The 218,388-nt window shown below is 38.2% G+C and overlaps 8 protein-coding genes across 13 annotated transcripts; 6 read left to right on the plus strand and 2 right to left on the minus strand.

Moving 5' to 3' along the window:
- Positions 1-5,341: 5,341 nt before the first annotated feature.
- wt1b (WT1 transcription factor b) lies at positions 5,342-14,650 on the minus strand. Of its 4 annotated transcripts, none has more exons than XM_032559745.1 (9): positions 13,892-14,650; positions 12,256-12,378; positions 10,351-10,450; positions 9,150-9,230; positions 8,519-8,621; positions 8,276-8,423; positions 8,086-8,175; positions 7,340-7,423; positions 5,342-7,178 (listed from the first exon to the last, which is right to left on the minus strand). In XM_032559745.1, the coding sequence occupies exons 1-9, from the start codon at positions 14,298-14,300 to the stop codon at positions 7,057-7,059; spliced, it is 1,260 nt and encodes a 419-aa protein (XP_032415636.1). In that variant the 5' UTR covers positions 14,301-14,650; the 3' UTR covers positions 5,342-7,056. The 4 variants fall into 4 exon arrangements, with proteins under 4 accessions (XP_032415636.1, XP_032415634.1, XP_032415635.1 ...); XM_032559743.1 differs by having other exon boundaries at positions 7,331-7,423; XM_032559744.1 differs by having other exon boundaries at positions 8,519-8,624.
- A 12,709-nt stretch (positions 14,651-27,359) lies between these two features.
- eif3m (eukaryotic translation initiation factor 3, subunit M) lies at positions 27,360-33,781 on the plus strand. The gene is made up of 11 exons (XM_032559933.1): positions 27,360-27,506; positions 28,858-28,990; positions 29,131-29,269; positions 29,352-29,475; positions 29,559-29,653; positions 30,122-30,205; positions 30,286-30,385; positions 30,724-30,805; positions 31,185-31,328; positions 32,545-32,605; positions 33,553-33,781. The coding sequence occupies exons 1-11, from the start codon at positions 27,465-27,467 to the stop codon at positions 33,674-33,676; spliced, it is 1,128 nt and encodes a 375-aa protein (XP_032415824.1). The 5' UTR covers positions 27,360-27,464; the 3' UTR covers positions 33,677-33,781.
- A 5,044-nt stretch (positions 33,782-38,825) lies between these two features.
- On the plus strand, positions 38,826-43,883 carry prrg4 (proline rich Gla (G-carboxyglutamic acid) 4 (transmembrane)). Its single transcript, XM_032559934.1, has 6 exons — positions 38,826-39,389; positions 39,483-39,646; positions 39,724-39,751; positions 40,853-40,991; positions 41,782-41,976; positions 42,072-43,883. The coding sequence occupies exons 1-6, from the start codon at positions 39,290-39,292 to the stop codon at positions 42,097-42,099; spliced, it is 654 nt and encodes a 217-aa protein (XP_032415825.1). The 5' UTR covers positions 38,826-39,289; the 3' UTR covers positions 42,100-43,883.
- Positions 43,884-44,409: 526 nt separating this feature from the next.
- qser1 (glutamine and serine rich 1) lies at positions 44,410-55,879 on the plus strand. The gene is made up of 13 exons (XM_032559932.1): positions 44,410-44,840; positions 47,136-47,245; positions 47,376-47,513; positions 47,671-50,958; positions 51,167-51,480; positions 52,215-52,331; positions 52,417-52,550; positions 52,645-52,817; positions 52,953-53,084; positions 53,163-53,260; positions 53,380-53,526; positions 54,195-54,290; positions 54,427-55,879. Exons 1-13 carry the CDS (start codon positions 44,731-44,733, stop codon positions 54,565-54,567), a joined length of 4,998 nt encoding a protein of 1,665 aa, XP_032415823.1. The 5' UTR covers positions 44,410-44,730; the 3' UTR covers positions 54,568-55,879.
- Positions 55,880-61,065: 5,186 nt separating this feature from the next.
- Positions 61,066-69,015, plus strand: depdc7a (DEP domain containing 7, paralog a). Its single transcript, XM_032561643.1, has 9 exons — positions 61,066-61,164; positions 64,831-65,287; positions 66,007-66,137; positions 66,269-66,461; positions 66,915-67,135; positions 67,426-67,568; positions 67,645-67,770; positions 67,886-67,964; positions 68,052-69,015. Exons 1-9 carry the CDS (start codon positions 61,134-61,136, stop codon positions 68,273-68,275), a joined length of 1,605 nt encoding a protein of 534 aa, XP_032417534.1. The 5' UTR covers positions 61,066-61,133; the 3' UTR covers positions 68,276-69,015.
- A 404-nt stretch (positions 69,016-69,419) lies between these two features.
- Positions 69,420-80,530, minus strand: cstf3 (cleavage stimulation factor, 3' pre-RNA, subunit 3). The gene is made up of 20 exons (XM_032561054.1): positions 80,286-80,530; positions 79,623-79,727; positions 79,347-79,442; positions 75,316-75,348; positions 74,707-74,804; positions 74,570-74,636; positions 74,452-74,486; positions 74,220-74,346; positions 73,109-73,186; positions 72,860-73,022; positions 72,555-72,664; positions 72,327-72,443; positions 72,020-72,238; positions 71,829-71,931; positions 71,672-71,741; positions 71,383-71,578; positions 71,116-71,266; positions 70,868-70,962; positions 70,717-70,777; positions 69,420-69,976 (listed from the first exon to the last, which is right to left on the minus strand). The coding sequence occupies exons 1-20, from the start codon at positions 80,310-80,312 to the stop codon at positions 69,777-69,779; spliced, it is 2,151 nt and encodes a 716-aa protein (XP_032416945.1). The 5' UTR covers positions 80,313-80,530; the 3' UTR covers positions 69,420-69,776.
- Positions 80,531-81,348: 818 nt separating this feature from the next.
- Positions 81,349-118,990, plus strand: hipk3b (homeodomain interacting protein kinase 3b). Of its 2 annotated transcripts, XM_032559922.1 has the most exons (17): positions 81,624-81,696; positions 91,341-92,655; positions 102,324-102,447; positions 107,526-107,645; positions 108,068-108,154; positions 108,915-109,099; positions 109,179-109,338; positions 110,542-110,665; positions 110,762-110,883; positions 111,994-112,118; positions 112,375-112,542; positions 112,629-112,961; positions 113,046-113,192; positions 113,284-113,543; positions 114,762-114,813; positions 115,649-115,782; positions 117,177-118,990. In XM_032559922.1, exons 1-17 carry the CDS (start codon positions 81,624-81,626, stop codon positions 117,683-117,685), a joined length of 4,038 nt encoding a protein of 1,345 aa, XP_032415813.1. In that variant the 3' UTR covers positions 117,686-118,990. The 2 variants fall into 2 exon arrangements, with proteins under 2 accessions (XP_032415814.1, XP_032415813.1); XM_032559923.1 differs by lacking the exon at positions 114,762-114,813 and having other exon boundaries at positions 81,349-81,696.
- A 5,109-nt stretch (positions 118,991-124,099) lies between these two features.
- Positions 124,100-193,771, plus strand: kiaa1549lb (KIAA1549-like b). 2 transcript variants are annotated; one of them, XM_032561143.1, is made up of 22 exons: positions 124,100-124,763; positions 152,613-152,972; positions 155,860-156,342; positions 156,422-156,537; positions 161,698-161,917; positions 162,164-162,297; positions 162,718-162,886; positions 168,297-168,356; positions 170,090-170,241; positions 170,629-170,800; positions 171,827-171,990; positions 173,083-173,118; positions 174,602-174,792; positions 178,381-178,511; positions 179,423-179,547; positions 181,277-181,512; positions 183,188-183,320; positions 188,791-189,162; positions 189,267-189,343; positions 189,855-190,003; positions 190,117-190,268; positions 191,076-193,771. In XM_032561143.1, exons 1-22 carry the CDS (start codon positions 124,532-124,534, stop codon positions 191,337-191,339), a joined length of 4,128 nt encoding a protein of 1,375 aa, XP_032417034.1. In that variant the 5' UTR covers positions 124,100-124,531; the 3' UTR covers positions 191,340-193,771. The 2 variants fall into 2 exon arrangements, with proteins under 2 accessions (XP_032417034.1, XP_032417033.1); XM_032561142.1 differs by having other exon boundaries at positions 124,101-124,763; positions 189,249-189,343.
- Positions 193,772-218,388: the final 24,617 nt, after the last annotated feature.

Here is a 218,388-nt window from a genome sequence, read left to right on the forward strand (position 1 = left end):
AAAGCAGATTCAAGGTGTTTCACAGTATCAACATTTCAGTCTCATGTAGATTATATATTGGCTTCTCCATTGGTTGACTTAAGCATGTTGGGTTGTTCCAGTTTCATGCATCTGAATAATTGGGAGGCCTGAAACTCCAAAGTTCCTCAATGCACTTCCTCCAGACGGCATATGAGGTATGTCATGTGTCATATTGGATCTGTGTGTCAGAACCAATGTGTGATTGAAGGTGGATGAGTATTAGTGGTGTGCAGAGATGTAAATGAACCAAATGTGTGTTCTCTTGAAGATGTGGCGGGAGGGCGCACAGGCTAGCTGCCTCGCGGCCATGTTTAACAGTCTGCCCCTCCTGTTTACACCAGGGTACTAATCATGCACACTGGGTTGGGGGGGGCAGGCGGAGTGTGCGCATAGTAATGCCTTCAGACGGGTCTCATATGAGTGTCTGCGTAGATCAGCCCTTTTTCTCTGATAATAATGAGCCCTCTGGGTGAGGATCAGGCTGGAGACACTCAGAGAAGACGGTCACAAAGTGCACCACTCAGCAACCTCAAAGAATCATTCTCGCTTGGGCTTGTCCACCAACTGTCTTCTTCTCATTTTCTACCTCCATTTCCTTATCACAAATTAACAGCAGCGAACTCCAAACAGCCACAACAATTAAACAGCCTGCATAACAAACTAAACAATCCATCCAATCTGCTGTCAGTTCCCCTTACCTCCTTTCAGTCTCATACAATCATCATGATACTCTATTTTTTGTTTGAGTCTTTCTCCACTCACTCATATTAGTCATTTTAATTTTAGTGTTTGTGCCCCTTGTGGATTTACTTTCCATGTTGTTATTTCCAATGATCTTTGGGACAAATAAAACCCACCTGTTCAAGACTGCCTACTCCTTGTGATTCACCGTTACGTTTGATGTTTCTTGCTGCTGTTTTTACTTTTTTTTTTAAAGTGACCTTGAGAGTTATGAAGGATGCTTCAAAATAAAATGAATTATTATTATTATTGTCGCCACCTTGCACTGAGGCTTTTATATAATAGTATGCAGAGTTAAAAAAGTATTTTATTCATTATTTTGATGTTTTGACAATGATATTGCGCCTTAACGTAACAGCTGAAGGCAGAGGCTGTGGATTTGCTTTTCCTTGGAGGACAAATTAGATTTCCTGCAGAAACCACAGTATAAAGGTCAAATAACGCTGAACTACAACTGTTTTCCTTCTGTCATATAACTTTAGAATATTATTATGGTTCTTATAGTAGGAAGAGTTGCACAGAAGGACATGTAGAAAGAGAAAAGATCATGTTTACACTGCACCTAAACTGGAGGACTCTGCAGTTTTTTCCTCAGGGGAATAAGTTCTTAAAAAAAGCAGCTTTTGTTCTGTAGTACAGGGATCCTCACATCATTTTCTCAAGCAGAGCTCCAGACTCCGAGTATATACAAAACTGAAATCAGATATTTACGTAATTGCACATAAAGATTCTTTACCATTATTTCTCACTGCCAGACATTAAATCAGAGTGAGCCTTTTCCCGGCTAGGTAAGTTACGATTTCCAAAGTTATTTGTATTAGAAAGGCTGCTCTGTGGTTGGTTGAGCTGTTGCCTTGCAACAGGACAGTCCTGGGTTTGACTCTTTGCCTGGGGTGTTTCTGCACTGAGTTTGCATTTTCTCCCTGCATATGTATAGGTTCTCTCCTGGTACTCCGGACTTTGTCTGCAAACATGAAACTGTTTGCAGACAATTTATTGGAAAAAAAAATGTTATTGAAATTCTTTGAAATTCAATGGGAAATCATAGTCACATGAAACTATTATTTGGTAGACCAATCAGTAAATATATGTGAAAAATCAAGCTTGCCCTGCAGCAATAAAAATGGGGCATTTGGGTAAAAGCAGTCCCTGATGATGCACAGGCCTCCCCCTGCGTTTATGCAAGGTGTGCGGTTGTATGTGCATGTCGCATATGTAGGCTAATTCAGCGCCTTGCATGTTTCTACTCCTGCACAATGAAGCTTGAAGGAGGGCATCAATCTTTTACATTATCCCTGGGAAAGTGATTTTCCCCTCTCCTTTGGCAGCACAGGGCTTTACTCCTCCTAGTGGTGGTTACACTGCACTAGGAGATAGAAATCTCTTTCCTTTCAAGAACTACACTTTGTGCTCATCTATCATCATGACTTTTTATGCACCATCAACACGGTGTAGATAAGGAATCGTCCATTAATGACTACACAATTAGAGAGAAGGCTTTAAAGAGCGGTAGGTTTCAATTTAGGAACCATAAACCTAGTGAGTTGGGAACTAATTGTAACTGCCTCTTGAGAAATGGAGGGCCCTTTCAGATGAGGTCAGAGTGACTCAAAATCAGTTTCAAACAGCTTTTACAAGGCTGTTTCAGTCATCCACTTCTGACAGGCTTATGCATATTTCATGTGATTTACTCTCAGAGAAACTTTTCAAGTTTTAATTAAAAGACAAGCCTCTCCAAACCTTTTGGAGTCCGCAAAACAGAAGGTGGAGACAGACCTGTCCCAGAGAGACTACATATCTTTGGACAAAACGACTCTCTCGCTCCATTTGTCATCGTTTGTCTCCCTGTTTCTCGGGTTCTTTCTCCCCATGTTCCAGCATCTGAATACCTTTGGGGCAGAGGTGGAAAGTGAGGAGATGACGCCGTTCCCATCCCGCTGCTCTCTCGGGAGCTTGGGTTGGTTTGTGATCTTTTTTCTCACATGATAGAGACACATCTAATCCTGTTAGGATTTAATATCTTCCTGTGGTAAAGAGGAGGCAACAGGAAGGGTGGAGGGGGTGGGGATGAAAGCCGCAACGTTTGAGGAGGGAGCGGAATGTTTTTCTTTATTTGCTGGCCCACATATTTCTTTTAGTTTGGAGTGTACATATGCACGTGTTTGTGTTCCTTTGCCTGCGTACCCTCGTGGGATTGTCCCGGCTGCTGCCTGCATGTCTGACAGCCTCCTCTCAAGGTGTTTTCCTCTCGCTGCCTTTCTGTATCTGCTCCATCTTTGCTCCCTCAGTGAGAAAGTTTCCCCTCAAGGCCCCATCTGAGCTCCAGGCCCCCCAAGACCTCCGCATTCCCAAAGCCCCCTACACACAGGAGCCCCTCAGGCTCCACGCTGGACCACAGGGAATACCCCCCCCCAAGAAGCCCAAGGCCTCTCAGACGGCAAAGCAGCAGCTCTGCACAAGAGCGCTATAGCCCGAGGGGAGGGTAAAAGCTGTCTGGGAATACAACTAAGAACATGCTTCACTTAGCAGTCAAACAGCCCCTGACAGCGCCTCCTGGTGGTGTAGCTTTGTTTTCGCACACAGGCCTCCTTGTAACTCAGTGAAGTTTTGTCCCTTGGGCCTTGACCTTGTTAACAGTCCCCTTGGGATCAGAGGGGCCAGTGTGGGCTACATGTGCACTGACCTTTCCAGCTCCCAGAGGTTGGAGAACAGCTTTTTAACCCGGAGAATCTCAACAGGAGACAGATGTTGATGCAGGATATACATGGGTTTAACTAAACCCAGATATAAAAACACAATTCCCTTTGATTTGCTGCACTGCAAAGAAAAGAAAAGTTTAAACTTGTCGAATAAGCTTTGTCAGTTCTCCTGGTGATTTGTGCAGGACGTAAAACAATGTGCTTGCCTTGAAAAGGAAAAGCTTCAAGATGCTTTGATTGCGGAGTGTGTGAAGCTAGCAGGCCTGCTGTCCTACAGATGTCTTGGATGGTGCATTACCAGGTGTACGTCACCTGAGATTACCCACGCCGACACCCCTCAAAGGCAAACAGCCAGCAGTACAGCTGAGGGGGCATCTGGTGGCGTGTGTGCATGTAAGTTCGAGTGTGTTCATGCATTCAGATCGGAGCTAACATTTCACAGGAGGAGATAGAATCGTGGTGCACATTTGCTGTGTTGGTGGAGAGTAGAAATCTACCACAGCGTTCGGTCAGAAACCTCATTCATGAGGAATGCAGTGAATCAGGTAGATCAGCGCTGGGGTCGAGGTCAGCGTCTCTCCAAAAGCATGTGATAATGATGGTAGTAATGACTGAGGATGTTTAAAGCATTTGGCTCTCGTCTGCAGTCTCTGCTAAGAGGGAACTGGAGTGAGTAAAATGTTCAGCTCGGCGATTCCTGTGATCTCCCCCATGATTCACAACGCCCCTGCCGAGCCAGAACAAAGAGCAGCCCTTCCTAATCAAAGTGCATGGGATTAAGAAACAGGAAAGAAAACCGAACATCACAGAGATAGTGCCTCACAGCCATTATGTGGATTGGAAAACAACCTGAAGGACGGCTAAAATGAACCGAGTCTGACCCTGAAGCAGGAGGAAAGCATTTTAATCTTTGTTAGCTCTGCAACTGTAAGGTTCTGCCTCAGGAATTAACCACTGCTGGTGCAAGAATGGGAGACACTGTAGTAAAAATGTACTTTTGTTCACTCTTCAATAGATAAAGTTGATGACTGAGAGTCTGACACCACTGCAGAAAAGTAGAGTGAAAGAGAAGCCAGTAAAACAAATTATATATCTAGATAATCGCATCATTAGATGTCTTGGAGAAGAGAAATTACCTGAATGTACATAATCCAAACTTTCTGAAATACATGACTCTGCAGATGAGTCATAATTCAGGACAAGCCACCCTGATCCAGAAGCAGCAAGATAGTTTGTTACATTTCAAATGTCAGACAAATGAAAGAAGAAGCAGATGAAAAAAATGCTTGAAGTTGTCTTGAATTCTTTGGTTCTTGACAGCAAGTGCAGATAGTGACAGTGGTCTGAATGTCCTCTATTTGCATGTCTGTTTCTAGGTTGTGTTTGTATGTATTGAAGGATCAAATATGTTAATCCACTTCTAAATGTACCCATCCTGCATGTGCGTGTTTACATTGATTTTCCGGTTATATGACAAAAGTTTCCCTGATAGCTGGGCAGCAGCTCTTTCTGCCCACATTCAGTCATGTTTTATTAACATACCTGCTGTGGCTGAATCATCTTATCTCTTGCACACAAGCTGACACACAACTCCATCCACAACATTTATATTTAATGATGCCCAGCTCACTGTGAATGGGCCCCCTTGTTTCTCCCTTTCACTGACATCACCAAAAGTGTTGTGGATTTTCAGTGCCAAGAAGGCCTAGAGCAGAGCGGACATGTACAGTCTGAATTCTGAGGTGGAGAGAAGTAAATCCCATTTGGACTGAACATGCTGACACTGCCACCATGTGGTTCAAATGTGGTAGAAATCAAACTGTGGACAGATCAGCTTGAAGGACAAGCTTATTTGTTCTTCAAATGAGCTTGACAAAATGCAGTTTTGACAAATTTATTTTGTCAAAAAGTTAGAATATCATCTAAAAGTTTATTTTGTTAGTATTTTTATTCAAAATAGAAAAGCCTGTCAACATTTCATTGACTTTGTACAAACATCGTGATATATTTTAAGTTTTTATTCCTGGTAAGTTTGGTCATTATGGCCTGCAGCTGATGAAACCCCAAAATCAATTTCAGAAAATTCGATTTAAAAAGACCAATTACAAGCTTTTTATGATAGAAATTTCAGCAGCGTACTGACAAGTGTATCTATGTATTCTATAGTACATGAACTCAGTACTTGGTTGGGGCTCCCTCGCCTAAATAGCACATCAATGTGGCATCGCAGGAAGGCAATTGTTCTGTGCCAAAGTACCTTGAGTTTAGAAGAGGTTTAGCACAAGGAACATGTCTATTGTAGCCCCTGTCCTTACCTCAAACTGCTGTCCATGGGGAAATTCTTCTGAATTTTCCCATGGACAGCCCTTCACTGGACTTTGATTTACACTCAATTCAATGTTGCTGTTTTCTAGCGCACTCTTTCCTTCCACTTAACTTTCCATTGATATACTTGGATAGGGAACTGTCTGAACAGCTACCTTCTATAGCAACAGTCTTTCATTCTATTTTCTGTATGTGTTTTATTTGGTTTTATGTAATATTGAAATTTTGCTATAAAAAAGTGTTTCATTAGCTGGTAGCCAAAATCTTAACACTGAAAGAAATAAGCACCTAACATTATTATGTGTGTAATCAATATATATGAGTTTCTGATTTTGAATTGAATTCCTGAAATAAATTGACTGTTCAATGATATAATTTATTGAGATGGACCTGTTCTGATTATGATGATTGTCTTGTGTAGATGGGGAGTGTAGCTTAAGTCTAGTAGACCTGAACCATACCTCCATGTTCTCTAATGAGATTTAATGGGCCACAGATGTTACTGGTTATGAAGATGTGTGTCAGAGATTTAAGAGGGTCAGACCTGCATCTTGTCAGAGTCACAGAGGGGCACCATTTTACTGTCTTTCACCGCCATCGCACACCAGCACTGCTCATAGGTGGCCTCTCTTATTCTGACAACACCCAGTACTCTGTGTCTTTCACACACAGTCTTTCACACAGAACACTGATGTCAAATCAGTTTTATGAAACAGCACAGATAATGCCTAAGGAATGTCTGGAGTGTTACACAAAAAGGCACCACATACGATATATACAAAGCACTTTGGTGAGTAATACCTACTTTAAGGCATATAAAAATGTAGACAAAAACGTGGGAATAAAAGTCCGTTTTCGTGATCTTAATGCAAAATCCATAACATTTTCAAAGTCAATCAAAAATCAAACAAAAATAAAACAGTGCAAGTACATGACAATAGAATAGTGTATTAATGTTTTCCTCATCGCCCATAAACAGCAAAAAATATTCTTGGCTCAGAATTTGTGTGGCACTCTATCCTCTCAAGGTCTGAGATTTAATGTGATACAACCTTAACGAGCAGCGGTTGAGGAGTATCCTGATGATTTTAGTCAGTCTGTTCTTCTGGCATCAGATGTCTGACTGATGCCGCCGTCAGCTGTGCTCACCGCTTCACCAAGTCTGGCAGTCCACCCTAAACTGCTGACCAGGCTCCAGGCATGTTTCTCTGTGAGCTGGCACAACATATTGTCACCTTCTTCTTCATGTTACTCCCCAGCCTCTCGCTGCTCAGATGGCAGGCTGCAGCTTGGTCAGGTTCCTCTGGTGCATGCTGTTGTGGCGCACCAGCTCGTCAGAGCGGGCAAACTTCTTCTGACAGTTGGGCCAGCGGCAAGTAAACGGCTTCTCACCTGACAAAAAGTGGACAAACGAAGAAAAAAAAAAAAAACAGAAGAAGATAGTGCTTTAGAATAACAGGCGATGCAATAAAGTGCATGAATTGAAATTGTTGACAAATTGAATTGGGAACAATTGAGAGGAAGAAAATAAAAGGTATACGCACTTGTTTTACCTGTATGAGTCCGAGTGTGAGTCTTAAGGTGATCTGACCGTGAGAACTTTCTCTGACAGGTCTCACACTCAAAGGGCTTCACTCCTGCAGACGTGAGGGTCACAGTCACAGTGGAAAAATGTCAAAAGGAAGGGTGGGGAGTCAGAGGATGAATGTACAATTAGATGGAGCAATCACTGTCGAACACTGGCTGTGGTGCAAACAGCATGTATTAGAGAGGTTACGATTTCAAAACAATGTCCTTGTATTTTATGACTTGAAGGGATTTCTGTTGTTTTTGTAGATAGATAGATAGATAGATAGATAGATAGATAGATAGATAGATAGATAGATAGATAGATAGATAGATAGATAGATAGATAGATAGATAGATAGATAGATAGATAGATAGATAGATAGATAGATAGATAGATAGATAGATAGATAGATAGATAGATAGATAGATAGATAGATAGATATGAATATATTCATAGAAATATATTCAGATTTATTTCTTGTGTATTGTTCATATTTAATTATATAATGTTCAAACTTATGCAATACATTGCCATCCTAATATTAATAGTAGTAATTCATGATAGAAATCTCACAGTAATTAGCAACAATAGGGTTTTATTTATCACAAAGTGGAGAGACCTTATTATTATGTACTGTATGTATGTAGAAACTTCTTATCTTAACAGGTTTCTGTCTCCAATCATGATGCAGATTGGAGGCAATATGAAAAACAGGTTAAGTGAATCTACCTGTGTGTCTGCGTTGATGTCTCTTTAACTGATCTGAGCGAGAGAACCTGCGGCCACAATCCGTGAAATCACACCGGTAAGGCCTTTCTCCTGCAAAATAACCCCCAACGCCACTGACATTAACATTTCTTTATCCCTTTTGGGGGCCCAAATGTGCAAGAATCAACTTAAATATTGTTGTAGCTCTTACCTGAATGTTTTCGGCCATGCATCTGCAGATGCGACTGCTTGAAGTATCTCTTGTTGCAGCCGGGATGAGTGCACACAAAAGGGCGCTTCTCGTTGGCCTCTGCAGACTTTGCCGCTGGAGGAGCAATGCCAGGTACCCGTCTGACATCCTTGGAAAGACAGAAAAATACAGCAGAGGTACTTGTTAAGTAATTTACTTATTTACTACAAGTGTACATGTATGCATTTCAGTTATCTGTCTGACCTGGAGTCCTTTGAAAACGCCATGTGCGTGAATGTGGTACTGGGCGCTGACGAGCATGGGCGGGGCTGGAGCCGGAGGGTCGCTGTCATAACTGATCGCATGACTGCTGGCAAGAGCAGATTAATAAAATGCAAGTAAGTGAGCTGGATGTGAGGTTTCAGAACAAACTACAACAAAGCAAAAAAAAAGCTTCTTAACTGTAACATAAACTGCAACAAACTTATCTTGCAGCTTTTAAATAGATTTCTGTTACATGAAACAGAAACATGTTATATCATGTCATGTGAGCTACACTTGACTAAACCACATCTGAGTCAGAAATGATTGTGTTTGATCATCATATAATCATTTATTCATAAAGATACATTTGACTAAAAAGACAAATGTATCTTTTGGTCAAAATAATACCTGAAACATTCAAAGGTAAAACTCATCAAATATAAAATATACAGATAAAGACACTAAGTATATATTGAAACTTTTCTTTATGCCCTGTTTTTATTATTGGCATTAGCTCTGTAGCTAAAACCCTCTTCCTCCTCCTTTGTAGAGCTCCACAGAACCTGGTCCAAGGATTAATGAAGATGTCATTTTAAAAAATATACTGTTAAAACACAAAAAGTGATCTCACCCCTTCATTGTTGATGTCAGTGAGTTCATTTGGTTCCATGTGACGCATTCCAGCTGAGATGCCATTTGGTACAGGTTATCACTGACATTAAAAGAAAATAGTATCATAAGACGATATGAAGGTGATCAGATGATGATCTTGTGTTTAAAGGAACTGCTGATAGTTTGCTCATTAACTCTTTCCATCCACCCACCAAACTATAGTACTCTCATTATAAAACACATTGAGTCTGTTTTTACCTTGGCAGAACCCACTGCCAACACACGCACACACACCCCCCCACACACACAGGCATGCACACTTTTAAAGATGCGATTGCACTCTCTGTGGGAGTGAACGCCTCCGTGCCTAGTACACCCTGGACCAGAGCATGACATCACTCTGTCCTCAGCATCATTAGTGGCGGGAAACAGTTTTGGGGGAATTCTGGACGGCATTCCTTGAGAAGTCCTTGAGGGAAGGATCGCGATGGCTCGCTAATCAGTCCTCAGCTATGGTAAACTATGGAAAGACTCATTGATATCTGACATGTACTTGCTGTGTGTGTGAGTCTGTGCACGCATGTGCATGCCTGCGTGCTCGCTTGAGGGTTTCCAGTTCCTGCCATGAGCTCTAACAGCAGCACACTCTTCCTCCTGCTTATCTGCTGCTGTCCCAATATTTGGGTTGCACATGTTCCTTTTCTCCAACAACATCTCCAGTCGGCATCTAAAGAATGTCCTCCTAATTTACTGCTTGAGATGCTTTACATCAAAACGAACATAAGCTGAAGACACATTTAGTGTCTGAAACAGGCAGATTTCCCTTTACCCCCCCAACCAAGTCTCACACTTTCACTGAACTTGTCTGTTGTACTTTCTTCCTTGTTTTTTTTTTTTTTTCTTTTTTCCTCAATGAGGACTCGGACACATCAGCGGTAGGTCACACTGTGTTTGTTTTGGCCTGCTGAGCACCAGTGGGCAGCACTTAACCTCAGTACAAATGAGGATTCATGATACAGACAACGCAGAAGCCAACGCAGAGCCAGTTCACACTTCTAAAAATTACCAAGAAATCGTCAAGCAAGTGGAAACAATCTGACGTTGACAGATGAGCGAGGAGTCTAAAAACGTTGGTGTAAGAGGGAAAATTTTGTTCAAGGGTGATTGGAGACAGAGTGAGAAGTAGGAGCAATAAATGCATGAAGAGGGGATAGTTGTACCTGTTGTAGTTTCTCAGCAGAAGAGCTTGATTGCTTGGACAGGATTCTGGAGGACTGTGGCAGCCAAACATGGGATTTGGTGTGGAATACTGCTGGTCAACTGAAAAAACGAGATGTAAAAAGTTATTTTAAAATAGGTCAGCAATGCGTGACCTGTAAAAAAGACAGGCTGAGATCCCTGTTTGCCTTTCTCACCCCTTCACCCTACTTTTTCTATTGTGCAGAAATAGAATAAGGACGAGGGCTTTCTAGCCCTTACAATAATATTTTTTGGGCTCACTTGGAATCAGTAGTATACATGCTTCCAAATACACTCAAAAATATAAAGCTGCTGTCAGACTGTTAAATATTTTGCCATGTGTGTTGCAAATCCTTCCATGTCTTTGAAGTGTGTGTCTCACTTTTGATGCACTCCTGGTTTGAATAGTGTGTATGTATTGAAAGCAAGTAAACAAAATTAAGTTATTTTATTTACTATTCATGTGAGGTAGGCAGTAGAAACATTATGCTGAGACCAAACATTTACCCACCTATGCCCAAACTAACTACTAATAGTGTGACCCAAGTTCAAATGTCAGTTCTCAGTTGAATTTTTACAATAGATTACATGTTTAGTTGTGATGTTTAAATATTGTCCAGCACAAAAAATCCGAAAAGACAACAAAAAAATTACAACCATTACAATGTGTTGTTTTGTTAATAACAGTATTATTTTACTTTTCAGGTCTATTAAAAAAGGAGAAAATAAAAATAAAACCCACACGTTTTTCTGTTTAAGATATAGAAAAGAAAAACAGGGAATCCTGGAAATCAGTTTGATTTAAAAAAAAATTAAAATAAAGTAAAATAGCAACAATGTTGTGTATTTTTGTTAGCATGTTGGCAATACAGTAATGAAAACCTAAATACAGTCTAAATACATTAAAGTAGATTCATACTGTGCTAATTTCTGGATAGTATTACCTTTTTGTTACTTATAATCAAGCATAAAAAAACATAATAATGGCATCTGTTTACACGACAGCTGCAGACATGTTAGTTCACATGACTATGCACAAGAAGCCATTGATAACTTATAATGTATTCACTTCTCGGTAGAGTATCCCATTTCTCCAATGTAACCCCCACCAGAATGAAGTACCAAGTGAAGGGAGAGAGAGAGCGTTTGGGGCAGGAACAACACTGTGAAATAGGATTTAGCCTTAGTCTTTAGTTGCCATCTCTTAGTAGTTTCTAAAGATCAGAACAAATAGACAACAAAGCAAAAACTAACTTTAGTTTTCCTCCAAACTACAAACGTTAGTTTTGTAGCACAAAACTAACCTTTGCTTTGTTGGTTTTGTAGCACAGAAAACTAACTTTTGTGCCACATAAGTTAGTTTGTTGGGGCATTTTTGGTAGAAAAGGTTGAAGTTAAAGCTTGAGTATTAAGAACGTGCACTGTATAATTTGCGTATTATAAAACACTGTAAGATCCAATAAAAACCAGATGAACATCATTCATTCTGGGAGAACCCAGAAATATTATTGTACCTGCATGCACTTTCATAATATATTTGTAAAACAAATAATAGTTAATTTAAATGGCTTGCACATCTCCTCTTTTCAAGAAGTTTGATGAGAAACTGTGGTAGTTTTCAGGTTCATATAGTATACTACTCCCCAGACAGTTTCTGACATTCCAACAGAGTCTGAGAAAAGTTATTCGCTTTAAGTTATGATTTCCAAAGTCATTAAGGGAAACTGTATTTATGTGTGCCAGAAATGGAGACACTTGAATGAAAGTGGGTATTAGCGAAGGTGTTTGTGATCTGAGAAATGATGGGTTACTTCTTATATAACCTTGATGATGAGACACGACAGTTTTCCAGTCTGGTGAAGACACGTCACGGCGCAGACATTTACCTATGCTGTTCGGCGGTGACAGCGTGTCCTCGTGTTTGAAGGACAGGCTGGAGAGCTGGGGAGTGTGATGGGAGGGTGTGTGACCGTAACTGGGGTTGCTGTCTAAACCGACTGCTCCATAACCTGAGAGGAAAAACAAATGAAGATGGCGATGGAAATAGGAAAAAAAAAGAAAAAGATGTTATTTTTCCTGCTCGAGCCATTAAAGGTCACAATCTGACAAATGACTTGTGATGTCTTAAAGGTTGTGAAGTTGTTAGGTCAGTTATCTGTACTCTGCTGGTAGTAGCTCTTAGTCCCTGGCAGGGTTACCGCCGAGAGACATTCATCACACAACTAAATCCTCTTTCCTCAGAAACATATTCGTTTTCCCCTCATCTATCTCTGGCCTTGTGGTTGTAAAATTTATGGCAGGTGGAAAAAGAAATCTGGCAAAAACACAAGAGACAGTCTGAGAATGAGCTACTGTTGGATAAGCTTAGCAGAAGAAATGAACAATATCAATCCCAACTCATGCTGTTGGTAACAGTCTTAAACAGCAGCAGTTTCACATTTAATACAGAGCACTTTTAAAACATAATGTCAACTTTAAGTGGAGGCTTAATTTTGTTTTATAAATTCTTAAAATGTTTATTTGACACACACACACACACTCACGCCCCCACACACACCAATGAGGGACATCCTGAGTCAGGCCCAAGCTGGAAGTTAAATACTTTCTTAGAAAAATGACTCATTAAGTCCTTAAATCCCTTAAGCATCTTGAAAATAGTTTTCTGTTTTATTGCTGTATCAGAAACCACTTTCCACTGTAAACTGTATCGGCAAACAGCCTACCTTAATTTAAAACTGTGGATTCTGATAGCAGAGTCATAAAATGAAGAATATGAGATTTTAAGAAGTTTCTAAAACAAGCATATGAGTTGGAGTTTGTGAACTAGATATGTTTTTTCCCCCCCTCCAGATTTCATTCAATGATTTGTGAAGTCTAAATGCAGTCTTGTTTTGACCGTGCTTGTCAAAAGACGTGATAGCATGTTTTTCCGTTTGACATTTAAATTTTGACCAAGGAAGATATCCTGTCGCTAAATGAGGCAGTAAAAATCGAGAGTTATTTTTCTCATACACAGTAAAATTTAACACCTAATTTAAAATGTTTCCACGCTGCTTAGCCGGTGTTTTTGTTTTTGCTTCAAACTAAATAACCAGAGTGAAATATGTGCTGTAAGACCTTGTACAACTAAAGTTAAATTTAAAGTCTTTTAAAACTTAAATTCGTTTGTGTGTTAGAATCCTGTACTTGGCAAAGATTGTCCTGTATTTTCAGCCATGCTTTCAACTGGTTACTTTTTAGTCACTTCATAAAAACAACTCAGGCCTCAGCTGATACTTGAGTCATAATATCCTGTTTAAGACATTTTTCCCGCAAGTGTTGACTGAGTCCAGAACTGAGAAATCTACTACAGACCCTGTCACAGCTGTTATGGTTCATAATAATCTTGTTGAGACTCTGCTCTAAAACATTTACCCATGAAGGTGAATAAAAATCTGTATGCTGCTTTAGTCAGTAATAAAATAATTATATGTTTGTCTTTAACGGATTCTGTTAAAGACAGATTTGTGACGGGTTCCTTACCCTGATTCCTGGTCGGAGGTGGGCTGTCCACACAGCCGGGCAGGTAGGCCCCAGTGGGAAACATCCTTTGACTCGCGGGTGTCTCCCCAAAGGTGCCGACCCGACAAGGGCCCGAGCCTGTGAACTGGCCGGAGAAGTGAACGGTAAAGGCCCCGTGTCCACAGTGCGGGTCCTCATTTAGGTCAGCTGCCCCCCAGCTGGGCTCCTGCTTTATCAGGGAGTGGTGGGAGTTCAGGGTGCTGTAGGGAGAGCCAGGGTGAAGGTCAAGCAGCTGGGTCCATTGGCCGCCGCCAACAGGTATCCCTCCTGCTCCTGGTAGGGATGGCACAGGGGGTGCTGGTGGTAACAGGGTCAGATCGCAGACATCTGACCCCACAGACATACCTCCGAAGTTCAGCTCAGTCAGCATCGCTGAATGCAGTTTAAAGCAGTCCAAACAAAAATGGATGATACTCCAGGAAAAAGGAATCAATAAATAAAAAGACTCAGGTTATCCTAAGAGGTTATCAGTAAGAGTACGTGAAAAAACAAAGTGTTTGGAGCCAAAACGTCTTCAGAAACAAACATAAGTTCTCGCAGTGCGCTTCCAAAGTCATTTTTTCAGCCTGTTATGATGGAGGAAAAAATAACACTTAATTGAAAATTAAAAACCTGGATGACAAACTTGGAGTCCTGCAGAAGAATTAAGATTAAGAATTAAGACTGCTGAGTTAATGGTGTCTGGATGCCGTGTCTCTACATTGTCTGGCTTTCCTTATTCTCCTGAAGCCTGAAATACTGCATAACTCTGAACAGGGGGAGGAGCCAGATGACTCCTCTGCTTTGGCCCACCAGCTACAGGCTGCATCCATCTGAGTAGATTCTGACAAATGTCACCCTTGCTTTAGAGGGTGTTGCTCTCTGAGCTTTATCCAAGCTGAAGTGTTGAGGGTTTGAGTGAGTTAATTAGATGTTTAGTATTTCTTCTTGTGATCGCAGGCAATCGATTGTCTTTAGCTGTAAAACTTTAAAATGAAATGAAAATGTTTGAATTAAAATATACTTAAAATTATGTCCCCGAAAAAACTTACTAGTTTTTCTGGAAGTTTTTGAGTATATGGCCCTTTTTGTCAAATGAGCGTCATCGGACATCATGTTCAAGTTCATGTCGTTTTTTAAAAATATATTCTATTTTCAATAAGTATGTACTATAATTAAGTACAGTAGGAAAACAGTGTGAAGAAAATATGATTTAATAAAACATAATAATCAGTCAGAAGATACAGAAAAGATCTGTTTTGTTGAGGTGAGTATTTGCTTGCTGATGCAACAACGTGGAAAAAAAACCTGTTTATTGTATCATCTAAAAGTGTAATATAAACGCTAAAAGTCAAAGTGTTTTTGTGTGAATTTTCCCCCTTTGGACTCCTTTGCTAAAAGCATTTCACATAAAGTGCACGGCCTTGGAGCAAAGCCACATCACACAAAAGGATAATTATTTATTAGCAGAGGAGAGAGGGAGTTCAGTGTGGGTGTGTGTCAGACACAGAGGTTCCAGCTTCGACTCTAACTTTACTCAAAGTGGAGCTATACGCAGGAATGCAGGAGCTTCAATAGGCCTGCAAAAAGTAGCCAGCTGCTGTGGATCTTTTAACATTGTGGTATTTTTCAAATCAACACATGGGCTCCTCCTTTCCCTCAAAGCCGAGAACAATCAAAAAGCGATACAAATCAAAGTTTTTGCTGTTTATTTATTTAATTTAAAGCAAGAAAGTTTGCTACATTAATTGTAACAAACTGGCTACCCTTTTTTATATTCCCACAATAACAATACATTTAAAATGAGTTTGCAGGCACATTGAAACATGATTAAATGATTACTTTTTTTAGTGCTGTTTAGAAACTTACTGGAAAAGGATTTTGTACATCTATCCATTGCAAAGTTAGCAAAAAAAAACAAACATATAGTGACATGTCCTGTGACTTAATGAAACAAGAATATCAGTTCTGTCTGGAGAAATGGGCCAAAATTCAGCAACCTTTTAACCCAGGTCTTACAGATACTGCTTCCAAATGATAATGCTTACCTGAATTTGATGCAAGAAAATCACCAAAATCCTGGTATTTCTAAAATAGAAACCTATCCATCATCTAAACCCCCTTGTCCTTGAAGGGTCACAGTGGGACTGGTGCCAATCTCCAGAGGTCACTGGGCGAGAGGTCAGGAAAATCCTGGACAGGTCGCCAGTCCATCACAGGGCAAGGATAAACAGGAATAGGAGACATTTCTTTTGTAATCACTGCTTTTATAAAGCTGGCAGTGACTTTGTCCACCCACTTTTTAATGATTACAGAACCTCAATCAATTGTTTAAACTGACAAAGCAAAAAATAATTGTTTTTACATTTTATCTGCATTTGAATGCATCAGAACTGAGTTTGTGTCTTCTCAGAGTCCTCTTTCCTGACTTGGGTAACATTAGAGAATTTTAATTCCCTCAGGAATAGTTGGCAAACGCAACAGCTGCACACACACTAAGGTAAACAGTTATTCCCACAGTGCCTTAATTCAAAGCTAATTTATTAATTCATATTGTTTGTGCCTCAGCATGGAAACTGTTTTGTAACCTTTCTGCAAATTAATCATCAAGATTTTGCTGTTTTTATGTGGCTGCTTATGAATGCAAGATTAACCTTGGTTCCAATCTCCTCTTTAGCATGTTATAAACTAACATACTACATTTATTCTGAGTCAAATAACTTGTTGCTGAATATGTCCTATTTGTAAAAGTAGTTAAAGCAATGTATTAAATATTACATTGTTGCCTTATGGCCCTTTTCCCTCAGTGTTGAAGGTTGGACAAAACTAGGACAATCCAGTGTGATCATTTTACCTATGTTATATTATGAAGTTATGAAAGTTTCATAGGAAACTGTGGACATTAAGTGTTAAAAAGCTGAATAGACGGACCTCCACATGAAATTGTAGTGTTTCATAAAACCTCTGCGGTTTAATTCAAAATGAGTTAGAAAGGTTTTCGATATCTTAATTCAAAACAGTATTAATAAGGCTTTTTGAGAGTTAGAAAAGTTGCTTAAAAGTAGAAATCTACTGATCTACCTTTTCACTTCCAGTACTGATACAAATATCTGACTTTTAATATTGACCGATACCGATCCGATACAGAAAAACAGAAAAGAAAGGTTAGTTAGTAGCACTGAACTGAGAAAGGGAAAAAAATCAAAGTGGAGTTTTTTGGACATGCAATATTTTTTTCTTTTTAAGTGGCAATGATAAGACTATTCAGGTGTTTCATAAAATGTTTGCTCTTTCATGATTGTTCTTCATCACAACTGAAGGTATTTTGAGAAGCACTTATAAATTAATCCAAGATATTCTGAGCCTAAATATCTTGGATTATTAGGCTCCAAGATTTTTAGCCTTAGACATTTGCTAGAACATGACATTTGTTCTGGAATCAGAAACTCAATTGCATCCCATTTTAACACATCATTCAATCTCTAATATTCACTCACAGTTAAAAGGTGTTAAGATACTGAACTTCATAAAAATTATGTGTTTTCGAAGTTCAGGGTTCAAGCTTTTTTTTTCCAAATCACACAAGATTTAGTTTGAACCTAATAAAAATAGACATTTAATTAATTCCATGCTTGACTGAGTTCAAACTACTAAAACGGCCATCAGATTTGATGCAGGAGACTAGAGTTTGGTATTGGAGAGGTGAACAGTATTAACCAGTGTCTGTCATCACCATCTGGAACATGGCTTAGGGTTCCAGTGAACATCGCTGGCCCCGGTATCAACTTAAAAACACTGCTGTGTGACGGAAGAGGGGGAAACAAAGTGTCTGGGAAGAGAAGTCACTTTTAAAGTGATGAAATCAGCAGACAAACTGCTGAGCTGGCTTCACATAGACAATTTTTGGTCACGATTGCAAAATTTTAACCATGTAACCTTCAATATTTTTGCACAGCCAATGCCAAATCTGACTTTTTTGGAAATTTATTAAACAGTTTTTGTCTCAGTATTTTAATGTTTTAGTATTTCTAATTTTTGTAAAATTGTAGGAATTGTCTTAGTGTAGCATTAGCTTAAAAATTCAGTCCAATAGACTTAACTTAACAAACTGAGTTGGAAACTTTCCAGCAATTCTTCTGTACGGTTTTGTGACCACATGGAAAAGTAAGTGATCCCTGACTTTTTTTTTTTTAATCAGAAATAAACAAGTGCAAAAGGCAAAACTGTCATCCCCAAGGAGAACGTTTTCACATAGCGAACTTGAAAATAGTTACAAACAAAATTAATTTCTCCCAGAACAATTATTAAAAGCCCTCTGTGGTCCACTCATCACAAACAAACACAAAGTAATGTACTGTATGGATTAAAGGTTGTGGTACAGTTCAAAGTGTGTTGCCAAAAATCAGAGGGAGAGACAAAATGCGAGAGGCCTCTCAGCCAACGCAAATGCTGGCCTTGCCTTAAGCAGAGGAGTCTTTAGTGAGGATTCATCAAAGGTGACAGGGTTGGGGGAGAAAACGACCCTTTCAGGCCATATGACGAATGGCAGTCCCCAAATACATCCATTCTTCAGATCAATCTCTGGTTAACTCAGGGTTTAAAACAACATCTCAGTGGAGGAAAAAGGGAAACGGTCAACACCGCCTCCGACCCTTAACAAGAAATAGACAAGCCTTTCAGCACAATGAGTAAGAGGAAATTTGAGAAGGTTATGGCTCAGCCAAGAAGAAGCATGATAAACTACACAAAATGGGATCGGGCAGAGGCAAAAGAGGGGAATTACTTTTTCCATTTCAATCTGTATTCATGCTACTGCATTTGAAGATAGGTTGTTTACTGCTTTTTTAAAACTGTTTACTGAATCCAAAAAAAGAGAGAAAAAGCAGGATTAACTTACAATTAAAAAAACATAATACAACTGACAACTTGTGGTGCAGGAGAGTGCTACAATAGAGCAACAGGTGGTGTTTGGATGTGCTGAGAGTAGCATTAATAAAAGCTCAGACCTTCACTTCTCTTTGTGGGCATGGAAACAAGTTGATAACAAACCCAACAACATGGTGTTGAAATGTTTCATCATTTCCTTCTATCTGTCTTAATCTCTGGGAAATGGATAAGACTGAACACACGTTGGGAAGAACATTTCTATTTTCCTTAGGCTGTACTTACATTTCATTTACTAACAAAATACTATCCACAAAATGCCCTAACCTTGTGTAAATAAATAAATCACCCTCTAATCAAAATAACTGGCTTTTCCACTCCTGAGATGAAAGTTACCTTTAAGGTTTTTGTTGATAGAGAGCAGAATTTGTGGTCCAATCAGTCCTGACCTATGGATGCCATATTTACTCATTCCCTTTCTTAACATTGGATCATGAACACAAACTTAACAGAGATCATTGAGGTCTGCCATGCTTGAGATGTTATTCTGGGTTCTTTTGTCAGATCACTCTTGAAATAATTATGATTGGTTGGCCAGTCCAGGGAAAATTCACCACTCTTCCATGTTTTCTCTTTTTGTTTACAATTGCTGTCATTGCAGCTGTAGCCCCAAAGTCAAGCAGGGCATAAGGTGTTGCTTTTTGAGCTCCATCAGTCAGATATGCTCTATTTAAATAATCAATTTGTTTTACTAGTAAAAATAACAGGGCCATGGTTGTGAAACTGTACAAAAAAAGAGTAGTTAATCACACATTTTTCATCATTTACCAATGGTGGGACTTTCCACATTGAGCCATATTGACTTTGTAGTTTCTATGCTGATTTTTGGTTAACTGAAAACATCTAAGAGTTATGACAGAATCAAAACAAATCTCAGCTGTTTGGGATTTTGGTTATATGCTCTTATGTGAGTGTTAGTCTTTCCCCCCTTGGTTTGCAAATCTAATTTCATTTTGTGTTGTAGTTCCACTCCATATGTGTTATTTAATCTCCTTCCCTGTTTGCTCTTTGCCTCAGCTGTTCCACATTTCCCCGAGTAGCTGTATCCAGCATCAATCTTCACTCTTTTCTGATTTTACTAGCTTACTGATTTTCATAGTTCTTTGTTGGTTTCTCATTATTTTTGTTGTGCTCCATGTCCTGCTCGTCTTGCAATTTCTCCAGTACGTTTCTGTGTTGTTGTTAAAAAAAAACCTTTTTGCCAAAGTCAATTTCTGTACGAGTGTCCTTATTTTACACATGACAGTAAATTTTCTTTACAGCTGTCACTGATTACACATCGTCAGCACCTTTTGTCTAAACACGAAAAGGAGCACTTGAAGTTCCTATAATTTCCATGTAAAATTAATCTTTCTCAAAATCCCTTTTGACAAGCACCTTGCTATGGAACCCTTCATTCACAACACACCAGTGCAGTTGTTTACATCTTGTGTGTCCTTATGAAGCTTTGAACCATCCGTGGTGCAATGCATAATCACAAAACTGCATATCAAAGGTTTTGTTTTTGTTTTGTCTTAGTTGTGCCATTCTGAGCATCCCTCAAGGTGTGGCATATCAGACTTGATGGAAAAAGTATTGAAAATCACAATACGTGAGAGAGCAAACGTTTATGGTGAGAACTGCTCTCTTGATGAGTCATCCTCACTAATTTATTTCAAGTGAAATCTTAAATAGGAAATAAAAGGTAAATAAAACTTCAATCGCAAAATCTTCTGAAAACATGAAAACAATTATTAACGTGTCAAACTTTTTAACTCCTGCTTAAAGCAGAAATCCAAGTTTTATCTGTCAATTTGTGAACTTCTTTATTTTAGTTGCCATCAATAAACTTTTTTTTCTGCCAAACAGTGCTACTGATTCAGACTATAGTCTCAAAACTGACACGTAAGTTCCTCTTTCTTTCATATTTTCTGGTAGTTTTATTGCTTCATGTTACAGCTCTTCTCATTTGGAGTGAATTTAAATGGAACATTTTCCAAAGAGCTAAATAAGTAGCTAAAATAGCCAAACTTGTTACCATAAGACTCCTTCCAATTAAGTTTAAGTTGTGAATTAACTTATAGTCCTTCTTTCCTCAGGAGTAAATAAGAACAACAAGTTGCTAGGATAATATGTGTGCAATAACTTACTGTAACAGTGACGGCTATGTTCATTGCAACAGCTATTCCTAACTGGAACTGTCACTAACAGGATGTCCATAGCCTAACAACAAAAGGTTCAGGTCATCACCAAGATGTCATCACCAAGTGTTTTGGACATTTAAAGACTAAATTTACCCTGACTGCCATCTGATAAAGGACAGAAAATTATTTGGACAAAAATCTTTGGACAGCATTTATGACATAAAACCATGTGTTTTGTTTAAACATGGAAGACAGGTTCTTGGAAAACCCTTTTATTTGACATAAATTAATTCATAAACAAGATGACCAGTTATTTGGTGATTAGTTCTCTAAATAGGTCAGGGAAGAATTAATTAATGTGTATTGATTACAAATTTTAAACAGATCTAGAACGTGTGATTTTATGGATAAGTCCTCTTCTCTTCTAGTGGATGTCCAAATTCAGATGCCGTGACTCATAGCTATATTATTTCTGAGCAGTGATTACTTTGCTTAAGCAAAGGCTTGTTTTCATTATTATCGGAGGTGTGTGACACACTGTCATCATCAAACTTGCGTTGACCAAATGTGTTGAACACAAAAATTGCATTCTTGGGAGTGGTTCATTTACTATGTGTCATGTAACATATTTGATTGTTGCTGAATAATCTTTTTCTCATCCCAGCAGGTGGCTTTATGTCGGGATCAAGGCCGGCCCTTATCAGGTCTTTACAGTAAACCGCAGCCTCTTCCTCATCGTCACACCCTGACAGCTGTGGCCGGGGCGTAAACAGTCATCAGAAAACATTTCAGATATCTCTAGTGGTTAATATCTGTTGTCATACCCTTGAGCCTCATTTTGAGGCTAGGCGAGCAAAAGTTACCGGTATGACTCGGAGGTACGTGCACAGTGTTGGGAAAATATGAAAATCACCACAATCAGTACAGAATGTAACCATAACATCTGACGCTACATTTAAGGGAAAGTGTTGCTTTACCAACCCTCATCCTCAGGATTAATGCAGCGAGACATTTCAGTCTTAAGTAAATTGTAAACACAGATTTTCTGGATGGCAAAATAGTTTTATGCAACAAACCTGGTCTTATTGTTAAATACTGATCCCAGATTGTTAGGGGTTGTTTTCTTGAAATGAAGTTGTCTAAAAAAATGTAAAAGTTTAACAATCAAAGCTTTTATATTATCAAGTTCAGGATGAGCAAGTGATAGCTGTTCAGCTAACAGCTATTACTATCACATTTCCTTCATATTATTATTTAAAAAATATCTGTTTTCAGATCATTGAAAATTTCAATCTGGATTTAATCGGTGTATATATTGGATTCTTTACGGTCATTACAATCTAAGGTGACCTAAACTGACATAAGACACTGAGCAAGCTCTTTTTTGAGAGTTTTTTCTAATACAAAGAAGGTTTCAGAAATCTAAAACAGCATTTTGACAAATCTCTGCACAGTTTTAGATATTAAACTATAGATTGTTCTCATGTTGTCCTGGTTTGATGCTACCCTGAGCAGTGAGCTATATCTTCCAGATTAATTTCTGCCCCAGAGATGGTGGGTTGTTCAAAAAACTCAATGCAACAAACTTGTTCTAATTTGGTGACAACAGAATAAAGCTAATTTTGGCGACCTTGCTTTAGAATTTTGATAATTGATTCAGATGTGTTGATAACAAGCACCTAATCACTTAATCATTTAATAACTTCTCTAAGTCAAGACATCTGACTTGAACTCCACTGTATTATCACTTGGTGTAGAAGGTCACCACAGGAACCGAAGAGCTATTAGAATAGTCCATAGATTATAAGCTTGCACACGCACAGTACTACCCCATTTAATAGGGAATTTTAACTGATTGTATCTGGAATGAGTTTTTGAATTATTAAAATTGTATGAACAAATATCTTGCCAGTAGGGGGCAGAAAAACAGTGCTTACTAACAATAAATAATGATATATACACCTTTAACTGGAATGCCATAAATTATCACAAATCATCACAAGCTCCAAAGCCTAGATTGAAGGAACCAAACTTGGAAAAAATATCTTTAGACAACTTGATTTTTCAGTTCAATAACAGTTTATCATTTTCTGATTGCTAAAAAAGTACAAAATTAATCCATTTCTTTGTAGATGTTGACCATGATAGTACATTAGAAGTGTCCCCATGGGATGTGGAAGGTTCTGGACACATTTTTGTTGGCTTTATTTGTTTATTTGTTAATTAGATTACATCTTGGGGGGGTGAGTGGTGCTAAAGGGGGGTTAGCTTATAAGTAATTAACAAGTAATTTGCTCCATCTAGAGAAATGGGGAAGTTACTCATGCATTGCACCCTGACAAGGTCACCGACTGATAGATGAGCTAGAGCGAGGGGATTTTTCAGAGATTGTGAAGGCAGCCAGAACTGTGGGAACCAGACAATTAGTCGGAGGAAGGGTAGGCAGCCGTGCTGGATGACGACCATGAGACTAGTTTACATGAATACTCACCACTTGGCTGACTGGAAGGGAGAGAGCCCAACACCTGGGTTCAAGCAGCTCCTAACACACTGTCATTTATCTTTGAGGAGGCTGATCGGGCAGTTTGCCAGCATTTGAGGAAGAGCATGTGCTCATTCCCATCAAGCAGAGATGAGTCGATGAAGCCCAACTGACCAAAACATTGATATCTGGAATGTTCACACCAGAAAATATATAAGGGAACGGTAGCTATTGGTTAATATATAAACAATGCATGTGTAAATATATATTGAGCATCTAATATGTTATACTAGAGCTGCAGTTTTTACAATGAGGAGAAAATATACAGTATTCTGGTTCTCAGAATGCTGAATCCCAGAGAAAAAAGAGGCAAAGAAAAAAAAAGTTGGATCATAAATTAGAAACATAAAATTCTGCTGCTTAGATGATATGAGTTATATCTAGAAAGATCTGTCAATATTTTGCTGTCTCAATGAAACCAGAGCAGTGCCAAGATTTTACATAAAAACCACTTCACTAACTGCTACATTTTCTAATTACCAACATGTTATCTTTATAATAGTGCTACAACTGGAGTTGGGCTCTTTCTTTTTTCTTTCCCCCCACCCAGAAACATCCCTTTGCAAAGCAGTTTTAGTACATAAAATGCATAGACATGCAGTGCTATGAGAAAAGTTTTGCCCATATTTTAATTTCTTTGTTTTTGTGCTGTTATTTATTAGATTTTTTTTACAGTTACATATGTCAGATCACCAAAAGATAAGCAGCATATAAACTGAGTACATGTGAAATGTTGCTTTCAAATCATAAATGCAGTTACTAAGTGAGAAATAACAGTTAGAGGTGGATTGCTGACCTTTTTTAGCTTCTTGTCTTGCTACATAATCCAAGAGCTTTTTTGTACTTTAAGGATTTCTGGTAGAGAGCAAAATTCATGATTCCATCAATAACAACATGTTGTTCAAATACTGTCGCTGCTAACCAGCCACAGATGATCATACCACCATCATGTATGAAGTTATTTTTCTGAAATGTGGATGGAACAGAATGCTCATCTTTTAAACAGTTCCACTCGATTTCATCAGTCTGCAGCACATTTTTCTAAGAGTTGTTGAGATCATCAAAACATTCTTTCGGAAAGTACAAATTGTTCTTTTTATTTTCATCTTTTTAATGAATGAAAGCAAGATTTGAAAAATGAATTTTACATTTTATCAGGCTCTATTTCTCTAGTATAAAATTTGCTTTAATGATCCAATAATTTAAGTTTGATGCTAACCAAAAATAGAGGGATATCTAAGGGAACACAGGAGTTTTGCCATCACTCTAAATTAGTACTAGCTTGTCTTATTAATAGTAATTAACTGACAATAACATTTGAGTTTAAAACCTGAAAAAGTTGGGTTTGATAATATTACCAAATTCTAACTTAAGAAGTAAACATAACGCAGCATAAGATACTATCAGCATGCCCTGGTTCGCTGTCATATTGTATCAGTTTCCCCTGCAGGATCCTCAAAATATTTTCCAGTGCAGCTAACTGTTGGCTTATACATATTCGCTTTTTTCTGTTAGATTGTATGTATTTTCAAGAGACAGTTTATATTGTTAGACATGGGTTCACATGCTTGAACAACTCCGTCTGAGTGTTTGGGGCTTTTATGCTGCCTTCTACAGCTAATTTGCTTTATTTTAACCTTGTAAACAGTTGTCAGCAAAAATTTTCTGTTAGTGTTACTGATGGCACAACATGTAATCTCAGTATTTCTTGCACAGCAGTTTGAAAATCTTGAACCTAGATAAAAAGGAAAATTCCAAATGATATAACATGTCTAATGAAACAGAATAAAAACAAACACATCCAACCCTTTCATAAGCCTTCATCAAATAACTGCATTTCTATTTTTTAAGCATACGTTGACGCTCAACATAAAAAGATCAGTGTACCGCAATGCTTTGTGACTTTTTGAACTCTTATTTTAATAAACAACGACCAATGTCTCATAGGCACCTGGTGCTTCAAAGTCTGCAAAACCCTTATTTGGGACTTGAAATACACCAGACACTTGACAACAGCTGTTAATCAGATAATAGAAGCCTCAGATTTACACAAGCACTCTTGTGGAGAAACACCCATAAATTCTTTGACATGACAGTGTACAAGGGCGGGGAGAGAGTGAAGGTGGGATTTGGTACCAGGCGCCTTCCTTCCTAACACAATGACGCATCAAATGAGCTCTGTGGTGAAACACTCAATCAGCCATTTCCCCTCAGCACACTATTTTCAGGCAGTGGATGATCTGATGAATGTAGCAGAGTTAAGTTCCCTTTCTGTAACTGCTAAAAGAAATATGTGACAAGAGGACTTTCAAGAAATTATGACATGGCATGAGGTGTCTCCATAGCCCATGAATCCCCAAAATACACATATTTTCCTGACAGATGAACTGTGAGCAGTGAGGCAGGGAAATGAAAAACACCCCACAGTATCCTTACCCCTGGATGAGCCTCCTCACCACCCAAACATCAGTAACCCGACTCCATAGTTTTAAGATGACCTCTTGCTTCACTTGCCCTGCTCACCTTAATCATTGAGTGCCCTGCCATTGCAACAATACACAGGATCCCCTTTGGTGCAGGGGCCCAACACATGTTCACATAGCGGGTATGTAGTGGGGGAGACGTGCCCTCTGACACTGACAGTATGTCCACATTGGCCGTCTCTGGGTCACAGTTTCTGTGTTAATCTGCAAAAATGAACTATAGTTTAATATGATAACCTCAACACAGAATGACTCTCTACTTGAATCCATAACATTTAACGTTGATCTTCCAAAGAGGAGACATTTCCTGAAAGAAGAATAAAAACTGAAAAAAAATTAAGAAAGTTCGAGGTTTTTTTGTTTTCAAGTGATAAAGAGCAAAAGGGAATTTTTACACACATTTAACCTTATGCTGAGTTAAGGGAGCCAAATTCTCACCTTTATAGTGGGCACTTAGTTTTTCAGTATCATACCTCAGAATATCTGGTGTTCTGAAGCTATGACACATCTTTCTGTTGTGCTCAATAAGAGTCAGGTGCTGTAAATAGTTACGGATTGTGCAAATCAGTTCCATTGTAAACTGTATATTCATATTTGCAATAAATACCTTTAGTTTGGTAAGTCACACAGTTATAACATTAGCTTCTATAAGTAGCAGGTGCTATGCTGTGCTTTTTTAGAATGGCGCCTGGACAAAAATGAATAAGGATTCAAAAATCATTGGAACAAGGGTTTAGAGACCATGCACAAAATTAACATGTCTAACTGCAATATTTACCAAACTCAGAGGGGATACTGATTGTGATTATAAAAAAAATATATCAGACATTTGTGGCAAACTTCACCTTTTTTCCCCAAAGATATTGATAACAATCATTATGGTCAAACATTTCAGGTATAGGATTTGTCTCCAAAAATTAAGGTCACTGTCCCTGAATGCAATCTGTAATCTTGGGTTTTATGTTGCTTTTAGAATAATGGCTTCTTCCTCCTTTTACACATCAGTAATGAGTACAGCAACTCTCTTCACTCAGCTCGAATAGGGGCAAAATGGCTCTTTGGTCTACAAAGGTTGCAGACCACTGCTACTAATGAACTCGATTCTTGTTTCACAAAATAAATACAATGCAATAAACTTTCCAGGATAGTTGATGAGTCTTTTTGAGAGCTAGGGCCTTTTTATTGATTTATTTTTACTTTTTACTCAACACTTTTTCACATACACCAGTGTTATTTAACCAAGTTAAAGTTCGACTTATTTGTAGCATGATTAAAGTCTCCAAAACGACGGAGACAAAACGGTGAATAAATACAGACTCAGGTGTACTTGGGCTGCTGGGGCTTTAAGAAAATGACCCGGATGAGCATCAGTCTGCCCGGCGATGCTGGACTTTCTTTTCCGCTCTGATCTCGGAGTTGGTGAGAGCGTGGATTTCATCATCTAGGCTCACCGTATCACCAAAATGAGCGTCCCAGCGTTTATCGACATAACAGAAGAAGACCAGGTGTGACCTACGTTTTCTGAGGACATTAAAACTGCGTTGTTTAGATTAACTGTAGAATTAAAGCTAAGCATTTAAATAAGTTAGCATGCGCTAGCTACCTGCAATGCTAGCTCCGTACTTAGCATGTAATGGTAAAGATGTGTATGTTGGCAAATTCAGAAATAATTAGTAATTATTTAAATTTTGGATTAGTAACATAGAATTTCGTTGAGATATGTCGATCTTAGTTTATTCTAGATCAAAATATTTGCAGTCGGAAAAGTAACGCTTGACTAGCAAACGCTAGCCACCTACATACATGGCGACATAAACAAAGTTGCAAAAAATAAATGAAACAAGCAAAGCATTAAAATTATTCATTCAGTTTCCCTTTAGCTTATGTCACTAAATTCAAACTATAATTTTTGTGGTGGAGATTAAGCGGGCGTTTACATATTTCTTTAAACTAATACTTTTAGGCGCTGTAGTTTCAATGCTTTAGCAGGGCTTTTTCTAACTCTGCGTGTTTTTACATGTTGTACAATGTATGTGATCTAACTTTCAAACAGGTTGGATATCGGCACAAATGATTGGCGTTTGACTTAGTTGAAATGTTTTAAATTATACAAATGATATAACATGTAGAGATGTCCACAGTGCAGCACTCTTTTCTCAAGAATGACACAGATTAGGGCCACCAGCACGGGTGGTTGATGCAGATAAAGACATTTTGTTTTTAATTGGGGCAAATTTATTACATACAATTTAAAATCTTGTTACAACAGAAAATACTGGTAGCATAGCGTTTTGCTTTTAATAACCAGGCTTTATTTGTATTCTCTTTAATTTCCTAGTAAATGAGACAATATCTACCTAGTAAATTTTATTTAAAAGGAGATTTTTTTGTTTTATCCAAGTCTGCTCTTAATTAATCTATTAGACATGGCTAAATTCATTTAGCATTTCCAGACAGAGAGAGAATGACACCAAATCATATCCCTATTGTTGGCATTAGACAAATTGTTTGGCTTTATTTTTTATTTTAAATCAAACCTAAAAGGAACAATTTATACTTCTCTCGCCTTCTCCCCAAAAAACTTTTTAATTAACATATTGCATGCTTAGTTTATTGTTGAGCAGGTAAAAAAAAGAAAACAACCCTTTTTTTTTTTAAATAATTTTTTTGTTTGGACACTCCTGAACTAGACTAAGTAAGAAGGTTCCAGCATTTTGATATTTCAGAGCATAGATAGACAAACAGGATGTTTATTAAATTCTTAACTAAAATACAGCTTGCTCTTGTTGGACCTATAGTTCAATATTCTGCAGTGGAAGCATCCTTGACATTAACAATGTCACTGTAATATTTCAGGCTTCGGAGCTGAGGTCCTACATCAAGGCTAAAGGAGCTGATATCTCAGAGGAGAATGCTGAAGGTGGACTTCATGTTGATTTGGCTCAGATCATTGAGGCCTGTGATGTCTGTCTGAAGGATGATGATAAAGGTGGGTGAGGAAGAACGCTTCTATGTCTCACACACTGACTCTTTTTACCTTTTAGCAAGAAAGTGAAATTGGTTTCATTTTAATAGGAGGAGAAAAAAAACTCAAGTTCAGTTGTTTGTCTGCTTTCTGTGTCTTTGTAGATGTTGAGAGCGTAATGAACAGCATCGTGTCTCTGCTGTTAATCCTGGAGCCAGAGAAGCAAGAAGCTCTGATTGAAAGTTTGTGTGAGAAGCTGGTAAAGTTCCGTGAGGGAGAGCGACCCTCCCTCCGCCTGCAGCTGTGAGTCCTGTCAAAAAAAACATGTCGATTTCCAATAATTAAAAGAGAAAGATCCGTGTCAACGTTTGAGTTGCTTTTTCAGGCTGAGCAACTTGTTCCATGGCATGGACGAGAACACTCCGGTGAGGTACACAGTGTTCTGCAGCCTCGTCAAGGTGGCTGCAACCTGTAATGCCATTTCTTTCATCCCCACCGACCTTGATCAGGTATCTCCATTCTCGATCTTAAAAGCGGTGTCGGTTTAAAGGTGTGTTTCTTTGGCTTGATTCGCGTTGGTGTCGCTGAATAGGTACGCAAGTGGATTGTTGACTGGAACCTGAACACAGAGAAGAAGCACACAATGCTGAGGCTGGTGTATGAAGCATTGGTGGACTGCAAAAAAAGGTAACTGTACACAGTATTTGGTGTTTCTTGTGACTATTTCAAAATCAGCAGATGCAGAAATACAAATTGTCAAATGCATTCTACTTTACTGGAGCAATGCAGGATATTACTGTGACATTACTGCTGGACATGACAATATTCATTTTGACTAGCTTTTTGGCTGCTAAAAGTATATATTAAGAGAGCAGTGGTGAAATTTGAATGCATTGAAGATTGATATGAAATCCTACCAAGTACTGCACCCAAGAAGATTTTGCTTTTCAAGTATTGCACACATTTATTTTGAGATGAGGATTGTAATTTGACACATTGTGCCACTCAGAAATGTTGCAATGTAACAATGTTGCAGTGCAGTGTGTGCTTTATTACTCAGTGGGTTGATGGTGTGTTTTAGCGCATCGCTCGTCTGTGTGAATTAGTACATGCATGTTAAAAGGACTTTAACCTTTTTAATTTTCGACTTTGCAGTGAACCTGCAGCGAAAGTGATGGTTGAGCTGCTGGGAAGTTACACAGAGGACAATGCTTCACAAGCACGCGTTGATGCTCACAGGTGCATTATTAAAACTGGTTTCACGCTTGTTGAAATTTGAAACGGTGTCCCTCTTTCCAACCCATTTCCATCGTTTTCAGATGTATTGTTCGTGCTCTCAAAGACCCCAACACCTTCCTGTTTGACCACCTGCTCACCCTGAAACCTGTTCGCTTTTTGGAGGGAGAGCTCATCCATGATGTAAGTGCTTAAAGATAATCTACCAGGATGTAGATTATTTTTAATAAGACAGATTCGTCCAATATCTCTCATTAGTTGCATTTTAAGGATTTGGGGGATTACATCTCTTCTTTCCTTTTTAAATCTTATCGAAAAAATATTTTGTCATGCTTTATCAGCAGGAGCTAAATTAAGCTTAAAATTGTTTGCTGAATTGTGCCTTTTGTGATTTCACAGTTTACAAGAGCTTTGATAGCTTAAGTGCATGATGTCAGTCCAGAAACTTAATGACCTTAGTTTGTATAAATCCATCTGACTCATTATTCATTGGCGTTTTTTCTTCCCATCTGTCTTCTCAGCTTTTAACCATCTTTGTGAGTGCAAAACTAGCATCATATGTCAAATTCTACCAGAGTAACAAAGACTTTATTGATTCTCTTGGTAAGTACTTGTATTTTATAATGTGAATAAGAATATTATTTATTCCAAGTTTTTTTTTTCTGTTTGTGGCAAGACAATGAACTCTTGAGGGGTATTTTATTCCCCAAGAGTGTCTGCTTGTGTTGATGCAGACCAAGAATGTTTGTGTCAGCAGTACTTTCTTTTTTCTCCCCCCCAACTACATTATGAATGAAATTCAATTAAAACATGTGTAGGATGGGCTCTCAAAACAGCCAACACAGAGAGATGTTTTTGTTAATGAGTAGAATCCCTGACTGGTCCTAAACGTCCTGAGCTTTATTACAGGGAAACTCCCTGAGCGGAGAGTAATTGCCTGTGACTGTTTTGTGCTTAATGATCCCTGCGTTTTGGTCCTCAGGCCTCTCTCACGAGCAGAACATGGCCAAGATGCGCCTGCTGACGTTCATGGGCATGGCGGTGGAATTCAAAGAGATCTCCTTTGATACCATACAGCAGGAACTGCAGATCGGAGCTGATGACGTCGAGGCTTTTGTCATTGATGGTATAAATTCAAATGAACCTTGTCCATCCACGTCCTTCAAACACTCAGCGCAGTTCAGAGAAATATATACTCAAGACTATTTAAATGTAGTTAGGGTGTCTTAGATCCGTGTCTCCAGTCTGCTTGCAATATGACCCCATTTTAAAACATTGTGTTTTCTGCTGTCTGACACCCAAATACATGGATGTTGTTAGAGCTGCCCACAGCTGCAGCCTGTTGGCATCCTGCCTGTTCCCGTTTGCTCTGTGCATCAGTCAAGTTTGACTGCACTAATGGGTGAGCTCCATCCAAACTGTACTTTAAAAACAATCATAGCGTCAGTATGTGTGACGAATTATTCATTCAACCTTTAAAAGCTTTCTAAAGGGGAGCTACAGTTTGGGGCTGCTTCAGGTTCGAAGGTGATGTATGGGGTTTAGATGCTCCGAAAGGTTTGTAGGTTTAACACAGAATCACAGTGCGACGCTTGAATGAGACGTAATGATTGACTGACAGAAAAAGACAAGACCGCTAGGATCTTTAAGCTGCTAAATGCATGCTACGATGTTAAGACGCATCATCTTTCTGCTGCTTCTCAATGAATAATGTTACAGGAAATTTTGAACAAGATTTTGTGCTTAACTTTGGTTAACTTTGTGCCAGTTTGTGGTAATGTACAGACTTTATCTAGCTCAACTTATCGGTGTAAGCACTGATTAAAATAAACCAGAAAGAAAATCAAAGACAAAAGTTTGTTGGGAATGCAAGTAACACGAATGATAAACCAGGCTGTGATAGTTGGATACAATAAAATAATCTACAGTAGACGATACTGTTGGGCACATCCAACGATACTAAAGATGTCTCTAGCTCAGGGGTCCCCAAAGTCGGTCCTTGAGGGGCGGCATCCTGCAGGTTTTAGTTCTCTCCCTGGTTTAACCCACCTGGATCAAATGATGGCTCGTTAGAAGGCCTAAGTAGAACACTGACATGCTGAAAAGGTTGTTGGTGCCACCAGGGAGAGAACTAAAACGTGCAGGATCCCGGCCCCCAAGGACCGACTTTGGGCACCCCTGCGAATAGCTGACAGAATAAAAAATAATATTTCCATCCCGATCAGTTAATCTACATGGACTTGACGATTCCTTTTGTGACTTTCTTATATCCTGTTGATTTTTGTTGAAGCTCTTGCTCTCTCATCACCTTTCTTCTCGTCTTGCCTTTTTTTCCCCCCCAGCTGTTCGGACCAAAATGGTCTACTGCAAAATTGACCAGACGCAAAGAAAAGTTGTCGTGAGGTAAGTTCTTTCAATATTGTGCCATACATAAGTTAACATGAGTATGTAGCTAGTGAAGAAAAAGGTTATTTTAAGCTGTCTACAGTTAAGCGTATTTGTTTTAAGCAATAACTGGGGAAAAAATGTGGAATTAAAATGGCAATATGCTGCAGTTTGCTTTGTGAAAAAGATGTTTGGTCTCTGATAACCAAGAGAGCAAGTAATATTCTTGGCAGTCTGGAAAAGTATGGAATTTGATTTAGGTATTTTTTCTGGCCTGGATAGATATAGGGGAAAAAATAAAGTTTTTATTTTCATCTAAATGGATGAAACCATCATCCATTTAGATGATGGATCAGGAAATCCATCATCTAAATGGATGATGGATTCATCAATTCAGTGATTCTTGAGAAGAGGGACAAAACATGTCCTATGGATAAAGTACAAAATTTGAATGAAATATACACAAAATATAATTTTTTCAAATATCTGACTAAACTAACATGGCCCATGTGAGCACAACAATGTACGTTTTCCTGGTGTTTGCTGAATATTTTTTATTTTAAACATTGTAGTAGGTGGATGGTGTCTGTAAAATCCCCTGTCCTGGAGCAGAACTCAATACATTATAATCGTTTAAAACAAATAAAGAAATACTAAGATAATATATTATGACAATTAAGTATAAGTATTCAAATAAATAATTATAAAAGTATCAATAAATTGAGTAAAAATAATTTTTATATGTTTTCCAACTCCATTGAAATTTGTTCCAAGTTTTTGTCAACACCGTCATACATAAAAAGAATGCAAAAATCAGGCATTATTGGGGGGCATCAGAACTTGATTATGCCCCTAAATGATCTCAGGTCTGTGTACAGAAACGGTCTTGCATGTTTTTCATAGCTGAACCTGCTTTTGCCATGAAGTGTGACCTTGGCCTTGCTTTCCTGTCTCCATTCTCTCAGCCACAGCACACACCGCACCTTTGGCAAGCAGCAGTGGCAGCAGCTGTATGACACCCTGAGCTCCTGGAAGGGTAACCTAGCAACCGTCAAGACCAGTCTGCAGACCTTGTCCCCTTCTGCATAACTCCAACATGGACCTGACTCTCAGATCTTCACTGCTTCACCGAATCTCTGACTGAAAAGATCAGTTTTTATATTCATCAAATAAAAAAGTGAAGGTGACCAATGAGGGCTTTTGTGTTGATATATATTTGTTTTATTTCTTAATTTCAATGAATAATAATATAGTGTTCATCGTTTTAACAAAAACATTCAGGGTCCCCAATTGGAACTTCTCCTCTAGCAGCTCTTAACATCTGCTTCCAGTTACAAGACAGCTTGCCAGTGTAGTAGATGAGCTGTGACTGGGGGTGAGAAATAACCTTCAGCATGCGGGTCAGTTTGTCATCTATACAGATATAACAATTTTCATGTGAACTTAAGATGACCCTCCATGTTCCGGTCAAAGCTGCATTGTGCTGACGGCTCCTTCCCTGCTGTTGCAACCATGAAACGTTCAGCTGGGTTGATACAGTGTCTGCTCAGCTGCAGTCAGCATGATTCACTGTCTGCAATCCCCCTAAAACTGAAATGAAGAACTACAAATGTTTGGGGATTTTTTTGAAGCAGAAATGTAGGATTAAGTTACTAATGATCTGTGGCAAAAACAGTCTAGCAATAATTCTACAACAAACTTTAAAGTCTGGGACAGCAGTTTAAAGAAATGCCATGAGTTGTTATATTCCTAAAATATAGATGGTTCAGTTGTTGCTGTTGGGCAAAACCTTTTGTTTCCATTTTTATTGACTTTTGTTTTTTGGGGTTTTTTTTAAAAATCATCTATTGATCACGCTTCATCTGTCTATGATCAATAGTTACTGATGAATTGACATTTAAAAAGTATCAAAAACACTATGTGACTTTGACCAAACTGTACAAATTACTATCTAGGTGATACTTTTTAATAGATATTAAAAAGTATCTTTTTCTTTCATTGAAAATTCTGTTCTGGAAATCCGAAGGGTTTTGCATGACAGCTGATATATTTATTTTTTTATGCAATTTCTAGTAAAAAAAACAAACAAAAAAACAACTATAAAGGCATACAAGTTTGACCATAATTAAAGAATTGGTAACAAAAAAAAACAGTTGAATCATTGACTTTGACATTGTTCATATACTTCAGCCCTTTATAGTTTCTGAGGAATATAGCAATACAGGTTTCAAGCAAATAAGCTGCTGCTCTAATTCTAGAGGATTGGAAAAACGGTTCCATTCAAAATAAAAGAAATGTACTTAAAAATACCGAGTGAAGTTTATACTTAAACCATGCATTATTGGTGAACATTGTTGTCGAAATCAAAACACAAGAATGTATGTTTTGATTAGGACACTAATCCCTCTGTGGAAGTTGAGGAAAATCAAAGTTCATCTGTAAAATAAAAATAAAGTGTCTTCATTTCTCTACAAACTCAAGCATTTTCTGTAAACCTGAAACATGCTTCCAGATATAGTCTTCCTATGAGTCATCATGCTATTAATAAGTTTCTTTCTGACGAACAGCAGTTTGTGTCGAGTCATCCAAGTTCTTTCCCCTGTGAACATGTATTCCTGCCCAGAACTATTGGAATAATTCCTCTCCATTTATTAGTTTTGCCAGAAACCGTACTCTTGATGTCATGTTACTAACGTTCTGTTGGATTAAGGTCCGGAGGGGCTGGGCTGATCCGCCATGTTAATCACAATGTTAGGAGATGTCATAAACACTCGAGGGTATTTCCTTCTCGGCATAAGGCAACATGACCTCTTCAAATATTTCAAACTGATCCAAAATCTGTGGAGTATGAGAAACATATCATGCCTGACCTGTCTTAACAGTCAGGCTTGAATGAAGTATATGGAGGTCATTTGACAAACTAAGAACTAGACTGTACTGTGTGGAAAGTGTTTGCCTTCGCCTCTAACCACATGGTTTTAACAAAATGTCTGACCTCACTGCTATCAGTTTGATCAGGCCCTTTCGGTTAATGATTCAGTCACACACAACCAGCAGCATGTTGGTTCTGTCACTGTAGTAAACCTAATTTCTTCCTAACACAGTGATCTGGTCAGAAAAGTTGGACTGGCTTTACTTCGACCTCAACCATAGATGTTGTTCTATGCAGCACTTTAATTCAGAAGTGAGCCACTTGACAAATGCAGCAGAGAAATAATTTGTAGAGCCACAGGGAAGCACAGTGTGATCAGATCACCTCTCTGAGTACTTCTGGCTTTAGAAAGATTAAGGAACAGTAGAGATCAGTTTGCTTGTTTGGGGAGGAAAATGGTGTCAGGAAAGATGTTGCTACTTTTATTTCAAGCCGTTTCTTCATGTTGCTGCCAAGTTTGGCCCTGAGAGTTTTGGGTTTTTTGGACTGATGGAGATAAAAAAAAACAAAAAAACTGGACTAGATACTATACAGGTTTCGTCAGTAAGAGGTCATTCAAGCAAATGTCTCTTCAATATGTTTAATGTCAGTGAAATGGGAAAAATATATTGGAGCTGTTTCACATTTTTGTAAATTAAATACTAATTTCTTAAGAACTATAATCCATTTTCAGGTGGCCCCTAGCATATTATGATGTTAATCTCATGATTTATGTCATAGAGATTAGGTGTAAAAGGGATTTGTTTCAGTTTTTTTCCTCCGGGTCAGTGATGAAATCAGCAGTGACCGACAAAGTGCAGATTATTGGCGTTGCACTCTGGCACTCCTCAGCTCTCATCCGTCGTGCTTATTTCCTTGACAGCTAAACTTTCCGTTTAATTGATGTAGACCAATGTTGGACGTCTCCGATGCCACTGATTTGCAGTTTTAGTATTTTAGTCCAGACACTGAAGTATTTCTTTTAGATTAATTAGACCATTGGAGTGCCATTCACTACTACAATCTGTTAGTAAATTTTTCTGTCATTTCAGGGGTCTGCTTAATCTCACTGCACACTTGTGTCCAGTTTTCCACAGCAGACCAGCACCCACTATCAGGGTGTAAATCACAAAACACATTCTCTGGAGCACAATCTCATCATAGTGACCTGCAAGGAAGAGAGCAGAGCAGATGGAAACTACTTTTGACTCAAGCTCAAGTTTAGATTTGGTTTCAGTTTCTATATTTTTTTTTCAGCTTTGATTCAGATGACTTCTGCAGTTTTTCCTACTTGTGTTTTAGGTGTGTTTTGGTGGATGATCTGTTCTCTCCCACCAAAACATATAAATACATTTCTGGTTAACCGACCCCTGTTTGCTCAAAGCTGAGGTCATTTACAGTAAGTGAGTGGTGTGGTCATAATCTAATAAAGCCAAACTTGCAGTCTTTAAGAATGAAACATTGGTAGATTTAATTTATTGCAGATGATTATAACACCAATAAGCACAGACATTTCTCTCCCATCAACTAGTATTTACCATTAATTATTATGCATTAAGACAATATCATTCGAAACTTATTGCAGCTCATCTTACAGTAACATATTATTTTGCAATACCACATAAATAAACAATCTTTCAGTACTTAAGAGATGCAGACAACTACAGAAGTGGGACTCCAACTGAACTTCAATTAGCACCAACCAGAAGACAGTTAGATAACATAGATATGTAAACAAAAACCAAAAGCCCCACAAACCCCAAATATCTCCATAGTTACCAAACCAAATTTAAGCATAGAGAAACATAGAGACTATTACTCAAGATGCATTTCTTTTAATCAACTTAGGGGAGGATTGCCCTAAATCCTGCCAACTATTTCAGCTTAATTTACAGTTTTCTGTATAGAGAGCATTGCTATAGAAGCTGTTAACAGTGCAGCATTCAGCCAAACAGCTATGAAAATGCTGACTGAAGTAGATTAAGTGCTTTGACTTGAAGGATCTCAAAAGATGCTACAGTATACTGTATAAAAGGCATAAAACTGTTATGTTGTTTGGGGAAAGTTAATGCATGTACTCATTAGAATGTTCACACAACAAGATGAATTGCACTGCATAAAATTGAGCCACATGTTCAAAGATAACTCATGAGAATGTTATATATTTATACTGTATATACTGTATTTAAAAAAAATCAGGTACAAGAAGAGGGGGAATTAATCGGTAACAACAGATTCTGGACTCAAAGTTGTCACTGCATTTAAAGTTCAATTGAACAATGATACATCTTTGCATAATGTTTTTCTTCAGTGCTTTACATGCTATATTGGCACACCTGGAAAAGATGTGTAAAAATGTTAACCTAGTATATAGGTTTGTGGAACTGAGACTTTTACTGGAACTGTATGCTTTGGTTGGATGAGAACAAGATTGTGCTTTTTCAGCCAAAAACACCACAGGTGGATCTGATTTGGAAAAAATATATAAATATGTGGAAAAGCACACCATGCCCTCTGTTAAGCATGGTGGAGGATCTTAGGTCCACAGCTGTGGGTCTGTTTTTCTACTAAAGGTGCTGTGAACCTTGTTAAATAGGTTTACACAAATGAAAGATTTGAAGATTCCAAAATGTTTGTTTGAACCTGCTACTGGAACGATAAAAATAAAAAATATATATATTTTATTTTAAGGCTTTTACACAGCTCTGCTAGGGATGCCAATGGTTCCAAAGTGCTACCAAACCACAGCAGTCCAAAACATCCTTCGGATGTCCATGTTGGTGTCAGGTTACAGTAAACACCAGGGCATGATTCACATTGAATCATATGCTATTTGAATTCACACTTTTTAGAAAACAACGCAATGATCCTTCACGAGACCATGCTGAACAGGCTTAACAACTTTCTAATAACTTGAGTGAAAACTTACCTTGAGGCAACTTTCTCAATGTAATCTCATGGCAGAGTTTCTTAGAAAGCACCTTTTACATTTTAAAATTGAGAAACTGTGTATTATTTTATACACTACACCAACTCATTTAGATCTCTAACTTTGTGCATTTCTATACCAGAGGTATTTATTTTGGCATATGTTTTCTTTTCTTTTACAAAAACAATAGTTTTTAGGATGCCAGACATTTAATGGCTCGATTACATAAGATTACAACAGAAATGTGTGATTAAAGCCAAAAATATGATTTGTCCCTGGGTGGGGCGATAGCTTAAAAGTATCATAAGGTTCTTAGTCAGAGGACATATTTTAATCCCACGTATTTAATATATTAGCGGTGTGGTGTGTTCGGTGTGTTTCTCCTGCCATCTAGCGTTCACCTTGATGAAATGTAGTCAAGGTAAAGGTAAAGCCTTGCTCTACAGTTTCGGAGTAGCTACAGAACCGTACCTGCTGGGAAGTAACACAAGTCGTTTCTTGTTAAGTCTTTGGAGCTGGTTTCATCTTTAACCTCAGTTTTGGCTACTCAGTTTAGGAGTTGAAGTTCGTTATAGGGAAGAGACACAGAATGGAGTTTTAATGAGTGAAATCGGACGTTTCCATTTTCGCCTTTATCAGCGTCACGAACGACAGCTTCGGCCACCTACCGCTCCCTCCGATAACTTTCATTTTGTTGTTACTGAACTCTGGACATTAATATGTGCTGCGTTTTTTGTTATTATTTTACTTTAGAATGAATAACTTTGATTGTGATTACTATTTTTCGCTGTAAACGTTTGGGAGCAGTGTTTGTGGTGTGAAAGGACAGACAGTTTACGGACAGTTCGTACGTGGATTCATCATGTTATTCGGTCTGTTCGTGTTCCTTCAGCTGTTGAGCGCTGGAAACCCGGCCTCTGCGAGGAAGTTAATGTCCCAAAATGAAGTGTCAGAAGATCAAGGTGAGACATACTTTAGGCTACTAACAGCTTTATTTGTGGCCTGGCTCTTGTTCCAAATATGTCCTTTCTTAACTTGTTTGTATCTGGTCAAAGTGTTTGTAGGTGAGTCAGACGCGAAGTTGTTCCTGGGTCGCCATCTGCTGGCCAATCGCTTTGACTTTGAAATGTTTGTTCCTGGCAACCTGGAGAGGGAGTGTAGGGAAGAAGTCTGCAATTATGAGGAAGCAAGGGAAGTCTTTGAAAACATACCACAAACAGTTAAGTGTTGATACTTAGGGCTGTTTATCAAAGTGTCTTTTCTAGTTAGTGTTTCTGATTGCTTGTGTTTTTTTAGGATGCCTTTTGGAAAGAATACACCAAAGGTAAGAAAAAAATAATTAATGTCAATATTTTGGATATTATGTTATTACTGTTTTGGCTTGAGTTAAGATTGGTCATTTGAGTGTAGCACATACAATAGATCTTAAATTGGGTATTAAATATGCATATTAGTTAAATTACTATAGACCATATCGACCACTATATGTCAGCAAAATGTTTCCAGTATGATTCTTGGTATGTGTAATACATGATCCACCTTAGCTTGTGGTGGTTTGAGGCAAATTTGCAACATCAGTCCAAAAGTGGGTATAGCTCACTTAGGTCTTGCATTACAAATAAAGAGTTTTGATGTAAAGCCATGTAGAGTTAAGATAAAAATTTCAGACCCCTTTATAGTTTAAGAATGTTTTAATTATTTCCATTCAGTCAGGAAGTTTGCGTCTGATAGGGAATTAGATAGGAATATTAGATGATGTAAAATGGTGAATTTACATCATTACATTATGTCAATAATCATAATTACCAATAATGCCAATAAAAGATTGGCATTATCTTTCCTATAACTTATCAGCGTTTTTGTATGTTTACACTGGTGTTTTAATCATTTATCTTTGGTAATGTGCTTTAACCCCTTAATGTCTGATGGGTATCCAGTTGTGCAAAAAAAATATTACTTGTGTTTATGCTGTCAAACATATTGAATGAACTAGAGGTTGTACATTTGAACATTACACCTACCATTAGAGGATATTTAGGTAGGATCCCAATAAGATCTACTAGACTTGACTTACAGCTCTCTTCCTGGCAACTATGTTTCCTGTTGGTCAGCGTAGTGTCACTGCGCTAGTCTGTCAGCAGCCTTTTAACCGGCAGAATGTTTTGCATATTTTGATGTGCGTGTTATTTGTTTTGTCAGTGCAGATCACAAGCTGATTTCACATGTTTTTCTCATGACTAATCAATCCTATAATTACCTTCGTTACTTGATCTGGGGGATAAATGCTAATAACTTTCAGTTGTACATAAAGACAAGTTAGATGAGTTCTCCAAGCTAGAACAATGTCCTGTTCAGCTTTTAAGTTATATAGTTGTTATATATATATATATATATTCTTACTTTCTGTGGTTTTGTCAATACACAGTGGGGACTTCCTCAAGGGTGGATGTAACTGGACTTCTAGTGGGACTCATCTGTGCTGGAGTGGTGGTTGTTATTCTTGGTATCTTGATCTGGTATTTGTGTCGATCCACTTTTAAGAGTGGCTTCAGCCGTCGTCCAAGGTAAGTCAGCTTCATCCACACTTGGTAAGGTCAAGTAGTTAGAAATTTAACCGGTCTTTAGATACAATATCCACTTTATGCACCAGTAAAATTGGCAATGAGACAGCTCCACAGCATAATGCTACCACCACTGCTATGTTGGTAGTTGATACAGTTTGGGGCCTTGTCTTTGTTTTTTTGTTTGTTTGTTTTTTTTTAAAAAACATTCTGATCGATTTCTTTTGACATTTGACGCATATTTGGACATGATTCAGTGTTCCAAACAGACACTAATCTCAAACACATCGAACATATTTGAAAAGGAAAAAACAGACTGATATTAAGATTCAAGGAAGATTTTCGCAAATACCAGACCCACAATGGATTTAAACTATGGTTAAATGCTTGGATGTTGAGAGAAAAATTTAAGTGAAGAAGGCTTCTTCTATACGACTGACAAGAAGAAACAAACTTGACTCTTATGTAACACGATCTTCTAATATAAGCACAACACATCTTCACATCTTCAAGTACTTCAGAATAACAGTGTACTTTCTCTGTGTCTCACAGAAAAACATCAAGCAGTCACTTTTTAAAAGCATAAAATTATTGACTTTTGACCTGCAAAGAGAAAAGTTAGACTAGCACATAACTGGGATTTCTGTTTGTTTGAACTCTCCATCTATGCCTCTTGCGAAATCTGCAGCCATAAATGCGTGTTCCGTTATGACCAAGTTTGACACTCAGTTTCTAATTTGTTCTCTTGTTGCGCTAAGTATGCCCTAATGTAAACATTTGCCTCTCCTCACAGTTCCATCCGAGGACATCCTAGGAGGAGCAATGCCTCCCTAATAATGCGAAGGTTGGACGATGTCTCCAGACAGACTGCGCTCTCTCCAACATCCGGGCCAACTTTGGATGTAGAAGACCCTCCTGGCCTACCCTCATACGAGCAGGCGATCTCAGCAAGTGGACAACACGACGCGCCACCTCCTCCGTATCCTGGGTAATCCATGTGAACTGATACTTTTAATAATTTTCTGAACCCATTTCACAAAAACCATGTCATTGTAACTCTTTTTTTTTTTTTTTGGGTTTCAGCTCAAGACCTGGGAGTGTTCGACGATAATCTTTAAAAAAATTATATATACAGTATATATACAGTACATATATATATTGTATATATATATATATAACAATGCAAGATAATGACTGTGAAATTAAAATTTAATTTATAAGTAGCATCTACATCATAATACTGTATCTATTTTTACATCATAAGATTTATAATGGTGGTTTTGTACCTCTTGCTCCATTATGAAGCTGTTTTTCCCTACATAGACAAAATGGAAGTTCAAAAGTGTGCAAAAGCATGAATTTAATTTTGGGTTTTCCTGTTATAATTAACGTAGAAGTAAGAAACATTTTTTTTATTTACTGAAAAGTTAAATTTTTGGAGTTACCAGTTTTCGTCCAGTATGAATGTTTTCTGCAATTATACTTTTCTTTTTGAGGTGGGTTTGCTGAGCATCATGTTCAGTGTCGTCCACAAATCTTCAGTGGGATTTAAAGCCTGACAGAGATGTGGCAAATATGTTTTTAAACTTTAAGACTTTGAAATAGTTCCCAAAGAGTTAGTGTACGGGAGTTAGTGAAGAAAATTGGACGCTTTTCCATATAAAATTGCTGAAAATGAAAACATTGTCACTGTTTAACAGAAAGTTTCAGGAAAGAAAAAATTTCTGTTAAAACATGTCAGTATGGACCAAACCATATTTTTGGGACGGGGAGCGGTTTGTTTGCTTGTTTTCGATAATCTCTTAAAGTAAGTCTTACTCCAGTTATAAAACCTTAGTTTTTGGTTCCTTTCTTGATCTACCCCTCTAGTGTAGGTCTTGGTAGGTCTAGTGTTTGCTTTTAGAGAGAAGTACAGAGGTTATTTTGCTTCTGAGGAACACTGAAATATGTGGATATATTTCGCGACATAAACACAACTGTAGAGTCTAACTTGTTGGGATTTATGAGCCGTGGATAAGCTTTATAATGCAGTTGTTATGGTTTACTGATTTTTATCTGAATGATGGGTGTTTGATTTAAGTTAATGAAAATCTAATTGTTCCTCGAAGGAGCAGAGACAGTATGAAGCAGTGCATAAAAGTGAAATTTCTATGGATCCCATGCCAAGGAACACGGCATATTAATCTGACAGACATGACTTGGCTTGTATGAGTTCCTCACAGTAAAAGTCAGACACTGCTTTAATTTCCTTGATGGTAAAAACTGCGGTCAAAGAAACGGGCTAAGCATTTGTTATGGACTGAACTACCAGCTTGGTACCTAGTGATTCACTGTTTATTTTTTATTTTTTTTGGGTGCTTTTTATAAACTGTGATTTTTTTTCTTTCTTACAATTTGAAGAATGTACACAGCACCAATTATATGCTGATTTCCTATTTTCCTGTCATAGTCTATGCTGAGATAAATGATCACATTTATACCTAATTTATTTAATTATAATAAATCATGTACATTAAATTATGCACATAATTTATTATGTACATTACAAAATTATGTATCTGATGCTCTTTCTTTTAAAATGATTGCAAACAATTTATTCAGTTGAAAAGTACAACAAAACCAATAGTAGTGGATTGTTAAAAAAATGCAACAATTTGCTTCATCAGAACCAAAAGTTGTAGTTTGAGAATCTAGTTGTTTTAAAAGTGCAGATGCAAATAAGTTATGTACTTGTAAATACTTACTGAACTCTTATTTTCAAGACAGATTTATTTTTTCAAAATGCGAGTATTTGCACTTCATTAAGCAACTGTGTTTTTCAAGGTTGTACCAAGCACAGCTGTAATTTGAATTAAAATCTTTTCTGTATTTTTAAATAAAATTCTATTTTAATTATGTTTGTGTAATTGTATTTCAATGCCATATTTTAGGGCTTTCTCAGTCATAAAGAAATACACAATCTTGCAGTCCAATTCTTATTGGACAGATAAATTCACTTTCCATTTGAAGTTTACCAAAAAAAATTATTTTGTTTAACCCCTACGTTTTGCACTACCGTCTTTGTTAGAGCACATTTAAATGATACTTGGACACAATTTACAAATTGCTAAACGTTAGTTGGTTTAATTTGGACTTTGTTTTGGTTCATAAGTAATATTTTTCTAACACAATATTAGTAATAGCTTTTATTTTTTGAGAAACATGTTGGGTTATACCATAACCATCAATATTAGAAAATATAATTACTTTGTTTCATGAATCATTTTGAATACGATTAAATACATTTACCTTAATTATATAAATACACTACCTTTATTTATTTACTTGTTTTTTCAAGCCTGCTCATGGTCACATAGTTTCTTTTTTGGGACATCTGGAGTCGATTTTTCGGATTAAAATTTCCCTGCTGTGTGTTTGTATGTGTTTCTGTCTGCAGTGCAACACAATCCATCCTTAAAAGAAGTTTCATGTAGCCCTCTAGGTGCAGCCATGTGTCCCTGCCTCAAACACTGAAGACTTCTTGTAAACTAACAAACTAACGTGACGGGAAATGAAGGAAAAATAAATCACGTAGAGAGAGGAGACACTTTATCTGGGACACAGGACAGCCTGGCGTCGGGTTTGTTTTCCTCTGCGGACCGTACACCGCTTTTCCCGGGGTCCGGTGGGTACGACCCGGGGCTGCTACGATGTGCTCCCGCTGCTTCACGAAGCTCCTGTGTGGAAGTGAACCTTTCACCGGATGATGGACAGGAACTACCCGAGCTCCAGCTTCGCGGACGCGCTGGCTGTACCACCACAGACCGTAGCTTCATGGGCCTATGAGCGCGGCTCAGTCGCTATCAAACCAAGGTAGGAGTTGAAGGAGAGGGCGGGTCACCTTCCGAAGGAAATATCGGTGATGGAGGGCCTAGTGTTTGCTTTTGGAAAGAAGTACAGAGGTTATTTTGCTTAGGGGGGGACACTGAAATATGTGGATATATTTCGCGACATAAACACAGCTGTAGAGTCTAACTTGTTGGGATTTTTGAGCCGTATGTTGATATGTAACCCCTCGCTAATTTACGTTAGCAAAACAGTCCCCTATCACGTCCGTGGACTGTAGCTAGTTAGAGAATAAAGTGTTTTTGTATCTGTATTATGACCTGACCAGGTGTGTATATTACTTTAATTGTATTAATGTATTTTCTCCACTCGTGGTTAATAGTTGAAACCAAAGCAAATTGGACTGTTAGCAGCCAGAGCTAGTTACTGTATGACAGTTCTGGAAAGTGTTTCGTGTCGCTCTGTGTAGATTCATACCATGGTTTTTGCTGCTTATTCATTGAGAATAAGTCAGTGAAACACTGAAGGGTCTTTTCACCAAACTTGGCGATTAATGGCTTATTTGTTCATTTTGTAGTGCTTTTTTTCTAAGCAAATTTGTTTTTCTAAATATATCAGGCTTGTTTCTTTTAAAAACGATCTAAGTATCATTGGTTTTTGGCTCCCACTGTTTAAACACCCAAGGAAGCCAGGTATATGATTTAGTTATCTACTTTATAGAATTCTGGGTTCTTTGAAGTCAGCTTATCAGCAAACAGTTGCAGGATTTCTGGCACTTTGTATTTGTTAAAGGAATCAGTAAAAAGCCAGAATAACCATAGTTAGGATCTTTCCATTCACAGATGTTTACCTTCTGGCTGAAGGACAGTACTTTAAATCTGGTTGAGTAGTTGATTTAATTATATTTGAGAATAAAGGAGTGTTTCTGTTGACTAACTGATGCAAATTTGTTTTAATCTTTTATTTGTGTAGCACATTTTGAAGCAAATTTGTAGAGTAATTTTTGCAAAAGCAAAAAAGACAAACAAAGGGTGATATTTTTAGAAAGAAACCAGACAAGAACTCAGATCAATCAGGTTCTTTCTCTTGGCAAACGGATAAAAACCTTTTGAAATTAGTACTTCCCACTGTTTGGAAACCTGCAGCAGACTTTGTCATTGGCTGCCAAACACACCAATAATGTCATATCTTGCAGCTATAGTTAGGCCCGTCACAATAACAAATGTTGCTGGCCAATAAATTATGCCAGAAGTTATTGCAATAACTGATAATATTGTTGTTTTAGACCGTATTCAAGTAATATAATGATAGTGGCATAATAACGCAAGGACACATTCTCAGAGATAAATGAACATTAAATTCTATATTTAACACTGTAACTGGAAGACATTTAAAATCTCCAAAATAAATAAGCAAGACAACAGAAACAACAAATAAAATTAATTTTGAAGTCTCTGTAGACAAAATAAACAAGTTGAGACCAATAATGCACAAGACACAAGACTTTTGTCATCCAATTTTTGGTAGAAAGAGAGAGACGAGAAAAACAAAAAATTATGCAAATGGAAATTATTGAGCTCATTTTAATTTATCATGTGATTAATTGATTTATTGCTTAGTGCGACAGGCTTAGCTATAGTAAGGATATTCAGTAGCTAGTTTTAATTATTTGTCGACAGAGACAAGTTGTAGATAAATTGTTTAACCCAGTTTGAAGAAAGCTAAGACGTCTGCATGTTTTCCTAAAATCTCAGTATTTTTGCAATGGGGCTCATCTTTATTCTGAAACTTATTTGAGAGTAAATGGAGAAACAGTAATTTATCTGATATAGGTGTAGACAGATATCTGCTACTCTTTACCAGTTGTGACTAAAGTCAGCCTTCAGAGGCTTGTGTCCTACATTAATTAGGTGATTCTAAACATACCTTAGTTAGAGAAATGTGTCATTAGCAGTATACGGCAAAACGTGACAGCAGGCTAAAGAGATAATTTGGTCATTTGAATCGGTGTTAGTGCATGGATGTATGCAGAACATCAACCCTTGAGGGCCGGAGTTGGGCATCCCTGTCTTGTGACGTGACCAAGAAATTATCTATATTACTGAAGTCTTGAGACGGAGCCAGAAATAAAACTTCAGCACTAAATTAATCAGACCTATTACGCTCCTGACTTAAAACTTTCCTAAAAATTCATTTTTATAGGGTGGCCAATTGAAATTTTGAATTCTCTGTCTGCTCAGCCTTCACAGGGTGGATCTGTGTTGCTTCTGAAAAATAAAAGCAATTGGAAAAATTAACTTTTTGTTTGTTTTGTGCACACAGTCCCAATTATGTTGCACCAAACCTCGATGGGGAGCTTCTCCAACAGCAAAGCTACACTACAACGCAGCAGCTCCCCACTTACACTACAGCACACATCCCAGCAGCTGCACGTGAGTTTTAGATTCTACAAGTTTTGTTCATAAGTGGGACCAGTCAGCTAAATGGCTAACATTATCGAAGGCCTCAATCTTTGAGGATGATTTTAATTTAAGTTAAATTTTTCTTCATTTTGATTGGTAGGCACACTTGAGTCAAGTGGTAATAATCCTGCGACCTCAATCATGAGCTTCCTGTCAGCCATGGAGTCAAGAAGTCTTCAGACTGGTCCTGTTAGTGCCTCTTTGCTTCCTCCTTTTAGACCACCATCTTGGACTACTGGTAAGAACGCAGAAAATGGAGTTTGTGTATAAACAAATCTAATCTGCTTGATGATTTTGGAAGTTGTTCTTTTTTGTAAGCTCACAAATTATGCACAATGTGTCTCTTTGCTTTGTGCATGCTGGGCTTATTACAAACTTTGATTTCTTCTTTGTAGGTGCCAACTCTTCCACCACAGAGCTGTATCTGACTGGTGCTCTGCCTTCCACAGCCAGTTTCCCCTCTCCTGCTGCTCTGTCCTCCTTTCAGCACACAGGTGCCTACCCACCCAGGAGCTATGCTGCCAACACATCCCTTACACTTCCAGATTCTGCCTTCAGCACTTCCACCAATGGGCTGTTTCCTCACCATGACCCACTGCTTAATCTTAAACCCAGCCAAGCTGTGATTCCCACTGCCCTGACCTTCAATCACCTCTCTACACCCTCTCTGGGCTCAGCTCTGCCTGTGCAGTCCTCCACTTACCGCTCAGCCCAGGAGTCAGCCCCCCACCTATTACAGCCCCAGTTTGGTCTTCTTCCTTCTGCTCTGCCCGCCACTCATGGTGCCTCACAGTCCTATGGGGCCACAATTTTCTCTGGCTCTATTGAAAGAGCTCTTCAGCGTGAATGTAGTGTAATAAAGCACCACCAGAGGCCTTCAAGTAGCCACATGCCCTCAGAGCACATGCCCAATTCAGAGGACTCCCTCCAGGGGTATTTTGGCTCTGGCAGTGAAACGGATATGTCTTACCAGCAGGACCCGTCTCGTCACACACCAGTGTCCTGCAGTCCGTCTTCAAGAACAGACTCCACTCAAGGAGTCAATGGGTCTCCACAATCTAAAAGCGACTGTGGAACACAACTGTACTCATCCACTTCTTTGCTGAAAAATAAAGACGCTTCTTCCCGACTGAATTCACATTCTGCTGGAGATGAAGAGAATCACACTCAGAACTTGAGAACAGGGTCTCCGGAGCGTTATTCTTCTCCTACTGAGAAGCAGAACTCTGTCATTGCTAATCAACAAGCGGTCCAGCTGTCTGGCCTAATGTCAGATAGTTTGTCTCAAAATTACATAGCTCCACAAACACAGTCACAGACCTCCCATTCCCCCTCAGAGAAACTCTCCTCACTTTACACTACTTTGCCATCCCACTCGAGTCACTGTGACAACGTGGCTCCCGTTAGTCAAGCTCTTATTTATACAACCACTCCTGGGCTGAACCAAGAGCAGATCCAGTACGGAGCCCAGGTTCAGAGATTCTGTCAAGAAAATTTCTCAGACAGCTTCTCCAGTGCCCACTCTCAGGGGCCCCCAAATCTGACGTTTACCTCTCAGCCGCAGGAGCAAGCTTCAGCAACACATTCTCAAAGTTACAACATGGGACAATCCCTCAATACTGTGTTCCAATCCACATGTGTGCAAAGTCTTCCTACGTCTAATTCTTTGGTGGATTATAGCCACATGCAGGACTCAGTGGCAGGTACAGCACATACCAGTGTGTCCCACCAACAGACACAGCCTCACAGTGTTTTATCCGTATCTTTGCCTACATACTCTTCACCTGCTCAACCCATACAGAATGACATAAGATCCTCCATACAAGAAACAGATCCAACATACGCCAAACAAAAGCTTGAAGAACTTCCATCCCAGGACATCGAGGCTCTACAGCAGGTGTCCATGGTCTCTGTTGCTGATAATGGCATGGCTTCTCACAACAATGTCATCTACGTGGTTTCAAAAATGGATGATCACAAACCACAGAGTGTTATACGAAGCAATTCTCGCTCTGACGAACAATTCTTGGGACTTGGCCATGCAAATTCGGCACAGGCAAAGGATGAACATGTAGGTTGCATGACCCAGCAGCAGGTTTGTTTAGGCAGTGCTGATGGTCATGAAGTTGCTAACTCAGAGGGTTCAAATACCTCTGTTTCATCACATGGACCTCTCAGTTCAGAGCATCTTAACCAACAACTCAGATCTCCTGAACCACACCAACAAAATCAGCAAACCCACTCTCAGTCCCAGGGTCAAATTCCAGCTACCCGCTCTCAGTTTATGTCAGTCCCCAGCTCTCAGGTGCTTCTTGAGCCCAATCAGATGATTCTGGTCCAGCAACCTCTTGTCCACCAAAGCCAGAACTCTTCAAAGCTAGCATCAATGCAGGGTGTCCAACCAGCCCAGTGTTTGGGTCCAGTTCACGTACAGTACCTCCAGATGGATCGAGGCCTGCTTTGCACAAATGTCTCTAATGAAAACCAGAGTCAGCAGACTGTGGTCATGTCTGAACCAAGCTCAGAATGCTCTTCCTCTAAACACCATTACAGCCAGACAGCAAGTCAGCAGCCAAATGATGGCAAGAACCAGTTTGCTCTTAACTCTATTTGCTTTCCAGACTCTATGCTCCTGGCAGATGAAAGAAATATTTTGTCAAATGTTGATGACATCTTGGCTGCCACTGTGGCGGCTTGTGGTGTCACACCTCAAGATTTTGTCAAAGCTGCATCGTCCACTGAGGCTGAAATGACTGCAAGGGCAAGTCCCGTTGATTCCAAAGGTCAGCTCCTGACTGTGGATATAAGCCAGATGTCGCCCAGTTTTTCCTCATCACAACATCCTGCCATCACCAACACTCACTGCCAAACTATCAGCATGACACTAAATGGTGCTCAGATGGCTACAGACAGCCAAGATCAGGTTGCTCGCCACAACAGCAACATTAATCTTGTCATGAATGGAGATGGAATGACCTCTGAGAGTGGCTACCACTCAGCCAGACAGGTGTTTAACTCTCCAGGTGTCCACAATGGAGTTCAAGAGACTACAAAATGTGCAGAAACACAAGGATGTCCAGGTAGTGATGACTCACCAAAAAAGAAAGCACGCTCCAAGTCCTTAACCAAACCGGGGAGTTCTGAGGACAGTGAGGGACTGACTAGACCGGCTAAGCGCAGTGGACCAACTAAGCGTCAAAACTCACGGGGCAGTGATGCCACTCCTCCGTCTGCCTCAAGTAGCACACAGGACAGTTGTCCTCAGCATGAAAGAATCAGGCAGAAGATCCGTGAAGTGGAAGAGAAGCAGCCAGAGGTCAAAACTGGCTTCCTTGGCTCCTTCCTAGACTTTATCAAATCTGGCCCCAAACAGCAGTACTCCCCAAGCTCTACAAGAAGTAGCAGTCGTCCAAGAAAACCATCCTCCTCCTCCAAACCGTGCACTTTGCCTCCTTTGCCACCCAAAGTGCCCACTCTTCCTGGACCGTTGCTTCCCCAGAAGAATCCAGGTTTGAGCTCCCAGCAGAAACGTCTGGAAGAGGATCTACACAAGAACCTGGAGACGTTGCCATCGTTCAGCTCAGACGAAGAGGAGAGTACTGGGAAGAATCAAGCTCTGAGGAACAGCATCAGCTCAGCTCTCTCAGCTCTGGATGAGACTTCAGATCGGAAAACAACTATGGGTAATGGCATCCTACCTAAACTTGACTATTCAGCTTATATTGAAATCTCTCATGCTGTTTTATCTGTAATGGAAAATTGTTTTTTATCACAGACAGGAAAAGCTTTGCACAAATTTGCTAAAACTCTTGATTGACTCATTAATTCAAAAATAAGTTAACTCCTCATTATTATTATTATTATTATTATACCTTTCTGTTCCCTCTTCAGATAACCAAATTCAGGTTACAGTGATGAAGCCTGTCCAGCTTCCCACCATCCCTCTCACAATCACCCAGATTTACCTGCCACCGGTATCCGCCCCTGCTGTGGTGACCCCTGCGCCAACCACAGTCTCAGGAGAGAAGGAGTTTATGACCAAAGAGAAATCAAAAGAGACGACGTCAGGCGAGTTAGCTGTGCAGCTTATGAGCGTGGCCCTGGAGGGGCTGACTGACGATGAGCCGTCTGACAGCGGGGGAGAAGGGATGTATCGAGAGAGAGACGAGTTTGTCATCAGGAATGAGGACATTGAAACCTTTAAGGTATTTGAAGTTTAACAGCGAGAGTCAGAGTTGTGCTTCTGCTCCTTTAGTATTACAAACTATGCATGTGACTCCTGCCTGCCTCTCTGTTTAATAACTCTCATCAGAGATCTGGCATCCAAAAAACTGGTCTCCACAAACTTAAGAGGCATCCAGACACCATGCTGGACCTTTGACCAATCCGGTGCTGACTAAACACCAGCTATATCTGGTGGAATTTATAAAATCATAAACAGAGAATATTTAAGAAAATGTATTACATTCACCTTCTCCCAGTTAATGCATAAACTGCGAAGATTTGTTGTGTTATAGCACATTAGATCACAGCATTGACACACCCCTGATAGCACAGAATAGTTTAGATCATGTGGAAAAAAATTAGGTCATATGATTTCAAAACTTGTTCCACTCTTTTTGTGACAAATATCCAGTATAATTCAACAGAAAAACTAACAAATCTGCTATGGAGAAAAAAATTAAAAGTTACACTAACAAGATTGCGTAAGTGTGTTTAAGCTTCATCTTTTATTGTTGTTTGGTGCGAGTCTATCAGCCACCCACATTTTGGCTAGTCTACCTTGATAAAGTTCTTTTAGTCATCATGGCTTCAGCTACGTGTTCGTACACCAAAAGCTTATCTAAGGTTAATGAGATTCAATTAATTACATGTCATAATTTAATTTGCTGTGAAGTCTTGAAGTCCCTCTTCTTTTACATCTTTTGCACGACTTCAGGCCACAATGAGGGCAGGAGTGGAGCCTCCAGCTATTTGGAAGGTCCAGAAAGCACTGCTGCAGAAATTTGTGCCTGAGCTGAAAGATGGGAAGAGAGTGTTTTCTGCCACAAACAGTGTGAGTTAAATCTGTCTCTGGATGCACGAGGATTCAAATACTCTGTCTCCTCTCAACATGTGACCCTTTTTCCTTGGCATTGCAGTACCTTGGATACTTTGGTGATGCAAAGACGATGTACAAGAGAGTGTATGTGAAATTTCTGGAAACGGTTAACAAAAGGGAGTACGTGAGAGTTTGTAGTCGGAAACCACGCAGCAAGCCTATGAGTTCGCTAAAGTAAGTTGATAAATCTAATATCATACATTTGTTAGAGTGACTTTTCAGTTGTGTAACTTCTCTCTTTCTTTCTCTCTCTCTGTCTGTCTCACAGGGCTATTCAGATGAAAGCTTTGCTGGGCCTGACAGATCCACCTTCAGCAGCTCCCCAGAACCATAAGCCCCGCCCCAAACAAGTGAAGCCACGTGCAGAACCGCCGCCCAAGAAGAGGAAGAAATGGAAGGAGGAGTTTTCACCCACCCTCTCAGGATCATCTGCAGAAGAAGGTACTGAGGAGGATTTGAGAAAATACTTTTGTTTTACAGAAATATTTGGATTTCTCATTTAACTTTAACTTGAATCTGTATTCGTCTACTTCTCTTTGCTGTTTCCTGAATTTTTCTGTCTCTGTTACACTTCAGAGTTAAACCCTCCAGTTGCTTCAAGGCTCCTCAACACACGTACTACGAAAGAGACTTTCAAAAGCTTTGTTGAGCTTCTAATTAGTGTTGCTTTGGATGAAGATGTGATGGCAGCACTGGAGAGGGCAAATGGTTTGTGATCTACATTTCCAATGTCATCTGACTACTCTGAGTTGGGGTTTAGAGCATTGTTCATGTTTTTTACAACAGATGAGTTGCTTCTGCCGCATATGAAGAAAGTAGATGGGATAATCACTGATATCAGGAAACGCTTGCTTAACAAACTGCACATAGGGCAGGTCTTAAAGGTGAGTTTTTCTATTAACCTTACACATCTGCCTTAGTGAACAAAGCTAAAAGGCACATATACAAACCTGTTTTGTTTTTTTAACTTAGCTGAGCTATTTTTTTTATTGTTGTTTTCCAGACAGCTCTAGACAGCTTCCCGGAGATCTCAGTGGTGACTGAGCTGAAGAAGGATGGGGAAACCCCAGCCTTTAAGGTACGTCTCAGTGGGAGGGCTTACAACAAGAAGACGATGAAGTCCTACAAGTTGCCAAACAAAGTGCCTCAGGTATGTTCATCCTTTATCAGAATGTTTTATTACGTGATTTGTCCAGGAGAGGGCGCAGCGTCATCAGTTGTCCTTCTGCATTCCTGTCCTCCAACCCTTCTTCATAATAAGACGCTTTTGACATCTCAGGTGTAAGAGTGGTGTACTAATACTATTGCTTGTGCACCTTTTGTTCTTCCACTCAATTTTCCATTAATATGCATATAAATAACAGTGTGAGTTTTGTTTTTGCCGTCAACGTTTTGATTTATCCTTGTTATGGAAGGTGTTAATAACGCTTTGCCCAAAAGATGGTGCAGGCTAAACACTGTAGTAACATTTGTGTATTAAGAACCCTTTTCCTATTGTTGGTTTATGATATTCTTAATTTCTAAAAAAGTAGAATATCAATGTTTCATTAGCTGCAAGCCAAAGTTATCAAAATTTAAGAAAATTATTGAAATGTGACACACTAAATGTAAGGAACCTCAATGAGTTTCAGTTTTAAACAGATTTTTAAAAAATGGATATGTATTTGATAACTGCTTTTAATAACATTGTAATCATCCAGGAATTCCTAAGTTTTGAGTCGTGAATTTGTTTCTGTTCTAGATTATGTAATACAGAAGCCAATATTTTCCTACTTTTGCTCTGTATTGTTCTCCTTACATCATCTTTTCCCCTTCTAGGAGTATACAGTGGAGCAGCAGAAAACCCAGTGGTTCTCTCTGTACCACTCTTTGCAGCATTACAAATACCACACATACCTCATGTGTAAGGACGAGGTGAGGAATCGCTTACAGTTTCTGCTTGTTGCTAAATTTGTTTATTATTGTGCGATTTTGATCTAACCGATACAAATTGATCTGGAGACATTTCCTGCATGCTGCTCCTCAGAGTCTGTTTGTGTCTGTCGTCTAGATTGCATCGCTGCGGGTGCGGGCTGGCAACCTGGGGCAGGAGGAGACCGTCCAAAAGTGCCTGGAGAACGGAGCCTGGGTGGACGGGCTCTTTGATCGCTTTGGAGAGCTAATCAGTCAAGTGCAGCAGGTCTGCAGATGATTTAGCCTTGGCAGTCTTGACTTAAAAAGAAGTACAAGGGGAAGCTACTGCAAAGTTCGTCGCTTAAACTCAAATGGATGCCTTGAAGTCACAGCAGCAGAGACTGAGTGTGGAGTGGATTCCCCTCTAGCCACAGAGATGTCAGGAGCTATAACTTGATCAACAAAAGACTTTGTTTCGGGAGGCACTTCGGAACAATTCCACGTAGTGCGACTCCTTTTCTTTGTACGTTTTTATAGTTTTAAAAGCCATGTTTTTATGAGCCTTTTTTTTAATAGGTTTCTATTGGCTTTTCTACGCTCCTTTATTTTTGGCTAAATGCCATATGATAACCCTTAATTGTGTTCTAGATAGAAAACAATTGATAGAGGAAGTAGAGTGGGACAAATAAAAGGCAGAAATCTGATTAAGTACCATTTTAACAAGCCTCCATCAATCATTTAAGTAGGCTTACATACAGAGTTGATATATTGTACAAAATTGAGTATATATAAAGTATTACTGTAGTTCATACTGTTAGATAAACATCCATTGTTTAATGGAGTGCCAACTTCTCCATGTCCAATGTACATTTTGTGGAAAGAAAAGCGAGAGGTGAGACCTGCAGCCGTTCTCTTGTGGAGCTGAGCGACTGCAAACGATGCGTGTCTAACTTTAATGCATCGGACGCCTTTTCCCCCTCCTGAGATGCGTTTTAATGGAAACAGCACCAGCTACTGGTTTCCTCTAACAGAAATACCTTGAATTACCTTGAATTATTTCAAGGTAAAATGAAATAACTGGTAGTTGTCTTTATATTGTTTTATATACAAAGCCCACATTTTATGACAAATATATATTTTTCACAGAAGCAATTGTTATTCTTAGGAGACATTGTTTTTTTTTCATTGTCTTTTTTTACATTTCTCCTCACAAATGAATGTGAGGCAGAAATGTTGCTATCACTAATTCTCGTTGCTTGCAGATGCAGTTTATAAATAAAATGGCACATATGCTAAATGTGTTTTGGTGTGTTTCGCACTGTGCAAGCAAGGCTTACTTCTTAAAGTCTAGGGAAAATGTTATATTTGTTACCAGATTACATAACGGAGTACAGCATCTTTCATACAAGGTAAAGATGTGTTAACATATTGAGGTTAAGTAATCTCTCACTACAGTAGCATATTTTCATGTTGAACCGTCTAGAAAAAAATCTGCGTTTGATTTTTTTTTTTTTTTTGATTGTCCTTCCGAAATATTTATGCAAAATCTTTGTCATTCATAACGACCCCTGTACAATAAATGGAACCTAATCATTTTGTAATTCATACTACACCGTTTCTGTTGACAAGAGTGTCTAATAACTTCAATCCTTGACATGTTTGTTTTTCTGGGCTTTAAAAGTTTGTCTTAGTCCCTCTGTAAGATAGAAAGGACCACAAGCCATTTAAGTAAGGCAGAGGTCTGTTTTTTACCTTTACCGGTTGCCACTCATATACTAGTATATACTAGTATCAGTTCTGATTCAAATCAGCGCTGATAAAAATACTAGCATCCCTGAAGACAATTTAGAGCAAACAGTTAATCGAATGTGGATGGTTTTAGATTGTGAGAGGAGGAATCACTCATACACAAGAACACACAAACTCCGTGGAGGAAGATGAAACTAGCAGCTTCTCATTGTCGCCGTCATGTTGCACCATGATCAGGTCAGAGGACAATAATGAAAACAAATCAATGAATCTCAATTTTAGGAAACTGTGACGTCTTGGTGTCGCAAAGTCTTCGTAACAGCTGCTTGTTTGGAGATGATGCCAGTAAAACTTTTTGTTTTCTTTTCTGTAGTCTTTAGGTACTTTTAGAGTGGTTCACTTGAACCCTGGGGTACCAGAAAATGGGTCCTCATTGTGTTTTTCATATGGTGATGATTCAAATTATGACTAAATCAATATAGAAATGTGAAAACAGACTCATCTTTCTCCTGATTCTTTGCAGTACAAAGCTAAAAAAAATCCTCCGAGCTAAAGAGGACGACACATTTGACCGGGGCGCAGACTCTGGACAATCTAGCAACATTGTGCAAAGAGGAACGCTCAAAAATCCAAATCAGTGCTGATAAAAGTGTGAAATGGAATAGGATAAAGAGCATTCTACTAACGAAAGAGCGTCTCTAAAGTTGTTGCAGGTGATTTGTAAAAATAAACAATTTTTATAATCTGGGTGTTTTCTCCACAGGAAACACAGAGTGTCAGTAAATATGTTGTGTTTTATATATATGAATTTATCAGATGATTAAAAGTAAACACAAGATTAGACTACCTTAACAATTGAACAGCAATGAAGTGGTTTTAATTCACATGCAGTAATAAAACTGTCATTCCTCTGTGTCAGCAGGAATATACTAGAAAATTTACACACCACTGATCCTCTTTTGGGAGTGAGAACTCTTGGAAATGGAGATTCTAAGTATAGTCGACTGTGGTGTAAACAATTTCATTAGAACTGTTTTACCCAGAAAATCGTAGTGAGTTGTACTTTTTTTTTTGCAAACGCTTTGGCACTTGGTTTAAAAAACTGTGTCAGCAATACGTTATTCTTGTTTTGCCTTTGTAGCTCAGTCCACAGGGGTCAGTTAAAGTTAAACTTTACCAAATTGTTGAGTGTTTTCATGCAAATGTTGGCTTACATTCTTCAATGGGGCACAGCAAGGAGAGAAAGCAACAGCGACGCTCGCCCACCAAACTCTCATAACCCAACAGCGACCGGCTGGCGGACCAAAAGGGTCTCGGGGCTGTTGAATAAAATGTGACGGAGAAGCAACAATGCAGGGGGGAAAAAATTACTGGCGATCCACAAAACACAAAAGTGCTTCTGTGGTGCAGTTACAGCACTGTCCTCTGTCCATTAGAGCCGGACAGTGGAATGGGGGTGGAGGATAGTCCAGTTAGGCATGCACTTTGGATTCCAGCCGGGGCACAACTGGAAGGGATGGACTCCAAGAGTCTGCTCTCCAGATGAAAATCATATGAATTGCTAATGCCTTGTATCATTCCATATGTGGGAGTCAGACTGAGGGGACTGTGTGACGATGTGAGGAGGGCACAGAAACACGATTGCTCTCTGTTGCATTGGACTGAAAAACATTCTTGGCTTTTAAAATTTCTCTTCATGAGACATTATCTGCTGAGTGATGATGTAGTTTTATGTTTCATCATGTGTGGAAACGCACTGAAAGTTTTACTTCTTCGTAAAACATTCTTTGCTATGCAAGACTTAGACCTGTAGTTACATTGTTATTACATGCCTTTAAATGTCAGATTGGTTTCTACAAATCAGATTCTGCTGATAGCTTCAACATAATATTTTCTTAAATAACATAGGGTACACATACACACACACACACACATATATATATACTCTTTTGATCATGAAGAGAAATTAAATGTTGAAAATAATGTTATTAAAAAGATATTGTAGATGGTGATGGCTGTGGGCAGGAAAGGTCTCCTGTAGCTGTCTGTACTACAACGAATTTGAAGAAGTCTCTGACTGAAGACACCCCTTCAACGTTTCTACACTTTAACACCTTACAAGCACAACATAGCTGAGTTTTTCCACAATGAAACATGGTCTTGAGTCTTGACAGTGTCATGATGTTGGAGTTTCTGGGAATATGGACGGATTATTAGAGGCTTCAAAAGACTGTGGCCTGTTGTTCACCTTGCAACAGGTCAAAGATTTGTTGACTTACAGGGAGCACTACAATAAAATGGCTCAGGTGAAAGCATTTTTATGTGTTAGAAAGGTCCAGTCAAAGTCCAGATATAAGTGCATATCTGTGTAAAGGTTGTGACAAGACTTAAAGACTCTTGTCACAACGAATGCTTTTCATTCGTTCCAAATGAGTTAGATTTATTGTCCTGCGAATGGGCAAAACCAAAATGACAGTCTGAATGTGTAATTACTTTTTAAGGCCTTGCACTTTGCATTTGAATGCCACCTTCTGAAGAACATTCCCCAGGATATTCGTCATCATCTTCGTTTCATGCAGAATTTCATGACTAATAAGCAGGAGAAACAAAAGGAAGGATGCAAAGCCTCCCAGGCACATTGAACGCAGCAGGTGGAGACGCTTTGTGTCAAGTTTACAAAACACCAGCATATCACGCAGCAGCACATTCGGATGAGGAGCCGGCAAACCAGTTCAACCCTCAGCTTGAGATTCCCGGCACTGACTGGGTTACATTTCCTCCAGTATGTGTAAACAATAGAAATATGCAGCAACAGAAAAGGCTGAGGCATCCTACTTGCTCTGTACAGCAACACAGCATATGCAGGTTTTATAGGACTTTACTCTTTACACATCGAGTTAGATGTTTACAACTAACCATTAACAGTTTTTATCTTTACGAGTGTATATATTTCCTCTACTGGCTTTGACAATATCTCTGATGTATTCTGTTGTTCCCTTTGTTTCCATGAGAAAATATGAGAGCTTCTCGCTCCCATAAAATAATGTTTCCGTTTTTCCTGTTCTCATTCTAGATAAAACCTTCTAATCACAGCAACACATTAATTAGAAAAATTCTTCATTTGTAACACATTTGAAATGCAATTTGCGTGATTAGATGCCAGCAGTTTGATCCTCTTCAAAGAGGTAAAAGATTACAAAAAATGGTATAATAGTATTATTAAATCACACTTTAATTGGTAACGCACCTTAAAGTGTTGTGGATAACACTGTAAGGATTGAAAACAGTACCTTCCTCCCTATCTAGGAGACACAAAGACATGTTACCAAGGTCAATATGCGCTACAGGGTCAACTGTGACAAAAAAGTCAGCACAACTGTTGAGGAGAAAACATCGCCGTGGCCCCCATGTTTACAAAAAACAGTGAAGAAGACAAAACATACGGACACAAAATACAATTTGACTTTTCGTAAAACTAATAAAATATTTAGTGGAAAATAAAAATGATAAATAATCCAACAACTAAATAAAAGTATGTCTCATTTATGACAATTAGAATATTTAAAAACCTAATACCAGAAACCTGGTTAATGTTTTTACAGCAGAGTTTTGAAGCAGTTTCAATTGGGATTTTTTTTGTTTTGTTTTTTTAACTAGAGAAAAGAGCATCACAACAATCCAATACAACTGCATTGCTGGCATTAGCTTAGAAAAACCATGTCTGACATTATGTAAATATTTTTCTGATGAATAAATCCAGTTTTTTTTATTTAAAGTGTCTCTTGACCCTGAAGCTGGACCTCAAAATGACTCCTGTTCATTTCCCCGAGCGTCAGGCTTTACTTTCTCTCTGAGTTTCAGAATCCGTCATTGGGATGGAATTATAATCTAGCTTGCGTTTTCAGGACAGGCAGCAATATGAAGCTGTTAGTCATAGGAATGAAGTGGCAAAAGCCTGATTAACAAATTGTCAATTCACTGACAAGGCACGAAGGCAGGCGTATTAAAATCCAACATGTTCAACATGATCATGGAATGAAAGACGGCTCAATGTTCATTCTTCTGTGAAAATGCCTAAAGGATTGTGATCTAACCAGTTTGTCGCTGTTGCATGCCTCACCCTTTACAACTCATTCCCCCCTGATAAGAGCTTCAGTCTCCCTGAGGAACACCGTCCTTACAGCTCCATCTTACTGCTGCGTCTAAAGATTTCCAGGCAATGAAATAAATCCAGATCTTGAGTTTTCTCAGCCCATGTCACCTGAAACATAGAGGGCATCAACACATAGCATTGTCACCTGAGACATCTTCAGTCACATGCTCCAAACCTCTGTGACGCACATACACCTGTAGTTGCTTTGGCTGAAGGAGGAAAGAAAAAAAAAATCCAACATGTCTTGTGTCCATTTTGTGTTTTACAGTTTGAATCTGAAACTGCTTGACTGTGTTTGTTTGTTTATTTATTTTTTTACCTCTGATGGATCCACTGGTTAGGACCTTCTTATTTAAAGGTGTAACCTGGTCAAATGTGTTCCCATAATTGGAGGTGTGACTTTGTGAAAAGCTATGAAAAATCCGACTGGATTTTTTTTTTTTTTTTGTATTTCCTCATTAGTGTTATTCTTTTTTAGCACAATAAAGCCTAAATTATTAGGCTTTATTATTAGGCCTAATAAAGCCTAATAAATAGGCTTTATTTATTAGGCCTATTAGGCCAATATTAGGCTTTATTGTGCCTAATAAATAGGCTTTATTAGGCACAATAAAGCCTGTTAGAAGACAGGGGACGTGATTGTAACTCATCTGTAACAAATAAATACAATTCTTCAAGCTGTTATAGTAGAAATGCCCTCTTTAATTTATTATTATAAATTTTTTACCATAGTTTCAACTCTGATAGAAGACTCCAAAATGAAGAAACAATCGCAGTAATGCTCCTTTTGTTAGATTTCTGGGAGTCAGTGGGACGGCTCATTGCTGGGTCGGGGAGTGAGAGCGACATAAATAATACATGATAGAGTTGAGGGAGGGAGGAGCAACAGTTTCGGCGCTGTCTGCTGGCGGCTCCTTGCGTCACCTTTTGATTTGGAAAGCGCAGGGACATGGTGCGGATGGATGGCTGTCCACACGGCCACAAGAGGACCAGGTAATCGCGATTTATTGATTTTGATTATGAAACATTATTGGGGTTTTTTATTTTATTTTTATTCATTATTTCGTTGGTCTTTTTCTAATGGAACACGGTGACTGATTGTTTAATAAACTGTTGCTGCGTAAAAACGAAGATTTTGTCGAATCATTTTACGCACAATAATCTCAGTCGCTCTTGACTCCTCTCACATAACGTTACTCTGTTTGTAATCAACTTGGACAAATTACTGGTAACTGAGCAGAATAAACGGATTTATCTCAATAAGCATTTTTTTCTTCAGTTTTCAAAAGTTTACATGGGAAAAGTATTTTAGTAAGGCTTTACATCGAATGGAAATATTTATGTGTATTTTTGCGTTTATCTAATAATCAAAACGCCTTTCATAAGTACTCAGTTTTTATAAGTGGTCCGTTTGACATTTGCTCTGTGCAGACTCAGCAGTCTCAGTCTGCGGCGTGTTTGTGTCACAACATGACTACAAAAAGATGATTTAGCATAACACGCCACACAGGATATGAGGGTTTAAATTCATGAGTGCCAATAACCCACCGAGGTTCAAGCTGCGCCCTGAAGCCAGATCGGTTAATCTGACTGGTCTTAACTTGCAGATGGAATGACGATATTATCTTCCACCAGCTGTGATTTGACTGTGCCACGCTGCGTCTTCATCGGCCGGATTTGTCCCTTTCTTATTCTCCGCTTAGTGTTTAACAGTCGCAATGCATCGAGTTAAAGCAACAGCGAAAAAAAGGTCACCCATGTGGGAACGACGCCGCTCCCTGTGCGATTATTTACCTCCGCTGATGTGTGCAAACACATGGCGCGATGTTGTGCATTGGATGAAAGGTTGGGCCATTTTGCCCATCCCAGCTCAGTCTGCTCGGATTTTTCCTGTTTCTTTTTTCTTTTTTTTCCACGGACACAGAAAAGAAGTCATAACTGTGAAGAGAAACTGGTTTCGACTGTGCAAACTGAGCTTAGTCTCAAACTGGAGCAAAAAAACAAAAACAAAAAAAAAACTAGAGGTGACAGAGCTCAGCAGAGTTCCCAGGATTGTTTTGACCAACTTGACCTGCTCCAATGTTTTACTGATAACAACGTGAAAAAGTTTTGCCCTTTCACATATCTCTTTATGTTTTTGTTTATTGTCACACTTAAAAGTTGCAAATGATGAAGTTTATTTTAATATTAATAACCTTGAATGAGTAAAAAAAAAAATACTTTAAATGACTATATTGATTGCATAAAAAGAAATTCAAACCAAAAAAGAAAATGCATCTCCTCTCTATCTTTAATTACTGATTGGCATGACTTACAACACTACAAGAGTGCATCAATAACTGATCCAGCAGGTCACAAAAATAAACTTTTTCACTACAGCAATGTTTAAGGGGCATTTTGTTTTTTGCAATTTTGGTTTTGATCATTTGAATAGCTGTTTTTTTTCCTCTTCTTTTAAACACTAGATACTCACCTCTAAACTGCCTTCTGTATTTTATCAGGTAATGTTTGATGTGAAATCATCTGAAACATTGATGTATGACAAAAAGCACACATTAATGCTTTTTGCTGTAACAGGGTGATTTTTTCCACAGCACTGTGCTTTTTAACAAGCCTTTTCAGGTATTAATAACAACCAGATTTATAACCACGTACTGTAATCTTCAGACCCCCAGTTGGTCTTCCCTTAGAGTCTTTTCTGATTTTCTCCACCACAACCTAGACAGTTCAGTTTGAGTTTCTTTCACTCATCTTAACACCGTTCTGTTGGGTTCAGATTTAGTTTTCTAATGCGAACTGTTGCAAAGTGTCCTCCCTTGAACAGCTGCTGCAGTCCAAAATGTTCTTTCCTAATATGCAAATCCTCAGTCCAGGACCGTTTCCTCTCCCCAGAGGGAGACACAGTTTGATGCAGATTTATCTCATTAATCAGCAGATCACCCACAATCCCCATCCTCTGCACCTTTGATACGGGAACATCTGCTTTTCCTGCTGCACTGTTCCAGGGGTCTTTCTTCTGTCTTCAAGTTTCACAGATGGGTCTGTAATTGCATTTGTCAGGCTGTGTTATCAAAACACACAGTCTGTCAGAGCCTGATTTATGTCCTCGCCGAGCCCCTCACATCCCTCCCTAACATTTGCTCAGTAGGCTTTAAACGCTTCCTGTTGTGAGATGCTAAGATCTCACCGAGGCCTGCCCTGCTTTCTTTTTACAGATCTGAGTCCCGAGGGATGACACGAGTCGCTTTTCCACCACGGCTCACAAATTACATAATACTGAACATATATCTGAATCGTATACTGATTGGTGTTCTTGAGGTAGCAGCAGCGCAGCAACAAGGACACACTCTACTATTTGTTTTTTAAGGCTTTTACCGTGAGGTGAGCGTTTAATCTTGAATGGAACTATGATTTCAATCTCATGTTGACCAAAAAAAAAAAAAAAGGCTATTACACATTAGTGAGATAGACTCTGTTACTTAACTTTCATCCTGATTCTGCACACCCACATGCAGGAACTCAGGGGAAAGGGAGCGTGTAGGGTAGAGACAGAGGAAAACACAGTTCCTGGGTTTTCTGAGAATTTGGCTCAAACAGAGCAGAACAAACTAACTGAGGGATAAAAAGTAAGTCACAAAACAGACTTGACCTCTGGAACGCCAAAGAGAAACTAATTCAGACATTCATTCAATTTGTTCTATTGTTCAGAGATTTTGCACTGAAGTAACTTCATGTTATTTCATCCTCCCTCTAAGAGTCAGAATGTCTTTTTAATATCTTAAAAAGATCTTAATCAGTGGTCTTTTAGAGTTCTCTCTTTGTTGTTTAGCTGATTTCTTCTGTCATTTTCCATCCAGTTATTTTACTTGAGAGAGCCATCATGTTGTCTAACGTGTCCTTTTTAACATCGTTTGACAAATAAAAATCGAAATAGTGCAGCAGGGGGAGGTGGAAATTTGTGGAGATGTTCAAATTAGGGTTAGGTTTTTAAAAAAAAAAATATATATATATATAAGCTTTGAACATTTCACAGAGCTCTGTTCAACCCATCATTTGAAAATTAACAAGCACAGCACAGCCGCAAATCTGCCAACGCACGGTCGCCTTACACTGACTGGAATAAGTGCTTTATTCGGGACCAGTGCAGATAATTCTTACTTTGGAGGAGCTGCAGAGAAACACACATTGGGTGTAAGAATCACTTGTGTAAACATTTTACCAGGAGTAGTTTAGAGTAAATCAACAATAAATTACAAATGGGTGTCTTGTTTTTAAATTCGGTGAAACTTTTTTTGTACAAAGAAGCAGCGTAAGCCTCTGGTAGCTACTTCATCTCATGTCAATGGATTTAACTGTGCTACAGCTGTGATTATTCAACATGATACGTTTTTAGTTATTTTCCGCCATTTTGTCTAACATAAAAGTTTGCTTGTCTCAACTTGCTAGAAATTCAAGGGACTGAGGAAGTTTTGTGGTTGTGTGTGTTTTTATTTAATTTCATGCACACGATAAGCTGTAAAACTTGCAGCACAGAAACATTTTCCAGAGCGTCCAGACTGCTTTCATCCTTCAGCTTTTCACGGCAGGTTTCGCAGCTTATCTTTTTTACATCTCTGGCAGTCCCTCATATTTTCCGTCTTCTTTTGTTTTCCCCATCAGAACAAAGCATGGCTGGGAAGCCTTTTCGGGCCACCTACATCTGGAACAGCATCATTTCCAATCTCCAAAGTCAAGTCGAGGTGAAGCACAGGCGCCACAACCTGAAGTCGTACCATGACTGCTTCCTGGGCTCAGAAGCTGTGGATGTGGTTCTGTCGCACATCACCCTCAGCCGCTTCTTTGGCGATGAGGCGGTGCCTCGACACAAGGCCGTCCGTCTCTGTCAGGTCCTCATGGACTCTAAGGTGTTTGAGCCAGTTGGGGGTAAAGTGTTTGGAAAGGAGAAGAAAAGAGACAAGTTTGAGGACAGCAGCGTCAGTTTGTACAGGTTCCTGGGTCCAGTAACCAGCTCCTCCTTAGCTCTGACCAATACCAACTCTCAGTCCACTGGTGCCATCAAGAGTGGCTATGGCTCGCCGAACATGAACATGAGCAGCTGCTCACTAACAAGCGAAAGGTATGGAATCATATTGTAACATCTTATATGTACAAAAAAGAAAAAAATAAGCTAAAAAACAGTCCAGGACTCAAGCTTTATTTGTAATATAAAATAAAGAAGCTAAATAAAATGACTGGTAAACTACAAAATACCAGCAAGGACAAAACACTGCTCAAATGTGGTACAAAAAAAAAAAACTACAAAAATGTAAAAACACAAAGAAAGAAGATTAATAACACTTTCATGAAACGTCAAAACTCAGTAGGAAAAAAATCTATTACAAAAACAAAGCAAAATCTGTGGTTGTGAGTAATGAGACATTATGAAACATGTTTGGTTTTATCTGGACGTGTAGGAAGGCAATTGGCAGGAAATTAAGAAAGTAAAATAAACAGTGATGGGTGATTTCAACTTACAAAAATATACTTTAAACTATCATCCTGCCTAATGAGTAGTGTGAGATATTCTGCAGTCTCTGCCTCTGGAATGAATGGCCGATAAAACAGATACAGTATTCGTGGAAAAAATCAAGACTTCACGAGACAAAGTTTATTATCCTTTTTATACAAGCAATACATACTTCATTTATTGAAAACCAATTCCTGTAAACCACCATGTGAATGAAAGACAGGTATAAGGAAGCTTTTATTTATTTTTTTGCTGTATTGATTGTGTCTGTTCCTGTAACGAGTCTCTGAATCACGTCCATTGATTGCTCTCTTTATGTAACCTATCAGCCAAGGGGTCCCAAGCTACTCCACCCACTCCCCGGTAAAGAGAGAGAAGCTGCTGGAGGAAGTGCTGGGGAACCTGAACCTCAGCGCCACCATCACCCCACAGATGAGCCACCTCGGCCTCTCGCAGGAGTGTAAGCTTCTGTCCTGACCAACCAGACACCCAAGCGTGTCGTAAAACAGACCAGTCTAAATGTTTTCATCTGTCAACACTGTAAAACTGCTGATTGCTGCTGCTTGTAAAACTGCTGTTTGGCTTTGGCAGGTTTGTATGAAGTGTGGCACCAGCAGGCGGTGTCCAGGCTGCTGCAGCTCATAGAGCTCCCCCTGCTGGAGAGCTTGTTAGAAGGCGAGGTCGCTTCACGATCCTCTCTGCATGGCATGGACAGCGACCCAGATCTGCTGTGTCCAACAAGCTACCTGGACAGAGAAGTTCTGAAAGCTTTCAGTGAAGCACAGTAAGTCCTAACTGTGACTTGTGGAAAGGTCACCCTTTTATTGGAATTTTCTCGACTTATAGTTATAATCTATGAGCTTCTAAAACTACTTCCCAGATCGAAAGCCTAAAATAATTACCCTTTGATGAGAAATCATGTCAAAATCAGAAGAAATTTATTTTTCCTTATTTTTATCATGAGTCACAACTGAACCTATAACTGGCCTGAAATCCTTCACGTCTAAGGCTGTGATTATAGTACAATTACACACAGTGGGATAAGTAGATTAGGAGCCATATGCAAAAACTGCAGTGTCCACAGTTAAACTCTAAGCCACCTGGGCAAGTCGCATCAACTGTCTTTACATCTTGTTTCTATGTCTGGTACTTAAATAAGAAAAAAAAAATTGTGTACTAAAGTACAAGAAATAAAATCAATGTATAAAACTAATTCCTCCCCTTCCCTCTGCCTCAGGGCTGATGAGTGGATGTCAGTGGCGGTGGACTGTCTGGAGTTTCTGCCTGATGAGCTGGTGGTGGAAGTCAGTCGAGGTTTGGCTGCTTGTGCGGATGACCTTGTTCAGTGCAAGAGGTTGCTTTACCAGGTCCTGGTCAGGCATTACGGACAGACGCAGCGGCCACCTCTACTTAACAACTATATCTTTGATATCCACTCGGGGATCTCAGAACTACTTGGTAAGCAGTCTTTTTTTTTCAGTTCCTACCTTTCAAAATCATTTTTAATGTTGTGTCAGAGAAAGTGCCTGATGGTCAACTGGCTAAAAGAAGATTTCTATACTACTTACTTCCTTTACAAGAAAAGCATAATCCATAATAATTGTGTGGAAACTAAAGCAGCTCAGTTCAACAGCAGCAGGAATTATTCCCTGTCTGTTTTTGGATCATCATGGATCATTTCCTAGTGTCGAAGCGATGACTATTTTCAGTCAGTTTAAAGTTTATAATTGTTACTGTTGCGTTGCCAGTTAACGGGAAGCTGGAGCTGGCTTTAGAGGCGCTGCAGCTGAGCCTGAGGCTGCAAGACTCCCACAGCCAGGAGGAACTCCGGAGACTCCTGAGATTCATGGCCACTGCAGCCAAACCGCAGGAGGTGAAGCTGCACAAAGAGGTCAGTGCTCCTGTTCATCCTGGGTGCCGCTCTGTGTTCGTTTTTGCTCCTCATTAACTCTAAATGCTCTTCCCAGATTGAGAACAGGATGGCGGTAAAGAGGGCTTTCTCCCGCTCCATTGTGTACAGCGGAAGGCTCTCGAAGGGCAAGGTGGACTTGATGGTTCTGTTCATGATGGATAACTACTGTGATATGTTCAAAGTAAGTGCTAACGGTTTGTTTCTTAGAAAGGTAATGTCTTTGGTGTTGAGATAACAAATTGGAGTTGATATAAAGGAGTTCAATTGAACTGAATTGAGTTGAATTTTTCTACCAGATTCCCATCTCCTTGCACAAGATGGTGAGTGAAAGATTGAGGAATATCGTCATGGGGAAGGATCCGGATGTGATAACAGGTTTGCAGGTTTATCTGCTGTTGTAGATTAACAGGAACGACTTGCTCTGCAGTAAAGTAATTTCTTTTCTCTGCTCCTCCACTGCAGGCACAACATACTGCTCAAGGGTTAGTGCTAAGGAATATTCAGAAAGTGCACAGAAAGTCACTCAGGAGGAGATCCTTTCTCTACTGAGGACAGTTTATGAGAACCCCAAATTCTCCAGGAAGGAGAAGAGGCGGCTGCTGGGACAGTTTTATAAAGCTCACCCTGAGACTTTTGTTCAGTACTTTGGAACTAAATTGTCTAGTATCAATATGTTGTTGCAGTAATATTTATACAAGTTATATATCAAAGAGTTAAAAAAAAATAAAAAAAACTATGTTCAAATGGAGTTGTGCAGATAGCAACAGATGACTGAGCAAAAATGTAAGCTATAATATTTAATGATCTATTTAACAGTTTTATTTGGTGCGGGTCACTATGGCAAAATGCTCCCTTTGATGTGAAAACCACTGATGCATCCTCTGAAATAGAAAAAAGTCATTTTTTAAGCTCAAATATAGGTCTGATTCAGTCAAAAGCAAACCTGTAGGTTGGCTGTTTCAGTTTTTCTTGTACAACAGCATCAGATAAAAATGTGAAAATTTGACATTGGAAATTTTAGAAGTCCCTTATTCTGCTGTAGTGACAGTGGAGACGTGCTCCTGACTCTGGCTTGTTTTGTTTTCTAAAAAATTAAAACAGATGTTGGAGAGTTTTTTGTTTTTTTAATGGCCCCGTTTTAGTGGTCTCTTCAGGGTCGTTTAAATCAGGTACAAATAACCCTTCTAATTGGCTTATGGGAAATGACTGGAGTGTTTCCTGCTGGTTTGAAACATCTTGTTTGTATTTTATGTCATCTAAGGTAAAATTGAGAAGATTTCATGCATCTTTTGCATCAGCTCTAAGAAGACAATGGCATCTGGTATGCCAGCTATAAACTGATTCAGAGCGGATAATTGTGAAAGACAAAGCAATTCTCTGCATGTAAATTTAAGAAAAATAAACTTGTGAATTTGTTTCTGTGAAATAAGATATGTCTGAGTTTTTTTCCCTTTTTCTAAGTCCATGGTCCTGTTTGTGACGGAAATCCTTTTGTTCCGAGGAGTCAAAACCACAGACTACTTCGTATGCTTCCACTGTGCTCCAGCTGTTACCCGTTACTTCAAACTACCACAGAGACACAGAGAACCATTTCCAGGATGCAAACACACTTACTGCAAGACACGACGGTGCCGTTGGCTTAACTGGTTTAAATATCAAGATGTAAACACTAAAAGGAAGCATGTAAACCGTTTCAATCTCCCATTAGAAACACTCGTAAACAGAGAGAGCCCAGTCTGTTCTCAAATAGGTCCCACTTCTGCTGATTCACTAAAAAGCTAGCATTGAAGCATCAGCAATATTTCATGCTCAAATAAAAACACAAGCTGCCCAAATTGTTTTCCAATTTTATTGAAAGGAACAGTGTTTCCTCCGGATATCTAAAAAAAAAAAGCTTCCACTTTGCTATCCTTGGAACAGCTGAAACATAAGATCAGAACTGAAGTGTATCCCAAAGTCCACAGTAGAATTAAAAACTTTGTACAGTATAATTATCAGTCTTTCAAAATAAAAAAAACTCTTGACAGAACAGAAAAAAAAAACAACACTAAAACACTTTTGTGTGCTAAAGCATCTGTGTGAGCGCGTGTATGGTTATTTGTACAGATGTAAAAACCAGTCCTGTGGACGTGTGTTTTTATTCTCTATGACAGTCTGTTAAGATTACATTCTTCCAGCGGTTTCGGTTTATCGAATCCTCTTCTGCTGGCGCGCGCGGTAGATGTCGTGAATGGGTGGAGCTATGGCTCCCTTGTCGTCCTCCTCATCGGAGTCGGCGTTTGGCCTCTTGAGGGACTTGGCGGTAGCGTGGTTCTCCATGGGGCCGTTGCCCTCCCCTGCCGCCTCAGGCTGTCTGCCGGTGATGAGCTCCACAGCAGCATCAACACCTGAACACAATCAGTCGTATTGTAAGCAGGACAATGAAAAACTAAGAGAATATTTTAATGGGATGATACAACTCAGTGTCTTTTGTTTGGATTTTATGTGAATAAAGCAACAGAGACTAGCTTGGGGAGAAAGAGGCAGTATTTCCAGAAGAATTTAAAATTCTGAACCTGAAAAGTGTGGCTTGCATGTGAATGCAGCCCCTTTTATTTTGATGGCCCTAAATAAAATTAACTGCAAATAGTTGGCTTTCAGACATCACTAGATTAGTAAATAGAGTCCACCTGTGTGCAATTTAATCTCAGTCTAAATCCAAGCTGGAGAACATGTTTTACATTGTTCCAAGACCAAGGAACAATGTAAAACATTATGCCACGTTTTCAACTTTTCAAGGAGGAGTGGTATAAAGAAAATAATTGTTCAAATAAAAATAATGTAATAAGCACTGTAAAGACAGTCGAAGTTCATGTTGGGGGACAGAGAAAACATATGGAAGAAGGTCTTCTGGTCAGATGAGGCAAAAACTGAACTTTTGTCTCATCTGCCTCATTGACTTCCACCTCACTATTATATATTTCTATATGCTTGTAACATAACACACCTTAAACAAAAACGTAAAATTCAAGAGGTCTGAACATTTTTGTGAGGTGCTGAAAGTCTTTTCCTTTAGACTGGAAGTATTCAGCTAATTACTGGACAACATTTCTGTTGCTTCTCGAATAGAGACAACAAACAAACTTACTCTCAGGAAGTGTACATCTCCTAAAAGTTTCCATGAGCTCATCCACTTGAACAAAGGGACCCTGTGGACAGAAACAATTGAAAACTGAACACTGCTGCTGCTGACAACTCATTAAAGATGAGCCTGGTAGCGTTAACCGGCCGTAACTTACAGTGAAACACGTAGGTGGAGGGAGCAGCTTCATTAGGACAACAGCAGCTGGAGGGACTGGGAAAACTCCACCAGGGACCGGGTGTAGACCTGGAGCTGTGGGGAGGAACAGAGGTATGATCAAAGATGAATCCATTTACACATCAGGTCTATTTAGAGGGAAAACAGTGGAAAGACAGCAGCAGGCCACAGAAAATAGAACTCAACACACAAAAATTAACCCTGCCTGAAATATTTGGGATTACGTACGAGCGAGGTGTCGTGGCTGATACGGGATCATCTGATTGGTGTCTGGTTTGGGATACTCTGGTTTACGATCAGGATCGTCCTTTAGTGTAGGCACAGAGGGAGCCACCACAGCTTCAGGGAGCAGTGCTGCCAGTTTGGCACGAGACACATCCTACAAACAAGCAAGAAGATGTGTCAAACATCATCACACCTGATCACAAAGTCTTTCTTGGCTCAACTGCACTGGCAGTCATGATTCAAAGTCATGTATCAGGAAGAAAAACACACCTTGTAACCAAGGGCTTTGAGTTCACTGGTAGAGCAGGGATAAAGGTCCATGAACTTGTATCTATCTACAAGCAAAGCCGTTTCTTTCCCCTCATACTCGTCTTTGAAGGCTGTGAAACGTCGGCGCTCTACTTTCAGAATACTGGCCAGGTCTCCGATGTTGCTCTCGAACGCCAAGAACCGAGCCCAGATCTCACTGAGGAGCAGATGCATGTCACAGTTCACTGGTTTAGACCGATATCTTAAACTCAGACATGCACAGACAACATAGCCAAATGCTTGACATTACCCTGATTTCTCTGGGGATAGGCTTCCAGAGGTGAGGACCCGTTCGAACAAAACCCTAGTGTTGTTATCCTCTGAGAAAAGAATCAGACACATAAAACGTCTGTAAAAGCAAGCAGCAAAGCTACAGGAAGGTGAACAATTTAGAGAATGTCACAAACCATTAAGGTGGGAGAGGTAATCAATGTAGGCAAGTATGTACTCTGGAATGTCTCCATACTTCTTCAAACCCAGCTCAAAAATCTTAAAGGCCACTGATTTGTCCTGTTGAGAAAAACACAAGCAAGATTTTGAAGCATCTGTGTGTCCAGCCACTCCTCAAACCACGCACCGAACTTCTGCTTCGTCTTACTTTGCTGCAGTAGTATTCCATCAGAGCTGCAGACACGTAGACGTGGTGACGCGTGCGTAGGTCCTCTCGAGCCTTTTTGAAGATGGCGCGACCTGATTTGATGCCCTCCGCCCTCCTGGCGAACTTCATGTACTGGATGTAGACCAGCGTGGGGTCGATGTCCTCGATCGCAAGCAGTTTGTTGTAGATGCTGTGCACTTTCTCGTACTTCATGCGACTCTGAGAGAGTGACACAAAAATAACGCTATATAGGAGAGCTATATAATGAATTGGTTAGTTTGTTCTGAACACGTAACTGGACACTCACTTCTTCGTAATCAGCAAACGCAAAGTAGAGGAGCATGTTCTTTTTGAGGAGAGTCCCAATGGCACGTTCATAGATGTTAGCTGCTTCGTCGCTGAACAGCTTTGAATTATTCATGTCCTGAAAGAAAGAAAAAGAACAAAAAATTAGGAATTAAGACATAAGATTTATCTGATATTTAATATCTGAAAATTATTCAGGCTCAGTTTTGAAAGTATAGGTGTGTCTTACTCCTTTCTCTGCCAGCAGCTTGCTGGACTGCTCCAGGTACTGAGCTGCCTCATACCAAATGTCGGGATGGTGGCCCAGAACCAGCAGGCACTGCTCATAGGCAAACATCACTGCATCCAATCAAATTAAAAAGCAATTAAATAAAAATGTTCCTGCAGCGCAACAGTAAAATAAAGGGATTCGTGTCAGAAAAGAGTAAAACTCTGCCCTCTAGTGTCGTATCTGCAGGTAAGAAACTACATATGACAACCAAAAAACTGTTTTGAGACAAGACCACCAACATTTAACATTGCGCTTAGTGTTACCTCTCTTTGTGATGAGGGTCTGGTCTTCTGTGCGGAGTGGGTTGCTTTTTTCCCACTGAATGTACTTTTTCCACATTTCCACTTGCTGGGCCTCCTGAGGGGAGTTCTGTGGTGGAACTGAAGGTGCGTTTCTGTCAAGCCCTTTCATTACTGTCTCATACTCCTGCATTACAAAAACCACCCAACAGCCTGTGTCAGTTACCCAGAACAGTATTTGGTACATTATTCAGTGGGAATCTGATTTCTCACCTTTGCCACTCTCCTTGCATTCATGTAATCCCTGCTGCGATCTTCAATCATCTTTTTAGCCAAATGCACATTGATACCCTGTAAATAAAACCCATAGATTAATCCTGCTTTTGTTCCTGTTGAAACTCTACATATAATCTATGTAGAGATTATATCTACATATATCTACATATAATCTACATATATTTTGCTTGATGGCTTTTGGCACCCATTGTAAGTTTCTGTGTAACGTTTACACAGAAAAACTTGCTCAACTTTGTTCAAAATAACAGAATTCCTACATCGCTAATAAGCCCAAACACTATAACTCATGTCAGTCTTTTTATATTTCAAGTACGGTAACTTTCATACACCCTGCTTGCATGAATGTCTCCAAAACTATTTCCGTTCTGGAATTGTGATTTGTTTTCCAAAATTAAACACCTAATCTCCTGCAGTATTAATATCAGAACTTTTGATTTTATGGTTTTAGATCAAATACTTTGAATTAAAGCCACCCTGGAAAGCATTGGGGCATTTTGATGACTGATCTAGATTCCTCTGAGAAAAAAAGTACATGTAGTGTTTAGAATGAATTGATATAAATGTGTAATTATTGCTTTGTGATTTTCTTTGCCTTCAACAGAAAGCCAATCCAGATGGAAACCAAAATACTACCACCACCATGTTTCATTATGATTCTTCTTTGGGAGTGTCTAGCCAGTAAATATGTATGTCATCTAAAGGAAACAACCATGTGATTTTTCACAGCTCTTAGTACCAGGCAGCAGCATTCGCTTTGGATGGCAGAATGGCAAATATGCACACTCATAACATAAAATGCATTAGGTGCCCAAACAAAATGAAGATGTTTGACTAGTTTATGCTATTATAAAACATAGGACCTACTTCCAACTGATCAAGTTGGTTGATAACTCTTAATTACAATTTCACTTTAAAACTGAACTGTAATCCTGACAGTTCAATAATCTTTAAACTATTTTATGTAGTTTACATGGATAAATATGTCCTTTGCTACTGTTGTAAGTGAAGCTTTTAAGCTCATTTAAAAAGAAAAAAAAACACAATTACACGCAGAAGAAAAATACTAAACATTGATTGGCTCACTTGCCTCTTCATATTTGCTATAATCTCTCCAGAGCTGTTCAATGTTTATCATTGGGTTCACGCAACCTCTTTGGTAGACTCTCCGAACCGCAGTGATTCTTTGATTTTCTGCGTATGAGCCCACTGCCTCACTAATAGAAGACACAAAACAAACAAGATTTTAGTTTTTAATGCAGGTTACAATAAAATTAAGGTCAACAAATTGAAAAAAAAACAACAACAAAAAAAACACTTACACTCCTTTTAGGAAATTTATGTAGTCGACCCAAATCTGAGAGAAAGAAATAATAGTAAGTCAGATAAGAGCGCTGAATAGAAACTAAAACAACCTGATAAAAGTTCATATTTGCAGACCTGATAGGACATAATTTCCATCCCAATTTTATCAAGGGCGAAATCATACGCCTGGGCCATCTTCTCTCTGAGAATAAGGGAATGAAATTATTTACATTCTCTTCATATGTTGGATCTCATAATTCAGAATGTCTTACTTGTAGCTGGGAAGCTTCCCTTTGGTCTCTCGAACATATGCAAGGTAGCATTTCCACAAGTCAATGTGCAACACTTTCATTAGGCATCTCTGAAACAGCTGCAACAAGATGCGAGAACATGCAGAAAAAAACATTTTACATTTACTCTATAAGAAATAAATCACATATACAATCTGACTTATGTAGCAACCAAATAGCTGGTCAAATGTCCCATGAGGCAAAAACTGTTTCCATCATTAATATATTTTTTTTATTTTTTATCTATCCGATCTTCAAGCTACAGTTCGACGCTTGCAGAACTTTTGATTATATGCTGAAATAAATGGTTAAAATCAGAAATGAGCAGGCACTTAAACATTTGAAGACTTTATTAAAGTGAAGCAACATAAAAGGTACACGCAACATCAAGCATATTACATATAGATGAAAATATGTGAAAATAACTACTCCTTGCATCAACATTGAAGACGGATAGTTGTAAGGTTATTGAAAAGGCACGCCAAAAGATACTAGTTGAACTTTTTTAAAAAAAATCTATTCCTACATATTCAGCCTACAATTAAACAGAGCTACAACACTGAAAACGAGCTTTCAGTTTTGGGCACTTACCTTCTCTACCTTGTCATAGTTTTTAGCCTTTATCTGCAAATAAAAGTGTAAAAACTTATAAATGTAAAGCTCAAAGGAAACATGCATTCATGCAGTTTTAATAATTCAAACACACACATCCACACAATGCTAAAAATCAACAGTGATATTCACACAAGAATGACAACTAACTTTTAGAAAGGGGTTTATTTTATTTTCTTTCCACTTGCGCCACATAAGCCAAGAAAACACAATAGAAAAACAAACAATTCATATTGTCAAAATTAATTTAACTGTAGTAAGCCGAGCTTTTAAAATCAAAAATATCTGAAATATTAAATAACCATCCTACAATAAATTTTAGGGGTGCATGGCTAATAAATTAGTTCACTGATGATAATCTTCTGCCTTTAAAGAATCTTTTGGCCCTTTCCAGTAACAACACTGATTGAAAAGTTTTGCTAATAAGTAAAAATAAACATTTTAATGCCACACATAATTTTGAGCAATAATTGTATCATAATAAACCCAAGTAAAAAAATGTTGCACATTAGTATAACATCCCTGCCTCTTCACATCCTACATACCATCTTATCTCACTTAAATCCTTCCTGCTAAACATTTAAAATCATTGGGAATTTTTTGGACACAAATGTTTAAATTATGTGTGGGTTTAAGATTAAAGTCTCATCCTTGTGAAACTGCAAATGGGCAGAGATAGGGATATTTGTGAAATGGTTTCATCTTTTCAGGTATCCTACTCCTTAAAAAAACTGAATACAAGGCTGAGAGGTGTGGGAGGGTATACAGACTAGAAGAATAGGAATAAGAAAATCCTGAACACATCCTGCAAATATTTAGTTCACTTTTCATAAAATGCAAGAAATACAGTATAGAACCTTAATCTTTAAGTTTTTAATACAGAATGTTACAGTTGACATAGTGTTTCGAGGTACACCACAAAAGAAGTGTTTTTAGTCAAATTAGACTTGAAATCTGCATCATAACTTACAAGCGACCTTATTTGGCATAAATGGAGAGTCAGAACAACTTGAAATTCTGGCCCTACTGCACACAAACTAAAACAGTCTTGCCCGCTTAAATTTAGCATTTCAAATTCAGGTCAAGACGATTCCAGCTTCGCACTAAAGAAAAGCACAAATTTAAACCTCCAAACATTTTGTCAAAATACTTTCAAGACGTTTTTATGTAAAAGCAGTTTTTCTTCACAATAGGTTGTCATTAGTGAAAAGGACAAATTTAACTTCTTCAAATTAAAAACTGAGCTCCAGTTTCTCCAAGTCCACTTCTCAGCGATGGCTACAGCTGGCTCCTAAGCCTTTGTGTGGTTTGCAGAGACGTGCAGTAAAGCTCCAGTTCAGCTGCCAATGCCCAAATTCAACAGCCTTTGATAGTCAAGAGTATAATCTTACACACATTACTGTAGGAAAAATATTTACAGAGAGCTATTTCCAATCACCTTTCTCAAAGTTTATCTACCAAATCTGTTAAGAGAACAAGGAGTGTAAATCTTTAAAAAAGTATTCATTAGGTTTAGAGAAGTTTCCTCAATGAATATTAGTTGTTTACAGCACCATGAGTCTATATTAGTATATCTACTAACTCCAGTCTTGGGCACCTAATAAATGAATCTTCGTAGGACTCGTCTCGCCCCCAAATCCATATTTTATAATGCGGCAGGGGAAACAACTCAAGCTAAGCTGGGTCTCTTGTATGTATAGATGGCCTAGCAGGCAAATCGAACATGTCATGGAAAATGGCAATAATATGCAGAGAAAAGTTTTATTTTGTACATTTTGGGGAATTTCCAATGTGGTCCTCAGCTGTTCTATTTAAATACAAAGAAATTAGCACATACATATACTTACCACAAGGGGGAGCAGCTATACTAAGAATGGCTTTGTGTATGTCATTGATTATAATCCTAGGAGACTTTAATTGGTTTGATAATTCTAATAGTGTTATTTCAAAAATTAAATCTTTGTGCTTGTTCAAATCTAACTAATACAGCTGATTTAAGGAAATTCAGGTATTTGGAGTTAAATGGAGGACAGAAAAAGTATCTGGCAAAAGTATTCACACCCATTAAGCTTGTTTGCATTTTGACACGTTACAACCAAACTTTAGAACATGTTATTGGGAATTTATGTAATAAAGAAGCAGAGGGTCATGCATGATTTCACACTGGAGTGAGCAATGCTTCATCAGAAAATGTCAAGGAAGACTTTATAGGGAAAAAGAGGGGCAGACAAAGCCTCATGCTGTAGCGATACTTTTCTGAAGCAAGAGAAATGTGATCTGGTTAGACTTGAAAAAAGAAACTTGCTAAAACCTCAAGTACTTAAGACAGAGGAAGAGATTAATCTTAAAGCAGATGACAGAATATATAAACAATGGAATAGTGTAGATAAAAAACAAAGGGAAAAAAAAGTTATATTTAGAGCATGCTAGTAGAGGTGCCAAAATGTAATTGTAGTGAAAAGTGGTTAAAGGATCTCAGTCACAAGGACTGAATGTAGACGCCAAATTTACAGGTCTTTATTTTCAACAAATATTGAAAATCATGCATTTTCCTTCCCCTTTATAATTACATGCTACTTTGTGTAGGTCTTTCACTTAAAATTCTTATAAAAATGTAAAAGTTCACAACTGTAACAAAAATGGTAAAAGGTTTATGGAAATAAATACTTTTGCAAGGCACTCTGTAAAAAAAAAAAAAGAAAAAAAAAAGTTGATGCTGGATTTGTAGACTTTGATGCTGGATTTGTTTAACCTTTTTAATTGTCTTTGTATAAGCTTTGTCAATTTTATTTTTTAATATCAAACATTGATTAACAATTTGAAGTGGCAATATGTGCAAACGGCTAAAAATATTTGTCCTTTTCTGAACAATATTTCAGTTCTTTCTGGTTAAGAATCCCAAATCATCTGTTTAACAATCCATAAGGGTCATAAATCACACTAAAGTTGCATTTCTTTGATACTGTCAACTCTACACTTATCTTTAAAATAAATAAACACCAATAATATCCTTCTGGTTTATTTGTCTTGTTCTGTTTTATGGTAACAAATAATGACTTGGATCACACTATATTATCTTTATGGTTGTATTTGCTGCTAACATCGTCACTGCTATAACAACTTTAATGCAAATAAGAAAAATATTTAAGGGTTGAGGTCTATCATGAAAAAGAGAAAATTTGTTTCCCCAAATTCATAGAGCAATGGCAGAAAGTTAGTGTGAGGCAGAATACATGAGGACGTTTTATTTGGAGGAAACTCTACAATCTAAATACACTGACATTTTTGTTAGAACTGATCATCGGGTGTAAGGGAAATTAAATCTGGTCAAATTGCTGGTTGGATGAAAGTAAAACTTATTCTTGGCAAACTAAAAAAAAAAAAATAAGCAAAGGGTCACAGTTTGTGTGTTCAGGAGAAGTGGGGCGAAAGGTCTCAAGAAAAGAATGGCCCACACAATAAAGATCGTCCTTTATGAAAATAACCCAAAAGAAATGACACAGGAGGCAATAAATTGACACGACAAGTGAATAAAAGGCTAATGCACTCCAATACCATTAAAATAGTTTTAATACTGTTGCAGACCAAACATGCAACAAATGCACTTTACCCCATATTTAATATGCCGCAGATGATATGTAATCTTTCGTTTAACCTGGAAACATGAGGAATTACCCTTAAATAATTATCGATAATAACCCCTTCTTGCTTAAAGGCACAATTCCTAATGAGCATTAGTAGAGCCCAACTGCAAAGTGTTTTGTATCAATTTTTACAAGTCGTTCATTAGAAGGTTTCTCACTTTGTACACTTTGTTTTAGGAAACTGTGAGAATTCTTTAGCTTTCGAAGAACATCTTTGAGATTAGACAAAAAGGCTCAAAACAAGAATTGTGACTTTAAACTCCATTGAAGTCAGATACATTTGGATTGTGTGAAAATCACATAGTTGATTATGTTAGAATAAGTCTCAGCCATGCACACAAGGGAAAAGAATAAAAAAGTATTAACCTCGGCTTCAATGAACAGTTTCCAGAATCTGCCAGAACTCGGGAACTGTGAGACAAGTCGCTCATGGGTCTTCCTTGCTTTATCTATGGGTTGATTCTACAGGAGAAGATTGCATTTACATTCCACTCACTATTTAACATAACAATGGCAATCTTGCCAATCATGAGGTGGAAGACGAAATCTAAAGTTTCGTATTGGACTAAATTCTAACCCCAAGCCCACCACCCTCATTCCCAGTTTCCTTATCCCCAGTAATACAACTCGGTGTCACTAAACCTGTGCTTCTCGAATCAGAATGCTCCATGCGTCAAGGTCATATGGGTTTTCTTCCAACTTCTTCTCTGCTTTCTTCACCTTCTCAGGAATATACTCAGCTGCTGTCTGTAACACAAAAAAAGCAACAAGCAATGTTGTTAGCCAACTCAAAATGCTTGTAGTAATGCGACGCGAGGGCCCACATAGCGCTGGACACTCACACAGGAGGTATTGGTGTTATTCATTATCAGACCCTAAACATCATAAAAACGAAAAGCAGCACAAAATCGAGATAAATCGGCTGAAATACGTGTTTTCCCTAGGTAGCTTGGTTTTTCTAGCTGGCGCCATTAAATGGAACCTTACACAGAAATATCTAGGGTAAAAATAATGCATTAACTATCAGAAACTGCAAAGTAACACGACTGTGAACTAATGTTAGCTCGTAGTGTTAGTATCGGCTAGCTTCACGTTGCGACAAAAGCAGCTGAATCAATATGGCGCACGACCACGCCACAAAAAACCCTAAGTACATGACTTATACGCGTTTGATTCCCCCGATAAAGCTGCACACAGTGAACATTCCAAACTAATTTACGTGCCTAACAACGCTGCATGATAAAACATTAGCTATGACACAGATATCCCTCTAGCTTGGCCATGAATAGAACTGCGTGTTGCTACCTGCTCGGCGGTTCCCTCCGTCGACATGGCTGAAGAGTATCTGCCTCAAAAGTTAACAACCACTGCAACTAACACCGAAATAAGCAAGATGCAGGAATTTTCTTTAAAACTACTAGGTCATCGGCATAGTTTTAGGGTGATTTTTTTTACGTTGCTTTCGAGCAGCTAACAGCTCAACGGCTGGACTGGCCGATGACTAAAATGGCGAGAAGGCAGACAGTAGTGTTCCGTTGCGCGTGCAGGAACAACAAAGCTACTTCCGGCTGTCGGAGTTTCTTCAAAATAAAAGCATTCGCTGCAGCATTACGGATTAAAAAAAAGTCATTCATATTTTTAAAATCAGTTTGATATACTATGATTTACATTCACGTTTGGTTAAATTACACCAAGATGAGAAATCACTATGATGAAACCGCACTTCTAGAATGAATTAAAGCATAGTATGTCTCTAAGCAAATATCGTGTGATGTGTGAGATGTAGTGCATGCGTTACAATTAAGGAAGACTGTTCAGCAGAAACAGGAACAAGTGATTTTGTACCAAATGACACTGATGGTCCTGCTGGACAACAGGGGGAAGCAAATCACAGCCACAGAGAGCGCGCGCTTGAGCGAGTCTGTCTAGCCTGGCCAACAGACTAGAGTAATAGAGTGCAGCAGTTATCGTTCACATGTAGACATATTTAGTTCTATTTTTCTGTTCTCAAACCAGTTTTTACCAGTATTAAATATATATATATCTATATATATTTGTTTAATTATGTAGAAGTTCCCCTATACAAATTCATTCTGTATGTTTAACCTAATCATATGTGTGATTTTAGTCGTAGAGACTACACACTGAACAATTGTGTAAGCTTGGAAAACATAAGTTTATTTATATTATTTTATTATAGTAGTGTGAGGTATTCATTATGTCTGAGCAAAGAAGTCACGATGCCTACATTTGGGCGGTTTTGCATTGTATTCCAAATACGTTCTATGTTTAAGGTAATCTGCAATGGATTACTTAGGTCTGACTGATGCCGTCAGTTCACAAACATTTGCTTCCAGTTGCTAGAGAGAGAGAAGGGACATGTTAGAGGCTGGCAGGGCCGCGGAGCTGCTCGTCTAGACAGGGGGTAACGGGCACCCTTTCAGAGATGGGCAACGGCGCCCAACGAGAAAGGACGCGGATCTGAGCTGAGTAGCTACAAACCGGACTTGGTGTATTGCTCCCGGACGTCCATATGCAAGAGTTATTTCATGTTTGAAATGTGGGAGATGGTGGCGTTACCAAGAGCGAGCTCTCCCTTCCTGTCGTCTAGGACAAGATGGCAGCAATGCAGGCGAACTGTGCATGGGATGGATTTATAAGTCCATAACATGCTCAGAGAAGCCCTGGATTATACTTAAAGTGACTCTATGTGAAGGTAAGTGGCGGACTGAAAGCTGTCAGTTTCCAAGCTAAACATTTGAAACGTAGGTTTGGATGTGACGTATTACTCTGTCATAACTTAGCTGTAAACTTAACCAATTTTGGATGTCTCTTCAACCGCAAACGTGAGCAATACAGGCTACACTTTAAGTAGTCGGTGTACTTGAGGTAAATATTTTTTCCCTTTCGTGCCAAATGGTGATGACGATGTCGTCTAAGGTGATTTATTGTAACGCAACTGCCTTGAAAACACAAGTGTTGTCACGGCGACGAGTTAAGGTTGTTTTCGATATTTTACGTCGGATAAAATAGCCATTCAGAGCTATTTTATGGATTCATCTAACTTAAAACTAACTTCATTGAACAGTATGGATCTAGTGAATTCACTGGTAAGTTCTGTTTTACTTTATTTCAATTACCTCTTGACTCAGGCACAGAAAAGACTACCTATCAGAAGCGATGCTAGACTTCTGAACAGATTTTGAAGTTTTTTTAAAGGATATTTAACTCCTATTACAGGCATTAACACAACATAGAATGACCTACTTATAAAGATTATTCAAATGTAATCCGAATAACTAACTTCTCATTTTTGTTTTACTTTTAGTTTAAAAATGTATTTTATGTTTATATATATTATATGGCTCCTAACTAGGCATTAGACATATGCTTAGTTAGAAGGTATACCTGAGTATACCTGTTAAGCTCAGGTATAATAACCCTGAGTAAATGTAGCACAATTTGAGACCAGTTTAATATGTAAAACATAGATGCATTACATTATATAATTACTTATCTAAAATAGAAAAGCTACAATTATTCCCACTGTTGATAAAGTAATGCAGTTTAACATTTGTTTGTTATTTGAATATTGTAAGCATGTAAATTAAAAAAAATACATTTTATGGTAGTTTTTAATGGCTATCACAGTGAACATTAAACCTTTTTGCTCCTATGATATTTATAAAGTAAAACATGTATTTTACTGATACTAGCTGGTTAATTAGTTGGGCTATCTGCTCAGGCAGACCCTACAATCAGCTGCTTAGCAGACATGCTGCATAGCTTGCCATTTTTGGTTAACCTTGTGGGAGTGATGGGTTGGCTCTGCAGCGTTGCGCCATGACTGCCTGCCTTTTTACGAGTTTTGAAATGTTTGGAAACAGTAAAATTGATCTATCTCAGTCAGGGACGCAGAGGTGTTGCAGGTTTCTATCAGGCTGCAAGCAGTCGGCGCTGCATTACTTTATGCTTCATCCAACAAAGGATAAACTCACTACTCTAGCACTTTTTCTGGCATGTCATTGAAAGGAATTTAAATCAAAGGGATATTGGTAAAGACCATTTGTGGAAGTTTTAAATGAAACGTATATATCTTTGGCTTACCTTGAACCACATAGGCCCAAAATAATGTGTAGTTACTTGTTAAGTTATTTACATTAAACCAGATTATTGTTGATAGAAAATGAGGTAGATATCTAAAAAAATTATGAAATAATGTTATAGAAATATCAACTTAAAAAAAAAAAATATATATATATATAAATATAAATATATATATAAAAATATATATATATATATATAAATAATGAAATGTCAATAAATATTTATTCCCTTGTCAGCAATTAATTTAAAATAACTTTTTGTTGCTATTAAACCATTTTGCAGGTTTCCGTTGGCATTTTGAAGATTTGTCTTTGCTAATGAGCTTCAGGTCTTTGAGACTGAAAGGCCTCCTTGCCATAACCATAATCTTTGGCTTCCTCCACGGATTCCCAGCTTGATTCATGTTGTGTTCCTGGCTGGACCACTCAAAATACAAAACATTACTATTACCTCCAGTCAGAAGAAACATGTTGGTAAAATTAAAGGATTACTTTAAACCTGCCAGGATTGTGAGTAATTGTGGGCTTAACTTGGCCATTTAAAATAATAACCTCAGCAAAATGTTCCTGTTTATTTTAATGCATTCAGCCCAAGTTGGCAAACAAACATAACAGCAAATATTGGTGCCACACAGTCTTTTACAGATCACGGAATTATTAAAGCATGTTTGACTCAGTACACACTGGTAAACATTCTGTTTTTAACTCATCTAAAGTCCTGCTCAAGGTGTTTAATACAGTGGTATGTTTTAAAATAGACTTTACAGTAAAAGAAGATTAAAATCATATCTGAAATCCAGTGTGGAACTTGCAGTCCTCTTTCTATTAAAGAAAAACAATATGTTGACCTCATTTAAAATGCTGGTTAACATCAAGGGGGATTTGAGTTTAAAATATAGTTGTGACAGTGGCTGTTATCCAGTACAGAGTTAAGTTGCATTGTTCAACAATGTTTCGTAGAAACACAACTAAAAGCAATGTTTTTGTGTTTTTCTAATCTGTTTTTCTTTTAACCTGCTGCCCTATGAAACATAAACACATCCCAAACAAAAACAACTTAAGCCTAATGCTAAGGTAATCACACATGCTTAGCTTAAATGATATGTTTGGGTTTTGCTGGAATTAATGTGGTTGAGGATTTAGGCATGAAGTCATTTTGAAACTCAAGCTTTAATTATAGGCCGATCATTTAAACATGCAGCTATTTTTCGCGCTCTCTTATGTCGAGAAAGTCATTACTGCCTGCTGTACTTTTCCAACTTGCATGTGTTTACTTGTGTCAGTCATTTTATTGCCTGGAACTTCTGGTCATCAGTTGCTTTGAGGCAGGCGTAAATAGCTGTTATCTGAGTGATGTCATCTGGTCGTACGCCTACAGATGCACAGCAGTAAACAAAGCAGAGTGAGAGTTTATAGGGGAAGTACAGTGACAGGGCCTTGTTGTGTTCTAGCGAAGATTGCAAAAGTGATTTTTGGCTAGTTTCTTTTATCTCCTGAGCCATGTGACGACTTCAGCTCATAGACCTTATTTTGCTGTAATTCAGTAATTTGTTCATTTCTGACCCAAGACGATTTTGGTTAGAAACAGATGTGGTAAAACAGCTGTCTCGCTTGTGTTCTGCAATTGTTTAATATCAGTTTATGTAGTGCTGTGATCAGTGCTTTGCAGATCGATCAAAATTCCTGTTTGTGGGTATAACATTTCATTGTGTCATTCAGTCAGTCACTCCTACGTTGCTGCAGGATGTTGAAGACTAACAATAGCATTAGTGTTGCTTTTAAAAGATGGACAGGGAGGAGTCTTGTTTCTCAGTTGATGATAATTTGTAACAGATCTAGATATATCACATTTGCTTTTTAAACATATGTGCATCTGAAAGGACTTCTGTTGTACTTGTATTGTTTTGGGTGTTTTTCCAGAAAGCATAAATGCTAATGAGAAGGCATGAAGCCTTTGTTGCTTTAAAATTTTATTCCCATTTTTATTGCTTTGAGTTGAGGCTTTTATTAGAGACAGTCTTATGTTTTAGTAAAACTTTTTTATTATGTTCTGCATGTGATCACTTTATGAGATAACGACTTAACGTTATTGGCTAGGTTTGCACCAGTCCTGCTGAGGCAGTTCTGAATGTGATAATGTTATTGTAGAAATTAAACCGTAGTCAAAGGACTCTATCACTACATTTGATCATCAGTGTTGGACTTCCATGCTAGTAGACATTCTCAGTAAACGGTAGCTTATGACACTAAAAGAAAACTGCACATAAAATGTCAGACTTTCTCAGTCAAGATAGCACGAGATCACATGCTTGAGAAAATAAGGAGCCTTTTATCCGGAGAGTACGAAAAACCAAGTTCACGAGACTCAAGGAAAGCACCGCTGATAGGTTGTGGCCATGTGGTCTAAGACAGTAACCTTTGTGTGGTATTAAAAGCATGGGAACAGCATCGGGGTGGATTAGGGCTTCCATCATTAGGTCTGATTATTTAAGGTCAACAGGAGCCAGAGATGCCTTACTGCATTTTAGGGCAGATTTTGGTGTAGGAAGCAGAGCAGCCTAGCAGAATGCACTCTGGATGAACGTGTGACAACAAAGCATCACACAAACAGCTTTCCAGATCATCTGACAAAAGTGTGAAAGCCTTATTGGCCCGTTGTAAAGTGTTGTAAGATGGCAGACATTTGTAGCTCAGAGATGTGGATCCTAAGCTGTGGTGATCATTTCAGCTCAGTTCTTTTTTGAGTTATAAAGTAAAGCTATTTGACTCTAAATGGTTATTAATTTTAGTAAATGTAGACAGCCTTTGTAAATTGTTGTAAAAATAAAATGCGTTTGCAAAATAAATATAATTGTAGAATATAAACAATGCCATGTGGGAATTGTGTGTTGGGTTAGGTTTTAACTTTGCTTTTTTAACATTCATGCACACTTTTGTAGTTTTGCTTCTTCCATTTCTTACCCATAAAGCAAAACATTCATCGTCATCTGTTTTTATTTGCATCTAAGTATTATGATACACATTTAGAGACAAATAGATGCATTAATTCTTCAACCGCACAGATAATTTAAATTATTTCATTATGTTTTCCAAAGTCTTTTTAGTTCAACCCACTCCTATTTGGAACAGTTAACTTGGAAATGAATATGACCGATCATTATCCCTGATCAAACCAAAGTAAATTTAAGTGACCTTCTGCTTATAGATATTATTTATAGGAGTCTCATGACCACATTTCCTTACATTTCCTCGCCCCCTGGCATAAACTGGTTACCTGTATCAAGGTATGCCAGGCTTAAAGAGAGAATCAAATATTTTCTGACAGCCCATTTCTATGAATGACCCTTAAAATGTAATAATGTATTGGTATATTATAATAACATAACATGCTAAGCTAACTCGATTTACTGTAGAGGCTGTAAATCCTCTACAGTAAATCGTTTTACTGCTTCTCTCTGTTTTGACGGAGAGCTAAACTTGTTATGTTTGGTGTCTGTTTCCTCTGGTTTTCTTTTCATCACAGTTCATGTAAACAGACGCAGGTTGTGTAATGGCAATAACCGTCCCATGTGAAACACGTGACCACGTGGGGGACAAAAATAGTTGGTGGACAGTATGACATTCTGCACAATTAACAAAGAATTAGGGCGACAGATTTCACTTTGCTTGTTTTTATTAAATTATTCAAGTCATTTAAGGAATCATTGCAGTTCTATGGAAATATGTTGATGTAAAAATTGACATAACTTATTAACCCCATCATGTTTCTTTGGTCAAGGGCTCTCAGTGTTTTCTGTCCGCTAAGTCCACAAAATTTCTTTGTGTTATCTTTCAGTGTGATTTAGAACTCCAAAGGTTGAGGAATGGTGGGTTTAAGAGCTTATCTTACAGTTTTTTAAAATCATAAAGCACTCAGTCAACTGAGTGATTTTCAAAGTAGCCCTCATGTGTGGCGTGTCTATTTTGAATGGACTGTAGATTGTTTGGGTGTGTCCTGAAGACCTCTGACTCTCTGCTTGATGCTCCTCTGTGTGACTTAAAGCTCTTTGCTGAAACAGACTTGAATCCATAACAGTCACTTTGTGCTAACCAACTCAGTCCTGTTGTCTTTAACTGAAAGGCAGATATTTCAATCTTGATATCTAGCTGTTTATTACTGAATTAAAAACTGATTTTATAATTGTGCTTACAGGACTAATCTTTGCACTGTGTTACCTATTTAATTTATATAATATAAATGATGAATTTATATTATATACATTTATGATAAAAAGAAATATAAAATTATTAATTTTTGCCTTCAATGATCAGAGATAGTGTTGGCTTGTGTATTTTAAAATGACACTATGATGGACACACACACACACATTTCTGTCCAGTGTTCTGCCCTTGGGGCTGCAAAACAGAAGCCCATTTAAAGTTTTTAAAAGCACCAGCGTGTCTCAGGCGAAGGCTCAGTCACCGACACGAACAGCAACACTGATCAAAAGAAAGGCAGTAGATCCACTTAACTTTTCAGTTGGTAGCTTGCAGCCGACTGTCTGTCCCACTGTGAAGGGAGAGCGAAGGAGCTTTAGCGGGTCACCTTTGTTATAGTTGTAATGAAATGTCAGTGTGAGTCAAAAGCACAATGAATTTATGTGAGACAGTTTTCTTGCCAATTACACTTTTTTGCAGTTATCTGCCAAATGTTTCCTTAGTTTTGGAAGTTCTTAGCTGTTTTCAGTGATTATTTAGCATATTTTTGCATAAATGCTCAGCTCAGCTGATGCACATCCATGTTATTCCATAACATGTGTCCTGTTTTGGGAATATCTGGAACAATTTGTTGTGTTGGCTTTAATTAAGATTTTTCTAATAATTTTGAATCTTTATTTGTATGGCAGTTGGTAATCCATTCTTTTTTTAATAATTTTTTTTATCATTTATTAAGCTTTGGCTTTGTGATAAAAGAGGCTGTTCTAAATTTCAGTCAACCACAGATGTAAATTTGTAATACTTTGTGGTATACATTGATGCACTTCTTTGGCTTATTACCTCAGCTTTATTAATGTAGTTACTTGCACATTTTTTAATCTGCATTGGAGGGAGGAAGGAGTTGTGATGTTTGAGTCTGACTAGATTCTTTGTTATGTTCTCATGTGGTTTCCTAACCAGCCTATCTAGTAGAGGTGGTTTATTTTGAATGCGGTGAAGTGGATGTGCTGATTTCTTAGAAATGTTTTCACATTTGGCTGAAACAGAACAATGGAACCTAGAGAAGCCAGATTCAACTCTAATATTTTGGAGAGGGAATGTGCTGCAAATGTGTAAAACCAATGCTACCAGGCAAAATTTTATACACCTCTCATCACATCAGTTTTAGAATTTGAATTATTCTTACATGTCTCTGTGCAAAGAGTTGTCGAGACAATATCTTATCAAGCTCCTTTGAACAGAGTGAAAGGGAAAGTTGATGGTGCTCTGTAATAACCCAAGTGGGCTCGCCATCAAGAATTTATTTTAGGATACTCTTCAGAAAGAATACTAGAAAGTAAAAATAGATTTGTAAATATAGTATTGATTAAAGTTTGGAAGCTTCTGAAGCCTTGCAGCTTGTACATAATTGAATACCTCCCCCCTAGATGAAAGTAGGTCATAAGTTCCAGTGCTGCACAGCACGTAGAAGATGCTTATTAAAGTAATGCTCCTTCTTTTGAAGATGGTTTTTGAACAAGACCATTATTATGAAGCTTCCCTGTTTATTTCCCTACTTTTCTTTGCTTCTTATAATAAAATCTGTGGTACGGCCAGAACACTCTTAGTCCTTGCTTGACTACCTTTATGTTTTGTGAAAGATAGAAAATCAGTCTGAAAGACATAAACTTATCTACGCTATTAGATCCAGTCACTGCTCAAAGCTACTGTGGCGAGCTGAGCTCACAAAAAAGGTTGATGACCTTTTTCCTTTATGCAGCAAAGTCCAAAAAAGGAGTTGTGCTGTTAAACAAGTCTACTTCTGCTTACTTATTTCTAATAAAATGTAAGCAGACTTGGCACATGTTATCACAATGGAGCATTCTGTTTAAAACTGGTCATCAACATCTGCTTATTTTTGCCTTATAGTCCTTCTAACACACATTTGTTTTCTGAAAAATTACAGAGAAGCCCCAAATGTATAAACAAGTCTGCATTTTCTTTGAGTGAAATAATTTCTATGCCTTAAAATCAAACTAAATTCAGTTAATGACCAGTTGACAAACCTTGTTTCACGTTATGATTGTTTTTTTTATTGATTAAATTAGTTTCAAAAGACATACAGTACAGACCAAAAGTTTGGACACAACTGTGTGTCCAAACTTTTGGTCTGTACTGTACATATTGCAGTTATTCTGAGTAACACCGCGATGTACCAAACCATTGGCCAGAGATTATAATTGGCCAATTGTGTCTTGATTGGTTCTCATAGTGAACTGTTGGATTTTCCCTTCTACTTTAAATATATCAAAAATAAGGGTTCCCAACATTTTCGGCCTTTAAACCGATCATGTTTATAGTCCCGATATATTTAATAAATTATAGAACATCCCAGGGCATGGAAAAAATCTTGTAATTTTCTTTTTGTTTTCTGATGTTCTCACAGAAAATGGGTACATTCTTTACGTTATATATGTTATAGTCCTTAGAAAAAGAAACATTTGAATAAGTCAGAATTAGAACCAGCAGATCAGATAAAAAAAAAAAAAACAGTTGGAAATCAATATCAGCCAGAAAAAGTCTGATTTGTTCATCTTCAAATGTAATTTAAAACCAGCCAAATTGTAAACCTTCTGCAGGATCGATGAGAGTCTCAAATATAGTTTGGTAAAAGTGAAGCTAGAAATACATTAGGAAGGAGTTTGTGTTTGATGTACGAGTACATTGAGAGTCGTGTCAGTTTTACTGTGTTGACTAAAGTCCTGAATAATCTGAATAATACATGACTTGCCACCACAGACACAATGTTTGTATCGCCTTTTAGGAAAAACAGCAAAATGTGTCCATGTATGCCCACAGGCCAAATGTAGCTTTTATATCATTTGAGAGTGATCTTTTTCTCGATCAAACACACACTCTGATTAAAAGGAGGAGTATAAGAATAAAGCATGCCTCATGTAATTAGACATGTGGGGCTAATGATGATTTTTAACTTTGTTCTACTCTCTTTATCTCCCTCCTATCCTCTCAGAATTGGTTGCCTAGAAACCTGCTGTAGGATGCATGAAAATGGCAAGATTAGGTCAGACAAACCTTTGTGAAGTTAGTCATTTGCTGTGTGGAGGTGTTGCTGGGAATGCAGTTGGTATGACATAATGCTGAAGGTGTCATGCTCTCCTCTACATGCACTCCTTCTATGGAATAAGTATGAAATATTTAAAATGCCACCTCCACCTCCATGAACAAATGAATAAATAAAGCTTTTTATTAGTATTTATGTCTCTATTTACAGACAACAATCCAGTGTTGTCCGTAATTATGAGTAGAAATCTAAAGGAAAGAGAATGTGTTTCTATGGAACCCTTTACATAGAATGGCATACTGGTTACTAATATTTTAATTAAACTAATAATAACTTGTAAATATTACGTCTGGTTTAAAACTGATCCATTTGATCACATTGTCAATACAATTAAGAAGGGATGAAGAAGATAAATTGATAAAGACTATGTTTCTGCTGTTGATAAGGATGCACTTAAAACTGTAAATTGTCTGGACTTGTATAGCGCTTTATCAAGTGCAGAGGACCTCAAAACACTTCACACCACAATACGCCTGATTCACATACACATTCACACGCTGATGGTGGCAAGTTAGGATTGTAGCCTCAGCTGCCCTGATGCAGACTGACAGAGGCGAGGCTGTGACCCTGTGACTACCACTAGCAGGCAAGGTGGGTGAAGTGTTTGAACTGGCAACCCTCTGGTTACTGGACAAACTCTTACGTCCTGAGCCACTGTCGACTTCCTTTATTACATTGATTTGTGTATGGCCAGAAGAATAAACCACTTCAGTGTTGCAAGGCTTTAACTCATCTTTGTTAAAGACTGCTTGACCAAACAAACACAGAAAATGAAATTAAGAGAGCTCTACATCCTGAAAACAGCAACTTAATTTGAACATTATATTTTACTCTATTTATGCCTTTTCCAGTTTTTACTCTCGCTTGCTTGTTTTTGGTTGTGTCTTAATGACATCCTGGACACTAGTAACATGTTGCTCTGTTCTCTTTTTGCAGGTATGGCCTCACAAGTCTTGGTCTACCCACCACACATTTATCAAACCCAGACAAGTGCCTTTAGCAGTGTGAAGAAACTCAAAGTTGAGCCCAGCAGCTGTGTGTACCATGAGAGGGCACATCCGCGAACCTTTCTGAACAGCAGAACCGTTGGCATTGCACACGCGACCAAACAAGCCCATTCATTTGTGAACCGAGACTTAGCAGTGGGCCTGAGAGTACGTGGAGGACAGCAGTATCCGGTGCAGACGGTTGTGGTTCGTGGCGTACAAAGACAGCAGCCTGGTAAAAGAAGAGGGGGACCAGGCCCACTTGCAGCCCAGCAGCAGCAACAGGAGGCGAGGGTCGTCGACTCACAGGGCAAGGAGCAGCAGCATCAGGCGGTTGAAGAAAGTGGGAGCAGCGGTGGAGCAACAGGAGCAGGAGGAGGGGGAAGGGGAGAGGGCTGCAGTGGGGGAGTTGAGGAAGAAGGAGAGGGGGAAGAGGGTGACAGAGAGGAGAACTGTGAAAGTTTGAACTCAGCTGACAGCTCTCAACGATGTGGGCTGAAACGTAAAAGTGAGGACCTGGATAACCGAGGGAGCACCATGCAGATTGTGGAGGAACTGTCTATGTTGCCTGCCATGTTGCAAACGACGAATGTGGGGAATGCAGCCGTTACTGCGCCGACGGCTGTTGGGGCTGGGGGAGGCCCCTCCAAACAGGGTGTAGGGCATGGGGGTGTATGTGCAACTGGAGGGACAGGAGGAGGTGATGGGGACTATCAGGTAGTACAGCACGAAGTCCTGTGTTCCATGAAGAATACTTACGAAGTGCTAGATTTCTTGGGTCGAGGCACATTCGGCCAGGTAGTGAAGTGCTGGAAGAGGGGAACTGGGGAGGTTGTGGCTGTGAAGATCCTGAAGAACCACCCTTCATACGCAAGGCAGGGTCAGATTGAAGTTGGGATCCTTGCTCGCCTGAGTGGGGAGAACGCTGATGAGCACAACCTGGTGCGGGCCTTTGAATGCTTCCAGCACCGCAGCCACACTTGCCTCGTGTTTGAGATGCTTGAGCAAAATTTGTATGATTTCCTGAAGCAGAATAAGTTCAGCCCGCTGCCATTGAAGGTGATAAGACCGGTGCTACAGCAGGTAGCTACAGCTCTGAAAAAATTAAAGAGCATGGGTCTGATTCATGCAGACTTAAAGCCAGAGAACATAATGCTGGTGGACCCAGTGAGGCAGCCCTATAGGGTGAAGGTCATAGACTTTGGCTCAGCCAGTCACGTGTCCAAAGCTGTGTGTTCGACGTACCTTCAGTCTCGGTACTATAGGTGAGTACAAGGATAAAGTACATAGTAAACACATTTAATTTGGAAATTCCAATTGTTCTCTTTTAATGAAATCTCATCCATATATTCTACAACAACCTTCATATTTAAGAGACGCCTTCTTTGGATTAAACATGTGACCTTACAGCTAACTGATTTCTGATGTCCTTGGTTCTTGTAAATATAACAATCACACTTGACAGATTTTGTGAACATTTTATGCAGTCTGTGTTGCTGATTAGATTTATGAAAGTTATATTGTAATTCACCAGCAAAAAACAACAACTTGAGCAAAACAACTTGATACTTGTAGTTACTAAGTTCATATGTCAGATACAAACCAGTTGTAAACGTGTCTTATAATATCACTTAGCCTGGTTAGCATTGGTAAAGCACAAGGCTGTATGTATATTTTTCAGAGTATATATGATATTTACCTTGCCTCACCTATAAAAATTCCCAACATTTCTGAATGTTGCATGTTCCATGTGAAACAGAGGCTGAAAGCACAAAAGGAAAAGAATATAATTTTGAGTTTCTGACTACTCAGTCTGGCACCAGTCAATTCCTCTGTGCTTCTCTAATTGGGTGATTTTTATTTTTTGCAAGGCACCTCTTAGAAGTGTTTTTCTGCTTCAGGCTCATTGCTCTCTTCATGGAAAGACCTAAAGTGCCTTTGTCAGGAGCCTGACAATGGCGCATGACATTCATCTACTGTAAGAAAAATATTATTATGTCAAAAGAAGAGTGAAAAATACATGCTGGATTGAACATTTATTTAGTTACCAGAGTTGTGACCAAGTTTTTGAGGACTACAGTTAACCCAAAGTTTTTTTTTTCTAGTTTGTCCAGTGCGTTACTACTCTCTTTTTAGAATTTCATTTTACCAGTAAAAGTTGACAATAAGTCAACAGTTGGCTTATTAATGTGAATTGCGTGAAATATACTCTAAAACAGCTTTACAGAGCTTTAAATGCAGAATGATATTTTTTTATAAGCTTAGCTTTAGACCTTTTTTATTAAAATAATAAACACCATTCTCTGCTTAAAATGTTAGGTAAATTAAATTTTATGCTCAATAACAAATCAGACAGATTCTGTCATATGGTCCCTTAATGACCATGCAGTCACTGAAATTATTGATTTTACATTGTGGAAAACACTTTAATAGATGGTTAGCATGCAGTAGGATATTTTATGGTCACTAGAGAATTACACTGAGTGAGGTATTATCAGACCTGTCTTCAGTTAAACTCCCACTTATCCCCTATACAGTATGCGTATGTGTGGTTGGCAGTTTAAATTTGGGTTCTCAGTCTGGGTAGAAGACAGTGGCATAAAGTGCTAGCTGTCATTGTGAGCATCATTTACATAATATTTGAATAATTTTCATTGCCTCCACACTAAGGAAATGAATCAGCATGCTTTGCTGGGAATTCAGATTATCAATAAAAACTGATGCAAAAGAGAGTTGATAACTGTCTGCATTTGCATTTCCAGTCGATTTTCTCATTGTTCAAAGTGAGCAGAGAATACTTTCATTGAGCTACAGTTACACGTGAGCAGTGGAAAATTTTTTTCTGGGTAGATTTTCATTAATCCTTTCTCATTCAATGAGCTGTTTCTGTAGAAGCTATTAGCGTTGTTGTGAACGCTCTTTATTTCAGGAAGTTGCTCAAAATAGAGCTGTCATAGTTTTCTGTGCTTTTGTGGTTGGAGGAAGTGAACACCACAGCTGCTGGCGTTCGTCAGCGCTGTCAGCCTCAAACTTTGGTGAACAGCCGTTTCTCACACGTCATGCGTGGTGCTGTATTTTGATACAACATACATCAATACCTCTGCTGACTTGGTAATAATGTCAGTCAGGGGTCTGTCTGACTTCACTGAAGTTGAATAATGTGCTGCGGAAACAGGCTCATAAAGAAATGATTGAACTGCTCTTGAAATGTTGAACTGCAGCGCTTACCCACTAAGCATGGTCTCACAGGGATGTCTGCTTAAATTTAGTTTGACATAAAATACAGAGTGCTTCATTGGGGGAAGTGGTTGTTTACAACATGGAAACTAGAGTTACAATGTGCAGAAGTAATCGGAGGATAAAGTTTTCCAGGGGATTAGATGCTCGACAGTTCATAGGGCACCCTTTGAGGTCAGCGACTGTTCTGGCTGATTATGATGGCAGGGTTTCCCTCAGAAAACCTGCTAATCTCATTGTAGGGGCACTACCACCAGTGACCCACCAAGTTTTTGTGTTAAAAAAATTTGAAAGTTGCAAAAATTTAGAAGCTATTAATTTGGAAATAATAGCATGTGAGGCCAACAGGCAGGTGAAGGGACAGCACAATTGGCGCGCACCTCCTCATGCCTAGTTCAATGAGTCAGCTACTGTATAAACCTAGTTTAATCAGTCATGACTGTCACTGTTGCTCGTGTATAAAAAGCCCTATTTAGAGTAAAGAAATTACACTTAGCCTGGTGGGGGGAGCAAGTAAAGCCTGGCAGATACAAAACCCAGTTATGTATCATAACTGGGTTTTTCCCAGTTATGATACACTCGGAAAAACCCTGGATAACCAAGACAAACCCTGTTCCTGTCAGCAGAATAATGGCGAAGCCCCTGCTTATAGATACATCTTCTACTGTTATGACTTGATACTGTACAATACGACACAATTCAAATCTTCTGTTTGCATTATCAGCTGCAGACGCTTGGTGCTTCTAAATGCAATGTTTGTAAAGCTGTGATGATATACAGTAGATTGATGTCTAACCACTGTTGTGTTTCTTTTGTGGATTTGTTGCATCGTTTTGATTTAGTACGTGCATTGATCCAAATGAGTTTACAAGTAAGCACCAAAGAGAATGCCGCTCTGAATGAGTTTATGACAATCTCTTTGCACAAATGAATTTAAACATTGTTTGTGTGTGATGATGACGACTAAGCGCTTCAGATACTTCCTGCAGTCAAAAATAAATAACTAAATTCAGACTCCATGCAACAAACTTATTATATATTCATTAGGCATGCATACATTGTATAATATTTGCACTCAGTTGAGATAGAAACTGTCACACTTGTGCTGGCACTGCGAAGTGATTAGAAACATGAAGACTTTATTGTTTTGTGTCATGTGATGTAAAAGTTAGTTGGCCACCAGCTTATCATGCTATTTTAGTTCATATTTTTCTTGAAAACATCATTGTAGTTTTTATGGCTTAGTTTTAAAAATGCATTCATTCAATCAATCAAAAAATATTCCTATTAGAGCATAATTTCTGACCTGCTAAGAGTACTCTTAACATCTTGCTATCTGGGAGCTGACTATGCGTTGAAGAGTTAGAGATGTGTCGGGACTTCTGATCTCTACACTTAAAGAAAAATCTCCCTTGATTTCAAAACTTGGTTTGAAGTGGCGCTTGTAATTCCAGTCTCCATTGTAATCATTTAATTGTTTATGTAGTTCCTGGGGCTACAGTCAGTGTTTTTTATCTCCTTGGAGAAAAGGTTTTATAAACTCATAAGCTTGATGTGTTATGGCACAATGTGGATTCTCAGTTCAACTTGTGTGGGTTGCATATTAGTTAAACTAAAAAAAAAAAAATAAAACCAATTAAATATTTCATCATTATCATCACAAATTGATGGATGAAATAGATTCTAACTAGATTTTTTTGACCCCATCAGTCAAAATAACTGTATGAAATAGTCTTGTGCAACTTCTGTATATTTTTACAGGTCATACATTTTATCAATAGCATGTGTGGTGGCTTTGACTTGACTGCAGTGTTGGGACAGAAATGCAGCAATGACTCAAAACCAAATACATGTAGCCTACCGCCATTTAACTTGCACTCTGCATCATTGGCAAGAATACGCAAAGCATACTGTGAAGGAGCAGCGTTGCTGAGGCCGAGAGGAGAGGATGACTTAAAATAGTTCATGGGACTCTGGCCAGTTTGCTTTGACTTCTATAGATGGTGAAACACGTCGGCATCCAAAGTCTAAAACAGACAGCCTGAAACACTAGAGACCTCCCACCTACTAACTCAAGGTCAGCCAGCTCATCTGTTTTTAGTCTATTTTTAATGCCACTTTGCATTTAGTTTTGTTTAGTAAAACTATGTTGTACTTGTTTGGTTTTTTATTAGATTTTTTTTGTTATTTGTGTTATTATTGTGTTATTATTTTGATTTCTGTGTTTTTGTGGTTACATTTTTACACTTTTTACAAGTCTATTTTTTGGAGCTTCAGGTGACATAAACAAAATATTAAAAATATGTTAATCTATTTTAGCTGAACTAAATTTTCGGAATGTTATGTTCTATTTTCACCATCCCCTTAGAAGTTTAAAAATAAAATTCTCTTGACTAGTGACCAAATTTATTTCTAGTTATAGATAAAACGGTACTATACTACTCATCTTTTATGAACAACAAGATACTTTATGTTTACAGATATGTAAATTAAATAAAAAGTAAAGATAAAGAACCAGATAAAGGGCAAACATTTTTATCAGTGCTTCCTCAATGTCAGCAGCATTGAGTATTTAGGAGAAACAGAAAATGTTGAAAAGTAAAATCTTACCTATTAGTACATTAGATGAATTGTTTATTTTGCTTTTAATGCATTTTGTTCAGCCTGTTACTTTTTATTTATTATCTCTGCTAACTTTGGGTTTTTCTGAGCAGATACTTTTGTATCGGAGAGATCTCTGGTTAGTGGAAGTGAGTGGAAATGTGTCTCTATTGTCTGTTCACTGACCAGAGTAAGAAAAAAAAAAAGCATCGTGTATTTGAGCGCCTGATACGTTGGTCATGGGTCAGTCTACCTAGCCAGACTGATAACCAGCCTAATCGGTCACCTGCTGGGCAATCTGTGCTTCCTTATGTTTTGGGATCTGTGCATGCTACATTCTTTGATTTAGGATATGCTCTTATTCTTAAAAAAAAATAACCCTTTATAAACAATATAATACAAGGACATCCTACTAGATATAACTGTGTTTATGCAGATGTTTGTGAAAGCTACTTTGCAAACCTCTCTTTGCAAAGTAGCTCTGTGATTAGGTAGCGCTTCAGACAGCCTCACAAACTTGTTTTGTGTGTTGGCTAATGAAGAGTACAGAAGCTTTTTTAAAACCATTTACTGCTCTCTTTTTGTACTTTTTGGTCTTAAGCTCTTGCGCACCGTTTAAAACTTGGAAAAGAGGTGAAACAAATCCTAGTATAATGCTTTGATTGTGTTCTCACGTCTGTTGTAAATTTTATTGCACTTTTATTACATTGTGCAGCCAACTTTTGTCCCGTGTCCACGACAAACATCTGCTCTACTTCACCATTCTAGCTAAAGATGTCTCTGGTGGTATTGGGAAAATAGTGAAGTTCTGTGTATATACTTTGATGCCAATGTTGCAGTAAAAACAAATCCTATAAATTAAACATTACATTTCAGTTGTCAGCTATTAATTCCACATGGCGTTTTAGAGTTAGATATTATTCATAACAGAAAAAATGAACAAATATGAGCTCAATGAAAACATAATTATCCTTTCTCTTGCAAGATTATTGATGTTATTCCAGCTGCAAGCTGAGGTCCAGGAACATTAAATGGTCTTACATTGCTACTTTACAGTAAAAGCTAATCTTTTCAGCATGCCCATTGAAGCTGGTAGTATAACTGCTGGAGAAGATGAAAGCATCATTCAGTGATTAAAATGAACCTCATGCTGTGCATTTCATATTCATTGGAATAAAATTACTTGAGATGGTATATTTTGAGACTGAGGCCATGATGCCTCACTTTCAAAGATGTCAAGGATATCTTTATTGTTATTGTCTTTATTTGCTAGATTTGTAGCTTAACTTTATGGATACACAAAATCTCCATATTAAAATTTCAAAGTTGACTCATTGCAGCAATTTTAATGCCTAAGAAATGTGTTTCAATTTTCAAAGAATGCAAATGATTAAATGTTCTTTGTCTACTCTCTACTTTAGAATGACCTGAATAACAGAATTAGACTCATAAGCTTTCAAGCATTAATTGTATTAAACCTCAAAACAACAGAAGCGAGTTTATGCCTAACCTGGGGGAAGTAACCTCCATGTTGACACAGAGCTTAGTTTAAATCAGTAAAACGTGTCTAAAGTTTTGTGTCTTTAATCTAAAGTCTGGGCAGATCAGAGTGCAACAGAGTGCATGCGCCTCTTCCTCCCTTTGCAAAGCTGCCTTTGTGTTACACTTAATAATGCAGGATGCCCAGAGAGTGTGTGGAATTACAGTTCCTGGAAGAGACATGCTTTAAGTCTCTGCTCTCTCATTATGAAGCAGCCATGTTGTCGGTCTCTCGTTGTGACTGAGCTTTAAAGCATACTTTTGTCTGAGTCCCGCTGAGTTTCTCGGATTCTCAGTTTCGGTTAAAGACCTGTGTGAGCATGCTGCACACACTGATCAGCTCTGAAGGTGTGGCCAGCCATGTTTGCTGTGCTGTGGGCAGTTTACACACCGCCTCTCCCTTCGAGGACAGAACAGGGTGAATTACAGGGCTATTTCTGGACATTGGTATAATGGCCATGAATAAAAAATGATGATGAAGTTAAATTATGCCCACTAACATGTCTCCTAATGCAAACAAAGCCATGTGGAAATTAGTTGTTTCTTTAGTTGGCAAAAAGTAAGTTTGTTTCATGTGGTTAGGTTTTTAAGTAAAGTTTCATGTATATTTTTTTTCTCAGGTTTTTATTCAGCCTCTTCTACCTCTGGTGATTTAAAGCAAGAGGAGATAGATTGGACTTCATCAGACATAAATGTATTAATAATAAAGACAGAAAGGCAGACATGTTTGAGTACTTGCTCATACTCAGGATATCAGGATAAAGGAGCTGACTCATTACATTATTTGATATGTCCCTCCAAACCTCAGTCAGTAATTTAGTGCATACAGAAACCATCATGTTTGCATTGTTTTACAAGCAAAACATTTCCTTACAATATGTAACTGAGCAGTAGGCAGCGAGATGTGTTTGTATGGCAGCTGCAGATACTAAAACAACTGAGCACAGATAGAGAGAGAGATGATGTGTTTCCAGGGAGTTTTATTGAGCTACTTTGTTTTTTTGCCAAGAGAAGCAAAAGCATGATACCGCTGATGGAGCTTGTTTTGGTTTCACTCTGGGATTGGCGTCATACTTGAGACAATTAATATAAACCGAGTCTGTGTTTACTGCTTACATTTGGAACATTTGTGTTTCTTGTTATTTAAAATCTCTCTTTATTGTTATTAATGGGTTTTATTAAGTGTTTCTTACATAACACAAGAGACAGTGCGGGAACCTTTATGGTTATGAGGCGAAAGTAACATTGCTGAGAACTAATGTCTGGTTCTTAGTCATTCACTTTCAATGTTGTTAGTCAGCAGATCTGATAGGATTAATCCTTTCATTTGTAGATCCTTTGTGATTTTGCCGATCTCAAAAGCATCACAATTGAATTGACTGTAACAAATAGACTGAATAGGTTTTTTTTTTAATTTTTATAATTCTTCCTTTAGGTGTTGCTTTGATGAATTGATGAATTTTGCAGTAAAACAATACTCGTTTTCCTTCTGTATTATCTGTCATGACACAACTGTGTGACGCACCTGAGGAAGACGAGATACGTCAGCGTTTGAATTTGTTTCCATCTATCTGTTCTGTGATTTTTGCACGTGGTGGAAACATCACAAGGCTTCTGCTGCTCTGCCGTTCATTGGCTCCTGGGGTTTTACGTCATATTCTTAGAATGAAAAACAGGTTTGATTTGAAAGGAGGGGGACAAAGCCTTCCTTGGGTTGATCTGGATGGAACCATGCAACTATGGCAACCTCCACTTATTTCTTCAGGCTATACAACAAAGATGTGCTGTTTTCTAGTTTATTTTTGTTTCATTTTAGTTTCACTGTTGCACTAATTTGATGGATGCAGCTGTGAGGAGTGAGAACCACAGAATACAAGGAAAGTAGGATTAAGTCGGGATTCATACGCTGGAAAACTGTATGCATTCATCCATCGTCAGACAAGACTTTCAATGAGGAAGTTGCTTAAAGTGCAACAGAATCAATGACTGTTAGGGGCTGATTACAAAACATCTGTCACTCCAGTGTCTCACTAAAAGGCTCAGTGGCTCTCATCAAATACTATGGAAGATATTTTTCCAAAATAAATATCCACTCTGCCAAAGCAGGATAATGGTCATAACGTGAGCGGGAGTCGGATTAAGAAACAGCCGTAAAGAGCTCTTGTCCAGTGGTGTGTGATAAGGGAAGTTCAGTGTATAAGCAAAGCAGCTGACTTTTTTTTTTTCAACAAATATAGCACGTTTATTATGTAATGACATGGAAAATATGCCAAGCTGTTTTGATTTAATAAAACTTTCATTTTATGAAATTAAAAATAACAAGATTGTCCTGAAAAAATAATATATATTTAAAACATGCTTGTGAGATTGAAATAGCCAGCATAACTTCCTGAGTGCTTTTCTAAAGCAGTGTTGGCTAAACCCGCCAACTGTTGCTTGCAATTGTCTTTGCTGAGTGATAAAATGATCTAAAACCCAATTTAGCATGCCTCAGACTTGCTGTTGCTGTACACGCCCCACATGCTTTAAGCCCCATATGGCTCGAAGGATGTCATGGGGGAGGCATTTCCTGGGTCGCTTTAAATATGTCCAACATGAAAGTGCAGGACTCTCTTGGTCGGTATGCTGAGCTTTGTGGAACAGCAAACACAGGATGTAACAGAAGATCCTGCATCACTCTTTAGATCATTTATATCCTCTGGATTGTTTCATGCTGGTAAACGGTTTCACATTTATTTGCTGAACAGAAGTGAAACAGATCTCCATTCCTCAAGTTTCCCCGTTTGCTTTTCTATTACTGTCACCTATGCAAGATGAGAAAGGAATACTGAAGTTGAAATAAATGTCAGTTCTTTGCTTTTTTATGTAATTATGATTTAACAGACAAAATAATATTCTGATTATACTTATCAGTCTTGGTTGACTTTTGTGAAATGAACAATGAGACGTTGCATCTTTTGTACACACATCTTACTGGTTCTAACAGCCTCCTTTCATAATCCCAGTGAAGTAATAAAATGATTAGCTATGAAGTCACAATGAGGCGCCTCATAGGAAAAAAAGGACTTACTCTGTTTCCAGACAGGAAGGTCTGTCAAAGTTTTGGTCCCACTGTGACTGACCTGCTTACCCACTGCCACAGCAGGCTGCGACTTGGCTCTGTCACACACACAACACCGGCTTATGCGTCGGTTAGCTCTATTACACATCTACGACAATCCCATCAAAGCGAACGTCATCAGGAATCGCACAGCTTTATCAAACAGGTGTTAACTGCACAAATACAAAAAACCTAATGTGTGCAGATATAATTTATTTCAAAATGAAGGACTTTTCTTTTATATTGTATTCCATTTTAATACTGTAACTTCTGTTTTTGTGTAGACTTTTACAAAGATTTTTCATAATGCCACCCGCTGCACACCCTTTCTGTGTGTAATTTTTTTTTTTAAATAACACGTGTTAAACATGTCGGTATTTTGTGATTAAAATGTCTAAGTTTTTTCTATTGCACTTTGCTTTGGACTCACAGGTGTGTGTATTATCTGTCCCACAGGGCTCCAGAGATCATTTTGGGATTGCCGTTTTGTGAAGCCATAGACATGTGGTCCCTTGGTTGTGTGATTGCTGAGCTTTTTCTGGGCTGGCCTCTTTACCCCGGGGCCTTGGAGTACGACCAGGTAAACAACCTTCTTCTCACCTCTCACGTTTTTTTGGCCGCTATATTTGTCAAGATTTTGTCATCCCCGCACAGAGCTTATGTTGTTATATGACTCATTCAGCATTTTCTCCTTTTTTTGCACCCATCTTTCATGACTCAGTCTCTTTTTTTGGGTCCTGTTTTCTTCTGGGCTTTAATGTTTTTAAGTGGACTTTCCTTCCTTTGAAGCTACACCCATATCTACAGCCTCTCCGTCTCCTATTTCCACCTTGAAACTGGAGAGGCTGATTGCGTCCATCATCTCTCCTCTCTTACTTTTTCTTCTTTTCTATTCACCTACAAAGGATGGAGTTCATTGTATTTGTTTCTGGGTTTACTTACAAAGAAGCTTTCCTATTAGCCAGTTTTCCCCTGTTTAAGTTCTCTCCATTTTATGCCAGTAAACATGCTTTTTTTTTCTTCCAAAAAGCATGTTTTCATTGAAATGTAAATGAAGTTCAGAGCAATGTCAATCAACTTAAATCATAAATAAATGTCAAAGTGTAACATTTACTTATGACATTTATTACAGTATTTAAACTTTTAAAATAGTGACATTTTATGGAAAGTATTGTAAAACAAACATGGTGATAGCTTATTAAACCAATGAAGATACACTGCTCATGTAACTTACAGTGAGAAAAATGCAGAAGGTGTAAACATGTTTCTTGGTGACATACTTACCTGAAGGATTGGTGTTTGTTACAGTGAGCAGAACAGCACATTCTAGTGAATGATGGTATGTATGCTGGGAGCTGTTTTAATGCCTCCCCCTCTCAGCAGACCCCTGATCTTATCTTCCTTGGACTAGACAGATCAGGGCTTATGTTGAGCGGCTTTCCCCACCCCCTCCCACTGCAGAGCCGTGTATACTCACAACCTGCCAACAGAGTCTCAGTTAGATCCTCTTCTGTCCCTTGCAGCATCCTATATTACAACGCTGCACTCACAGCGATGTATTTTTGTGCTCTGGCATCATTTTTCACCCTCCACAGAACTGCGACAGAAGAGATAACTCAACATCTCCGAAAGGAGATTTGACTTGAGCACAGTGGCACCAAAGTCTAAAGATGATTAATCTGTTTTCATAAGAACAAGTCGGTCTGTCGGCAAAGCTGCTTTTGAAATATCTCGGGGGGACCTTCTAAATTTAATATGGGACTGTCTGGAGTTGATAAGATGAGGACAGAGCAAAAAAATTCTACAAAAAATATATTGGAATAGATTGCCACTGTAGGAGACAATGACTCTGAAAACTAGTAGAAGTTAGAGAAAGGCGTGTGTAAATTTATTGGCTAGAGATCAAAACCCACCAAATGTAAATCAGTGACAGAAATGGAAAGTTGGAGTGGGCTTCCTTGTTATTCTTTGTTGAAATGTTCTGAGTAACCTGTGCTATGCGACACCTGTCCCACATGTCTACCTCTGCCAAGTCCTGACTGCTGTCGTAAAGCAGAGTGCAGCAAGAGGTTATGGAAATGCCCACAGTGGTCAATCGAAGCCATCAAAGAGCACAATTATTTGTGCATTGTAAAGTTCTCAGTGGCACAAATGATCTTTGAAATAAACTGTAAAAAAATATTTGCTCCCTAATACGTTGCTTCTGTTTGCTTTTTTTAAAGCTACTTCTCATCATCGCACACATTTACTGTTAAACAAAGACAAACCGGGTAAATCTAAGCCGGTGTGAGTCTCTGTGAAAAAGTAATTGCTCCCCCTGAATCTAATAACCAATTGGGTCACCCTTGGCAGCAACAATGGCCATCAAGCATTTCTGATAGCTGGCAATAGTCTTTTATATCACTTGGAAGGAATTTTGGACCACTTTTCTTGACAAAATAGTTTTATTTCAGCCATATTTGGTCAGAAACTGATGGCTGGACTCTTCTTTATGGTTCCATCAATGAAGTCCAGGCCTTGAAGAAGCAAATCAGTCCCAGACCATCCCACTGCCATCATGTTCAGCTCTTGCTTTAGATCTGTTTTATAAAATGCAGTGTTAGTTTTACAGCAGATGGGATCCGTCCAGACACTCGTAAACGTTCCACTTCATCTCGTTAGTCCACAGAATATTTTCTCACCTTGGGCATCATCAAAGTGGAGCCTTTATACTCCTTTTGGTCAGCAGATGTCTTTTCATCTGGAAACTCTTGGATGAGATGTTGATTTTCTCCATTTGTGTATTGTGACTTTGTAACCCTTGTCAGTCTGACAGGTGTCTGTGGTTTTTGCGTCTCATCTATGTTTTTTTATTTGTATAGCTCAGCTGCTTCATAAAACCTTTTAGCCTTACTTGTGTTTTCAGGCAGTTTCTTTCAGGGTGATTTTTGTTATTTGTTTTTTGTTCTACATGGCAGTATTCTGGTCTTGATTTGAAATTTATGGTTTGTATTTACCCAGGAATTTTTTTTTTTATCTAGCATTACCTTTTGTTGATGTTCTAACTAAACAGGAGCAGGATAAATACTTTTTTCACATCACTTTGTGCCTTTAAGTACAATAAATGAGTTTAAAAGAAGCAACGTTGGAATGATAACTAATTTAATCTTATTTTAATTTGCCAAGCAGCTGCCTGCTGGTCATCCCGGGGTCACCGGATGATTTGGCTGCAGCTCGTGAAGTTTCTAGAGCCCGTCTTCCCCCTTTCTTCTTACCTTTCATTTTGGGGTCTTGTTCCATCCCACGCAGCATATTATATTTATAACTTTGGCTCTTCCTCTTCTCTCGGTCCTCCTCTTCTTACCTCATTGCCTAGTCTCACTATCTTATACTTTACAAGGATACAAGGCTTCTCATGACATGACAAACTGTGATTCTGTAAGCAGTTATAGATCATCGTTCTGCCTTGTAGCTTAAAAAGAAAAAACTGCAAGTGATGCAGTTGTTTCTTTTGTCTTTGTCACTACTCAGCTTGTAAAAAAAAAAAAAAGAAGTTAAGTGAGGTTAGAAGTGTAAAGGCCGCCGAGGGAATTATCCTAATTAGAAGGTGGCACAGTTGTCTCTTGACGTCACATGTGACACATTGACATCAGGCATGTAAAAGACAGACTGTGTGATTGTAATACTTTTATTATGTGGAATGGCTTTGGCCTGCATATATTAGGCATGTAGTGCTATCTGTACAGTCTGAGCTCACTGTCTGTTTAGCAGCAGTTCCAGCCCAACAGATAGTTGTTTTGTGAAGTCGAAGCTTCGCGCCACATCTCACTGAACTGTGAGCTTTCTGAGCAAATAAGCCTTCGAGGAAAAGTTTGGGTTTTTCTGTAGCAAGAATTTCTACCCACAAGGATTCATATCCTTTTGTTGCTGTTGTGCAGCTACTATGTTCCATAGAAAATACTTTCTGTTTCTGTTTTCTCTTGGGGTTTTTTTTTTAAACAGATGTAAATATTTGACGCAGAAAATGGAAGGAAGAATTATGCTGTGGGTTCAAATCCACCACTGCTGAGGAAAAATATAAATATAGGGGAATTTGCAAAAAAAGAAGAAAAAAGAAAAGAAAGCGCACAATGTTTATACGCATTGAAAGTTTTGAGGATTTCCACTTTCCCATTTATTTTCCCATTTATTAACATCCATTTACTAGATGTTTTTTTTAGGTTGTCACAAAGCAGAAGAATTTCCTGGTGCAGAATGATGAAAATATTTTGGAAGGTAAAGTGGTGGTAAGGTGGTAAAATCCCAAAGGAACTTAAACACAACCCAGAAGACCTCTGCCTGAAGCATTCAATAAAACAGAATAGAATAGAAATCCCCTTTATTGTCCCACAGTGGGGAAAGTCAGCAGCAAAGTGACAGGATGTTGAGGCAGGCAGGTTCACAGAAGGATGAAAGTATTAAAATAAATGAAAACAGAACAACAAATTGTACAGTAAGGACAATATTACAACAACAATAATAATAATTTTCCCATTAGCTGGTTAGACTACTCATTATCTTGGGGCTACATTTGTTTTGAACCAGAGCAGAACGACATTAACAGTGTTTTATTATTCATCATAGGTCTCATTGAAATGAGTCATTGACATTATCACAGAGACAGACCTTCTCATCCAACATCAGTGTGTGTCCTCACTAATGCTCTCCTGGAAGAATGAGCAGATTTTCTCATGAACAGAGTCTAAAACTTGTAGACAGTTTTTCCAGAAGTGTTGAAATTGTTGCAGATCAGCCTCATATTAAAGCTGTATTGGAGCCTTGGGATGTCAGTAAGGTTCTTGATGTGTTCCCAAAACTTTTAGCAATATAATGGGTTTGTGACAAGCCAACCTGAGCAAACGGTCCCACCCACACTAAAACAAATTGCAGTTTTTGCACCAGCATTGTGAAAACACACATTGAATGGTGCCTAGCAAACATTTTCAATGAAGAGGCTTTTATTAAATTGAAAAAAAAGATATGTGTACAATGGATGACAGAGCAAAAGAGTTGAAACGAATAGAACATCATTTCTGTTTGTCTTCTAAACATTCTGTTAGGTAGATCTGTAAGGATCAAATGTGTGACTATGTGGCTGTTAGGACTTTTTCCATACCCCTCATCCTTCTCTAGGTGGGTCTCTGTGTTTATAAGCTGTGCCGAATCTCTAATGATTGTTGTTCTCTACACTTGGGTGTGATTGACGTCAGCCAGGGTTCTTGCCACTCTCATTTCAAAAATCTGCGTGTGACATTCTTGCACCACAGCATCTGACTGCTATCCGCTGTTGCCGTGGAAAGCACTCGAACTGTGGGAGCCTTGATATCAGAGTTTATCTGGCATTTTTCAGGCATTATCTGCACAAACTGCAATATACTGGTGTTCTTTTGCATGACAGGTTCAGACTTTTCACAGGAAAAGGGCATCTTAAATGGTTCTGCAAACTTCCGTCCAGAGTAATTTAATGGGGGTTTTGGAGAATTGTCCCTGCTTGTGACTTTGTAAAGTGCATCTGTTATAAAATGCTTTGATAAAGCGACATTATCAAACTTTAAACCAAACAATTTAATAGTTCTTTTATTGCTAAATGTTTGAGGATTGCTCATCTTTCTTTGATTCTCTCTGATTTTTGTCCTGTAGATTCGCTACATCTCGCAGACACAAGGTTTGCCAGGCGAACAGTTACTGAATACAGGGACAAAGACAGCACGGTTCTTTTGCAAAGAGCCGGACTCGCCTTATGCAGCATGGAGACTGAAGGTGGGAACTGACAAAACATAGAACAGTACAACTCTCTATCTGAAGCAACAGATTGTGGTCCTATTTTGCTTACTGCTAAAGACGAATGTCATAGATCAAACCTTAACTGCTTTTAAAATTGTACTATACTTTGCTTGCAAATCCAGTAGAACAGAAAATTATGGCTTCAAGATACATAAGAGTTCTTATAGAAAACGTTTGTTCACAGTCTGTTTGACATGGTTGCTGCTTATTTGCTTATTTATTATTATTTGCTGCCTAAAATCAACTACCCATGATGGTCTGAATCAAAGATTCTCAATGTTAATGTAATGTTATTATCATCAATAAACCATTTCTAAATGTGTGCCAGCAGCATGTGCAGGAACTGTTTCACCACATTTCTGTCTAGGATTCTCATTGAATGATTTCTCGTTCTGTAGTCAACAGATGAACATGAGACGGAGACGGGAATGAAATCAAAGGAAGCGAGGAAGTACATCTTCAGCTGTTTGGATGACATAGCGCACGTATGTTTAGCTCTTTGGACTGAAATGTACACGGCAGGACTTTCTGTTAGGTCATAAGACGAAAATGACTGAAATCATTTGAAGAAAACTCTTTCCCCTTCTGAAATTCCATGCTTAAGGTTTATAACGTAAGCTTCCAGTGAACTTCCTCAAAACTGGCAAATTCCCCTGTTTTCTCTCAGTACTTTTAAAATTTTTTAGTTTTTTTTATTTTTTAGATTGTAGGAAATTCGTATACAATTTGTCATAATTTACCATAATTTTTTTTTCCATGTCACAAAATTTATTGTAATGTTTTATTCTTATTAGAGATTCACCAACAATTGTCCAAAATGGTTTTGCCGTAAAACAATGACTGGCTGGTCGGAAATTGAAAAATTTGATCCTATTTGGATCTGTGTGTGTCTCGTATCCATGATGCTAAGTTGGTTAAAAGGAAGTCAGAGAAATTAAATTTGTATTTTCTGACATGTTGAGTGTGTCTGCCCTTCATTCATGCTATGAGAGGGCAAACTTTCAGCATATAGCAGGAAAGCTGAACGGACTGCAGCAAATCTGAGTCCTCTGATCCCTTTGAGCTTTCTACCTCTTTTCTGCAAATTTGGATCTTGTAATATTGGCAGCTTTAAAAAAATGTTATGGCTACAACAAGGTTTATGTTCTCTTGGGAGAGCACACAGACTGTGTTTTGACGCCAGTTGTGCTAACTGCACATTTTGCTTAAAAAAAAAAAAAAAAAAAGCAACCCTTTGTATTACAGGTGAACTTGATGATGAATCTGGAAGGTTGTGACTTGTTAGCGGAGAAGGCTGACCGGCGGGAGTTTGTGGGCCTGCTCAAAAAGATGTTGCTGATCGATGCAGAAGAGAGGATCGCCCCTGCTGAAGCGCTCATTCACCCATTTGTGACGATGCAGCACCTGCTCGACTTCCCCCACAGCAACCAGTGAGTCAGCTGGGCCTCACATTTTAAGACATTCTGCAAATTATTATGATTGTTTCACATACCACTTTCCTGTCCGTAGTGTGAAGTCGTGTTTCCACATCATGGACGTATGTTGGACCCGTCCCACTGGGTATGAGGCTGCCAACAGAAATACAGGTCCTTTCGTTAGACCTGTAACTACAACCACTGCTGCCTCAACCAACCTCCCCTTCAGTAAGATCCCAGCTGTTCACACTCAAGTAAGTTGTCCAGAGTGTTTTAGTAGCAACTTCCACTTCTGTGCATGTGCATTTGTGTTTTGCAAACCGGTGCAAGAATAATTATTAGATCAGCCAACAAATATGCATGTTCTCAGAAGATTAATAATGTCTTTTGGTAGATAACGAATGAGTAAAAAACAATTCTTGGAAACAGAATGACGGAATAGCAAATGCTGCAGGTTCCTGACATCCAATGTTCTGTTCCTTTCATTTGTTCCAACAGAGACTGATTTCTTGCTTTTATTACCCATTTTGTATGCCGTCTTGCCTGTCTTATTGCGTCCTAGCACTGCTGTCATGGCAACAAAATCACGTCATGTTTCTGAGGTCATGGCAACAGTACAAATCACTGTTGTTGCCGAGAAGAAAAGATGAGACAAGGCCCCCCAACCTATTTTGTTTTGGATTTTTATAGTGCTAAACGTCTCAACATCTCTACCTAAAAGCAATCATGCTGAGTTTAAAAGCTAGAAAGATACAAATATTTACATATTAATGTTTGCGGGCAGCTAGAAATATTAGAAGTTTCATGTTGCTTTCCACATGCGTAACTAAATAGGTTTGATCACTTCCAATTTTAAGCAGTATCTAATACTGCTGAAAAGACGTTTATAGGAGAAGGTCGTAACTGATTTGGTCTAACCCATATGAAAGCCTGCTTTGTGTTCACCATCATGTGTATGGGGGGCTTGGCTACACGCAGTAGCAGTAGCAGAACAATATAGTCCTAGTTCTCGTTATCCTTTAAATGTGATTATACCCAGGCACGAGAGCAGGGTTAGCAGAGAAGCAAAAGCACATGTTCCACTATTTAAAGGGTCTGACCTGTTTCCGCTCGGCATTGTTAGCTCTCCTGGTAAGTATCCAGATTCAACAAACAAGGCTGACCTCGGCAGGCCAGCCTGGATAAATCAATCCCAAAAGAAGTCATTTTTATGAGCCTGGACATGCTATGATAGTAGCAAAGCCTTAACTTGATAACTTTATCCTAAAGAAGTGGACTCTGGGTATGTTTTTTGTCTAAATTTTAAATTCGTCAGAACAGTGACTTTGTTGTCAGCATATATTCAAGGTCCAACACATTCTCCTCAATTCTGTCCAACTGAAAATCAAACTGTTCATAGAGCTATCGCCACCTACTGGCAGAATAAAATATTTACGTTGCTTTTATCCTTTTTTTAGGGTTTAGTTCCATCTGCGCCGTCAGTAATGCACCATGGGATACCGCTGCAGACTGGTGGTGGTCAGTTTGGATGCAATGATTCGTTTCAGCAAGCTCTCATTCTGTGTCCCCCGACAATACCAGGTACAGCTGCGACTGTCAGTCTTGATTTCACTTTTATAAATTGTGTTTTTTTGGTAAATATCTAAATGTCAAATATCCTGTTAATTGCATCTTCAGGTATCCCCACTAATACTGCTAAACCAGCTGGCTACTCTGTCCGTATGGAGGCCTCTGTACCTCTGGTCACTCAAACAACATCAATCCAGCCATTGCAGATCAGACCTGGAGTCATCACTCAGGTAGGGAGTGGATACGGATTACACTAATAACTTAAAGTATTCATACCCTGTAAACTTTTCTTTTAACATTTGTTTCATTACATCACAAACCAAAAATTTTCAGCTGTTTTATTTTCTGGTATGTAACAATGTAAAATGGTGCATAAGTGTAAAGTGGAAGGAAAGGATACATAGTTGTAATTTTTTTTTTTTTTACAAATAAAATGGGAAACGTGTGCCATGCATATATATTCAACTTCCCTGATTCAAAGTGTTATGAAAATATAATTTGCTCTCACATTTTGAGACTGAATTTCTGCCCACTCTTTACAAGCCTTCTCAAATTCTCACATTTTGGTCTCAGTCTAGTCTAGACTGACCCATTCTAGCACATGAAAATACCTTGATCTAAACCGTTCCATTGTAACTCTGGCTGTATATCCAGGGTCATTGCCCTTCTGGAAGGTTTAACTTTGACCCTACTTTCAAGTCTTTTGTGGCCACTAATAGTCTGAAGAAAAACATCCCAACATCATAATTCTGCCACTCCCACGTTTCATTGTTGGGATGGTGTGGTCACAGTGATGTGCTGTGCTACTTTTGCTCCATGTGTAGCATTTTGGTCTAATCTGACAAAAAAAAAATTGTATCACATGTTTGCTGTGTCCCCTACACAAGATGTGACACTTCTCTGTAATGCTCTCTAACAAGTGCCAGTAGCCAACAGAGAACAGCTGCATTTATACTTAGATTATCTTTCACACAGGCTCTATTTTTGCAAATAAATGACTTCTGTAGGAGGTTGTTTTGCACTGAATTTTATTTAGAGGTATTAAATTAAAAGAGGCTGAACTCATGTGCACATCACACACTCAGACATTTACCTGCAAAAGTTTTGAAAATCTTGCATATTTTTTCCTTACTTTTCCCATCTCTGTGCTGCTTTGTGTTGCTCTGTCACATAAAATTTTCATAAAAATATTAAGCTGTTTGGTTGTGATCTGACAACATGTTAAAATGCTGTGAATATATTCCCAAGACACTAGTATTTAGGCTGAGAGACTGAGGTAAAGTGTATTCCTAATTGAAGTAGGTCAAACATTCAGTTGCTATTTTCCGACACACTGACAGGCCTGGTCGAGCCGTGCCCAGCAGATCTTGGTGCCCACTTGGCAGCAGGTTACATCTGTCCCCCCACCATCAACCACACTGGCTTCTGACACTGTGACTGGCACACAGAGATTAAGTGACTGGGGGTGAGAAATCTTTCTACTTTATTATTACATATCCTTGATGTAACATACTTTCATTGTAAAGCCTTATATGTACAGCTTTTTATTTGATGTATTTTTTATTTTTTTTTACTTTTGGTTGCCATACTTAAGGAATGGATGTAGTAGGCTGAAGCTGTATTGTTTCCTCCCCTTGATGTTAATGATGCCTGACTCAAAGCTGACCTTTGACATTCAGAATTTGTGCTGAAAGCTTTCGGCTTTTATTTTCTTATTGCAGGAAAGTGCGTCCCCATGGTAACCATTTCAGCTCCATGATTGCACACCCTCAGCCATTCCTAACCAACCAAATGACCATGTCCACCCACCAGCCAGTCAACATAGGCATCGCACATGTGGTGTGGCCACAGCCAGCGGCAAACAAGCGAGCAAAGCCTTGTGTGAACAGGTACTTCACATGGAATGTATCCTTAAGAAAGACATGAAAACATGCACCTATGGGAACTGACAACCTTTTTTCTATTCGTTGTGCAGGGGCAGCAACACCTCCCAAAACACAAACATCCAAAATGTGGCATGCCAGTCCCCAAAAATGGCCGACACAGCAAAGAATGTGGAGGAAATTGAGGAGGAGGGAGCCAGATGTCAAGAAGAAGGGCGCGCCATAGGAGAGGGGCGAGCGGAGGATCAGGTCGAGGAGGACGATGAGGAGAGCTGCTGTAAAGTGGAGCCAGACTGCGAGGAGCTCTCGGTTTCGCAGGAACAGCGGCAGGAAATGTTGATCTCTGGCCTTGCCAGTCCAACTGTTAGTGTCATCAGTATCAGCAGCGATGAAGAGGAGGATGCACAAAGACACTCAATGGGGGAGTAAGTACTGAGCATCAGGCTCAGTTTTCTGTTTCTCGTTCTAAAGGCTTTTGCATCTTATTTTTACTCTGCTTACCAACACAGGTGTAAGGGCAGTGCAGATTGTGAAGCATGTCAGAGCACCATCAGTATGGAGAGAGTATGTTCTCTTAGCAGTCCAGACAGCACGCTCAGCACCAGCTCTTCAGCTTCAGCCCAGTCCAACAACTCCCCATGCAAACAACCCAATAGGTAAAGCTCTACTTTTGGTCACGTTTTTACATCCAGGGCATTTAGACATTTTGAATTCAACAGAAACAGCTGATTTACCAACCTTTTCCAGCATGTCGGATGACGAACAGGAGAGCGGTTGTGACACGGTGGAGAGCTCGCCTGCCTCGCACAACTCTGGCCACAGCAGCAGTCCCTTTACCGAGCGCCGCTACATCGCCAACAGCAACCAGAACTGTGAGCCGCGTGTGGCGTGCGTTGCCCCTGAAACTGAGCCCAGCAAGCCTACAGTACGCACCGTTGTGGTGCCTCCAATGCGGGTGCAGAACAATAACAACAACTGTTCTATCAGCGAAACACCTGGAAACACAGGTAAATCTTGAAGTGTAAGGTTTTTATAACAGAAATGCATTTAAATGTTTGTTTCCTTAAAGGATATATCATTATTTTTGTGCCTAACCATTGACTACCATTGTTACTCTTAACCCCAAGGCCATCAGCCCTCCTGTTTCTCCTGACAACAGAGACTTGAAGTGATTGAGCAAGTCTCACTTTTTCTCCACATAATCTGCCCGTGTTTTAGTCATGAGGGTTTTTCTCCACTACAGTGATGAAGCTGACAAAACGTCATTCCTCTCCATCAGAGCTCTCAAGAGCTCTGTAGAACTGTATGTAGCTAGTCAAAATACTCAAAGATATCTAATGTCAAATGTTATCCTTCCTTTGACTCAGGCACAGTAGAAAAAAATTTGCTGCTTCAGCAAATATTCAATGAATAAAAATTTTTTTTGCTGTGATAAACTTATAGTTCACTAACAAAAGTTCAGGTGTCTTTGGTCATTTGGATGTTGACCACTTGAATTATCAGTCATAAACTTAAACTGTTATGTCTTCATCCCTCAGTTTTGGGTTCTTTCTTCTATTAATTTAAGATTTCAGTTGTTTTATAGCCTTGGAACAAATTGTTTGAAACAGACTGGTTTTGGCTGAGTGAAGAGAACTCCATCCTCCTGACCTTTGATTTCGTCCATGAAGTACACCCATGTTTCACTACATAGATGATTTCTATGGAAGAATTACTCACTACATTAATTTATCTGTTCTTTTACCTGGAAAACAATTTGTTCTGTGATTTCCGAGAGATGTACAGGCATTTTGGTTTGAAACAATATGTCAGGCTTCACAGATGCAAAGCCACAATCTTAACAGGGCATGACTCAAAAGCTTCCTCTTATTTATGAAGAACGTGTTTGAATACCTAAAGGTTGATTTTATTTATTTGTGTTTCAAACTAACATTTCTGGCACTAAAATATGTTACATGTCCTTTAAATTTGAATTTATCCATTGTTGTGGAATAGGAGTCAGGTACAATTTCCAAAATTGTCTGAAGGAATCAGTGTGGTTTGATGGAAACATATTTTCCCTCTAATATAAATTACAGCTTGAAATAACCAAAATAATGGGACATCTTTCCATCGTGTTGCTATGTTGTTTTTGATGGTATTATCCACTCAGACAGCTACCAAGTGCTTAAGTACGTTATGCGAGGTCAAAGGTCTGGTCAACAGTGCTGCTGTCTGCTCCACAGGTCACATGGCCTGGGATTATGCTGTGTTAGTAGGCCACAGAGGTTCTCACAGGTGATTATGGGTTCCCTGCTGTGACGAATCTGCTCTGATTTCTGATGTGAACACTTGCATGATGACTACATTTCTCTAAATCTGAGATCTGCTGAAACTGTGTGGATCTGCACTTCTCAAATCTGCGTAGTACATGTGTAATAACCAGCAAATGTTCAATGCTCTGAAAAAAAAAATAGGTAAAAGTTTATTATTTTCTTGCTATTTTAAAAAAACTAATGTTTGAAGTGTAGCTTTTATGCTGCTACGCATTATCTCTGTGGGCTTTGTAACTGCTGTGAAGAGTAATTTAAGTATGACTTTTTTCTGAGTTTAGAAAGTGAAGTGTTTGGCTTTAAATCCTAAAAGAAAAATCATATAGACTCATTTTGCTTTCTTGTCAATGGCGTATCTCTCCCCTGCCTTTAAACTACTACAAATGAAGCCCAACATAAAAGGGCAGATCTCTCTATTTTAGTCCTGGAAGATTTATTTATAGCAAACAATCTGACCCTCAACATAAGCTTTATGATCAAGCTTAGTTAGAAACCTCTCCTCTTCTTCAAAAATACTTCTATTTATACTCATCTATGCTTTAAGCTTTGGAACTGATCCCACACAGCTGAAATCTCTGATAAGCCCACAGAGCTGCAAATGTTTCCAAGTGGGTACCGAGATATGCTGTGCATTTGCAGTTGTTGCAGTTGGATACATGCTCCAACTCAAGTCCTGTTTGCTTGTTATATCCTTTCTGACACCAAGACCTGAGCACCAGTATTTCTGTATTCACGTGTTATCCCCTCTCTCTGTCTCTCTCTCTCTCTGTCTCCTGTTACATGACCTCTCTCGGTCTTAGAGTCTTCGTGCCACTCCAAAGGGCGAGGCATTCCTGGGCGACAGCATCACCACTCCACACCGCTCCTCAACAGGCCTCAGAAAATCGGCCCCGTGTTCCAGCCCCAGCAACAGCAGCCTATAGGCTTTGGGCAGGTGAGGAAATTCACAAAGAAAATCAGTATTTAAAAGGAGAGTAATGGTTGCACTTCTACACTGTTAAAGGGTTATTAAATGCAGAAAACAGTTGCACTTCATCAGTCGAGCTTAATTTTGCAGCATTGGCATCGGTCTGATGAGAGCTAATTAGATTTTATTGAGTGCAGCTTTGTTATGATGAGCTTAGTATCTCTTGGTAGAAAGACATGCTTCACCTTCTTAAATAGATCAATGACAGGAGTGCACATGCTCTAGCTCGCAGAAAGCTGCTGTACTTCCTTGCAAATGTATTGCTGATTTTTGCTTGTCATCTTTTTCTTTTTATACCACTGCCGGTTTAGGGTATTAACATTTAGCATCTGTGTATTTTGAGGGGAGGCGTTGAATCTGACAAGAAGCTGGCAGTTTGTTATGAAGGGTGACTTCTGAAGATACTTGGGTGTTTGTGACTGCATGTGGGCAATCAAGAGCCGTAAGGAGAACATTTGAATCGCAAATGTTGTCTTTTTGTGCCAGTGCGTGTGATTAGTTTTCAACTTCATGTTATAAATGGAACTTTATTCACTCCACTATCTGTTCTGATGTACACACTCCTAATTATTGAACAGTTCCACTGTATAGTACTGTGTCTTGCTTGTTTTAAGTGCAAAAATCAGACGATGTTTTTTGCCATGATCTGCGATTGTAAAGTCAAAAACTGAATAAAATAGGAAATGTTGTTTTCTGTGTATTAAATGAATCAAAAACAGATTTATTACATTGTAACTTTTTTTGAGTTGAGCAAAGACTGAAACTGAAATTCTGGATCAGTGTGAGAAGCCTGTAAAGTAAACCATTATGATGATGGCTCCATACTTAAAGTAATAAACATCCACGGAAATCTCAATCAATCAATTAAACTTTATAACAGACTCTTCTGCACAATAACACGCAAAATATATAATAGAATCTAAGAACACACGTACAAAAACACATGCAAAACATAATTTAAATTGATCAATTTAAAAACAAACAGTGCATCCTGAAACTGAATGAAAGGAATCAGTGCAATTTGTGATCACTACAACAATATTGTTTGCAGGACAGATCAAAGGTTTTATGAAATTTACATTGTTGGGAGGGTTTTAAATGTATAAGCACAAAGCAGCTTAAGTGTAACTGAACAGAAGCTACAGCAATTTTTCTAAATATCATCGCCATTTATTTAATCATTAAAATGATAACAGGAAAATTTGTCCTGCTGGGTTCTGCAAATGGCAGTCCCAGTTCATTTTGTCTTATTTTATACCAGCACTTCTCGTATTGAAAACTAGCAGGGTCGCCTGCATAAATAATAAATAGAAGCCAAGATTATGTGCAATAAACTACAGATATGTTCTTCTCTCCCTCAGGTCCAGCATTTCACTTCATGCCACCAAGAATGGAACGGGAACTTTGCCAACCGGCGACCACAGGCGTACATCCCTCCCACCATGCATGGGCACACCTTCACACTTTCCCACAGCAGTCCAAACCACACAACAGGCGCCCACCCCCACCTTGGGGGCCACCCGCATTCTCAGCCTACCCTGTTGTCGTACCCTCCGTCTGGCCCTCTGGTTACAGCGGCCCCCGTGGCCCACCTGCTGGCTTCCCCTGGCACCTCCCGCCCCGTCCTCCAGCCCACGTATGGCATATCCCACCCGGCAGGCATTGTGCACCAAGTGGCAGTGGGTATCAACCCCCGGCTGCTCCCCTCCCCCACCTTGCATCCACAGAGCCAGTTCAAGCCCCTTTTCCCCCCGCACTCTTACATCGCCTCGCCTGCTTATGGCAGTTTCCCCCTCAGCCCCACCAAACTAAACCAGTACCCCTACATCTGAGTGTGGCTCTGGTACCTTTCCTACCACCTGGGGGCTAAGCAGGGCAGCATCCCATCCTAAACCACAAACAACATGGTTTTCATTTCTAATAAAAAACCATGGCACAACCACAGAGAAAACAAGCTATTTTTTGAATCATGTCGACTTGGTTGTAATTGAACTTTTAAGCTTTAAAAAAAGAAGAAGAAAAAAAAGAGTTCCAACGGTGGAGATGATCTGGCAAAAATTAAGAAGGAAATAATGTATGAATGATTGAATGATAGAATGAATGAGTAGTTAAACTCACACTTAATGTGTTTTGCACATTTGATATATCTTTGCATTGGATCTTCTACGAATACTCCTCAAGACAGATGAATAATTGGGGTGTTGTTGAATAGTTAGAAAACCCCCCGGTCCCAGCTATTTTTCTACATTGCCTTCTTATGTGTGCAAGACACATCCATATTTGTAAAGCCATCCCAGTCTCTAGCTCTAGATCGACAGATGCACATGTTGTCCACGGTGTATGTTGTACTGCGTTTGAAGTATTTGTACCTTTTCGGTGTCTTTTGATGTTCGCAATGTCAAGTCAATTATCCGATTTAAATAGGGTTGTTCATCACGCTGCATGTGGTCTTGCATGAGCAAAAATGTAAACGGAAAGATGCATAGACGTTGCTCTTATTGTTTGTGTCACAAGACTCGCTGCATTGTATAACTGTCCCCAGCCATAGTGCCTTACATATTTGAGGTTGTTAATGTTACTACTTATATATGACTATATTCATGAATATTAATGTACTGGACTGCAGCACTTGAAATTCCAATCAGTCGATGCATCCTATGTGTGAGTATATATATGCACATGTGTATATGTTCCATGCATAGCCTGCATGGATGTGATGTATCGCGGACAGCGGTGCTTATTTTTCGGAGTCTTTGTATATTTCAGTGTGTAGTGAGTTCCTTTTCTGTTCTTTCAAGAAGAACGGCATGCTTTGCTGTTGCGAATGCCTGCTGTTTCCTTAAACACGTTTGACTTTTTTTTTTTTTTTGTCCTCTGTTTCCGAATGAACTAGTGTACAAAGTGCAAGTACTGGATATTGCTTAACATTTGATAATCACTTTCTATTTAGTGAAACTCTTACTACTAACAGTATTTGTACTGTTTAAAAACGGCAATACAATCTAAATAGTTGTCTGTTATATATTTCTTTGCTTTTTTTGTCTTTCTAATTTTATTTGGAGTGTTTTCACTTTGTTTTTAGATGTTTAGAAGTGTGACGGGCATGGCTTTGATTAGGTAAGATTAAAAAAAAAATAAATGCAAATTCGTTTTACGGTATGGAATATTCTTAGCCTGAGCAAACCATGCAGTATTTGATATACACACATATATGACATATATTATAGAGCTAGAATATTTAGTACAGATGCTTGTTAAGGTGTGAGGTAATTGTGTGCAATTCTCTCGTTTATGCATGTGTGACAAAGTTAACTTTTCCCCTTTATATTGATACCATTTGTTAAAGGCTTAATGCTTATCAGTGTCAACTACTTATTTTATACATTCCGTCAGGGAGAAAGTATATATATATGTATATATATATATATATGCAGTATATATATATATATATATATATATATATATATATATATATATATAAAGTGCTGTGTTTTTATTTTCTTTATTCATTTAGAGTGGTAATCAAAAAATGCACACACCCCTGTTCAAATGGCAGATTTTGTGATGTGCAAAAATAAGTGTATAATGAATTATGATGAACAACTGCCCTAAACGTGTATCATCTTTAATATGACATTGTGGAAAAAATGTGAAAGCTAAACACCTCTTGTAACTTGATTGCATATCTCTAATTGATTCACTTTGTTGAAGCACCTTGTCAGTCATTTTCAGTCTTCCTAAGTTTACTCAAGTGAGTTGGACAAACCAGAAATGAAATTCAGCTGCCTTGTAGGATTTTACCTTTATTTGGTCATTTACATCCAATAGGTAAAGCCCTAATTTGCAGACACGTTACCTGGAAAGAACATTTATCTACCAGGATATCAGATCACCATAGTGGAGGTGTTCACTGATGGTTGGAGAATAAATAGGACAATAAGGACTTTACATAAACTGAAGTTTTTATCAAAACTAATGAAAAGAAGAAACTGAAACTGGATACAGAGTCTGTCAAAAGACTAACAACACCAAAGGAGCTGCAGGAATTTTCAAAATAGTGGCTGCATTTCTTGTCACAGAATCAATTAGTCTGATGAAACTATATTTCCACTTTTCTTCTATGACTCCAAATGTCATGTTCAACATATCAAAGAGATCAAAAGAATATTGTACCAACAGTGAAAGATGGCGGCGGCGGCATCATACTGTAGGGTTTCGTCTTAAATGGAACTGATGTGTCGAAGTTGATAAAACTGTAAATAGTAAAAAAATCCCAAAATGTTCATCCAGAAAGTTGAAGATGAAGACTGAGTTTGTTTTTCAGCACCATAGTGAACGTTAGCATGCACCCTAATCAACAAAAAAATGACTTCACCGTAACAAAAAGAAAATCTGAAAGGCTTAGTCTGGAAGTTAAATTTGACAAAAAGTCTGTGGGGGTTAATCTGTGGGAAGACGGATGGGGACAAGAGATGTTTTCATAATCTGACAAGTTTAGCTTGCTATCGTGGGCATAGATTAGTCAAGACGTGGCTTAATGATGGACTGAGGGAGACTGAATACTGACATTGAATCCAAAGATGTTTCCACAACGTATTCTTTTAAGGGTGTGGATATTTTGGCAGGCAGGTTGTCTTTTAGTTAAATTTTACTCAACCCAGACCTTTTAACATGGGTGTGTTCTCTTTTGGGAGCCAATGTTTTAATTTGTTGTGTGTATTTTTTTTTTTCCCCTTTACTTCTGTCTTTTGTTTTTCAAATGACGTTGCTTGTGCAGCACCAAAGACTGTAATTCATATATTGAGCAAGGTAGCTATTCTGTTTGCATAGACCTCAGTTATACTGTAGTTGTAGAATGAGGTTTTGTTCAAAGAAAAAAAAAAAGTTATATTTAAAAAGAAAAAACCGAAAAAAACAGCTGATGTTTTGTCTAGCTTATTGGGCAATTAACAAGTCGTATCATTTCTTTCTTGAATGTATCATAGATAAGCTGCTATATGATGATTGCCACTTCAATAGCTGTGAAATTAGGTGATTTCTCTCTGAGTTTAAACCTAGCGTTTTGTATAGGTCCCTAATTATCTGAAATAGAAGTGGTTTTGATTTCTGTGTTTGCATTCATTTTCGGAGTGTCACTGTAACTACTGTATTTGCTGATGATGAACATTAGTTGGATTTGTTGTTCCTCGGGGTGCGTGTTTTTTCAGCATCAGTATTTTATCCTTATTAACCTCTTGGGCTCGTCACTGCATATAAATGATGTATCGATGTAACTTAAGTTTTTTATGTTTTCATATCGATGTTTTGTACACATCTGAAGCTGTAGCTTGCAGGATTGATTTAACTTTCTCATTGCACGAACACCGTGTATTACCAGTACTCTTTTTCTGAGTCATGGGAGCACTGTGAGATGCCAGAAAACAAACAACACCAAAAAAAACAAACTACGAGTCCAGTGTGCCCCTTTCACACTTGTCGTGAAGCACTTACAGCTAGTGAGGCTTGGAAATGTTTGATTAAAGTAAGAAACATAAATTTACCCCCAATGCTTTTGCTCCAAAACAGTTTTCACAACTTGTTTTATGTCAAAAATGATTACAAGTATTTATTGCAACCTTTTGTATCTGTTCAATGTTCTATCTGCTTAGAATATCAGTTGGATATTCTAACCTGCCTTGCGTTTAGATCGCTCTCCCCTTTATGAGTGACTCATATCAAAGTGTTTTTGTCAGTGCGAGGCGGTGGCCGTTGTTATGTGTCCTTTACTGAAACTGCGACAGTGTAAGCAGCACTGTGTATGTGCCTTGAGATCCAGAAAAGCGAACGAACGAAGAAGGCAGAGAATCCAACCCCACGATCATGTAGAAAGTCTCTTAGCGGCCGCTCTACCAAAGAGAGAGGGGAAACAAATTCAAAAGTAGGACTTTGTCATAGAGTCATGCTAGAGAATTTGATCCGCTCCTCTCTCAGATAGTCCACAAAAAAAGCCTCTGTGTGACAACAGGCTGATAAAATAACCCACAGTTAGACTGAATGATATGATGCATGGTGGTCTTCAGATAGTCACTCTGGCTGAACAGCAGATGCAATACTTTCCATTGTGCGGTCGTTGCACCACAAAGTGTTCTTAGATAATCTCCACGCTTTACGTTACCTTGCATGAACACATGCACACTTCGCTTCACTTTTGTCTTCTGTCATGCAGATTGAGGCTAAGTTGGAGCAACTAGAGCACAGCTGACAACACTGGTCTTTTAAAATCAAAGAAGCTAAAGTGTTTTTGTTTGGTTTTTTTTCGTCTGGTTGTTGATTTCGTGCTCCAGGTGGAAACTGCCCTCTACATTCAAACAACGACCCTGATGCATCTTTGTGTTTTTAGAGTTTTATTTTTTTCTTAGCCGTTTGTTTTACTGATCACATTCAAATGTCACTTTGGGAAAGAAATCTTGTGATGATGAGGCATGAACTAGATACATTAGTGCTTGAGATAGGTCCCCAATAATAAGCATGTGAAATGTAATCTGTGTTTTGACTCCTTCAAAGCTTATTCACCAGCAACGCGCCTGCATCAACTCTCCCGTATTTGTCACACAAAACAATGGATGCAAGAGGAGAGAAATCTTTACACTCTTTTCCATTTTATTTTAATTGATTGAAATCTTTGTTCATGGATTTTGGAGGCTTGTGGTCACGTTTAGCAGATAAAACAGCTATCTGTAAAATGTCCAGTTGTTGAAATTACTGATTTTGGTAATGACATTATTGTCCTTTAGAACTTTTTCTTCAGGGTCTCTTATTGATCTAAATGTGCTACTATGTAACTCTTTGATTTGATTGAACAAGGATTGTTTTTCTCAAGTTCTTTTCAGTCTTCTGGTCATCTCTCTCAATTTCAGAGTTAATTCACACTGCAAGTTATGGAATCACCTGTTTAGATTGCTCTTCAATTAGACTTTATTATGAAATCTGAACTGTTACTGTTTTAATACCTGTAGATTTTTTGTGGCTTTGTTTTTATGTTTTGTTTGCTTTTTTTCTTTTATTTTTTGATTTTGTGCTACACTAGTTTGCCATGTAGCAATTGCACTGTGCAATATTTACAGTATGAGGACTGGGAAAACTAACTCTATGGATGTGATGTCTCTTATACAGTTTGCGATAGTGTTTCCTCTAGTTCTCAGTGATTTAGGTGTGACCAAGCCTTCTCTACTTTGTCACATTAAGCGGGTTTTCCAGGTGACTCTTTTGGTGAGTGTCAAAATAAGACTTTATGGTGTATTATTGTTAAAATTCACTTTGAATTAAAAAAGATCTATTGATGCAGCCCTTTCTGTGTCCTGACTCTTCCTCCATCACCCACTTTCATGGTCAATTTATTTTACTAGGGCAAGGAGCACAAAAGTTGACAAGACAAATTATATAATTGTTTATAGTTTTGAATTGTTTTTGTATGACAGAGCAATTATCTAAATATCCTTATTTATACATTTAGTTTAGAAAAATATTCATGGATGTGTATTTAGTACTAATCTTTCAATAATGAAAATACCATTTATAAAGCACATTTATAAAATTAAATTAGAATTTAATTTAATTTTTGGGAGGTTTTAATACACTCAAATTATGTTTTGGTCACTATTTGCATACATTTTTATATCATTGTGTTTTAATAATATTGAGATAAATTACTTTTTAAACACAAAGTTAGTAATATTTGCAGTGTTAATGTTATGCTAGTTTTAAGATAATGTTAGAAATTATGGAATTAAATAGATCAGAAGACCATTGATGTTCATTGTGTGTCCCTATCCATGGGCATATGTTAATAATTAAATAACATTTGAATATTATACAATAATAAGTTTTATCATATGTCCATATACAATTGTAAATTAAGGTTAACTAAATAAGTGTTAGGAGTAATATTTATAATGTTAAAATCTAAAAAAATACTTATTCCATAAGTTTCTATGTGGTGCTGTGAATTAGAAGTGTGTCATCAACTTGTGTCTTTTGAGTCAAGGGTGCCATCTTGTGGAGTTAAAACGGTACAACAACCACGGCTGTAAGTGCCTTCTCTCGTTATGCCAACAACAAGCCTGATGAGATTGACAGTAGCTAAACTTTGAAATGACATTCATAGTAGAAGTGTGGCTTTTGTGTGTGTGGTTTACTTCATAGGTGAACGAGGCCAGTAATTCAAAACAAAAATTGGCCAGTTTGATCCAAACACAGCCAGCAGAGGGCGCCCTGCAGACAGGTCAGCTTTGACTTTCTATACAGATGCTATTTTGTTTCAGCCTGGCCAGAGGAGTACAAGACCTAAATGAGCCACCCACTCGCCGAGCTCCGTGGAAATATGCTTACTTTGGTGGTGACTGAATGTCCTCTACACTCAACTCAGTGACCGTCATCCATCAGGAGCGGGTCTGAGAGAGCCACTTCACCTCCAGCGGCTAAATGTCAAACCTCTGGGCAAAGTGAGAGCGCCACTCTGCGCCACACGGTGATGATGGGTGGACCAAGCGCAGCGGAGCGATAAGGGCGCATTTCTTAATTTCCCTTCAACGTCGCGTTCCCCACTTCCCCTCGTCCTTCTATCCAGCCCTGGACACACGACGTGACCCAGTGACGGCCGTGTTTCCCCCCGTTCACACACGTGGATTGATCCAATGCATTATTTACGAGCGAAACTTCAGCAACTTGTCCACTGGATATGGCTCCCGGTGTGAGGAGTGATGGGCGGGCGGGTCATCCCGAAGTACCGGGAGCCTGCGGGGCAGACGCCTATGATGGATGCTCACCGCGCAGGAGGGAAGCCGGAGGAGACAGGGGGAGGAGGTGTTTGAGGAGCGGTTTGCGAGCCGGAGCAGCGGGGATGCTCTCATACTGCCTGCTGTCTTTGGCTCTGCTTTCACTCCTTGTCCGGTGCGCTGTGGCCGCAGAGGGTAAGCTCAACGCCGAGCAATGCGCTCCAAACACGCTGAGGCGCATGCTGATCTGTTGCACCAACGTCTTTCTGCATTAAACCTGCCCTGCATGTGGTATTTACTGTTAGCAGGATGGAAAAAAAAAGAGCACACTGGGTGGAAAATGGATCTTTTGTTTTACACAGGCAGCGTTTTGTAACCCACTGCAGGGTGCATGAATCCTGGGCTGTGCAGATGGAGCTGCAGTTGGATGAATAGCTTGATAAATCATTTTTTAAAAGGAAGGGGTAAAAAAAAAAAAAAAAACTTCTGTCATTTAACCATCTCAATGTGTTTTTCATATGCTGGAAGACGCTGCTGTTGACATAAGATTGACTGCTGTCATTGACTGACCTATTGGCTGGTAAAATATCTTAAGGACCCTGACATGTCAGTATTTCAGATTGTGGTGATTCTGGCTATCTCTCTCCTACACCTGCAGCCATTTAACTTCTTTGTCTCACTGATCTGATTGCACTGCACAGACCTAGACAAGCTGCACTCACAGCCATTTCATCATCATCCCTTCCCCTCAGTCCAACTTTACTACCTCATTGTACTTGAGTTGTTATCAGTGCAAATTGTTACAGTTCCATTTAAGTTGCATTTCCACTACAGGGGTTATTAAACAGTATCATTGTTTGTAACGAGCTGCAGGGAGTTATTCTGGGAATGCCGTGCATTTACAGGGCAGTCTGTTTTCAGAGCATCTGGGACAGCACTAATGACACACATTCTCATGCCCATTGTGGGTCTGTTTGTCTCAGTGGGCACGCGAGGCAGCTGAGGTAAGTCGGGCCGACTTTGCTGCCGTTCTTCCTTCAACATTTTGAGCAAGTCTTTTCCTGTAAAGGACAGTTCCTCTCTGCAAGTGCACTGATTTGGCAGTATTCCACTTTGCTCGTGCAATTCTTTATGCCACTTCAGCACAGATGGCCCTGAAGGTCTCTGTATGCATCCACAACTAAAAGGAGAACAAAACAAGATGCTCCTTTGCAGGTGCTAAACCAACAGTGGCGCTCTTACCCTTTTCCGGGCTGCAAACTGTGGTGTCGTGGCTGTAGTCTCACCTCTTGGTGATGCACTGCTACAGTAGCACTGTCTCCTCCTCCTTCTCCTCTTCCTCCCATCTCTTTCTCTTCTTCCTCTTTGCAGTCAGCACATCCATTCTTAAACATAAGTGCAGCAGCACCTGAGCTGCTAAATATTTGGTGATGGTACCACACAAGTCCTTTTAATAGTCCCCGAATCCAGATTCAAGAATGTAGAATAAGTGCTACATATAAATAAAGGTTCATTTAGATTTTCGGGACTGTGAAAAACAAAGTGGCCATTATGCTAGACACAAAAACCTTTCCATTAGTCGCAAATTTGAATTAGATTTTGGCTCATTTGGGTTTTTTTGTTGTTGGTTTTTGTCCCACATTTACCTATAATAGGTGCATTGCCAAAAAGTGCTTAAAGTTGCCTACTGATCTGCATATCAGTGTATGTGCACATTTGTAAGTCTGGCTGTGTAAAACCACAGTGAGTGGGTATAACTAGAAAAGTACTCCTCTTCCTAAGGCAGAGACTGACCCCCAGCCCCAACCTCCCACGCTTCTGTTATTGCACACCCCTCCCCACAATAATAATAATAATAATAATAATAATAATAATAATAATATTATAATAATAATAATAATAATAATAATACTAATAATAAACACTCGCACACACATAACCTTCTTCCAACATCTAAGGAAAAACATGAAGGTGGCAGTTTACACATGCCTCATCTAATCTGATAAAGCTTGAAGAGCCTCTCTGAAAGAACAGAATAAAACTGTTCAGCAAAGCTTACTATTCACAAACATTCAAAATTACAAATGCTGTTCAAGTGATGCATGGATACCATAATGAATTTCTGGATTAGTTTTGGATCACTTTAATGACAGAGCCTTCCTAGTATTTTTCTAAATTGGCTTTAGGTTGCTCTTGGCAGCAATAAAAGCATCAGCAAGGTTTAGATATGTGTTTATAGGAATGATTGTCCCTTCTTCCAGGAAAGTATTTGTGAGGTCAGGCACTGATGTTGGATAAGAAGACCTGCCCTAACGCCACTTGATCCCAAAGGCGTTATGTTAGATTGAAATCAGGAGCCTGTGCACTTCAGACAAATATTTCACAACAAAGTTGCTCATTGAAGTATTTCTGAACTGTGCTTTGTGTACTAGTTGACAGTTATGTTGAAAATAAAGGACCAGTCCGCAGACTATCCCCACAAAATCAGGATTATGAAATTGTCCAAATTGTGTTGGTATACAGCAGCATGAAGAGTTCTTTTCACTAAAGGGCTTTGCTCAGCTCCCATACCATAATTTACTCTGCACCAACCATTACATATGATACTGCACATGCAGAGTGTACTCTGCATCCCTAGAGTCAGAGTCAAACATGAAGAAGCAGCATTCAGTTTTTATGCTCCTCTAATCTGGAACAAACTTCCAGAAAAAAACAGCTGGAAAATTGAGTTCCTTCCCTCAAAGGCCCAAACCTCTCTTGTTAAGAGTTGCCTGAGATTAATAGCTGGATTGTTTATTATTATATTTGATGATGATTATTCTTGATGATTTTTATGATGGCATTGACAAAATGTAATGTTTGTTCCATGGTTCATATGTTTTTGTCATGCAAAGCACTTTGTACTGCCTCGTGGCTGAAATGTGCTGTACAAATAACCTTGACTTGACTTAACTCTGTTGCAGTCAGACAAGTTGCAAGCTTCTTGCAACTGCTAAACCCAGACTCTGGATTGCCAGACAGAGTCATGATTAATCTCTACATAGAACACGTCTCCGCTGCTGCTCAAGAGTCCGGCAGTGGCAGCATGCTTTGCACCACTGCATCTGACACTTTGCATTTCACTTAGTGACGTAAGACTTGGATGCGGCTGCTCGGCCATAAAAACCCATTTCATTAAGTTTTCTCTGCTCTATTCCCAAGTTAATCTGAAGGCCACATGGCGTTTGGATGATACTGACTATACAGACAGGTAGCAACTTCTGGACAGGATGTGCCTCATTATCCCATAACTTATGATTAAATGTGGCCCACCACTTTGTGTTTTATATATCCACTAACAACTAACTGTGGAATATTTAGTAGGAAGGAAATGTCACATTGAGACTTATTACACAGGTGGATTTCTCCGAGCCCCTGAAAAATATTAATTCACTGGAAAATATTTGTAGAAGCCATCTGCATACTTAGGCAACTGATTTTATACCCATGTGGTCACTGAAGTTTTTGAAAATGATACATTCTATCATTTGGGGGGTGACCCAATATTTTTTGTATTGTACTTGCACTTTCAACACCTTGAGACCTTCTTTGCATTGTTTATCAAACAAAAACACAATAAAAGTTTCACAGTTAAACCTAAACATGCGGTTTGCATCGCATCATTTGTTTTGTGCAGCAAAAGAATGATTGCTGTTCCGGTTCTCAGTATGCTGAGAACCACAACAGTGTTTAAAAAATCTTGTATCAGAATTTTCTAAGGTCAAAGCAATTTTGGTACAATCACATTTTACCTTACCACTGGTTAGAGAACAATGCAATGTACAGAATCCTCCTATTACACTCACTCAAAACTAATTTGCAGCTTACACAGTTGTGCTAGACTCAAATGAGACTCAGTAATAGTTGGAGGAGCTGAACCAGAGGAAGCTATCAGTCCTCTGATGTCAGAGCAGAACCTTACAGTTACTTATGAGTGCTGACAGCTTTGGAGGGGACTGACCTCATAGAGCTCTCGATTCAAAACGCCGTCCCTAAGCTGCTGCAAGTCATCACTTCCTGCCCAGAGATTTATTGAAATAGACCTAAGAGACGGCTGACAACTGTTTTTTCATCAGACTGCACTTTTTACCTTTTTTTACTTGTGAATGCATTAGTTGACTTGTGACATGCTCTGTGGGTTTTCTCCTTTTACAGCCTCTTCTTGGCCTTTTTCTTGTGTTTGTGAAGAGAATTGATGTTGCTTTTTTCTACTCTTTTTCGGACTTCCGAGAACATTTATGTTGAAGTAAAAAAAAAAAAAAAAAAATCCTGTTTCAGTGTTTCTCTGGTGACCTGCTTGAAGAAGTTTTAATGTTAGTTTTTCCTAGTCTTGCCTTATTGCAGCTGTAGACTTAATGGCAGTTAATTATGCCATTTGTAAACCTGTTAGAGAGTCTTGAGATGTATGCGACGATTCTTTTCTATGCGTGTGATTTCCTTTTCCCCACAGGTTTGGGTTCAGCTGTTTCGGCGTCCACTGGAGGCTCAAACATTTGTCTTAGTGAAGACTTGTCAAGCTGAGAAGTTAATACAAACACACAATCGTGATTTTCTCCAAAAAAAAAAAAGATGTGTGCCTAAAACAGTTTTCTAAATGTGTAATTTGATTGTGGGATACATTTGTTTTGGTAGAAAAAAAAATGCAGCTTCTATTTAGAAACTGTGAAAGAACTTGAAAGCAAGAAAGGAAAACAGAAGAAACTGCATTGTTAGGTGATGAAAAATATATTAGTGTCGGCAATCATTCAGCAAGACTTAGACCATTTGTTGTCTGATCTGGTTGTAAGTCACTCCTATGGTCTTTTGCTTTCTGACAGATTGTAAAAGTCAAAGACATTTTATGTTCCTCACAGCTGTATAGAAAGCAAGCAGCAGGTCAATCTCACATTGACCTGCTGATAAAGATAAAGATAAAGATAGGAAAGGCTTCTAATTAGCATCGTGTACCATCTGCCTTGCATTAAGTTTGGTACAATCAGGGAATATTGCTATTGTGCGACGGGTTATCTCCATGTTTCCCTCTGTACCTTTGAGCCTCTGCGTTCTTTTGTTTCCCTGCGTTTCTCCGGCTGTTTGGCGGAGGCTGATGGCAGATGAAGGGCTTGGCTCTGCTGCTGCTTGAGAAAGGGCAGCAGGCTGGCTGATTTACTGGGACACGCTGTATTGCAGGCTGCTCTGCACAGAGCCGTTGTTAATCACACAGCAGTACACAGAACCACTGCAAAAGATCCCAAACACCGATTGTGTAGTTTGCTTAAGAACATGATTAAAAAAAGAAAGTGTAATTAGGTTCCTACTTGTGGGTGAATAAATGACAACAAAATATTCAGTTGCAATGTCTATTCATTCAGCAATCAACAATCATATCAGTTAAACCCTTGCGTCAACACTGGCATGTCTTGTTTCTCACAATCCTGAGCTTTGGTATTTTTGGGATTTAAAATTGTTCTAGAAATACTTCATTGGATTTTAGTCTAAGCTCTGACTGGGGCACATGAGGACATTCATACACCAAAGCAATACCTTTGTCATCTTGGCTGTGTGCTTAGAGTCAATGTCGTGTTGATGAGATGAGTCGTTGCCTTAGTCAGACCTTTGGAGCACTGTGTGGTAAGAAGTCTTAAAAAGTCTCATTGAATCCAACTGTGCTCACAGAAAAAAAACCATCCCCACAGCATTATACCACCACCACCATTCATCCCAGTTGGGATGCTGCCCAGATATGCTTGTACTTCAGGCCAGAGGATTTTGTTTTTCCTATCTGACAGTCTCTAAAGTGTGTTTCTGGCCACTGTAATGTAAGAAGCTGATTGGTGGAGAGCATTAGCTAAGATTAACCTTCTTGATGAGTCTACCTCCACAAGGGAGCACTTGAAATCACCTTTAGTGACGGTTGTTTTCTTGCTCACCCCTCTGGTCACAGCCTACTTTCCATGCTTGCTCAGTTTCTAGGGAGATTTCTGGTTCCAAATAATGGACTCCTCAGTGCTTTCCTAAAACGTTTAGTGCTACTAAAATATTTCTTGTATCTTTCCTTAGATTTATGCTTTCAGAAAATCCAGACTGCGAACCTCTACTCTACTCACTGACATCATAAATCATGTTCTCTCAGTGATACTTAATGAAGAGCAGAACAGCACAAATGACTTAACTTTATGCACAATAAGCGTATTAACTTTAGGACTACTATTTAATGTAGCTTAAATTAATTTTATGTTCTTGTCTAGAACTTTCTTACTATGTTTAAATATAATTCACATTAGTTTTCAAAACGCCCTTCTGACTCTTTGGTGGTTCATAGAACATTGAGTAAATTTCATCTCTGTACCTGAGAGTAAATACTAATCTAATACTTATATTAAAAAATGTAAATCAAAGGGTTCACCTCTAAGAAGAGTTCTTGATTGTTTAGCAATGTGCCTTCATTATAAAATCAGATGTTGCCGATAGAAAAAAATTAAAGCTCTCTTTCGCTTGATCAGACAAGATTTTGGATCTTTAGTGTCCAAAAACAAAAGAGACAAGTGGCTAGAGACATAGTCATTGAGCACTTTTAATAGGAAGCTGTGCTCATTATAAATGGAAGCACTAAGTGTACTGAAAAGCTTTGCTTTGCATTTCAGCACAGGCGCCTCTGTGGACCGTGGCATTTAACCAAATCCCTTTGAACCACTGGAGGAGGGAATGTGAGATTAGAAAGACATACAAGCACATTCATCAGACATTCATTCAAAAATGTTACAGATTTAATAGCAGGCAAATGGGGGGGCTGCACCATGGATGTTTTGGGAGGAACTGGATCGTTATGTAAGTTGCTGGCGCAATGGGTAAAACTAATTTAAGTAAATTCCAAAACCATTGTAAAAAAAATTGTTTGAGTACAAGAAGGACAGCATATGTACTGTCTAAAAGAAGTGTTTGATTGTAGCATTGTTAAAAAAAATTATTTGGAGTACAAGTGATGTTCATTGCAAATACCATTATTAACAATTGTGAGAACAGTGAATATCAGTACTGTGTCAAGGTACCAAACAACCCTGCTGTTTTCTTTGATCGTGTTTCTTATTATTAGTCTCCAGCAGAATTTATCTGCATAACATAAAGAGAAAAACATTCATGACACACTGGCTTGTCTTCTTAATGTTGTTTTGACCCACAAATGCCTGTAAGTTACAAGTCAAGCAGTTGTGGTCGGCCACAGAAACTAATGTTTAACGTTCATTTTTTCACAGAGTTGTTAATAACTCTAGTTATCATTTTTAATTAGAGAGCGAAACATTCTTGTGTCTGTCAGCTGCTTTTTTGGCTAACTACTTTGTGATTTTATACTACAATGTTATTTGAAACTAATTAGGTGAACACGTAAACGTTAAACCAAAAAAATACATTTCTTTTAAGTATTGAGTTTGTTCAGAAGGCAACTGTTTAGTGTCTCGTGGGCTACAGACTGCTAACAGAAAACACTGGGCGCTAAAAATTCTGGGTTTTTATTTTTTGCTTGAATAAAGCAAAAATAAAATAAAAACAACCTGGCTGTAAAACATTGCATGCAAGTATCTCTATTTGACCTTTTACTTACTTCAGCTGTTACAATCAAAGGCCCTTTAAAATGACCCTGTTGGACCTTTTAGATTAGTGTTAAACGTTTGTCCCACACAGATAACCTTATGAATCTTCCAAGTATGTTTTCTACACATCAGTGTTGCACTAAGTCTAGTTTGAATTCACTTTAAAATTAAATGAACTCTGTAGTGAATTTGTGGTTTTATTTAAAATAACAACATGTTTGAAACTTGAAATAAAATAAAAAAATAGTATCAACCTGAATATTAATTGGCTCATATTGCCTAAAGAATGTGGCAGATAATAATGATAATGAACAGTATAATTAGTGTTTTGATTTTTTATCTTTATCTGTATGTTTCTTTACTTAGTTATAAACAAAGTGGTAACTTGCATTAATATAACAAATGTGACTGATTTGATTGATGCTTACTAAATATTAATTTGAGACATAAAATATTTTCTCAATAAAAATGAAGAAAATAAAAGAAATTAAAACAAAGGAAACTCAAAATACACAATTTGTTGATAAAAATAAATAGTTGTACTAGAAAAGATCTGAATGTGTCATTTATTTTTGTGTGGTGACCCCCTTTTTTGGTTGTGGGAATTTTCAGCAGCTTGTTCCATCAGTGCATGTTTATAATTGTTATGTAAATTTAAATACTTACTCTTTTGTTTGATCTTTTGTGTCCTCTAATTACTGTATGTTGAGGGTTTGAACAAATAAGTAATCAACCATTAACACGATTACATCATGGTAGAAGGAGCAGAGTAAGAATTGCACATGAAGGAATCTAACAGAATAAAGAAACCAACAACCAAACATTGAAGATATAAAAATATTCCTTACATTTAACTTGACATTAGGAGCATTTTCTTACCTTCAGATTCCACAAATCCCAGGTATGTGATGGTATTGACAGCACATTAGCTCACTGCATTCATCTTTGAAGAAAATATAAACAAACCACTCATCACCTGGCATGGGCCAATGTCTGGTTTAAGCAGAAAAAAAGGCTGCCTGTTCTGGCTCTGAATAAATGAGTGTTTCTCACTTTCAGCTTATAGAAAAGCCTTTGATACTGTAGCTCACCCAATTCTCTGATTCAGAGAACTCCCTCTGATTTTAGCTTTTGTAAAACAAGTTGGAGGCAGTCTTTCTGCAGCAGAGATGTCAGAAACAGTGAAGCATCAAGAGTAATTTAAACTCACAGAGCACTGAGTGAATATTTAAACAATATTTAAGTCTCACTCAGCTAAACTCTATACGGACTTTAAATAGTACTCTTTGGACAGAATGCTGGCTTTTGAAGACACACACTTAAAAACTCCATACAATTCTTATTTAAAACTTTAAACACTTTATACTAAACACATTTACTTTAACTATGCTTGAGTGCATTTTTTAATCTGCTTTACAGTTGATGGATCTTTATCTTTTGTTAGAGCGATGGAGCCAGTCTTTAAGTCTTGAAATGAGACAGGCTGTTCTCCAGAACCCATTTCATCAAATCATTACTCACATAATCAAGCAGTGTGTAGCTGTGCCACCTCTGGAGATTTTACCTTCTGGAGGCACACAAGCAAAAGACCTTTCCATTTACTTGTGCTAAGAGCAGATGCTCACAATCTATGCTTTCAGTTGCCAACATATCCCATTAGATTGTGGCTGAATAGAATCTAATTTGGAAAACTTTGTTCAATGTGAAAGCAGTCATGATTCTGCTACATTCTTAGTATTTGCCAAATAGTGCACCTGCTGTATATGTCAGCAGTGCCCTCCCAATATGATTCTGACGTGTGTGCCCATAATAGCACAATGCCCCAGGGTTTGGGGCAGCTTAAGTTTATCTGTCTAGGTCAGGATACAGCTAAGTGCTGTACGATCTACAGACCATGGTATCACACTAGTTTGCTTCAATGACCTTGTCACAATCTGCAGAATTAACCATATGCATGGGAGGCTTCTGCTCTACCACCATCAGTTTCATCACCAGCGCAGAGGAGGGTTCCTTTTTAGCTTTATCAGCAGCTGATCTGCAGCACAAAATGACACAGCTGAACAGATTTGGTTTTGAAATGCCTTGGTTTCTTTAGAACATACCATCATGGATCATTTCAGTTTTGTCTTGGCTCTATAGGAGAAATATTCAGTTCAAAAGGATTCATACTCAAAATGTACAGTGCATCTGGAAAGTGTTTACACCGTTTCACTTTTTCTCATTTTTTATGATGTTACAACCTTATATATACGTATATATATATATATATATATATATATATATATACGTATATATATATATATATATACGTATATATATATATATATATATACGTATATATATATATATATATATATATATATATATATATATATATATATATATATATATATATATATATATATACAAAAATATATGTGCAGAATTTTGAGGAAAAAAACATTTATTTAATACAATTTGGAATGAGGCTGAAACATAAAATGTGATGAAATTTTGTTTGTAAAGATTGGTGTCTGGAAAATTTGGAGTCCTGTTCATCATGGGCTTCAAACATAGTCTTAGCTGGGTTGTTTCTGCCATTTTTAAAATGGCGGAAACAACCGTCATTTAGCTTTTGGTTAGCTTATTTTCTGAAGAATGTTCTACTTCTTTAAGAAAGTCCTAATGTCATGTAGGCGTCTTACAAATGTCACTGTTTATGCTTTGCATGTGTAGCCGGGTGGTAAAGTTTGGTTGAATGAGTGTACTGTTTCAAAGTGTTGGTTTTCTTTTATATTACAGTAACACTGCTATTGAATTATTTTGGTTCAGTTATGTAATTTTATTTGTTCTTTATATTTAAATATGTGCAGGTAGTTGGTCTCGGGTGCTGCACATTTTGACCACCAGAGAGCAGTGTTTCAAGGTGATTGCTGTTTCCCAAGACGGGGCAGGAAATGCATCTTGTTGTCTTCCTGTGTTGCTAGGCTATGTGCTGAACGTGGATGTGAACTGTAAGTGTTTCATCTGCGGGAGACAGATTTGGCAGAAAATCGGTAAATATATACATCACTTGTTGAAATATGCCGGTACATTCTCATTTATGCGATAAGCAGTCAGTATTGTAATGAGATGGTGTATTTGTGAAACGGATGGTTCAGGGAACCCGTATGTGCAGGGCGGCCATTTCCTGCACGTGATGACAAGATGTCTGATCATCGATGCGCTCCAGTATTAAGAGTGAACTGAGATGTTACTGTGGAATGTAAGTGTTAATAAAATAAATCATATCACAATCACGTGCTCTAAATCAGTGTGGTGTAATGCAGCTCTCTGTATTTTGTTTGTGCAGCCAGAGGCCACTGCCGTATTTCGTTTCTTGCTTTTTGTACGTTGTATTATCCCTTTTGTGCCTTTACTCTGTTATTTTAGAGATTGCCACATTTCAGCAGTAGCTACCTAATGTTTGGTACGTATGTGTTCTGATTTCTGAACAAAACTTAGGAAATAAGACAGCTTTGTTTAATCTGTCTCAACTGGAAATAAATTATACTGCACATTAAGGACCCCAGTTATTGTGTCCTGTGAGGCTAAGTAATTCCCGGGCTACACATGCAACAAGATAAAACAGTTTTACTAACTTTGCCTGTGATAATCATGACATAATAGCTGATCTTTATAAGTAATTATAATTAGCTGGCTTTAGAATATGTTTGCCTCTAATAGACTTTTGAGTGAAGCAGAAAGTGGTCAGGACCTTGTCAGCTGGTTTCTTGATAGTACCTGTATTACATCAGATTTTTTAAGGTGAAGTGGGCTGCAGCACTATGGATGATCTGATATTTTCCTCAGGAGAGTTGTGGCTCTATAGCAATTTCACAGATGAGAAACAAACAGTTTTACTGTATAGCAGGAACAGGAGTGTTACTGTCTACCTCATTCTCCATGTGTCTTTGTTGCCTGCAGCGCTGCACCATTTTAGACGATCATTGAAGGTGAAGCAGCTCTCCTCAGGATAAAATCATGAAACGAGTTTATTCACAATAATTCTATTTTCAAAGGCTTATCAAAGTCAATGGATGCCATTCTAAGACATGGTCAGCATCCAGTAGAGTGTAGACTGTAAATGCATAACAGGTGGGACTGTTAAGACCATAAAAGAAATCAAAAGAAGTTCAGAGTTTAAAATGGGTTTGTTGTGAAGGAAGACAACTAATTAGAGCTTAATAATTATAGGTTTAAGTCCAGAAGTAGAGTCAAACTAACATTGGAATTATGTTTGTTCCTTGTTCAAAAGACACCAAACTCCGACAGAACAAATCAAAATGGACCAGGCCATGCAATCTTTGCTGGATGCATTTATACCAACATTTATATAATGCAGTAGATACACATACTTGTTCTACAGCAAGGCAAGGCAACTTTATTTATAAAGCACCTTTCAGCCAAAGACAATTCAAAGTGCTTGTACAAAAAAGTTAAAAACAACAGATTAAAAATAAACAAAATCAACATTACAATTTTGAATATAGTTAAAAAAAAACCAAAAATTTAAGAATAGGCAACGTCAAATAAGAAGGTTTTTAACCTTGTTTTAAATAAACTCAAGGTAGAGGCAGTCTTACAGTGAGCAGGAAGCTTATTCCAGAGTGTTGGAGTGTTGGACAGAGCATAGCTGTCCCATTTCTAATTCTGAAAGGACAGTGTTCAAAAGACATATCCTAACTGAGCTATTCATCCTGAATAGATGGCTTCCATGGAGATGTCTATCCTCTTAGCTGTTCTGCAATCTGTGTGTAAATCTGATCAACAATCAAACTGGGAATAGGTAAGATTTTGCAGGGCGGTACATTGCCTGCCGAAAAATTGCAGCAGATACAGTAGATTATTTCATTACAAATCCTTAGTGTCTCATTGTCTGGAATGGAAGAGCCTTTTCTTTTCTTACCCCTTGTGTTGTCTTGCGGGTCAAAATATAACTTCACATTTATATAATTGCAATAATAAACCTTTACTGTGCAAAAGAAAACTGCTACAACACTTGGTTTGTGGTAAAACAAAAAAAAAAGTGTGTAGTACTGTTGATTGTCTTTTTGTATTGTGTAACAAAAATACATGATAAAAAAATAATTAAATTGAGTTGAATTGATAAATATCAGATTGTTTCATCATGCAAAATAGATCTTGGATTTAAAATTCTATTAATTTGCTTTATTTTGGGGCTTTTGTTAGGGATGGTCATTTTTGACCCGTAGGACAAGGGGAGTAAACCGAATATTAGGATCGCACGAGGGTAAAAAAAAACAAAGAAAATTAAGAGAAACCATATCCTTGCATAATCCTGCTATTGTCAAGCAAATTTTGACATACTGTACATTGCACAGCCAATGAACTTAAATATTCCTCTGGATTTAATTTCTAAATGAATATTTATTAATTCTATGTTTAGAGATAACTTTCTACATTTTTAAATTTTTGATGATAAATGCAAATCTATATTTTCAATAAAGACTTTACATGTTGAAACTGTCCATAAAACTAGATGTAAATGACATATTAGAAATAATTATCTTTTTTTCTAGGTTTCAGAAAACTTTACATGCTCTTTTGAAAAAGTTTAAAAAGTCTAGGAAATAGTAAATTTACTATTTTTCACTCTGTTGGAACTATGTGTAATAACTTGCTCTGCAGCATGCAATATATAACCCAGTTTATTAACTCTAATATAGGGTAAGGGAAACCCGGCTGACACCCTTCTGTCAGTAGTGAAATATTATTTTAAAAATCCGCTTTAAATGTACTTCATGTCCGTAAAGAGACCTAGCTAATGTGTTTTTACACAGAGACACTGTGTAGCTGGAAAAGTTGCTCTGTAAAAAATTCTAATTTTTTTTTGAATAAGTAGAACAGGGCTAGACATTTTGAATATCCTCTCAGGTCTCTTCAAAACATCAAAACACATCAAGTAGGCTGGCATAGAAAGCAACCAGTGGTAATAAGTGTTGTTGTCACCAAAAAATACGACAACAGCATGATGGCAACAGCATTACTGCCTCATAGCCCATGTTTTAAAATGTCACTGCACAAAAACCAGTCATAACTAATAATGCACAGACATCCAAAACACCCAATGATGGAAAGTCCTTGAAGTACTTTGAATAATTGTAATTGTCCCAAAACTATTCATATCTTTGGCAGATTTAGACTCGAAGTATTCTTTCAATTTTACTAACATGTTTCCTCTGATGAAAGTAACCTTAGCATTTTGCTGTGGTCTAACCAGAGTCCCAATTTGAATCCTGAATCTAATTGAAAATCATTGGAGGTAAAGAAAAGGGTGATGACAAGGAGGCCTTCCAACATTAAACTTTGAGGTTGGTTCAGCAAAAAAAACCTTGTGGAGACATGGTAATAGCCTTTCCATTGCTTTTTGAGGAAGATAGAAAGGATTGGCCACATGCCATGTCTTTTTCTCTTAATATGTAAACAAAAACAGATTTTTATTAAATGATATGCCTTGTACTTTGATTATCTTTTCAAGATGCTGGTGTCATTTCCTGTCAGAAACAAAATTATTGCTTATTAATTGTTTTCTAGAATTATGCAAATAATTGGATGACATGATGCACTGCCCCTCCCTCATTGGTCTTTCTGGGGGATTTCCTACCTGCCCTCAGCTGTGTTTGGGTGTTGAGTGCTATGATGTGTATGATCTTCTCAACATAACTTCCTTAAAATTCCAGATGAAGTATTTGCACACATCTTTTATGCACACCCACACTCACATCCATTTGTTCTACAACTCCCCCCACCCCACACACTCATCCTTGTAATTCTATCGATCTGAGGACTTTGTATTGACTTCCATTTAGCTTAGTAACTGCATTTATGCCTATTCATTACCATTATACTCACAACGCAAACTTTAATCAAAATTTTATTGACCCAAAACTAGCAGAGCACAGTACAATCAAAACAATGATGACCAGGAACATGTTCTCATTTCCCCCAAAAAACCTTCTCTTTTGCTTAAATGTGTTTTTTGTGTAAGTACACATTCACAATCCAGAAAGTTTAACATCATACCATCATATTTCACTGTTAAACAGCAAAATATGAGTCTGACATCAAAGCAAATATTTTCTGCTTTGATGTCAGAAAAATATTAACGTGTATGATCTCACTCCATCTCAGCTTTATCTAAATGATCCGTGTGCAACTTTTGTTTTGTCAAAACAAACACTGAAAAGATTGAATCTAGTGATGCCGCAGTTCTAGTTGCATGAAGCATGTTTTGCAACTATTGTGACAGACTAAAATAGTTAAATTCATGGTTATAAATTCGGCAATATGCTGTTTAAAAGCCTGTTGTTTTCCTAGCTTTTGTCATGATTAATGAGCTTCTAATTGAATGTTTGTTTTTAGGAGGCTGAAGCGTTATTACATAATTACTTCTAAATCATTTAATTGCATGTCAGTTTTAAAATTACAATTAAAGCTGCATTGTATTGCAGCAGCAGCAGCATGAACTAACTAACAGCGGCCCTGCAGGCAAATGGTTTTCACAACCACAGTGACATAAATTAAACCTTTTTCACAGTGGAAGTGTTGACATGTCGTTGCAGGAAAAGCATTAGTTTATAATATAGTATTTTAAGTACTGGAGACCCTGCAATAATGATGATCTATTCAAAGCACAGTCCTCTCTAACTCTGTGGTATAGTGAATATTTTCAAAATTCAGGTCTGCAATTGATGTTTGGTATTTGTGAGTTATCAGCCTCAGAGGCTGCTGCAGTGTAACAGTTGTTATCCTGCAGTGATTGGCTGAATTTAGGATGAGTTTCCCTGAGAGCTCATCCATCACTCTGCCTGCTGGAAGGAGTGGTGATCTCTTTGCTGGTTTGCCTGTTTGAGGGTTGGGTCATGGTTGAATATCTGATCACTTTGATGTGAATCACAAGCAGTGTCTGTGTTGTGCTACAAACATGTTGTTTGACCTGGAAGACAGTCCCGGTCTATGGCTGAGCAATAATGCAGCTTCTATTTTTTTTTATTATCACAGCGTCAGTTGTAACATTTTGCTCGGGTTATCATTGTGGGTGTAAACAATTGTGTAGTCTTTCTATTGTGATATAAAGATTTAGGCTCACTTTCACCATAAAGTCATAAAGGTTTAACTTCTCTGGAGTACATGAGCAAGGTAAAGATGTGTTATTGTTTTGGGCTTGACAGCAAAGCATATAAAACACAGACATAATTCTTAAAACAATAGTATTTAAAAAGTGAAACACTTCATACCTGAGTCTTTGGGATCTAAAGAAGTAACTCTCAGCATAGCAAACACAATGTTGTTTCCATCCAGCAAGGTCTCAATGCTTCTTATAGTGTTTTTAGAACAACCTTTATGTACACACAACATAAAAAAATAATCACCATGACCTCCATAACAACTATCTGCCTTGGACTGAATATCTAGTGTGTACAGCTTTTTCTTCTAGGATTGTGCTCATCTTCATTCATTTTTCTATGAACTCTGACTGCCTTTTATGGTCTTGCTGAGGAAAATCAGAAAGTGTTTTACAAACAGCATTTTGCATGAAGGCCAAAAAGTTGTGTGTGTGTGTGTGTTTTTTTTTTTTTTTTTAAACACCTCCTTCCACATGTTTAGTGTGGCACTTACAGGACTTGTAGCAAACTACAAATATATGTTCAAACCTCTGAGCCCTATACATTTCCGTTCAACTCACAGTTATGCACTGTACGTAGTTGTGCACTGCTTCGTCTATCAAGTAAAACTGAAGATAAAATACATAGAATTTGTATTGTAATGTAATAAAATGTTAAAAGTTCAAGTGTCTGAATACTGAATGCAATGTGTGGTGTCATATTTGTAATCCATCAATGAGGTTTGGAAACTTTGATTCCTAAATCCCTGTGAATCCTAGCCAGAATAAGCTACTTTGTGGCCCTTTGCTATACTGACCCCAGATTACAAAGCTGTGTGACAGTATTAAAAAGATTTTGACATTCTTGTACTTGACTCTAATGTCGAGTTCAGGGGGGAATCCTGGAAGCTTAACAGACTGATCCCACCTTATTATTTGTCATGGTTGTCCTCCCTACTTTATAGGCCTCAAACTACACTGTGGTACACTGTCAGGGAATAAATATGATTGTGATTTGAACAGCTTTCAGAGGTTAGCAGTTTTCAACATAGGAACCATTGTGAGTCAGTTGTGAGGTTGTGTGCATCATTGAATTAAAATTAAAAATATATTATCTCTCTTTTTTGGTTGTCAGCTTCTCCTTTTGTTGTGCTTTTACTTGTGAGATGGTGATTGACACATTTAAAATGAGTGCTTTGGAGTTTATGCTGTTGCACCATCCTAATAGAAATAAATATACTCTCTTTATACAGAATTTAGGCACAGTGACTTTGTTTTTCTCTTAACTAGCCTGTAAATTGTCAGCATGGGTTTTTGTGGCAAATCAGAGTGGAAAGAATGATCTGCTCTGACAGTATCAAGCCTCTTTAATCAAAAAATACTGCTTAGCGGTCGTGGATTAACAATTGCATGAGCTAGGTGCAATGTCTGAAAGTCTAGAATGAATGATTTGGTTTGCTTTAATTGTGCTCATTTTGGATTTCATTTATAATCACAATCACTTGGGGGACAATAATAAGGTGGTATTCCCCCAAAAGTTAACTAAGACAAAAAATATTCTTCAAAATGTGTTTTGGGGACTTGTAGTTGTATCACTGAAGCACAACTGGTCCGACAGGGACAGAGACAGGAGATCAGCACAGGGCAAATAAAACACAAGTACAGTCAGCATTCTGCCACACCAAGAGAAGAACTTTGATTTCCTTTGAAGTCTCTCTGAGGGTCCAATTAAACGGTCAGACAGAGGGGTATGGGAACTTCTCACCAATGACAGCAGAACGGAGAAGTAGCGTCTGACCATGCTGAGCTCCACCTGATATGACAGCGCTCTCATGTGTGACATCTCACCACAGACACCTGAGGGCATTCTATGTTTTTATTATTTGTTTATTACAGAAGGCTTTGTTATGTTTTGTGCATATCTGAAGTTTTTATGAGTTTTACTGAGCAAGTAGTTTGGAGGTATGAATATTAAAAAATATATTAATCCCACTTCAAAAATGGTCTAATTTGGATATTACACATCTTCTATATTCCCAGTAAAACACCTTGAAATTGCCAATTTCTCCTTAGTTGGAGCTATGGTTTTTAATATATATATTCTTTACTTTTAATCCAGTTGTGTGTTTTTTACTGTTTGGTTACACTTCAAAATTTTCGATCATTATCAAACAAACATAGCCTAATTTAATGCATAAAATAATTTTCAAATGATGAATTTATTTAGTGCAAAAAAAACCGACTGATTCCACCCAGGAAAAAGTTCATAAACTGGGCTCATAACATCAAAATTAAAGTATTTTGTGCAGTTTATACATTTTAATGTTGGTAATATTATTCATTGGGCATTGTGTACTTCCTACCATTTTATTGTTCCTTTAAGTTATTTTCAAATAATTTTCAAACGCTAACCTAGTTATGACAAAAACCTATGCAAATGTACATTAAAATGTCAAAGTAACAGTAATTTGAAGTTACTGATTTAAATATTATATGAGCTTAAATCTAATAGCATAAACTATTAGATTTAACTGCTCTGGGAAGCAGCTAAATCTAATAGTTTTAACTGCTTCCCAGTTGAATATGAGGAGGAATCTGGACCTCCTCATATTCAAACACACTTTCACGTGTCTTTTCCCAGACCAAACCAGTCACAACTGAGCCTGCTATGTAGGCCAGGTTGATACGATCAGACTGTACAGAGCAGCACAGTTGTCACATGTTCATTGCAGTTATCTGTTTTATACCTTTCCAGTTATGTCAACATTTGTACCTTTCAGGTTTTTCCTTCTGCCAAAGTACCATTTTTGAAAACAAAATGTCATTTACAGTATGGGGCATTTGTATTTGCCTTATTCATCATTTGCTGTCACTATCTGTTGCCTTTTCTCAACAGCCTGGCATGTGAAATGGCTGCTGTAATTTCCCAGCCCATCACCGCCCCGAGCATGGAGTGATGCTTCTACACTTGTCGCATGTTCGCTTTGATATGTATGTCTCCATTAGACAGCCGTTAGCCTGGTTTGACACAGCCTCCTCTCTGTTCATTTATCAGAAGATATCAGGAAATAGGTACAATGATTATAGAATTCCTGCCAGTCTATTGAAAACATCTCTGGGAGCCCAGTTTTGTGAACAAATATGTATCTTATTTCTTGCAAAATGATGAGAATTATAACATTTAGATAAAAATAGCAGCTGAAAGAAATGAAATCTAATACATAGATTTAATTCCTGTGAAATTTCCATGGTGAGTTGCTACCTTTTCTTTTATCTCTCGATTGAGAGGCCAGCTTTGCCTCTGGACATGGTGTAGGAAGTAAAGAAAAATCTTATCTTTACTGGTCTGCAATCGCCTGAAGAAGCTCTCTGAGGCTTCTGACTTTCAGTCATCATGTCTGGCTCAACGAGGTTCTTTGGATCACTTCAGTCATCAAAAGAATATTCTGCTCAGACGTGCTCCTACATCTTTACAGATCAGAGTGTTTGTTAATGGAACACAGCTTGTTTTACTCACCAAAGCCTGACAGCTTTTCATTTTATTGATGAGGAGAGTAACTTCAACCTTACTGTATATCGATTTTGCATGAGGTAATTAAGTAGTAAAGTTTTTATCAGGTAAACAGGTGGCAACTTAGTCAAGTCATTAAGAATATAAAATTCTGTCCTTGCATAAACAGTAGAAACTTGTGCAAAGCTATTTTTTTAACTGAGTCTTGTTACTGAGAAATAAATGATGAATTTAGTTCTTTCATCACCTGGAAAGACTACTCATTATCGAGGGTCTCTTTCATTGTATCCAAAGCAGAAAGACATCAACACATTTTAATTATTTGCTTTTATATTATATCATAATTGTGCCATTCACCAACACAAGCATGTTTTACTGGTATTGTTTAGGCCCAGTCACTGTTACCTCATATTTTCTCCAGTGATTGCAGACTGTCGCCACTGTGTTATGGTGTAAAGTTCTGCACGTTTTTTGTTTCCCCCTTTTGCTGACTAATTTACAGTAAGATCCTTTTGATAATTTTAACCTTTCTGCTCAGCTCTAAGGCTGCACGTTGGTGCAATTGGTAGCACTGTTGACTTGCAGCAAGAAGGTCCTGGGTTCGATTCCCGGCCCGGGGTCTTTCTGCATGGTGGGTTCTCTCCGGGTACTCCGGCTTCCTCCCACAGTCCAAAAACATGACTGTTAGGTAAATTGGTCTCTCTAAATTCTCCCTAGGTGTGTGTGTGCATGGTCGTTTGTCCTGTCTGTCTCTGTGTTGCCCTGCGACAGACTGGCGACCTGTCCAGAGTGAACCCCGCCTCTCGCCCGGAACGATAGCTGGAGATGGGCACCAGCACCCCTCCCAACCCCTCTAGGGACAAGGGTGTTAGAAAATGGATGGATGGATGGATGCTCAGCTCTAACTTTAGCTAAGCGATGAAAAATTCTTGCTATTCCTTTATGTCTGGTTAACCAGATTCACAATAGCTGATAAGAGTGAACTCAAGAAGATTGTTGAAGCTAAGTCAAAATGTGCATCAACAAAGTATTAATTTAAGGCTATGCTCATTTAAGCATGCAGATCATTGCTGCTCTTTGTTTCTTTAGGTTTCCCTCTAACTATTAAGTTTGTTTTTCATTTTAATGATACATTTAATATATATTTGGGATACAAAACCAGGCATTTCATCACTAGCGTGTGAGCTTTTGAGAGTCACTGTATCAGCCATCTACTTGAAACAATCAGCATTTTTTTCATTTGAGTCTAAATTGTATTACTTTTTACTGACACTCTTTGTATCACTGAAACCTTGAGATGGAAGAGAACACCAAGATTCAAGGAACCACACCTTTATTTTATTTTATTTTTCATAAAAACAAACAAATACAGGAGAACTTTATCAAACTTTTATCTAATGTTGGATTTGACTTTGATGAGAGTGAGTATATATTTATATCTTCAAAAAATGAAATAAATTTTGGTTGAATTTCACATTGCTGTTTTTGCTGAACTAATGCCAAATTAAATCCAGCTTCATTAGTCACAGGCATCTTGCCCTTTGAGCTGTAGGTGGTGCTACATTGCTCGAGGCGGACACATCAAAGCTTACCTGTTTTTTTCTTTGACTACACTCCACTCGCCTGTTTAGTTTGGAGAAAAATAAGCAGCTCTGAAGATGCTAGTTCTTAAACCAATTTTAATCCCAACATTATGAAAGACGCAAAAGCAGCTGGATGCCATTTATAGGTTTTAAACGTGATAGAAATTGTGGAATTACATAATGTCTTCATGCTGACCTTTGTTCCTCTGTATTCGCTGAACAGTCTGAGAAATCTGATATGTGATCACTTATCTGAGCCCGGAGAGAACGTGAACGTTGTCGTTTCCAAAAAAAGGCTTTGCTAAAAGCCAAGAATTAGAGGACTGTGAGTATCCTGTACTCAACCAGTACCGGCAGTGACAAACAAGAAGAGACTCTCAATGGGATGATTGGTCTAATGCACCACACAGAGGTGCAAATACAGGAGGAAATGATTGTAACATTTAGTTTAGAGAGCACCGTGTACCATCCATAATTTCATGACTGGGCTCATCCTACTAGACATGACTATGCCTGCTTAGATGGGTCTTTTTGCTTCTATATGACTGAAACAAGTAGTGAGCTCCTTGTATTTGGAACATTTAAGAAGAGATGTCTATAATATGACCAGAATGCAATTTATTTATTTTTTTTCTCACTGAATCCCAAATAATTCGAGTTGTAACATTGGAACACGGGCAGCAGAGAACATGCTCTATAAACTGTAATAGGAGCGGACATGACTGCAACAACATAAGCCTTAATAACTAGAGTGTCCTGAGCTGCTTCAGCACAGGAGTCACTCTGTTGACTTGTCAGGCTGAAAAGTGGCTGCATGTTCATCTGGAGGGAAAGGAAGACGGGGCAGGAGAAAGAGAGAAAGATGGTGAGAGCATCTCTTCCTCTGAGTCACTGTTCTGTTTGCTGTTACAGAGTTTTTTTTTCACTTACCCCATCATTAATAAAATAATGCATGCAAAATGGGTTAATTTAAACAGAGCATTTACATTTCCTGTGTACATTTTAATTACTAATAATCCTGTGGTCATATAGGATATAACTGAAAGTGAGCCAATTTTTTTTTGCCTTCTTTGTTCCTTTAAATCAAGGCTAAAAGCCCACCTCTGTGGCATTCCTTTCAACAGATAGTCACTGGAACATTCACCAAAGATATCTGATGTGCACTGAGGATTTTGATGATGGCACTCAATAAAATGTAATAATTGTTACTGGTTTCAAAATTAATAACTATGATGTGTTTATGACTTTTTCTCTTTGTGTTTTATGAAACACTTTGAACTGCCTTGTTGCTGAAAAGTGCTGTACAATTAAACTTGATTAATTGATTGATTGATTTGACCACTGCAGAGCTTCTTTTGATCAGAAATGTCCTAAGCATTAGCAACAGTGAATTTCAGGCCAAATGTTAATAATTTGCTGCCATTAAATGCCACATATGAAATTTCATAACAGATGAAAAACTGAGAATGGTTATAAAACAATGTTCCCAGATTTGATTGTCACACAGGGATGTAATTGAAGCTGCTGAAATAACAATTACTAGTTGTGGTCTTCAAAATCCGAAATTTATGGAAGTGTGGAGAAAGAAAACCATTGCTGAACTACAAATCTAATGACTTGTGAATGATGAATCCAGTGATGCATGACCTGACAGAGAACATCACCAACAAGCTAAACACATTCTGGGTTCTTTGTGCATGGAGTTTTAATGTTCTCCCTGCGCATGCATGGCTTCTCTCTGTGTACTCTGGATTTTTCCCACAGTCCATAACATGAATTGTTCTAGGTGTGAGTGCGTACATGTTTGTTTGTCTTTTGTTGCCTAGTGATGAACTGGTGACCTATCCCATGCCTGTTGCCCAATGGTGGAATAATGATGGACTATTTCTGCTTCTAGATGTGTAAAGCTGGTATTAAAATGCGCCAAATGATGTGAAAACCTGTTTGCAGCAAATGAAGTTTCTGCACAGAGTTGTCTGAAAGAGGACTCATGGAAATGCACACAACACATTTCTTTTCTTTTTTTCATGCTCTGCTTTGTGATGGCCTATCAGATAAAATTAAAAAAAAACTGGACACAGGTTCATGGTTCATAAAAACATATGCAGAAGAATGAAAAAGTTCAGCCTGTGTAACATACTTTACAACTATCCTGTTGGCCCAGTGGTCCGTCTCAGCCACAACCTGCAGGTTTTTCTTCTCCAAGCTTGAAACCAGATGAAAATGCATACGTTCAGCCGCATTAGTTTATAATTTCAAAAGAACAACAGCTCAAAGCAGTTGTGTGTGGAACTGCTTTTCTATACGAGCCAATGCGTAAAATATACTTTTCAGGCACTTTCCATTAAAATCAAAAAAACAGCTCGACCCGGCCTCTTCAGCGTGTTTCTGTGCTCGCAGCGGACCGATAGGCTACTATTTGAATTATACTGTCTTGTTTACTGTTTTCTGCACATGAGAGAACAAAAACAGCTCAAAGCAAAAAGAAAGTGTGTGCATAATAAGAGTGGAGCAGTGCAGGCCCCACTAGTGTCACGTCTGCGCCCTGGTAGCACAAAGATAATGCTGGCTGCAGAGGGGGGAAAATCACTGTGAAAATGAGGTCTGTGGTTTGGGTCGGCGTTTCCCAACCCTGGTCCTCAAGGCACACTGCCCTGCATGCTTTAGGTATTTCCTTGCTTCAGTCCAGCTGATTTTAATTGATGACTGATTAACAGGCGTTTGGTGAACTGCAATCAGTTGAATCAGGCACATTAAAGCAGGGAAACCTCTAAAACATGTAGGACAGTGTGCCTTGAGGACCAGGGTTGGGAAGAAGAAGGTTTTAAATACAAGGCAGGGTCATAGAGCCTTCTTTTTATTTAAAAAAAAAAAGTACACTAAAACCAAATGTTTTGTAATGAATAAATGACCTACTGATAATATATTAATTTCTTTCAGGAGCCTGTGGTATTGGGTGTTGTGTTAAGAGTAGAATGGATATTTGTATTTAACGGTGACCAATATTTCCTGCGTATAACAACTCTTTGTTTCAATAACAAATGTGGATAATTTTTGACACACTTAATAAAGTGTTCCACTGATATAAATAAGAGCAATTGACCGAAGATATTTACAGGCACTTTTAAATCAAAACTTAAGACAGTTTATGTGTCCTTGCTCAAATGAAAGCTGACAGAGGTTGGTGCTTTTGAAGTTTACATAGAATTGATTGTTTATCTCAAGATACTTATATGTTTAATAACCAACATTTACATTAATATTCAAGTCTTTGATTTTATTGCAAAGGTAAACAGATGACAAGCACCACTGTGAGCAAATTAAAATTTTTATATACATTTAATCTCTACAACATCCATTTAAATGAGAAATAACAGGGAAATGTTACATTGAATCTTTGAATTATATTCTTATTCTTGTTCTCCATGTTTTGTCAATGCATTCTGGTATTTAACTTGAAACAAAGCTCAGCTTAAATGCACTTCTGTTCTAATTGGCTTTATGGTTCCTAACAAAGTTATTAATTCCATTTTTTTGCACATTTTGTGACTTCTGCCGCTTCAAACAGTTCCCCTGCAGGATTGCCCTGTATTGGCTACATCAGTTTTCCATTCAATTCTGATTTGCCTGATTCCTGGAGAAATAAGGCACATCATGACGCCATTGGACTGGTGTGTCCAGGTTGATGTGTTATGTTCATTTTCTTTAACACAATCTTTTGCATGTGGACAAAAGTTTTGGAAACATCTGACCAGACCACCTTGACTGTCAGGCCTGCCAACATGGGTTGTGGACTTTTAGCTTTTTGTACTTTCATAAAAAAACAGATTTATGAAGTTTGCAACTAATAGATGTTCTGTCAACAAATTCTCTCATTGGAGTTGTGAATCTCTGCAGCTCCTTACAGTAGCCCTCTTGACTGCCTCTATGGCTAGTGTGCTCTTACCCCGACCTACTGTTTTGTGTGTTTGGCCATAAGTTTGTAGCTACAAATATTGTTTTATATCCCCATGTCTTCCTTGGTCTTCACCTGTTTATTCAAAAGTCTTCTCTGATAAACTTGAGGCCTTTCTGGAAAAGCTGTATTTATACTGAGATAAAATTTTCAGAAGTAGGGTATCATTTTCTTATTAGGTGACTTCAGAAGGAACCTGACTGCACACATTTTTCCTTAGGAGTGAAAAGTAAAAGGAGTGTGAAAGTGAATGCATGTCACTTTTGAGATTTATATCTGTAAAACCTTGTTAATTCACTTTACCTAAACTGTGTTGGTACAATGATTAAAATTCCACTGTTTTCATTTAGTGTGGTCACTGTAAAAAACATCAGCATAAAAACTTGCTGTATTATTGTGTTTTAATACATTTTAAAGACAAAAACAGTTGTTTATATTACCTTTTTTACCTGCAAACTTGGAAAGAAATGTGATTTTCATACTCAGAGAGCCTGAGTTCAATCATGTGTCATCTCTCATTAATTTCTCTTTAATTCCCAGCTCATCATTTACTTCCTCCTCTCTCCTTTCATCTGCACACCTTGTCCTCTTGTTTGCTGCTGAGAATGTTCCCTTATGCCCCGTACCGTCAGAGCAGGTGGCAAACCGCAGGTGAACCTCACACCTCCACTTGCGCTGGCATCTTTTGCATACAGTCAAATTTATGATGCCGCTGGGCTTACTAATTGGCTTTAGAAGATCTCACTGACCTCTTTGTGGCCTTGAAGCAGGACTCATGTCCTTTGTTTTGTTAGTGGTCATTTTGTGAGTGTGTAATTGTAATTTCTCTTCATATCAACCGGTTGTCAGAACATATTCAACATTTCAAAATGTGAAAAGCAATTTCACATTTTAACTAATTAGAGATTTATGAAACAAATAAAATAAAGCTGAATCGTCTTGCAGACATTATAAGGTTTCCTCAAACACCATTGCTCATGTCTGCTCAGAAACCGCAGTCGTACATGAGTGTGTGAACTGCTGCAGTTCAGCGGTTGAAACTTGCTAAGGGGGCGGCAGATGTGACACGACTGCTAAGTTTTAAAAATGGAAGAAAGAAACCCTGTTTGGTCGAGTCGATAACGTGCCACAAATAAGGCCAGCTAAGAGGACGGGAAAGGACGAAAGACAAATCCACTTCAGCTGAATTCAGTCTGGTAATCACCACCAGCATCTTGTTGGTTAGTTTCTGCTCTCCACATCCATCATGCTACCTATTTCTGAGCTGTGATTTTTGCAAATGCAAACAGCTTTGCGCCGGGAGTCCTTTTTGTGATTTTCAGGAAGTCAGATTTCAGGTCTGCTTATGGCTGCAATCTCTTGAATAATTCCATTTGTTCTACTTTAAGGATTGCCTCTGTTTTCTTTCGCCACTGTCTGCCCTTGGTATGCTGTCGGGGAATGTCAGAAAAATGCATTTACACCCCAAACCTGGGCTCAGAGCAGTGTTTATGAAGGTCTTAACATTTGCACAAGGAAAAAGAAACATTTCAATTGTTCAGTGCACCAGAGAAAACAACTTAAAGTAACATTTTATTTTCTAGAAGTATCTTTATAATAATGTAAAAAAAAGCCTTGACTACAGCTTTGAAACATTCCCCATAAAGACAAAAATAAGAAATGAACAAAGTGAGTTTCATACTTAATAGAAGAAAAACTGCATAAAATGAATACTATTTGATTTTTTTATGTTTACTTGAGTGCTTGGTCAAACCACAAATTCTCCCTTATCATAGCAGTGGTTAAGCAAAAATACCTGCCAGCCTCGAGTAACACATCATTTGTACCTTACACGGTTCAGTGCTTGTCTGTGTGTGTGTGAAGGGGAGTAGATGAGCTGCTTTTGCTTTGTCCACAGTGACACTGTGACGCTTGTTAATTTGAAAATCCTTCAAGGCAAAATGTTGTGTATATAGAGTATGTAAGCAAACTTTATGCTGGCATTAACTGTCAAGGTTAAGGCAACACGACGCGCTAATCAGGCACTTTTTTATGCACTGACGTCTGATTTTGTTTTTTATTGAGGACTATGATAGAAACAGACTCACTGTTGTTACCTTTGTTCCTGTTCAAAAAATTGGGAAAAGAAGAGTTACAGGGACTTACAAAATATTAACTTACCAAAGTTAATGTTTCTTGCCTTTTTTGATTTTTACTGAACTCAAAACAAAATTCCTCAGAGATCATGTTGTTTATTGACATATTTAAATGCTGAAAAAATTTCTATTTTCAGACAAAGGTCAGAATTAATCAATGTAAAATTGATTTGTTTTGAGTTATGGTTGTTATCTGTTATATCTTTATTGAGGAATATCGTAATATAATTTAGTCAGTATACACTATGTAAGTAACATTAAGATTGTGACAGAGCTGCAGAACTGTCCTTTTATTAAATCAAGGCTGAGTCCTCTTATCAGTCCTTAGTTTAGATCCTTATTAACCATTGACTGTCATCCTCAGTGCTCTATTTAATTGCTGACCAATTTGAGTTTGAAACATTTCGCCCCATCCTACATGGTAAATGGTAATTGACTTGCATTTGTATAAAGCTTTACCTCCCTCCAGAACCACTCCCACCCTTACTTCCATTTCATGGAAGTAGAAATAGAAACCCACAGCAAACCCTTTGGTACACATGTAACAATTTCTTTCTATTTAAGTATTTTCATAAATCAAGGTTATAGCCATATAAATGCTTAGATCTAATGTATAATTTAATAGTCATATAATTTCTGAAAACTTTGTATTACACTTCATTTTCATTTATTTTTGGCTTTTAATACATTTTTGAGCCAGTTGACACCTATGAAATGATAGAGAAATAACAGAAAACAACTTCTAATCAATCTAAAATTACTCATAAAAGAATGTGCAACCTTTGACTGACAGGTATTTATTGCAGCAATCTAACAGCGTTTCCTTAGAATTTACTATAATTGTGATATATTTAATTACTTTCCTTTATTGGCTGTCAAAGCAGGTTGAGGCCAACCTCCCTGGTGGTATGTTTCCGCCTCATGTCCCTGCACAACGAAGTTGGTATTGATGATAGATAGATTTTTATGCCAGATAGATATACATAGTGTTAGTGGTGGATGAGTTGACTCATAATTGACAAGAACTTTCAACAGAGAAATGGCATCTAAATAGGGCTATACGTAAAAGTAAAAATAGATTATCTTCTCTTTATGTTCTTTTTGCAGAAAAACCCACCTATGATGCCTCTGGCTCCCCACCAAGGAGCTCCGCATTCACAAGTCCTCATGTCCAACCAATGGCTGAGGTGTCAGCGATGGGGGAGGTGCCTTTCCAAGTGGTTCATTCGGACAGCAACGCAGATGTAGAGGGCGAAGGTTTATCGGGACAGCCGGCTTTTTCCTCCATCTTAACTGTGATGGCAGGAACTGTCAAACATCCAGTGAGCCTTGATCAAAGTAGAACCTTGCCAACTGTCAGTAAGGATGATACACTCACCACCCAATGGCCTTCACATAGTTCCAGCCAAGATTCAGACATGTCCTCCTCATCATCATCAGTCGGAGACAGCTTCAGAGCACGCTCAGGTCTGATTTTTAGCCGTTCTAAGAAATACCCTACATACCATGCCTCCAAGCTATTATGTGTCATTTATAGATGGAAAGCAGAACTTGTCATCATTTAAATTTTATCATTGACATCAATGTCGACCCAGCACCATCTTTCTTCTTTGTGCTATCATTCTTCTTATCTTTATTTTTTCAGTCATCTTCCACTGAGCAGATAAACAAAGCGGTTTCATCTTAGGGTCAGGGGAGTGCGTCCAACACAGCCTGCTTCTCAGATAGAGGTAGCAACGTTATTACCTGCTGAGCCTCGGGCTTGGGTAGACAGCATTGAGAGCAAAATCCACCTCTTATAGGGTTGGTGACCTACAATATATGTTGTTTAATGGGATACACAAAACGCCACAAGCGAGTCATCAATGTTCCTAAGTAAGCCCAGCAGAGAAGATAGCAATAAAATGACGAACAGTCATTTTGTCTTACTTGGGCCGATGACCAACACTTTTTATTCTACTCAGAACAATGGTCTGAATCATTTAGTTAATTTATATGGATTCATTCAAAATCTGAACATAAGCCTGAACTCTGTATCTGCTGATAACCTTAAAAACAGCTCTCCAATTTCATCCAATCAAAGGAGTCATGCAGTTCAGAGGCAGCAGGGAGTTTCACATAATCCCACATCAGCACTGCTGTCTGCCCGTGCTAAAGGCTATTCACTTTCTAGTCATGTCACAGCAGATGTTACACCGAACAGCCTTTATTAGGAATCAAGACAAGACTATAGCTAATAGTCACACTTTATCCTGTAAAAGTAGCAAAGGCATGTCATCAATCATTTCACATTTTGGTAATCCAACTGTAACACCAGCAACAATCTTCACAACCAGCAAATAGTTTTTTTTTCTTCCAATCTTCATCAGATCAAATGCCTCCCTCTCAAACCACAGCCGCCAAGCCAGCACAAACCCACGTTTCTGTAGCTTCCTCCTAAGAAGATGCATGATCTAACCCTGGTGATTTACTGATGGCAGCAGGTCAAAGCAGTCCCAGACTTCCTGCTATCAATATAAATTACAACCAGGGAGAGATAGCGGGGGCTGAGCTGGGATCTGCTTACGTGCCATCTCACCTGAATAACTCACTTTCACTTACTCAGCTGAGACATGACCCGCCAACGCTTTCGCCCCCTCAGCCTCGTCCACATCAAAGTCAGATGTTGAGGAATTTGTAACAATAACGGCACTTTCAAGGATGTAGCCCACACAGGCTGGACAGCTCTAACGATATTTACACCCAACAAAAGGGCAAAATCTTCTTTTGAGCAGAGAGTGGATGCAAGGAAAACAACCTGAATGACTGAACATTAAAGAGTTAAATAACAATCTAGAAATCTGAATAAAGCCCAATTCACTTGGACTCTATGTAGAGAGGGTGATTTTGTAGCAGACATCCTCAAAACAACCTCCTAAAAAAAGTCCCCGTTGAGGATCCTGCTTTAACCCCAACTTCTAGAAGATTAGAGAACGAAGATGACTACCAAGAAAGAAAACAAAATCACATAACGTCAGACATGTCACATAAAAACCAGTCTTCAAAAGACTTCCACCGAAATACCAAAAGTATTTATGTTACTCCCTTTTTTCAATAGAAATGAAGAGTCTATGATGATCAGAGATTCAGCATTTTACAAGACAGGGCAGTTCACAGTCTTCTATCTTTTATGACTTCAAAAGACACCTTTGTTTGTCTTTATTTCTTTTTCTTTTATATAGACAGTAGCAGAATGTCTTCTGCTAAATTGCCCTCACCTGAACATTTTGATTGTGTGTTAAAACCTGTTAAAAACCCTTCAATCGAATTCTATGCCAGTCATTCGTCTTCCTCTTTAGCAAAACCCCTCCTGACACTAATGACATTAATTTCTCTGCTGAGATCAATCACTAGCATGAGCAGAGAGGAATCAAATTCAATTTTGAGCCAGCAAAAAACCATTGCCTTAGCCTCTCCCTTTGCAGTAACTACCTCTTTTAGTGATGGACACAACAGCGTGGAGACATCGAGTGCTATTTTCAGCTCTGGCAAAAAACTAATGGCTCTGTATACAAAGTGGAAAGCCACCAAGCCAGTTCTGGTTCAAAGCAGTGCTTTTAAAGCAGGAAACGCATCTAGCAGCTTTGACAGTGCTAAATCTAATTTAGCAGCAGATGGCTCATCACATGAACATCAAAAACTGGAAGGCAAACAAGAGCATAATGTGCATTTATTGAATTTGGATGATTCAACAGCTGTCACCAGTAGTCCATTTCCAAAGTATCTCACCTTTGGAGGGCATACATTTTCTACCTTGGCTCAAGGGACTTCATACTATAAGAACTAAAGTCCTGATTTGCCTTTGGCTCATGCTAGATCTGCCGTGTCTTCCAGTGGACTGCCAGAGTTATTATAGGAACTTCTGCTACATCTGTCTGGAGTTCAGATGTGTCTCTACTTTTCTTTTCTATAAATACTAACTCTGAAATGCTATCCCAAGCTACTCTTCTTGTATTGAGGTATAAGAGCATGAAAGCCCCATACTCAGTTTCCCAAGTATGCATTTGACTCGGCTGTCACATTTTCAAATATTACTTTTAATGCCGAACCAAAGAGGTCAGCTTTACAATCAACCCACTTCCTTCATTCTTATGTCAATCTCCATCATAGTCAATTGCTTTTCCATCACCTTCATTCTCTCAGTTGTCCTCCTCATACTTATAAAAAATCTCTTCAGTGTTTTATTCAACTAACATATTGTCAACACCACCAAACTTACACCCATCGAAAGTATCATTCCTTTGGTTTTCACCAGCTTTGACCTTAAGATTAGATTCTGATCACTCACAAGTGACTGAGGCGTTTGTTCTTGCAGAGTCAGAAATGGATGATCTTACAGCTGGAACATCTAAATCAGTTGTGTCCACTTTCCCCAAAGAAAATGAGGTTAGTCTAAGCTCTTCTCAGTCAGAAAGGATAATCCTTTCTGCTGGGCCCATCGAGAACACATCTCAGGTATCACTGGTGACCCCGCAACACGATACCCCGACAGCCCCTGTGAAGCTCACCATAACAACCGCATCGCCACCTACAAAAACTCCCACCACTACCACTAGCACGCCTTCTCCGAAAGTAATGATGGCGTCGACCACCACGACCACTCTGCAGCCCAAATCCGTTACCAGAAGAACCATCACAACCATCAGGACTTATACCAGCAGAAGAACGTTCACATTACCCAACCAAAGAGCAAACCCCCCGAGGGGGGCCACCGCCGTCTTCGTCTCACCTTTCACCACGACCACAGAGGCTCCACAGCCACAGTGCAATATAACTGAGAGGTTATGGGTGAAAACAGGTAAAACTCTGGAGGAGAAGAATATTATTTTCTGTCATGCTTTGTTTCCAAATTGACTTTTCTTCTTTGTCTGTTTTAGTTGTGTCAATCTACGTAAGACGGAATAGGCTGGATAGCATTCAGAGACAGAACTTGCGAAGGGGACTGAGTCAAGGCCTCAGAAAAGCTTTGAATGACACATCAGCCCAAGCACAGGTAAGAATGCTTATTCTACAGTATATAATATGACAATGTGTGTGTAGTTTTATGTGTGTGAAGAAGTGTTTGGCTGCAGAGATTTGTTACATTCACTGATAACACAGAAGTTGAAAGAATCTGAAGATCACACCAATAAATGATCAAACAAATCAAACACGATTATTGCGCATTATTGTGTGCTTACACCAGCCTCCTGTCTCCAAAGTTCTTTTTATTTTTGGTGTTTGTCTGTTAGGGACCTCCCTGACCTTCCTCATGCAAATGTAAAATGCCTGCGGTAGGGAGAGCAGCAGGAAGACCCCCTCACCCAGCCCTCCACGCACACTAAACAGCAGACAGAGCAACATCACTGATGTACATGACACTGATTAAGTCAGATTTAAGGGGGGGCAGCAGGGATGAAGGCGAGGTTAAACCGTAGCCTGTGGAGGAAGAAGCAAAGGTCAACAGGATGAAGCAGCTTAAAAAAAGCTTTGGATGTGATTTACCAGATGAATTCATAGAAAAGAAACGGCTCCCATGTAATGTAATGGCAGCAGCAGGTTGGGAGTATTTACATTTTTTGCAGAACTAAATCTACTTGTGCTGAATATTTTTTTCACTATTTGAGAAACAGTTGTTCAGTGAAGCAATGGTGAGTTGTTCCTCATTTTACCCTTGCAAGAAAACTGGATCTTGCGTGTAATCTTGTGTGTAATCATACCAAGGACCCCGATGTAGGCTATTACAGAAGAGATGAAGATTAATATAGAAATTAGGTTGACTGGCTCCCAGAAGACACAGTGTGGTGTCACAAATTTGAGTTACTGTACCAACATTGAAAATGATGTCATTTAGTTTTTTATGGATGACAAGAGTCACATCTTTATAAACAATCTGCAGCAATATTGCTGGTATTGCAGCAACATTTTGCATACATTGGATCTGGTCAAAAAGGGGGGTAAAAAAAAAAAGTTTAAATGAAACCACTCAGTGTTTCCCCAATAATAAATCCAGTGCATGCACAAAATGACCTTTGTGTTCGGATTAGCTTTTTGTGGAACAAATCATGTTTCCCAATGTGCCAAAAAGCATCCTATCTCCCCGCTCTCCTGCAGCCCTCTAAAACCTCAGCTCGATGTGAATTTGTATTAAGAGCACCTCTTAACTATGCAAGGTTATTACTGAACACAGCCAGATAGAAATATGTGAAAAATTTCTTTTGGAAAAAGCAGTTAAACTCAGCAATGGGTTTAGTGTAGTTATTTCCTTCCTCCCCCTGTTTTACATATACAAGACATAAAAAAAAAATCTTGTGAATCATTTTGATTCATTGTTTTTGTATAGTGCCAGTTTCCATATACATACTCTCAGTGGAATGTAATTACAGCAGCATAACTAAAGGGAAGGCTCAGGAAAAACAAACAAACAAACAAACAAACTTTCACTGTAAGCTCCAGAAAGGGAAATAGGCCTATTCTTGAGAACTTGAGCTGATATTCATGAGGATGGGACTCAAAAGCTAAAAACTCTCATCTCTTCTTATGCACAATCCTGGAACTACAAGTACTCTTGTCATAGAGATGCAAAGTTTCCAGTCTGGAAAATATTATGCAATTAATAAGTATATTTATCAGGGGAACATTTTACATCCATATTTTACAGGGAGCAAATTTAACAAAGCTAGAACTGCCAGATATAATCTCTTCTGGTAATTTATTTATCTGTTTAATATTTCAGATATCAAAACAAGGCAAAAAAAAAAAAAAAAAACAATAAAAAATGAAATAACAATGAAAAAAAAAACCATTCAAATATTCTTACTCACTGATCCTGTGAGAGTGCTTGAACGATGCAATTTAACTACATGCTCCATTTTTATTCCGAAGATTTTTAAATTTCAATTTGAAAAATCAGCTTGGGAAAGATGTCCCAAGTTCAGTTGAGAAAGCAAGAAAGATTTTCTCCACTACTCAATTTTAAGTAGTTTGTAGCAAATGTTAAAGTGCTTAAACAGTTGATTAATCTATGGTTGTACTGGTTGTGCTGGTTTGTGTAAAAAGGTTGAATACTTCAGGATGCAAATAGTTTCTACCAAGCATTTTTGTCTGTCTTTATGCTAACAAATCAAAGTCATGAGTGTAAATGGAAATGTTTTACTGCAAGTTTGGGAATGTTTTGTTGGTAAAGGACACATACGGTATGCAATTTAAAAGTGACTCGCCAACATAAAACCTTCCACGGTAAATAAAGTGGAAGTTTGCTTTTCTGTGGCGTTAAAAGCCTAAATGCAACAACTTCAGTCTTATTTGAATATACAAGCAAATATCTGAAAGCCGAACTATTAGACTGATTTCATTTACAATCAAGGATATCAGTGTTATCAGTTTTACCTACAGAGAGAGCTTTAATTTAGCTCCTGTTGTTTAATATTTCTGTAATAATTAACCATATTAGGTGTGAAAAGCAATATCCCTCTGTCTGTAATAAGTTGCAGTTAGTGTGGGCAGTGCTATAACATTTTTCTCTCTTTTCTTTGCATTTCTTAACCCAGAAATGTAGAGGCAGAAATAAGTGTTTCTGCCTCTACATGGCTGCTGAATATGTGAAGCTCATGTTCTCCCACAGTGTCTCTCAGTGTTCTTGAAAGGTGTTTTGCTTCAGTGCACTTTGGTCACCTATTTGAACAATGCATGGGTCCCTTATAGCAGCTGATAGCTGGGGAAATTGCCTTTGCATTTAATTATAGACTAAAACGGTTGGGAGGAGACAAATGTGCCGAGCTGATTTTATGAATTAGCTCAATGACACAAGACTAAAGATTAAAAACATTTTGAAAAACTATTTTTGAATTTTTAATGCCAATTTAAAGATCTACATGTTTTTTTTTTTTGGTAGTTGTTTTATTTTTCCATCTGTCTGTCTTACTCTTAACGAAGGAAATAACAGGTTTGTTCCTAATAGCACCTTCACATGGGTTGATCCTGAGAGGATGAAGGGATGATAAAGAGCTCTATTCATAGATCTTGTAACAAGGCTGAATTGTGTGGAGGCAGAGTTGTAACTTTCAGCTACGGAGACAAGAGGCTCTCAGTGTTTTGGCCTCATCGTCAATGTGGGCCCTTTGATGGGTTTCAATAACAGATGTGAATGGTTCTACCTCTCCTACAAAAACACCTAGTTCCATCATCGCTCCTATCCCAGCTTTTATGATGAGGAGGACTCAGGAAAAAGTCAAACTCTTCCTGATAAAACGCATTGAGACTCTGTGTGTCGATGCACAAATGCAAAAGCACACATTTATTTTTCAGCTCTAGCTTGAGCACTTAGACACTTGGTCTCATAACAAAAGCCATCTCTTAAAAGACTTAAGGAGTTTACAGTCTCCTTATCATGATTTTTTTGTTGTTGTTGCTCTTTGTTCTTCGCTCAGCAACCTCTCAGTTCTTACCGGTTCTTGTGACATATCTGTATTTTTCATCCACTGTCTTTTCGTCCTGTGCGCGTCTGTGACTATCAGAATAGTTTTTAGGAGACCTTGGTCTTTTTATTAGATTTTAACATTTTCAGATATCATAACTAACTGTTTTTGCTAATTCAATTTGACTTCATTTATTTATTTTATTGGACTAGAGCTTGTATCACAGCAAGAAAAGCAGATGTTTGACATAATAGCATTTCCTACAACTCAGGTACTTCATTACATTCTGGTGTAAAAACCCAAACCATTGCCCAGCAGTTGGTTAATTGGTGCTGTGGGAATGTGTTCTATCTATTTACTCCACATCTACTCATAAATATCCATAAATATGGATATTTATGAGTAGGCCTTAAAGAGCCCACTTGGATTTGATGGGGATATAACACCTGGCTACCCACTTTTATTCACACTGCAGTTAATACGCTAAAGGCTTGCTTGGATTGAAACATCACAATTTTTCTTCAAAGAAGCACATTTATTAACCAGTACATCACACATGAAAACCCTATAGATAAAGCCAACATATTTTCAACTGAATGATGATAAATATACTCAATGTACCCATTAGTGTATCAGTGTGTGGCCTGATTCATTCTGTGTAGTCAAAAATGATCAATTACAACAGAAATTTTGGATCCCACACGGCCTGCAGTATTCTTTCATTTATGTGACATTGGTTGTGAATAGAGGTACCAGCAGTACTGTGGATAAACAGATTCCTACTGGCATTTGGTAACATTTAAGAGACTTGCATTTGATTTTTGTTCCCATTCTCTCTCTCAAATTATAGGCGCATACATTTCAGTGTAAAATTTGTATGTGATGTTGGGTCAGCATCCACGGTAAGCTAATCATGAAGCTGAAAATTGAACCTACTTTCATTTTGCCACAACTGTAATTTTCCAACTCCATTTTATTTGTTGATGTTTTAGAATTAGCCTCTAAAATATCTGATAATGTGGACTGCACAATATATGAGCCCGAACAAGGAAATTTTAGACCTCAGCAGAATACAATAGAGCCTCAAAATGTTAACATTCAAAATGATTTATTTGGTAATAAAAACACATCAAATATCACCACAAGAACAGCATATCCAGAGTAAGTGATGGTGGTAGTTGCATCATGACCTGGGTGTCTTTTCTTCAGATAGAGCTAAGGTTTTCAATCAGAATGGATGAAGGTCTGAGTGGTTCAAAATACCTTGCAAGTTTGCATTAATATGCTTTAACATTTTGATAAAGTTTGAATCAATTCAGGTTTTGATTCTAGTTGTTTTATTTTAATCTATAGTTTTTTTTATCTGTACCCTTGTCAGTAAATGGTAAACAATCATGTTTGAGTAAAATCATAGCAGTCTTTTTTTTCCATACGAATCTTCCCTCTGAGTTTTTGTTATTTTACTGACGTGGCAAGATAACTTTGGACAAATTCCATTTAATAATAGAGTACGTCTATACCATAACAGTCCATAACAGTAAGATAAAGAATCCTTAAAAAGTGGGGATCACAGCTGTGCCTTCTACACTGCCAGCACATTTTTAACTTAATTTTTTTAAACTATTGAGCTGTTGTTCAACCTAACGAAGGGACACTTCACCAACTCACATTGCTTACATAAGTAGCTATATGTGAATTACTGTATGTTTGGTATATCTGTAAACAGCCGTCTCCTGTTTTTTAAACTCAACTATCAGGTGGAGACGGTTTTTGGCTCTCCCAACATGACGGTGGCTTATCACGTGACAGGAGGGGAGACAGTTTACCCTCCCTCTGTAGTAGCAGAGGGTTTGATGTCCTACGGCCGTGATAAGCTGATTGCAGACCTGCGACAGTACCTCCCCATGGTGACAGCCCTGCCTCTTCCTGTTGCTTTGTGGAGATCCAGCCCTGCCACTGGCTTCCAGCTGAAAACAGGTCAGCCAACTCTCACTCAGGGTGAAAACAAGCGTGTCACAGAGCAGCTTGAGACTTCATAGTGTTTTTTCCCCCTGCTGTGACTTTGCCCTGAAAAGAGAAAAATGCTCGTTTGTCACACCACATCAGAGACTAAAATGACACATTACATGTGTGTAAAGTAAAGTTTATAACCATACACAGTACATCTAAACTAAGTTCTAGCAGCCCATGAAGTTTTACATTGTGCCATTCTTTGTGTTGCAGTGTTGCAGTTTGTGGGTTCAGGTGACGACCCCCGATCCTGTCGCTTCTTACAAACAATGGAACAGAGACTTGAGAAGGTCTTTTCTGAGGCACAGGCCAAAGTTCTCAGCGCTAAAAGCCGACTCGCAGTTCAGGTAATGCGGTGACCTTAATTTGCCTGGGCTGGGCTGCTCTGCTACTGTTAGTCATCTGGCATTTTATAAGATTTGGCAGCTTCAAACAGATGCAAATTGCTCACCATTTGTGCAAAATTCTCCCCTCGTGAGTTGGGGTGTTTCTGTTTTTTTCACTGGCTGATTTTCAGATGCATGGTAATTATGCCAGTGAACCACTGTTTTTACTAATTTTTATGCGCTGCCACATTAAAGTGCACCATGTATTAAAGCTAATGTGACACTGACACGTTTAAGTAAAAAATATGCTCCTTTTTTTTTTTACTGGCTTTTATAGTAGCTAACTGTTCTGTAGTTTTCAATTCCCTTCTGTCGTTTCCTATGTCTGCACCTTGTTTTCTTGCTAAACTGATATCTGGGATTTTTTTTATCTTTTCCTAGATTCTGAGTGTTTCTCAGACACCAGGCTCTCCTGCTGTGTCTTTAGTCTACACTGTAAAGAACGGGACTGTATTTCTTAATGGAACAGTTGCCTCCAACCTTCTTGGTCAGTTTTCTGCTGAGCTGGTGGGCTACTTCCTCTTCTATCCTCCTCTTATTATTGCTGAGCGTAAGTTGCAGTTTTTTTTCTAGTCTGAAATAAATGTGTTAATACCGAATTCAGCTGCTGCAAAGAGTGCATGCGTTTCATTAGGGAGTGTTTCTTTGGCAGCCTCAAATCTATTGTGTTAATTTAGAGAAAGCTTTTATGAGCTGTGGTCCACATGGAGCCTCTGAGTCCGTCTTGTAAAGTGCCCGTCAGCCTAAATGACTGCCGGTTTCCAGTGATCCCGTGTTCGCGACAGTTCTGCAGCTTTTGAGGAAATATTCAGTCTTCATCTGTTTAAAAGTGCAAAGATAAATAAGCAGTGACAGGAATCAGCAGGAGACTAAACAGCAGTCCCAGTGGGAGTCCAGTGTGTCTCCGCAAAAAGAAATACGACAGGCAAAGGTCTAAGATAAAAAAAAAAAAAGAAGCAAGTAGTGGTTGGATGCGATTAAAAGAATCTAATTAATGAGAGGCTTTGTGTTTAGCTAATTGTGATTAATCACATTTTTTTCAAAAAGCAATGTATGAAAATAAGAAAAATTATTCAATTTGAGCAAATGTTTTTTTTTAATGAATGAGTCCATAATAGTCATAAATGAAAAGTAATATATACACTAACAAAGGAATCTGTCTTGGTTTATTAAGAACTGGTATATTGTAGTTATCCTATGATGCTGTGGTTCTTCCTACCTTTAAGATACAGCCGCTGTTACATTTTCTTTATATGAAATTTATTTTTTCTTAACATTCCTCTCCAATGAGTATAAATACAGTATTATTACCTAAATGGTGGAAATAAAAGCAAAGATAAAACATCTGGATTGAGAGCTCTCTGATCACATTTTCACCTGATAGTTTTCTCATCTTATCTGCACGCCCCATACAACCACAGATGTTCTCTAATTTTAGGTTTTAAATGTTGAAGCTCTGTAGACATAAAGTATGCTCTCAAAAATGTTTTTTTTTTCCACATTTCTTGTATTGTGCACTGTTTATTCATTAACTCTCTCATCAAGTGGTACTCCTCTCATTTTCATTTTCGACACTAGTAGAACACTCACTTGCCTTTTTACATTTGATATTTATTATTTAAACACTGCGTCATTTTCATTTACAAAGCACATTAACGCAATTTAAAAATATATATACTTTTTTCTGCAATTAGTTTTTCAAAGTTAATGCTTTAAATTACCATCTCTTAAAGCGAGACATCATGAATGAATACATGGTACATTTCTACTGCACTACATTCGTCTATATATCGGTTTTTTTTAATCAAGAATTTCCACTTGTTTTAGTTTAATAATTTCACTAAGATGCTGTGTTAAAATTTAGAATGTTTACAGAAATTGTTTCTTTTTCTCATAAAGACTTTCCTAATACTTTTTGTAAACATAACAGCCATGCAATCTTGATAAGCTATTCAGATTTTATATTACAAACTCTGTAGATTAGGAAGGGTAAAGAGAAGCTAGCTGTTCAGGTGCATTTCTTGCAAAAAGAATTGTGTTGGGGTTCGATTAAAACTTTAATCGAGTTAATTTCAGGGTCTGTGCCTAATTAAATGCAATTAATCGCATTTTAATAGAAAGCTGTATGTTGACAAAATAAGCAACCTTTTCAATTTACTGCCAAATTATTGAATGAATCAACATATGAGCTCAACAACAAATATATTACTCTTTTTAATCTATTATTTAGCTTATTCAACCATCAATGTTGTGGAAAGTAAAATTATACGCATTCAGCTTTCAAGTGTTTCAGGATCCGATAATAATTCATGCAAATTCTTCAAAGAAATATTTCTTTTGAAATGTGGACTGTGGGCTCTAGCGTTGGGATGTCTGTGCTTGCTGCAGCATGTGTTACGTTGTGATTATGTTTTGGATGCTCCGACGCTGTTTTCCCCACTCGCAAACAACAATAGCCTTTTCCAGCATCCCATCAAATAGCAAAAATTAACCCCCAATGAGCCAAAAGAAGCGGGTTGGTAGTCCACTGCTACTGTTTCCGGCCAGAATCTTTGCATGTAAAAAAAAAACCCTGATGCAAATAATTACTTTAATATTTGTAACAAGTTAAAATATATGTGATTAATTAATTTAAATTAATGCATTGTAGTCCCCACTGTAAAGAAGTCAGTCTGCCAAACATATTTACCTTAAATGAACCTACTCTGATTAGACTCTAAGGTTTCCCATCATGCTGGTGAGCTGTACTCAATATTGCAACCTAGGCACACATTGAAACTCTGCGTATAGTTTGCCCTCTTTTTGGTAAAATGTAATCCTGTACTTATTAGCTGGACTGATAAACTAAAACCTATCTCAAGATAATATACAGTTGTAAAGGTACAATGTCAGTCACTACAGGTGTCTATGATTTGAACTACACCTTTTTAATTGTCTGTTTGTGCTGTTTTCCTCTGTGCTGCCTGTATTTCCCCAGCTTTTGCTTGATAAAACTGGACTTTTGCTATGTGTAGAATAACGCTCACAATCACGAAGGACTTGATGCTTGAGACATTTGAGCAGCATGAGTCACAACCGAGACTTGCTTTTCTGTTATACCTTGTGGCTGATCACAGCCTTGAGAGCATTTTTTTCCTGCCTCTGGCAACAGACAGCACTTGGAGCAATGTGTCTGTCACAGTCCTGTGACAGATGTGATATTTCGAAGAAATGCCCTGAGATGGTGCCTTTAGAACTGAGACTTTCACTGAGCAGATTGGTAAATATGTGAAACTTCTGATTTAAGTCCAGTTGAAACAAACTTTTGCCAACATCTAACAGGAGAAAATCATGAATGCTACAATTATTTGTCACATAGTTGAAGAGGAAACTGTTGTGCAAAATGAGAATTTTTAATGGTTGAATACTTTTACCACTTCACATCCATCATGATGCAAACCTCAGATTCTGGCTTGCAACAGTCTAGGGTTGTGGTAAAAAAAAAAAAAAAAAAAGACAAGCTAACTTTGTCTTTTCATGTTTGAGTCTGCTTCCAGGCAGAAAATCTATAAAAACAATGTCTCTGAGACTTTGTGACTTTGCCAAAACTGAACAAGAAAAATTCTGGATACTGGATGCTTTTAATACATGCAGATAGAAGCATGCCCATCACATCCAGCTCCTATTTCTTTGCATTAGGTTATAGTTGTTCTTTCTCGAACCACACATAAAACTGATGAAATGTAGTGATTAAAGATCATATTTTACCATCGTTTTGAGTAACAGAAAACTGGAAGCTTGTTAAAACATCTTCGTGTTGGAAACATTATGCTGTAGATTATAAAAGTTTGTTGAATGATGCGTCCGCTTGAATGATTTGGAGATAACAAGCTTTCATTAAAATTAAAAATGAACAAGATCATAAAACCTATACATATATAATCTTCACAAATATACTAACAGAAGAAATACAAACGAGAACTCTGAATATTTCTGTTTTTTTGAAAAATTGAAATCAAAATCAAAAACATTTAGAGACAGTTATTTGCATTAAAGAATGAATAACTCATGGTATATTTTGTAGCTTAACCTATATTGCATTGTTTTATTATTTCCCCTGGCACTCCAGAGTGAATGGATAACATTTGTCAGGATTGAGAAACAAGTTTATTTTTAATCAGTAATGTTACTTTAAATAAAATGTGTTTATCTGATAGCATTTTATGTCTTGATTTGCAGCTGGTGTGTCCTTGGCAGAAACATTTATGCTTCATTGCTATGAATCTCTACAGTGTCTTACTAAAAGTAATCTGGAGTGTATCACTAATCATTTACTGTCTTGGTTGCATATTTTTCATCACTGTAGATATGTGATTTATTTGCAAATGGTGGATAAGCAGCTCAGCCTGGTAAATAAAATGTGGTTGCATAAGTTTTCCCTGACTTTATGAGATGAGTGTGTGGAACTTGTGGTGGATTATAAGAGGCAGACAAGGCAAGAAGATAGATATTTATTTAAAAACATATGGAGGTTTTGTTTTCCAATCTGAGAACAACAGAAGGTTAGGATTTGTCACCAAAATTCAATCTGGAAATAATTTTTCTTATGATCTTGATTTTTAGTTTATTTTCTGGTTAAATGAAGATAAATTGAATGTCTGATAGGGCCAAAATGAAGAGCCTCTTTAGTTTCTTTTTGTACTTCGTTGGTGAAATTAATCTGAAAGATTTGGTTAACTACAGATCCATTTCGTTTTCCAAGCAAAGAGATGAAGACAATCTCCCCTGAAAAAGATGCAGGAACTGACATTGAAAGAAACTCATACACAAATGAAATACCACAAATACTTTAGATAGCTGTCATTTATTGTACTTGTTTTTGCTATACCTTAACTATTCATAATGTTATCCTCTATATGGGTGGCACAAACATATTCTGGCAAACGTTGCTTCCTCATTTCAAAGGCAATTATTGCAGCAAATAATAAACAGTGGGTGATTTTCCACCACCCTGAGCTCTGGTCCTACAGAACAGACCTGGGATCTCACATGACTCGAAAGTGCATGCCTGCAGCTCTGTGTTGCTGTGTGACTTGTGTAAGCTGGACTGCATGTTTCAGCTCTTTTACTCCCTCGCCACTCTTAATCTATTTCTCTCAAGAACATGAGTAAAGCTGCAGGGAATTTGTTTTGTCTGCAATTAAAAAGCAATTATAGGTGGAAAATGAATTATTGTTTTAAAAATTGTTTTATGGATCAAAATATATATTTTTTGCTTTTTAAAAAAAAAAAGTACTAAAGCCCTTTAATGGTTTATTCCTCCGCCGCTTATTGTAAACAGTTTGATTTGAATCCTTGTCTCTGATGGTCCACCTAAGCTTGCCTACAGCAGATTTTGCTGACAGTTTTTCCGACCTATCTATTACCATTGCTCTTCTTCTCACCCTTTCGCTCCTCGCCCATCTCCCCCTGACATGCCTGAGTGTGCACTTATGCAAGTCTGCTTTAAGAGGCCACTGATGCAGCATTCCCTCCAAACACCACTGTGCCAAGCCCCACCGGCACAGAAGCTTAATCAGGCAGGAAATACATGTAAGAGAATAGACACAACCAGAACTCATACGACTTTAAGCACATCGTCTCGTCTCTATTTGTCTGACATCCAGAGATAACGAGGCTTTGAACAGATATCTCAACCACAGACAAGAAAAAAAAAAAAGGGGAAAAGTGTAAACTGTTGCCTACCCTTGTGATGTTTCTGGAAATTTTGACAGGACTCTTTCTCAAATACAAAATATGTGTCAACCATTTCATCTCAGAGACAGGGTAATCAAAACCATTTAAATTATTCTAAATGTTTCCTTTTAATCACTCAAATCAAATATGTATCACTTGGCATAAGAAAAGCTTTATAAACTCAAAGTGCACAAGATTAAAGCTTAAAAAGAGGATGTCATGCCAACGTTTCTTTGTCTTTGCAGCACTTGAATACCACAATCTGAACACGTCTGTTGAAACCAGAGACTTCTGGGTAGTCACAGGTAAGGATGTCATTGCTCTAATTGGGTAAAGACAAAAATCATCTTCTGAAACTTTCTGAAGTGTCTCAAAATGCATTTATCAGGCATGCATCCATTATTGAAGTAATGTTGTATTATTTACATGATGGAATTAAAGCATAATTTGTTAAAACTTGAGAAAAGTCTGCTTGTGTTCATTTTTTTTCCACTTTGGTCTGACAGTTAAAGCCAAAGTTATACATACATTTGCACATGCAGGTTTAAAGCAACTTTTTAAATTGAACAATCTTTCTTCTTTCTGGAAATTATGTGAATATTTTGTATTTTTCTAATTATATAATTACAGGATGTAGCATACTGACATAATATTTAAATTAATTTTAACAAATGTAAAATTAAATATTTTTTATTTGATTATTTTAAATATTTTAATTTAATTGAAATATTCTCTTTTGGGGAGAGTGGTGTCTAATTTTCTATTGTATCTTCTATTGTTCCAAAATAATATTATCAAAGAATAAATCTCAACGTTTGAATGCATATTTGTACGTTGGCTTCAGGTATGAGTCTCTCAGATCAGATTTTGTGGCTCTTAACCTGCACATGCTGCAATATTAGGCTGAGTCAATACAAGGTCAGCACCGCCGTAATGAGATCTACTCCCACTCAACACGACATACAATCAACAGAAATGCTTTTTCAGTTTTCGATAAAGTGGAGCACCTGTGTGGAGGTTTCTTTCTTTCTTTTGTTTAGCATTAGTAAGAAAGGTAAATAAACCCACTTTATTTTTCTGTGCCAGCTTGTCTTTTTTTACTTGTTAGATCAAATTCATAGATTTTAACAGACCTTTGAATGTTAAATTATTAGATTTGAACACATTTTGGTTTCTCAAAATACATGTTTGCTTAAAATCTTAAAATTCAAACATATATTATGCCAATTTTATACATTAATTTATATTTTTTTTTGTTGCCACAACATGATAGTCTGGGAGAATATGGCATCTGATCCACATATCCTAAGTCTTTGGAGATAAAGATCAACATTTCTTCTTTAAGATATATATATATAAAAAAAAGTATATTCTTGCTTAGATTTTAACTCCTTGGTTGAATTTGGTAAATGGTTTTGATGATAATGAGAAAGTTTTCAGTGACTCAGATAATGCCAAAATAACTGGAAATGTTTATAATTAATAGCATAAATCGCATGTTATATGGCAACAAGTCAATGCATATAGGAACCTAAACATAGTAAAGACAACTTGTTAAGTTAAATCAAATATTAGAATGGGGAAATGAGGAATTAAGGCAGATCTGTAGTCAAAACTAGGCACAAACCTGTCCTAGTAATGAGGCATACTTAATAAAACGTGTTTACGGATCCAGTTTCCCAGCCGAACGCGTATTTGGGGTTTTGCTGTTGTCTTCTGTGATGCAGGAATCAAGAAGTTTATGAAGCACCCACATATCCTAATTCATAAGTTCTTTGCAGTACTGTTTGAACGTTGTAAGTTGTCAGGACGTAACACTTTTAGTATCACTTATTTTCCCCAAACGTGAAAACACTCAACTTATTTTGCTTGTCCCCTTTAAATTTTCTCTACACATTTTAGGCTGTATAAACCAGAAGGACGCAAGCACATTTTTTTACCTTCTTCTTGTTCTTTTTTTTACTTTTTGCCCTCAAGAACAGCTTACTATCTGTCTTAACAACCATCTCTCCACTCTGCCTTATGATTGAACTTGCAGTGATCCAGGATGTTGATAATGCCAGCCTGGAGGGACAGTACCAAAGCTTTGCCAGTCTAATGGAGCAGCGGTTGGCCGACTTGTTTGTGTTGGCAGGGCAGCAGGGCATTCGTTTTAGACGAGCCACAACTGTGGGCAGCTTCACCGTCCAGGTACTAAAACAGCAGGCATCAGCTTATTTTGTCTTCTCTGATATTTTATCAGACTGCCCTTGCATGTTTATGAGAAGTCAGTGAAATGAAATTGTTTATGTTGGCTTCTTTCAAATGCTATGAATATTTCATAAGACGTACACTTTGATAAACACTTTTATATCACTCGAGATGAGTACTTGTGGCCAGTGCCTCATAATTAGGGAGCTTCTTAGCTCATCATTTACTAATTGCCCATCAAAACAAGCCAGAGACCTTTCACTAAACAACTGCTCTTAACATTTCAGTTTAGTCATTAAAGCAGAATTGCACAAAAATGTAATTAACTGCTTGACCTACTGTATCATTTCGGATGACTATGGCGTAAGACATGTTGTCTTCAACCAGATGGTGAGCATCCGCAGAGCGTCCGGGTTAAAGAATCCAGCAGAGATGACTTACTACGTCCAGCATAATGGGATCCCTCTGTCTGGCACGTCAGCTGCCAAGGTCCTGAACACAGTGGACTCTCAGACCATGGCACTCACCCTGGGCTACTTTGTCCAGGTGCAAGCAGAACGTAAGCACATTTCCTCTCTTCCATGTTTGACCATAAAGAACTTTTTAACAAACCCTTCACAGTAAGGTAAATGAAAACATGTGATTCACCCTCGGTTTGGAAAGAAGAGCCGGCGCTGGGGTGAAGAGCCCAGAAAAAAGGGTTGCTCTGTAATCTCCTTGAAATGCTCCCAGTGGGACAGTGTTTGTTTGGGGCTACAGATCTGCTCAATGCTAAGAGGGAAAGAGAAGTGGAGAAAGGGTGCACACACGCAGGGTTTTCTTATAGATTGTAGCCTTCAATAGCTGAGTCAGGGCCTCTGTATATCAGATTGAGCTGCACAATGTCACTTGGCGAGGGCGATTAATGATTCCGCATGTTTTAGAATGTCGCCTTTTGTTATTGCTTTAAAATCTCTATTCTTGTATAATCTTTGCAACTACCGTAATGTCAGGACTATAAGCCACTACTTTTTTCCACACATTTTGAACACTATGGCAACAATGATGCGGCCAATATATGGATGTTTGACTAGAGACGAAAGAGACATTGAGAGCGTAAATGAAAGAGACTGAGGAAGCGTGTGACAAAGTAATTCTGAGGTTGTTCGATTCCAACACTGAAGAAGGCGACTTTGCTAGTTTTAGTGCATAGGAGGAAGATGAGGATAGCAATCAGTGACTGTTCCTGGTAGGCTACTATATTTTATTTTGTCGTGAGCAGCCATGTTCAGAAAAACATTTAGTACATATTTGTGTATAGTACTGAAATAAAAAGCTGTAAATAATACTTTAACAAAAAATTTTCTGTGTAACATCTTTCTGTATAAATATATCATGTTACAACATGGATACTTGTGGCCGATACACAAGTGTAGCCTATATATAAGTTTAAAAAAATGTTTTTAAAGTTATTGAATGAGGCTGATATGCAGGTGCGCACACTAGTCCAGAAATTACAGTAATTCACTTGTGGACCAAATGTTTCTGTCACAGTCTTATAGTCTACTTAATTAAGAAACGGTAAAACATCTTTCTGCTTTTTCAGCTGTGGTCAAGAACCCTCCAAATAACCTCTGGATTATTGCTGCAGTTTTGGCCCCGATCTCAGTGGTAACACTCATCATTATCATCATCACAGCTGTGCTGTGCAAAAAGAACAAGAATGACTTTAAAGCTGACGCCATTGGTAACCTCAATCCCAGAGCCAAGGCAAGTTTCCCTCTGTCAGTCCTTTGCCTTTAGTTATGAAGCTAGGTCTATCAATTTCCCTGCTTACTAAATATTATAATTATTTGTTGTTTGTTAGTATAAAGTTAATCAGCTAAGAAAATATGCTCTTTTTTGTGTTTTTGTGCTTTGTGTGTCAATGTAAAACATCTACTGTTCATGGGTCATATTATTGAATATATCACTAAATGATTTCTCCAAACCTCCTTGGGCATATTTACCAACAATAAATATCTGCAGCAGTGAGTTTTTGTCCTGTGTGATGGAGATCATTTTTGACGTCAGATGTTGTCTGACCAGTTTACCCTCCATACATGACATGTGTAACATTCATTTGAAGAGACTTTTTATTACTCAAACTCTCAGTTTGAGTTGCACAATCGCTCCTTGACCCACCAATATAATTTAGGCTATTCTGACAGCACAGTTATTGGCAGAAATGACAGTGCTGGCTAACAGCCAACCACATCAGAGAAACAATGTTGGTTAGATTTTTGAATTGCAGATATTGTCACATTCACTACTGTGGTGAACCATGATTGCACTGGACTCACCACAGAATGTTTATAAATCCCTCGGTTTTTAAGTTTCCAAGCTACTGCTCTTACACAACATTTCTCTTGACTTTCTCCACCTAAGTTGATGAATCATCATATAAATCTTGACTTCATGAGCGTAAATTGTACCCTTTCTTGTGAGTTATTTTGTGATTGTTGGATATTGTACAGTGTGTTAATGCACTGGTCTGCCATTCCAAATGTAACTTCATCACTCTCCTGCAAATTTTGGTTGGATTCTTAGGTCCCTTGTTCTTACTTTGTTTCATTTATTATTTTTTAAAATAGTTCCCAATGTCAGACATGACAGTTAATATGATTGATTTGAACCAAATAACCCAAACCCAATGAAGAGTCTATAATGCAGAGATTACTGCCTTGAATTCTTTTTTTTTTTTTGGCACATTACCTAAATCCTTTTAATTCTTTCAGTCTTTTTTGGGAGAATCTCAGATAATCTAGAAGCCAAACTTAGATCTCATTTGCATCTTTTAAACAGCTGCCTTTGTGTTTTCAGATGGCGTATCGGAGAGACGTGAGCTATTATCACCAGGTATCTATTACTCTGTAATTCTTCTCATTAGTAATCTGTGTTTTTATTTCCAAGGCTCAGCTGAGCCTGCCGTGGGATTTGAATGGGATTCTGTTCAGAGAACACTGCTGATATAGTTCAGTAAATCCAGCTGTGCTGATGAAAACCAAGGATATAACGGCACTTCAGACTAACAAAGCTTTCAAAAAGCAATTTTCTGGGAAGCAAGGCTAATATTGTCCTTTCTTCTTCTTGTAGCTGTCTCTAGATAGCAGGATTTAAAAGGTTAGGCCTTATAGAGCAACAGTGTTATGCAGGATGTTTTAAGCAGAAAGATCATTTCTGCCTGGGTACATGCAAATCCTTATAGTCAACTAAGTCTAAGTGCTTTCACATTGAGATGATATGCTTGTTTATCTTGTTTTGGTGTTTGCATATATTGGAGCAGACAAATTAAAATGCAGAGTATAACTAACAGCAGACCCCATCGCTTTCTCTGTTGACTCATTCATAGGAAAGAGTGCAGTAAAATCGTATGCATTAAACCAAAGAGGTACTCTGATTCTACGCAGTTATCACACACAGAGGAAGATCTTGCCATCTCATTTTATAAAACACAGACCTCTAAAATCATTTTCATTAAATATCATGTGTGGTCTGCCAGGACATTTAACATATTTCATTTTCAGAGTACACTGTGAATACTTGCTACTAAGGAATATGAAAGCAAAGGAAAGCTCTTGAAATGCTCAAAGATAGTGACTCCTAAAATTTTAAAAAGACCCTCACATCAAGCCCTCCGCAATACGGAATGTGCAAACCGAACCCTTTTATCATACTTACTTGTTAGTGCTTCTTCTTTAAAGACTGGCAACAGCATCACTTTCAATAAAACTCTCAGAGTGTGGGTGTGAGTGTGTGCTAAAGAAGATGAACGTTCAACGGGAGTATAACACATTGATTTTGCAGTTTGGCCCGGCTGCTCTCGGGCTGTGATGTGTGTCAGACAATTTATGACTCTGAGATGACAGCTGTCGTAAATTTTTCAGCATATATTTGTGTGAGTGGTCTTCTATTTATAAGCATACCGATACCAAATTTTAGACAAACTTGGTTTTACACCTTTATCTTATCTTGTATTCTGCTGAACTTAATCACTGGATTTTAACAAAGACCGGTGTATCTCATCTTGTTGACTACTGCTGTTTTTTATTTATTTAACCAGAGACAGGAAGTGCATGAAGAACACGAAGAAAAGTCACAGTTAAATCTGAGCTTATCTATTCAAAGGCATGACGTGCAGTAATCCCAGTTCCGCTTTTTAAATCCCTCTAACTTTTAAGGATGTACTTGGCAACTATGCTGAGATGCTTGTCTGTGCGAATCTTGGGACGGACTCATACATATCTTTGCATTTTTTATACTGAATTGCATTTGCAGAAGGGGAGAAATTAGTTATAAAAACTCTCTGTCACTCTTTATTCCTACCTAACACGTCCATCAGCCAGTCCAGGGATTTGACTATGCCAAGCAGCACCTGGGCCAGCAGGGAGGAGATGAGGAGACGCTGCCTGTCAGTCAGGATACTTTAGTGATGTCCCTACAAATTCGGGACACATCACTGTCGCTAGAAAAGGCACTGCAACAAGATGGGACAGCCAACAAAAAAAGTCACACTGCTGACAAACACAAAAGGTAAGATACTCCCACCGTTCCTCTCTTCAAGCTATGATCTATGTTACCCTTTTATTTTCCAAAACTGTGTCAAAGCTATAATGTTTAATATTATATCAATAGCTTTGGTTTAGTCTTTTTGAAAAAAGATGAAGCAGGGCTGCTGGGCCGTTCAGTTGTTAGAGCACTCGCACAATTTGCAGAGGCTATATTTCTCTACATGGTTATCTCGGGTTTGATTCCCTATCTCAGGCTATTTGATGTCCTTTCCTGTCTTTCTCCTCCCTTTTTCCTCACTGTTCAAAAGAGGACACTAGAGCCTAAAAATGTTTTTTAAAAATGAAGATGAAGCAATACCTCAGTCTAGTTGGAAATATCATTTTGATTTGTGCATCATAGCATATTGAGAGCATGGCCAAAGCAACTGGTGTTTTCAATACCGTGCAGTTAAAAAGCTTTTTTTATTTATTTTTCTACAGTGTAAAACTTCTTTTGAAAAAATATGTATTTTGCAACCTAGAATACTGGCCAGAAAGCATAACAGTACAAGAACGTTATAAACACATATAAATAACATTTGCTTTCTATAAAAATACTCTACATACTTTCGTAAGTGGCATGCTTATAACTAAATGTGGGGAAAGACAGACCAACGAGTGCAAGGATCTTGCACTGAAGAGAAAGTGATTTTGCATTTGATATTTAGCCATTGTGGGGCACTGCACTAGTAATATAGTAGTAGTAAACTAATGTCAAAAGCCATTTGGCCAAATCAAAAATGAATGTTTGATGAAAAAAAAAGATGTATTTCTTTAAATATCCTAAACATTTTCTTTAAGTTTTGATATAGTACTAAATTTGATATGTAAAAAATACTTTTCAGCCCCTCAGAAATGTTGACCTTGAAATACAACAACACACCTACTTTTTGACCTAAATTAGTGATTCTGGTATTGTTGATGGAAGAGGCTAGTAATGAGAGACAGATATTAAGAATGAATGAATAAATAAATGAATAAAAAACAGATAAACAGAGAAATAAGTTTTGCCGCTCAGAAAGATTTGTTGGGGGTTTAGCAAATGTATACAGCTGCTTATTACCCCCCAACAGGGGGCGCCCCTGTTTAAGATTAGCAATAAAAATGAGAACTCAAAGTTCATCGAATATTGTTTATTTATTTATTGTTTAGTATGTATTATGGTTGACATTAAAAGGTAGATTTTTTTTAAATCAAATTGATCCATTTTATTTTTCTCAAGCAGCAGCTGTTGATAAGAAGTTGCTCAGATTATACTTTAAAGTTTCTTAATTTCCTAATTCAGTTTTATTTAAAGTTACACCAAGTTTCAGCTGCAATATTTGACGAACACACTAATAAAAAAATCCATGCATTCACATACTTGGTGGATACAAAATCCTGCACTTCATTTGTCTTCTAATCACAATTTTCATTCAGTGAAAGTGAACGACACACCTCCGTTAGACTAAATTCGTTACACTTCTTTGTGTCTTTCTCTCTGCAGCATTGCCTGCTTTAGAGTTTTTCATTGCTGTTATCAATTTTAACAGACTATTAGGGGTTAGACCATAATTCTTTGATCTCACAGCCAGTCTTGTAGTGTTATTTTCAGCTAAGGACTGATTAGCTCTAAATCCAGCAAACACTGCAGTGTTTGAAGTCATGGGAACAAGTATGAATACAACTGTACAGTTAATTTGTAAAGTAGTCGTGGCTCACTTTAGACATAAATACACATTGTTAGAAAAATACTCAACATATGCTCAACCATACAATACGAAATGCGTATTGCACTATAGGTTGAAAAACTTATCTTAAACTCACTGTAATTTTATTTATTGAAAGAAATTGCAGAATTTGTTGCAGTTCTATTAGAGTAATAAAAGTCATAATCTCTAAGGCTTTTAAAAATGTTGAAATTAGCAAATTTTTCTCCTATTTTAATTCCAGGATTTGCTTGTTTCTCCAGCTATGTGACATAAATGAGTAATCAATATACAGTGGGTGAGAAGCTACTGGCCTTCGACACAGCAAGGGTTCAAATGCCAACCTGAGGACATTTGCTGCATTCTCCATTCCCTCTCTCTGCTTGCTTTCTGCCTGACAAATGTGGATGAAGATGATCAGTTCCCCAAAATCTTTAAAAACGCACATTCATTCACACAGAAAAAACAAAACAAAAACAACGGTGTATTTTGGAGATCTTTTTCTTATTTGGCAGTTTTTTTAGTTGCTTATAAAAATATACGTAAGATAAATGAATTTGACACAAGTGAAATGATATTTAGCTCTACCAATGTTTTTAAACATACAAGCAAAATTTGTGTGTAATAAACAGTAACACTTGAGAAGAGGGACAAAACAGGTCCTATGGATAAAGCACAAAATTTGTATAAAATATACACAAAATATAATTTTTTCAAATATCTGACTAATGTGAGCCATGTTTTCCTGGTGTTTGCTGAAAAATCTTTATTTTAAACATTGTAGTAGGTGGATGGTGTCTGTAAAATCCCCTGTCCTGGAGCAGAACTCAATACATTATAGTAGTTTAAAACAAATAAAGGAATACTAAGATAATATATTATGACAATCAAGTATAAGTATTCCAATAAATAATTATAAAAGTAACAATAACTTGAATCAAAATGATTTTTATATATTTTACAACTCCATTGAAATTTGTCCCAAGTTTTTGTCAACACCGTCAGACATAAAAAGAATGCAAAAAATCAGGCATTATTGGGGGGCATCAGAACTTCTGAGGACCCCATGACGTCTTTCTTTCTCTTTTGCCAAGAGGGCTGGGCAGCTCTAGTTAGCTTATGCTATTCTTTAGTTTTTTCTTCTGTTTTATTCTTAAGTTGTTCAACACAACCATGATGTGTCAACACCATAACTGACAATTTACAAAACTTTGATGAAATTTTGTGAAATAAATGCTTAATTTTAGTAAACTGTAAAGATTTCATGGACCTGATGAGCTACAATATGGCCTCTTTCAGAATTAACATCATATAAATTAAGGTAGTTTGGCATTTTGTCAACTCCGTCAGATGTCAACTCCATCAGAGTTTTTAACTGACAGCCTGACTCTTTCAGTGATAGTGTTGACAAATCTCACTTACATGCAGTTAATTCATTTTAATGTATTTTACATAAATGGCATTACTTCACATGTATCAAGTATTTCTTTTTACTCACTAGTTTGTCACCACCTTCAGTTCTGTGTCAACTCCGTCATGCACTGTCAAATCCTTCAGATGGACTTTGTTGTTTTTTGTTTTAAATAATATTTCTTTTGTTTCTTGAGAAGCATTTGTCTATAAAGCTGAGCATTTGTCTGTTTTATGCTATTTAGGTTAAATCCGGTAAGACAGCTTGACCGTGCAAGAAGTATTCTGTAAACATGGATAATAGTTTAGCAATTTTATTTAATTTTGTTAAACACATTATAATAAATTTACAAGAGCTTTAGTGGATAGGAGGGAAAAGGTGAGGTTGTAAAAAGGAAGGGATGACATAACCTGGCTGCCAGCCCAGCTTCCTGGGAACTTACCGCCTTTCCTGTTGCTATGGTTACTTGCAGCAAGTTGCCAAGTGAAGACGGTTCCGTCATCAGCGACGAATCAGAGAAGCTGAATTCTAAGAGGGGCCTGACGGTGCCGAAAGTCACAGCGCAGCAGAAATCGACAAAGGAGGAGGCCCGCAGGAGGGACGGTGAGAGTCGCACGTAGATGCAAATAAAAACGAGTCATTTTACCGCTTCTTCGCTGGCAAGGTCAAGGGCTTCCAAAAAAGCAAAACAAAAATATATTTTTCCTTTTTTGGATAAAGATGTTTGCACTGTCTAAGGTTTTCCATCACACAACGGGTCAGTTAAAAGGTATGCACTGGCACTGCAGCTTTTTTGTAGTCAGAAAGGTAACCACCCCTCTTCCCCCCAGCAGTAGGTGGAGATGGACCAAATGAATATGCATGAGGCAGACACTTTGCTGAGACGGTATGGTGTGTTTGACTGCTGGCTACTGTGACGAACCAAGATTAGCACACATACACCCTCTAATACTCAACTCTTATAAGTCCAGAAATACCTTGTGAAATCTCATAACTCGTGTTCCATTAAATTTTGTTCTACTTTGAATAATGTATTGTTTTGTCCAAATGTGGTGGACATGAGTAAAATTCCTCCAGTTCCGTCTCTCTGCTTGTAAATTGGATCAAATTTGTCAGATTCTGATTTTCCTAACGGCTAGATTTGAATAATTCAACAGCTGAGTTCGGCAAAACTGGAACTGAGTCCAGTTTTTTTTCTGATGCTGGATAACGGACAAAAGTGCAGAGTCAGTTTCTTTCATTTATCACACAGATGCATTACCACAACACTGGAAGCCAAAGCTGTCCTTGTGATCTATTGTTGCTATCCACAACTTCATTTACTGAGACAGATGACTTTTGTGTGATACAATTCAGAAACTGTTGGTTCACATTCTTCTTTTTTGGGGGGATGGAAGTAAGGGAAGAGGGTGGCCAGACAGGCAGGATGACAACTCTTCCCCCATTGATTGATGCGGTAGTGATTATTGGTATTTGCTGTCTCTTTGTTTGTAAACTTCTGCTCTTGTCTTCAGATCCATACGACACATCTTCTGGCTCCCTGCAGCTAATTTCCATAAAGCCTGTAACTGCACAGACAAATTGCTCCCACCCTGCATTTTCCGACCGCAGCCAGGACTCAGCCATCGTCAACGGAGAGGTGATTTACACCCACATCTGCACTTTGAGAGATGTTGGTTTTTATTGGGCAAGAACATCACTTGGAGATACAGTGCTGTAAAACAGTGCCTCTTACAGATTTCTCTTTTTTTGTCGCACTTGAATGGTTTAAATTATCAAACACATTTTTATATCATAAAAATATATTTTTATTGTCAAATCATTGAGATCAGCCATATTTCTTTACTTCAGTATGAATGGTCACATCTTGTTCATGCTTCTAGAACCAAGAAATGACTGGAGTATAAACTGCCTGACATGATGAAGTAGCCTAAACAGCAACAAATTATGTCCTGATCTAAATTAAAACACAGATGAGAAATAAATTGATTAAAGTCTCTTAGTCTGAATTGGGTTACAAAGCCGTTTTGGTAGGATTTTGGACTTCAGCTACCCACAGTGAGAAGGATTATCCATAAATAAAGACAATGTGGAAAAGTGGCAAAACTTCCCATGAGATGACCAATCCTCCAATAATAACTAATCAAAGAAGTCATAACAAAAATCCAGAATAACATCTTAAGAACTGCTTAACTCTCTTGCCTCCATTAAGGGAAACTTTTTAAAAATGAAAAAGAAACTGAGAAAAATAACAATGATGTCCAAAAAGAACATTAAGGCTTGTTTCCAATTTGCCAAAAACTATTTTGCGGACTGATGTGTGACCATCTGTTAAAACTCAAAACTCAAAACAAAATCTTAGAAAATTAACATCATGCTGACTTGCACAGTGGTAGTATTATGATGGTCTGGAGCTACCTGGATATGTAAAGGACATATTTGAATCTTTCCTCCAGTTATTCGACTTCTTTCTTTACTTTGACAAACCTTTGTGGTAATTTCCATTGCTCAAAACTATTATGGATTTTCCTCTGTGAAAATAGCTTATTTTTAACTGAACCTATACAGTTTAGAAATTATGTTATAGCTTCTTATTTAATTAGGTTATCCCACAGAGAATTTCCATGCCTCTGGAAACCCTGAAGCACCATCAGTTTAAAAAATCTCTATCTTTGGTTATTTTGGATACTCTGAATTAGCAGTTTTATGCAACTTTCATACTTTAAATTTTAATCTCTTCTTTCATTACTTAAGCCTTATGAAAAAAAACCCTTCTCACCCTGCCATGAACTTGCGTGTTTGCTCTCACCAAGTATTTCTCTCATGGCAGATATAGAAGATAATTTACCTTTCTACACACTGTTGGAATATAAGATTTCTTTATCATAGAAAATATTTTAATAACAATTCACCAGGAGTGGCTGCAAAGATGTTCACTTTTTATGCCGATCGACATGCATTCCTTCTGCTCACAACGGACAAGACGCCTAATGTCCTCACTATCACCTTGATTTTCTTGTTTTGTCATTGTATAAGACAGACTGTATGATTTCCTTTCATTTAGAATACGTTTGACTTTATTTGCTGTGTTTGCATTGTTGTAGCTGCCTAATACAATTGCTATATGTCGAAACAATTGCTGAGGCTTAATTGTCTCCCTGAAAAGGTTATTAAATAGTATCACGATGCCAAAACTTCCTATGCTTAACAAGAAAATGAAAACACTTCTTTCGTGGCTGATCTTAAATTTATATCATATTCACCCCACAATCTGTACCACAGTAGAGGAAGCAAGATGAATACTCTTCTCATTTTTAAGTTTGATCGTCTTGTGTTGAGTTGCATTTGTTGGTATGCCCGCTCTTCAGGTTAGCTTGGCGTTGAAGCAGAAATCAGACATTGAGCACTACAGAAACAAGCTGAGGCTAAAAGCTAAGAAGAAAGGGTATTATGATTTCCCGTCCACCAACGGCAGCAGCAGCGGTGGAGGTCGAGCCCTGGTGCATAAACAACGGAGCGACTATGAGAGGGAAGTCGGTGAGCATGGCAGACCTCTGGAGCCAGATGATGAACAAGGGTCCACATACGTCAAGTCTCACAGAAGGTAAGAGCAGACTAGATAGAGACGATGCGTATTAATATATATTTACATAGAGACTTTTTGCTGGCAGATTTTTGCTAAATCTGTTAGCATGTTTTGACATTGCTTGCATTCCGTTGCTGTCAGAAAATTTCGGCTCTTTGTATCAGACTGTCTCATTCATCGACACACAGTTCTTCACCCAGGAAATAACAAGTTTCAAGAATATATTGGTATGTCTGTCACCCAAAAACTGATCTTGCAATTGCATGTGACCTTTGAATGGACGTTTTCCCATTGTTCTTGGCAGAAATAAATTCAACCAGATTCACTAGGATTTGTATTGGATTTCCAGTTTTATCTTTCTGAGAATACAAAATCCTTCAGGTCCAGACTGGGACGTTTCCTCAGTCATTTTCCCAGAAATATGGTTATGGTTGTTAGGGTTTACACTCAGGAACATATTTATAATCATATTTGTATCCGTCTCCCTCCCTTTGTCTTGACAGTACCCTCAGCTCGTCTTGCACAAAATTATCTTTGCTGGGTTTTTTTCACATTTTTAAAGGTATCATGGAAAGAATGCCAAAGGCTTGGATGCTTCTACGCCTTCTGTTTTGAGTTATCACACAGTTAAATTTGTGTCAATAATGATATAATTTTCACTCCACCATAGATCCATCTTCATCACTTTGGCATCTGTTTCATCATTCTACCACACAGTGACTGATTTGTAATTTGCTGCATCAGTGGATTCCTTCTGTTCCCTCTTCTGAAGTATATAAAGGGAAACATGGATATAAAACATCGTAACTATTTAGTTTTTTTTGTATCTACCAGATATTACACCTTGCCCAACAAAGCTTAATGGACCTTTTGGACTTGGAAAAGGGAATTACTACCTTTTCCATGGCATGCTGGAACCTTGCCGTGGGTCATACAGTGCTCGTGCAACCAGAGCCAAATCTGGTTCTGGGAGCTGATGAACTCTGCCAACATGATTCTGTTCAAGGTTTTTATGGTCACAATCTCTTGTTGCTTTCAAATAAAAAGTACAACTACACTTCCCAGCACTAATTTTTTTAAATAACTTATGAAAATATAGCCATAAACTTTAATATGTGTTTATTGAAATTTTACAACACAACACAAAGTGCCACACAATTGTGAGTTGGAATGAAAATCATACATTGTTGCCACATTTCTTTTTTCTTTTTTTACAAATAAAAGCCAGTGTTGCTTACCACACTAGTATCAATGTGATACTGATACTGATTATTGATATTTTGGATTGATCTGCCCACCTCTACTAACATGTGTCATGGCATCTGTTAATATTTTCCCTAGTACGGTGTTTTACGGTGTGTAATGACACACGCTGACTATATTAAGAGATCAAAAGAATATTAAAATCTTAAGCTCTTGTATTTGGTCACTAATGTGTGACCAACATTTTTATTTTTATCTCTTCTAATTTAACACCTATTTTGTCAGCACCACATCTTTCAAGTAGGAGTCCAATTATTTTCCTTACCTTGTTCATCATGCCTCAAGCAATAAACCAACGAGGTTTATCTTCTACTTCTTCTGCTGAAGGCACATGAAAGACTGACCGAATAATTTGAACACTTTGAGTAAAGAATTGCTTTGCTGCAGGTTTGAATTGTGCTGCACTCACTCGGTTTACTCTAATTGGCAGGCATTCCCAGGTCGGACAGATGGCCTATCGCAGCAGACAAAGCCTAAGCAGTCCAAGTCCCGGAGGAACTGAGATGGACCTCCTTGTAATGAGAGAGAGGCCCAGAAGAGGCATCCGCAACAGTGGCTACGATGTGAGTCCCAATGTCAACACCCACCAACCGTTTCGACCAAACCTAATCAGCCAATTAGCAGCTCAAAGGCATCTCATTTTTTTCAGAGCTGTAGCTTAAAGGCGCACTCTACTGGTGATAAAAAAATTTAACTTTAAAGAAATGTGTTGTTTCAATGGGCAATGTGAGAAAAATATAGGGGAGAAAATGCACAGTTCCTCTCATTAGGGCTAACAGTTCCCAAAACCTACTGGACAGAAGAGCTTGTGTGTACATTTACATTGTTAAAGGTATTGGCATAGAAATGTGATACTGTAGAGGTGTAGTTAACAGAGGGACTTTGGATTAATTATACTCCCAACTTTGGCAAATACCAAGACCTTTAGGAAATGCAGACTCTTGTTGCAGAAATATAACATAAGTTCTCATTTTGTTTTTCTAAAAAAAAATGTGACCAAATTTCACAGATCAATTAACTGAGCAACGCTAAAAATGTAGGCTCCACAACTGCAACATTTGCAATTAAATGGGAACCTTGATTATAAGAATTATGAGGATTCTGTGAAATCCCTCTCTCCTTACTGTGAAACTCGGTGTACAAACAGAGCTATACATTAGACCTGTTCTACTCAAGTGTGGTTTATAGAATAGAATAGAATAGAATAGAATAGCAGTACTTTATTCATCCCAGCAGGGAAATTACTTCGCAGTTACAGCATAGAGACAAGACGTGTTCTGCAAACCGGGAGCAGAGAAATGGGCGACTTATAATTAAATGTAAAGATTTATAAAACACTGCTGGGTGATGTATAGCTATTTTACTATTCGTCTAATATGCTTTTATGGTCCTGAAGACAGAATATTTTTAGCGTCAAAGAAATTCAAAACATTTTTAAATTTCTATTTCATTAGAAAAGTACACGCATAGTTAAATGGAGCATTTGTGCAAACTGGTGGTGCTTTGGCTCTTTTTGGCCTACACAAAAACAGCATCAGAAATCTCACATTGGTCCAGTGACAAGCATTCACCTCACCATCACAAGGGGGTTGAATTGCAGAGAAAGTATGACACGTCCTCTGAGAAAAAAAACCACAATTCTTATACTTCTATGACCATGTGTTGATTTGCACTGTGTTTTTTTATGAGTCCTGGCCTTGTTGAATACAAAGGGACTGGTCTGGCTGCAGATTTAAGTCTCTTCCCTTTTTCAAGAGGGCTGATTTATGAGTTGCTCTGTGCTGGCTCTACTGTGGCTGCCCTCTTTTTGCACACGAAGTAGGGCAGCCTCAAATTATATAAATTTGTTACTGTGCTGGACTACTGAATAGATGGACATAGTTACAAAAAAGTATGTTAAAAGATAAAAATTATTAGGACAATAAATACTGCTCTCAAAAGTGTACACACCCCATAAAAATTTGACCATGATCAATCTTTTCCAAACATTTTTGTACTTACAATGTTGCATTTACTCTGTACACAACAAATGGAAAACAATTTTGCTGAAAAAAAACATCACAGGTAATCAGAGTCTTTAAAAATACTTAATTTACGCACCCTTTAAAGAAACAACACCCTCCTACCCCCTGCAAAAAAACAAACAAACAAATGTAAAGTATTCAGTCTTCTCTTTGTCACCAGTGATAATAAATCACCTGAATCAGAACTTAGGTTCAAATCCTGATAACAGCAAAGAAATTTCAAAGGAATATAAAATACTCATTGTATAAAGTATCATTCAGGAGAAGGCTTCAAAAACTCCTCTGTGGTGTAAATCCAGACAAAGAGCAGCCCGAAGACCCCAATGATGAAGGAAAACTTTGGACTTGGTGTTCCCTCGCCCGGACGCGGGTCACCGGGGCCCCACTCTGGAGCCAGGCCTGGAGGGGGGGCACGATGGCGAGCGTCTGGTGGCCGGGCTTTTACCCATGGAGCCCGGCCGGGCTCAGCCCGAAGAGGAAACATGGGCCCCCCCTCCCATGGGCCCACCACCCGTGGGAGGGGCCAAAGGGGTCGGGTGCAGTGTGGGATGGGTGGCAGCAGAGGGAGGGGACCCTGGCGGTCCGATCCTCGGTTGCAGAAACTGGCTCTTGGGACGTGGAATGTCACCTCTCTGGTGGGGAAGGAGCCGGAGCTAGTGCGTGGGGTTGAGAGGTTCCGGCTAGAAATAGTCGGTCTCACCTCGACGCACGGCTCTGGTTCTGGAACCAGTCTCCTTGAGAGGGGCTGGACATACTTCCACTCTGGAGTTGCCCAAGGTGAGAGGCGTCGGGCAGGAGTGGGCATACTTGTTGCTCCCCATCTCGGCGCCTGTACGTTGGGGTTTACCCCGGTGAACGAGAGGGTAGCATCCCTCCGCCTACGGGTGCGGGGACGGGTTCTGACTGTCGTTTGTGCTTACGGGCCGAACGACAGTTCAGATTACCCACCCTTTTTGGAGTCCTTAGAGGGGGTACTGGAGAGTGCTCCTCCTGGGGACTCCCTTGTTCTGCTGGGGGACTTCAACGCTCACGTGGGCAATGACAGTGAGACCTGGAGGGGCGTGGTTGGGAGGAACGGCCCGCCCGACCTGAACTCGAGCGGTGTTCTGTTGCTGGACTTCTGTGCTCGCCATGGATTGTCCATAACGAACACCATGTTCAAGCATAAGGGTGTCCATATGTGCACTTGGCACCAGGACACCCTAGGCCGCAGTTCGATGATCGACTTTGTCATCGTTTCATCGGATCTGCGGCCGTATGTCTTGGACACTCGGGTGAAGAGAGGTGCGGAGCTGTCCACTGACCACTACCTGGTGGTGAGTTGGCTCCGGTGGTGGGGGCGAAAGCCGGTCAGACCTGGCAGGCCCAAACGTGTTGTGAGGGTCTGCTGGGAACGTCTGGCGGAATCCCCTGTGAGACGGAGCTTTAACTCCCATCTCCGGCAAAACTTCGAACACGTCCCGGGGGAGGTGGGGGACATGGAGTCTGAGTGGACCATGTTCCGTGCCTCCATTGTCGAGGCGGCCGATCGGAGCTGTGGCCGCAAGGTTGTCGGTGCCTGTCGCGGCGGCAACCCTCGAACCCGCTGGTGGACACCTTCGGTGAGGGATGCCGTCAGGCTGAAGAAGGAGTCCTATCGGGCCTTTTTGGCCTGTGGGACTCCGGAAGCAGCTGATGGGTACCGGCGGGCGAAGCGGCATGCGGCTCGGGCGGTTGCTGAGGCAAAAACTCGGGCGTGGGAGGAGTTTGGAGAGGCCATGGAGAAAGACTTCCGTACGGCTTCGAGGCGATTCTGGTCCACCATCCGGCGTCTCAGGGGGGGGAAGCGGTGCAGCACCAACACTGTTTATAGTGGGGATGGTGTGCTGCTGACCTCTACTCGGGACGTTGTGGGCCGGTGGGCAGAGTACTTCGAAGACCTCCTCAATCCCACCAACATGCCTTCCACTGAGGAAGCGGAGCCTGGGGACTCTGGGTTGGGCTCTCCAATCTCTGGGGGCGAGGTCGCCGAGGTGGTTAAAAAGCTCCTCGGTGGCAAGGCCCCGGGGGTGGATGAGATCCGCCCGGAGTTCCTTAAGGCTCTGGATGTTGTAGGGTTGTGTTGGTTGACGCGACTCTGCAATGTCGCATGGACATCGGGGGCAGTTCCCCTGGATTGGCAGACTGGGGTGGTGGTCCCCCTGTTCAAAAAGGGGGACCGGAGGGTGTGCTCCAATTATAGAGGGGTCACACTCTTAAGCCTCCCTGGCAAGGTCTATTCAGGGGTCCTGGAGAGGAGGGTCCGTCGGATAGTCGAACCTCGGATTCAGGAAGAGCAGTGTGGTTTTCGTCCTGGTCGTGGAACGCTGGACCAGCTCTACACCCTCGGCAGGGTCCTGGAGGGTGCATGGGAGTTCGCCCAACCAGTCTACATGTGTTTTGTGGACTTGGAGAAGGCGTTCGACCGTGTCCCTCGGGGAGCCCTGTGGGGGGTTCTCCGGGAGTATGGGGTACCGGGCCCTTTGATACGGGCTGTCAGGTCCCTGTATGACCGGTGTCAGAGTCTGGTCCGCATTGCCGGCAGTAAGTCGGGCTCGTTTCCGGTGAGAGTTGGACTCCGCCAGGGCTGCCCTTTGTCACCGATTCTGTTCATCACTTTCATGGACAGAATTTCTAGGCGCAGCCAAGGTGTTGAGGGGATCCGATTTGGTGGCCTTAGGATCTCATCTCTGCTTTTCGCAGACGATGTGGTCCTTTTGGCTTCATCAGATCGTGATCTACAGCTCTCGCTGGAGCGGTTCGCAGCCGAGTGTGAAGCGGCCGGGATGGGGATCAGTGCCTCCAAATCCGAGGCCATGGTCTTGAGCCGGAAAAGGGTAGAGTGCCTTCTCCGGGTCAGGGGGGGTGTCCTGCCCCAAGTGGAGGAGTTTAAGTATCTCGGGATCTTGTTCACGAATGGGGGAAGAAGGGAGCGGGAGATCGACAGGCGGATTGGCGCAGCGTCTGCTGTCAAGCGGGCGCTGTACCGGTCCGTCGTGGTGAAGAGAGAGCTGAGCCAAAAAGCGAAGCTCTCGATTTACCGGTCGATCTACGTTCCCACCCTCATCTATGGTCATGAGCTTTGGGTCATGACCGAAAGAACGAGATCGCGGATACAAGCGGCCGAAATGGGTTTTCTCCGTAGGGTGGCTGGGCTCTCCCTTAGAGATAGGGTGAGAAGCTCAGTCATCCGGGAGGGACTCAGAGTAGAGCCGCTGCTCCTTCACATCGAGAGGAGCCAGTTGAGGTGGCTCGGGCATCTGGTCAGGATGCCTCCTGGACGCCTCCCTGGTGAGGTGTTCCGGGCACGTCCCACCGGGAGGAGGCCCCGGGGAAGACCCAGGACACGCTGGAGGGACTATGTCTCTCGGCTGGCCTGGGAACGCCTCGGGTTTCCCCCGGAGGAGCTAGAAGAAGTGGCTGGGGAGAGGGAAGTCTGGGCCTCCCTTCTGAAGCTGCTACCCCCGCGACCCGACCTCGGATAAGCGGAAGAAGATGGATGGATGGATGGATGGATGGATGGTGTAAATCCAACACGGCACAATTAAGTTTAGGGTAACATCAATTCTTAAGGGTCTACAGGAATTTCTTCTAAGCACTGGAAATATTTTACACCGCTCTCCTTTATCTTTATTGTGCCCAGACTAAGAAGTAGGGTTACTGTAAATAAAACATTCCGGTTCTGACAAAAAAAAAAAAAAAAAAAGAAAATCTGAAACCTTATAGTAAAATGTCATGTGGTCTGATGAAACCATGACTGGACCTTTTTCTAGAAAATGTTCAAGGTTTTACCCAAAACAAACACTGAAAATTGCAAGATGAAAACTATGCCCACATTGAAACTTTGTTGTGATAGTACCATTTTTCTCTGGATTTTTTGTCCCATTTAACTCTTTTCTTTTTGTTCTTCAGTTCTCATAGTTTTGAAGAGTCACTTGAGTCTAATCTATTAAATATATAAAATATATGATATTGTGTATACATTTCACAGACTGAGCCGGAGCTAATCGAGGAGACAAATGTTGATCATCTTCTGGGGCCGCGAAGGTACATGTATGGTCGTGGCCTTAAAGGCCACTCAGAGACATCCACTCTGAGCTCACAGCCATCCATTGATGAAGTGCGACAGCAGATGCACCTGCTGCTGGAGGAGGCGTTCAGCCTGGCTTCTGGGGGCCAGTCCACATCTGGAAGGCATGGCCACCACCAGCAGCCCCCTCCTGACCAATACAGCCCTGCGCCTCCTCTCCCATACGCAGACGTGGTCAGCAGCGTTCCAGGCACTATGAGCTCGGGGCGGGGCGGACTCCACTGGGTGCCATCTTACGGAGCAGATATTTATCAGTGCAGCCTGCCTAAACCTGTGAGTTGGAAAAACAATTTTATCTTTTCAAGTGACCAATCCAGAAACAAGTCCTTTAATCAAAAGAGGACTTACTGTCGTTTAAGGCCTTTCGCTTCACCCAGCTTCCTGAGATGACCGTGGGTTCTCCGCCTCCTTTACCACCTCGCACTGGACCTCCTCACAGAACCTCCTTAAGACGGTAAAAAATGAAGACACCCATAAATAAAAAGAGAAGTTCATTTTCAAAATTTCAGAAAATGTCATGGATGACAAAGATACAAAAACAGACGATTAAAAATTGGAGCACAAGCTTCGCAAAATACACAAAAGCCAATGTATGGCACCTTGTAAAGGAAAACACAACAATCTTTCCTTAAACAGACACTTGGTAAAAATTGGAAGATGTGAAAGATTAGCAAAATGGATAACACAAAAACAGACACTGGTGGAGACAAATGACCATCTTTCGTTTGCTAACCTTTTGGATGTTCCTTTTCTAAAAATCACATTAACATTCATATTCAGGGACTATATAAGGGGATTTCTTGTGGTGACGGTGATTTGAGGCCTTGTATAAATTTTTATAATGAACTTGTGTATAGAGAGATGGCAAGAATACTAATGTGTTAATTTTTTTACATGGAGTGTGTGTGCCATCTTGTGGTGTCTTTTTGCAGTTTCTTGTTTATGCCTCTAATATCTTGACTTAGTTCCACCTCGGACTTGGGGCCTAAGGGAAGGAGCTCAGAAACATCTGTCACTGAAATGCGGAGTCAACGTGAGAAAAACCCATATGGGCCATTCACACGAGCAGCACTTCCATCTATCACTGCAGAACAGCCTGTCCCAAACTACTCAGGTAAGCAGACGAGAAGGTGATTCAGAATTTAAAATGCTTACACTGAGTCTTTATATAATAGCAGCATTTTGACAAAAAAACAAAACAATCACTGACTGTTTGTATTTAAACAGGAAACCCTATTACTGCTGTCTACGCCATCCCTGCTGCAAAGCCAGGGTACTCAGAGTATTTTGTTCCCACATCCCCTACGTCCTACCACAGTCCCTCTTGGATGTCCTACCCACCAGAACCTGAGGATGTCCAGCCGCAGTGGACAGACTCTGTAAGGAACCTCATTTATCCTGTTTGTGGCCCAACAAGGCTCACTCAAAAAAAACCTACTAAAACAATAATAACAAATGTTGAGAATACATATTAAGTGTAGTGAGTAGGTGTGTTCATCCATCCATCCATTTTCTAACACCCTTGTCCCTAGTGGGGTCAGGAGGGTTGCTGGTGCCTATTTCCAGCTAACATTCTGGACGAGAGGCATGGTTCACCCTGGACAGGTCGCCAATCTGTCGCAGGGCAACACAGAGATAGACAGGACAAACAACCATGCACACACACACACACACCCCCCCACACACCCCCACACACACACACGCCCGCCTACACATAGGGAGAATTTAGAGAGACCAATTAACTTAACAGTCATGTTTTTGGACTGTGGGAGGATGCCGGAGTACCCGGAGAGAACCCACGCATGCACAGGGAGAACATGCAAACTCCGTGCAAAAAGACCCCGAGCCGGGAATCGAACCCAGGACCTTCTTGCTGCAAGGCAAGAACTGCGCCACTGTGCAGCTCCATACATGTTCAGTCCCCAATAAATTAACACCTTCTGTTTGTTGCAGTTATAGCTGCAAATCTTTGTGTTTCTAAGTTTTGCACATCTAGAAACCAATGTTGGTGCCCTATGATCACCCATGAGCATCACGTTTTTAGACTTGTTATAAATACTTATTCATATTTAGGTCTGTAAAAGTGATTTCAATTCATAATCATGCACTGATTTGTACACTTATATGCTCCTGCTTTACTATAAAAATTGTGTGTTTCTTTCCCTTCCTGTGCACTCTGTTTTCAGGTACCCTTACCTGGGTATGCTGAAGCTTTTCCTAATCCTCGTTACCCACAGGGGAGTCCCACCAGGCTACCCCTGCAGTATAGCCAGACACTGGAGCAGCCGCCCACTGCCCCTCGCACAGTATCTGAGCAAAGTCTTCCCCAGGTGCTGAAGGACATGGACAGCATGCCTCTGAGCAGCCTCTCCACCTCTGCACTTGTGCAGGCTATAAGACAGGAGGTGGCCAAGCTAGCAAAGAAACAGAATGACATTTTTGAGTTTTAACATACAGACGTGTTTGGGTCTTTGAAAGGGGCACACAAAGGTGATGCTACTTCAGCTCCGTTTTTAATATTTGTACTCGCCAACAGACTGATCTTTAATTGCTGATTATCCACCTCTTTTTGCACACAACTGGTGTATGTCAGCTCGTCAATTAAGGAAACTTCTAAAGATTTGTTTAATTTTAGAAAATAATAATTCCATTCTCTGTCAATGATGTCCCAGGTAATTATGCACATATCTATGTAGATATATCAATAGGATAAAACTAAAGGTCAAAAACATATTTTTTCTGGACCAGATTAGGATCTTAGTGGGACTTACAAGAGAAAATCCATTAATGTAATCGTCTGTACTGAGAGGACCAAATTCTTCCTGTCAGATGGGTAAGTATAACTCACAGTGTATATGAGCATGTACAGTTTAAGGACATTGTGTATCTAACCAAGCCTGTTATTAAGCATCAGCTTAAACAAGATGGGCAAGATCAGGATATACTCTTTTAAACATTAATCTCAGAACGAAAAACACTTTCATTTTTAATTTTGCTTTCTGTAGTTTCTTTACATGTCTGAGAAAAATAGCATATCAACAACACAAACTACAACCTTCCTTGATAATCTGATGGTTCTGTTTAAAAGGTTTAGTAACTGGAAATTAACAAATGGACAAAATACAATTTAAAACTTCTTCTTTAAATCTTATTTTAAATCAATCTAACAGGATTTATTTGGGTTTACATATGATGATGTAAGGTGCAGTTGAGATATTTGATTACTAAATTGGATTTATTGGTGAATTAAGGTCTTTTCAAAGGATGCAGGCTTGGGGAATACTCTGAGTACAGATTGCAATACAATACTTTATTAGAGTTAAATGTTTGAACACTTCAGGAAAGTCTCCAGTGAGCTTCTGTCCACAACAAGGTCAACAATCTGGCAGGTTTATGAGTTTTGGGTGCTGCTCAAACAATTTTGTTTACAAACAGCCAAAGTAATGAAAATGTACAATTCTTTTTCATGCTGTTTGTAGTCCACATTTTTACTCACCAGTCATAAGTCTGTGACTCCATGGCTAATTTTAAGTAAAATATTCTTTTGCCAGTCAAACACCTCTAATTAGCAATGGTATAAACTATGAACATGTCAGACTTTGTTGAGATGTCTGATACTAAGACACCTGCAGCAAAACCTTCAGGCCCAGTGGATTGTAAAATCGGGTCTTTACATTGTGTCTAAAATAATGCATTGCAACACAGTGAACCTTGTCATTGCCTTTACTTGTTGGTGGTCATATATTGGAATTCATCAATGTATTATTTATAGATACCTTATATAGGAAGATGTCTTCAAAATGGTGATGGACACATGAAATAAGTTCTTCACATGTGAAATGTTGACCTAATAAATTATTTTGTGTGAGATATACCAGCGGATCTTTAAGTTAGAAAATCATTGTAAAATTGATTTATTTCAGTAATTCGTTTCAAAATGTAAAACTCATAATTTCTAAATTCATCACAAACAAAGTGATGCATTTAATGGAAATGCTGGGCAGCGTGCAATATTCCTCGGGTGTAATGTCTCTGCAGTTCATGTTCTGGTAAAAATCAAGTTCTCGCACAGGAAATAAGATTTCATTTTTAGAGGTAATAGCACTTTGAGCAGGGACACAAATGAGGAAGGTTTTTTAGGAGTCCTTTAAAGGATCTAGCTAATCGCGTTTTACGACTTGAAGATCAGACCAATATAGCATTACAATACAGGGGATCCAAATCAGCTGCATAAACTATCCAGTCAAGTAAGGCACACATAGGAAAATCAATTCAAACATGGTTTGTTTGTTTGTGTGTGTGAAAATATTCCAGCTCTGAGAAAAAAAAAAAACTTAGATTTTCTGCAGAGAAGTGCATGTAGTATTGACCTGTAGCAGGGGTTGTGTGACTTGCATTAACACTGAGATTGCCAACTTGTACTGTATGATTTCTAATAACCTTAAAAATGTGGATTATTATATAATCAGTGCTGGGAAGTTGTCAGCTTTGACGCCAGAGAGATATGTATGAGTGAAGTTGCCTTTGACTATTTCTCTTTCATGGAACAGCAGGCTGCTTTTTTTTATCAGTCCTGGATGAAGTTAGCCTTTTAACTGTTGAACAAATCCCTTGTCAACTCAAGTAACTGTTTATTTATCATATGACTCCATGTGTAAGTAGATACATGAAGCCTCTTGTTCTCAAACTCATCAAGAACTCGGCCGTTACTTGTTTGGCGAGGCACCTTTGTCTTAAAAGCAGTACTGAAAACCATTTTTATGTGAACACCTTTCTACATTCTCATGCTGGATAACTACAATATTAAATAAAAGTATCTGAGGGTGTTTATTGAATGAAACATGAGAATTTATTCAATAAAGTTAAAAGCGAGCTAACTCTATCGGAAAATCAATGTCTTTTTGTCCTCGTGTGGCATTCCCTCATTTTCTTTTCATCTGTTGCTTGATTTTATTTTCACTGGTGTTATTTAGGGATGAATCTAACACTGAAAAAAAGATGGGAATTGAGGGAAATGTTAACCTAAATATTTCAAATTAAATAAATGATTTTATCAAATAAACAACAGTTGATTCATGCCTTTTTTTAGTTTTCACATGTCACATTTTCCAAAATGCTGTTGGTAAAGGAGTCAAAGCCGTTGATGCACTGAGGCGCTTAAAGCCTTCTGGACAGTGTTACTCTTTTATACTTCAAGTCATTAAATAAACAGAAGCAAGCCTGACATATCACAACCATCCGCCAAGGTGTGTGAAGTGTCTTGCCCAAAGACAGAAGTGGATGAAGCTGAAATTGAACCGGTAGCCCACCAATTTCAGGGCGAACTTCTACCACCGCCTCCATTACCACCTCAAATAACAAAGGGTTATATGCTTTTAATCATTATTACTTTAATGATGCCAGTTCTGGCTGACACATTCTGATGGTGATATCACAAGTAAGTATGTAAAGCTTTATTCATATAGCACTTTACAAGATAAAAATCACAAAGTTCTTCAACAAACAAAAAAACAAATACACAAAAGAAACACAATGTTTAAGGCCGACATTCAGACTTCTCTATTTGTACATTTTTTGTTATTTTTATGTCCTCATGTTTATGCATATTTTTTATTTAAACCCTCCTTCAAAGGTTATTTGTATTCTGTATCGCTACTGCAAAAAGCTTTTGGATATATCTGAGTGGGTGGATTTCCAGAAAAATTGTCAACAATAAATTAAATGGAAGTGGTTTGGAAAGAGGAGCAAGGACATCTGGAAAAAAAATCTTTGAAAAAGCAGTTGAGCCAAGTTGTTATAAATACCAAGGTTGGTGTGTTACATTAAGGGGTCCTAGACATATTTCATGCATAACTGCTGCAAACAGAAACTGTACTTACTTATTTTATTTCAACTCTGAGTCAAGTCAGCCCTTAGTCAAGCAGGTTGAGTGAGATGTATAAAAAGAGCTTTCACCAATGGAAGGCAGATAACTCCATGGCAATGGGAAGAAATAAGAAGTCTCAAAGTCCATATTTCTCGCCAATGGAAAATGAATAATGGCATATGGACATCAACATATTTCAGAAGAATAGCAATATTGTTGCTGCCACAAACAAAATAGAGTCAGTGTGGGAAAGAATTGCTGACTAAGTTAATGTGTGAGTATGATTTCACAAAAACCTACATTTGTATTTTTGACACTACACCTGTTTAACATTTGTGTGTGCATTAAATGAATCTAGAAGCAACAAAGCAGGCACAAAAAAAGAATGTGGCAGAAAAATAGATTAAATATAAAGGTACAGTTAAATCAGATACGGTTCAAGTGTTTGTGCAACCTTTTCCAGTTGAATTACACAGAATTCACTGGCTGTCCTGAACATATGCAGTTAATTATGTGTTGCCCCAAAAAAGACCTAGCACCCTATTTTCATATGCCAATATAACTGTACACTTAAAATTAACACAATAATTCTTGGATATGTGTCTAATTACTGTTTGCTGTACACCATGAAGTTTGACCTCCATTTTAGCAAATGTGAGAAAGGCAGAGGCCAGAAGGACAGATGAAGACCACCAGCACTATGAGGCAAAGAAGAGATGGCCTAGCGGGCGACTTATTGCTGAGGTCATCTCTGGGGGACATTTTCTGACCCAACCATTCTCCAGGACAACAATTACATTAGAGGACAGTTCTTAAAATAATAGCTGATACTGGCTTGAACCCACCCACCCATCCATCTTAAACTGCAGTTGATACCGATGCTCTTGTAGGTATACAATTTGTGACCACCATCACTTTTACATCATTAATAATATGCGTAGTCATTGAGATATGTTATTAAAACAGGTGAAAAATGGTATAACTCTAATAGATATTCATCCAGAAATGATAAGACGTTTAATCGTGGTTTGGTCACCTTCCCCACAGCGTAGATTTCTGCGGAGTATTAATGCTCCAACATCTACAAGCTCCTAAAGAAAGGGACACGACATTTTTTGACACTTTCTTCAAGCCAAGTTTCAGTATAAAGGTAGGACAGTCTGTGAATTTGTTTAGGCAACCCTGCTACTGAGCAGGTTCACAGAATATTTTGCAGTAGTAAATTGACTCATAGAGTTGGCTACCTGGCTTTCTGAAACCAAATACTGAGGGTGTGCACAGACTTATCCCTGAACTTCCTCTGAATTTTCACTAACCCAACTTTCTGGAAGGGGACCATGAAGATGAACTAAAGGGAAAAAGCCAATAGGAAAAGAAGACTTGCTTGTACGTACATAATTTAAATCATGCACTGAATAGTCAGGTTTCCCAGGAACCCAGGCTGCCTAAGATATCAAAACCTGAAGGGTAACTTTGCTACACCAATTTTTCTCAGAAATGTTATTATAAAAAGGAAGTGAAAATTCACTAAGGAACTCAACTTTGTTTTATTTATTTTTTGATGGAGACAGGTTTTAGGTAAAGGTTATGAATAGAATTTACAATAACTACAAAGAAAACCTGGAAAATTGTGCTTGTTTAAGTTTGTTAAAGGTATTCAAGCTCCTTCTTTTCTCCATCTTTAAAAAGTAACCCAGTGAATCTCAGAAGTATTAATGCATAAAGTTTAAAAAGTCAAACATTGTGAATGGACACAATATATGTTGGACATATACTGCGTGTATGGACACTAGATACGTATCTTGTGCTATATATATATATATTTGTATTTGTTTTTAATTTTTACCTGTGTCTTCTCTCATTTTACTATAGCTGTAATTCATAATTTTTCCACCAGGGCTCAGCCTAAAGCCATGAGAAGAACTCCTGTTTTTTTTTTTTTTTTCCCAGGCACAAACATTTTGTCCTTATCTAAGCTATAAAATGATCAAGTAAACGATACATTATCAGATGTACTGGTTTGGAGGAAAGTTAAAGCTTGCATGAAAACCTTTGAAAAATCCATACAAAAGATTTGATGAGTTGCCTCCCCTTCAAAACAAAGACAGTTTTAGGTTTTCCCAGTTACTTCAAAAGTCATATTGCATTAAAATCTGTCTTTGGTCAGCGATAGACAATATCATTAAATAATCTGTGCAGAAGTCATTCAACTGTCTTATACTGTAAGAAAACTTGAAGCTAGCATTGTATTACATCATTGGTTGTAATAGTTGGTTAGTGGCAGCAAAAGCATGCATGGTTAATTCTTTTTCACATATACAATCTAAAAAGCATGGCATACATATAACTGTGTTTACTTGGACACCCCTAAATAAAATTCTATGGCACCAATTGCCTTTAGAAATCATCTAATTCACACACTGATGATACATTCTTAGTATACCTCTCCAAGGAAACAAGAAATAATAGTTTTTCTTGAAGTACCCCACAAGTACTGATTTAGAGACCATCATTTACATCAACCTACTTGAACTACTCTTTGTGTGTCACTTTATCTCAATATAACAGGGTCTCATTTAATGCTGAGAACAGCTGTGAAGAGTTGTGCTTTCTAAATGTCTCCTTACCCAGGTAGGAGTACAGACATGGTTAGAGCCTAATTTGATTGTTGTAATTAAATGTGATCCATCTCTGAAGGTTCATTATTGCTGATGAAGGCTACTTTGAGTAATTATGAAACAAACCTCTGAGTAAAAATCAGGACAGAGATCCAATAAATCACAGAGGTCAAAGCAAGGACAAGGCAAGAGAGGAAACAATCATATTTAACAAAACATTTGAGACCAAAAATGACTTGTGAGAGGGGGTTATTTGCATATTTTAGTATTAGTCCTAAATTAGAGTTAATTTTAATCACACCACCCTTTGATTGGTCAATATAAATTTGATGTGAAACAAAAATCCAGATAAAACTTAACCAGTTTGTATTTGCAATTTATCTTGGCAGCATGTTGAACCTCAACAATTCATGCTCTGGTTCAAATAATTCTTGAACTAAGAGTAATTAATGCATAATGACAGTTACTTTCTGGGTCGTGTAGATAAAGTGTGGGGGTGTTTTCATCAACAGTTTTAGTTTAGTTAATTTGACTAATTATGTAAATCTATCATACTACATTTTCACCACAGTTACTATTTTGTAACTAGGTAACTTTACTAACATTTCTAGTTAAATAAAATAACTGCATACCATATCATGCTCATTTGCCCTACCTTTCTGCAACTATTGTCTAACTAATCGTTCTAAAAAATAGATTTAGCTTTTGAGCATGCCACTGTTATAATGACATGGCTGAAAGTCAATATGTAATAGGAGCTTTCAGCATGCCAAGTCTGTGAAAAAGTGAAGCCTGAACCCTCACACCTTTGGGGTGCGTGATTCAAGTGTCTGATTCGGCTCAATCAACGCTGAAACATCTGTGCTGTTAAGGCTCAGATGTGTAATAAAGCTCCTGCTGTTCCAGCTAGCACTTATAACTCTTTAATTTTCAGCACAGGTCTGTGTTATTCTGTTGAAATCACTATCTTCACAGCTTAACTGTCCCAAAAGATATTTAAAATCTTTTGGGATTTTAACTATCCAGCTGCTAATATGGTAAATAGAAAAGTTATGGAAAGGCATTGGAAATAATTGCTCTCTGCGCTAACGTCACACATGGAGAAAACCTGGGCATCAATGCACATATCACTGATTTTGGAGAAACTATGCTGTTCTGTTAATGTCTTAAATGTGGTGAAAGCCCGGTTGAGTTACTCTATAGGTATTTAATTACAGCTCTGTCTTGGTTATGTGTGCGTTTGCCAAGGTGAAGCATGCTGTGTAAAGCTTTGGTTGGAGCAGGATCAGTGAAGCTCACAGAGCTTAGCTCTTTTATTTGGCTTAATATCCTCAGCACCTGTCTTCAGGGAAATTAATGGGTGTTACTGTAAGCAGCTTTCTTTCCTCCTCACAGCCTTTTCTGCTGATTTCTTACTTTCTGGACCCCTTCTGCCAAGCCTTTCTACTTCTCTCTGATGACCTCACTATATTTTCACTTTGTAAATTAATTGCCAAGTGATAGCTTCTGCTAAACATTGCTGTAAGGTCCCCTGCTAATATGTGTAGTGTAAAGCTACAGCAGTCATCCAGGCTCAGCATCTCTGACCTGATACTCCTCTTTTCTGGTGTCACTTCTGCTCCATCCACTTTTCCAAAAATTCTTGTCGTCTTATTTTTGTCATTTATCTGCTGCTTTGCTGACAAATTGAAAAGTAGTGATAGCATGGTGCTTCCACGTTTCATCATTGACGTTTCTGCTGTCACTTTACAAACTAGTTATTGAAGTAAAAGATAAATCATACGAGTTTTATTGAGAATATTTAACATAATTCAAATTGCTCATACTGTTTACCTGATTTATATGAATTGTTTAATTAGTTTAGATGACTGTGAGTCATTAGATTAACATTCATAAATAATAGTAATAAATATACAAATCAGCTGATCCGGAAGCTGCCAATATTCAATTGACATATATAAATATATGCATACACTTTAGGCATTTTAGATGTTTCCACAACCAGTTTACAGTTATAAGAGTAATTACAGTTGCTTTGAAAACTTTCCTTTACATTACTTTCATTTAATTAAAGTATGCTACTTTGTCTCACTACTCATCTGCAGTAATTCAGATATGACAACACAATTACTGTGAAGCCAAAGCAAATTTCCGTTACAGCAGGTTCATTATTTAGTTTTACCTTCATACTGTAGGACACTGCTGTTGGTAAATCTTGCCCTCCATAATGTGACTTGTCTTAATTCTGGTGTCAGGGGTAAGGGAGTGGAAAAAGGCAATAGAGGGAATGAAAGGAGATTTATTGAATACATAAATCACTTTCTAGATAGAGGATATGTTGTTTCATTACTAATGGATCTCCACCACTTCTCCGTAAATCACATCACTGTACAACCAGACTGGACTCTCTGGACAAAATGAGCTGGAGGACATTATAGAGTCTTTTATAGTTTGGTTTCTACCTTTTATTGCCTTTCCTTCTAAGGGGTTTTTGGTACTCAGAATTGTAAAACACATGGCTTTTAGTTTTACTTCTCGTACCTCCCCCTATGTTCTCCTTGGACAAATGGGTACTTACTGTACTCCGTAGGGGTGGCTCTAATCCCTTATGCTGAAGAAAGTCACAAAGAGTTCAGATCTAACTAGGCAGCTATAATAACCTCATACATTATTCCCAAGAACATTTAGCAATAATTATTAAAGTGTTTTTCCAGGATAAAAAGGTGTTGTGGTTAAAAACAAACAAAAAAACAAATGAAAAACAACCTATAAGTAAATTAAATTAATAACAATTACTAATGTACAGTTTGAAAGGTAGATAGTCTATTTTATTTTTTGTTTGCACATTTGTTTTTGAAATATTCAAATCCCACTAAGGAAGAAGTGTTATCCTTCTATGCAAATGTAATCATGGAAGACATGTGAGTAATTCCTACAAACTAACATTTAGACCAAAATAAACGTAGATTCGGGGTCTATTGTACAACACTCCAATCCACATCATTTACACCACTAACTAGATGTCTAATTTGCATCCAGGCAGTTTAATCAGGAAAAGTCCACGGGAAATTTTAAAGTCAACATCTTTAGAAAATGTGCAGACAAACAGATAGAGTCACTTGTGTCAGTTGAAAACAAGGCAGCAGCAGCAGCAATGGTTAGTGCAGCAGCACCAACCTGTGGGTGGATCCCATTATCTGAATCAAAGGCACAGCACCCATTAACACTCCAGAAGTACCCAGACGCACTGGTTAGATGGAGCGGCAGCTGATCTGGAGTTATGTTTCGTTTTTAATGTTGGTTGACTGTTGGCAGTTATTATTGGCTTAGGGTTTTTAGTTTTCATGGCTTTTCTACATTTTATCAATCTGTAACAGAAAATTATTAAGCTAAATCATGAACTGAAGGTTTACCATTTGTTTAGAAGGCACACACATGCTCTTGGTTAAACAAACATAAAATATGATTTTATTCAAATAGTGAATAAGGAATACAATGGGTAAAAATCACCGACTTAATCACTCAGTCAGAAGTACTCAAATTATTCTCTGTATATGAAGCAACAGTTTGTGTTTTTTAAGAGTCCAGGAGTACTGCAGATAGTGAACAAAAAAACTTTGAAAAAAGATTTATTAGCAGAGAAAAATAGTGGTGAGCTTTGACTTTCTGCCCACAGCATTTTTATAACTCCTTCATCTCTCTTTAATGTCAGACTGTCGTTAGTCCTGTTTTTAGAAAGATAGATTTGACATAAAAGGGCAATTTATGAAATCTGTTTTCTCACTCTTATTCATCTATGGACTGTAAGAAAATATGAAAGGCAGTCTTTGACAGAAAGCTGTGTGTTCATTAAGGATGTAATGACTGTAAAACAGCTGAAACACTGACTTCTTTTAAATCTCAACTGAAAACCCACCTGTTTAGAATTGTATTTGAAATGTAATCAATTACAAATTTATTGATGGAACTTGACTTAATGATTGATTCTATATTGCATTGTGATTCTGTGTTTGTAATGATGTAAAGCACTTTGAAATGCCTTGCTATACAAATGTGCTATACAAATAAAATTTGATTGATTGATGTATAACTGAGCTACCTGTGCAATATTTCTTTATGGAGAGTAATAATAATGTTCAATTTTCTTTAGCAAGCCACTGCAGCCATGGTAAAATTAGCTGAGTTGTTCATGCATGACTGTGTTCTAATAGCATTACTTTGTACTGTGTCTCTCCTTCTGCAACGAGCACTTTTGTTACTCAAACACACTCAAATCCCCCCAAAATTACTTATTATGTTCATCAGTGTTGATCATTTGAGCCTTTAAAATCTAAATTATTATCTACATGTTGGGGAAAACAAATCTCTCTGCTGATATGTAAACCTTTTTTATTTCTGAAAATAAAAAATTTCAAGGCTCAGATTAAAACTTATAGTCACTTTAATTGAACTGCTGTTGAAAATAAAAAGAAAAGAAAAATGGAACAGGTTTGTACTCTGTGTGAGACTGACATGCACTATGCCTTTCAGAGAGAAAAATAATTCCTGACATTTTGAGTTGCTAGAATGAGAACCGGATTTGCTCTGGCTTTGCAAGAACAAAGCAGAGTTAATAGCTCATTTCAGGGCAGGTTTGAAATGGTGCTTTTTCTTTGATTAGTTTTAGAATTTAAATTTTTGTACAAATTTCAGAATTATTCATGCACTATTCTGATTTACATTATACCGATTTAATGTGTTAAAATCAGAGTGGTGTATGATTTAATCTGATGTATAATATAAAATTGCTCAATGAACTTTTATTAGTAAAGTTTAAACCTTTTGCATTATTTAGATTTACAGGCGTTTTATATCTTGATGTCCAACTTACAAAAGCAAATGAGTGTGGATCGTAAGATTTAATCTGTTGTATTAGTTAGAATTTCCTCTCGAGGGCATTTATTCAGAGCTGCAGGCCACCTGACCTTCATGTCCATAATAAGTGAATTTCTGATGTCTGGCATGAAAGAAATAATCACTGGGTAGAGATAAACATCTGATCTCTGCTCTTTGGTCGGGTTTAGGAAAATAGCTTTATAGCTATTTATAGCTTTTGATTTGAAAATTAAATTTTTCAGGGGTCACATATGAGACAAAGGATTAGGATCTTCTCAATATTATGTAATTGTGTGTGTGTGTGTGTGTGTGTTTTTTTAAAGATAATGTTTTAAATTTGGACAGTGTAAACATGCTTGTGGTTGACAATGCGCCATCAATGGCAGGAAAACGGTACAGGTTTTTGGCTCAGTTGTGGCACCGCAGATGAGTCCACTACCCCAGAGTGTTGTGCTGTGCATCCAGCATTTATGCTTTAATGCAGTAAAAATATATAAATGATAAATGAAAGAAATCATTTTAATACGTACATCTTAATACTTGGTTATGTTTTATGCACAATACATACTTTATTGCTGGATGCCCGGCACTAGAGCTGTTGGGTTTCAGAAAATGTGGCCCCCCGAGCAGTTTAGTTGGACAGCCCGGATATAGTGGCAAAAGACTGTCCCATTTGTCTGAGGAATATTGAGTACTAATAACCATATTTGAATTAAGCAGCAATGGATGAGGCGAGGGTCAGGGGCAGAAACAAAATAAGAAATGGGATTTATTCGAAGATTTCAGCTCACAATGAACAACTGTCATTGCGTTTTTGTGAAGATACCGAGCTAAATATTGTGTTTTCCATGAAGGAAATGTGATTCCACTGAAGCAGCACTTTTTTTCTTGGTGGACTATTTGAAAAACAGCTTACACATGCACTAATTATCCTCTATTCTTTGTTAGAACATTGGAGACATTACTTACTAATTCTTCATGTCTTTTCTTTTTTCTCTTAAAAAAATGTCTTCGAGTTAAATGGTAGCACTGGGCCTCTGTCTAAATAGTTTGAAAATATCTGTCCTCCATCAGCACAATAATGCTTCGGAGATCTCAGGGTCAGGTAGACAGTCATTTATAGAAAGCTGTTGGTGGCCTGTTTCCACGAGGGAAAGAATGATTTCCAATTTCTATGTAGCCCACAGCTTGGAAATTGAAGCTCTATCATACAAGCACATGCAGACGTGAATACTGACAAGCTCGTATCTTACACTCAAGCAAATGGATGTTACTAAATTGAGTAGAATAGGAAGGGTGTAAATGTGAGTGAATTTGGTATCAAAGAGATTAATTGATACTGCGGTGTCCTTGTGGATGTTTTAAGGACGACACATTGAAAGTAATTTCTTTCTTTACTGTTCACTTAATCCTGCTTCAAGCTGTTTTATATCTCATGTTTTGCTTTATTTCTTTTCAGATTTTAGAGACTTTAGATTCAGACTTCATGCAGTATTTATAGTGAAAACGTAATAAAAGTTACTTATGTATTGTAAAATTCTTGATTCCATTTGATAGAAAATTAAACAATGACCACTTCAGCAAACATTGCAATAATGGATCAAAGAACCTGTGAAATGTTTTTGATTGTTTTTGTCCTTTTTTTTCTCTCTTTTACAAGCACACATAATACAACTTTCAAACAATACACAGTAGTTTTTGGCACTCAATAATCCAGGAACAAGTTTTTTAAGTGGCTAAACCTTCTTGCTATTTTAGATTATACAAAAACTTAGCATTAGTTAAAGTACTTGCAGTTGAAAAACAAAAAAACTCAACACAATTTAATGAAAAGGAAATAGAAGAGTTTACGATTTTAAGTCGTAAACTCTTAATCCTTAATCCAAACCAGATGAAAGCACAGAAATACTCAGAGTGAGCGCAAAGGGATTTATGTGCAACCATCTTACGACCAGGTTGTACTTCAGCCACAGATTACTCTGATCTGGGGCAACTGCAGTTCAGTGGGTAGAGTAACTGTCTTTACAATCAGAAAGTTGCGAGTTTTATTTCAGCTTCCTCCAGCCACATGTCAATGATTCCCAATTTAACCCCAAGCTTTCTACCGGTCTGCTTATCAGGTTGTGAATCTGAGTGCCATTGGGAAGATGTTTCTCTAGTTTACGGCATCATGAGTGGAAAGCATGATTTAATAAAGGGCTATATAAATTCACTTCATGTAACATCTTTTTCTCCCCTCGGAGATACATGTGGGCTGTAGCATGGCCAATGAAAGGTCTGAGAATCCACAGATTTTTCTTTAAAACTACAGTAATATAAAGGGTCATGAAAGCCTTTTTCCAGTTGAGCCTATCGCCACTGTAAGGGCCGCTGAGATGAATGTCCTGAACCATCATGTGTTATTAAGCATTGTGCATTGTGGTGTCTTGTGTAAGGTGCACACAATTATTTATTAGTTTCAAGTATGGCCCCGATGCTAAGTCACAGAAATCCTTTGTGACATAAATTAGGTCCTTCTTGTGTAAACATTTGTTTAAAAGACTGTGACAGATGTTCATCATAACATTGTAAAGCTTTTAGCAGCATCCACAAACTGTAATTTAAAAACAGGGACATGTTTTTAAAGTACACTAATATTAAAGAAAAACTAAAAAATAGGCCTTGGCTCAGAAGACATGTACATTTTCCCTGCTTTTTAGTTTTGAGAAAAATAATAAAATATTTATTTATGGTGCTATTTGAAATATTCCAGTTACTCGTGTTGGCAGATAAAATGTACTTTTACTCCGTTTGCCTTCCCCATTTGTTCTGTCCATGTAAAACCAAAGGGAAAGAAATAACCTTGAACATGGGGTGAAAGTTGTAGTGAGATTCTCCATTTAATTGGAATTCCATTGTGCTGAATAGCTGGTCAGAAAGCATAGAAAAAAAACACAACTTTTTAAATTAAAACTTTGAGGTGACTCCTGTCAAAGTCATTGCATACTTGGCATACCCATCATGTTCTCTCTCTGTGACAGGCTATTAACAGTCATGTGCCATTTGTATTTGGTGCCTGACACTGACAGTATGTAGATTAAGGTTTGCATGGATGTGCAGGCGAGTCACTGCATTTACCATAGTATAGTATTTAGTCATTAACTGAATTTCACACAATGAAGAAGATTATAAATGTTATTCATTATAGCTTTCATTAAAATATTTTTCTAATTATTGAAATAAATTGAAAACATAGTTTCTGGTCAGTATTTTGACATGTAAGTGGTTTCACCACAGGATCAGTTGATATATGTCAATTTATTTATATTTTGTGTCATGACAATTTGTTCTGTTTCATAAGGATGGAACAGAACAAGTATTAGGAATGTTCAAAAGGCAATCCTAAAAACTGTCCAAAGCCCCGTTAAGACATTTGAAATGTTGAAAAGACTTATTATGAATCCACAAGGTGATACACATAACACAAAAAGAAAAGAAAATTGGTACAAAGGCATTGCAGCAATGTAAGGGGTAAGGGAGATCACACTCGGGACTAAGAAATGAATCCAACAGTAAGCAAAACTAAACATCAGAACATAACAAACTAAAGTAACTAAGAAAAACTACAAGCAATAAATAAACATATTAAACTAGAATCACTAAAGTAAAATATATACAAGGGTGTTGTGATCAGATGTGAACAGGTAATCATCTCTTTGTAACACACTTCCAGGAGGTGAATAAATATTTAAGATTTTTCTCTATAGTGTTGGTAGCTGTTCCAGTTAAAACTACAGATGCAGAAAGCAACTAAAACTTTTTTTTCTGTAAGGAGAAAAAAACTGGGTTAATTATAATGTTTTCAGTTAATGTAAAACTCCTTTCCAACTTGGTCTTGTGTAAATAAAACAAGCCATTACTTTTCCTTGCCTCCAGCTGCGGCCATCCAGTTTCGCCTACTGCAAACCCAGCAGGCTCACCACATCTGAGATCAAAATGGAGCCCTGTAATGAGCACTTAGAAACTGACTCTGATGCTGAAACTGTATTCACAAATATTTTACTATAAACTGCACAAATAAACTCCATCCACGAATGGATGTTCTGTTCTGTTTTAATGACTTGAATTTCAATGTTTGTTTCCCGCTGTTTTTGATATTATGCTCAAAACTGTTATTAAACACAGAATTAGGGAACTGCCAACACTCTTCTTCTATTTGATAAAAAATGTTGAATTCTTTTTTTTTTTTTTCAATAATTTTCACGAACCTCGTTTTGCCTTTGGTCTTAAAACAAGATCAGATGGTAAAAAAAAAAGTAGGTTTCAGTCAAGCCTCTATATTCCCCTTATTTTGAAAAAGATTGAGTATTTTACCCACATGTAATTTTGTGCCTGATTTAACCTTAAATTTGAATTCTTGTGCTCTCCATTCATTTTGACTGAGCTCAATGTGCAAAATAAAAACATTAGAACACTGTTGTTGCTGTAAAGTTTTCACAAAGTGGCAATTGGAGTTGACCACAAATGGAAGTTACCCACTCCTTCGGGTATTTCTTTGTAATATATTTTGTAATATATCATTTCAATTGCACTTTGCAATTTAACATTTACAATTGTGGCTGTATCATGAAATATGAAAAGGATCAAAGGGTATAAGTATTTTTGCAAGGCATTTTATATGTATTCATGGTATAACTTATGCATTTTTTTCATATAGTAGACACTTATAATTTTGTAATGAGTAAATGAGTTTATGGTTTGGTTAAAAAAAAAAAAATCACAATTGAACTGGCCTCCTCGCCAAAGAGGTTATTGATCCCCTGTAGAGTCACAGTTCATTCCACATGCTAAATTAAACTGAGAAAAGGTACCTTAAACGAAGCCCTGCTGCCATTTATCTCATTACCACACGTCTCAAGTGCACCACACGTGCTAAGGTGGTTTGAAGGACACGAGCGTCCTACTGGGGAATGAAGAATAAATGTGGACCCACTGGATTGGTTTTTTACTCTGTCCTTGCTTGTAGCTGTAATGAGTATGATACTGATGAGAATTGGCATCATTATTATTATTTTAAAAACTGATGGGTAAAAACTGATTATGATCAATTTGGTTTGACTCAGTCAGTCAAAATAACAGATAAAAAAAAAGTCTAACTCAACCTCTAGTTTCTTTAGTTTTTTTTATGTTTTTGATGAAAAAATTAAAATTATCTCTATATACTCTGTACTTTTGCCCTACTAACCATTTTACATTCAACTGAAATTAACCAAATTTAAAGAAGGCATGGAGAATGTGCTTCAAATTTTGGATGCTTTTACATTTTATATGCAAGGGTTTGAGGGTTTGATTAAAAGGAAATAACATTTTTGATATATGATGGCTGCAGGCTGAACCAGCATCTTCCTATAAAGAGCTGTCAAACAGATTTTTTTGAGTATTTGATTATAATGTCCTTTCTCCAAGATCTTAAAAAAAAGACAGTAAGATACCAACATAACCAATATGTACAAGAACATGAAAATAATTAAATATTTTTGCTTAAAATATTCTTTGCTTTCCTCCTGTAATGAACATAAAATACTTCCTTAACAGCGATTGTGGACAGACAAAGTGCCTTAGCAATGTTTTATATGTTCTGGAACTCAAATATTTCTTTAACTTTACAAAAGGACAACAAGCAAATCAATGTGCTCCAATTATTTCTGTGCTTTCAGTCACATACGATTTGGTAAAATAATAAAATTCAGAGCACTCATTCGCTCAGACAAAGACAGCCAGGATGTCAAACAAAATTTCTTAGTCTTGATGAATTGTCTTGGTAATACATACTTCAAAAACTCATCAGTTATCTTAAATGAGTTGCGTGGTTCTGAATTTGTTTAAAGTAATTAAAGTCACTTTAAATTCTTCTGGAGAAGTCATCAGAAATTAAGATCAAAGAGGGAAGAAAAACATGTGAACTTGTGCTTGTCAAACTACAACTTCAATGGCTTTCAAAGCTGGAGTTTTTAATATAATTGCTTTTATTTGTTTTTAGTTGCAGTTATTTTTGTACTTAATCACACTCCCATAAGAGAATTATGTTGTTAATATAAGGAGACTTACCACATATACTACTTCCTATGAAGAAAAGGTTCATTATGTTTGGTCTCTTTACCAATATCAGTTTTATTGTTCACACTTCCAGTTTAGTCATGTGGTGCTTTTTGTATTACTCTTTTTAATATAAATACTGTGTCTAAAGGAATAAAGTAGAATATTTGTAATAATAATAATTGGATTTTGCTCAACTCCTATCTGATATGAACATCCCTGTTGGATACATAATTGTGAAATAGCAGACATTCATTTGTCAACTCTTTATGCTCCTTTGACGCTTTCAACCATAATACAACTAGAGTCTTTGCTCCCGCATATTAAAATCTGTGCAAATATTCTGCCATTCTTAAACAAACGAGGATTATTAACAAGTTTTATTTTAATGTTGTGTAAAGGAATCGACTGATCATTTATTTGCTTACTGTTACTGAGCAGAAAAACAAAAACTTCTCAAATAAATGTCTCTTAAGAACACTGGAATTACTATGTCTAATCTTACAGCTCTGACCTTCAGATTTATCTTAAAGTTGTTAAGCAAATTAGCCTGTGTAAGTTTGTTTCTCAATGACAGGCAGCAATCTATTTCCCTGCATCACTTTGATAAAGACGAAAATTGCAGAAAACGACGTAATTTCTTTCTAAGGGACAGGCTGTTTTACCTGTTCAATGGGAAGTGATTTTGTCAGCCCTGATGAGCTCCAACATTTCAAAGACGATGAGTATGTGAGAGAGAGATTGTTATATTTAAAATCATTGTTCTGTTGGGATTTTATTTCTCTTCTGTTCTTTGTGGTTGACTGATTGAGTTGACTGATGTTTTCTTTCATAATTGCACAATTTAAAACTTGCAGAATGTGAGAGCAATTACATTTTTGGGCCTGTGTTTTAGACCCTAAACACAAAAGCATAACGAAATTGTTCCCTCAGTGAGACAGCAAACGTTACCATTTTTTTTATTTTTTATTTTTTAGAGTCTCTTCTGTGCTACAAATCCAAAATAAATGGTACATTTATTTTGTACCATTTATTCTGGTACAAAATAAATGTTGTACCAGAATCAATCACAGTAATCAAGAAAAAATATGTGGTAAAGGTTGTTCTTTCTTTTGCAAAACATCGAAAGTCAAGTAATTATAGAACAGTATAGGAGTTGGTGTCCCTGTTGGCATCAGTCAAACCTGAAGGAACAACCAAAAGTTTAATGGAGATTTGATCTCCATTAATTTGATCAATTAAAGGCTGATTAGAAAGCATAGTCTTGAGTGCAGTGGGAGGAAGTGGGAGCCATTGTGGCCAGCAGCTGAGACCCACGACAAAACAACATTAAGAGATTTGTGCAGGTTTCTAAGCAACAAACAACTGTACACTTAGACTTTGATGCTTCTTTCATAGTGTACTTCAGCTTCCTCTGATCCCTGATAGTCCTCCATTTTTCTGCTTCCAATAATAAAACATCTATTGCTCCCCATAGTGCTCTTCCCTCCTCCAGTTCCAGGGAGACCAGTCAACCCTACACATTCAGTGCTGAATCCAGTGCTTTCTAAACTCCCCTCTCTGATGCTTATTTTTATTCCAGTTTCAGAAGAAAACAAGAACTTCATGGTTTCTGGGAAACAAGAAGATTACGGAATATGAAATGAAAGGCATGCTGAAGTAATAATAAAAATTAAAACCAGAAACAGAAGAAATGATTAGATCATCATAGATTTGATCAAAGATATAACAGAATGAGGAACATCATAAACTTACTCCCTCCTCAACCCGTCTCATGTTGGTGTTTTACATCCCTCTGTGGGACAGCCATCTTTTGGAAAGTTCCTGCCTGAGACCACCAGAGTGCTTCACATGTGTCCCTAAATGCAAAAGTCAAAGTCAGGGTGAGATCAGAGGCTTATCATTAGTATTCAGCTGTGGGACATCACTCTGGAGCAGAGTGGGCCTCCATTCTGGCTAAAGCCCGGGTCATACAAAGAGCTATTGAGAACCTAAGAAGTTTCTTATTTTTTCAGCTTGCCAGACTGCGATATTTTGTAATTCCCAGTAAATTGTTTTTCTTACACTGTGCTTATGAACCACTGCTTGGCAAAGAGTAATGTGCAGAAAACTGTAAAAAAAAAAACATGCCTCTTTAGCTCACAGTTATGGGAAAAGGTTGGCAAATTAATTTACATATTTTTTCATTTAGAGTAGGATGCATTGAATCACAAATAAGAACAGCTAACAGAAGAAGATCTGGTCTGATGAAACATCTTTTCATTTACATCAGGTGGGTGAAATGTGTCACCTACCTGGGGAACACATGGCATGCAGGATGCAACATGGGAAGAAGGCTGGTGGAGCTGGGTTTTCGTTTGAGATTTTATCAGAGAGTCTGACAAAGAGCAGTTTTTAATAATATACAACAAGAAAGCTTACTGGGGAAATCACTAGTGATGTGTCCTGCTGTGTCGAGGCTTCAAAGAGTGTGTTGAGTAATCCAGGTAGATGTTTGTGAAGTGTGTATTGAAAGTTATGTTAATAACCTATGTGGTGAAGTTCGAAGCCTTGCAAGTCATATGTAACAATAATGATTCAGGAATTGGGTTGCAGGTTTGTGTGTGATTCAAAATATAAAGGGCAACCTAACACTGCTGATTCCCCTGTCACATTTTCTTATCTTGGGATTTTATTGCATGTGTTTTAGCAATCTCTTGTTCAATCCTAGGTTAAAAATGTAGAGATCATCACCCAAAATAAAGGCTTACTTCTGAACGTGCCGCTGTTTCAGCTTCCGTTTCATCATCAGAAGCTTTTCAGACCCATTGTTCACATTCTAATATTGCTATTGAATAGTCATTTTCCATCTATTCATCCATTTTTTAACACCCTTGTCCTCTAGTGGGGTCGGGAGGGGTGCTGGTGCCTATCTTCAGCTAACGTTCTGGGCGAGAGGCGGGGTGCACCTTGGACAGGTCGCCAGTCTGTTGCAATAGTCATTTTAATAGTCATTTATACTGTATTAGGAAACAAACTGTATCATCCTTAAGACAACACAGTCCGGCAATAATGGACCCAAAATGTTACTGCAGACAAAAACGTGGATGTCCTAACCCGAACGAACCAAACACTGAGAGACTGGAGAATCTCCTGTCTAGAGTATTGAGAAAGACAGAAAAAATGTTTTTCACGATCTTTGTAAACTTGATGTTCCTTTATTTATTGCCTACCCTGGTTTCTTTTCTAAAAAGGGCTTTTTCCAAAGCAGGCAAAATCAAATCAAAAAACAGAAACAGCCCGAAGCCCAATACAGTGGAAAAACAACATTTGTCCCTAGTAACATAAGCATGGTTACAAACAAAGTAATACGGGCATATTCACATCACTTTGTATACTCAGCACAACTCTTTGCCCCTGGGTGTTTGTGTATTTTTTCTCTGTGGTGTTTCTGTTTAGATGATTATAGTATTTCCCAGTGTCTCATTTTGTTCTGGGTTTCTTAGTTTATCCCTGTATGCTTTGGATTATTTCTGTAGGAACCTTTAGTTTGAAAGTAATGTAATACTTCTACTCTTTTAGATTATTAATTTCCTGGCACTCCTCCTTATTTAATTAGTGGATCTCTTTATGTCTATTGCTAAATTGTTGTTCATTTGTATATTAGATTAGATTCCTGTGTTTCTTGTGTCAATTATTTTACCTTCACTTAGCTCTCTCCTTAGCATTTCCCCAGTTACTCTGCAATCTGTTTATTGAAGTTACCTGGTTTCCATGCCACAATCACATCTCCAGAGTATTTAAGCTTCTTGGTTTTATTCACTGCTGGAATCTTCTGTTCAATTTTTCCTGTCATTGTTGTTCTTTCATGTCGACCCAGGTTCTGCAAATGTATCATTTCATTATTAAAGCCCTTCAATCTTCACTCTGCTATGTGCCTGCCATTCTGCTGCAACTTTGGTCTTCCTCAAAAGCCTCAAAGCATGACACACGTCCCCTTATTTGTTTCCATTTTCCCTTTCATCCAGCAAAGATAAAGATGGATTTAGATCATATTCAGACCACATTCAGAATTTATCTATCACAAACACAATTCATTTTGTTATTAAAATTTAAAGCTTCTCACACCAAAGTCATGTCATTGTTATCAATCGGTCTGTTTGCTGTCCACTTGATGGCACAGTAGACCAAATGAAGCATCTTGAAGCTTTGGCTCATGACTGGACCAATAGAATGGAAGCTTTCTGTGTTTCCTAAAGGATAAGCAGGAAATGGAGCATGGCAGAGTAGCAAGAGCTAATCAATAAGCGTACATACTGAGGGTAAAATGACATTGAATGCAGATGAATTAATCTGGAGATTTTGGAACAGCTGTGATGGAGAGCAAAACAGGGAGACTGACAAAACGTAAACAATTAGCACTGGTGGAACTAAACTAGATAAACCAAAGAGGAAAAAGACTAACACTAATCTAAGAGAATGATCTAATGTACACAGAACAGAACACAATAAATTAAGAAAGAAAACAAACATAAAATAAAGAATCTATATGGCAGCAACTTTCTAGCCAAAGTGATCGCAGAGAAACAAGTGTAATATGGAAAAACTTTTCAAAATTAAATAAACAAAGAAACGATCAAAACACAAATGAAAACCAAATCTCAAATATTCGAAAATCAAAAGAGCTAGTGTTGGGAGTGTGACAAATAAAGAAGAGTTTTTTCTGGGAAACTTTGAGTTCTGGCATCACTGTTACTTTGACTGATATCATCTAACTTACCATCGTTGTAGGCCATGTACAACCTTTCTGTGAGAACAGTCATGTCCTTTCTCAACTGGATAATTGGCCCTGACATCTATAATATGTGCTGGACATCAAGTCTGATTTATGGAAGTCACACCTGCAAACCTCAGGCTTTTAAAAAAAGCAGTAGATAGATATTTTCCTCTTTTTCCATTAAGCATTTTTGACCAATTAAGATTAAGTTTGATTCAGTCGTATCATTGGGTTTCTACCACCAGAGAATGATTGCAAGTGTAACCTCGCCTCATTTAATATCTTCGACAGGCAGAAGGCTGAAACAATTTGGACCAGATATGCCATATTTTCATCATCCTACATATTTTATTCGGAAAGACAAATAATATATTCAGATCATCTCTGTTTTAATGTATACATAAGTAACTGGATTTAGTTACATGTTATTCAACATAGCACAGATTTAGCTGACACTGTCTCCAAAACAAAGACTTGAACAAGATTTCTGTATGTAAACCCAATTTTTGCCACAATGAAACACCTCTGATTGAAAATGCTGAACATTTTAGTTTACTCAATGTATAACCTACCAAGCTTTATCATGTCCTCATGAAATGGTCCATTATCAAACCGGGTGAGTGATCATCAGTGTGATTGTACTAGGTTGCCTGCACACCAATCACATCCAGTCTGTGCTCATTCGCTGCTGCAGCAGATCAGTATCTGAGAGACACACACATGCTCTTCTTTTGTCCGTAGTCTATTGAGAAACACCCCCAACATGGCAGGCAGAAATGAGTAACGCCTGAAGCAGAGATTATTTCGGGAAGAAAAGATGGGAGGAATGGTTTTATGAGCAAGTGTTGGGATTTGGGGGATGTGAATAGTGTGATGGAGAGATAATATCCTGATGTTGTGATGATCTCTAAGACTAAAAGCTATCCCCGTGGATAACAGAAGTTACAAGATAGAGAGGAATACATCTGCTCATAGCCTGAAGGCTATTGTGATATCCTGTCTGTTTGTTAGTGTGTGTTGGACTCCGGGGGGTGGAGTTGTATGCGAGCTGATGGATATTCCCTTTCTCATTGTGGAAAACACTTGTGGTACTGTAGATTTCATTTTTATGATAATTTATATTAGAAATTGACCAATATGTGAAGCATGCCTACTTCATAGGAACAGAATGAAGAATGATAGTACAAAGAGAAGAAAGGATTAATGGTCCATGCACATAATCTGGCTAGAAATAAAAATAAAAAAGCTCTGTTTGTAAATGATAGCATGTGCTCGAGTCCATGTAAAAATTGCCCATAATATCCACTGCTACTTACTCTCAAACTATTTCTGCACTTAAAATGCATAACTAGTTTAATTGCAGAAATCATAGGAAACACAAGTCGACAAGCTAATGGATTTTTTAAAAATCTATTTGTAAGCTCATTATCTTAATGTTTGCTGATGATGGGCACATAGCTGAGGTGTTATCAGTTTCCCAATAAATAAAAACTATGTGAATTGATTGTAATGTCTAAAGTACTGCAGCTGTGTTTCTCTATTTAACTTGTTTCTGCATACATAACTCTTTCTAAGCCATGGAATCCAAATAGCAATGTCTACCTGAAGAGTTAAGTGCCCGATTCCAGTCTTGTTGGAGTCTGGTTCTAATTAGAAGCTTGGTATTTGATGTCTTTCCAATGATCCTCTCACCTTTGAGTAATTAGTTTTTGTCCATTCTTTTGGCTTGCATAGTTTTTCTAGACTTGTTTGTGCTAATTGGAAAGCTCTGAACTGTGAATGCGATTTAAGGATTTTTTCCCTCTCCAACACCTGAGGCTTCTGGGTTCTAAGAAGTAAACATGGTTTACAGTTACCATCTGTCATCTCTCCCTTGGTCAGATATTAGCAATATTTATATAATATTGTTGAAAACGAACACTGTTTTCTATTTATGAAATAAAAACAGTATTTTTTAAAAATAAAAACACTGTAATATGTGAAGATCTTAACATTTTGCAATCCCAAGTTACAATATATTTTTCTTGATATTTTTGTTTGACCAACACAAATTAACCCTAACCCTAACCCTATCAGTAGGACTGAAGTGTGAGGAAAATAAAACATTGTTTCAAGAATTTATTCTGAATAAATAATAATAATAAGAAGAATATGGTATGCATAATTATTGATCCAGTCAATTCCTTGTTTTCTCCAGATATTGTAGAAGTTGTTAGTGAATTTCTGCTCTTGCTCCTGATGGTGTGCTGTGGCATCCAGCACAACGATGTCAGCAGTGGATCCTTTAATTCCTGATAGTGGTGTGGTGGGGCCTACATGGATTGAATTCGTTTATCAAAGTCATCCCACAGATGCTTCATTAGATTGCCATCTGTGAAATTTGGAGGCCCAGTCAACACCTCAAGCATTGTTGTTGTGCTCCTCAAACTATTCATGACAGAGCTTAGAGTCCTGCAGCAATGGATTTCCATAGTTTTCCATGAAAAAGTGCGCCTGGTCTGCAACCATGCCTGGATCCATCCATCCATCTCAATGCCAGGACCAAAACATTTGCATCAGCCATCCCTCATTAGCATCATACTGCCTCCACTGGGTTGCCTTCTTCTCACAGTACATCTTTGTGCAATTTATGTAAAATATATATATGATTCATTCATCCATCTTCCTGTTCTCTGGGATCATTGCTGCTTTCATTGTTGGTGCATTTGTTTTTGTACAGGGGGCAGTATTAAATGCAACAAACTGTGATGCTCTGTGCATTCTAACACTTTTCTATCAGAACAAGCAATGACATCCTCAACAATTTGAGCTATAGGAGCTCATCTGTTGGATCAGGCCACACAAGCCAACCTTCACTCTCACAGTATATAGAAATTTTGTAGCTGCCTCTAGGGGAAGAATGAAAAATAAGGTAAGGTTGGCTTGTGGTGCCGGATGCATATCAGAAGTAAGGCAGCATGACAGATGAGACAATTGACTGGATTTACCATACTTGGATATATATATATATATTGAGCTATCCAGTCAGCTATATATATATATATATATATATATATATATATATATATATATATATATATATATATATATAAGGTTTTATATATATATATTTGTATATATATATATCCAAGTACGGTAAATATATATATATATATATATATATATATATATATATATATATATATATATATATATATATATATATATATATATATATATATATCTATATATATATATATATATATACTGCATATACAGTACAGACCAAAAGTTTGGACACACCTTTCTAATTCAATGGGTTTTCTTTATTTTCATGACTATTTATAAGGCAAGAAATCCCACTTATTAACCTGACAGGGCACACCTATGAAGTGAAAACCATTTCAGGTGACTACCTCTTGAAGCTCATCAAGAAAATGCAGAGTGTGTGCAAAGCAGTAATCACAGCAAAAGGTTGCTACTTTGAAGAAACTAGAATATAAGGGGTATTTTCAGTTGTTTTACATTTTTTTGTTTAGTGCATATTTCCACATGTATTATTCATAGTTTTGATGCCTTCAGTGTGAATCTACAATGTCAATAGTCATGAAAATAAAGGAAACTCATTGAATTAAAAGGTGTGTCCAAACTTTTGGTCTGTACTGTATATATACAGTATATACAGTATATATATATATATATATATATATATATATATATATATATATATATATTTCCCAGTGGCCAAAATTCTTAAATATCTAAGGAAAATAAAAATTTACATTTTTTAATTATTTGCAACAATTCATTTAGCAATATCTTGACTAATAGAAATATACAAGCGTGATATGTTTGCTTTGTAATTTTTTTTCAGTTTTTTTTAATTACCAGTAGTTGAATCTGTAGTATGTTTTCCATTAAAATAGGACGCTTATATGATGTACACAGACATTTAGTGCTATTAGACATAACATTTAAAAAAAAACCATGAGGATCTTCAGCTTGTGTTTTAATAGCCAAAGGTCAGGAACAAGTGGGATGTTGTGGCTGAGAAAAGGCCACGGCCTCTTTGAAAACGCTGGTAAAAAAAAAGAAAAAAAAATGTTTTGTAAACAGCTAGAATATTTCAGGTCTTTCTACTGGATATTTTGTAAATTAAACTTATTTTTAGAAGAAATCATTGCACAATAAGAATTGAAATGGAAAGATTATGAAACGATAACTTAAACAAACCTGTTGTGGCACATACTTAAACAGAAGGTCACACCACTTCTGCAATGTCAGCATACTTGTTAATGTGACATTTAAAGGGGACCACACAGCTGGGTGTCTTTTTATGTCTCTAAATTATAGGAAAGGTTATTTACTGAATGCATTGTGCCAGAGGCATTAGATCACCTGGGCAACATTTGCAAGTTTCAGTTCAAGATTTTGTTTTAAATTTTTATGGTTTTTGTATTTGTGTGGATTCCTGAGTAGAATGCTTTCTTGCAAGCATGAAAAGACAATGTGGATCTGGTGAATGTCTCTCTCTCTCTTTCTCCATCTCCTCAGCCAGCCTTCTGCTCTCTTCCCTCACACCTGCAACCAGTTAACTCAATTCTATTGTTCCAGCATTCACTCTCCCAGCATTTAATCACACCTCTGTCATTCACTCTTCTCTGGTTTCTTCTGTTACTTTCCTGATCTATTCCGTTTCCCTCATGTCTCCTTATGTTAACTAGTTATTGCTTCCTTGGATTATGTTTTGCATTCCGCCTGGCTCTCTGTGGATTTTTTTGTAAGTTTGTTGTTCATCATTTCTCATTAAACACCTTTTCATCATATATTCCACTTGTTTGCTGTTCTGCATTTGGGTTTTCCATCAACCAACAAACACACCATGACACAAGGACATTAATATATTCTAAAATAAAACTGTACATATATTTACATTAACTTCCAACAATACATTTTTCTCCTTCACATAGTCAAAAAAGAGTGTACTGAACAATGTTTTTTATCACCTCAGCATTGTATTTTTCCTCCAGTATGTCAGCAGCAAACTTAAACTCAGGTAGTTTTGTATCTGTGACAGAGCCTTAATAGTTTATGACAGAGAGTGTGATTTCTTCAAAGCCATTTATATGGCTGGGGTCTCTTCAGCACTGAAGACAGGATTCAGTAAGTACGGCCTCTGCAGACCTTGCGGTTCCCGTCACCTTCTAGTTGACTGTGATCATTTCTGATAGCCTCTGTTCGCTTTCTGGCCTCTGAACAGCACATGTTACACTCAAACCTTTAGATGGACATCAAAATGGATTATCTTCAAAGCAGTGAGTGGGGTGTTG

Source organism: Xiphophorus hellerii, chromosome 4 (assembly GCF_003331165.1).
Source record: "Xiphophorus hellerii strain 12219 chromosome 4, Xiphophorus_hellerii-4.1, whole genome shotgun sequence".
Lineage (NCBI taxonomy): Eukaryota > Metazoa > Chordata > Actinopteri > Cyprinodontiformes > Poeciliidae > Xiphophorus > Xiphophorus hellerii.

Coding starts and splice junctions, on each gene's coding strand:
- kiaa1549lb (XM_032561142.1), top strand. CDS start 124,532: ATGGCTCCCGGTGTGAGGAGTGATGGGCGGGCGGGTCATCCCGAAGTA. Junction 152,973..155,859: donor CAGCTTCAGAGCACGCTCAG/GTCTGATTTTTA, acceptor TTGTTCTTGCAG/AGTCAGAAATGGATGATCTT. Junction 168,357..170,089: donor AGACTTCTGGGTAGTCACAG/GTAAGGATGTCA, acceptor TTGAACTTGCAG/TGATCCAGGATGTTGATAAT.
- hipk3b (XM_032559922.1), top strand. CDS start 81,624: ATGGGATGGATTTATAAGTCCATAACATGCTCAGAGAAGCCCTGGATT. Junction 92,656..102,323: donor CTTCAGTCTCGGTACTATAG/GTGAGTACAAGG, acceptor TCTGTCCCACAG/GGCTCCAGAGATCATTTTGG. Junction 113,544..114,761: donor CGAAACACCTGGAAACACAG/GTAAATCTTGAA, acceptor TCTGCTCCACAG/GTCACATGGCCTGGGATTAT.
- prrg4 (XM_032559934.1), top strand. CDS start 39,290: ATGTTATTCGGTCTGTTCGTGTTCCTTCAGCTGTTGAGCGCTGGAAAC. Junction 39,390..39,482: donor TGAAGTGTCAGAAGATCAAG/GTGAGACATACT, acceptor ATCTGGTCAAAG/TGTTTGTAGGTGAGTCAGAC. Junction 41,977..42,071: donor CCACCTCCTCCGTATCCTGG/GTAATCCATGTG, acceptor TTTGGGTTTCAG/CTCAAGACCTGGGAGTGTTC.
- depdc7a (XM_032561643.1), top strand. CDS start 61,134: ATGGCTGTCCACACGGCCACAAGAGGACCAG. Junction 65,288..66,006: donor TGCTCACTAACAAGCGAAAG/GTATGGAATCAT, acceptor GTAACCTATCAG/CCAAGGGGTCCCAAGCTACT. Junction 66,138..66,268: donor CCTCGGCCTCTCGCAGGAGT/GTAAGCTTCTGT, acceptor TGGCTTTGGCAG/GTTTGTATGAAGTGTGGCAC.
- cstf3 (XM_032561054.1), bottom strand. CDS start 80,312: ATGTCGACGGAGGGAACCGCCGAGCAG. Junction 71,932..72,019: donor TGGAATACTACTGCAGCAAA/GTAAGACGAAGC, acceptor TTTTCTCAACAG/GACAAATCAGTGGCCTTTAA. Junction 71,267..71,382: donor TCAAAGCCCTTGGTTACAAG/GTGTGTTTTTCT, acceptor GCTTGTTTGTAG/GATGTGTCTCGTGCCAAACT.
- wt1b (XM_032559742.1), bottom strand. CDS start 14,300: ATGCTGACTGAGCTGAACTTCGGAGGTATGTCTGTGGGGTCAGATGTC. Junction 12,379..13,891: donor ACCTCCGACCAGGAATCAGG/GTAAGGAACCCG, acceptor TTTTCCTCTCAG/GTTATGGAGCAGTCGGTTTA. Junction 10,451..12,255: donor GTCACCGCCGAACAGCATAG/GTAAATGTCTGC, acceptor TCGTTTTTTCAG/TTGACCAGCAGTATTCCACA.
- qser1 (XM_032559932.1), top strand. CDS start 44,731: ATGATGGACAGGAACTACCCGAGCTCCAGCTTCGCGGACGCGCTGGCT. Junction 47,514..47,670: donor ACCACCATCTTGGACTACTG/GTAAGAACGCAG, acceptor TCTTCTTTGTAG/GTGCCAACTCTTCCACCACA. Junction 53,527..54,194: donor TGCCAAACAAAGTGCCTCAG/GTATGTTCATCC, acceptor TTCCCCTTCTAG/GAGTATACAGTGGAGCAGCA.
- eif3m (XM_032559933.1), top strand. CDS start 27,465: ATGAGCGTCCCAGCGTTTATCGACATAACAGAAGAAGACCAG. Junction 27,507..28,857: donor ACATAACAGAAGAAGACCAG/GTGTGACCTACG, acceptor GTAATATTTCAG/GCTTCGGAGCTGAGGTCCTA. Junction 32,606..33,552: donor CAAAGAAAAGTTGTCGTGAG/GTAAGTTCTTTC, acceptor CCATTCTCTCAG/CCACAGCACACACCGCACCT.